Genomic DNA, 288,358 nt, shown 5'->3' on the forward strand with positions numbered 1-288,358 from the left:
CTTGCGTTAAGGAAGCCTAAGTTATAGGCCTGTGCCCCGACTATAAGGGGGCCCTACTTATTAGCAAGAGTCTTATGTCCTCACCCCCAAAATAAAGGGATTCAAATGCTGTACAGAAATGCCTGCAAAAAAGGGTCTATTATATTGTGTGAATTCCTTGAGAGCTGAGATCTTTGTCTTACTTACTGCTATTACAAATAAATGTTTATTGAAATAAGTGGATGCGACCAACTGGTGTTCAAATGATCTTACACACATACACACACTCAATTTACCCGTCAGTCAGTCAGTTCAGTCCCTCAGTCGTGTCTGACTCTTTGTGACCCCATGAATCGCAGCACACCAGGCCTCCCTGTCCATCACCAACTCCCAGAGTTTACTCAAACTCATGTCCATCGAGTCGGTGATACCATCCAGCCATTTCATCCTCTGTCGTCCCCTTCTCCTCCTGCCCCCAATCCCTCCCAGCATCAGAGTCTTTTCCAGTAAGTCAACTCTTCACATCAGGTGGTCAAAGTATTGGAGTTTCAGCTTTAGCATCAGTCCTTCCAATGAACACCCAGGACTGATCTCCATTAGGATGGACTGGTTGGATCTCCTTGCAGTCCAAGGGACTCTCAAGAGTCTTCTCCAACACCACAGTTTAAAAGCACCAATTCTTCAGCGCTCAGCTTTCTTTATAGTCCAACTCTCACATCCATACATGACCACTGGAAAAACCATAGCCTTGACTAGACGGACCTTTGTTGGCAAAGTAATGTCTCTGCTTTTTAACATGCTATCTAGGTTGGTCATAACTTTCCTTCCAAGGAGTAAGCGTCTTTTAATTTCATGGCTGGAGTCACCATCTGCAGTGATTTTGGAGCCCCCAAAAATAAAGCCTGACACTGTTTCCACTGTTTCCCCATCTGTTCCCCATGAAGTGATGGGACCAGATGCCATGATCTTCATTTTCTGAATGTTGAGCTTTAAGCCAACTTTTTCACTCTCCTCTCTCACTTTCATCAAGAGGCTTTTTAGTTCCTCTTCACTTTCTGCCATAAGGGTGGTGTCGTCTGCGTATCTGAGGTTATTGATATTTCTCCCGGAAATCTTGATTCCAGCTTGTGCTTCTCGCAGCCCAGCGTTTCTCATGATGTACTCTGTGTATAAGTTAAATAAGCAGGGTGACAATATACAGCCTTGACGTACTCCTTTTCCTATTTGGAACCAGTCTTTTGTTCCATGTCCAGTTCAGGGAAATGCAAATCAAAACCCACTAGGGGACTTCCCTGGTGGTGCATGGGATAGAAATCTGCCTGACAATGCAGGGGACATAGGGTCGATCCCTGGTCTGGGAAGATTCCACATGCCGTGGAGCAACTAACCTGTCACCACAACCACTGAGCCCACACTCCAGTGCCTGTGAGCCATAACTACTGAGCCTGTATGCTGCAACTACTGAAGCCTGCACACTTACAGCCTACACGCCACAGCTACTGAGCATGTGTGCTGCCTAGACTCTATGCTACATGGCAAGAGAAGCCACCACAATGAGAAGCCCTCACACCACAATGAAGAGTAGCCCCTACTCGCTGCAATTAGAGAAAATGCATACAAAAGCAACAAAGATACAGCATGACCAAATAAATATTTTTTTAAAAATAAAACCACTAGGATGTCTATAATGAAAAAAAGACAAGTGTGTTGAGGATGTAGAGAAACACATTGCTGATGGAAATGTAAAATGGTGCAGCCACTTTGGAAAATGGATGATGAACTGGTAGCCTGGAATAGGTTAATCAAAAGTCTTTGTCCTCAAGGAACTCAGGGCAAAAAGAGAAGGCCCAGAGGATACCTGACTGATTTTGCACTACATATCTTTTAAGGATTCTGACAGTCCAAACTGAGCATTCTATAGACAGAAGCCATTCTTCCATCCTAACTACTGCTTCTCCAGGCCTTGCCCATCACCTCCCACTAGGTAGTGTTGTGAGACTGGACTATCAGCCACTTCCTACCCATCTCTCTCTTTCCTCTCTTCTTCCCTCATGGATGCCAGCTACCTCTTATGAGTCAGCTCTGGCTGCAGTGGCTTTGCAAGCTCAAACCTATCCCTGAGCCTTATGTCATTCAGAAGGGTTTTGAAAACTAATAAATATGCCAAGAGCTTTTCAATGGCTTTTAGACCCATTCTCTGTTCCTGCTGAGTCAGAGGTAGGGGGAGTGAGGAGTCAAATCTTTAGTCTCCCTTTCCTGCCCTACCAAACCGCTGAACACAGCCTAGCTAACTCTCAGGGGAAAGCCTAGAGGTATCACTTCAGATTGTCAGTCCTTAGGAGATCAATGCTGTTAATGGGGAAGGGGTTCCCAGGGCCACAGTAGTCTTACAAATATCAGCATTTCCAGCGTCTCTAATCTTAAGAAGATAAAGGGCTGGAGTCTAGAGATTGCCTAAAAGAGAAAAGAGTTAGACAGAAACGGAAAATTCTCAGTTTCTCCCAGCAGGGCTAAAGGAACAAGGAAATAAGAGACCAGAGGATTCAGTGACATAAAGCGCCAGAGAATCCTAGGGCTGAAAAGAGAGACACTGGTGAGTGAGGGGGATCAGAGAGCAGGAGATTTACAGGTCTATACCAACCTTAGGGGAATCAAAGAAATGTAACAGTAGCATCTCTGCCTTTAAGGAACTTAGAGTAATTTAGTGGTGAAATAAAAAATTATATACTTGAAACAATTTGTAATTTTGTGCTAAACTGTGGGATTGACCCCCAAAAAAATGGAACTCTGAGAAGTGCTGACATCCTTTGTGAACTGAATGGCTGATTGAGGCATTAGGTGTTCCCACAGGACTTTATGCTCTAGCTACAGTGGCTCCAAATTTTAGGGATGAGTGTGCTTGCATCTTGCATGTTTTACTGGAGGAAGCATGGGGAGGAAGCTTCACCATCATCACCACTTGTTAATCACTATCATCAACAAGAACCACAATAAATATTAATTGAGCATCCCTCCCTGAGTCTACACTTCTGTTTAGGAGGCAGGGCAAACACAGAAAGAGTCCAAGGACTAGCACAAGAGAGTATATGCCAGTAGCACCAAGACAGAGGGGAAAATGAGAGATGGGGAGGTGAGGAAAGGCTTCCTGGAGGAGGGAGTGCTTGAATTGCCCCTTGAAAGAAGGTTAGGGTTTGGACTGATGAAGAAAAGAGTGAAGGAGGTTGTAAATGGCCTCAACAAGGCACTGAGACATCAAGGCAAGTATGATTAAGTGAGAAAACCTGTTGGACTGGAGCAAAGGGTGTGGCAGGGTAACGTGGGTGATGAAGCTGGAGAGGAAAATTGTGTGGTGATGATTATAGAGAGCCTTAAATGTCAGACAGAAAAAAGTAAGAAGGCAGTGAAGATTTGCATATTTGGGGAGTGACAAGGGCTCGGGGCTTCCCTGATGGCTCCTACAATGCAGGCGACCAGGATTCTGTCTCTAGGTTGGGAAGATCCCCTGGAGAAGGGAATAGACAGAGAAGGGAATACCCACTCCAGTATTCTTGCTGGGAGAATTCCATGGACAGAAGAGCCTGGTGGGCTACAGTCCATGGGGTCACAAAGAGTCAGACACAACTGAGTGACTAACACTTTGAAGGGCACAGAGAAGGAGGAAAGGATAAAAAGAAAAACATGGGGATTCTATGTTCTTCCTAGCTTCAGTCTCCCATGTTAGGGTGATCAACTCAGCAAACAGAAGAGTTTGTCACCCTACTTGTGATTCATCTTGGGAAAGGTTTCCAAAGAAGCCCCCAGGAAGCTTCATACCACATACTTACAGTTGGCAAAGAATTTGGTGCCTTTTGGAAAGTCCCAGCTCCTCAACCCTATGTGTGACGTGTTCTCTGATACTGTTGACCCACCTTGTGAAACAGAAAGGAGGCAGGATCAGTCTGCTAACCCAACTGCCACATGTGTCTCAAAAGGCAACAACCTTGTAGAAGCTCATCTGTGCCTGGATCAGCCCGGGAGGGAGGCAGCAATCACAGGAATGTTGAGAAAGTGCCACCACAGCCAGACTCAGCCTTTCTCCAGGCCATCCTGATGGTGGCTGTGACTTGGCCATTCCTCATCTAGATTCTTTTTACTGACTTCCTGCAGCAAAAGGACATTGGCAAGGCTCTGCTACATTTGTATTATTACCAAGAGGCAGATGTTTTTTCTTTTCCCCTGGGGTTTAGAATTATGCAAATGAAGGCACAAAAACAAAAGTTCAGCTAGGTGGGGGAGGATTACTGTTAAGAATCTAGGCAATTCTCAGAGCTCTTTAAGACACCCCTCTCAGGTTTTACTAACAGCTCACTTGGCTCCTCTCCAGTCAATTTAGAATTTGGTACCTCTTCAGAACCTTCCAACCAAAGACCTGAAAGTTCGTTCTAAAGTTCCTACCTTGGCCTCATTTTTCAAGTGGAGAAATCAAGGCATATAATATGGGTCGGTGGGTTGACCTTGAGTCTCGACACCCCCTCTATCTTTTTCTTTCTCCCTTCGGGTATATACAGTCTCTCTTGGAAAGGAAACTCTACGGCCTGATTGCCTCCCAGGTCTGTCCTCCACCCAACAGAAACAAAATCTGGAGGGCAATAGGACCTAGGGAGATTCAACCCTGAGGCCGAGAGAGACACACCTGCTTAACCGCGTGGGTTGAGCAAGTGTGGGAGCGAGCTAGTTAGGGAGGGAGGGGTAGAAGTGGGCGTCTGCTGCTCTGGGGCAAGAGGAAAGCTGTAGCCCCCTCCAGGGTTCGGGGGTCGTGATAAGAAATCCTTCTAAAGGTTGGCCCAAGCCCCCTTTTGTTGCGCCTCTACGCACCGAGCATCTTTCATCTGCCTGCCCTGGAAGTCGCAGACTGGTTTTGTTTGGTCCCAGCTGTCTCTCCCATTCCGCTCACCCCCGCCCTCTGTGTGCCTTAGTTCCTGAAGTCACCAATCTCTCACAGCTGGAACTGCGGGCCGGCAGAACCCAGGCAGCAGACGGCGCCCAAGAGTTTGGTGACATTTGTCCGGCTGGGTTGGCACCCCGCACGTTGTATTTTTCGCTAGCAAAGTTTCTCGGTGGAAAAGAAGCCCCTCCAGTTTTTTCTGGATCCTGTAGCGGACGCGCACGCCACTTCGCTCCCCGGTGACTGCGCTTGGGGACGGGGCTGTGGCTCTGCTCCTGCCTCTGGTCGGGCTGCCTTGGGTGCGGAGCTTGGGGGATCCCGAGAAGCCGACGTGAGAACCTTTGACTAAGCGTGGGTCTGGAGAGAGCGCCCGCGAGCAGGCGAGCTAACAGCCGCAGCTTAGCAATAGCTAGGTACCTGGTCACTGAACTGAATCCCGAAGGGACGTTCAGGCTGCAACCCCCACTTCTGACTGGCTCAGTTCTCGGCCGATTTGAGAGAGCACACTGGTCAGCGCTCCTCGAGAGCAGCTGCTGAGTGTGGGTGCCCCAGGAAATCGGCCTGCCCCGCTGCCTAGAGGGCTGCGAAAGGCGGAACCGCCACCGAAACAGCAGTTCCCATGGCTCCTTACACGACTGGAACTGGACCCCTGACTAGGCGCTAAGATGTTTGCTTTTGCCTTGTCCAAATTCCACAGCACGTGTGTTGACGATTGGAATCCCGGCCTAATCAAGAGTCAAGTTCAAAGTGGTACTCCTGGATCCTTCATCTCAAACTCCAACAAGTCTAATTTGAGACTAGAAGAGAGGGATCTCCTGCTCTAACTAGTAGATCTCCGTTCTGGAATTGGACTTGACAGCTTTCCTCACCAATACTTCGACTGCAGCTGTTGCACGTTCTTTGGGGGGGTGGGGGAGGGGCGGTAGTTCTCTGAAAACCAGACCACAACAGTTGGAACCTCAACAATGGACCAAGTTTTTGAAATTCCCGAAGAGCCAAACGTGGAGCCGATATCCTCTCTTGAGGAAGATGTCATCCGTGGGGCCAACCCCCGATTTACCTTTCCATTTGGCATCCTCTTCTCCACCTTTTTGTACTGTGGGGAGGCAGCATCTGCCTTGTATATGGTTAGAATCTACCGGAAGAATAGTGAAACCTACTGGATGACGTACACCTTTTCTTTCTTTATGTTTTCATCCATCATGGTCCAGTTGACCCTCATTTTTGTCCACAGAGACCTGGCCAAAGACAAGCCACTATCATTGTTTATGCATCTAATCCTCATGGGACCTGTTATCAGGTGAGCAACTTTTCCATCTTTTCCCTCCTCCTCTACCCCCACTCATTGTGCAGAGAAGGATGAATTTAATATTTTTAAAGACTGCTACTGTGCCTCTAATTAAATCGATTCTTCTATTCCCTCCCACTCTTGACTTTCCTGCCTGCCACCCACAAAGTCTTATCTGCAGTCTTAAGTGCCATCGCAATGAACATGTGGCATGTACCCGTGTTCCAAAACCATGTTTGGTACCATTAATAAGACTTCATCTGACAATGTTTGCTATCTGAATTTGAGACCAATTGATGTGATCACCTTGTGAACACCGGCCATAGCTTTGGAGTATGTTATTTTGACCCCGCCTTTTAGATGCTCTTTACATTGGGTGGAAGTTCCTTATCCTCTCCGTCCCATCTCACATTCAGTTTCTTTAACTTGAGCTGCTTGGGCTGCTGTGACTGCTATTTTCAAATTTTCTGGAGTTATTTGACATCTGGGAAATATTTTAAGCCATTTGTGCTCATCTGGTACCCCAGCCCTTTGTAGTTTGTTTTTCCTGGCAGTTTATTGGTCCCCTGTTTATCCCTTTGTATCTTTCTGCAATAAAGGTACACGGTTAGAAGGGGCAAAGGAAGAAAGTCTATCTGGATGCTGTAGCACAATATAATAATATAGAGTCTTTCCATTCTGATTGCTTTGAAAGGATAAGAATGTGCCTTATCCTAAGGGGGACAGGCATCTGCATCAGAAGTCTCATCTGGATGCTACGGGATTTTCAAGATAGAGAGATGTTGCAAAATTTATGAGGTCAGTAGGAAAGAATGGACCAAGTTTATCTTGATTGCAAGAGAGGCGGAAACCTGCAGTCAGCTGAGGAATATGGATCATAGTGTTGATGTTGTAATTGCGATTAGGGAGATGTTTCATCATCAGAGACATAAACAGTCTGAAACTGGCTAAGGATGGAACTCTTTAAAGAAAAATTTTTATCAACATATTTAAACGGGGAGGAATTGATTATGCTCCATCAGTGAAAATTTGAGACATCAATAGAAACAGTGGCCTGGAATTCAGGAGACCTGGAATCTAGTGGGCCCCCCTCGCCCCCTCTGTCATTGACTAGTTATGCAGCCTTGGTGAAATCCCTGAAGATGCCTTGAGCCTCAGTTCCTTCATCTGTAAAATAAATGGCTTGGGCTAGATCATGGGTCTCAAACTCAAACACTTAACAGGGGTCAGGCAAGTATCATAAATGAGCAAGGGAAGACAAGTATGAGAAAAACAGTAGCTTCATGTGTGATGATAAATAAAAATGAAGTTTCATTGTTAAAGAAATGATGGAGAGTAGTGAGTGCTATGGCAATCTGGAGTCCGCAAGATAAGCCTAAAGGAGGCAACTGCTCCACAGCTCCAGTTCGTTGTTTCCTTGTGGGAATTCAGACCCAGTATCACCAAGGCCCCAACTTTTCAGGAGAAGCACTCAAGACAGGATTTTGTGGGAAATAGAATGACTTAATATTTTGACAAGTGATTTTGGTAATTAAATAAAAACACTGTCTGAACCAAACAAGACACAGCTGTTCTTCAGATGTGACTCAGCTGGCCTATACAAACTCTGGACTAGGTAATCTAAAGGTCCTTTCCAGTTCTAAATCTTTGAAGTTAAGCTGTGAAAGGAAGACCTCATCTTGAACTTTGAATCAAGATGTCATTTAGAGATGTCGTCAGAGGAGCAAGGAAACCATTCTTCTCTCCCTTTTTAAATGTAATCTATTGAATTAAAAGTTCAAGTGCTCTTTTAAAAAAATTATATCGATTGGAGGATAATTACTTTACAATATTGTGATGGTCTCTGCCATACATCAACATGAATCAGCCATAGGCATACATGTGTCCCCTCCCTCCTGAAGATGCAAATTTCAGTAAGTACTTCCCCAGCTCCCCATTTTGACTTCTCTCTTTGCTTTGCGGCCTCCCAAGCCATCTTTAATTTGGACCATCCATAGTTTTGAGTACTCTGTTTCATTTTTATCATTTAACTTTGACTAGATATGATTGGAAAGCATTTATAATCTCAGTCAGCTAACCCTACAGCCAGGAAAAATAATTAAAAGCTCATAGATCATATGCTTGATAATGCTTATTTTCAAGGCTTATTTTCAATTTCAAAAATTACATTTTTAGGTAGGTAGGAACTTGATTAGTGATATTAGGCACATGAAGGTGTTTGGAGGGCCTGGCTTTCTTATGTGAAATGCAAAGCTACCTCTGGAAGTGAAAATGTATTCTCATGTTGTGCCATTTATAAGCAAGGCAAACATGCTTACGTAAACCAGTAAATAGCCTTAAGAATAGAAGCAGGAACAGGATTCTTCATGCAACCGCCCCCCCCCCAATATTTTATTCAGCAATAACATTGATGGGCTTGGGTTAAAATCTAAAATCTTTTGTTGGAAGTGCACATATGCATTTTTCCTGAATCAGAGGAGAAAGTTGCTTTTTTTTTTTTTTTTTCTTCTCTGTTTTTTCCTTCCATCTTTTTCTCTCCTGGATTTCAGTTTTCCTTACAGTGCGGATGTTTCAAGCTACATGCTTCAAGCTGGCACACATGCACCAATGTCAAAGGCATCCTGTGGATAAATGATACAAATGAACTTATTTACAAAGCAGAAACAGAATCATAGGCTTAGAAAACAAATTTATGGTTACCAAAGGTGAAAGGTGAAGGGGAGAGATAAATTGGGAGTTTGGGATTGACATACACACTACTATTTTTTAAATAGGTAACTGGGATTTGTCTGGTGGTCCAGTGGCTAAGACTCTCTGCTCCCAATGCAGGAGGCCTAGTTTGGATCCCCAGTTGGGGAAGTAGCTCCTACATACCACAAATAAGACCTGGTGAAGCCTAATAACTAAATAAATATTTTTTAAAAAATAGATAACCAACAAAGACTTACTGTAGAGCACAGGGAACTCTGTTCAATATTTCATAATAATCTAAATAAGAAAAGAATTTGAAAAAGGATACATGTATATGTAGAACTGAATCACTTTGCTGTACACCTGAAACTAACATAACATTTTAAATCAACTATAGTCCAATATAAAATAAACATTTTTAAGAAAAGAGAGATCCTGTGGAGAATGGCAGCCAGCCAGTGCTCTTTCCTATTAGGTCTAGAGAGCATATAAATCTCTGAACTTGTCTTTGGTCTCTTTATCTGTTAAATTTCATTGCCATTATCATCTCCTTCCATCACTTCTCACTCTGTATTCTTTGCTTCCTTCTTATTCTTTTATTTACTCAGCAAATATTTATCAAATGCCCACTATGTGATAAGGGCAGTGGGTGAGATAAATATAGCCCTTAGCCTATCAGGAACGGAGAAGGCAATGGCAACCCACTCCAGTGTTCTTGCCTGGAGAATCCCAGGGACGGGGGAGGCTGGTGGGCTGCCGTCTATGGGGTCGCACAGAGTCGGACACAACTGAAGCGACTTAGCAGCAGCAGCAGCAGCAGCCTGTCAGGAAAGACAGCTTAAATTTCGACACAACTGTTCCAACTTATCATAAAAAATAGTCCACAGTTTCCATTCATTTCTCTGTGTGTGGTGGCTGGGGGCGGGGGGGGGGGCGGGAATTCCAAATCAAAGAAGATTTTCCTCTTTTATAGAGAAAGAATGAAGTTTAAAAGGCTGTTGTTCCCTAAAAGGTCAAGAGACCCCCAGAACAAGCTTTAAAGAGGTCTTTTGAAGTTCCCTAGGTATATAGTACATTGGGTTCTGAGTTGCCAAGTCTTTTTAATTACCTTTGTTGCTAAATGGCTTTCCTGTGTATATTTTAAATTATTTAAATTTTTTATTGGAGTATAGTTGATTTATAAGCACCCCTGTGTATTTGAGAGGTTTTTTCCCAGATCTCCTCCAAGACTTTTTGGCTGAGACAGTTATACCTGTGGGCTTTGTCTTGAAAAAGCAGAGCTTAAAAGACCTGATTATGAAGCTGAAAGGTTTTAATAAGCAACATTTTTCCTCAGGAACTTAAGGTGTTATGAAAACCAGAGCCTTTTGGAACCTTCATCATTTTCTCTCAACACATTATTAATGTTTTTGTATTCAAGTCATTTTTCTGTTATAGGCTTATTATTAAGGAGACAAAGCAATTTCTAAGTCCTCAAATACTTCTGAATTGGTATTCTTAGGTTGGTCGATGACCAAATGAACACAAAAGATTTAGATTCAAGTGATTTATAGAAGGCATGACCAGCTGTTTGACTCATGAAAATTGAGAAGAACAGGAGTGAAAGAATGGCAAAAAGTAGCACAACCTTCCTGAGTTATTTATCCCCTCTCACCACCAATTTCTTTCCTAGGACAGCTTTAGTTAAGTTCCCATGATGCTTTACTTCTGCAGATGTTTGGAAGCCATGATTAAGTACCTCACACTGTGGAAGAAAGAGGGGCAGGAGGAGCCCTATGTCAGCCTCACCCGAAAGAAGATGCTAATAAATGGCGAGGAGGTGCTGATAGAATGGGAGGTGGGCCACTCCATCCGGACCCTGGCTATGCACCGCAATGCCTACAAACGTATGTCACAGATTCAAGCCTTCCTGGGCTCAGTGCCCCAGCTGACCTATCAGCTCTATGTGACTCTGATCTCTGCAGAGGTCCCCCTTGGTAGAGGTGAGTGGGGTCAGGTGAGGGGCGGGTTCCACTAAAATCAAGGGTCTTAGAAATCTAGACCTGAACTGTCCAAGATACTGGCCACCAGCTTCCTGTGACTATTTAAAATTAAAAAATGTATTTCCTCAGTCATACGAGCCACATTTCAAGTACTCAGCAGCTATGTATACCTCGTGATTACTGTATTGGTATTATAGAACTTTCTGTTGGACAGCACCAATAGTCAACTTGCAGAGCCAGATATCTCAGGCCTGCCAGATTTCTTAAACCTGAGTAAGGTATTTAGACTAAAAACATCATAGATAAACCGTCTCTGGGCCCAGAAGTGAGTAATACCAGCAGCCAGTAGGACATGTTTCCTACCCACAGTGTTTACATTGCATTGAGGGTGTTTGGTTGGTTGGTATAGGGATGGCTGCCTTTTAATAAGAGTTTCCCTAGTATTCTGATCATGAGAAAACATAATCACTGGGTGAAAGCTCCTTTTACAACTTACATTCCATACTCAGACCTAAGTCAGTTAATACAGGAATCTGCATTTTTTGAAAGTACCCTGATTGATTCTGATCAGCCACTTTTGGGAATCACTGATTGAATCACTCCTTCCTTCCGTCTCCAGTGGGGAGAAAGAAAAAGGGTATGGATTGAATATTGGTGAGGGTCAGGCCTGGCCCCAGTTCTGACCTTCTCTGTGTTCTTTAGAAGAAGTTACCAAAGAGGTCACTGTCTTAATCTCTCATTTGTAAAAGAGGGATCCTGGGATGAGTAAGCCTCTAGCAGAGGATAAAGTGTGAGTCAGTGTTTCAAAAGTTGAGATAAAGTACTGTTAATGACTTTTAACAGCCTAAGATTAGCTTCATCTACTTGGGCCTGAGCTGGTACAGCTGTGGATATAGCTTTGGACCATTTCCTTATTATTATGTATTGACCCTGCTTCACAAAGCCCCATGTTTCAAATAAGTGTAGGGAGGAAATATGTCCTCTTTTTTCTCTGCTAAGAATTGTTCATGAAGTTCTGCTGGTCTTGAAGCTTTTTGCATACCTAGAATTGACAGTAGTTGGGGAGAAAAATCTCTGGAAATGATTCCTCCTGAGAATTTTGAGGGTAATTAAATCACTTAATTAAAATATTATGCATTATAAAAGTAATACATGCACAGAACGAATGGCCTGCAGGTAATTGTATATGCACAGACTATTTCTATGAAGATATGCAAGAAACGATTTACCTCTAGGGAGTGAAAATGAGCAGTCACCTGGCTTTTAGCTTTTACTTTATACCCTTTTATATGTTTTGAATTCCTTTTCACCATGATCATGTATTACTATTTTTGGTCATTTTTTTTTAATTATAAAAAATCAGACATGATTATGGTAAAGATTCAAAACTGTACAGAATATATGTAAAATAGGAGAGGTAATCTCATTTCCCAAAGGTAATCTGTTTACCATTTAATGTATATCCTTCCAGACTTCTTTTTACTGTGTAAATATAAACATACATACAATATATATATGTGTGTGTAGCTACCCTTGTGGCTCAGATGGTAAAGAATCTACCTGCAATGAAGGAAACGTGGGTTCAATCCCTGGGTCAGAAAGATCTCCTGGAGAAGGAAATGGCAACCCACTCCAGTATTCTTGCCTGGGAAATCTCATGAACAGAAGGAGCCTGGCAGGCTACAGTCCATGGGGTCAAAAAGAGTCAGACACGCCTGAGCACATGACCCATATATGTTTGCCCAAAAAGAGCTGTATTAAACATTCTTTTCAGCAACATGTTTTTTCAAAAGTATACCATGTTTCTTCAATAGTTAATTATATATACATATATAATAATTATAGATACATATATGATAATATAAATATACTATATATTTCTTTTATATGAATTGAACCATTCTTTCTTATTTCTTATTTCCCTAATCTTCTGTTGGTAGGATTAAAGTTTATTTATAATTTTTCCATGCAAAGTTTTTCTCTGATTACAGACCATGCTCCTTTGAACATCTTTATTTAAAGTGTCTGTGTACTGGAATGAGACTCTGTAGAATAACTTCTTAGCAGTAGAATTGCTGGGAGAAAAGATATGTATGTTTAGAATTTCATCAGTACCGCCAAAAGGTTGCGTGAATTTGTTTTCCCAAGTGTATGAATGTGCCTGTTTCTTCATATCTTAAGCTAAACACTTGTATAATTATAAGATAATTATTTTAATTGCTTTATGAGTGAAGCTGAACATCATTTCATGTTTGGACGTTCTGTTCTTATCTCTATATAGTACTCATTTTTCTAGTGTGATGTTTGTGTTTTCCTTATTCATTTGGATGAACTATTCACTTATTCTGCCTATTAATCCTTTCCCAGCTGTGGATAAGTGTGTATGTATACATTTGTATAATGTTCTGTATGTGTGCACATACACACATTTTAAATGTGCATATGTATGTCATACATGTAAGAGATGTGCAGCACACTATATGTAAGGGACAATATACTTGTAGTATTTTCTGGCATTTTGAAGTATTCAATTTTTATGTATTCATATTCTTTATTGCTTTTAGGTCTTGTGCCTTTCTTACAAAGGCCTTTCACAGCTCATATCTGATAGAGCAGTTTAGCCTGATCTTCCAAACAGAATGAATTTTCAGTTTGTCAATTCCCCCACCAGAACACAAAGCAAGACAATAACAATGAAAAAAAAAGCATTTTATTGAGAATGTGATTGAGATTGCACTCCATTATTTAGGTTATTTTGGAGGGAGTTTACATGTTTTGCAGGATCAGTTAATTTCATGTTAGAAGATAATTGAACTCTCGATTTCATTTAATATTTAGAAATTACTTTATTGAGGTATAAATGACAAAAACCTCTACCTATTTAATGTGTACAACTTGATGAGCTTGGAGATAAATATACCTCCATGAAACATCACTACACTCTATGCCATAAATATGTAAGAACTCTAGCAAGAAAATTACAGTCAATCCTGGGTATCTGCAGGGGTTTGTTTCAGGGACCCCTCATGGATACCAAAATCTGCAAATGCTCAAATCTCTTATATAAAATGGTGTAATATTTGCATATGACCTGTGTACTTCCTCCCATATACTTTACATCATCTCTAGGTTACTTATAATACCTAATACAATGTAAATGCTATGTAAATAGTTATGGATATGATGTAAATACTATGTAAATAGTTGCCAGTAAATGGCAAATTCAAGTTCTGCTTTTTGGAACTTACTGGAATTTTTTTCCCAAGTATTTTCCATCCATGTTTGGTTGAATCTGTGGATGCAGAGAGCCAACTATATACAGTTTGACTGAGGTACACTTCATTAAATGTTTTTAAATATACTTCAGTAAAATTGTATCATTTTCTTGTTATAGGTCTTACACATTTTTGTGAGGCCTATGTCTAGGTGTTCTATCAGTTTTTAAATCAACTAATTTCCTAAGTGTCAGGGTAGTGCCTATGTAAATTAAATGCATCTCCTGCACTTTAGGAAATAGAGAATGGTGATGATGATGATAGGGGCTAGCAGATAGAGTTTACTATGTTCCAGGGATTTCTCTAATGTAATCATTTCATTTAAATCTTCACAACAATGCTATAAGACACTTGTTATTATCCACATCTTACAAAATGAGAAAACAGAGGCACTGAGAAGTTAAACAAATTCCCCAAGGTCCCATAACTAATGGATGGCAAAAAGGATTGGCATCTAGGACATCCACCTTTAGAACCTATATTTCTAAGTATGAAGTGACAATATTAGTCACTCAGTCGTGTTTGACTCTTTGCAACCCCATGGACTGTAGCCCTCCAGGTTCCTCTGTGCATGTGATTCTCCAGGCAAGAATACTGGAGAGGGTTGACATTTCCTCCTCCAGGGGAAATTCCCAACCCAGGGATCAAACCTGGGTCTCCTGCATTGCAGACAGATTCTTTACCACCTGAGCCACCAGGGAAGCCCAACTATATCACTATACAAAGGTTGTAGGGGAAGCTTTCTGCAAGGCCTTATTTTCAATTCTTTGGTGATTTCCCCTATTAAAATCTTTCTGGTGATACCCTCTCTCTTAAGATTTTGTAAACTACTTTTTGGTTTCACTTTTCCTCATTTTCACCCACCCTCCTATCTTCTCCTTGCTACCCCTCTTTTTTACCATTTGCTCTGGGAGGCCATCTGGATCAGCATAGATGAGCAAATTCACTAGCAGCATTATGACCTCTTACGGCATGTGTCTATTTGTAGGGAGACAGATGGAAGGTGTTTTTACATTAATTGGAAGCATCAAGTTTTCTGCCTTTTATTACACTACTATCAGCAAACGAGTTCTAAGTTAAGGGAAAGCATCACCACACTTGGCCAGCTATACATCTGCCCTGAAGTTCCAAACTCCATAAGGAGCATCAGCTCTTGAGGATGGCACTGAGTGTGGTTTATACAGCTAAGAGTTTAACAAATAATCATTTTGTACTCCTTAAACTAATACAATGTTATATGGCAATTATATCCCAATACAGCTAGAAAAAATTATAAATAATAAAAATAAAGCTAAGAGTAGGCACTTTAGTCTCCCATTCCAGTACTTGAGACTGCAACCCTATACTTAGAGCTGGAAAAGATCTTGGAAACAAAGCTGTGCTTCTTTTTGGCTTTCCATGGGGAGGTCTTTACTTCTCTTGCAGATTAAATTGACATTTCAATGGCTGTAATGACCTGAATCCAGTGTTTTTATGAGAACAGAAAGCTCCAGTGTTTCTTTTGGATGAGTACACTTGGGCCTCTCATTCTCCTTGACAGTGCTAGATCTTTCTTAGTGACCAGTATCCTCTGATATAAAGGAAGGAAGAAAAAGAAAGGGTCACTGAAGTTGAGACTCAGAAGAGCAAGTTAGGGAGCATACTGATCCTTCAGTGATATGGATGTTATGGGCTAGGAAATTTTTTTTTTAAAACCACTCTGCCAGAAATTTGGGGATTCCTAAAGTTTACCATACCACTGATGTGATAAACTGGCATTGCTGGTGATTAATACAAGCAACTCTAGAATATCTCAGTGACCTAGGAGACTGAGGCACGTAGATATTCAGTGATTTGCACAAGCTTCTGCACTGCCGAACCAAGGACTTCTAATTGTAGATATTTTACTCTGCCTCTCTAAATTCAGAATTCTTCGTTAATTCCACAAACATTTGTTGAGCACCTACTATACTCCAGGCAGTGTGCTAGGTTCTGGTGACACAGCAGTGAACAAAATAGACATGGCCCTTTCTGCCCTCTTGGAATTTCCGGGATATATTTTATATTCTAGAAATGCACACAAACAAGATTACTTCCCTGAAGAAGATATTCCTCAAAGCAGGGAATTCTATAACCAAAGGCATTCTCTCTGAGTCTTCTAAGACAGGATTTTTTTCAGATAGAGTTCTCTCTGCCTCCAGCATTGTTTTCTCAGGTTTCATCAGGTAGATGCTGCTTATCCCTTTATATGTACTCTTTTTGTGTTAGTGACCTCTCAGTGCTAGTTCTGAAAGTGTTAGTTGTGTTCAACTCTTCTATGACCTCATGGGCTGTAGCCCTCCAGGATCCTCTGTCCATGGAATTCTCCAGGCAAGAATACTGGAGTGGGTTGCCATTTCCTTCTCCAGGGGATCTTCCCAGCCCAGGGACCGAACCCACATCTCCTGTGTCTCCTGCATGGCAGGCAGATTCTTTACGATCTGAGTCACCAGGGAAGCCTTCAATGCTTGTTCTGAGACTCACTTTTTAAAAACATTTATTTTGTATGTTTATATGATTATTAAAGTATTACAGTACATGTTCATTTCTAATTTCATGGGAAATTTAGAAACTAGAGAAATGTAGAAAAACAAAAACTGCTACAGTCCCTATCACACAAAAATAATTAGTTTGTTTCCATTTTTTTCTGTGAATGTTCCTGGTTTACACAGCTGTGTTCATTCATAGGTTTTCTCTTAAGCCCTCAAATCTTGCCTATCGTCTCTCTGGATCTCTGGGTCAGAGTACAAAGTTCATCAACATTGACTGCCTATTTTTTCTGTTTCTTTTCTTCTTTCTTACAGTGGTGCTCATAGTCTTTTCCCTGATATCTGTCACCTATGGGGCTACCCTCTGCAACATGTTGGCTATCCAGATCAAGTATGATGAATACAAGATTCGCCTTGGGCCACTAGAAGTCCTGTGCATCACCATTTGGCGGACATTGGAGATCACCTCCCGCCTCGTGATTCTCGTGCTCTTTTCAGCCACCTTGAAGTTGAAAGCTGTGCCCTTCTTACTGCTGAACTTCCTGATCATCCTCTTTGAGCCTTGGGTGAAGTTCTGGAGGAGTGGTGCCCAGATGCCCAATAATATTGAGAAAAATTTCAGCCGAGTGGGCACCCTGGTGGTGTTGATTTCCATTACTGTCCTCTACGCTGGCATCAACTTCTCTTGCTGGTCAGCTTTGCAGTTGAAGTTAGCAGATAGGGACCTTGTTGAGAAAGGTCAGAACTGGGGACACATGGGCCTGCACTATAGTGTGAGATTGATAGAGAATGTGATCATGGTCTTGGTTTTTAAGTTCTTTGGAGTGAAAGTGTTACTGAATTACTGTCATTCCTTGATTGCCTTGCAGCTCATTATTGCTTATCTGATTTCCATTGGCTTCATGCTCCTGTTCTTCCAGTACCTGCATCCGTTGCGCTCACTCTTCACCCACAATGTGGTGGACTACCTCCACTGTGTATGCTCCCATCGACACCCTCGGGGTACGGTTGAGAACTCAGAGCCATCTGCTGATGCTGAAGCAAGGCAAAGCATTGTCTGATTCTATCTTTCAGATATTTGGGGATGGGTTGGGGGATGCCAAGACCAACTGTAGAATTGAAGGAGATGATGAGGCTCTTGGGTGAATATCCACCAGGATATTTTTTTGAGTTTTCTGGTAAGCCTATCAGAAGAAAGAGCAGCCCCCAAATAGATTTCATTTCCTTAAGATTGACTGCTATGTTTGTCTTTTATATTTTGTCCTACCTCCTTTCGAAGACAATGGGCTGCTTTTCTGGGTACCTGATGTCCTCTGCCGGCATTCAGAAGTTGTTTTGTGGAATTTACCCGGCGTTTAAATGTTCTTTTGATGAATTTGTGGGAGAGAAAGTGGTCTCCCCGTCCTATTCCTCCACCATCTTAGCTCCTCCTCAGACTGACTGCTATGTTTGAACACCAAGGTAACTACTACATATCTGGGAGAGTCAGAGATGTCATTCATATTCCATCCACCCTGGTCAGCTGTCTGGCTGCCCTGTGAGATAACTTACATCCATGCACCTAAGGCTCTCTGTGACCTTTAAGCTCTGCTCATTCCCTTGAGCATTACTGAGCTTTCTGTGGACTGAACTGAATGACTCAGAATCCCACCAGAATATATCCTGACTGAACAGAGGATGTGACTGTTTACCAGCTATGGGTACTGCCCAGGAAACAGTTTGACTAATGTGGAACCTGTAACTGTGAACGGGGCTGGAGTCTTTCAATTCCAATGAGAAACAGTGATTAAGAGGTAAACCCCCACTATTGAAAGAGCTGTCCCCCAAATGAGTTAGCTTTCCATTAGGACTTTACTAGTGATCATTCATCAGGGATCTTTTTTTTTTCCAGAAGCCCTTCAAAGACACACTGTGAGGAGGGAGTTCAGAGTAGGATTCATTCAAGGCATAAAGCAGCATGACTCTCTATCTCAGGGACCTGCATGAGCCTCCAGTGTGCTGAGTGGAGTGGTTGAGTCAAAGCTCTTACTTCTTGCCTCTTTATTAAGGATTCCCTCCAACCTGGCTTTGTTGTGCTCTTTGACCAACACTGATGTAGATCTCAGAGAAGCTGAACTGTAATTGAAAATGTTTCTAATGTGTGGAAGAAATGAAAATTGCTTTGTGTCTCCTACTTTCCTCAGTATTTTGTTGATTCATTTTTTTCAGAGAACAAGAGAGGTAATAATACCTAGGACATCACCTTTATGTTGTTTGGGGTTGGGAGAGTGGCTAACACCCCTAGGTGGAGTGAAGGCAGAGGAGGAAAACCAGATCACGTTAAAGCATCAGTACTGCTTTCTGCCCACAAGATTTTATTTTCTAATAAGGAGCATATGCTTATCAACCATCTGCTCATTCCTACACCCCCAGTGGAGGAATGCAGATCTCCCTTCCTTATGTATCTTAGTGTTTATATCTCATATGAGTTGGATTGGGAAGATCCACTGGAGAAGGGATAGGCTACCCTCTCCAGTTTTCTTGGGTTTCACTGGTGGCTTAGCTGGTAAAGAATCCTCCTGCTATGCAAGAGACCTAGGTTCATTCCCTGGGTTAGTAAGATCCCCTGGAGAAGGGAACAGCTACTCACTCCAGTATTCTGGCCTGGAGAATTCCATGGACTGTATAATCCATGGGGTCACAAAGAGTTGGACATGACTGAGTAACTTTCATTCATATGAGTTGGGTATTTTGAAGAGAAAGTCAGCTGGATGCCTCTAAAGTCACCAAGGATATGAAGCTTCTATGGCCACTGACAATTGGGACTGAGTATCCTAGCATTTACCTAACTAATGGTTGCCCCTCACAGACCAAGAAAGTAAGGTTAACTCCTAATAGCATGAATCAGTTGTGCCCACCACAATGCCGTGAGGAATTGTGAACAATCTAATCTAAGAGTCCTCATTCTCATCCAGTCTTACTCTTGGGATCTTGGTAAGAATTTATCTTTTGCCATTTCTCTTCCTCTTATCTAATGTTGGAAGAACTCCCTCTGCTAAGCAGCAGGGTGTGAGCCAAAATTGTCCTATTTCCTGACATGTCTTGTGTGGTTTTGCCATCTTCAACCACTGTTTGGGGCTGAAAGGATTGGATACTTATTTTGGGGAAGAGTAAAGTGACTTGCTTTTGAGAAGTGGAGATTTCCTCTTTCAACATAACTCTCCATTCCTCATCCTTATCTTTCATGATGGAGATGTAGGTGGTTGTCATAAAAAGCACACACCACTGTCCTCTGATTGTTATTCAAGGTAATTTTGAAAGAAATAACCTACCAAATCTCCAGAAGAACACACTGCCTCTTTGGAATTCAAGCAATAATTTCTCCCTAGTGGTTAATGTGCCTTCCATTATTTAAGAGCAAGAGGAGTGTGGAGCTATAATTTAGTCCAGAAAAGCCATGTGAGTCAGCTACTTAAGGATCAGGTGCTATGAGAACATAGAAACACACAGTTGACCCAGGCAAGCCAATTGGAGCTGAAGTGGAGATACAGAGGGCAGAAAAATGTGGCTCACGCCAGACTAGACATATTTTCCTGCATGTATCCTTTCCATCCTCAGCGACTTAATATGCCAGGAATGCAGAGTTTAGGGTGAAGATTGTGGAGCAAGTTCCACTTGAAAAACCAGCTGCTATGTTTTCCACAGAGAAGAGACACCAGTGATACATTACACAAATGAACCTTCAGAACCTCCTATAGGTGGTGGCCTTTCTGTCCCATAGCAATCTTATAGATGCACAGGAGATGCATTGTGGAATATAAGAATAGAGCAGAGGAGTGTGCTCCTTTCCATCTGCAAATACTTCTTTGATTACTCTCTTTTTACCTTCTGAAACCTTAAAGCAACACAGGGTACTTTTAAATTTTATTTTTAATTGAAGGATAATTGCTTTATAATATTGGGCTCTGTAACAACATAGAGGGGTAGGAAGGGGTGGGAGGTGGGAGGGAGGTTCAACACAGGGTACTTTTGTAGGGGCAAGTCTGAGTGGGAGAGGAGGCAGAGATGGGGCCAGCAAATGGACCTTGGAAAAGGAGTACAGAATTACAAAGTGCTGGGGGGAATGCTAGAGCATTGTAGCAAAAACTATTCTTATGTCATTGAAAATTCAGTAGGCTAAGTATGGACAAATGAACATATTAAGAAAATGAATTATTAATAAATAATAGTTGTCAATTTTAAAGACTATGGGCATAGAACCATGAGGCACTGTAGGAGAATTAAATGCTAGCTAATATTTATGAGCACTTATTATATGTCTGGCATGGTACTTTATATGCATTATTTCATTCAATCCTCAAAACAACTCTTTTGAGGGTAAGTACTGTGATTCTGCATTTTACAGATGAAGATTCTAAGGCATAGAAAAGTGAAGTGACCTCCCTGAGGTCACAGATAGTGTCAGAACCAGGATTCAGTCTTGGGCACTCAGGCCCCAGACCTTATACTCTTGATCATGATGTAAACTTGGCTAAGTCCTCTTAGGTCCTTTGTGAAATTATTTTAATGTGTTAGTGGTTTCAAGAATAGTTTGTGGGCTGTGGCTGGGTTTATATCAAGCATGCTTTTTCACAAATACTTATCAAGGGGTACCACTCAATTCACTCTAGAGAAGGGTCAAGTCCTGAAAAGCCTATGAGGAAAACTGAGGATGTGTTCACATGCACCTGTAGGCTGGAGACTGAGACGGTTGGGAAGTGGGGTTGGACGGGGAGGGGAAGGATGGTGAAGAGAATCATTTCCTTTCTAGTTTCAGGATTTTGACTCCTTATGTTCTTAGACACACACCTTCCAGATCCTGGTTGTGGAAGTAAAACTGGAGGGAGCAATTCCAGTCAGGATTGTATGACCACTTCCTCCAGAAATAACCAATCAGAGCAGGGGAGTGCTGAAGCCCATTCTCTTATACTTTTCTCTGGCTGATACTGCCCTTACTGCTGTTGAGAAGCTGATCCACAGAACATGCTAGAGGATGGGGACACTACAGAATAACACCCCTCCAGGAGCTGTCATAGCTCTGAGAGTCTAGGTCAACCTTGAGTGCTCTTTCAGCTAGCCCTCCTCATGCCTGCACCTTACAAGGCCATAGTCTTTAGCTTTACAGAACTGATTACTAATTCCTGGGACAGGGTGAGCTGGATGGCTATAGGGTTGGGTACTCCCCCAAACAGTCCATATAAATCCATGAGGCTCTGTCTTTGACAAATCTTTTAGCACAAAATCAGTTGACTCTGGACCCTCCAAAGTATTTCCCAAGAGTGGAGATCCTCCTTCTCTGAAGTTTTTGCTTTTGGGCTTTATTACTGTTGGGAGGCAGGGATATTGAGTTATATCCTTTCAACTGAGAAGGAACTTTAAGACCGAAAAATGAAGCAGGCAACTCCATAAAGTGCAATTATGAAGTTTATTGTGGGCATAGGCAGGATCTGGTGGACAATGACCCAGGGATATTCACAGCTGCACTCTATGCCCCCGAAAGGGGTATGGGGGAGTTGAAAAGGGATCAAAGCTAAAAACAGAATCTGGCTACCAAGGGAGACACACATTTGCACCTATGGGAACCAGGGTTCTTTCCTCCCCCATCCAAGGAGTCTCATTATCATTAATCATCCAGATCAGCAGAAAGTATTCTTCCAGTTTTCATATCAGATGAAGGCAAAGCTAAAAGTTAATAGGGAACTCAACTGGCTTGGGTGCATTCCTAGTGAGTAGGCTAAAGTTAAGTCATGCAGAGAAGGGAGGGAGTAGGACTCTGACCCTAGGAGCTGAGAAAATGGGGTCAGTTTGATTCAGCCACACAATTACTGTCTTCAGAGGACGCATAGGCCCACAATTTTATGCCTTTCCTCCTGAAAGACTGGCACCATCAGTCATACACTTCAGGCCTTAGAAACTCTGCAGTGCACAGTGAAAGTATGTTGTGGGCCTTGGCAACAAAACACATGCCATGTGAATCTGGGAAATAGCGAGGCCAGTCTGTGTAAGATATGAAAGCTACCTGCAAAAACACATTTTCATATATGGAAATAACATCTGAATAGCACTTTATAATATTCAAGACACACACATATTAGCTCTCTTACCAATGTGTCATTGTTAGGACAAGCCCTCTGAGTTGTACACGTGGGTTTGCATTGTTCTAATGGGAGGAATCAGTTACGAGGATGGGATTAACATACAGATACTACTATATATAAAATAGATGAACAACAAGGTCCTACTGTATAGCACAGGAAACTATACTCAATATCTTATAATAACCTATATTGGAAAAGAATTTGAAAAAGAATATATCTATATATGTGTGTCCATGTGTGTAACTGAATCACGCTATAAATGTGAACCTAACACAACATTGTAAATCAACTATACCTCAATTAAAAAAAGAAGCCTAGCAAGGAGAATGTAACAAAGATAAATTCAGCCATGAGTATATTAAGTAAATACAATAACTAATTTTCAGTTCTGTTCATCAACTTTTAAACTCGTATTTTGTGCCTGCAGAGTCTATGTAGATATCTCAAAGAGCTACATAGATGCTGAAAGACAAGTGAATCCGAAATACTGAGTATAAGTGATGTTGGAGATAAATAGGCACCTTCATATTACTGGTATGAGAGTAAACTATTGGCACGAATTTTCAGAAGGTCACTTGTCAGTATTTGTCAAAATTACATGGCATACTTTTTGTCTCAGAATTTTAACCTCTAGAAATTTTTCCCCATGGAAATATAGCCACAATTGTGCAGAGAAAGATGTATAAGGATATTCATTGAGGCACTGTTTGTCTCCATGAAAAATTATTAACTTAAATTTCCATCTATCAGGAAAAGATTAAATTCTTGCAACTCCATAATTGAAATACTATCAAGTCATTAAGAAGAATCGTGTAGGTGTATACAGCAGGTGCTGAGTGAAAAGACAGGTGAAAAAAAGCAAGTTGGAGAACAAAATGTATAGGATAAAGTTATGAAGAATTACTCAAACTTGGAAACAAGGGTGTGATAGGAAGAATGATGCCCACCCCCTCCTGCTCTGCCATAAAGATCTCCTTGTCCTAATCCTCACAACTTGTGAATATGCCATCTTATATGGCCAGGGAGAATTAAGGGAGAATTGCTAATCAGTTGGCCTTGAAATAGGAACTTATCCTGGATTATCTGGGTATGCTAGAGAACACGATGTGAAGATGGAGGCAGAGATATTTGAAGATTTTATAATGTTGGGTTTAAGATGGAGAAAGAGGGGACTTCCTTAGTGGTCCAGTGGTTAAGACCCTATGCTTCCACTGCAAGGGTGCTAAGTCATGTCTGACTCTTTATGACCCCATGGACTGTAGCCCGCCAGGCTACTCTGTCTATGGTATTCTCCAGGCAGGAATACTGGAGTGAGTTGCTATTTCTTCCGCTAGGAAATCTTCCTGACCCAGGGATCAAACCCGAGTCTCTTCTGTCTTCTGCATTGGCAGGTGTGTTCTTTACTACTAGTGCCACCTGGCCAATGCGAGGGCCACGGATTCAATCCCTGGTTGGGGAACTAAGACCCCATGGTGGTGCAGCCAAGAACATAGTAATTAATTAAAAAAGAAAATATGTTGACAACAATTTAAAAAAAGATGGAGGAAGGGGCTACAAACTGAGAAATGAAGCTCTAGGATGAAAACAAGGAAATAGATTGTCCCATAAGGCCTCCAGAAGGAGCCAGGCCCTGCTGACACTTTGATTTTGGCCCATGAAGCTGGTTTTGGATTTCTGACTGTCATAACTGTAGGAAAATATTTTTTAAAAAAAAACTAGTTTATGGTAATTTATTAAAGCAGCATAGGAAATTAATACAAAGGGAAGAGATGATTACTTGATGCTTTAATGTCACATTGAAAGCATTTTCCAACACACCTATTTAGGTGTCATCTGACTCTTTAGGTCTAGAGAAGTATAATTTAGCACAACTAATGAGGATTTAGTCATTTTACAATTCTGTAAAACTGATGCAATGATATTTTCTGTCCACCTAAAGAAGACATCACGATTTTGGTTCTTATTGCCCTCTTGGGCATTAATCAACTTTGATTCTAACTTAGCAATGTTATTTTAGCAATCCTTTGTTTTTTAACTGACTGTATATAAATACCAGTTCTCACATCCTCTTTTGAGTTAACTTTACCATCCTGCTGGTTTCCTCCTTCATGAGTTAAAATTAAACTTTGCACATGCTCACACTCTTTGTATAAAACTTTTCCTGAACACTTTGAGACTCATACTTCAACAATGATCCCATTTTTTGTAAAAAAACAAAAACAAAAAACAAACAAACAAAAAAACTAAAACAACAATATGGTGGTGGGAGGAGCTGGAGGAAAATGTTCCACACTCTTTACGGCAGTTCTCTGGATGGGGAAGCGGGGAAGATGATTGGGGATTTCTTTTGTGTTGTTTGCAATATTTGACTTTTGTATAATTTTATGTGGTGTTTGTAGTCTGAAAAATATATTACTTTAAAAAGTAAATATATGCTAAAAATGATTCACACAGTGTCTGTCCCCAACAAGTTTAGTATCTGGTTGGAGAGGGAGAGATGTAATGCATACAACTCACTAGAAATATAAGGCCAAGTATGATAGATGCCTATGAAGGAAGTGGGCTCCTATCTGTTTAGTGCTTGTTAGACACCAAGCTTCGTGTTGGATCATTTACATAATTTTATTTCATCACAACAGTCCTCTGAGGTAGATGCTATGTATCTCCATTTTTTCAGATGAAGAAACTAAGGTTGAGAGGGATTTGCCTAAGGTCACACAACTATTGTGCTGAGGGAAAGAGGCAGAATTTGAATCCTGGTCTTTGTTCCAAAGCTCACACCTCTCCCATTCTAATACACTGGCTCCCCATAGATGTTCGGTCTGATGGTCTAGACTGGGTAGGACTGAAGTCACGTGATACTTTATACTCAGCTTTGGCTCTTTAAAGGGGGCAGATGCATTTACAGAAGGGAATGAAGAAAGCTTATCTCTAATATTTACCCAAACTAGCCTATGGCTTAGCCTGCTCTATATAATTTTCTGTCCTCCATGTGCTCATATTCTTGGCTTTGGATATTATTCCCTTCTTGCTCTCTGGACCCATTTGACTCTGCTTCTCTGGTTTACCCATCTCTGCCTGCCTCACTTGACCCTTCAATTTGCTCTTTCCCCATGGCTTGGCTCACTGCAATTAGGACAAAGAACAATTTCAATACCCAAAAGAATTTCCTGGGCTTCCCTGGTGGCACAGTGGATAGGAATCCACCTGCCAATGCAGGGGACATGGGTTTGATCCATGGTCCAGGAAGGTTCCACACGCTGCAGAGCAACTAAGCCCATGTGCCACAACTACTGAACCTATGCACCCTAGAGCCTGTGCTCCCCAACAAGAGAAGCCACTGCACTGTCTGTGCACCACAATGAAGAACAGCTCCTGCTCGCCGCAACTAGAGAAGGCCTGCACACAGCAACAAGACCCAGTGCAACCAAAAATCAATAAAGAAAAGAATTTCCTTATACTACTCCCTTATAGTCACACCCTCCCCACACCCCTAAACCCTGGCAACCACTGACCTGTGCTCTTTCCCTATACGTTTGTCTTTTTGAGAATGTCATACATATGGAATCACACAACCTCTTGCATTGAGAGTTTCTGAGCAGAGGAGTGATGTAGTTAGGGCTATTTCAGGAAGATCACTTTGGAGTTGTGTGAAGGATGAACTGCAAGACAGTAAAACTACATATCGAGAGACCAGCTTCAAGAATTTAAGCTGGAGATGACCATATGTGGTACATATTCATTAAAGGGCTTATTGTAATTAATCAAAGAGGTGTAAGGGAAAAAAGAAACTAGATCATGGTTACATATTTTTGTTTCCATATACTATAGTGTCCACTGATTACTCCAAGGGTATAATGGTACACTCAGAGACAGAAAACAAAACAAACAAAAATAGGACACAAGAAGACGCATACAGAATAGTTCAAATTTTATTTTTAAAAAAAGACAAGTGTATGTAGATAGTAAAATGTCTGGAAGGTGTATAAATATATACCAAGATCTTACCGTGTTTATTTCTGCATGATGGAATTACAAATGATAGTTTTCTTCTATATAAGAAGAAGAAACTATTATATAAGGAACTTCTATATATTCTAACTATTCTATATAATAGTTTACATTTATTTTTTTCTTTCTTTTTTTTTAGTTTTCTGTTTTATTTTTTTAAATTTTATTTTATTTTTAAACTTTACAATATTGTATTAGTTTTGCCAAATATCAAAATGAAAAGCCATATTTCCTCTCCTCTAGCTCTCACACCCCAGCCCTGATGCCTGGAGAATAGGATATATACAGTTCTTTGTTCCTTTTTACCACTTGATATAATTCTAGGCACACATTAGACACAATAAAATTTATCATCATCATTTTATCAGTTATATTTCTTTTTTTTCCTTTTTAATTTTTTTTTAATTTTATTTTTTAACTTTACAATATTGTATTGGTTTTGCCATATATCAACATGAGTCCACCACAGGTATACATGTGTTCCCCATCCTGAACCCTCCTCCCCCCTCAGTTATATTTCTAAGTCATTAAGGAAAGAGTTCAGGTACTGTAATGAAGTGACTTGACCAGAATTACACAACTAAGGGTAAATCAGAATGGGATGTAGGGCTCATACCCCTAATCTATATTTCTTTAAAAAATCCTTTTTATTATAAAAGTGTTCAAACATACATAAAAGAAGGAATATAATATACTCTCATGTACCACCGCCCAGCTTCAACAGTTATCATTTTGCCATTCTTATTTCATCAGCTTCCAGTCATTGTTTATCTTCATCTGACTGGAGGATTTTAAAGGAAATTTTACAATAATTACTTTGGTGTGCAATTTATAATTGTTAAAGGCATTAAGAGATACACATAAGCACTATGCCATCATCACATCCAATGAAATTAACAATAATTCCTTAATTTCAGTCTGTATTCAAATTTTCTCAAATGCTTTCAAGATGTCATTGTAGTGTTGGTTTGTTCAAATCCGGATCCAAACAAAATTTGTGCATTGCACTTGGGTAATGGGTCTCAAGTCTCTTTTATCCTGTAATAGTCCATACTCCCTTTTTTAAGTCACTAATTTGTTGAAGAAACTGGCTCATTTTTTTTTCTGTAGACTATCATGCACTCTGGATTTGGGCAATTGCTTTCTTACAATATTGTTTAACTTGCTGTCCTGTCACCTATATTTCCTATGAACCATTAGGTCTAGAGATTATTGATTAGATTCAGCATCAATATTTTGGCAAGGACACCTGATAGATGGTGCCAGGTGCTTCCTACTGCAGCACCTTTTGAGGTTCATCATGTCTGCATATCTCCTTTTGATTGATGCTAAATCGATCAGTGAGTTAAGATGATGCCAGCTTATCTCCCCAATTGTAAAATTTCCATCAACCTTTTATCTAATAATCATTGCCTAGATTATTATGGAATTGTAAAATGGTGATTTTCTAATGCTAACATTTTTTCTGCATTTATTAGCTGCAATTCCATAAATAACAATTGTCTCTCATCAGCTCTGTACTTACTCTGAGACATCATTTATACAAGGAAAGGCAGGATAAATGATTCATTCATTTTCTCTTTATTGGTTTTTTGAGTAATAAGTTGTTGCCTTACCAATCTCCAATGGTGTTCAACAAAGTTATTTTTTTTTTGCTTTTAGCATCATTATGAATTTATGTATTTTTATATGTTTGATGTGCTTCAATCCAATGCAGTCATTGTTCTTTGTGTAATAAACTTTTTATTTTAGAGTAGTATTAGATTTACAGAAAAGTTGCAAAGATAATACAGAGAGTTCTCATGTATCCCTCATATACTTTCCCCTATTCTTTTTTCCCTTTAAAAGAAAAATGTAGCTTTTATTTTGTTGTGTTTTAACAGTATACCAGTTCCTACATTTGCATTCGTGAACCAGTTTCTTTTTTTTTAATTGAAGTATGATTGCTATACAATGTTGTGTTAGTTTCTGCTGTACAACAAAGTGAATCATATGCTTATCACTTATAATAAGTGATTCATACATATGAATCATATATATATATATCCTTTCCTGTTCTTAATATCTTACATTACTATGGTACATCTGTCACAACTATGAAACCATTATTGATACACTTATTAACTAAACTCCATCGTTTAATCAGATTTTCCTAGTTCTCCCCTAGGGCCCCTTTTCTCCCACGATCCCACCCAGGATACAATAGGACATTTAACTGTCATGTCTCTTTAAGCCTCCTTTGGTCTGTGACAGTTTCCCAGACTATCCTTATTTTTGATGACCAAGACAGTTCTGAGAAGTAGTGTTCATGTAATTTGTAGAATTTATATATTTTTTTCTTATGATTAAACTGGAGTTACATGTTCTTGGGAGGAAGATCACAGAGATAAAGCTTGTCATCATCATATCAAGGATACATGCTAACAATATGGCATAACTAATGATGTTAAACTTGATCACCTGGCTGAGGTAGTTTGCCAGGTTCCTCTGCTGTAATATTTCCCCCCATACTCTAGTTTTTGGAAGCAAGTAATAAGGAAGCAGCAGATCTGACAGGTCAAAATACATATTCACAATTCTTGGAGCATAAGGTCTGTATCATCGTTTCCTCTGGCACAGCAACTTGCACCAGGAGTACAGGCTGTTATCGCCACAGCTGCTGCCAATCTGGAGTGAGAAATGGCAAACACACAATTTAAAATTCTGCTGTCCTGGGGCTTCCCTGGTGGCTCAGTGATATAGAAGCCACCTGCCAATGCAGGAGACACAGGTTTGTTCCCAGATCTGGGAGGATCCCACATGCTGCAGAGCAACTAATCCCATACACCACAACTGTTGAGCCGGTGCTCTAGAACCTGGGAACTGCAGCTACTGAAGCCCCCACGCCCTAGAGCCCATGCTCCGCAACAAGAGAAGCCACGTGCACTGCAACTAGAGCACAGCCCCCACTCTCTGCAACTAGAGAAAAGCCTGAGCAGCACCAAAGACCCAGCACTGCCAAAAATAAATAAATACAATTTTTAAAAAATTCCACTGTCCTCTCGTGATGTAGCATCTTTTTCATTAAGCTTTCCCATGGTTGGTATGAGGGTTTTTTTTTTTTTTTTTTTTTACTAGATTCCAGAGATTCCAGAAAGTTGGTTCTGAAAGTTTAATAGCTTATTAGTTGCTTTTGTGGATGGACCAAACCCTGGAATTACCTACTCCACCATTTTTGGTGCCCTCCATTGTTTAAAAAAACTTTTGTAAGGATGGCAATTCCACTTCCAAGCTCTTAATATGCTTGAGCTAAATGGAAACTCATTATATAATTCAGGGAGCTCAAACCTAGTGCTCTGTGACAACCTAGAGGGTTGGGATGGGATGGGGGTGTGGGAGGGAGGTTCAAGAGGGAGGGGACATACATATACCTATGGCTGATTCATGTTGATATATGGCAGAAATGAACACAATATTGTAAAGCAGTTATCTTCCAATTAAAAATAAATTAAAAAGCAGATATCCATTCATTACTTTTAATGCACAAATTGTCTCATCATTGGCCAGTGGAATCTCCTTAAAAATGGCTTATTTTTCTTTTGACAGAATCCCAGTAATCTTTGATAGTTTCCTTGCTTTTTGCTACAAGATGTCTCAGGCTCATTTACTGACTCAGACCCGGACATTTGTTGCTACTGAGTTGTCATTCCTTCTAGGCTTGTCACTGGATAGAGCTAAGGAAAATATTTTGAAAACATAAAAAATATGAGTTTATAATATTTCTAATTCAAATTTAATAATATAGGGTTTTACCTAATTTCTTTATTTTGTACTTATATCTTTTTTTCTCTTACCCCAATAATCTTGGTTTCTAAATACATCATACTTACTTGCTTTCTTGTAAAAAAGCCGATAGTAATTTAAAAATAACATGCCAATATTAGATTAAAAATAAAACTACTGAAAGCAGTTTTAAGATTTCTTTGTGGGATTCTTTTTTGGGACACTCTGCAAGGCTTGTGGGATCTTGGTTCCCAGACCAAGGATCAAACACATGTCCCCTGCACTGGGAGCCAAATTCCCATCTTTGTGGATCATTTTATTCTTAGACCATATATTTCTAGGGATACACAGCCAAAATACTGTTTTTTAAAGTCATTTGACATGATTCTTTTCTTTGTGTGATTATGCTATCAACTTAATATACAGTGAGGTTCAATTGTTTCAGTTTGTTTTCAGTTTTTAAGGTTTGCTTTTTTATTTGACTTCAGATTTAATTTTACTTTTAGTAAGCCTTCCAACATCAAAACTAGATAACAAAGTACATTCAGAGAAGTTTAGCTTCCATTCCTATCACTGCACTCTTCTTTCCTTCTCCCAGTTTTTTAAAGAGCTTGGTTTATACTATTGATATTTCTTTTTGAAAAATATAAGCAAATATGATTTCTACCCTTTTTGTACAGAAAAATGGCAAACTATAGAAACTTCTCTGTCTTACTTTTTTACCTCTTAGTATATCCTGTAGATCATTCTATGTCAATACATGAAATTTCTCTTTATTCCTTTTTGTAACTGTTGTTCAGTTGCTAAGTCATGGCTGACTCTTTGGAACCCCATGGACTGCAGCACACCAGGCTTCTCTGTCCTTCACTATCTCCTGGAATTTGCTCAAAATCATGTCCATTGAGTCAGTGATGCCATCCAACCATCTCATCCTCTGTTACACCCTTTTCCTCTTGCCTTTAGTCTTTCCCAGAATCAGGGTCTTTTCAGATGAGCTGAATTTTTGTATCAGGTAGCCAAAGTAACTGTATATTATTCCATTTCATGGATGTACTGGGTTTCTTTCAGTCTTTTGCTATTACAGATAATATCACAATGAATACATTGGACATATGCCATTTTTGCTATTTTTTTTCCCAGTATGCCTTTGGAATAGTTTCTGGAAAGTGTGATTGATTTATGTATGCACATCTGATTTTACTAGATTGAGGCAAATTTCTCTCTATAGGGGCTATGCCATTTTCTATTCCTATCACCAATGTGTGAGAGGTCAGACCTCTTTGTATCTCTCCATATAGCCAGTGCAGGTCAAATTGGTAACTCTGCCCTTCATGGCACAGGAGAGACTTCACCTTCATCACCATTCATCCCACAGATACATACCAGAGCTTGCATCCCATTATTTTCCCTATTACATAGCCTGTGCTAAAAACAAATGGGTTGCCTAACAGTAATGAGGACCAAAGTAATGAGGCAAGCTTTGTCTTGTTATGAGCCACGTCACAAGCTGCCTGAGGTTGAAGTACATTCCAAAACACATTAAACAGCCCTGACAGCCTGATTGCAAACGAGTCTACATTGTCTGCTGTCTATACCAACCATGTGATTTTGCCTATGGCCCTGTGACTGAAGGGCATAGACCAGTAAGCACAAGGCCGAATGGTACATTAGATGTGCATCTTTAAACTTCCCTGAAATACTTGTTTTCTGTTTGCTATTGTCAACTTTGAAATAACCCCACTGGAGGCATCCAAAAGACAAATGCATCATTGTTATTGTGGTTGATATTTCTTCCATCTGTGGCACTTGTCTTCACTTCCATTCGCTGCTTCTCCACATGTCTCCCTGGACTCCTGCCATCTTATTGCAGGTCAGCAGGCATAAGAATTGAAATATTGACTTTTCATAAGTGTGAAGAAAGTGTTTTCTAAGCTGTAACAGGCTGAGGCTCCACCCCTAACAACTTTGGCAGCACTGTGAAGTAGAAAATGTTCACTTCCAATGTTCCAAGATTCCTTTATCTAGACCTCCCCTTATTCTTGTGCTCCCAGCCCTTCTTCAAGGTGCCTTCTCTCTGACCTCAAATACTCAGAACCCTGGTGGTCTCTGCACCCATCAATAGCCTCTTGTGACCATATGTCATCACATTCCTCTCCTGGAGAGTTTGCTCTTTGATTGTGAAAAGAAAGACTGTGTCTTTTGGCTAAAAGGATTTCAGGGACCAAGGAGGGTGGCAATGGCAGAATGAAGGGAGTATACAAACTTGAGAGTGAGACCTTTTCCTGAAATCATGTCATGCAAACATTGTCTATTTAGCCTCTGCAGGGACCCTGACTTAGCAAGCTGAGAGAGGTACTGAAAGCACTTTCCAATATAATGGCAATTTTCACAGTATTCTATCAGTTCCTTCTATCCATGATACATGCTGGGTTACTGCAGCTCATTAAAGTTCTCCACAGCGGAACTGATGTTTCAGTGGTAGTCAAAAAGGTGTGACCCAAAGGGTTCTGTAAAGACTCCGGGGCCAAACAGATGTTTTCCATTAGACTTTTACACTTCTGAAAATTTTCACTTGTATGTGAAAATATGTATTTTAAATTGTAAAAGCAAAGCATGGTTCTACTTGAAGCTGGCAGATTGAACATATGAATTTGGTTTTGCTCCTTCACCAAGATCCATTTAAATGACAGTGAAAGAAAACCTCCAAGACTTGCAAAATAGTAACAAAAGGATTAGTATCCAGAATATGTGTTTTTAATATGTAAAAATGATAGTGAAAGGATTTTTTTAAAAAGGCATAACCCACAAGAACCAAAAAAACAAAAAAAAAACAAGAAAGAAGACAGCATAGATGGTCTTTTGAAAGCTGGAAACCAAATGGTGAAGTGGGTAATTTACTTAGCAGATCTGACAAGGCTGAACCTTATAACAATAGTGAGAAAAAAACAATTTTCACTGCCCCCCCCCAAAAGGACTCAGGAATTGACAGCTCCTTTGAAAGTGGGAATGAAGATAAGGCTAAAAATAGGGGCATTGGTTGAAAGTCTAAGAAGCAAACCCCAGAATCCTTCCTTCATTTCATGCATATAGCAACTGTCCTTTTTCCTAGCAAAAGATTGCAGATTTCTTTTATGGAAAGATAAAACAGAGAACCTCCAGCTGGGGGGAGGATACAATTGAGGACAAAGGTACCCAACCATCAGCATAGAGATCAAGTGAATGTTTGGGCTTCCCTGGTGGCTCAAACAGTAAAGAATCCACTTGCAATGCAGGAGACTTGGGTTCAATCCCTGGGTCAGGAAGATTCCCTTGGAGAAGGGAATGGCTACCCACTCTAGTCGTCTTGCCTGAAAAATCCCATGGACAGAGGAGCCTGGCAGGCTACAGTCCAAGGGGTCACAAAGAGTCAGACATGACTGAGTGACTAACTTCTTTCTTACGTGAGTATTTACATACTGAATATTGATACTTTAGTCCTCTTCTCCACTCAGTTTCCAGAAAGCTGGTGGCCAGGTATGTGTCTTCCAGATAGGAGACTGAAAGACTCTTCTCTGGAGAATCAGAAGAGCCCCAAAATAAAGACCTAAATATATTGAAGTCAAGTGTTCCCCAATGGAATGGCCTGACTACATTATCTTACAGTGAGTGTCACAATTAACACCAACTACAGGCTTTGAATTTCAATTAGCTTTTGAGTTTCCTGTTGTTAATTATAATCAGATGTCCAAAGATCAGTACACACCTGATCTAATAGGTCTCTAATATGACAGATAATGTCCAACATAGCAAAAATGGTATGTAAAGTTTTTCTGTTTCCTCTACCCTGAAGCAGAGCTTGAGGTAGACTTATCTGCAGGTGATCTATCTTGGGATGTAATCCCAGGAAACAAGAATGGAGACTTGGGATAGTAAAACAGAGAAAGAAAAAAAGGATGTATTATCAAGTAGTGACTGCTGTTGGCAACTGGGGTTCTATCTTTCCAGTGCCTTCTGAGGAGCTATGTTTAACCTACCTCAGAATTATCCTCCTGAGGTATGAAAAAGGAGAGCGTTAACCCACTGGCTCCAATTCCTCATTGGTCAAGGATGTCAACTGCCCTGCACTTCTAGGTTGTGTAGGCTGCAGTGGAGAGCTGATTTCCCCAAACATAACTGTAGGTCAGAAGAGCCCTAGGGTGTAAAGCAATGCTTGGTGCAGCTAAAGTGAGGCACTGTCAGATTACTCCTGTGAAAAAAACTAATTGCCATAGCGATGGCTGGGCTAAACTGTCAGCTGAGAGGATGTGAAGCAATGCATACCAGGTGTTTGCTACAAAGGAGAAGAAAAGACTTTTTATAAAAAAAACCAAAAACTATTGTTAGTATCCCTAGAGTTAAGAGAACCCATAAACAAGATGAGTGTTAAAAGGAAAAATCAGAATAACAAAGAGCTCTCTGGAAACAAAAATATAACAGCAGGAAAAATTCCATTACCATGTTGAAGGTAAAGTTGAAGGAAACTCCCAGAAAGGAAAGCAGAACAACAAAGATTGAAATAGGAGAAAGAATATTTGAAAATTAGAGGACTTGTCCAGCAGATAAATAGCTGAATAGGAGGCATTCTAAATGGAAGAGAAAATGATGGAAATAAAATATTTAATATAGTCAAGAAATTTCCCCCAAAGTGAAGGTCATGAGTTTTCAGGTTGAAATATCCTTGATGGATGAAACTGGACCCACACAGAGACACAGCTTCATAAAACTTTTCAGTTCAGTTAGTTCAGTTCAGTTGTTCAGTCGTGTCTGACTCTTTGCGACCCCGTGAACTGCAGCACACCAGGCCTCCCTGTCCATCACCGATTCCCGGAGTCCACTCAAACCCATGTCCATCGAGTTGGTGATGCCATCCAACCATCTCATCCTCTGTTGTCACCTTCTCCTGCCCTCAATCTTTCCCAAAATCAAGGTCTTTTCAAATGAGTCAGCTCTTCACATCAGGTGGCCAAAGTATTGGAGTTTCAGCTTCAGCATCAGTCCTTCCAATGAACACCCAGGACTGATCTCCTTTAGGATGGACTGGTTGGATCTCCTTGCAGTCCAAGGGATTCTCAAGAGTCTTCTCCAACACCACAGTTCAAAAGCATCAATTCTTCTGCACTCAGCTTTCTTTATAGTCCAACTCTCACATCCATACATGACCACTGGAAAAACCATAGCCTTGACTAGATAGACCTTTGTTGGCAAAGTAATATCTCTGCTTTTTAATATGCTGTCTAGGTTGGTCATAACTTTCCTTCCAAGGAGCAAGCGTCTTTTAATTTCATGGCTGCAAACACCATCTGCAATGATTTTGGAGCCCAGAAAAATAAAGTCAGCCGTTGTTTCCCTGTTTCCCCATCTATTTGCCATGAAGTGATGGGACTGGATGCCATGATCTTAGTTTTCTGAATGTTGAGCTTTAAGCCAACTTTTTCACTCTCCTCTTTCACCTTCATCAAGAGGCTTTTTAGTTCCTCTTCACTTTCTGCCGTAAGGGTGGTTTCATCTGCATATCTGAGTTTATTGATATTTCTCCCGGAAATCTTGATTCCAGCTTGTGCTTCCTCCAGCCCAGTGTTTCTCATGATGTACTCTGCATATAAGTTAAATAAGCAGGGTGACAGTATACAGCCTTGACATACTCCTTTTCCTATTTGGAACCAGTCTCAACATTGGGTTAAAAAGAAGACTTTACAAGCTCTACAAATTAAAACAGGTCACATATAATGGAACAGGAATCACATGGCTTTGAATTTTTCAATATCAACATTAGAAACTAGGAGATTAGCAAAAATGCCTTCTGAAGAACAATTATTTTCAACCTAGAGTTCTGTACCCAGCCAAGGTGTTGATCAAGTGTGAGGATAGGACAAATACATTTTCAGACAAATAAGGTCTCAAAAACTTACTCCTCATACTAACACAACATTGTAAAGCTACTATACTTAAAAATTAATTTAAAATATTTACCCCATGTATCTCTTGAAACCAAGAAAGAAATCTCTTTAAACCTCTTGAAGCTCTTTATTTAACACATTTTTTATTGAAATATAATTGACTGACAATGCTGTGCCAATCTCTGATGTGGAGCAAAGTGATTCAGTTATACACACACACACACGTGTGTGTGTGTGTATATTCTTTTTAATATTCTTTTACATTTTGTTTATTACAGGATATAGTTCCATGTTTGAAATCTCTTTAAACCAAGAAGTGAGTGAAGTCGCTCAGTCGTGTCTGACTCTTTGCGACCCCATGGACTGTAGCCTACCAGGCTCCTCAGTCCATGAAATTTTCCATTCAAGAGTACTGGAGTGGGTTGCCATTTCCTTCTCCAGAGGACCTTCCTGACCCAGGGTTGAACCCAGGTCTCCCGTGTTGCAGGCAGACGTTTTACCATCTGAGCCACCAGAAAGAAGAAGAAGAAACCAAGAAAGAAGAAGGAAATGGGTTAGTGGGGAGAGGATCCAGCCTAAGAAAGAGGCAAAAGGGAAGCTCCAGAGGAGGGTAAAGGTAGGTTCCAGGATGACAACTGCACACTAAGAAGGAATAGAGGTCAACTAGCTCATATAGGTCAGAAGACTTCAGGAGAGATATCTTCAAGATACTTGATACAACTAACCACATGTTGAAGAGTTGCAGTTAACTGATCAAAAATGTAAAGTTGAATTTCCTGCTAAGTACATAGAAAATTATTTGAAGAAAAAGCAAAATAATTATGAGTACCAGTAAAAACAAGAAGTTATGCAAGTAAGGAAAAGTATTTGTAACACTTCAAGGCTATGAATAATATTTTCTTGTTCACCATACTGTAAATATTGAATAGTGGTCTAACCAAAATTATCATATGCCTATATTAGGAGAATATAGGGATAAGAAGGGCCTTTGAGTGATTTGAGAGAGCAGGGTTAGTATAGGCAACGCCAATAAACAATGTCAAAAACTTAAAATACAAGAAATAGGAATAAAATAATGTTATTTAGAGAACCAAGGTAAATATAAAAAGAATCAGCAAAAAGTGTTGAAAGCTCTTGCCTCTGGTGAGTGGGAAATTATAGGGAAGGGCAAAGGATACTGTTTTTAATAACAAAACTTGTAGAACTTTAAAACTCAGTAAACTATGATAATGTATAGCTTTGATAAAAAATAAAAATAAATAAAAGTAATGCTTGCCCATTATAAAAATGTAGAAAACTTTTTAAAAAATCACAAAGAAGCTCACCACTTATTAATTGCCACATTTAATATTTTGATATATTTCCTTTCAGGCTTTTCACCTGCCAAATTATACATTGTTTTGATTATTCTAATATCTTGTGCTTTTTTCCTCCATTAACTTCTAAGCATACACATTTTCCTGTTACATTATTTTAAATAACTGTGTAGATATACTACAATTGATTTGATTATTCTCTGTTATTGAGCATTTAGATTGTTTCTTTCTCTCTCTTTTTTTTAGACCACTATAGCTAATGCTGCAATGAACATCTTTTTTTTTTTAAATGAACGATAATTGCTTTACAGAATTTTATTGTTTTATGTCAAACCTCAACATGAATCAGCCACTGGGATACATTATATCCCCTCCCTTTTGAACCTCCCTCCCATCTTCCTCCCAATCCTACCTCTCTAGGTTGATACAGAGCCCCTGTTTGAGTTTCCTGAGACATACAGCAAATTCCTGTTGGTTATCTATTTTACATATGGTAATGTAAGTTTCCATGTTATTCTTTCCCTCCCCCCTCTCCCCATGTCCATAGGTCTATTCTCTATGTCTGTTTCTTCACTGTTGCCCTGTAAATAAATTCTTCGGTACCACTTTTCTAGATTCCGTATATGTGCGTTAGAATATGATATTTGTCTTTCTGATCTACTTCACTCTGTATAATAGGTTCCAGGTTCATCCACCTCATCAGAACTGACTCAAATGTGTTCCTTTTTATGGCTGAGTAATATTCCATCATGTATATGTACCACTACTTCCTTATCCATTCATCTGTCAGTAGACATCTAGGTTGCTTCCATGTTCTAGCTAGTGTAAATAGTGCTGAAATGAACAATGGGATACATATGTCTTTTTCAATTTTGGTTTCCTCAGGGTATATGCCTAGGAGTGGGATTGCTGTGTCATATGGTGGTTTTATTCCTAGTTTTTAAAGGAATCTCCATACCATCTTCCATAGTGGCTGTATCAATTTATGTTCCCACAAACAGTACAAGAGCATTCCCTTTTCTCCACAAGACTTTTTGACCAGTGTGAGGTGATATCTCATTGTAGTTTTGATTTGCATTTCTCTAATAATGAGCAATGTTGAGTATCTTTTCCTGTGTTTGTTAGCATCTATATGTCTTCTTTAGAGAAATGTCTGTTTAGGCCTTTTCCCCACTTTTTGATTGGGTTGTTTGTGTTTCTGGCATTGAGTTGTATGAGCTGCTTGTCTATTTTGGAAATTAACCCTTTCTCAGTTGCTTCATTTGCTGTTATTTTCTCCCATTCTGAGGGTTGTCTTTTCACCTTGCTTATAGTTTCCTTTGCTGTGCAAAAGCTATTAAGATTAATCAGGTCCCACTTGTTTACTTTTGTTTTTATTCCCATTACTCTAGGAGGTGGATCATAGAGGGTCTTGCTTTGATTTATGTCATCAAGTGTTCTACCTATGTCTTCCTCCAAGAATTTTATAGTTTCTGGTCTTATATTTAGGTCTTTAATCCATTTTGAGTTTATCTTTGTGTGTGGTGTTAGGAAGTGTTATAATTTCATTCTTTTACACATAGCTGTCCAGTTTTCCCAGCACCATTTATTGAAGAGGCTGTCTTTGCCCCATTTTATATTCTTGCCTCCTTTGTCAAGAATAAAGTATTCATAGGTTCATGGGTTTAATTCTGGGCTTTCTATCTTGTTCCATTGGTCTATATTTCTGTTTTTGTGCAAGTACCATACTGTTTGATGACTGTAGCTTTGTAGTATAATCTGAAGTCAGGAAGGTTGATTCCTCCAGCTCCATTCTTCTCTCTCAAGACCGCTTTGGCTATTCGGGTTCTTTTGTGTTTCCATATGAACTCTGAAATTTTTTGTTGTAGTTCTGTGAAGAATGGCATCTGGTCCCATTACTTCATGGCAAATAGATGGGGAAACAGTGGCTGACTTTATTTTTGGGGTCTCCAAAATCACTGCAGATGGTGACTGCAGCCATGAAATTAAAAGACGCTTACTCCTTGGAAGGAAAGTTATGATCAACCTAGACAGCATATTAAAAAGCAGAGACATTACTTTGTCAGCAAAGGTCTGTCTAGTCAAGGCTATGGTTTTTCCAGTGGTCATGTATGGATGTGAGACTTGGACTATAAAGAAAGCTGAGCATTGAAGAATTGATGCTTTTGAACTGTGGTGTTGGAGAAGACTCTTGAGAGTCCCTTGGACTGCAAGGAGATCCAACAAGTCCATCCCAGGGGAAATCGGTCCTGGGTGTTCATTGGAAGGACTGATGCTGAAGCTGAAACTCCAATACTTTGGCCACCTGATGTGAAGAGCTGACTCATTTGAAAAGACCCTGATGTGGGGAAAAATTGAAGGCAGGAGGAGAAGGGGACAACTGAGGATGACAGGATTAGATGGCATCACTGACTCAATGGACATGAGTTTGGGTAAACTCCGGGAGTTGGTGATAGACAGGGAGGCCTGGTGTGCTGCGGTTCATGAGGTTGCAAAGAGTCGGACGCAACTGGGCAACTGAACTGAACTGAACTGTAAAAAATGCCATTGGTAATTTGATAGGGATCACATTGAATCTGTAGATTGCATTTGGTAGTATAGTCATTTTCGCAATATTGATTCTTCCTACCCAGGAACATGGAATAGCTCTTCATCTGTTTATGTCATCTTTGATTTCTTTCATCAGTGTCTTATAATTTTCTGTGTACATTTCTTTTGTTTCCTCAGGTAAGTTTATTCCTAGATATTTAATTCTTTTTGTTGCAATGGTGAATGGGATTGATTCCTTAATTTCTCTTTCTGATTTTTCATTTTTAGTATATAGAAATGCAAGTGATTTCTGTATATTGATTTTATATCCTGAAACTTTGCTAAACTCACTGATTAGCTCTAGTAATTTTCTGATACTATCTTTAGGGTTTTCTGTGTACAATATCATGTCATCTGCAAACAGTGAGAGATTTACTTCTACTTTTCTGATCGGAATTCACTTTATTTCGTTTTCTTCTCTGATTGCTGTAGATAGGACTTCCAGGACTATGTTGAATAATAGTGGTGAAAGTGGACACCCTTTGCTTGTTCCTAATCTTAGGGGGAATGCCTTCAGTTTTTTACCATTGAGAATAATGTGTGCTCTAGGCTTATTGTATATGGCCTTTACTATGTTGAGGTAGATTCCTTCTATGCCAATTTTTTGAAGAGTTTTAATCATAAATGGGTGCTGAATTTTGCTAAAGGCTTTTTCTGCATCTATTGAGATGATCATATAGTTTTTATCTTTCAGTTTGTTAATATGGTGTATCACATAGATTGATTTGGGTATATTGAAGAATCCTTGCATCCCTGGAATAAACCCAACTTGATAATGGTGTATGAGCTTTTTGATGTGTTGCTGTATTCCTTTTGCTAAAATTTTGTTGAGGATTTTTGCATCTATCTTCATCAGTGATATTGGCCTGTAGTTTTCTTTTTTTGTGTTGTCTTTGTCTGGTTTTGGTATTAGGGTGATGGTGGCCTTGTAAAATAGGTTTGGTAGTGTTCCTTCCTCTGTAATTTTTTGAAAGAGTTTTAGAAGGATAGGCATTAGCTCTTCTCTAAATGTTTTATAGAATTCTCCTGTGAAGCCATCTCGTCCTGGGCTTTTGTTTTTTGGGAGATGTTTGATCACAGCTTCAATTTCAGCATTTGTAATTGGGTTGTTCATAATTTCTATTTCTTCCTGGTTCAGCCTTGGAAGATTGAACTTTTCTAAGAATCTCTCCATTTCTTCCAGGTTATCTATTTTATTGCCATATAGTTGTTCATAATAGTCTCTTATAATCCTTTGTATTTCTTCATTGTCTGTTGTAACCACTCCTTTTTCATTTCTAATTTTGTTGATTTGATTCTTCTCTCTTTTTCTCTTGATGAGTCTGGCTAAAGATTTGTCAATTTCGTTTATCTTCTCAAAGAAACAACTTTTAGTTTTATTAATCTTTAACATTGTTTCTTTCATTTCTTTTTCATTTATTTCTGCTCAGATCTTTATGATTTTTTTCCTTCTACTAATTTTGGGGTTTCTTTGTTCTTCTTTTTCCAGTTGTTTTAGGTGTAAAGTTAGGCTGTCTATTCAATGTTTTTCTTCTTTCTTGAGGTAGGATTGTATTGATATAAACTTCCCTCTTAGAACTGCTTTTGCTGCATCCCATAGGTTCTCAGTTGTCGTGTTTTCATTGTCATTTGTTTCTAGAAATTTGTTGCTTTCCCTTTTGATTTCTTCAGTAACCTGTTGATTGTTTAGAAACATGTTGCTTAATCTCCATGTGTTTGTGTTTCTTACAGTTTTTTTCTTGTAATTGGTATCTAGTCTCATATTGTTGTGGTCAGAGTAGATCCTTGACACAATTTCAATTTTCTTAAATTTACTGAGGTTTGATTTGTGACCCAAGATGTGGTCTATCCTGGAGAATGTTCCATGTGCACTTGAGAAGGTGTATTCTGCATTTGGATGGAATGTCCTGAAGATATCAATGAGGTCCATCTTATCTAATGTATCATTTAAGACTTGTGTTTCCTTATTAATTTTCTGTTTTGATATCTGTCCATTGGTGTGAGTGGGGTGTTAAAGTCTCCTACTATTATTGTATTACTGTCAATTTCTCCTTTTACATCTGTTAGTATTTGTCTTATGTATTGAGGTGCTCCTATGTTGGGTGCCTAGATATTTACAACTGGTATGTCTTCCTCTTGGATTGATCCCTTGATCATTATGTAGTGTCCTTTCTGATCTCTTGTAATCTTCTTTATTTTAAGGTCTACTTTGTCTGATATGAGGATTGCTACTTCAGCTTTCGAGCTTCCCATTTGCATGGAATATATTTTTCCATCCTCTCACTTTCAGTCTATATGTGTCTTGATGTCTGAAGTGGATTTCTTGTAGACAGCATACATATGGGTCTTGTTTTTGTATCCATTCACCCAGTCTGTGTCTTTTGATTAATCCATTTAGATTTAAAGTAATTATTGATATATATGTTCCTATTGCCATTTTCTTAATTGTTTGGGGTTGATTTTGTAGATCCTTTTTCTTCTCTTGTATTTTTTGAGTGTATAAGTCTCTTTAACATTTGTTGTAAAGCTGGTTTGGTGGTACTGAATTCTCTTAACTTTTGCTTGTCTGAAAAGCTTTTTATTTCTCCATCAATTTTGAATGAGATCCTTGATGGGTACAGTAATCTTGGTTGTAGATTTTTCCCTTTTAGTACTTTAAATATATCCTGCCATCCCCTTCTGGCCTGCAGTTTCTGCTGAAAGATCAGCTGTTAAGCATATAGGGTTTCCCTTGTTTGTTATTTGTTGCTTTCCCCTTGCTGCTTTTAATATTCTTTCTTTGTGTTTAGTGTTTGTTAGTTTGATTAGTATGTGTCTTGGCGTGTTTCTCTTTGGGTTTATCCTGTATGGGACTCTTTGTGCCTCTTGGACTTGACTGACTATTTTCTTTTCCATGTTGGGGAAATTTTCAACTATAATCTCTTCACAAATTTTCTCATACCTTTTCTTTTTCTCTTCGTCTTCTGGGACTCCTGTAATTCAAATGCTGGTGCGTTTGGTATTGTCCCAGAGGTCCCTGAGAAAATCCTCAGTTCTTTTCATTCTTTTTACTACATTCTGCTCTTCAGAATTATTTACACCATTTTATCTTCCAGCTCACTGATTTATTCTTCTGCTTCAGATACTCTGCTATTGATTCCTCCTTGAGTATTTTTAATTTCAGTAATTTCGTTGTTTTTCTCCATATGTTTATTCTTTAATTCTTCTAGGTCTTTGTTAATTGATTCTTGCTTTTTCTCCACTTTGTTTTCAAGGTTTTTGATCATCTTTATCATCATTATTCTGAATTCTTTTTCAAGGAGTTTGCCTATTTATTTCCTCTTCATTTATTTGGACTTCTGTGTTTCTAGTTTGTTCCCTCATTTGTGTAGTATTTCTCTGGCTTTTCATTATTTTTTAAAAATCTTATTGTGTTTGAGATCTCCTTTTCCCAGGCTTCAAGGTTGCATTCTTTCTTCATTTTGGTTTCTGCCCCCCTAAAGTTGGTCCAGAGATTTGTGTAAGCTTTGCATAGGGTGAGGTTTGTATTGAGTTTTTATTTGTTTGTTTTTCCTCTGATGGGCAAGGCTGAGTGAGGTGGTAATCCTATCTACTGATAATTGGGTTTGTATTTTTGTTTTGTTTGTTGCTTAGATGAGGTGTCCTGCACAGGGTGCTACTGGTGGTTGGATGATGCCAGTTCTTGTATTGAGGTGGTTTCCTTTGTGCGAGTTCTCACTATTTGATACTCCCTAGGGTTAGTTCTCTCGGAGAAGGCAATGGCAACCCACTCCAGTACTCTTGCCTGGAAAATCCCATGGACAGAGGAGCCTGGTAGGCTGCAGTCCATGGGGTCGTTAAGAGTCGGACATGACTGAGCGACTTCACTTTCACTTTTCACTTTCATGCATTGGAGAAGGAAATGGCAACCCACTCCAGTGTTCTTGCCTGGAGAATCCCAGGGATGGGGGAGCCTGGTGGGCTACCGTCTATGGGATTGCACAGTCAGACACGACTGAAGCGACTTAGCAGCAGCAGGAATAGCAGCAGGGTTAGTTCTCTGGTAGTCAAGGGTCTTAGAGTCAGCGCTTCCACTCCAAAGCCTCAGGGCCTGATCTCTGGTCAGGTATGAAGTTTCCACAAGTCGTTTGTTATGGCATTAAGTGAGAGTAAAGCAAATATCCAAAAACGGGAAACCAAAGATGAACCCCAAATGGCAGTTACAAAATCAGTCAAATAATAATTAAAATAATGTAGTATACACATATACACCCATGAGCAAAGTCAAAACAGGGCAATAAAATAACAGTACAACCCAGGGAACAACAGAAATCAAAAATTATATTTACCAGTTAAGAACAAAAGTAACTAAATCACAAACTGGAAAACAAAACTAAAGTAAGGTGCCAAGTGGGGAATAAAGCAATGAAAACAAAAGTAACAAATATGTTGGGAGGAAAGGAAAGAAAGAAAGAATAGATATACAAAGTTAAATAGAGGTAGATGAAGAAGATTTATATACATTATAGATTAACTGCAAGCGGAAAAGAACAGTAGGAAAGGCAAACAAAGAAATAAATGTAGAAAAGTATAATAGCTTTTAAAAATTAAAATTACAAAAAGAAAAAAGGAAAAAATGGAAAAAGAAAGAAAAAAAGAAAAAAACATAGAACTGCAAAAGCCCAATGTAGATGCAGAGGTTTATAGCAACAGTAAAAAGTGTAACTGAATATACACATATACATGTACACTGATAAGCGAAATCAAAACAGTCCAGCAAAAGCAAAGTGCAATAGATTGACCTGGCAAACAAAGGAAACCAAAAATTATATCTACCAGAAAAAAACTAACTAAAGTACAAACTGGTAAACAAAACTAAAGCAAGGTGCCAAGTGGGGAATAAAGCAATGAAAATAAAACTAGCAAATATTTGAGAGGAAAGGAAAGAAAGAAAGAATAGATATGCAAAGTTAAATAGAGGTAGATAAAGAAGATTTATATACATTAAAGATTAACTGCAAGGGGGAAAGAACAGTAGGAAAAGCAAACAAAGGAATAAATGTAGAAAAAATAATAATAGGTTTAAAAATTAAATTTACAAAAGAGAAAAGAAAGAAAAATGGGAAACTCCCCAGAACTGCAAAAGCCCAACATAGAGGCAGAGGTTTATAACAACAATAAAAAGTGTGACTGAGAAAAAAAGAAAAAGAAGGCTCAAATGCTTAATTAGATTTCATAGTGCCAATAAAATCGACAACTACAACAGAGCGGGGGCGGTGGGGGAGGGAAAAAAAAGAAAAAGAAAAAAATCCTAAAGAATCTACAGAACAAGTCAAAAATGTTTTTCTTCAGTCACTATGTCAGGGTCCTTTCCCTCACTGGGAGTCACAGTCCACCTCACCTCCCTAGGATGCCCTCCAACACTGTGCTGATCTCTAGATCTCTTGTGGGGGCAGCTCAGATTCTAAATTCTACTCCTCTGTGTTCTTGCCTCCGTTGTCCACAGCTATCAGAACTAGTGCAGTTTCTTTTGTGGGAGCTCTCAATGACCTTTTATATATTCCATAGACATAGAGTCTGCCTAGTTGATCGTGCGGATTTAATCTACAGCTTGTACAGCTGTTGGGAAGGTTTTGGGTCTTCTGCCTTAGTCACACTGGCCCTGTGTTTCATTTGTGGTTTTATTTCCACCTCTACATGTGGGTCATCCACTGGGGTTTGCTCCTGAGGCTTCCCTGGAGGACTTGGGGTTGACCTTGTGAGGGCCAGGTGTCGAGGTGGTGCAGCTTCTTGGGTTGCAGGGGTTCTGGCAGCATCAGGTAGTCAGGGGAGTTGGTGGCTAGGGCAGCAAGAAATAGTGCTCTAGAAGGGTATGGCAACCAGTGCTGGTGAATACGCTCCAGTATTCTTGCCTGGAGAGCTCCCCTCCCTGACATAGAAGCCTGGCAGGCCACAGTCCACAGGGCCACAAAGAGTCGGACACTACTGAAGGGACCTGCGTACATAGACACACGACTTTTTTTGCCTGTGGCAGCTCTGTCCCAGTGAGAGTTGAGTGTGAAGGTGGCACAGCTGCTTGGCTTGCAGGGACCCTGGTGGTGCCAAATGTGCAGGGGCACAGACTGCCTCTGTCGCAGTAGTTATGGACCTATAAGAGTCTTTTTTCAAGCCTCTTGTAACTGGTGATCAGAAGGCCTTTTTGGCCAGTCTTTCTCCATAGCTCTGCCCCTTCAGGCACTTAGACGGCTCCCTTGCCTCTAAGTGGGGTCCGTCTCTGTTGTTCAGAATGTCAGGCACATAGAGGGAACCCCCTGGCTGGGGTCCTACTCTGTAGTACAGTGCATCAGGTGTTTGATGGGCGAGCCTCTCTATTGTTCAGCTGCCGATGCTGGCATGTGTGTGGGTAGAGAGGCTCTGGTGATGGCTCCACCCGCTACATGTGACTCAGCAGTATCGCCTTCCATGGCTGCCTGGCTTTCCTCCACAGGTGTTTCCCACCACAGCCTCCTCCCTCACATCTCCTCCATCAGTTTCTCCACAGTCAACATCAGCCCTCGCCATGGGATTGTTGCACAATCCCTAAACTCCAGCTCCCAGCTGTTGCACCTTCCAGGGGATCTACGTCCCTGTCTGGGGTATGTATGGCTGCTGCAAGGACTGTCTGATTCTTAATTCCATTTAGGCTGCCACAGATCAGCTGTTTCACTCTCAGCCTTAAATGTTTCTCCTCTGACTCATACAATTGCCCCAATGTGGGTATCATACCCCTGCTTCTGTTCCCCTACCCGCCAAGGGCAGGTCCAGTCCTACTAACACTCCCGTTTTCCCCCCTAGTTCCTTCATCCTACTGAGTTTTGCATGGGTCTGTATATTCTTTTCTGTTGGTCAGGTACTCCTGTCCGCTCTCAACTGGTGTTCTGTATGCACTTCTGTGTCTGAAGGTGTATTCCTGATGTATCCATGAAGAGAGATGTACTCCATGTCCACCTACTCCCCCACTGTCTTGTTCTCTGCACGTCGTTATTCATAATTTTTTTCTGTACTTCAAATTATGTCCCTAATATATTCTGAAAAATCAGTCTTATGGACTGAATTGTGTGTCTCCAAAATCCATATGTTGAAGCCCTAACCCCTAATGTGACTGTATTGGAGATAAGGCACATAAATAGGTAATAATGGTTGAGTTTGTAAGGATGGGGCCTTAATCTGTTAGGGTTGGTGTCCCTGTCTCCCTCTCTCTTTCCCTCTCTCCATTAACACAAAGGAGAGGCCATGTGAGGACACACCGAGAAGGTAGCTGTCTACAAGCCAGGAAGAGAGGTTCCATCAGGAACCAACTAGATGGTTGCCTTGGTCTTGGACTTCCAGTCTCTGGGACTGTGAGAAAATAAATTTCTGTGTTTAAACAGTCTGTGCTGTGCTTAGTTGCTTCAGTAGTGTTTGACTCTTTGCGACCCTATGGACTGTAGCCTGCCAGGCTCCTCTGTCCATGAGATTCTCCAGGCAATACTGGAGTGGGTTGCCATGCCCTCCTCCAGGGGTTCTTCCCGAACCAGGGATTGAACCCAGGTCTCCCACATTACAGGCAGATTCTTTACCTGCTGAGCCACCAGAGGAGCAATCTGGTCTGTGCTATTTTGTTAAGGTGGTGTGAACAAACTGATACACACATCTACTTCATATTTTAAAGCACCCATATGAAAATATCAATGCCCCCGGAGAAGAGTTACACAAGGGGCTATTGTCAGTCATTCCTGCCCTTGTGCTAGTCATTCAGGCTGCTTTCTCCTTTACAATGAAGTGAAATACTGGCACCTGGAGGTGGAAATTAGCTGCAGATAGTGCAAAAATTGGGCTTCCCTTCTGGCTCAGATGGTAAAGAATCCGCCTGCAATGCAGGAGACCCGTGTTCATCCCTGGGTTGGGAATATCCCCTGGAGGAGGGCATGGCAACCCACTCCAGTATTCTTGCCTGGAGAATCCCATGGACAGAGGAGCCTGATGGGTTACAGTCCTTGGGGTCACAAAGAGTCGGATATGACTGAGTGACTAAGCACAGCACAGCAAAAGATTGGTAGAGTTCTGAAAGTCAAAAATTCTGTAGTACTGACTTAATAAATGCCAAAACAAGAGTTCAGAATTCTGGGAATTATTTAGATTTATAGCAATGTTTTGTTTTTTTCTCAATGAGTTGTTTATCAATATGAATTGTTTATCAATATGAATGAAATTACTAGTCCTCTTCCTCAAGTGAAAAGTGTGTTAGTTGCTCTGTCGTGTCTGACTCTTTGCAACCCCATAGGCTGTAGCCCACCAGTCTTCTCTGTTCATGGAATTATCCTGGCAAGAATACTGGAGTGGGTTGCCATTCTCTTCTCCAGGGGATATTCCTGACCCAGGTTGCCGGGAGCCGGCATATTGCATATTGAGTGCATAGTGCATATTGCATATTGAGTGCAGCACTTTCCACAGCATCATCTTTCAGGATCTGGAATAGCTCAACTGGAATTCTATCACTGCCGGGAGCCAGTGAGGAACTCCGCCCATGACAAAGGTCATGAGGAAGGAGGCTTGGCACACGCAAAGGCGGGATCGAGCCTCAGGAGTCCCCCTGGAAATTCTCGAGCATTTACACCCAAAACCAGAGTCTGCCTACTTTCTGCTTTGTGCTTTCACCTACACCTCTGACTTTACGGGGGGCTGTCCCCCACTACCTCTCTGAAAAAAGTTAGCTTACAGCTCCAGTTAATAATTCCTGGGTATGACAGTGTTTAACCTACAAACTCCTTTGGAAATCCTCTAGCCTGCCTGAATAGGTTTTTCCGGCCACATGTGATTGTTCAGAGCCTCCCAACTGTGAGAGGCAGGAGATGTTCTAAACTGTGTAAACACAGATTCTTTTGAGTAGTTAAAAGATTGATTAGAAATTGTATTGGTGAAGGGATTTTCACTTGTTGGGCCAGTGTTTGCTGCGAAGTTTCCATTTCCCTTACCTGCTGTGTCCCTGGCAGTGTATTGATTAATATAGTTGGTGTAAATAGTAGCTTTAATGTTTGTAACCTGGGACCCTTGAGTTAATTCTTTTTCTTGTTATAGCCCACCACACCTTTGCTCTGTAGGAATGCAACTTTATCTAATGCTTTCGGAGGGTGGCTCCTGACCAATCACCTTTAGAGAAAAATAGGTTTTCTGAAGAAAAGGTCTTAAAATGTTAACAGGCCTCCGGGCCAGAAGATGATGCAAATCACCTAAGCTTTTGCATATGATAAGTTTGCAGGAAGAAAGCCTGGCTTGCTGCCTGACTCTACCCCTTCCCCCATTATCCTCTATGCATAACTTAAGGTATAAAATCTACTTTGGAAAATAAAGTGCGGGGCCTTGTTCACCGAAACTTGGTCTCACCATGTCGTTCTTTCTCTTACCTTCTGGCTGAATTATTCAGCCTCTTTTCTCCACTGAATTTCCTCACTGAGCTATCCTTATTTCAGCCTCTTTTCTTCACTGAATTTTACTGAGCTATCCTCATTCTATTACTCTTTATATCCTTAATTAACATTTAATTAAGCAATTGTTTCCTGATCTTTGCCTACGCCGTCTCTCCTTCGAATACCCTGGATCAGCCGGGGCTGGTCCCCGGCACCAGGTATCAAACCTGGGTCTCCTGCATTGCAGGCATATTTTTAGCCACTGATGTCTCCTAAATCCACCCTTTCTTCCAACCTCCACTGATCCAAACTTAGACCAAGCCTCTCTGGTCATGTCCATCTCTCCCATAAGCTGTTCTTTGCACCACTACCAGGGTACATGTAGAAAAAAAACCCAGATCACTTCTCTTCCCTGCTCAAAACTGCTTCCTATCACATTTAAGCTTCCCTTGTGGCTCAGCTGGTAAAGAATCCACCTGCAATATGGGAGACCTGGGTTCGATCCTTGGGTTGGAAAGATCCCCTGTAGAAGGGAATGGCTCCTCACTCCAGTATTCTGGCCTGGAGAATTCCATGGACTGAATAGTCCACGGGGTCACAAAGAGTCGGACATGACTGAGCAACATTTAAAATAAAATCCAGATTTTATTTAAATAAAATCACATTTAAAATAAAATCCAGTCTCTTTGACATGTTATATTATATGTGTGCAATGCCTCTAATTGACTTAACACTTAAGTATCAGCTATGTATTATACCTTCTTTAATCTAAGATGCATACTTGTCCCACTTTTTATCACCTCTGAAATTGGGATTAATTTTACTGTTAATGGCACATCATATTTTAATTGCAAGCAATTTTTCTCCTTGGTGCATAAGAGAAATAAGGGTCTTACAATGTATGGACATCTTGAATTCATAGAATCAATGATTTAATGAAATGGTGTATTGGTCTAAAAAGTAATCTTCTGAAATATTGGGCTACAGTGGGGGCAGTGGCAGTAGGAAGAAGCAGTGGGTTTAGTATGTATTTTGAAGTAGAGAAAAAACAGGCAATGTTTATTCATATTGATAAACAATTTATTCAAGTCATTGTAAAATAGTTTTAATCCACACTCTGGGGGTGGTTAGTTAACATTTGAGTTATCGTGATCAGGAATATATACTCAGGGGGACTTCACATGCAGGGCGGTGAGGGAAGGGAATGCCTAAGCCTTCGTGTGGCTGTTACTGAGCCCAAGCTCTTTAACAAAAAGAAGCCTGATGGCCGCAGCTAGAGAAGCCCATGCACCACAGTGAAGACCAAATGCAGTCAAAAAAAAAAAAAAGATTTAAAAGGAATATACACTCAGGAGTAGTTAGTTTGCATTTTAAAGATCCTACTCAGGTGACCTTACCCTAAAGATAGTCACACACACCCCCACTCCATGTACACAGTTTCCTATCTGAACCTGTGCTAAAGCAGTTCTTACACTTTCTTTGTGCCATGGGCCATTTTGGCCAACTGGTGAAGCCATTTCAGAGTCGTGTTTTTAATTCACAACAAGATGAAACACATACAATTACAATTAAAACCAACTGGTTGAAATACAATTATAAGAAGTTTGACATATTATTATGTATACTTCTTTATTAACCTAGAAAATAACAAGATTTAGTGGCATGGTTAATAATCACCATAATTTTGAAATAGCGATGCGTTTAATCTTTTGAGATATAGGCAATAGCCATAATGTGATATGAAAATGTTTGGTACATATTGGTGAAAAAATCACAGGTTCTGCTAATAAGACTGTGGTTTTTGACTACATTCAATTAGAAATTGATAAAATAAAGACATTTTCCCCATCAAAGTCCCAGATCCCCCTGGATTCTATCCACAGGATCAAAGGTTAAGAAACCTTGCACCACAGACTCCACTTATCAGCATGAGATTTGTAAAAAATACATTTCATTGGTGAAATGAATTGTGTTCAAAATATGTGGAGTCGCTGGAAATATTGTCCAGGTGCTTGCATCCTTGCATAAATACAATATAAAAATCTTACAAGCCATTCTAACAGCTCAGCACTCTTTGGAGTAGCATTCTACACCTCAGACTCTGTGTGGTCTTATATCCCACTGCATGATCACCAGCCTGCCAGACAGTTCCCAGTGATTCTTTCCTTGTATGGTTACTGCCTTCCCACACTGAATAGGGAATAATATAACTACTGTAATGTAACCAGCAGAATATTATGGAAATGTCCAAGTGTGACTTCCCAGGCTAGGTTAGAAAAGACATTGCAGCTTCTGTCTTACCTTATCTTGGGTCACTGCTCTGAACTTACACATTATGAGAAACGGAGAGGGCCATGTGGTGAGGAACAGAGATCTGTCAACCACTAACATGAACTTGCTAGGCATACAAGTGAACCACCTTGAAAGCAGATCCCCAGGCCCATTCACGCCTTTAGATGACTGCAGCCCTAGCCAACATCTTGACTGCAACCTCATGAGAGACTCTCAGCCAGGACCAGCCAATGAAGCTGTTTCCAGATTCCTGACACATAGAAACTATGGGAGATAATAAATGTTTGAAATAAATACTAAAATGTGCAGTAATTTGTAGCACAGCAGTAGATAACTAATGTATACCACTGAATGAAAGATTTTCCTGTTCTATCCAGAAGATAGGCTGATCCTGTCACCATATAATTAGGCCACCTGTTTCAGGTAAATGTTTCATGCAAGCAACTTGCTGGAGTTTCTAAAGACAAGAAGAGCCTATGTGACTGTTTGAACCCCTGATTGCTACTAACTGTATGTGTCATAGAATTTAGTCTGATGCTTGCCTTCATTGTAATGTTCTACCTAGTAAGGGAGGTCGGAGAAGGCAATGGCACCCCACTCCAGTACTCTTGCCTGGAAAATCCCGTGGACGGAGGAGCCTGGTAGGCTGCAGTTCATGGGGTCGTTAGGAGTCGAACACGACTGAGCGACTTCACTTTCACTTTTCACTGTCATGCATTGGAGAAGGAAATGGCAACCCACTCCAGTGTTCTTGCCTGGAGAATCCCAGGGACGGGGGAGCCTGGTGGGCTGCCATCTATGGGGTCGCACAGAGTCGGACACGACTGAAGCGACTTAGCAGCAGCAGCAGCAGTAAGGGAGGTTGTGGAAGAGGTAAATCCTATAACCCTCACTTACCTCTAATCTTCAGAGGCTTCCTAAGTCTACCAAAAACAATGGGTTTAAGTCCATTGCCATCACATTTGCAAAGGCCTGCATGTCCCTAGAGAATCTGACTTTTACCTGCCTTTCTAGGGGCTTACCTGGTGGCTCAGATGGTAAAGAATCTGCCTGCAATGTGGGAGACCCAAGTTTGATCTCTGATTAGGGAAGATCCTCTGGAGAAGGGAATGGCTACCCACTCCAGTATTCTTGCCTGGAGAATCCCATGGACAGAGGAGCCTAGTGGACTACAGTCCATGGGGTCACAAAGAGTTGAACATGACTGAGCTACTAACACAAGGGGTTTCCCAGGTGACACTAGTGGTAAAGAATTTCCCTGGCAATGAAGGAGATGCAAGAGACATGGGTTCAATCTTTGGGTCAGGAAGATTCCCTGGAGGAGGAAATGGCAACCCACTTCAGTATTCTTGCCTGGGAAATCCCATGGCCAGAGGAGCCTGGCAAGCTATAGTCCATGGGGTCACCAAGAGATGGACATTACTGAGCATAAAAACTGAACTCATTGCTTACCCTCTTCTCTCAGTCCTCTTCAGGGCTGCATTCATTTGCTAGGACTGCCATAGCAAAACACCACACACTGAGTGGTTTCAACAGAAGTTTGTCTCATGCTTCTGGAGGATAGAAGTTCTAGTTCAAGATGTCGGCAGGGTTTTTTCCTTCTCAGAGCTGTGAAGAAGAATCTGTTCCATGCCTGTCCCCTAGCTTCTGGTGGTTCGCTGGCAATCTTGGGTGTTCCTTGGCTTATAGAACCATCACTCTAATCTCTGTTTTCATTTTCACATGTGTTCTCCCTGTGTGCATGTCTGCGTTCAAATTCCCTTTTATAATGACATTAGTCATATTGGACTGGAAGTTCACCCTACTCCAGTATGATGTCCTCTTAACAAATTACGTCCAAATAAATTTGCTTTCTGAGGTACTGGGGCATCTGCATATATATATATATACCAATCCTTGAGGCTTGTGGGATCTTGGTTCCCTGATCAAGGATTGAACCTGGGCCTTCAGCAGTGAAAGTGCTGAGTCCTAACCACTGGACCATCAGGGAATTCCCCTGCATTGAATTTTTGAGGAGACCCAATTCAACCCATAACACTGGCCTTCTTTTTGTTCCTCTAGCACACCAAGCTCATTTCTACTTCAGGTCCTTTATATGTACTAGTTCTCCCTCTAGAACCCCAAAGAAGCACAACTGTTCCCTTCTCAGCACACAAGTGTCATCTCATAATGTCACCTCCTCAAAGAGGTCTTCCTTGATCATCCTAGCTAAAAAAAACCCTCTACCACACACATCATTGTCTACTCCTTTCCCTGCTTCAACTTTTTTCATAGCACTCATCTTTACCTGGTATATTTATTTTTACTTTAAAAAAAATTTTTGACTGCACTTGTTTGGTCACCTGATGTGAAGAACTGACTCATTGGAAAAGACCCTGATGCTGGGAAAGATTGAAGGCAGGAGGAGAAGGGGACGACAGAGGATGAGATGGTTGAATGGCATCACTGACTTGATGGCATCACCAAGTTTGAGCAAGCTCTGGGAGTTGGTGATGGACAGGGAAGTGTGGCGTGCTGCAATCCATGGGGTCGCAAAGAGTTGGACCTGACTGAGTGAGTGAACTGAGGTCTTCCTTGCTGCACATGGGCTTTCTCTAGTTGCGGTGAGTGGGGGCTACTCTTTAGATTCGATGTGCAGGCTTCTCACTGCAGTGGCTTCTTTTATTGCAGAACACTGACTCTAGGCATGAGGGCTTCTGTAGTTGTGGTACACAGGCTTAGTTGCCCCATGGCATGTGAAATCTTCCTGGACCAGGGATAAAACCCATGCCCCCTGCATTGGCAGGCAGATTCTTAACCAATGGACCACCAGGGAAGTCCTCTTTTTATTTTTAATTTGTCTTTCCCATCAGAATATAAGTTCCATAAGGACAGGGAGTTTGTCCATCTTATTTACTGTTGTATCATCAGCTCTTAACACAATGGCTATTAGAAAGTAAATATTTAATAAATGTTTGTTGAGTGAACATTTGAATGAGCAAATGCTCACTTTGTTGATTCTCTGATTTAGTCTCTGGAAAGCTCAGTAGAATCAAGTTTTCCCTGGGAAAATGGAACTTACACCAAGATATTAATTTCCTCCTTGAAATGAACTAACTTATTATCCAATTATAAAACAGCAAAATAATATTCCTCCTCTCCCCCAAAGTTACCTTTTTTTCCTTCCATTTGTACTACCAGAAAGCCACCTGAGGGCAGCAAAAAATCAGAGTGGAGAGAGGGCAGTTCCAAGGCAGAGGCACACTTTCAGTTTTTCCTCAAAGATTGTCTACCACATGCTCTGTCTCCAGCCTGGCTAGTTCTTTTCACTTCTAGTGCATGCTGCTGTATAGCACGTGGCGTGCATGCATACTAAGTCACTTCAGTCGTGTCCTACAATTTGTCACCCCATGGACTGTAGCCCTCCAGGCTCCTCTGTCCATGGGATTCTCCAGGCAAGAATACTGGAATGGGTTGCCATGCCCTTCTCCACAGGATCTTCCCAGCCCAGGGATCAAATCTGCATCTCTCAAGTCTCCTGCATTGGCAGAAAGATTCTTTACCACTAGCGCCACCTGGGGAGCCTTCACTTCTAGTAGGCACACATTAACAGGCCTAGCTGGACTTCATTCTGTGTGCTAAGTTGCCCAGTCCTGTTCGACTCTTTGTGATCCCATGGATTGTAGCCCACCAGGCTCCTCTACCCATGGGATTCTCCAGGCAAGAATACTGGAGTGGGTTGCCATTCCCTCCTCCAGGGAATCTTCCCAACCCAGGGATTGAACCAGTGTCTCTTAAGTCTCCTGCATTGGCAGGTGGGTTCTTCACCACTAGTGCCACCTTGGGAAAAGTAGGGGATCCCTTTTCATTGAATCAGTTTGCTCAGAAAAGGCTAAGGAACTAAGTTACCTTCCAACTGAGATTTCTAGATTTAACAGCCTTAAGTCAGAGAAATGGCTATATTTTGTTCTTTATTTATTTGTTTGTCTTTTAAAAAGAACAGTCCACTTTGAGATCTGACCTGTCAGGTATCTCCCAGCTCTCAGCTGTATGACCTCTGACAGGCACTGAGATAAAATGATATCTAAACAAAGTCCCTTGGGTTTTTTTTAAATTGTTTGTTTACCTATTTCCTTAATGATCAAAAGATGACTCCAAGCCAGAATCTTTGATGTTTATTCACCTAAACTCAGGCTTTTCCTGTTATAAAAAAAGGGAGTGTGTATCGTTTATGATCTGGCAAGAGTCAAGCAAGAGCAGAGGGAGGTTCAGTTTCTAAAGTGAAAGTGAAGTCTCTCAGTCGTGTCCGACTCTTTGCAACCCCATGGACTGTAGCCTAATAGGCTCCTCCGTCCATGGGATTTTCCAGGCAAGAGTACTAGAGTGGGTTGCCATTTCCTTCTCCAGGAGATCTTCCCAACCCAGGGATTGAACCCGGGTTTCCCGTGTTGTAGGCAGACGCTTTACCATCTGAGCCACCAGGGAAGTCTTTCAGTTTCTAAACCATTTCTTAAAGGACAAGAAAGGAATCTAATTAAACCGTCTTGCGAGATCAGTGCCCTGATTTTTTTTTTTCATTTAATCTGTTCCCAAACCTGCTTAAATATTTGAGCCCTTGTGGGTTGCAGACTCTGTAGAGCACTGCTTCTCAAATTTAATGTGCACATGAATCACCTGGTGATCCTGTCAGAATGAAAATTCTGATTCAGTAGGCGTGGAGAGGGTATTATAGGTGGATTAAGTGGGACTTCACGCATTCACTTTGGCTTCAGCCCACCTCTGAACAGCCAATGCACCCTTGTTTTCCGGAGTCCTCTGCTGCAGTGCTCCATTCTAACTACTCCTTACTGCCAGATGCCCCAGGGACCTGTAATAGGTCCCTTTCTCAGTGGACCCTACCTTCTGTGAAAATACAAGTTACAGGTGATAGTGGGCTGATTAGTAACTTTCCCCTCTCTCCCTAGAGCAGAGGGCCCATCCCCCACCCCTTCTTCAACACAAGATAACAGTGGAATTTAGTCACAGCCTCCGAGAACATAGTTTTCCCCAAAGGAATAATTCCAATTGTAAGAATTCTTGTCCTATGACAGACTAATAAAAAAGCTATTTTAGTAGGATAGGGAAGAGAAATATCATTTTGAATTTCTGAAAAAAAAATTATACAACATAGGAGACTGTCAACCTGATTTACTTTCTCCTGTACCTGTCGTCTGCTTTGGTCTCATTAAAGGCAGCATTTTCTTATTTTAGAAGTAGAACCATGAACCTGTCATATTAGTGTCTATTTCACATTTATGTACAAAGGAGTTGCAATTCCATAGCAAGAGAAGCAACAGAAATCTGAGTGAAGTTTCCCAGTGTATGACAATACATTATTTGGTGTTTACTGAAGCTTAAAGGATCCTGATAATATTTGACCAATATTTCACCCAATAATTTTTCTATAATTTCTTTATTTTGGTAGAATTGAAATTAGTTATCTGAAATTATTTAAACCTTCAAACCACAGCACAAAGTATTTTATAGGGTAGCTTATTCTCATGCTCATTTATAAAAACAAAAATGGGCTCCTCAAGAGATAAATTTGCCCTACTAGAGATGTAAATGATTGCCTGCTCTACCTACACCGTGTTGTTGTATTTTATTCTCTCAGTCATGTCCGACTCTTTGTGACCCCATGGACTGTAGCCCACCAGGCCCTTCTGTCCATAGAATTCCCCAGGTAAGAATACTGGAGCAGATTGTCATGCCCTCCTCCAGGGGATCTTCCCAACCCAGGGCTTGAACCCTCGTCTCCTGTGTCTCCTGCATTGGCAGGCGGATTCTTTACCACTGTGCCACTTGTCCTTCTGCCTCAGTGACCGTTATCCTGCACTAATAATCACATTAATTGATCAGATGATCATATAACCCAAGGATAAGTAATCTCATCTAATAGAATGGCCAGCTATCACACCTGGCCTGTAGCATAAGAAAGGCTGGGCCAATCAAATTCTGTTCTCAGAAATATTGCTGAGGGAACAGAATAGATATAGAGATGAGAGGAAAAGTAATCCACAAAAAGAACAGAGAAGATAACACCTGAAAATAGGGCCTCTTTTTTTCTTGCCATGCATTGAATTGGTTTCTGTTCTTTGCATCAGAGGAGTGAGAAAAGAAGCAATAACAAAGGAAAAAAAAAAAACACTGTAGCCTGGAGGGATAATGATGGTAGATTGTGAAGTTGGTGGCTTCTGCATAAATAAAACATTAAAGACATTCCTTCCATCCTTCTTGCTACACTGTGAGCTCCTTGAAGAAAGGGACTATGTCTTATTCATCTTTGATTTCCTTACACCTTGTGTAGAAGAGATATCCAATAAATATCAAATTCCATTTTTTGATGCATGCAAGTCATCAAGATCTGATAGCATAGTTTGGTTGATCACAACCTTTTTATCACCTAGGACTTCTTTCTTTACATTTCCCTCAGTAGACCTTATATTTTGAAAAATATTGTTCAACTTGCATTAATTAATAATGATTTTTCTTACAAGATGCCTGAACTTCATTAATTTTTAAATTGTAAAGTCTAAAAGAAAGTCCAGTTTAGTTATTAGAATTAAAAAGAATTGAGCTAGGCTCTTGGGTAAAAATAAATATACCAATTGAATCCTATATAGATGACAAACAGATTAAAGATGAAATTTAAAATATTCAAAATATCAGGCAATAATAAATATGAACAATTAGGAATCAATATACAGAAAAATATGCAAGACTTCTATGGTTAAATAATAATAGTTCATGAAAGACATTTTAAAATACCAAAGTGCTCTGTCCCAGCCCTGGGGCTTAAGCTTGATCAGCTTGTATTTTCTCCCAGAGCAGATGCAGAAACTTACCTCTACTACCTAAATAGATGTCCAAGGCTTATAAGTTTTAAGAACTGAAAGGGCAGGGATTTTACCTTACAAGCTAACAAGTGAGACTGTTTCGTGGATGCTGGTGAAGACAAGAGACTTCTGGTCAGAGATAGAGGAATTTATTATTCATGACACAGCAAGCAGCATGAACTTTATGCTGGTTTTTGTGAGTTCCCCACGCCTCTCAGGACCCATAGGGGAGACATAAGCAGGGTAAGGGAGGGCCAGGCTGATGCTATACATGACATGGGTTTGCTTTGTGGCCAAGGAACACTTAGCTTGGGGGATTTATTGATTTATAGCAGGCAGAATCAAGGCCACTCTTTGTCTGTGGGGAGATATTAACTCATCTCTCAAGGCTGCTCACTGCCATAAGACTCAGAAATGGCCTCGGTAAAGAGCAGGTCAGGACCTTGCATTTTTGGCATAGCAATATTTGTAGGAGCATGAGAGACTTGTGAAAGAGTAGTTCCCGAACAAGGGGTGTTTGTGGGTATTGTGAGGAGATATCTGCATAGGATAGGTGGTTAACGACAGAGCAAAATCTTTTTTTTTTTTTAATGAGGTATAATTGACATATAACATATTATTTTCAGATGCATAACACAATGATTTAGCATGTGTATATATTGCCAAATGATCACCACAATAAGTCTTGTTAACACTGGTTACCATATATAGTTAGAATTTTTGTTTTCTTGTGGTGAGGACTTTTAAGATATACTCTTTTAACAACTTTCAAATATGCAATACAGTATTATTAATTATAATTATCATACTGTACGTTACATTCCCTAGCAAAGTTTTATTGTAAGTGAGATGGTCCAGCCACTGTGGAAAGCTGTTTAGCAGTTCCTCAATATGTTCAATATAGAATTACCACATGACCCAGCAATTTTACTACTAAGTACGTACCCAAAAGAATTGAAAACAGGTGTTCAGACAAAAATTTGTACGTAAATGTTCATAGCAGCACTATTCACAATAGCTAAAAGGCAGAAGTAACCCAAATGTCCATCAGTGGATGAATGGATGAACAAAATGTGGTATATTCATACAACAGAATATTATTCATTAAGGAAAGGGAATGAAGTCCTGATATATGCTACAATATGGACGATCTTTGGAACCTTATGCTAAGTGAAAGAAGCCAGTCACAAAAGTCACATACATTACATATGTTCAAGCCAGCTCAGCTCACCATACACCAGGCCAATTAACCAAGGAGATGAGGTATTTAGGAAAGACATGCACGCTCGGTTGTGTTAGGGGAAGCACACTGACTGAAACCACCAACCCTGAGCAGGCACCATAGTAACCATTTTCATGAGTTGTTTTATGACAGGAGGTCCTGGTAAGGAACTAATAAGCCACCACCAACGAGAAGAGTTTGGGAAAGGTCAAAAGGAGACACCGCGTGTCCAACCACCTCCCAGAATCTTTCTCGCTGGTGTCCATTTTACGTAAGCAACGCATGCACCACCAGGAAGGACTCTGAGTCAGAGTGATTGGTCAGGGACAACCTGGAAACTAATCCCATCATCATAAAACCCAAGACTGCACATGGCAGAGCAGTTCTGCTGGGTTCCCTTACCCTACTGCTCTCTGCCTGGGCACCCCTTCCCAATAAAATCTCTTGCTTTGTCAGCACACGTGTCTGACACACAATTCATTTCCGAGTGTTAGACAAGAGCCCACTTTTGGACCCTGGAAGGGGTCCCCCTTCCTGCAACAGTTGTGTCTGACTCTTTGCAACCCCATGCCCACCTGGGGTCTTCTGTCCATGGGATTTTCCAAGCAAGAATACTGGAGTGGCTTGCTGTTTTCTTCTGCAGGGGATCTTCCCCACCCAGGGATTGAACCCGTGTCTCTTGCATCTCCTGCATTGGCAGCCAGATTCTTTACCACTGTGCTATTCAGGAAGCCTGTCGAGGTAAAGAATAACAACTTTATTTGGAAAGCTGGCTGACGAAGAAGATGGTAGACTAAAGTCTAAAAATAACCACCTTGTCAGGGTCTGGATGCCAAGTTCTTTTATAGAACAGAGATGAAAGGAGGTGAGGAAATAAAGTTAAAAGGCCATTAATCCTGCAAATAACTTCTAGAATGGCAAGCCTTGGGGAACGGATGTGTTAATGTCTTCTTTCTTGCAGTCATTCACAGGTGGGCAGGGTCAGATTATCTCTGTGTGCACTGAACAAAGGCACTTTAACAGGCAGAGGGGCAGGATTCTCTGAGGCAAGCTATTATGTACGAGCTTCCCAGGTTGTGCTAGTGGTAAAGAACCTGCCTGCCAATGCAGGAAACGTAAGAGATGCAGGTTTAATCCCTGGATCTGGAAGATCCCCTGGAGGAGGACATGGCAACCCATTCCAGTACTCTTGCCTGGAGAATCCCAGGGACAGAGGAGCCTGGTGGACAGCCCATAGGGTTGCAAAGAGTCAGACACGACCGTTAGCATGCATGTGCATAATAACAAAAGCAATGAAAAGCAAGTCAAAGAAACAGTTCCAATATAGAGTGAGAATTGGCTCTTCCCTGAAACACATACTGTAATGTTTCATTTATATGAAATGTCCAGAACAGACAACTCCATAGAGTCAGAAAGAAGATACCAGAGAGCAGAAAGCAATCACTAAGGACTAAGGGAAGGCAAGAATGGAGACTGACTGCTTACTTGGCACAAGGTTTCCTTTCATGGTGACAAAAATTCTCCAGAACTAGATACTGGTGACGATTTGCACAACATTGTGAATGTACTAAATGCCACTGAGTTGTGCACTTTAAACTGGTTAAGATGGTGAATTTTAATGTCATGTTTATTTTATCAATGAAGTGAAAGTGTTAGAGGCTCAGTCGTGTCCGACTCTTTGCAACGCCCTGGAATGTAGCCCTCCAGGCTCCTCTCTTCATGGGATTTTCCAGGCAGGCATACTGGAGTGGATAGTCATTCCCTTCTCCAGGGGATCTTCTTGATCCAGGGGTTAAACCTGTATCTCCTGTACTGCAGGCAGATTCTTTACCATCTGAGCCCCTAGGGACACAGACACAAATCTTTTTTAAGTTCAAGTATTGCTCCCTCCAATAGGTTGATCAGATGACAGTAAAGCACTTGGCAGGACAGAGTCATGTTCTTGCCCATGCGCAGACTGGAGGACCGATGCCCTTTAGCAAGGCATGTCTCTCAGTTTACTCGAGCAGTTATAGACTTGAGGACACCGCTCTAGGATTGAACTTCTGAGCACCTGTGCCACCCCTCCCTGTGCCACCCTTTTCTCCTGCTTTTTCTTCCCTAACCTATCCAGCAATTCTTTTCCTTGTCTTCCCCACTCCAGATCTTCCCTAGGTTTCCAGATACTTCCTTTCCATCCAGAGCCCAGTTCTGTTTTCTTTACCAAGAGACTTTGATGACCCATGGTAAAGAACTTCAAACCAGAGTCTATGTCCTTAACAATGAAAAACCATTTTCTTGACAGCAAGAAAGTCTCAGTCTTCAAATTTTAGATAATCTCATCTTGTACTCTTTGGAAGGGAGAGCCAAAATTTGCATCCTGTTCTGAGAGCATTTCCTTATACCTAGAATGGTTTTTTAAAAAGCAGTTGCATTTCCTTGTTAAAAAGACCAAATCACTGGGCTTCCATGGTGGCTTAGTGGTTAAGAATCCACTTGCCAATGCAATAGATGAGGGTTCGTTCCCTAATCCAGGAAGATCCCACATGCCTTGGAGCAACTAAACCTGTGCACCACAAGCACAATTGAGCTGTGCTCTGCAGCCTGGGAACCGCAACTACTGAGACTATGTGCCACAACTACCAAAGTCTGAGAGCCCTAGAGCCTGGGTTCCACAGTAGAAGCCACCACAAAGAGGAGCCCGAACACCACGACTAGAGAGTAGCCCCTGATCGCTGAACCTAGAGAAAAGCCCACACGGAAGCAAAAACCCAGCACAGCCAAAAATAAATAAAATCATACATATTTTGACTACTGGGCTGCAGTTCTCATTTTGGCCCAAATAAAGCAATTCACAACTCTCAAGCTGTGCATCTATTTTTAGTTGACATATATTAAAAAGACCAATCATTAACATCTTGCTTTACTTGCAAACAAAACAGTTCTAGCTCATCTGCCCCACAGCACATGTTAATTCTTGAGACTATGGACTATCAACCTTTAGTTCTGAAAACTTAGGCTTTATTTTCTGCCTCAGGCAGAGTAGGAAGTTCAGAACCAGTGAATACAGTCACAGGAATAGCATTTCTTGCCATCTGTATTAGCTTCCTGTTGTTACTGTAACATAGTACTAAAAACTTGGTGGCTAAAAACAACACAAATTTATTATCTTACAGTTTCAGATGTTAGAAATCTGCAATAGGTCCCATAGGCTAAAATCAAGGTTTTGGCAGGACTGGATTCCTTTCTGTAGGTTCTAGTGTGCCTGGTGAATTTAAGGTTCTTTGTTCATCACGAAAGAATTCAGAGATAAGCAGTAGAGGTTAAGAGAATAAAGTGAAAGTTTATTTAAGGAAGGATAGGCTCTTAAGAGGGAGAGCAGTCAGACAGGTGAGGACCTGCTGCCTTGGGTTTCTTTGACAAGTGGGGAAATGAGAGGATTACAACTGAAGGGGTGGAATATTCACTGGGGAAGGAGGAGTTTGGGGGTCTTTGTCCTGGCTTTTCATCCCAGCTCCATTTCCCTGAGGGGAGGAGGGATTTTTGTCCTCATTTAGCTTAGATCAGAAATACATCTTATCTGCAAGGCTAATCTTACTGTAATGAGAGCATAAGGAGTAAAAATGTTCCATTCAGACTCAGGAGACTCCTGCTTTTCTCCACTTTTCGCTGTCTGCTACTGGAACTCTAATCACCCAAAACGTGTGGTTTCCTGTCAGTCTGAAAATTCCTGCTTTCCTCTGTCTGCCTGTGGATCCTCACTATTTACAAGATGTGTGATTTCCTGCCACCTGCCCCTGCCCCCATTTCTCTGATCATACCTAACTAGCTGCCTGCTGTAACACTAGGAAAGAACCCATTTCCTTGCCTTTTACCAGCTTCTAGAGGCTGCCGATATTTCTTGGCTCCTGGCCTTTTTCCTTCACCTACAAAGCCAGGAGTATAGAGCTGTGTTCTCATATCACATCACTCTGACCTCTTCTTCTGACTCCCTCTTCCACTTTTAAGGATCCTTGTGATTACATTATGACCATCTGCATAATCCAGACTCAGTTCAGTTCAGTCGCTCAGTTGTGTCTGACTCTTTGCGACCACATGAACTGCAGCACCCCAGGCCTCCCTGTCCATCACCAACTCCCAGAGCTTACTCAAACTCATGTCCATTGAGTTGGTGATGCCACCCAACCATCTCATCCTCTGTCCTCCCCTTCTCCTCCTGCCTTCAATCTTTCCCAGCATCAGGGTCTTTTCAATTAAGGCCTTTAAACTAATCAGACTAGATCTGATAGAGTTCCTGATGAACTATGGACGGAGGTTCATGACATTATACAGGAGACAGGGAGCAAGACCATCCCCAAGAAAAAAAAATGCAAAAAAGCAAAATGGCTGTCTGGGGAGGCCTTACAAATAGCTGTGAAAAGAGGAGAAGCAAAAAGCAAAGGAGAAAAGGAAAGATATACCCATTTGAATGCAGAGTTCCAAAGAATAGCAAGGAGAGATAAGAAAGCCTTCCTCAGCGATCAATGCAAAGAAATAGAGGAAAACAATAGAATGGGAAAGACTAGAGATCTCTTCAAGAAAATTAGAGATACCAAGGGAATGTTTCATGCAAAGATGGGTTCAATAAAGGACAGAAATGATATGGACCTAACAGAAGCAGAAGATATTAAGAAGAGGTGGCAAGAATACACAGAAGAACTGTACAAAAAAGATCTTCATAACCCAGATAATCACAATGGTGTGACCACTCACCTATAGCCAAACATCCTGGAATGTGAAGTCAAGTGGGCCTTAGGAAGTATCACTATGAACAAAGCTAATGGAGGTGATGGAATTCCAGTTGAGTTATTTCAAATCCTAAAAGATGATGCTGTGAAAGAGCTGCACTCAATATGTCAGCAAATTTGGAAAACTCAGCAGTGGCCACAGGACTGGAAAAGGTCAGTTTTCATTCCAATCCCTAAGAAAGGCAATGCCAAAGAATGCTCAGACTACCACACAACTACACTTATCTCACACGCTAGTAAAGTAATGCTCAAAATTCTCCAAGCCAGGCTTCAGCAATATGTGAACCGTGAACTTCCAGATGTTCCAGCTGGTTTTAGAAAAGGCAGAAGAACCAGAGATCAAATTGCCAACATCCGCTGGATCATCAAAAAAGCAAGAGAGTTCCAGAAAAACATATACTTCTGCTTCATTGACTCTGCCAAAGCCTTTGACTGTGTGGATCACAATAAACTCTGGAAAATTCTGAAAGAGATGGGAATACCAGACCACCTGACCTGCCTCTTGAGAAATTTGTATGCAGGTCAGGAAGCAACAGTTAGAACTGGACATGGAACAACAGACTGGTTCCAAATAGGAAAAGGAGTATATCAAGGCTATATATTGTCACCCTGCTTGTTTAACTTCTATGCAGTGTACATCATGAGAAATGCTGGGCTGGAAGAAGCACAAACTGGAATCAAGATTGCTAGGAGAAATATCAATAACCTCAGATATGCAGATGACATCACCCTTATAGCAGAAAGTGAGGAAGAACTAAAGAGCCTCTTGATGCAAGTGAAAAGGGAGAGTGAAAAAAGTTGGTCTAAAAGCTCAACATTCAAAAAACGAAGATCATGGCATCTGGTCCCATCACTTCATGGCAAATAGATGGGGAAACAGTAGAAACAGTGGCTGACTTTATTTTTTTTGGGCTCCAAAATCACTGCAGATGGTGATTGCAGCCATGAAATTAAAAGACGCTTATTCCTTGGAAGGAAAGTTATGAGCAACCTAGACAGCATATTCAAAAGCAGAGACAGACTTTGCCAACAAAGGTCCGTCTAGTCAAGGCTATGGTTTTTCCAGTGGTCATGTATGGATGTGAGAGTTGGACTATAAAGAGGGCTGAGCGCCAAAGAATTGATGCTTTTGAACTGTGGTGTTGGAGAAGACTCTTGAGAGTCCCTTGGACTGCAAGGAGATCCAACCTAGGGGAAATTGGTCCTGGGTATTCATTGGAAGGATTGATGTTAAAGCTGAAACTCCAGTATTTTGGCCACCTGATGCGAAGAGCTAACTCATTTGAAAAGATCCTGATGTTGGGGAAGATTGAAGGCAGGAGAATAGGACGACAGAGGATCAGATGGTTGGATGGCATCACTGACTCAGTGGACGTGGGTTTGGGTAAACTCTTGAAGTTGGTAATGGACAGGGAAGCCTGGCATGCTGCAGTTCATGGGGTCACAAAGAATTGGACAGGATTGAGTGACTGAACTGAACTGAACTGAACTGAAGCTAATCCAGACTAATCTTCCTATTTTAAGATCAACTGATTAGCAACCTTAATTCCATCTGCAAACTTAACTCCTCTTTTCCATGTAAAATGGCATATTAACAGGTTCCAGTGATTAGAATGTGAATGTCTTGGGGGGAACATGATACCACCTACCATACCATCACTTGACAATGTTTATTGAACTCTGCCTTAGGGAGTCATTTGGGTGTGGCAGGATTTATTGAGAAAAGATTAAATAAGGAAGGTTTCACAGGCCACAGGAGAGGTAAGAAGATAAAAGGAACTTCTGCTATGAAAATTAGAACACAGTGTGATGTGAATGTTAAGGTATTCAGAGAAGACTTCCTGGAAGAAGCAGAACTTGTGTAATCAGTTTTAAAGAAAAGGCAAGACTGAAATATTGTTTCAATGGCATTTAACCATTGAACTGAGTTCAATGAGTTGAACGTGTTACATACTGTTAAATGAATTAAACAAGCAGGCCATTAGACCGAGGTGGCTCTAATGCTTTCGTGACTTAGGTGAGCAAATCAAAACCTATACCTGTACATGCTTCAGTGTTAAGAAATAGAAACTTAAGGATAACCAATCACAAATAGACAATGAGGCTTTAAGCTGTGGCCAAATAATATCCTTTCTTTGCTTCCATACCTTTTCTATATACGTCATTCCCTTAGTTCCTGTTGGTGGAGTGCTCCTAACCACTTCTGGCTTTGTGCTGCTCTATCCAAATCATTTTTTGCTCAAATAAACTCTTAATATTTTTAATATGCCTGTTTGTCTATAAATAATTCACACTTCTGAGTTCAGCTTTCCAATGCAACAGTTGTAAAAATGAAAGTACACACTGCTATTAAAGAGATGTCTTTGTAACACTTAGCAGCTTAAAAAGCAATGTTATAAAGTCACTTGGTGCCTACCACAGTCCTCTGAGGGAAATAGGACAAGAAAACACAAGAGCCTTGCCATAATCGAGTCGTCAGACCTCTTCCCAGGCCTAGGTCAGCTCCCTATGTTCCTTCTTCCTTGTAGCCACAGGAACACACCTGTGTTCTCTTCTTTTGTTGTTGTCTTCCTAAACCTAGCTGCAGAATGATACATGGTCTCTTCACCTCCCCTACTTGTTTGCTGACATTGAAATCAAGCATAGCGTCATTTAATTTTAAGGTTTATCTGCTAACTACCCTGGAGAAACAGAGAATAAAGTTAACAGACATAAGGGAGTGGCAAACCTTCTATAATCTTACAAAGTTCATATAATTATGGCCTTTAAACTATAATTTCTGTTCCCCTTTTCAAAAGTAAAAGGAAGTACCATTGGATTCAGGGCATCTGCTTGTATTTTCTTATGGATCATCATCATCAGAGTAGTAAGCAACTATGGAGTGCATTGTTCTAAATGCTTTATATATTTTAACTCAGAATCTTACAACAAGCCATTTTATGGAAAAGTAAAATGAGGCAGTCTTCAAACCCAGGTAGACTGGCTCTGGAATCCGTGTTTCCAACCATTATACCATACTGCTTCACTGTCTCTTTCTACCACCACCCCACCTTCTGCCTGTCAATGTAGGCAGTTGGACAGTTGCTTCCTGAGGAACCAGAGCACTAAGTTATAGATGAATAAACTGAGTCCTAGAAAAGTTAGACTTTCCAGGGCAGCATTGGTTGTGACTGTGGAGTGGGGAGTTAAATCCAGTTCCATCACAACATGCTATCTTTTTAAAAATAATATTTATGTATTTATTTATTTTTGGTTGCTCTGCGTCTTTGTTGCTGTATGTGGGCTTTTTCTAGTTGTGGTATATGGGCTTCTCATTTCAGTGGTTTCTCTTGTTGCAGAGCACAGGCTCTAGTTTGTGTGGACTCAACTGTTGTGGCTCTAGGGCTTAGTTGCCCCAAGGCATATGGGATCTTCCTGGGCCAGGAATGGAACCTGTGTTCCCTGCACTGGAAGGCAGATTCTTAACCACAGCAGGGAAGTCCTGTACCATGCTATCTTTATGTTCACTTTGTGAAGTCTGGTTCTGATCTAACATAGTGAAAATAATTGATTTCAAATGATTCCACATGCATCAACCCCTTTTATCACTATGGGATGTTTCATTTTTGCACACTTCAGTCAAGGCCAGATTAATACTGTTAGACTCTAAGCTATAAAAGAGAAGGATTCCAATACCATTCTCTATGGATTCGAATTAAAAACCTTTATAAACACTAAAATAAATATAACAAAGTACCAATTTTCCCCATCATGACTACTTAATTTTTTTTCTTTTTGAAACACCAACAATCAAATTCTTAGAAGAATTCTTAAAAACATTTTTCTGGATGTCCCAAGTACATGTTTAAACTGTTAAGTAATTCAGCACTGACCATTACATATTAATTCCTGGGAATTGTATACAAGAGTTATAACTGTGAAAGTAAGTTTAGGACAAACAATAACAGAGACAATTGATCAGAAAAGAGAGCCAGCAAGTCAGAGAAGGGCTCTGTGTTTGCAGTTTACAAAATCCACCTACGATGGGTGGAATCAACTGTCTACAGGAAATCCTTCAAAAAGACTGAAGCCTATTTACATCAATACCATAACTATGGATAAGTTACTGATGACATTTGAATACTCCCTAGAGGTCTCCAGGAAGAAGCCAATGTCACACTTAGTAATGTCAGTCTATAAGCCTGGGAAATGCAAACATTAAGATAATCTAGTGAAACAAAGAGGGAGGGAAAACATTGTAATATGTAGAACCAAAAGAAGGAAAAATATTCTTAGAGAATTTACAAGAAAGGGAATTTGATGCTAAAAAAGTTTTTACTATGTTCAGCATTGCCTAAGGAAGAGAGACTTCAGTTTTGGGTCATGAATGTTTTAGTTGGATTAGCTGATATAATCTTATTTTCAGAGGGCCCAACTGATCCTGCTGCTGTAGCTTAATAATATTCCATTAAGATTTGTTCAGATTCTGTGCTCACCAACTTATCAATTGACTTCCTAGCACATTGGGAATGGGGGTCCTCCGGCATGGCCTATATAATCCCTTGGGTTGTACATAAATTATCATCTAAATTATGTCATTCTCCATTGAATCACAAGATCTCAAGATTAGAAGGTACTTCAAAGACATTTAATTAACTATCCATCTGTTGCTGAAATTCCTCCTATAATGGCAAAGTGAAAGTGAAGTCGCTCAGTCATTTCCGAGTCTTTGCAACCCCGTGGACTGTAGCCTACCAGGCTTCTCCGTCCATGGGATTCTCCAGGCAGCAATACTGGAGTGGGTTACCATTTCCTTCTCCAGGGGATCTTCCCAACCCAGGGATCGAACCTGGGTCTCCTGTATTGGAGGCAGACACTTTAACCTCTGAGCCACCAGGGAAGCCCTATAATGGCAAGAAGGTCATTAATTTTTCCTTGAGCATCTCAAGCAACAGGAAATTTACTCTATCTTTACTTCTTTGAACACCTGTGATAGGAAATTCTGTTTTATATTGAACAAAAGTGTATCATTTTAGAGGCTCCAGTCCTAGCTTGCCTCCTTGTATCCAGCTACAAAACAAACTAAGCCTCCAAAAACAAGAAACCACAGATAAGCTCATGTCCCTGACAAACCTCTCTTCCAGGCCAAACTCTCCAAATTTTAAAAAAGTTCCTAATATAGGGTAGTTTCAAATCATTACAGCATCCTGGTCACCCTCTCATGGACAGGCTTTAATTATTCTTTTAAGCTGTGGTCTTAGACAGGGTCAAGTGTATTTGTAAAATTTGCGAAAGTTAAAATATCTTCATCACAAATCACTAAAATGAGTGTCTCTTTCCATTCCTCCTTCTCCTCTGTCACAATTCCCCTCCTGTCAGGCAATGCTGGAGTGGCCATGTGAATTCTTGAATACAGCAAAGGGGAAGTTGCATTGGTAATGTATTTAGTTTGAACTTAAAAGAATTTCGGAGAAGGCAATGGCACCCCACTCCAGTACTCTTGCCTGGAAAATCCTATGGACGGAGGAGCCTGGTAGGCTGCAGCCCATGGGGTTGCTAGGAGTCGGACACGACTGAGCGACTTCACTTTCACTTTTCATTTACTTTATGTGGTTTACTGATACTTTTGTGTTAAGTCAACTGATTGTCTTAGTGTAGGAATGGTTTCCAGGAATACTCCTAGCACTAACTGTGCTAATTTCACACAGCATTGTGACACTAGGTTGCAGGTGTGTTAGACAGTTAAGAAAGTGTTATATTATTTTATGAGCTTTGTGGTATTGAAATTTTACAGCTTTTTAAAATATAAAATGTGCTATATGCATTGAGCTGTACCCTTACAATGGGGAAATTTTATGGGATGTAAATTATATCTCAAAAAAGTTGCTAAAATGTGCTGTAACTTCCTTTTTTAATTTTAAATAAATATTCACTTTTGTGTCTAAAGTGAAGTAAAGTAAGAATATATAGCCAGGTATCTATAAAAAGCTACACCAAACATCATACTTAAGGGTTAAATGTTGAAAGAATCCCCTTTGAGACTGGGGATTAGACAAAGGAATTGATATTACTACTTTTGTTCAACATTGTGTTAGAAGTTCTAGTAAGTAAGATAAGCCAGGAAAAAAAATACAGTGGACTTTTGAACAACATGGGAGTTAGGAATACCGACCCTCCACCTAGTTGAAAATCTGCATATAGTCAGCCCTCTGTTTAGGGTCTGTGGTACTTCCATATCTGTGGTTCTGCATCTGCAGATTCAACCAACTGGGGATCAAGTAATATTGTAATATTTACTATTTAAGAAAGCCACGTTTAAGTGGACTCATACAGTTCAAACCCATGTTGTTCAAGGGTCAACTGTAAAAGATTTAAAAATCAGAAAGGAAGAAGTAAAATTGTTATTGTACCAAAAAAATATGACTGTTTATAGAAAATGTGAAAGACTAAATGCAGGGATATTATTAGAATTAACAAGTGCATTTAGCAACATTGTTGGACACAAAAGTCAATATGTTGCACTTTTATATAATAACCACAGTTTCAAGTAAAAGATATAATTTACATTCTTAGAAAAATGTAAAGTAGCAATAAATGTAGCAAAAAGGTGCAAGAAAGAAGAAGTTGAATCTAAAATTGACATGAAAATGTAAACGACCAAGAATACCAAATCACTCTTGAAAAACAAGATGGGGAATCTTACCCTATCAAATGTCAAGACTTATTATAAAGTCATAAAAATTAAGGCTATGGTGTGGGGAAAACTAAATAGAGAGTTCAAGAACAAATCCACCTGTATATAGACATTTAATGTATAATAGAACTGATATTTTAGATCAGTGAAGAAAGTGTACTTTTCAAAAATGGTGCTGGAACAATTAGTTTTTCATATAGAAAAATAATTAATTGGACCCCTACTTCACACCATACACACACAAAAAACCAACTCCAGATGGATTCAAAGCATAAATGTGAAAAGCGAAAATATAAAAGAATACCTTAATGATCTCTGAGTAAGTGAAGGATTTCTAAAAGGATACATAAAATGTATATATCATAAAGGAAAAGATGGTGAATCAGACTATATCAAAATTAAGAATTTCTACTTATCAGAAAACGCTATTAGGAGAGTGAAAACACATGCTATAAGCATAACCAATTAAGGATTGATATCCAATTATAAACAGAACTCTAAGAATCTTTAAGCCATTGAAAAAGAAACCAACAGAAATACAGGCCAGAGGGCAAAGTGGCCAAGATGGCAGAGTAGAAATACTGTGAGCTCACCTCCTCCTGTGGGCACACGAAAATTACAATTATTTACAGGGAACCTATTGATGAGAAAAACAAAAGACTAGCAGAAAAGATCTTCTATTAATACAACTAAAGATATAAAGATAGAATCTTAATGAGGTGGAAAAAAGATGAAACATCAAGAAAAAAGAAAGAGAAGCAAAAGGGAAGAAACAAGTTCATGTATCACCTTTCCAAGAAGGGCCCAAGACAGGTTGAACCTTTTGATTTCCACAACAGTCACGTGGTGTAAGGTGGCAAACAAGGATGCGGAGCCAAGCACGGTGAATCCTACAGAAACACTGAAGAGCTCGGGGAATACAGTGTCTTTCCCATCACATCAAAACTCCTGAAATCAGTGACCACATCCTCTGTAACCACACGACAAAGACTTGGGAATTTACACAGAGAAAAAAGAAAGGAAGGAAGGAAGGAAAGAAAGTAAATAAAAGAAAAGAAAGGTCAAAAAGTAGCAATTTCTTAAAGAAGAAAACTCAAATGGCCAACAATTGAATTAAAAGATGTTCAACTGGGAGTTCCCTGGTGACCTAGTGGTTAGGATTCCAGGCTTTCAGTGATGTGGCCTGAGTTCAATCCCTGTTCAGGGAACTGAGATACTACATACCATGGGAACTACATGTGCCAACATGTATGAATCTCAGAAATAATGTTGAGTGAAAGAAGCAAATCACAGGAGCATATATACATACATACAAACTGCTAGATTCCATTTATTTAAAAGTTCAAAAACAGAGAAAATCTAAACAATATGTTGTTTAGGAATGCATTTAGTTAGTAAAACTATAATGAAAAACGGCAATGATTTCTCCAAATTTCAGGATAGTAGTTACATCTGGGGAAGAAGGGAGACTGTGATCACGGAGGGACGCACAGAGGACTCTAAGATACTGGAAATGAATATTCAATTTTTTAAACCTGGGTAGTGGATACTGGAAATGAATATTCAATTTTTTAAACCTGGGTAGTGGATACATAGATATTCACTGCTTAAAATTATTTTAAAATTACATATATATGTTTTACACATTCTTCTGCATATATTTCATCATTTTAGAAAAGGATAAATAGCAATGCCCAGAACTGAACACACAACTCTAGCTAATCCATCGTACTAGAAGACAATCATCTCCCTCGTTTTAAATACTTTGCTGTTTTTGTTTAGTAACTCAATCATGTCCAACTCTTTCTGACACCATGGACTGTAGCCCAACAGCCTCCTCTGTCCATGGGATTTTCCAGGCAAGAATATTGGAGTGGGTTGCCATTTCCTTCTCCAAGGGATCTTCCTGACCCAAGTGTCAAACCTGGTCTCCACATCTCCTGCACTGGATGTGCATTCTTTACCCCTCAGCCACCAGGGAAGCTCATAAAACCCAGCATTTACTTATGAAAATTAGTTGCATTCATGGAGAAAAATTCAAACTTTATAAACTAGATGTTAAATGTTACTCCTGCTGCTGCTGCTGCTAAGTCGCTTCAGTCGTGTCCGACTCTGTGCGACCCCATAGACGGCAGCCCACCAGGCTCCCCCATCCCTGGGATTCTCCAGGCAAGAACACTGGAGTGAGTTGCCATTTCCTTCATTTTCATAATACCCCCTTACATAACAAATTGTCAGACACATTTGTACATATGGGTGTACTATCTTCTTAGAATATTTTTATAAGTAACCTAAAATCTGATTTGACAAATCATTCAACTGAAAAGTGTTGTACTGATTTTATTATACAGTCTTAACTCAACAGTGGCTTTCAGCTTTATCTATCTATCTAACATAAAAATTCCCAAATATTTTGAGACAAATACTTTGCCTCTATTTTCCTCTGAGCTGAGGTGTACATTTATACCGACTAAATTTTCTTTTATTCTATGTGGCCATTCTTTTCACTTGTCCTTCCAACCAGTCAAGAGCTCTCCAGAACCAGGTCATCTTCCAGGAGAATTGGTAAACTAAGTTTCTGAGCTAGCCAAGCTGAGGTCCAAATTGCAGCCAGCAGAGGCAACAACTCTTCTGAAAACCCAGCTCAAGGCAGCTTCCTTAACATGCTTGTGTTCTGCCCTGTTTTTCCAGAGGTCATCTGTTTATAGCTTCAGCCTAAATTCTTCCTTCTGAGAAACCTTAGCGAATGTCTTATCAAGGAAGACAATGCCTCACATTAGGTCATGTTGGTAAGTTAATGGGAGAGAATATCCTCACCTAAGAAGACTTATTTCCTGAAGGGATAAAACCCCACCAGGGAAAACCCCTGTGGTACTTATAGGTAGGGCTGGTTTACCAAGGCTGATAACATAGTTATGACCAGAGGAGGAAGGTAGAGTGCATTTATTCATTTCTGAAAGCTTTGTGGGTAGATGTGCATCTTTCTGTAATCTGCAATATTAAAGTTTCACAGACTCTGAGCTGAACAGAGGTGCTAACCCTGAAGAACCTCTTCAGAATCCAAGTTGCTGAATCTTCCTTGCTGCCTGCAGAGGCTCCAAACCACCTTTTGACAATGGGAAACTGGGTGGTTAATCACTGGTTTTCAGTTTTGTTTCTGGTAAATGATTTTTCACTTTCTGTTAATTACTCTTAGAGTAAGAAGATGTTACGTTTGTTAATATGTGTAGTTACTGTAAAGGGAAAAATTCCATGACAATATTGAGCTTTTCAAGGTCAGTCATCACTGAAAGGTCCAATCCTAGGATTGCATATATATGCTTAATATACTTTTCTGTGTATGACGTATTTCAGTATTTTAGAAACCAGTCCAACTCCAGAAATTGATTGATAAAGAGACAAGAATATAAACCACAAGTATTTGGAATGTCAATCTGTTTTCTTTTTTTTCTCTTTTTCTTTTCCATTTTACTTCTAACTACTGCTATGGAGCACTCATTTCTCTCCATTCTTTCTATCCTGCTCACACCAAGAAATCATAAAATCATTGAATGTTTGAGGTAGAAGTGATCTTAGAGATTATGGCGTAGCACTGTCCACTAGAAATATAATGTGAAGTCACATATGTAATTTCAAAATTGTCTAATACCTATGTTTGGATGTGAGAGTTGGACTATAAAGAGGGCTGAGTGCAGAAGAACTGATGCTTTTGAACTGTGGTGTTGGAGAAGACTCTTGAGAGTCCCTTGGACTGCAAGGAGATCCAACCAGTCCATCCTAGGGGAAATCCATCCTGGGTGTTCATTAGAAGGACTGATGTTGAAGCTGAAACTCCAGTATTTTGGCCACCTGATGTGAAGAGCTGACTCATTTGAAAAGACCCTGGTGCTGGGAAAGATTGAAGGCAGGAGGAGAAGGGGATGACAGAGGATGAGATGGTTGGATGGCATCACCGACTCAATGGACATGGGTTTGTATAAACTCCGGGAGTTGGTGATGGACAGGGAGGCCTGGCGTGCTGTGGTTCATGGGGTAGCAAAGAGTCAGACACGACTGAGTGACTGAACTGAATTGAATACCTATGTTGAAAAAGGTAAGGAGAAAATGGTGAAATGAATGTCCAGTAAAATATCTTGTTTAACCCAGTGTATTTAAAATGTTATCCTTTAAACATGTAATCAATATGAAAATATTAATGAGATAATTTATATTATTTTATTTTTACTGTTTTTGAAATCCAATGTGCATTTTATACTTATCGCACATCTCAATTAAAACTAGACATATTTCATGTTCTTAGTTGCCACATGTGGTTAGTGGCTATGGCTTTAGGTAGTGCAGAAAGAAACCAACTCTTTGATTTTACAAGGGAAAATAAGACCCAGATGTCACACAGGTTGGTTGCAGAGCCATCACTCAATTCCAGCTCCCCAGTGTTCAAGCCACAACTCCTTTACCACACTACATGTATACAATCCCCTTCTCCTAACACACTCTCTAACTGAACTCTAGCTTCATTTCTGCTATTAACTGAATGACCAAGATCAAATTACTTATCTTCTCTAGACTTCAGGTCACCTGTGTTGTAGCTGGGGGAGGATTAATGAAAACTAGATTACATATAAATATGAGTGTTTCTAGCTCTAAAATCCTCTTTTTATAATCCCTCTCTTAGGTGATGATGATTTAAATATCTTTCCACCTTGCACCAATCTTTCCAGAGGGCTCAGACTTCTTCTTATCTCTGACATGTACTCCTTTGCTATTTTTTTTAATGAAAAATAAATTACCCCCAAAATACTTTTGCTCCTCCTTCCTGCCAGGTCTTCTACTTGACTTTCTTTTCCATTTATAGTGGAGGAAATTATAGTCTATGTGGGGAAGGGAATGGAATTCCTTACAGATGTCACTGTATTTCATAATTCATCTTTCTTGCAGTTGATTATTTAGCTGACACAGTGTTCTTTGCCTCTGTGTCCCTGTCAGATTCTGAAATATTTTTGGTCTCCCTAAATAAGGTTCTCTACCTTGTCTTCTAAACCCCTGAATTATCTGTGGCTTTCACCTCTCTTTTTCCATTAAGGTCAAAGATCTCTGGAAGACACACAACTCTGGAAAGGGTGTGTGGGCAAAGAATGCAGAAATAAATTGAGTGGAAAAGCCAGTCTGGTGATGACACAGCCAGAATTTATTGAGCTTATACAATGCACCGAGCATTGTATTAATCACTTCACATGTATTATTTCATGTAACATTCAAAGCATTGCTGTGGTGTAGATATTGTTATTATCCTCATTTTGTAAGTGAAGAAATTGACGTTCAGAAAAGTTAAATCACAGATCTAAGATTACAGAACTAGAAAGTGATGGAACTAGAATTTGAGCCCAGGGAGTTTGACTCCAAAATCATGCTTCAAATCACTATGTTATGATGCTACAGGTATGTGACTGGTCCAGATCTAGGGAATCTGAATGGGTCATATTCTAGACTAAAGGCCCTCTACCCATAGGGCTGAGATGACTCTGGACCATCCTAGGGCCATAGATATATATTAGAGGTATGTATTCCAGTGCCCCTAGAGTCCTGATCAATTACAGACTTTGTTTTCCAAAGCAATGGGGAGTAGGTTCCAAATTTCTCTCTTTGCCAATGGAGACAGATCTTGGGACAGACAAAGTCTTAAGCACTCAAATGAGTCCACAGCAATGATAGGTTAATTTGAAGAAAAGAATAACAATCTAAAAACAGGGAAGTGTACGTCAGGGTATAATTAAAGAGGTAGGCCCATCTGGAATGGTTTATTCCCTTCAGATGGGTATTGTTACAGATGTTCAATTTATTCTTTCTTTAGAAATCCATTTATTCACTTATTGCCATCTTTTAGGTGCAATAGTTTGAATGATCTGGTCCAGGAGTTGGCAAATGTTTTCTGTAAAAGGCTAGATTGTACAATTTTAGGCTTTGTGGGCCATATGTTCTCTGTCACAATTTCTCAACACTTACTTTGAATCACAAAAGCAGTTATAAACAATACAGAAATAAGTAGGTGTGGCTAAGTTCCAATACCATTGTATTTATAGATACTGGAATTTGAATTTCATATAATTTTCGCATGTCATGAAATATATTCTTCTTTTGATTTTTCCAACCATTTAAAAATGGGAAAAAATATAAAACCCATTCTTTAGCCTGTAGGCTGTACAAAACAGGTGGTGAGCTAGATTTGGCCTATGAGCCTTGATTGGCTGACCTTGGTGATTAGCATCATTAGTGCATGTCTTAAAGTCCTGACTCACTCTGAGATTAAGTTTACTCATTTAAAATGAAAACAGATATAGGATTTCCCTGATGGTCCAGTGGCTAGGAATCTGCACTTTCACTGCAGAGGGTACAGGTTAGATCCCTGGTCAGGGAACTAAGATTCCACATGCCTCGCAGTGTACCCCCTCTGCCAAAAAAAGAAAACATACAAACACAAAATAGCCAAATGGTGAAACTATTCTTTACCCCTTATCTACTCCTTCCCTAAATTTCACTTTATTCCTTGCTTCATTTTTCTTCCTCTAGGTTGCTTGGTTGGGGCTGAATGTTTTCCTGTTCGTGCATGCCTTCCTGTCATTTGAGAAGGCCACCAAGTACTACTACACAAGACAAATACTGGGGGTGAGTATCACAGTTGTGATGTGGGGAATCTCTCTGTTTTTTCTTGTCTATGACTCTGCTCCTTTGTGACCCAATGCCCTCATTTCCCGTAGAGTTAGGGTCACCAGAAAAAAACTTCAGGCTACCCAGGTAAATTTGAATTCCAGAATAATAACAAATCTTTTTTATTTATTTTACTTATTTATTTTTGGCTGTGCTGCGTTTTCACTGCTATGTGGGCCTTTTCTCTAGTTGTATTGAGCCAGGGCTACTCTTCTTTGCCGTGCGCAGGCTTCTCACTATGGCGGCTTCTCTTGTTGTGGAGCACGGGCTCTAGGGCATCTGGGCTTCAGTAGTTGTAGCTCCCAGGCTCTAGAGCACATGCTAAATAGATGTGGCCACTTAGTTGCTCCACCACACGTGGGATCTTCCCGGACCAGGGATTGAACAGGTGCCCCTTGCATTGCAAGGCGAATTCTTAACCACTAGACCACCAGGGAAGCACCAAATCTTTTTTTTTTTTTAGTTAGTATTTATTTATTTGGCTGTGTCAGGCATTAGTTGCGGCATGAGAGATCTCTCCTTGTGGCTCTGCAGTGCACGGACTCTCTAGTTGCACCTGGGCTCAGTAGCTGTGGCGGGTGGGTTTAGTTGCTGCATGGCAGGTGGGATCCCAGTTCCCTCATCAGGGACTGAACTGGTGCACCCCACTCATTGCAAAGTGGACTCTCAACCACTGGATCACCAGGGAAGTCCCAACAAGTATTTTTTGGGGGGTATCATTTATTCCAAATATTGCATGAGACAGGGGCATATCAGAAAATGATTCATTTTTTAAAGTTCAAATTTAGCTGAGCATCCTATATTTTTGTTTGCTAATCTGACAGCCTTATCCTGGGCACACTCCATGGCTCCAATAATGAAAACACACATTAAAGAAATATTGAGTAATTTTCGAACCGGTTTCCATAGAAAGCCAGGTGTCCCTGCAGAGTGTGAGGGGAAAGCTAACAGGACAGTGTCCCTACATCAACCAAAGCAGCATTTATCTGTCTTGTGGATTCCTGCTTATGATTTTAAGAAAGAGTTTGGCTGAAAACAAATGAATGAACAACTTGAAAATCATTGCTGTGGACTGATCTCACAGAAAAATACCTATCAAACAAGAGGGATACTTGGTGTGGTGAGTTTTGTGGAGTGGGTGGTGTTGCCAAATTCAAGGCCTGTAGAATGATGGGGTCAAGTCAGAGTAACAGGATGGAGAAGCCTGGGGAAGGAGCAGATTATAAGGACAGGAGAGGAAGGGTGAGGTGGGTATGGCACGTTGGCATGGAAGTGAACAAGAAGAAGCTTGGAGATGAGAATGGTTCTCTCACAGGCTCGTCAGTCTGGCCACTGCCTGGTTAAAGAAACAAATTGACTGCTAACTTTTGTCAGTTATTCAGTAACATGTAAGGATTTGAAGAAGTCACTTTCATCTTGATGAAGAAGTCACTTTCTTTAGCTTTCCAGGAAGACTCACCCAGTGTACATGTTTAAAGACAGCTTGTCCTTTTGAAAAATCCTTCTTGTCTCTTCATAATCGAACGATCCGTGTTGAGATCACAACTCATTTGAATGTTTTGTTCAGACTTATTTCACCCTGCTGTTTTCCATTTTAAATGTTGGTCCTTGATCCTTCTTTGGAAACTATAGCTCCAAAGAAAGTGTTAATTTGTTTAAAAAATAGTTTTTTACTAAGAGAATGATGTAATAAATGTGACTAACTATTAACAGAATTGCTTTATGATCAAAAAGTCAGCAGCAGAAAAATGAATCATGCTGATATCCTGTGGACATTTCATTTTGTAAAATCCTTTCTATAAAAAATTAACTAGAAATGATGCTGCTTTCAAGGAGATCAAATGATATAGAAGTGTTAGAATAAAATGCGAAAATCACTCTCCCATCACATTCTGTGGAGATAACCTTTGTTAATGGTTCGACTTGTGTGTCTCTAAAGACAAACTGACGTATACTCACAAATGCATCAGACGTATAGGTTTTGTTTTTGAGATAGGTAATATTTTTATTCACTTATTCCATATAAACAGTAAAACTTGTTCTTTTTGGTGTATGCTTCTATAAGTTTTGATAAACACATTCAATAGAACACTTTAAAAAAATTAACCAAAGAAAAATAAAGGATCACATTGTAGATATTGGCTGGAAATTTCTTCTTACACTTAGTGTATCTCAGATATCTCTCCATGTAAGTACATAACCAGTGATGTGCTGGAACTAGCTCATGCCAGTATGCAGTTGCCAGTTGTGCATCTCTTCCCAACCCTATATCCAGTGTTGTTTAATGACATAAGCTTGGTATCTTGAAGTCTGCCATGGTGGGAGTATTTACAACAGGTAAATTGACAAACACTGGAAATCAAGAATCTCCCTTCCCCTGAAAACTGGTTGTGAAGCATTTACCAGCCTTACACCATTGCATATAGATAACGCTCATTCTTTTAAGAGAATAACAGTTCATGGCATTGAGGCACCATAATTTATTTAATCACTCCCAAGGGTATGTCTTAAATTTATGCTTCCTTTAGGAAAATACAGAGTTATTTTATTCAGAGGAATGAGTTTAAATCCATAGTCAATGAGGCGTTAATGACAGCTGCAATTGAATTAAAACATCAGTTATTGTTAGTGTTGAAAAGTGAACATAAATTGGTGTATTTCAATGTGCTGCTATGGGGAAAAAAAGATTTGCTCTGAAAAAAATTCATCCCATACAGATATCCTCAACAGAATATGAAGCTGTGAAATTGTAGTCCTATATTTTTTAATTTACTTGTCAATTTCAGCTTTAAGGAACCTCTGTGATTCAAATAAGCAAGCAGTGGGAACTAACGTGGAAATGCAGGATCTTTGATATGAGCAGAGGAAATTTACTCAGAAACAGAACAGGCTATCTCTACCAAAAACAGTTGGGATGTGACTCAGCAGAAGGAGAAAACACAGGTCATGTGGAAGAGTCAGAAATGGAAAACAGTAGGGCAGCTCGTGTTTACTGTACTGCCAGACATTGTAAGCCCTTATGGATGTAGGCAGATCTTGACCTGGCTTATTAAGCCAGTGTCACGTTGTCTGGGTTTAGGTTGTGTGGAAAAATAGTCTTTGTGCCAAAAAGATTATTACAAAAAGGTGGGTGGTGGTGATGATTTAGTTGCTCAGTCATGTCTGACACTTGTGACCCCATGGACTATAGCCCACCAGGCCCCTCTGTCCATGGAATTTTCCAGGCAAAAATACTGGAGTGTGTTGCCATTACCTACTCCAGGGGATCTTCCTGATCCAAAGTCAGTGACAAATTGTTTATTGTAAAAACCAATTGCATAACTAGGGGGGGGTTCTTTTTCAATACCATGGATTACTTTGTCTAGTGAAGCCTACCTACCAACTCCCTTTCAGAATAATATTTTTAAACATAGTCAATAAAATACATGGGATTATAATAGAAACCAATTATATTAAAATATAATCAAAATATACAATAAAACAAATTTGTGATAGAGTGATGTATCTATCTACTTCTTTAGTTGTTGTTATTTAGTCTCTAAGTCATGTCTAACTCTTTGACACTCCATGGACTGTAGCCTGCCAGGCTTCTCTGTCCTTGGGATTCTCCAGGCAAGAATACTGGACTGGGTTGCCATTTCCTTCTCCAAGAAAAAGGCAAAGAAATTGTTAACTCTGCCTCATCTTCTTCCTTTTAGCAAGTCATTGACAGGCACAAATGTAAGGCTGGCAAGTCAGATGAAGTACAACAAAAATTGTCGGGCTGCTGCCACCACCTTTGTTGCTGCTGTGAAATTGTCATACTACATTGTATGCAGTCCCAAGTACATGGAACTGACTCAGAGACCACTTGTATAGTTGAGGAGAGAAATCGAAATTAGCTACCACAGAGTTGAACATATTCTATCCAGTCTATACCTAATCAAGCCTGTTTCTTGGCTCAATACTTTGAAGCACTGATTCCTTGTCTCCTTTTCTGGCAGCTTCTACTATTAGATCAGATGTGGTCCACTGGAGAAAGGAATGGCAAACCACTTCAGTATTCTTGCCTTGAGAACCCCATGAACAGTATGAAAAGGCAAAAGGATGGGACACTGAAAGATGAACTCCCCAGGTTGGTAGATGCCCAATATGCTACTGGAGATCAGTGGAGAAATAACTCCAGAAAGAATGAAGAGATGGAGCCAAAGCAAAAACAACACCCAGTTGTGGATATGACTGGTGATAGAAGAAAGGTCTGATGCTGTAAAGAGCAATATTGCATAGGAACCTGGAATGTTAGGTCCATGAATCAAGGCAAATTGGAAGTGGTCAAACAGGAGATGGCAAGAATGAACATCGACATTATAGGAATCAGCGAACTAAAATGGACTGGAGTGGGTGAATTTAACTCAGATGACCATTATATCTACTACTGCGGGCAGGAATCCCTTATAAGAAATTGAGTAGCCATCACAGTCAACAAAAGAGTCCAAAATGCAGTACTTGGAGGCAATCTCAAAAACGACAGAATGATCTCTGTTCGTTTCCAAGGCAAACCATTAAATATCATGGTAATCAAAGTCTATGCCCCAACCAGTAACGCTGAAGAAGCTGAAGTTGAATGGTTCTATGAAGACCTACAAGACCTTTTAGAACTAACACACAAAAGGATGTCCTTTTTATTATAGGGTACTTGAATGCAAAAGTAGGAAGTCAAGAAACACCTGGAGTAACAGGCAAATTTGGCCTTGGAGTACAGAATGAAGCAGAGCAAAGGCTAATAGAGTTCTGCCAAGAGAATGCACTGGTCATAGCAAACACCCTCTTCCAACAACACAAGAGAAGACTCTATGCATGGACATCACCAGATGGTCGACACCAAAATCAGATTGATTATATTCTTTGCAGCCAAAGATGTAGAAGCTTTATACAGTCAGCAAAACAAGACCAGGAGCTGACTGTGGCTCAGATCATGAACTCCTTATTCCCAAATTCTGACTTAAATTGAAGAAAGTGGTGAAAACCACTAGACTATTCAAGTATGACCTAAATCAAATCCCTTATGATTATACAGTAGAAGTGAGAAATAGATTCTGATAGATGAGTACCTGATGAACTATGGATGGAGGTTCATGATATTGTACAGGAGACAGGGAGCAAGACCATCCCCAAGAAAAAGAAATGCAAAAAAAGCAAAATGGCTGTCTATGGAGGCCTTACAAATAGCTGTGAATAGAAGAGAAGTGAAAAGCAAAGGAGAAAAGGAAAGATATACCCATTTGAATGCAGAGTTCCAAAGAATAGCAAGGAGAGATAAGAAAGCCTTCCTCAGTGATCAGTGCAAATAAATAGAGGAAAACAATAGAATGGGAAAGACTAGAGATCTCTTCAAGAAAATCAGAGATACCAAGGGAACATTTCACACAAAGATGGGCTCAATAAAGGACAGAAATGGTAGGGACCTAACCAAAGCAGAAGATATTAAGAAGAGATGGCAAGAATACACGGAAGAACTGTACAGAAAGATTCTTCATGATGCAGATAATCACAATGGTGTGATCACTCACCTAGAGCCAGACATCCTGGAATGTGAAGTCAAGTGGGCCTTAGGAAGCATCACACCAAACAAAGCTAGTGGAGGTGATGGAATTCCAGTTGAGCTATTTCAAATCCTGAAAGATGATGCTGTGAAAGTGCTGCACTCAATATACCAGCAAATTTAGAAAATTCAGCAGTGGCCACAGGACTGGAAAAGGTCAGTTTTCATTCCAATCCCAAAGAAAGGCAATGCCAAAGAATGCTCAAACTACCGCACAATTGCACTCATCTCACATGCTAGCAAAATAATGCTCAAAATTCTCCAAGCCAGGCTTTAGCAATATGTGAATGATGAATTTCCAGGTGTCCAAGCTGGTTTAAGGAAAGGCAGAGGAACCAGAGATCAAATTGCCAACATCCACTGGATCATCAAAAAAGCAAGAGAGTTCAGGAAAAACATCTATTTCTGCTTTATTGACTACGCCAAAGCCTTTGACTGTGTGGATCACAATAAACTGTGGAAAATTCTTCAAGAGATGGGAATACCAGACCACCTGACCTGCCTCTTGAGAAACCTGTATGCAGGTCAGGAAGCAACAGTTAGAACTGGACATGGAACAACAGACTGGTTCCAAATAGAAAAAGGAGTACATCAAGGCTGTATATTTAACTGCTTATTTCATGAGAAACTCTGGGCTGCAAGAAGCACAAACTGGAATCAAGATAGCCAGGAGAAATATCAATAACCTCAGATATGCAGATGACACCACCCTTATGGCAGAAAGTGAAGAGGAACTAAAGAGCCTCTTGATGAAAGTGAAAGTGGAGAGTGAAAAAGTTGGCTTAAAGCTCAACATTCAGAAAACAAAGATCATGGCATCTGGTCCCATCACTTCATGGCAAATAGATGGGGAAACAGTGGGAACAGTGGCTGACTTTATTTTTCTGGGCTCCAAAATCACTGCAGATGGTGATTGCAGCCATGAAATTAAAAGATGCTTACTCCTTGGAAGGAAAGTTATGACCAACCTAGATAGCATATTGAAAAGCAGAGACATGACTTTGCCAACAAAGGTCCATCTAGTCAAGGCTATGGTTTTTCCAGTGGTCATGTATGGATGTGAGAGTTGGACTATAAAGAGGGCTGAGCGCCAAAGAATTGATGCTTTTGAACTGTGGTGTTGGAAAAGACTCTTGAGAGTCCCTTGGACTGCAAGGAGATCCAACCAGTTCATCCTAGGGGTAATTGGTCTTGGGTGTTCATTGGAAGCACTGGTGTTAAAGCTGAAACTCCAATACTTTGGCCACCTGATGTGAAGAACTGACTCACCTGAAAAGACCCTCATGTTGGGGAAAATTGAGGGCAGGAGGAGAAGGGGACGACAGAGAATCAGATGGTTGGATGGCATCACCAACTCAATGGACATGGGTTTGGGTGGACTCCGGGAGTTGGTGACGGACAGGGCTGCCATCTATGGGGTCTCACAGAGTCGGACATGTCTGAAGTGACTTAGCAGCAGCAGGGAGGTCTGGCGTGCTGCGGTTCATGGGGTCACAAAGAGTTGGACATGACTGAGTGACTGAAATGAACTGAACTGAAATGAACTGATGTATGCTACCTGACCACCCAAGGAAATAATTTTGAAATTCTGTTCTTAGAAGTTCTCCCTTCTCAAATCTCTACCTAAGTTTAAGTTTTTACTCTGAGGAGTTTCTTTGTTTTGTTTTTTTCAATTATTTAAAGGATCTTAAATATAAACAGTTAATTTTTTATTTTTTTTATTACATGATTATTACATACTTATAACTGCAACATTAGAAAGTATAGAAAAGAGAAAAATAGTCACTATAATTATAACTCAAATAATTAAGCTATATTTAAAATGCAATATATATATTCAAGATTGTTTTACAAATGATGAACTGAATTCATAATTGACTGTATTAAGCAAAAATCCTGAATGCAAAGTGTTACATTCATAGAATTTATTTGTCAAATCATTAAATCCTGTTCTCTTTCATATTGATAAATGTATAGTCAAACATTTCCAAACCACTGTCAAGAGATTTCTCAATTCAATATTAAGTTCAGCAAATTTTCTGTCATTTGTAAACAGAGAGTTTGGACTCATTGTCCGGGTCTCAGACAAGTGGACCAGGCCCGTGCTCACCTGTTAGATGAAGAGATGAAGCAGCTGATGGTTTCTTCTCTCCTCTGTTTTAGTCAGCGCTGGCCTGGGCCCGAGCCTCTGCTCGCTGCTTGAATTTTAACAGAATGCTGATCCTTCTTCCCGTGTGTCGAAATTTGCTGTCTTTCCTGAGAGGCACCTGCTCAGTGAGTCCTAACCACTTGTAGGTCATTTTTCACATTAAAGACAAAAGACTCTGTACATCTCAGTAGGACAGCTCAACACCAGGCCCCTAGGAATGGAAGCCAGAGATCTCCTTTGGGGGGTGAGGCTAGGGGGTGAGCAAGAGTGGGTGGGTATTGGCATTCTTTATGTAAGACATGTTGGTTATATATTGAAAGTGAAAGTGTTAGTTGCTCTGGTGTGTCCAACTCTTTGTGATACCACGGACTGTAGGCTGCCAGGCTCCGCTGTCCTTGGAATTCTCCAGGCAAGAATACTGGAGTGGGTAGCCATTTCTTTCTCCAGGGTACCTTCCCAACCCAGGGATTGAACCTATGTCTCCTGCATTACAGGCAGATTCTTTACCATCTGAGCCACCAGGGAAGCCCATATAGTGAACTTCATAAAGCTTCCTGGAGACACCTGACCATGATCATTTCACATTTGTAGTTTTATAGGAGTACCCTGAGAAAGCAACTGGATCACAACCTCGCCTTCCACAAACTGGTGGGATATATGATCTGCCTACACACAGGTAACTGGGGGAATGGATGAACCTGCAGGCTTCCAGACATTCAGAATCTTGTTTCATTCATCCATGTGTATAAACATTCAAAATATATTTATTGAACACCTGGCACTATTTGCCAGGCACCATTTTAGACCTGCTTTCATGGAATTTACATTCTATTCCTTTGGGAGTGAATATAAAAAAAAATTCTTAATTCTCTCTGTAATCATTATTGGGCACTTTATGTGGACTCACCATTCTGCTTGGTACCACATGTAGGATTTTCCCTTTCTAGTGAGGCATGCCTGCCATGATGTTTCTGAGACAACTTTCACATTCCTTTCCATCTTTCCATTTAGCTATTCACATCATTGCACACCTGTTTAACCTTGAACGATATAGCAGAAGCAGACAGGCCACAGATGGATCCCTTGCTTCCATTCTCTCCAACCTACCTCATCAGGAGAATTATTCATGGCTAAATCCCATCCAGTCCCCAAACACAGTGAGCTGATTCAAGGGAAAAGCATCTGGGATCTGAACATGAGCAGGAAGGTCATGGTGTCCTTGGTGGACATTGTGTCTGGCTGAAATTTCTCCTTTCATAGACAGTGGTGTATGTGACATTCACCAGCATCGCTGGTCTCACTGGAGTGATCATCACAGTGGCTCTGGTTCTCATGGTGACTTCAGCTATGGAATTTATCCGGAGGAGTTATTTTGAGGTCTTCTGGTATACACACCACATTTTTATCATCTACTTCATTGGCTTAGGAATTCATGGTCTTGGGTAAGGTCCTCAAACTCCCATTTTTCATGCCCCAATTCCTGATCTTGTATAATTCTTTGCCACATATTGTCCATTTTTTCTGCCTCAGTGGAATTGTCTGGGGTCAAACAGAAGAGAGCATGGCTGAGAATCATCCTCACAAGTGTGCAGAGTTTTTTGACAAGTGGGATGATCCTGCCTCCTACTGCAAGCCTCCCCAATTTGAAGGGCTCCCTGCTGAGGTACGACCAGGACAAGGATAATAGACTCTTGCTAGGAGATGTTATTGTCATTGTTGTTATTATCACTCTTCTTATAATCATTATTAGTTCAGCCTGGTGCTGACTCCTATGGAGGACATATGCTGTAGGTTATTCATTTTATGGCTGAATGCTTGTAATTTTTGACCAGAATCTCCCAATTTCCCTCACCTTCCAGCTCTCCCTTACTACTTTGTTTTTGAGTTCAACTTTTTTTTTTAAATTGAAGTATAATTGACTTACAGTATATATTAGTTTCAAGTGTACAACAGAGTGATTTGGTATTTTAATATATTACAAAAATGATCACTGTAATCAGATGCCATCTGTCACCATAGAGAGTTATTAAAATATTATGACTATATTCCACATGCTGTACATTACATCTCTGTGACTTATTTTATAACAGAAAGTTTGTACCTTTTAATCTCCTCACCTGTGTTATGCATTCCACCCCATACCCCTTCTGGCATCACCAATCTCTTCTCTGTATCAATGATTCTGTTTCTGTTTTGTTTGTTCATTTGTTTTGCTTTTTAGATCCCATATGTAAGTGAAATCATGTGGTATTTGTCTTTCTCTGACTTATTTAACTTTGCATAATACCCTCAGGTCCATCCATGTTGTTGCAGATGGCAAGATTTCACTCTTTTTTATGGTCGAGTAATAATATGTATTATATATATATATTATATATATGACATCCATTATATATGCACATATAAAATCACATCTTCTTTATCTATTCATCTATCAATGGACACTTAGGTTGCTTCCATATCTTGGTTATTTTAAAAAATGATGCAGTAGATCTTTTCCAGTTAGTGTTTTTTGGTTACTTTGGAAAGATACAATTGACCCTTGAACAACAGAGGAGTTAGGACTGACAATCCTTGAGAAGTAAAAAATCTGTGTATAACTTTACATTTGGCCTTTTGCATCCACAGTTTGGCTTTAGTAGACTCAACCAACCACAGATCTTGTAGTACTGTAGTATGTATTTATTGAAAAATCTGCATATAAATGGACATGTGCAGTTCAAACTCATGTTGTTCAAGGGTCAAGTGTACCCAGAAGTGGAGTTGCTAGCTCCTATGATAGTTCTATTTTTAATTTTTTGAGGAACTGCCATACTGTTTTACTAATGGCTGCACCAATTTATACTCCCTCCAACAGTGTGTAAGGATTCTCTTTCTTCCACATTCTTACCAACACTTGTTATTTGTTGTCTTTTAAATAATGGACATTGTGACATGTGTGAGGTAATATTTCATTGTGGTTTTGATTTGCATTTCCCTGATAATTTAGTGACATTTTGTATTCTTTCATGTGTCTGTTAGCCATCTGTATGTCTTTTTTTAAAAAAATGTCTATTCAGGTTCTCTGCCCATTTTTTAAATTGGGTTGTTTGTTTGATGTTGAATTATATGAATTCTTTGCATAGATTGGATATTAACCCTTTGTTGGATATATCATTTGCAAGTATCTTCTATTCTATAGGCTATCCTTTCATTTTGTTGATAGTTTCTTTCACTGTGTGAGTTTTTTATTTGATATAGTCCTATTTGTTTATTTTTGCCTTTGTTTCTCTTGACTGAGGAGACATATTAAAAAACTATTGAATGACTAAGACTGATGTCAAAGAGCGTGCTGTGTACTTTCTTCTATGAATTTTATGGTTTCAAGTTTTACATTAAAGTCTTTAATTCATCATCATTTGAGTTTATTTTTGTTTATAGTGTAAGAGAGTAGTCCAATTTGATTCTTTTGCATGTAGCTGTTCAGTTTTCCCAACACCATTTATTGGAGAGGGTATCTTTTCCCCATAATATTTCCCCATAATCTTGCTGCCTCTGTCATAGATTAATTGATCATTTAACTGTGGATTTATTTCTGGGCTCTCTATTCTGCTCCATTGAGCTATATGTGTTTATGTGCCAGTATCATACTGTTTTGATTACTGTAGGTTTGTAGTATAGTTTGAAACACAGGAGCTCAAGCTTTGCTCTTCTTTCTCAAGACTGTTTTGGTTATCTAGGATCTTTTGTGTTTCCACACATATTTTAGAATTATTTGTTCTAGTTCTGCAAAAAATGCCTTTAGTACTTTGGAAGGGATTGCACTGAATCTGTAGATTGCCTTGGGCAGTATGGTCATTTTAGCAATAATAATTCTTCCAATCCATGAGCACAGTATATCACCCCATGTATTGTATCCTCTTCAATTTCTTTCATCAATATCTTATAGTTTTCCAAGTATAGATTTTTTTTTTTTTACCTCTTTGGTTAGGTTTATTCCTAGTGTTTTATTCTTTTTGATACCATTGTAAGTAGGATTGCTTTCTTCATTTCTCTCTCTGATAGTTCATTTTTAATGTATGGAAACACAGTAGTTCTGTTGTGTTAACAGAACACATAATTAACATGTTATGTTTATTTTTTTTAACATGTTTTATTTAACATGTTGTTGTTTATTCACTAAATTGTGTCCGACTCTTTGCAACCTCATGGACTGTAGACCACCAGGCTCCTCTGTCCATGGGATTTCCCAGGCAAGAATTCTGGAGTGGGTTACCATTTCCTTCTTCAAGGGATTTTACCAACCCAGGGATCAAACTCGTCTCTTGCATTGACAGGCAGATTCTTTACCACTGAGCCACCAGGGAAGCCTACATTTGTTAGTACTTTTAGAATAAGATCTATTTAGGTTGAACTGGATGAAACTGCAATTTTTGTGGGATAATTGCTCAACATCAGCAGTTTCATCCACTTTGACCTAATAAGACAGGAAAGTAAGACTGCAGTGGATTTCCCCTAACTAACTCATTCTGCTGAGTGGTCCAGACCCAAAGTTTCCCAGGTCCCCAGTTACATTGCCTGTGACCTTTCTAAGAGCCACAGTGCTTTCTTTGGCTATTACAGTGCATCCTAAGGAGTGTCACTAGGAAAGGAAAAAAAGAACTTCAAAAGTAAGAACAAAACTGAAAATTCCAGCCTGGCTGCAGCACCAGGACATGTGTCCCAGACATGCCAGCCACAGGCTGGGCCCATAGGAGGTAGCTCTTAACTTGTTAATATATATTATTGATATATTAATTTTGTATCCTGAAACTTTACTCAATTCATTTATTAGTTCTAATAGTTTCCTGGTGGTGGCCTTAGAATTTTCTATATATATTATTTTGTTACCTTCAAACAGTGACAGTTTTACTTCTTTCTTTCTAATTTGGATTCCATTTATGTATTTTTCTTGTCTTCTATGGTTAATGCTTCCAATACTATGTTGAATAACAGTGGCAAGAGTGGGCATTCTCATCTTGATCCCCATCTTAGAGAAAATACTTTCATGTTTTCACTAGTGTATATAATGTTGGCTGTGGCTTTGTCATATATGGCATTTATTTTGTTGAGGTATGTTTCTTGTATGCCCACTTTTTTAATTAAGAGTTTTTTTTAAATCATAAATGGATGTTGAATTTTATCAAAAGTTTTTAGGCATCTATTGATATGATCATATAATTTTTATTTTTCAACTTGTTAATGTGATGTATCACATTGGTTGATTTGCAATATTAAAACATTCTTGTATCCCTGGGATGAGTCCAACTTGATCATGATGTATAATCCTTTTAATGTATTATTGAATTCTGTTTGCTAATATTTTATTGAGAATTTTCACATGTATGTTCACCAGTGATAATGACCTGTAATTTTCTTTTGTAGTGTCTGGTTTTGGTATTAAGGTGGTACAGGCCTTACAGAATGCATTCAGAATTGTTCCTTCTTCTGTGATTTTTTGGAATAATTTGAGAAGGGTAGGTGGTATCTCTTCAGGTGTTTAGTAGAATTCACCTATGAATCCATCTGGTCCTAGACTTTTGTTTGTTTGGAGTAATTTTTTTTTTTTTTTTTTACTATTGATTTAATTTCATTGCTGGTAATCAATCTGCTCATATTTTCTATTTCTTCCTGATTCATTCCTGGGAGATTGTATGTTTCTAGAAATTTATCCATTTCTTCTACTTTGTCCATTTTATTAACCTATAATAATTTTTTGTAGTAATCTCTTATGATCCTTTATATTTGTATGGTGTCAGTTGTAACTTTTCTTCTTTCATTTCTGATTTCATTTACTTGGGACCATTCTTTTTCTTGAGGAGTATGGTTAAAAATGTATCCATTTTGTTTATCTGTTCAAAGAACCAGCCTTTAGTTTCATTGATTTTTTTCCTTTAGTCTCTATTACATTTGTTTCTACTCTGATCTTTACTGATGCTGAGCTCTTTAAGCTTTTGCATGACTGTAAAACTCTCTTTTTCAAATCTGAATGATAGCTTTGTCAGGTATTCTTGGTTGTAGATTTTTTCCTTTCATCCCTTTGAATATATAGTGCCTCTTTCTTCTGGCCTGTAAAGTTTCTGCTGAAAAGTTAGCTGGTAGTCTTATGGAAGCTCCCTTGTACATAATTAGTTCCTTTTCCCTTGCTCCTTTTCCGATTCTCTCCTTATCTTTAATTTTGCCACATTAATTATAACGTGCCTTGCTGTGGACATCTTTGAGTTCATCTTGTTTGGGACTCTCTGTGCCTCCTGGACCTGGATGTCTGCTTCCTTCCCCAGGTTAAGAAAGTTTTCATCTATTATTTCTTCAAATAAGCTATCTGCCCCCTTTTCTCTCTTCTTCTCTGAGACCCCTATAATACAAATGTTAGCCTTCTTGACAAGGTCCCAGAAGTCTCTCAAGCTTTCCTTATTTTTAAAAATTGTTTTTTCTGTTTAGCTCCAGTGATTTCTATTACTCTGTCTTCCAGTGTGCTGATCTGTTCTTCTGCATCATCTAACTTACTGTTAATTCCTTCTGGTGTATTTTTTATTTCAGTTACCTTATTTCAGTTCTGTTTGGTTCCTCTTTCTCTTTTCTAACTCTTTGCTAAAACTTCTCAGTGTTCGGTTTTTATTTTCCTGAGTTTGTTGAGCATCTTTATGATCATTACCTTTAACTCTTCATCAGGTAGATTACTTATCTCTATTTTGCATAGTTTTTCTGAGGTTTTTTCTTGTTCATTTGTCTGGGACATATTCCTCTGTCTCCTCATTTTGGCTAATTCTCTTTATTTATTTCTGTGTATTAGGTAGGTCAATTACATTTCCTGACCTTGAAGAAGTAGCCTTACATAGGAGACATCCTTTGAGGCCCAGTAGCACACTCCTCTCTGATCATCAGAACTGTATGCTGTATGGGCGCCCCCTTTGTGAGTTGCATGGTCTCTTCTGTTGTGATGAGGCTGACTACTGTGGGCCTGTGGGCATACTGGTAAATGTGATTGGCCTCTGGCCCAGTTGACTGCCAGACCCTGCCTCTTGGGGTGGCTGCCAACCTACTGGGGGTCTGAGTCTCCTATGTGGCTGCCTTCACAGTCTGGGGGTCCCAGAGTTGGTGCTAGCCTGCTGTTGGGTGGGTCCATGTCCAAGTGTGACTACCTGTGCTGCTGGGGGGACATCAATGCCAGCCCACTGGTGGGTGGGTAAGCTCCCAGCACTAATAGCCTAGCTGTAGGACTCCAAAATGGCCCTTGCCAGCATCAGTGTCCTTGTGGAAGAACAACCTTCCTCAAATGGCTGCCACCAGTGTCTATATCCCAGAGGTTGGGCTCCAATGACCTCTTGCCTCTCTGAGAGGCTCTACAAGAACAGTAGCCTTCCAAAAGTAAGCCCCATTGGCCTTCAAAGCTAAAAAAAATCTAGGGGTTCGTCTTCCTGGTACAAGACCCTAGGCCAGAGAGCCCAGTGTGGGGCTCAGACTTCTTTCTCCTTGAGGAGAGCCTCTGCGGTTGTAATCATTCTCCTGTTTGTGGGTTATTCACCTGGGTAAGTGACTATAACATGACCCTACCCCTCCTACTCATCTCGTTTTGGTTATTTCTTTATATTTTTAGTTGTGGAAAATCTTTTTCTGCTGGTCTTTAGATCATTCTCAAAGAGAGTTGCTCTGTAAATATTTATAATGTTGGTGTGTCTGTAGGAGGAGGTGAGCTAAGGGTCTTCCTAGTCCACCATCTTGGTCACAGTCTGCTGCCTCATGATTTCATAAAATGCCAAAAAGGACCCTCTGAAGGAAGATCTTCTCCTCAGTCCTTGGATGGGGAACCTGAAGCTCAGGGAGCTTAGTGTCCTATTTTGCCAAAGGTCCCTGGCAGAGGACACACTGGAAGCCTCCTCAATTCAATTTTTAAAACATTCTTGAAGTTGGCTTTCTTTGCTGTTGTAAGAACATGCTTGGAAATTACTATTAAATCATGCATGATCAATAAACTGGGTTCCAGGAATCTTAAGGTGTGCCTCAAGTTAATTACCATAGATAATTATGTTTTACCTTTGCTTGTTCATAAAATGTTAGATTGAGGAAGAAATGGAAAGGAATATTTGACTTGTGGTGTCTTAAAGTGCTCTGAGGATAATTAAAATCTTTAAATCACATACAGAATTAAGAGCAATAGCTCAGTCCTCTATAGAAAGGGAAAAATGTTTTTTTAAGAATCCCCTAAAGTTGACATTTCAAATCAGTTGGAAGAAAAGATGCATTATTCAATAATTTTCTTTAGGATAGGATGGAAATCTAAAAAAAAAAAAAAGCTGTCTCTGTATTCCACTTTACAGTAAAATATGGTCCAAGATACATTGATCAAGGATTTAAATTCTGAAAAAAGAAAGACATCATAGAAGTACCCTAAGTCCTCATGGGAATTTTTTCTAATACTAGAGTGTTAGTAAAAATACTCTAAATAACATTTTTAAAAGGTCAAAGCCAGAAAAGGAAAGATATTATATATTTTCTTAAAATTTATTTATTGTTTCCCCCTCTCTTTGCAAAACCCCCATCATAAATAGACAGGTAACAAATTACCAAGTAGGAAAAGTATTTACAATTCACAGACCATGAATTAATTTCCTAATATACAAATATAGAAATCAATAATAGCCCAACCTGATTAAAAGAAAGATGTAGAGGATATGAACAAAGTGATCACAGAAATAAACCTAACAGATTAGCAAAGATCAAAGATTTTCCTCACATGCTGTATTGGTAATGCTCTCAAGCATTGCTGGTGAGCATGTAAATCTATAAAGCTGCTTTTAAGTGTAATTTGACAGTATTTACCAAGCTTTAAAATTCTACTTCCAGGAGTTTATTCTAAAATATGCTTGCATATGTGTTAAATTACATGCATTAGATTATTCATTGTAGCATTGCTTGATAGAGCAAAAGACTGAAAATAAGTGCCCATCAGTATACTATTTAAATTATAGGACTTTCCTACAATGGCATACTCTGTAGACATTGAAAAGAAAAAGGTAGCATTATAGATATGAATATGGAGCAGTCTCTAAGATGTTGTTGTTGTTCAGTTGCTCAGTCATGTCTGACTGTTTGTGACCCCATGGACTGCAGCACGCCAGGCTTCACTGTCCATCACCATCTCCCAGAGCTTGCTCAGACTCATGTCCATTGAGTCAGTGATGCCATCCAACCATCTCATCCTCTGCCATCCCCTTCCCCTCCTGCCTTCAATCTTTCCTAGCATCAGGGTCTTTTCCAATGAGTAGGCTCTTTGCATCAGGTGGCCAAAGTATTGGAGTTTCAGCTTCAGCATCAGTCCTTCCAATAAATATTCAGGATTGATTTCCTTTAGGATTGACTGGTTTGATCTCCTCGCAGTCCAAGGGACTCTCAAGAGTCTTCTCCAACACCACAGTTCAAAAGCATCAATTCTTCAGCGCTCAGCCTTCTTTATAGTCCAACTCTCACATGCATACATGACTACTGGAAAATGTTAAATAAAAAAGGCAATGCAGTGTGTATGGTCTGCTACCACTTGTACTTAATGAAATACTTTCACTTAAATATATATTCTCCAAAAGGATTCACAAAATAATAATATTGATTTTCTTGAGGAGCTGAGGACAGGGCTGGAAGGGAGATTTACTTTTTATTGTATACTCTTTTGTAATTTTGAGTTGTATGACATGTCCGTGTATTACCTACTTTAAAAATAATTTTAAAAGGACATACCTCGCATATCTTAATAGCACATTTCATTTCTAAAGTCAGTGGAACTTGTAGGCTATGACCAGACACCTTTCATATTATTTGACCAGTAGACAAGAGGTCCTTAATGACAGAAAGCTATAAGGCTTGACTAGTCCCTTACTAGCTAAGGTAGTTAGTTACCTGTCTTATCTTGAGCATCAGCTTCTATCCTTTTCCCATTACCTGAGATAAAGGTATATTTGGCCTATTTGGTTGTATACTTAGAACTTGGGAGTTGCTTTGATTAGGCATGTAACACTGCAAGGGAGAGAATATCAGTTTTACCATCTGTTTGAATGTATTGGTTTGTTTCTTTCATGAACGCACACAAAAATACTCTCTCATAGTCTCCCCATTTAAAAATTATAACAATAATATTAACACATGCTTATTGTAGAAAATTTGGAAAATACAGAAAAATATTTAGGAGAAAATAAAAATTTCTTTACCACCTAGAAGTAATAATTTTTTTTTCTTTAATCTATATCATGGATGCTTTCCTAACTGTCAAATAGTCTTCTGAAACTTTTTTGTTGTTGCACTGCACTGCATGCAGAATCTTAGTTCTCCAACCAGGGGTTGAACCTATGCCGGCTGCAGCGGAAGCGTGGAGTCCTTACCACAGGACCAACAGGGAATTCCCCACAGCATTTGTTTTTATTTTTTATTTAATTTATTTATTTTATTTTATTTTTTTTTAATTTTATTTTATTTTTAAACTTTACATAATTGTATTAGTTTTGCCAAATATCAAAATGAATCCGCCACAGGTATACATATGTTCCCCATCCTGAACCCTCCTCCCTCCTCCCTCCCCATACCATCCCTCTGGGTCGTCCCAGTGCACTAGCCCCAAGCATCCAGTATCGTGCATCGAACCTGGACTGGCAACTCGTTTCTTACATGATATTTTACATGTTTCAATGTCATTCTCCCAAATTTTCCCACCCTCTCCCTCTCCCACAGAGTCCATTAGACTGTTCTATACATCAGTGTCTCTTTTGCTGTCTCCTAGGCTAATTACTTTACAATATTGTATTGGTTTTGCCATACATCAACATGAATCCACCATGGGTGTACACATGTTCCCCATCCTGAACCCCCCCTCCTACCTCCCTCTGCATACCATCCCTCTGGGTCATCCCAGTGCATCAGTCCCGAGCATCCTGTATCATGCATTTGTTTTTAAAATGCCATATGGTATACTATTTTGTCATTTTCCCCCCACCTAGTCAATTTTAATGACCTTGAGGGTATTACTTATTTTTAATTGTGCTAAGTAAAAATAAGTCAGACAGAAAAAGACAAATGCTGTATGATCTCATATGTGGACTCTATTTTTTTTTAAAGTTTGTTGTGAAGTGAACACAGGTACAGAAAACCACACAAAATAAATGTATAGCTTAATGAGTCATCTTATGGCAAATAACTTTGTAACTACATCCCAAGTTACTAAAGAGAACTTTGCAAGCACTCCTCTCCCCACAACTCTCTCCAGGTTTTCCTCTCCAATCTAAGCCCTCTCATTCCCCTGAAATGAACACGTAGCCTGACTTTTATAGTTATCATTTTCTTTCTTTTTTAAAAAATTTATTTATTTACTTTTGACCGTTCTTGATCTTCATTGTGGCTCAGGCTTTTCTCTAGTCACAGTGAGCGAGGGCTACCCTCTAGTCGTGGTGTGCACACTTCCCATTGTGGTTCCTTCTCTTGTGGAACACAGGCTCTAGGGCACATGAGTTTCAGTAGCTGTGGTCCCCAGGCATAGGCTCAGTAGTAGCCACTGGCTCACAGGGAAGTCCCAAGAGCTCTTTCTTGATGTGATTGATACCTTCCCTGCTTTTATTTTAAAGAAAAAGGGAGATCTTCCCTCCTCCAACTTTTTTTTTTTTTTTTTTGTAACTTTATTTATTTTTGGCTGTGCTGGGTCTTTGTCGTTGCTTGGGCTTGTCTCTAGTTGTGGAAAGTGGGGAATCCTATCTCTAGTCGCAGTGCATGGGCTTTATTTCGGTGGCCTCTCTTGGTTCAGACCACGGGCTCTAGAGCACAGGCTCAGTGGTTGTGAGACATGGACTTCGTTGCTTTTCACCACGTGGGATCCTCCTGGATCAGGGATCGAACCCCTGTCTTCTGCGTTGGCAGGCAAATGCTTTACCACTGAGCCATCAGGGAAACCCAGTAATCATCTTCTTTTTTTTATTAGCTATAATATCTTATTTTAAAAAATTTTAATATAAATTTATTTTAATTGGAGGCTAATTACTTTACAATATTGTATTGGTTTTGCCATACATTGACATGAATCCACCACAGGTGTACATGTATTCCCCATCCTGAATCCCCCTCCCACCTCCCTCCCTGTACCATCCCTCTGAGTCATCCCAGTGCACCAGCCCCGAGCACCCTGTATCATGCATCGAACCTGGACTGGTGATTCGTTTCACATATGATAATATACATGTTTCAGTGTCATTCTCCCAAATCATCCCATCCTTGCCCTCTCCCACAGAGTCCAAAAGACTACTCTATACATCTGTGTCTCTTTTGTTGCCTTGCATACAGGGTTATCATTACCATCTTTCTAAATTCCATATATATGTGTCAGTATATTGTATTGGTGTTTTTCTTTATGGCTTACTTCACTCTGTATAATAGGCTCCAGTTTCATCCACCTCATTAGAACTGATTCAAATGTATTCTTTTTAATGGTTGAGTAATACTCCATTGTGTATATGTACCACTGCTTTCTTATCCATTCGCCTGCTGATGGACATCTAGGTTGCTTCCATGTCCTGGCTATCATAAACAGTGCTGCAATGAACATTGGGGTACACGTGTCTCTTTCAATTCTGGTTTCCTTGGTGTGTATGCCCAGCAGTGGGATTGCTGTGTCATATGGCAGCTCTATTTCCAGTTTTTTAAGGAATCTCCACACTGTTCTCCATAGTGGCTATACTAGTTTGCATTCCCACCAACAGTGTAAGAGGATTCCATTTTCTCCACACCCTCTCCAGCATTTATTGTTTGTAGACTTTTGGATAGCAGTCATTCTGACTGGCATGAAATGGTACCTCATTGTGGTTTTGATTTGCATTTCTCTGATAATGAGAGATGTTGAACATCTTTTCATGTGTTTGTTAGCCATCTGTATGTCTTCTTTGGAGAAATGTCTGTTTATTTCTTTGACCCATTTTTTGATTGGGTTGTTTATTTTTCTGGAATTGAGCTGTAGGAATTGCTTGTATATTTTTGAGATTAATTCTTTGTCATTTGCTTTATTTGCTATTATTTTCTCCCATTCTGAAGGCTGTCTTTTCACCTTGCTTATAGTTTCCTTTGTTGTGCAAAAGCTTTTAATTTTAATTAGGTCCCATTTGTTTATTTTTGCTTTTATTTCCAATATTCTGGGAGGTGGGTCATAGAGGATCCTGCTGTGATGTATGTCAGAGATTGTTTTGCCTATGTTTTCCTCTAGGAGTTTTATAGTTTCTGGTCTTACATTTAGAGCTTTAATCCATTTGAGTTTATTTTTGTGTATGGTGTTAGAAAGTGTTCTAGTTTCATTCTTTTTTTTTTTTTCAGTCTCAGAATTCTTTTTATTTATCTCTAGGTTACAAATTTCTTTTATTTTTTTAATTTTATTTTATTTTTAAACTTTACATAATTGTATTAGTTTTGCCAAATATCAAAATGAATCCGCCACAGGTATACATGTGTTCCCCATCCTGAACCCTCCTCCTTCCTCCCTCCCCATACCATCCCTCTGGGTCATCCCAGTGCACTAGCCCCAAGCATCCAGTATCGTGCATCGAACCTGGACTGGCAACTCTTTTCTTACATGATATTTTACATGTTTCAATGTCATTCTCCCAAATCTTCCCACCCTCTCCCTCTCCCACAGAGTCCATAAGACTGTTCTATACATCAGTGTCTCTTTTGCTGTCTCGTACACAGGGTTATTGTTACCATCTTTCTAAATTCCATATATATGCGTTAGTATACTGTATTGGTGTTTTTCTTTATGGCTTACTTCACTCTGTATAATAGGCTCCAGTTTCATCCACCTCATTAGAACTGATTCAAATTTATTCTTTTTAATGGCTGAGTAATACTCCATTGTGTATATGTACCCCAGCTTTCTTATCCATTCATCTGCTGATGGACATCTAGGTTGCTTCCATGTCCTGGCTATTATAAACAGTGCTACGATGAACATTGGGGTACACGTGTCTCTTTCCCTTCTGGTTTCCTCAGTGTGTATGCCCAGCAGTGGGACAAGTGGTTGACCAGTTTTCCCAGCACCACTTGTTAAAGAGATTGCCTTTTCTCCATTGTATATTCTTGCCTCCTTTGCCAAATATAAGGTGTCCATAGGTGCGTGGATTTATCTCTGGGCTTTCTACTTTGTTCCATTGATCTATATTTCTGTCTTTCTGCCAGTACCATACTGTCTTGATGACTGGCTTTGTAGTAGAGCCTGAAGTCAGGCATGTTGATTCCTCCAGTTCCATTCTTCTTTCTCAAGATTGCTTTGGCTATTCGAGGTTTTTTGTGTTTCCATACAAACTGTGAAATTATTTTTTCTAGTTCTGTGAAAAATACCATTGGTAGCTTTATAGGGATTGCATTGAATCTATAGATTGCTTTGGGTAGTATACTCATTTTCATTATATTGAGTCTTCTGATCCATGAACACGGTATATTTCTCCATCTATTTGTGTCCTCTTTGATTTCTTTCACCAGTGTTTTATAGTTTTCTATATATAGGCCTTTGTTTCTTTAGGTAGATACATTCCTAAGTATTTCATTCTTTTCGTTGCAATGGTGAATGTGATTGTTTCCTTAATTTCTCTTTCTGTTTTCTCATTATTATTGTATAGGAATGCAAGGGATTTCTGTGTGTTGATTTTATATCCTGCAACTTTACTATATTCATTGATTAGCTCTAGTAATTTTCTGGTGGAGTCTTTAGGGTTTTCTGTGTAGAGGATCATGTTATCTGCAAACAGTGAGAGTTTTACTTCTTCTTTTCCAATATGGATTTATTTCTTTTTCTGCTTTGATTGCTGTGGCCAAAACTTCCAAAACTATGCTGAATAGTAGTGGTGAGAGTGGGCACCCTTGTCTTGTTCCTGACTTTAGGGGAAATGCTTTCGATTTTTCATCACTGAGGATAATGTTAGCTGTGGGTTTGTCATATATAGCTTTTATTATGTTGAGGTATGTTCCTTCTATTCCTGCTTTCTGTTTTTTTTTTTTTTTTTGTCATAAATTGATGTTGAATTTTGTCAAAGACTTTCTCTGCATCTATTGAGATAATCATATGGTTTTTATCTTTCAATTTGTTAATGTGTTGTATTATGTTGGTTGATTTGTGGATATTGAATAATCCTTGCTTCCCTGGGATAAAGCCCACTTGGTCATGATGTATGATCTTTTAATATGTTGTTGGATTCTGTTTGCTAGGAGTTTGTTAAGGATTTTTGCATCTATGTTCATCAGTGATATTGGCCTGTAGTTTTCTTTTTTTGTGGCATCTTTGTCTGGTTTTGGTATTAGGGTGATGGTGGCCTCATAGAATGAGTTTGGCAGTTTACCTTCCTCTGCAATTTTCTGGAAGAGTTTGAGTAGGATAGGTGTTAGCTTTTCTCTCAATTTTTGGTATAATTCAGCTGTGAAGCTATCTGGTCCTGGGCTTTTGTTTGCTGGAAGATTTCTGATTACAGTTTCAATTTCTGTGCTTGTGATGGGTCTGTTAAGATTTTCTATTTCTTCCTGGTTCAGTTTTGGAAAGTTCTACTTTTCTAAGAATTTGTCTGTTTCTTCCAAGTTGTCCATTTTATTTGCATATAGTTTCTGATAGTAGTCTCTTATGATCCTTTGTATTTCTATGTTGTCTGTTGTGATCTCTCCATTTTCATTTCTAATTTTTATGTGATTTTTCTCCGTTTGTTTCTTGGTGAGTCTGGCTAATGGTTTGTCAATTTTATTTATCTTCTGAAAGAACCAGCTTTTGGCTTTGTTGATTTTTGCTATGGCCTGTTTCTTTTGCATTTATTTCTGCCCTAATTTTTTAAGATTTCTTTCCTTCTACTAACCCTGGGGTTCTTAATTTCTTCCTTTTCTAGTTGCTTTAGGTGTAGAGTTGGGTTATTTATTTGATTTTTTTTTCTTGTTTCTTGAGGTATGCCTGTATTGCTATGAACCTTCCCCTTAGCACTGCTTTTAGTGTCCCATAGGTTTTGGGTTGTTGTGTTTTCATTTGTTTCTATACATATTTTGATTTCTTTTTGATTTCTTCTGTGATTTGTTGGTTATCCAGCAGCGTGTTGTTCAGCCTCCGTATATTGGAATTTTTAATAGTTTTTCTCGGGACTCTACTTTTAAAAAAAAGGAAAAAAGAAGCTCATAGATACAGAGAACAGACAGGTGGTTATCAGAGGCAGGGGTTGGGGAGTAGGCTAAATGGGTGTAAGTAGTGAAAAGGTACAAACTTCCAGTTATGAAGTAAGTTCTGAGGACTTAATGTACATGGTGACTATAATTAATAATACTGTACAGGATATTTGAAAGGTACCAAGAAAGTGAATCTTAGGCTTTCTCATCACAGGAAAAAAAAATTTTTGTAACCATGCATGGTGCAGAAGGTTAACTAGATGTGGTGATCATTTTGCAACATTTACAAATATTAAATCATTATGTTGTACACATAAAGCTAATATGTTATATGTCAATTATATCTCAATACAAAAATAAATAAAATTAAGAAAAGACAGTTTGGTCTCTTAAAAAAAATCTATATAGTATGCCATTTTTATCATTTTTTCCCTTAATAAATAGTCATGACTATACTCATGTACTTTGTGCATGCCTTAATTATTCCTTTATGCTCCATTTCCTAGGAGTAAAATTCCTGCATCAAAGAGAATGAATGCTTTCAAGGCTGTTAGATGTGTTGCCAAATTTCTCTTTGGGAAGATGCTACTTATTTGTACTTCCCAAGTACACATGTGAATGGTGCACATCCATTTCTGTGCATCCCAGTTAATGGTGGGCATCACTGTTTAAAGCTGTTTTCCAATTTGAGAGGCTAACATGCTATTTTGCTTTAATATTCATTTTCTCTGATTACTTTCAAAGCTATCATTCCCCCCCCCCCCCATTGGTGACTAGCCACTTCTTAAATATATTTTTTCATGTCTTCTGAATCATCTGGGGATTTTTTTTTCCAAATAAGAGGTAGTATCAAATTTTAATATGCCCCTTCTCAGGTTTACTGGCCCTGTCTCTGCCCCTTTTTTCCCCAGAGATACCCAGGGAAGTATCTTGCCTGAGACAGCATAAGAAATCTCTTTCCACAGAGTTCCAGTGTATTATGATTGAGCAGTTGTGCAAATAAGAACATGACTTAGCATTGCTGGGAAACAATTTTTAGAAGCCCCTGTGGGTATGGAAGCAACCTTCTGCCTTTGAGAAGATCTAAGGGATAGAAAGGCTTTTTTTTTTTAAAGTAGACAAGATAAAAAGTGTATTGCTATGTTAGATGTTTTGAGCACCTGAGAAAAGAGGTGATGAATAAATACCAAGCTTTATATATTGCTGTTATCAATAGTGTGAGCCACACACTTTCTTGTTTGCCTTGTTTTTAATCATCTGCTTCTATTTCACATCAACCTTCTTCGTTGGCTTTTCAGATTGGACAAGTTGTCCTGGAAGAGAGTCTTCAGTTCTTTTTTTTTTTTTTTAAGTCTTTACAGCATTTCTTCTGTTTCATGTTTTGGTTTTTTGACTGAGAGCCATGCAGGATCTTAGCTCCTTGACCAGGGATTGAAACCATGCCTCCTGGATTGGAAGGTGAAGTCCCAACCATTGGGCCGCCAAGGAAGTCCCAGCCTTAGATTCTTAAAATTAAACTTTAAATATAATTTAAAAATATATATTATTACCATGTAGTTTATTTCTCTGCTTTTCTCGTTTCCTGGTGAGACCTGTAAAATTTCAGGAAATGATCTGCTTTATGAGTAAAAGATGAATAAAACTGTTGTAGATTACTCCTTTTCATTTCCGTCTTCAAGTTTGGGTGAAATTAGTGGCTTAATAATGATACACGTCACTCAAAAATATTTATTTATTGAATGAAGGAATGAACTGCTACAGAAATAAATCCTAGATAAGAGATTAGTGTGTAACCTCGCTTTTTATTGTCTCTGTGTGTAGTCTTGGAAATGGATCCTTGCACCAGGCATTCTTTACATCTTTGAAAGGATCCTCAGATTTTACCGCTCTCAGCAGAAGGTTGTGATTACCAAGGTAAAGAATATGCACTTTCTTCTTGTTGTGCTAAGAGTTCTGTTCTTCCTGATTATAGAAATAAATTGCCATGTTGTCACCTTCACAGGAATAAAAAAGAACTTGAGGGCAATATATTTGAGTTCCTCTGGTGTTGGACAGAACTGGAGAGGTTTGGCAGAAATCATCAGCATGGGTCTATGTCAGAAGTTGCTAACAGGCAGTCTACACCATATCTCTGTAGCCTGTCAGACTCCTCTATCCATGGGATTCACCAGGCAAGAATACTAGAGTGGGTAGCCATTCCCTTCTCCAACACTTTGGCCACCTGATATGGAGAGCCAACTCATTGGAAAAGACCCTGATGCTGGGAAAAGATTGAGGGCAGGAGGAGAAGGGGATGACAAAGGATGAGATGGTTGGATAGCATCACCGACTCAATGGACATGAGTTTGGACATGAGATGGTGAAGGACAGGGAATCCTGGCATGTCCATGGGGTTGCAAAATGTCAGACATGATTGAGCAAATGAACTAGAACAACAACAACAAGAATCTAGCCCACAGACGTATTTTGTTTGGCCCTTACACCAATTGTTTAGAAAGTCGAATTGGTCGCTAACATTTAGAAACCTGGATGGAGGCTTTCACATCAAAAAAATGTCATTTCTTGTTGGTTTTCCAGCTTATCCAGTTATAGCACAGGGAACTGTATTCAATATTTTGTAACAAGATAGAATGGAATTTAATCTGAAAAATAACTGAATCACTTTGCTGTATACCTGAAACTAACACAATATTGTAAATCAACTATGCTTCAATTTAAAACTGGCATTTATAGCCTCTCTTGAAGAATCAAGCAACTTGATAATGCTGAATCTCTGCTCCATAGTGCAACCATTGTCTGGAATTGGTAATTGCTGCCCTGTTCAGAAAGGAGTTCTGTTTGCAATTTACTGTCATCACCAGCCCTCCAGCTTTACTCATTTACTTTATCTGCTTGCCCCGTCACCATTTGAATTTGCCTCTTTTGGCCTCTGTGCTTCGTTCATAGGTTGTCATGCACCCATCCAAAGTTTTGGAATTGCAGATGCACAAGCATGGCTTCAGTATGGAAGTGGGACAGTATATTTTTGTTAATTGCCCCTCAATCTCTAGCCTGGAGCGGCATCCCTTTACCCTGACCTCTGCTCCAGAGGAAGACTTCTCCATTCATATCCGAGCAGTGGGGGACTGGACAGAAAATCTCATAAGGACTTTTGAACAGCAGTATTCGCCAGTTCCCAGGTAGGTCCTTAAGAGCAATAGAGACCCAGACCAGAACACAGCAGGCAGAAAAGAGAAAGAAATTCCTCACTGAACCTTAAGTCTAGTAAAAATGGTATATGATTAAAGTAAACAAGCAACAATGAGCCGTGGAGCAGTTATGCCTCTGGGAGGACGTTTGAGGTTGCAGGTAGAGGTGAGACTTCACTTTTGCCCATTGTCTTTTGCCTTCTGCCAGGATCCAGGTGGACGGGCCTTTTGGCACTGTCAGTGAGGATGTTTTCCAGTATGAAGTGGCTGTGTTGGTTGGAGCAGGAATTGGGGTTACCCCCTTTGCTTCTATCTTGAAATCCATCTGGTACAAATTTCAGCATACAGATCACAACCTCAAAACACAAAAGGTACACTCCTGAGTACCATTTTTCATCTGGTCTGAGCCTGACAGGTCCACAGTTTTCATGGGCTAAGCATTTTACAATTAGTAAGAGAGTAACCTCTCCCTGGAGTTACGAGAGTAAGTGATCACTTCTCCCAGCCAAGGCATCTGCTTCTGCAGACTTGCCATAAGAACCGGGTCTTCATCTCCAACTGGAGTTAAAAGCAACTTGAACTGAAGCTGATGTTTGAGCTCTTTCCATAAGGGAAGTTGTCAGGACTCTGGACATTAATGCCACTTGAGGTCAGCAGCTCTGTAGAAGTGATTTTTTCCAGGTCACTCTTAGACTTGATCAACAAATATAGTATATATGTGCATAATCATGTCACCATAGTGCACATTGTAAGAGGCACTTAATAAGGCTATATTCTCTTTTGCTGATTTCAGATCTATTTCTACTGGATCTGCAGGGAGATGGGTGCTTTTGCTTGGTTCAATGACCTATTGGCTTCCCTGGAACAGGAGATGGAGGAATTAGGCAAAGTGGGTTTTCTAAACTACCGTCTCTTCCTCACCGGATGGGACAGCAACTTTGTGAGTTCAAACAACACACTAATTCCCTAAGATGAAGGTCAGATAAAACATAATGCATGCTGAGCAGAAAAAATCATATCTTATGATTTCCTACCTGCTTTCACCTTCACACCCAAGTTTAAAAGTGGCTGAAGGAAGGGTAGCTATCAGGACCTGCTTTTTCTAACTTTCTATTTCTCCAACTCCAGGCTGGTCATGCAGCACTAAACTTTGATAAGGCCAATGACATCCTGACAGGTCTGAAACAGAAAACCTTCTTTGGGAGACCTATGTGGGACAATGAGTTCTCTACAATAGCTACCGCTCACCCCAAGTAAGTGTATTCTCCCCTAGTTGGTTGATTTTGCAGAATTAGGTTTAGGAAAAGTATTACAGCATGTTGAACACGCTTGGGAAAAGATTTCTGGGGCCAAAACTATTTGTACCAATCTTAGATTCTTGCTTAAAAGTGAGGAAATTTCATCTGAGATTTCAGCCAAATAGGGGTCTTGATCTTGTAATTGATGAGACGACATTTGTTGTCCCCACCTGCATTCAAACAGTGAGGCAAAGAAACTCAGTTCTGGCTGTATTACCAAATAAAAGAGAGAACTAGCACCATTCAAATGCATTGTTTTGGGCCAAAGCAATTCTGAAGAAAAATAACAAAGCTGGAGGCATAACTCTCCCAGACTTTAGATAATACTACAAAGCTACAGTAATCAAAACATCTTGGTATTGGCACAAACATATAGATCAATGGGACAGAACAGAGAGCCCGGAAATAAACCCACACACTTAGGGCCAGTTAATTTTTGACAAAGGAAGCAAGAATATACAATGGAAAAAAGACATTCTTTTCAGCAAATAGTGTTGGGAAAGCTGGACAGCCTCAGGTAAATCAATGAAGTTAGAATGCTCCCTCATACTATACACAAAAATAAATTCAAAATGGCTTAAAGACTTAAATGTAAAACATGACACCATAAAATGCCTAGAAGAGAACCTAGGTAAAACATTCTTGGACATAAATCATGGTAATATTTTCTTAGATCAGGCTCCCAAGGCAAAAGAAATAAAAGCAAAAATAAAATAAATAGGATCATATCAAGCTTCAAAGCTTTTGCACAGCAAAGGAAACCATAAACAAAATAAAAAGATAAATATCCGGAAGAAAATATTTCCAAGCAGTGCAACTGACAAGGGTTTACTTTTCAAAATATACAGACAGCTTATACAACTCAATATCAAAAAACAACTCTATTAAAAAATGGGCAGAAGACCTAAATAGCCATTTCTGCAGAGAAGGCATACAGGTGACCAACAGGCACATGAAAAGATTCTCAGCATTGCTAATTGTTAGAGAAATGCAAATCAAAACTAAAAATGAAGTATCACTTCACACCAGTCAGAATGCTGCTGCTGCTGCTGCTGCTGTCGCTTCAGTCGTGTCCGACTCTGTGTGACCCCATAGATGGCAGCCCACCAGGCTCCGCCATCCCTGGGATTCTCCAGGCAAGAACGCTAGAGTGGGTTGCTATTTCCTTCTCCAATGCATGAAAGTGAAAAGTGAAAGTGAAGTCACTCAGTCATGTCTGACCCTTAGTGACCCCACGGACTGCAGCCTACCAGGCTCCTCCATCCACGGGATCTTCCAGGCAAGAGTACTGGAGTGGGGTGCCATCGCCTTCTCTGACCAGTCAGAATGGCCATCATCAAAATGTCTACAAGTAGCAAATGCTGGAGAGGGTATGAAGAAAAGGAAATCCTCTGACAGTAGTAGTGGGAATATAAATTAAAGCCACTATGGAAAGCAGTATGGAGGTCTCTTTAAAACTAGAGTTTACCATATGATTCAGCAATCCCACTCTGTGGCTTATATCCAGAGAAAAGTCTAATTTGCAAATATACATGCCATCACAATGTTCATAACAGCACTGTTTACAATAGTCAAGACATGAAAGCAACCTAAATATTGATAGATGAATGGATAAAGAGGGTGTGATACACATACTCACACACAATGGAATACTACTCAGATAATGCCATCTGCAGCAACATGGAGGGACCTAGAGATTACCATACTAAGCAAAGTAAGTCAGACAAAGATATAATATCACTTATATGTGGAATCTAAAAAATATGGTACAAATGAACTTATTTATAAAACAGAAATAGACTCAAAGACAGAAAACAAACTTATGGTTACCAAAGGGGAAAGGGGAGGGGGAGGAATAAATTGGGAGTATGGGATTAACAGATATACACCACTATGTATGGGCTTCTCCAGTGGCTCAGTAGTAAAGAAACCACCTGCAAGGCAGGAGCTGCAGGAGATATGGGTTCAATCCCTGGTCAGGAAGATCTCCTAGAGGAGGGCTTGGCAACCCACTCCAGTATTCTTGCCTGGAGAATCCCATGGACAGAGAAGTCTGGCGGGCTACAGTCCATGGGGTTGCAGAGTCTGACATGACTGAGCACAAAACTAAATAACTGATGACCTGACCTCAGTTTTCTGAGGGGTTTTGAGACATGCTGGAACATGAAAATCAGTCATAAAATCAGCCATTCAGATGGGAAGGAGATTAAACTGATTGTATTAGATAAATTCCTGACCTTTCCAGTTCTGGAAACTTGAGCTAGAAAGAAAATTCTGAACTTCAGATTCCTCATCGGTAAATGGGGTTTATATTAGTAAGTGCCTGCTCTACTCACTTGCAGGATTGTCATGAATAATAGGCAAGACAATATATTAAAAATGCCCTGTAAACTGGAAAGCAGCATATAAACAAGAGATTATGTTAATTATTGTGTCAGGTTGACCATAGTTGAAGCTGCATTAAGGAATGCTTACATTATGTGGGAAAGGAGAAAGATGAGCCAGGGAAGAAGTAGGAGAGTGTGGAGAAGCAGTGTCACAGAAAGAGAGGATGTTATTAGAGGAGTGTTGTCAACAGTGTTGGAGGAATGGCAGGGTCCAGCGAATGCTTAGTTTAAGGATGATCTAACCATATTTATAGACAGATCAGGAGCCAGTAGATAGGAATAAAATAAACATGCAAAATAAACATGCAAAAGGGGTTTCTCCCACATTGTTTATGGGAATGTGAAACAGTGCACTACTTTGGGGAAACTCTGGCATTTCCTCAATGTTAAATTCCATCACCACATGACTCAGCATTTTGACTCCTAAGTATATACCCAAAAGAAATGAAAACATATGTCCACACACAAATTTGTGTATGAATGTATGTAAAATAGCCAAAAAGTGTGGAAACAAAAGTGTCCATCAACAGATGAATGGATAAACAAAATGTGATATATTCACACAAGGGAATATTATTCAGTTGTAAAAAGGAATGCAGTACTGTTATATGCTACAACATGGGTGAACCTTGAAAACAGTACGGTAAGTGCAAGAAATCCAACACAAAAGGCCACATATCATTTGATTCCAGATTAGGCAAATCTAGAGACAGGAAGTAGATTTGATTATCTAGGGCAGGGGTGGGGGCAGTTGGCAGAAAATGGCAAATGACTGCTAATGTGTATGGGTTTTTTGAGATGAAAATGTTCTCAGATTTTGCACAACTTGGTGGTTATACTAAAAAGCACCAGCTGCACACTCTAAAAGGGTGAATGTTATGTCATGGGAATTACATTTCAAATAAAAGAGAGGAGAGGAAGATATGAGGGAAGGAAGGAGAGAGTGAGGCCCAGAGCCTAGTTAGAAAGAGTATCTTTGGCAAGAAGAATCACCACCTCTTCAATGTGAGAAAACACTAGATGGCTTTAATAGCAGCTAACATAAGCACTTGCTATGTGCCAGGCATTTTTTAAATTGCTTTACACATGTTGTTTTTGTTTAAACCTCCAAACAAGACTATGAGCTGGATACTATTTTTATCCCCATTTTACAGGGTCGGGGGGAATGGTGAAAGAGAGATTAAGAAACTTGCCTAAAGTCATACAGCTGGGACAAATGTCAGTACAGGGATTAGAACCTAGACAGCCTGGCTTTAGAGTCCAGTAGTTCATAGGGCACTGCTCTCCATATCCTATGGGTGTGCTCAGTAGAATAGGCAAGGCTAAGTACTGAGAGGGTTAAGGGCTGGGAGCATATTGGGGATTGCAAACAGAAAAGGTGAGATGAACATGAAGAACGTGAGACCATCAATAACTGAGTTTTTATGTAAGGTTGGTGGGAGGAGAGGCATAGCAGAGGTGGAAAACATTCCCACAAACCATCAGCAGCCTTTGCTGCCTTCTAGCTCTGGCTACCATTCTCTTCTTGCAGGTTGGCGGTGGGAGTCTTCCTATGTGGTCCCCAGACTTTGGCAAAGAGCCTGAGCAAATGCTGTCACCAGTACTCCAGCCTGGATCCTAGGAAGGTTCAATTCTACTTCAACAAAGAAAATTTCTGAGTTATAGGAATAAGGATAGTAATCTGCATTTAAGTCTCTTCATCTTCAACAATTTACTTGGTTTGGTCAGGTTGAGGCAACCACTTACAGACAGTAACATGTTTCTTTCAAGGCAGTCCCTGGCAGTCTTTCTTGATTGGATTCAACTTAGTCATCACTGAGCTTCATGGACCTAAGAACTTTAGTAGTTATCATAATTGCAAAGCCCATGGATTCTTTCTTTGGAAATCATTGTAAATCCTTCTGGAATGCCCTGACTGCAGCAAGGCCTGATAGCAGATGCAGTTGACAGTTACATAATTTAACCTTGGGTGATTTTGTTGATTCCAAGTGTTAACCATATCCTGGACTCTGGGTCATTCTCCTAGTCCTCCTACCCACCAAGAAAATTTCTAAGTAAGGTGATTTTTTTTCAAATAAAAATTTATTAAAGAATTAATGACAAAATATAATAAACATAAATAGTAAAACAACAAACATAAAATTACCAAGAACTCAATCCCTATATAACAGTATGTACATTCTGTTAAACATGATCTTATCCAGTGTGAATGGCAACTTATGCTTTACTCATATTTGCTTATCAAAAAATGAAGGATTTTTCTCTGTTTAATGAATAAATCTTTTGTTACGTCATCTAGGCTCTCCATTTAGGAAAGATAATCTTGAAAGTATGCTAATCATAACTGAAATTGTATCATAATTGAAAGACAGCTATATTGTCATTAGCTTGCCTTGTTCTGTTGGAAATAATTGTGAAAACTTGAACTCCATCTTAGGATGATTATTTAGTCAACAAAGACTCTTTATTACCATTTTAATCAAGGGGAGTTATTAATGTCTTGTCTTAAAAAGATAATTTAAAATTTTGACAACGTTTCCTTGGCTCCTACGTACCTATTAAGGAATCGTTCAGTAACATAAGCAAAATGCCTTTTCTTTCGCCTATCAAAATGTTCTTTTATTTCTTCCATCCACCTGGCTCTGGGGTGTCAGTAGTCACAGTGAATCAGTAGAAGGAAAGAAGACTGGGGCCCTTAAAAGAGGAAAAATAATACACATTTTGTTGTGCTCAAAGACAATTCAAATCATAAGATTTACAAGAATGTTTCTACTGAATTAACATTAGTGCACCTCTCTCTCTACCATTGTGGCCAAAAATGAATGATTATTTCTAATTCTCCAGAAATCTACATGACTTGAAGGATTAGAAAAACTGTTTTTTTTCAGTCACTAGTCTGAACAAAATAAAGGAAGGTCATGAACTCATGGTTGTGTTTCATGTATTAACTGGACATCAAGAAAAAATACTAATGGACATTTCCGAAAGAATAGATTGGGATACCCCTGCTGTTACCAATTTCCCAGATTTCAGCTAATTTAAATTTAATAAGGCTTCAGGAACATGCACGCTGCAGCCTTGATGGTTTGGTTCCTATTAGACAACTGCTGACCAAATTATAATTTGATCTCCAATGAGTCTGATTTGGAATCTTAGTGTTCCTTAAAACTTATTATAATGTGTTCCTAAGGAGAAAGACTGTATTCTCGGTCTTGATGTCTCAATATATTGACACTTCAAGACATGGCTGCTGCTAAAATCAACATATCAAGGCCTAGAATGTTCATGGAAGCTAGCATAAAAGGTAATGATAATAATAAATCCTACATACAATCAACATCTAAGCCCAAATTGGGGATGAGCAGGCTACCTAGAAAGCTTCTCAGCTGTTTTGATCAAGTTTTTCTTCCTAGGTTGCAGTTATCGAGTATCTTTCTCAGTAAACTTTTGTTGTAGTCAATGCTTATATATGAGTAGAAAATCTCTCAATTTTAATGTCCCTCATAATTTTGATTATCTTTGCATTCTTTTGCTTGACATGTAAGCAATATGCTATTACATTCTCTACACCTATGGCAGGTTTTTAATTCACTTGACCATACTCCTAACGCAGAGGCTAGGACTCTGAGAATATAAACAGACTCAGGAGTAGTTCCAGTGGAACTTTACTAATTATTAAGGCACCTCTTAACCTCTTGAGGTTGGCCTGATGGAGATAAATCATGTTTCTCCTTAATGCCACTATGAGAGAGAATACTAGGCCGGAAGAGCTGTAGGTTATAGCCAGTGGCACTGATTGTGTTCACACCCATCTGAGAGGAAGAAGGCAGGGTCAGGCCTAATGGGCAATCTGACTGCTTATACATTTGGTCCTTTTGAAATAAATGAGAAAAATATAAATGTAAAAATTTTAGAATTTCTATGTTTTAATTTCCCAGAATAAATCTGGTTACTGGGTAGGGCTGCAGATTAGTAATTATTTAGAAGGCAAGATGAAATGTATTGTTTGACTTCTGTTCAGTGTTTATTTCATCTTGAACATAGGAAAAATTAGTGGCTTTCTAAACTTTTAAAGTTAACTACCCAGACTGAAGAGTTTTAGAACAAGAAAATGTCAACAGTCTCTTGTGTTGCTGACACATTAAAACCAGTGATCATATATCGTCCTTGTCTTAACTCTGAACTATGTATGTGAATAGACTTTAGTTCATTTCAGTTCAGTCATTCAGTCTTGTCCAACTTTGTGACCCTATGGACTGCAGCATGCCAGGCCTTCCTGTCCATCGCCAACTCCCGGAGTTTACTCAAACTCATGTCCACTGAGTTGGTGATGCCATCCAACCATCTCATCCTCTGTCGTCCCCTTCCTGGTACTGACCAAAAAAATACATTTTGATATTTGGATTTTTCTAGACTAAATACACTGCTCTGCTATGTAGGCTCTTTGCTTTGCTGGCCTTCTGACCATTTTACAGCTCTAAGCACATGCTATTGTCTGAGTAGACTCAGAAGCTCTAGCAAGTTCTCAAAGGGCAAATATTATTATTCCTGTTGGAAGCAAACTAAGCAAAAACTAAGTTCCAGAAAACCCTGTTTCTGAGAAATTCTCAAATATCATTAAGAAGAATAAATGGTTAACTTAAAAGGAAAAACAACTATGCAACATTAAAGTACAATATTGCAATAAGGGTAGAAAACATGTGTGAGGTTTCACCCTTGGAGTTCAGCCTTTTAAAAGCAAAAAGGTTATGCATATCAATTTGCAGTATACTAAAATTGTGTTCAAAGTTTATTTCAAGTCACAGAAAATATACAAACTAAGACAACAGAATGATCTGATTTTGTTCTGAGAGAAGGTGATAGGAGTCCTCCACCTGGCACCAATTTGAGTCATTCAAGGGTTAGGATGCAGAAGTCATCTTTTTGCAACATTTCAACAAAGTTATAGGATTAATTTCCATATCTGTTGCCAGGTATTTTTGAAAACCTGTAAGGAAAAGTTGGGAGAAAGCCATTACAAGTGGAGACAAAGTTCTCTTCCCCAAACATCAGGAAGAAAAGAATTTAAAGGTAGGGGAAGGAGGCTATGCATAAGAACAAATCACCAGGAACAGATTCCTAAGGTGTCTGCCTCCTGCTTCCCCAAAATAATCATCTCTTACACTGGAGTTTCTCAACCTCAGCACTACTGACATCTGGGGCCGGATAACTCTTTGTTATCAGGTGGTGTCCTGAGCATTACAGGAGGTTTAGCAGTATCTCTGGTCCCTACCCACTGAAAGCCAGTAGCATACCATACCCGCTAAAGCTGTGATAACCAAAAATGTCTCCAGACATTTCCCAGTATCATGTAGGGGGCAAAACCACCTCTGGCTGAGAACCACTGACCTAATGGTAATGGTACATAAGCCTGTCAGTGATAGCAGAGCTGGATCACAACCAGTAAGGTAGAGGATGGAGGGAGAGCCAATCTCTTGGCTACAGTATGCACCAATACCAGCAAATACACATTAAAACCTTCCCAGTGGAAAATTGCAAAGAACTACATGCACCACATGTACATATTAGTGGAGGTTTAAAAGAGATAAAAGGTGAATAAGGTCTGTAGTCTAGTTAAGAGTAATGTACCAATGTACATTTCTTCCTTTTGCACTATAAACCAAAAAGGTATTGTGTACAATAGATTCCCAAAATTTTATCATTGTGGGAAGCTAAAGGAAAGGTGCATGAGGCTCTCTGTACTATTTTCCCAACTTCCTGTGAATTTCTAATTATTTCAAAATAAAAGATAAAACAAACAAAAAACCCTGCTCTGTGGTATATGTGCAAGGCTTTGAAATGAGGTACCTTATAAGCAAGAATACACAAGCAGAGAAATTTCAGAAACATTTTTTACCTCTACTATCCCAAAACATAATTTTCTCACATTCTAGGGGATACGTTTTTTTAAAAAAATAGCTTTTTAAAAATCTATTCCTCTAACTATAATAGGCAGTCTACACTTTCACTAAAGAAAATAGAATGACTTGGGTATCTGGACTAAAAGTTCTAGTTGCACTGTTAAGTCTGGTGCCATCCATCTATGACAGCTTCCCATTAAAGTTCAGTCAATTTAATGTCTAGATACAGATATAATGCATATTTACAGTTTAAAAGTTTTAACAATATTACAAATATGGATTAAAATACAATATATTTAGTAAAGACTGCTAGTTAGTATAAATGAGACCACTGTTAAATAATATATGGACAGAAATTATTACAAAGAGGGAATAAAAAGCAGAAATTCAAAATGTGAATTTCCAATTGATATTGGGACAATGCAAAAAAGTAATTAGCCTCTAATTAAAATAAATAAATTTTTATGTTTATGAAATACAAGATGTTGGGGAAAAACTTTTTTAAAAACCCTATACATGTAATCAGGTTAGGTCACATGATTATGTTCCTTTCTAGCTGACTGAAGAGCAAGAAAACTAAGGGCAGTAGTGTACAGCAACCTCTAAAATGTACAGGGCCTGATGGAGATGGTGGACATTCACTACCTTAAATTATGTGCTGTAACAGTTTAATCTCAAAATATTCTATGTAAAATAAATACTTGAAACTAAAATGTTTGCATATTTTATTGAAATGGTTTGTGTTTTCATTTTGATGGGATAGTTGGGAATAAAATAATAACTGATTCTGGAAGAATACATACCAAACTATATTTAGCAGTTATGTCTTTGGAATGAGACTGAGAAACCAGAGCTTTTACCCTGAACTTTCTACATTTCTGTATTTGATTAATTTGGTTAAATTGATCATATGTCACTGTTGCCCATTTTAGGGAAAAAAGGTTAAATGAGATTACAATCAATTCAACAACTGAACAAATGCCTATCACCTTCCCCTACCATGACAGGGACTGAGTTACTGAAGAGTGAAGGGTCTAGTCAAGAGGGGTACAGGCCTCGGGTAGTCTTGAGATCAAGAGACTCTTGTTGGTTAAGCTTGAAAAGTACATACCCCAAATGCACAAGGACCTTGTCTGACTCAGGCACAGTAAGTCTGCTCACCTTTAAGGAGCTCCAGTAGATTTCTGTATTTGTTCTTTTAAGATCAGGATACTCTGCCTCTGCTCAGGAGGCAGCATGGCGATCTGGTCTGCAGTTAGTTGAAGTACCTGCATAATCAAAGCAGCCTGTGCAGAGGAAAAAAAAAACATAATGAGTTCTAACGATGGTGGCTAAAAAACTACCACCAGCTTCTGTCCAAGGCAGAAGGATAATTCACATACATTAAACCAAAAAAAAATTTAAAAATGAAACCAAACCAAAGAAAAAACCAAAACCAGCTGGTGAGAAGAGGCAAAATGAAAAGCACAGGTACAATGGCTAAGATTAGAAGATTCAAAGCAGACACCTTCATGAACCCCAAATTCTTACAGATGAAGATGGTATTGGTAACCCCTGGGAAATCTACAGTTTTTAATCCTTTGAAAGAATTAAATCCTTTGAAAGGAGCTTTGAAAGTTGCTCCTTTTCACAAGTTTTGAGCTCCCTACAATGGTCAAATATAGAAACAGAAAGATATGCTTGTGGGGAATCTGCTATCATCTTTAGGGATAAGGTATAAAAGGGAGGAACAAAGGGATTTGGATTTCCAGGTCAATCAGGCCTGCACAGAAAATATCTATTGGCAGATGAGTCTGAAAAGTAAGACAAGCTACCACTGACATATAGCCATTTAAGAATTTTAGGATCTGGCCCACAGATTTTCGGGTAACAAGATCATAAAGAATTCTGAGTATAAGCATCATTTCCAAAGGGACTCTGAAGACCCGGGACCTCCACATGGTGACTATGAAAAGAGGACTCCAAAAAGATTTGTGCAAATGGAGGCAGCTGGACAACATTACTTACCTTCTCATGGTCCTGTGGAGTGACTTGGTTCTGTCCAGGACTAAAGCCACCAGGCTGGCCTCCACCCTGAATGCTTGCTCCCTGCATGCCTGCTCCCTGCATGACTGGGACCTATGTGCACAGAGACAAGGAGAGATTTTCGATACTTCTCATTTAGGTTACCAGAACCCAGTAATATTAGCAACATGAAAAAATAGGATCATATTGTGGAGACGAATAAAAAAAGCAAATAAATGACTCTGAAGAACAGTTCCTACTGTTAGCAACCGCAGAAGGCAGGGTTTAGCCAGAGATCAACTAGTAAGTTGATATATTTGCTTATGACAGCACCAGCAGCATCAACAAATACCACAAAGCATAACTGCTGTTGCTACTGCTAAGTCGCTTCAGTTGTATCTGACTCTGTGCGACCCCATAGACAGCAGCCCACCAGGCTCCTCTGTCCCTGGGATTCTCCAGGCAAGAATACTGGAGAGGGTTGCCATTTCCTTCTCCACAAAGCACAACTGGATACTATTAAATCAATCAAAATTCAGCCACATAAGCACAGGGAAAACTGACAGCATCCGAGAAACTATCACTCAGTGGAAACAGAAATGAAAGATGACATATTGTAGAATAATGTATGCTGGCCCACTGGGGAGCTACATTCACAGGGATACTGCCTACCTCTAATTCAATCAAACACAGTTCGTCCCAAAGGGCCCTATCCCATAAGTAAGGCAGAAACAATCATAATGGCAGAGGCAGAAAGGAGACGGGAAGGTCTCTGGGGAAAAGACTACTATTAGCCCCACATTTGTTTTTTTATAACTTCCCTCAGAGAATACGCAGCAGATGCTTTCTGCTAAATACAGACTAAAAAACATGACTGACCTGAGTTAACCAAGTGCAGTTTTATCATTCTTACTGGTATTTAAGATCTTCAATGGGTTCAATCTTTTGGAAAACAACCATAACCCAAAGAAAAGGCCTCAGAGCGCCTAGAATACTTGTTAAAAGGTTCCTACGCTGGAATTATGTTCACACTTAAAGCATTCACCCAGAGCTTAGGTAGTGGTTGTTGATCAGTTGCTAAGTCGTCTCTTTGTGACTCTGTGAACCCATGACCTGCAGCATGCCAGCATCCCTGTCCTTCACTATCTCCTGGAGTTTGCTCAAATTCATGTCCATTGAGTCAGTGATTGTACCTAACCATCTCATCCTCTGCCGCCCCTTCTCCTCTTGTCCTCAATCTTTCCTGTCATCAGGGTTTTTTCCAATGAATTGGCTGTTTGCAATCAGGTGGCCAAAGAATTGGAACTTCAGCTTCAGCATAAGTCCTTCTAATGAATATTCAGGGTTGATTTCCTTGAGGACTAACCGGTTTGATCTCTGCTGTCCAAGGGACTCTCAACAGTCTTCTTGAGCACAACTCGAAAGCATCAATTCTTCACTGCCCAGCATTTTTTATGGCCCAACTCTCATGTCCATACATGACTACCAGAAAAAATCATAGATTTGACTATACGGACCTTTGCTGGCAAAGTGATGTCTCTGCTTTTTAATATGCTGTCTAGGTCTGTCATAGCTTTTCTTCCAAGGAGCAAGCGTCTTTTAATTTCATGGCTGCAGTCACCATCTGCAGTGATTTTGGAGACAAGAAAATAAAGTCTGACACTGTTTCCACTGTTTCCCCATTTATTTGCCATGAAGTGATGGCAGTGGATGCCATGATCTTAGTTTTTTTAATGTTGAGTTTTAAGCCAGCTTTCTTACTCTCCTCTTTCAACCTCATCAGGAGGCTCTTTAGTTCCTTTTCACTTTCTGCCATTAGAGTGGTATCAGCTGCATATCTGAGGTTACTGATATTTCTCCTGGCAATCTTGATTGCAGCTTGTGCTTCATCAAGCCTGGCATTTCGCATGATATACCCTGCATAAATGGTTGTCTGAGGAGGCCTTACAAATAGCTGTGAAAAGAAGAGGAGCAAAAAGCAAAGAAGAAAAGGAAAGATATAAGCATCTGAATGGAGAAGGCAATGGATGCAGAGTTCCAAAGAATAGCAAGGAGAGATAGGAAAGCCTTCCTCAGCAATCAATGCAAAGAAACAGAGGAAAACAACAGAATGGGAAAGACTAGAGATCTCTTCAATAAAATTAGAGATACCAAGGGAACATTTCATGCAAAGATGGGCTCAATAAAGGACAGAAATGGTATGGACCTAACAGAAACAGAAGATATTAAGAAGAAGTGGCACGAATACACAGAAGAACTGTACAAAAAAGAGCTTCATGACCCAGATAATCACAATGGTGTGATCACTCACCTAGAGCCAGACATCCTGGAATGTGAAGTCAAGTGGGCCTTAGAAAGCATCACTACGAACAAAGCTAGTGGAGGTGATGGAATTCCAGTTGAGCTATTTCAAATCCTGAAAGATGATGCTGTGAAAGTGCTGCACTCAATATGACAGCAAATTTGGAAAACTCAGTAGTGGCCACAGGACTGGAAAAGGTCAGTTTTCATTCCAATCCCAAAGAAAGGCGATGCCAAAGAATGCTCAAACTACCACACAATTGCACTCATCTCACACGCTAGTAAGGTAATGCTCAAAATTCTCCAAGCCAGGCTTCAGCAGTATGTGAACCATGAACTTCCAAATGTTCAAGCTGGTTTTAGAAAAGGCAGAGGAACCAGAGATCAAATTGCCAGCATCCGCTGGATCATCCAAAAAGCAAGAGAGTTCAGGAAAAACATCTATTTCTGCTTTATTTACTATGTCAAAGCCTTTGAGTGTGTGGATCACTATAAACTGTGGAAAATTCTGAAAGAGATGGGAATGCCAGACCACCTGACCTGCCTCTTGAGAAATCTGTATGCAGATCAGGAAGCAACGGTTAGAACTGGACATGGAACAACAGACTGGTTCCAAATAGGAAAAGGAGTACGTCAAGGCTGTATATTGTCACCCTGCTTATTTAACTTATATGCAGAGTACATCATGAGAAACGCTGGGCTGGAAGAAGCACAGGCTGGAATCAAGATTGCCGGGAGAAATATCAATAATCTGAGATATGCAGATGACACCACCCTTATGGCAGAAAGTGAAGAGGAACTAAAAAGCCTCTTGATGAAAGTGAAAGAGGAGAGTGAAAAAGTTGGCTTAAAGCTCAACATTCAGAAAACTAAGATCATGGCATCTGGTCCCATCACTTCATGGCAGATAGATGGGGAAACAGTAGAAACAGTGTCAGACTTTATTTTTGGGGGCTCCAAAATCACTGCAGATGGTGACTGCATCCATGAAATTAAAAGATGCTTACTCCTTGGAAGGAAAGTTATGACCAACCTAGATAGCATAATGAAAAGCAGAGACATTACTTTGCCAACAAAGGTCCGTCTAGTAAGGCTATGGTTTTTCCAGGGGTCATGTATGGATGTGAGAGTTGGACTGTGAAGAAAGCTGAGCACCAAAGGATTGATGCTTTTGAAGTGTGGTGTTGGAGAAGACTCTTGAGAGTCCCTTGGACTGCAAGGAGATCTAACCAGTCCATCCTAAAGAGATCAGTCCCGGGTGTTCACTGGAAGGACTGATGCTGAAGCTGAAGCTCCAATACTTTGGCCACCTCATGTGAAGAGCTGACTCATTGGAAAAGACTCTGATGCTGGGAGGGATTGGGGGCAGGAGGAGAAGGGGATGACAGAGGATGAGATGGCTGGATGGCATCACCGACTCGATGGATGTGAGTCTGAGTGAACTCCGGGAGTTGGTGATGCACAGGAAGGCCTGGCCTGCTGCGATTCATGGGGTCGCAAAGAGTCGGACACGACTGAGTGACTGAACTGAACTGAACTGAACCCTGCATATAAGTTAGATAAGCAGGGTGACAATAAACAGCTTTGACATACTCCTTTCCCAATTTGGAATGAGTTTGTTGTTCCATGTCTGATTCCAACTATTGTTTCTTGTTCTGCATACAGGTTTCTCAGGGGACAGGTAAGGTGGTCTGGTATTCCCACCTCTAAGAATTTTCCAGTATGTTGTCATCCACAGAGTCAAAGGCTTTAGCATAGTCAATGTAGCAAAAGTACATTTTTTTTTCAATTCCCTTGCTTTTTCTATAATCCAATGGATATTGGCAATTTGATCTCTGCTCTTATTAAACACAAATTGTTAATAAACATGTTACCTGCTTCCCCAGCAGATGAAAAGCAGCAAAAAAATAAAAGCATAAAAGAAATATGGATAAACCATTAGGAGCAGATATAATAGCACTGTGAAGAACCAGGTGACAGTCTGACAGTGAAGGACACCAGAAAGCAAAGCAGGAAATAACTATGATTTCTATTATAGCATATATAAAAATGAGTGGGTACATTTAATGATGACCTTGAGTAATCAAATATGATCAAATTCATTTTTTGCATCCTGTTTAAGAAAAGAAGAAAGCATAGTATATTTTATAAATGATTTTTCATTAAAATAGTTTAAAAACTTGGTTGAATAATTCTATTATCTGGAATATTCATTTGCATGCATTAACTCAGTTCCCAAAACACTAGAGACATGAAGCATTAGAACAACTTTGTACAGATTGCTAACATACTATCACTTTCAGTTCTTTATCAATACTGAATCCAGAGACCAGTCTGAACCTTAATGATCTGTTATGGACCTGAAATATCTATGAGAATAACATTTTTGAGGCTTCAGTCAATACTAATTTGAGGTACTGTAATGTGATCTAGCCATTTAATAATGGCCATTTAAAGTTTCTAGAAGAACCTGTTCTAGGCAGACAAGTAATAATACAGGTAAGCATGAATCTAGGTTTACTAAGACAGTCCCAGTTTATGTTTTTGACTCACAGTAATTACTGACAGCACCCTCAAATGTGTCTCTGTATAGACAATAAGTTATATAATTACCCTAGTAATAAGAAGCCTTTATCAACAAGTTTCAACTAGGTGGACAGAAGTTAATTTCAAAATTTGATTTAAAATTATGTATTAAGGATATATTATTAGGTTAAAAAACAAGGTGCAGAACAGTGAAAGGAGGAAAAAATAAGAATACATATATATTCATATTTGCAAAAATAGTATGTATTCTGATTTGCTAGAAAGATACACTATAATAAAATGTGGTTATCTACAAGAGATGGGGGTCACAGGGAGACAGGTATAGGGAGGAAGGGAGGTTCTTACTGTCTATCTTTTATACATGAGTGAATGTATTTTATATTATTTGTTTATAAGAAAACACGTTGAATAATTTTTAAAAGTTTGAAGACAAAATTTTTTCTCTACCTCAAATCTTATTGGCTTTACAAAATCTACTAATGAAAACTATGACAAATTTAACATTGCAGAGTAACAAGTCCGAGTACTAGAAGATAAAGGACCAAGGAATTATTGACAAACGGTCTTCCAACCATTATTTTTGACATCCTTCTCAAAAGACTTCTCAATAGAATTATATAAGGACATCATGCAGTTATTTGTTATTTATCTCTCCACTGGAATGCAAGCTCTACAGGAGCAGGACTTTATTTTGCTCACCTTGCTCTATCCCCACTACCTATAGCTCTGTCTGATATACAGTAAGTGCTCAACAAATATTTGTTGAACGACTGAATGAAAGCACTAAAAACCCATTTTAAGTATGAAGCTTACTGACCACCGAGGGCACAATAAAAATCAAGCCCCAAAACATATTTTTTAAAAAAGTACAATTAGAAAAACAGTAACCAAGTTTTTTCCTACACATACCAGAAAATAACATATTCACATATCATATTAAAGAGGAGGGACAGATACACATATACACAATATACAATGTGCAGGTAACAGAGACGTAGTAGTACAGTAGGAAACAACATAGGTTATATTCCTTGCTCTACCACTTTTTAGTTTTGTGAATTTGGATAAGTCACCTGAATTCTTGGGTCTCAGTTTCCAAACCTATAAAATGAGAGAACTGGATGTCTGCCATGTCCCATTCCACTCGGACCATACAATTCTCTCATACACATGTACACATGCATGCCTGAGAGGGAATAAGGCACAGAAACATATGGGAGAGCAAAGAGAAACACAAGTACATAGAGGAAGGAGGAAGTCACACTGAAGAAATATGAAGGTGGAAGAGCTAGAGGCAAACAAAAGTATTAGCAGAAAAAAAACAAAACAAAATAAGCAAACAAACTCACGGAGAAGATACATGCATACTACCTGCAGGGTAAAAAGGATGGAGATGACTACATATAGATAATCATAGCCCATCATAACACATAGCTGGAGAAAGCCAAATAAAGAGAAAGAAGAGAAAATTCAGTTGCACAGCTTTTAAGGTGAGCATTAGTAAACTGCCGTTCATACTCCACTGTTCACTTTAGGCTATGTGATGAAAGTAAAGTAAAACAGATTTCTGCAAACCTAAGATTAGCTAAATGACCACTAACTAATAGCTCTTCATATGCTTGAATGCAGTAGTTCTTAGGGCTATACATTAGAATCATTTGGGGGAGGCTTTTCAAATTATCCATGTCTAGATTCTACTAATGTACACGCTGTCCCTTAAAATCAGGGGCTCTGTTCTGAATGGAATTTGAAATTGTGGGACAAGGTTACACTTATGGACTATACTCCTGGCAGTGAGAAAACCACCGCAACCTAAGGAACAGAGAAACAAAATGAAGGGAGATCCTAATCTTCCCCAACAAGCTCAGAAACCAGAAAGCAGTAATAATCAGCCTCAATAACCAATTCCTGAATAGATTAAGACTTCACATGGAAGCGAGAGTACTACACATACCTGTCTGGATCCCTGGGGTCCAACGGCCCCCATGTTAATTGGACTGGGACCTTGGATTCCACTAGGCATAGGGCCTCTTGGGCCTGGCACTGGGCCCCTTGTATCCATGCTTCTGGCCTCCATTCCTCTGACTTCCATTGCACGAGCCTCCATAGCGCGGGCCTCCATAGCACGGGCCTCCATTGCACGGGCCTCCATTGCACGGGCTTCTAATCCTCTAGCATCTAATCCTCTAGCCTCCATGGCTCGTGCATCTATGCCTCTGGGATCTCTTCCACCTATAAAAAAAGTTGAAAGAAAACTATTCGGTAGCTACCCACATTTACTGCAAGAAGAACCAATAATCAAAGAAAGACAGAAATCTATTTTCTCCAGTCACATGTCCCCCCCCACAGCTATATGAGATTGCTTTCTCCTTCTCAGTTTCTCAAATTTGCAGATAAACTTGAAAAATGTTTGCCAACTCTACTGCCCCAGCATTCTGTATCCCAGATTGGAGCCTAAGACAGAGCATTCATCATGAGTCCACAACTACCAGTCAGCTTTGTGATGTGGTTTCCCCTCACCTCTGCCATCCAAGGGTGGACCCCTCTGATCTATCATGGGTCCTCTTGGCTCTGCCATTAGAGGTCTGGGCTCAGTTAATGGCCCTCCCCTCATCTCATGTGGGGGTGGGCCACGGCTGTCATGGCCAGGGACATGGTGCATGGGCGGACCCTGATGAGGTGGTCCCAGGTAACCTCTAGAGATGGAGAAAAAAATGTTATATTTTAAAAGAGAACAAAACAACATGAAAAGTGTCAACTAGAAGATCAGTAAGTAAAAATTAGATAAAGAACTGATACAAACATCAGTTTTCAAATTCTAAGAGAATAACACAAAACAGGTCAAAGACAAACTATAGAGATGTAAACCCATGTATTTCAGAATTTCATATTTGGTCAGGGAACACATATTAAGGAGGAATTAATGGATATCCATTATATATAATGAATATACAGTATGGTGCTTAAGAACATGGGTTACTGTATAGATTCAAATCTGGGCTTTATCACATATTAGTTGTGTGATCTTCAGCACATTTGCTTAACTTCTTGATGCCTTGGTTTCTTCATCTGTAATATGGGACTGATATTAGTATCAACCTCAGGATTAGTATCAACAACAGGGTTGTTGTGAAGATTTAATGAAATAATCTCAATAAAGTATTCAAAGCAGATTCAGAGGCATAAACCCCATTAATATCCATTATTATTATTATTGCTATTATTAGTAGTTTTTCCCCAGTCCGATATGTCTGCTAGAATTTCTAATTCCTGAGGATGAAGTAGCAATGGTTAGTTCAAAATGACATACTTCAACTACAAATTCTGCCCAGCAAGTGCTTCGTTTTGGACAGTGGTCATGAATATTTATCTTTTGAAACAGGCAAACAGGCACAAATGGTATAAAAAGACTTTGTTCTCAAAGCAAGGGAAAATTCTAACTCCTCCAATCTTTTTCTTCTGTGTCAGGGCTTACCTAGGTTCTACCTCTCCAGTTACAGAAAGTAAAGTGCCTCCACGTGGGTCATTTGGAGCATCTCCCAATAGACCTCGAGGCGTTGGGACGTTGGCAGGCAAGGGCCCACGCTGCATAGCTGCTCTGGGGTCTTGCATTGGCACTGACAGGGAAACAAACGGTGAGTTACTGCTGTGAAGGACACATATGGCAACAAGGAATGACTCTACCACTGACAACGTAGTTCAGACACTGTAGAGTGGATGAAATCTCACCACAGCAGAGTCCTCTTGCAGCTCAAGAACAGAAGCAGGGTATAGGTAGAATCTGTGCCAGGTCAGAGGTATGGATGGAATTATATAAAGAACAAACTGGGGAGCAACTTGCCAAGGCCTAGCACTGCAATCTGAAGAAGAAACTTGGGCCCTTGGTTTTGCTTAGAATCAATCTTAGTTCAAGGACCAGAGCCACAAAAGAGTTAGGGTCTTGGCATATGTGAACACTGCCATGGCTCTGTGAGAACCGGCTGTCTCCTTACAGACTGCTATTCCATCCAAGCCTCCTGACACCAGTAGGGAGGGAGTACAGCCTCAGACAGATGCCCATATCCTCCATGTTCTCTGCCCTGTGTGAAGACATCAATCTTAGGCCTGTGGCCCCAAGAGGAAAAAAAAAAAAAATAACAACCCCAAACGCTACCCTTTAGGGTTCCGAATGTGAGGATGACTGTCGAGCAGTCCTTATCCTCTCAATGTCCCACCCTGAACATCACAAGCAAAAGGAAACCCGCAGATACAATGGGTACCTTGAACTCGCTCAATTGATGCAGGCCCGGTGGGTCCCACGGGCGAGTGCTGTACAGTTCCTAAGTGAGCAGTAAGTTCAAAAGGAGAAAGAGCAGACACTTAAAATAGCTTGCACACACACATGCAGAAGCATACAGACACTGGAGATTTATACATAGTATCAGTTAAAAAGCTAAGAGGTCATTAGCTTGCCTTGGGCTACAAAATCTTCCTAAATTATATGATCTGAAACTGTCCTGCTTTGATGAGATTGCTTCCTAAGGTAAAACCTGTGGGCCACTGATTTTATCTGGGCAGGAATAACTAGCCACTTGTAATTTTTACCTCTGCTACTAGGATTCCCCTTAAATCTTATGATACTATGAAAAAAAGAAACAAAATATAAAACAGATGCTACTGAATCTCTAGTTAGGCAAAGAAGGCAAACATATTTTCATAAGCAAAAAATGGAAGAAATTGCAGTGAATCTGGAAAGCAAGATTTATTCTGGAAAAGCCCATAACAAAAGTGGGACAGTATTACTTCTGTCATACCTTAAGGCACAAAAATTTCTGCTATCAAATGGGGAAATACAGTGAATGAACTTTAGATAAAGAAAGAGAATATCACTCCTCAAGAAGTACTCAGCCACTGTAAGTTTTTGATAAACAAACACCACAACATCATTAAAGACTAATAAGATGACAAGGGCACCAATGTAAGGCAGCAGAAGGCAAGAAGTCTCAAACATCTCACTGTCTCTTTTCACCTTTACAAATGTTTAAAAGAAGTATGGATTGCAGGAAAAGAATGACAAACCGGGTACAAATGAAAGATTCTTGCTGCTTCTGCTGGGTACTAAAGGAAAACTAGGAAGGAAAGTCTCATTTTATCTCTTCATGAATACATCCTTGATATACCTTCAAAACTCAACTCATTTCCCTTTGTTAACTTTTGACCAGAAAGGTGAAGATAACTACATCAAGAGGGAAGATGTCTTATGGAAGTATGTATTAAACAAATTTTGGTTTATTCATGGCTGGGGGAGAGGCAAAGGTATGACTGAAACTCTAATTCCTTCTTTCTAAGTATTCAAAGCAGAAATACTTTGTGACACATACTAGTGATAGTGGCCGAGCTGGGTAGGGCACAACAGCACAAAAGCATGGGCTGCTCAGATGAGGTATTTGGATGAAAGCTTGTTCCACTGTCAACAGCCTGACAAGGTTATGCGTTGTCACTTCAGCCACCCATATCAGTATATAAACCACAGACAAGGAGTACAGTGCATAGACTTTTATCTTAGTATTTTGCTTAAAAAAAAAAAAAAAAGGTTTGGGGAAATTCCCTGGCAGTCCAGTGGTTAGGACTCAGTGCTTTTACTGAGGTGGCCTTGGTTCAATCCCTGGTTGGGGAATTAAGGTCCCCCAAACCATGGGGCATAGCTAAAAAAAAATAATTAAAAAATAATTAAAAAATGGGTCTTACTTATAGACCACAGGCTAATAATTAATTTAAGCTTCCCTATACTTATCCAAAGCAGTTCTTTCTAATCACAAGGACACAATGAACAGGAATATGTGCTTAGTCACTCAATTGTGTCCAACTCTTTGCGACCCCATGGACTGCAGCCTGTCAGGCTCTTCAGTCCATGGGATTTCCCAGGCAAGAATACTGGAGTGGGTTGTCATTTCCTCCTCCAGGGGATCTTTCTGACCCAGGAATTGAACCCAGCTCTCTCTCTCGCATTGTAGGCAGATTCTTTACCATCTGAGCCATCAGGGAAGCCCAAGAATTAGAACAGAATACATTAAAAAGCATTTTTGGAAGTTAATAGAAGCAGTGTGGACTGACAGAAAGCGGAGAGATTTTAGAGTCAGAGACTTTGGAATCTTAGTTCTGCAACTTATTAACTGGAAGAAAAGACGAGTGCACCAAGCCCAGTCTACATTATTCAGATACCAGTATTTACTTACCTTGTCCCCTTGAAACAGTAACTTAGAACTCTGAGCTTCCGGCTCTTCACCTGAAAACTGAAGTGCTGCCATCCCCACCTAACTCGCAAGGCCATTTATGAAAACTAAAGTGTGTGGCCTATAGGATGCACTCAGTTTTACTGTTAGTTCCTTCTGTATTTTTTTTTTTCTCTTCCCGATATTGGTTTCAAACACATCACTGCATTCTTTTTCTTCAAACTTCAGTAACAGAGAGAAAATAACGTGGTGATTTTGGAGTGGCTGTCACTGTGGTGGTATCCAGTGTTACTACCACAGTATAACATACACTTACCGAGCAGGCATCACAGACCTTTGATTCCCACTCCGCCCCCAGTTTTCTCTGGGGTTTAAATTTAGTCTTCCACATATCTAGCCACACGTTACATGCTCATTACTAAAATTCCTTACTCAGATCTCCATAGAGGGAGAGAGAACATGTGAGTAGAAGCATTAAACTTCCCAGAAACTAACACAACATTGTAAATTAACTATACTTCAATAAAAAATAAAAACATTAAAAAAAGCATTAAACTACCAGGAAAATGTGATATAAGTTAAATAGAAACAAAGGATTCATTTGCTTCATCATTAATTCTTGTAGAGTTGGGCTCTAAATCACTGGACAGTGCTGTCCAACAGAATTTTCTGCAATGATGGGAACGTTCTATATCTGCAACATCCAGTATGGTATCCTAGCCATATGCAGCTCCTGAGCACTTAGAATGCAGCTAGTGTACATGAGGAACTGAGTTTTACATTTTACCTAATTTCCATTTAATTCAATTTAATTAATTTCATATTTGAATAGCCACGTGTGGTTTCTGGCTGACATATCAGTGCAGATGTAGAACATTTCCAAGTCTAGTCCACATTAATTGGATATTAGTATTTATTTACCTTGTCCCCGCTCCATGGACACTGGTCCACTTCCTGGCATTCCAACCTGGGCCTGCATTCCTCCTAGAAGATAAGGGCACGAAAGAAAAACATAAAGACAGTAGGGTAAAAATTCGGACAGTGGCTGAGTTAACAAATTTCCTCTTTCTGCCCCACAAACAGAAACCTACAAAGGAGGATCATTAATTACCACTAAACAATGGATTTATAAAAAAGATGGAGTTTGTTAGTGTACTTAAACTTCAGTGACAGAAAAGTGAGTTATGTGAGATTAAGTAAGATTAAGCGAGTTAAGATTAAGATTCTTAATCTCCCTCATTACCAAAACCTTGGCAGGGGGTTCTGTAATACAGCATAATGGCACATACTTCCTCCCACAAGACGTAGTACTATTCCCAGGGTACTTTGTATTTTAAATCTGTGAGTATACTGTTTCAGTGGTGACAAAGATTTGTGGGGGCACAGCGGGCATTTTATGAGAAGCCAATAGGTATACTATTAATAGATGTTCTGCAAAGTGTGAGACAGTTCTATCAAACTGAGAATTACTCTATCTTGCAAAACTTTCACATGTCTTGCTGAATATTCACATAAATGAAAATCTTTTTACAACCGTCTGAACTTAGAACTTGTCTTATTTATTTGTAAGCAAAGAGCTTCTTTGCCCTGTTTCTACACCAACACATACACACACTGAATTTTCCAAAAATGCAATTACTGAAGTATTATGGGAACTGTCTCTTGTTAATAACTTTACTAAGAGTTTTCATTTTCACCATTCAGAAAATCACATCATCAATGTCAATGGTCCTTGTGGTATCTGAATTGCCAAAACATACCTGGATCTGTCTTTTACAGTATAGGTGCAAGCATCTGTTATTTTTTGTTTTCCAGTGAACTTGTCCTTAAATACTTGCATATTTATAATATTTTTTATTATAAGTTAATTTCCTTTTACTTCCCCCTTATATTATAGTTAGGGTAACTATACCAAATTTTCTTGGAAACCATGTTAAGTATGTTATGTCATCTGTACATTTCATTTTAGGATAGTAAAGCATCAGATAAGAAAAAGATAAGAGCTAGTAAAGTAATGCTCAAAATTCTCCAAGTCAGGCTTCAGCAATACGTGAACCATGAACTTCCTGATGTTCAAGCTGGTTTTAGAAAAGGCAGAGGAACCAGAGATCAAATTGCCAACATCCGCTGGATCATCCAAAAAGCAAGAGTTCCAGAAAAACATCTATTTTTGCTTTATTGACTATGCCAGAGCCTTTGACTGTGTGGATCACAATAAACTGTGGAGAATTCTGAAAGAGATGGCCTTGACCTGCCTCTTGAGAAATCTGTATGCAGGTCAGGAAGCAACAGTTAGAACTGGACATGGAACAACAGACTGGTTCCAAAGAGGAAAAGGAGTACATGAAGGCTGTATATTGTCACCCTGCTTATTTAACTTATATGTAGAGTACATCATGAGAAACGCTGGGCTGGAAGAAGCACAGGCTGGAATCAAGATTGCTGGGAAAAATATCAGTAACCTCAGATATGCAGATGACACCACCCTTATGGCAGAAAGTGAAGAGGAACTAAAAAGCCTCTTGATGAAAGTGAAAGAGGAAAGTGAAAAAGTTGGCTTAAAGCTCAACATTCAGAAAACTAAGATCATGGCATCCGGTCCCATCACTTCATGGGAAATAGATGGGGAAACAGTGGAAACAGTGTCAGACTTTATTTTTTGGGCTCCAAAATCACTGCAGATGGTGACTGCAGCCATGAAATAAAAAGATGCTTGCTTCTTGGAAGGAAAGTTATGACCAACCTAGATAGCATACTGAAAAGTAGAGACATTACTTTGCCAACAAAGGTCTGTCTAGTCAAGGCTATGGTTTTTCCAGCGGTCATGTATGGATGTGAGAGTTGGACTGTGAAGAAGGCTGAGCACCGAAGAATTGATGCTTTTGAACTGTGGTGTTGAAGAAGACTCTTGAGAGTTCCTTGGACTGCAAGGAGATCCAACCAGTCCATTCTGAAGGAGATCAGCCCTGGGATTACTTTGGAAGGAATGATGCTAAAGCTGAAACTCCAGTACTTTGGCCACCTCATGCGAAGAGTTGACTCATTGGAAAAGACTCTGATGCTTGGAGGGATTGGGGGCAGGAGGAGAAGGGGACGACAGAGGATGAGATGGCTGGATGGCATCACCGACTTGATAGACATGAGTCTGAGTGAACTCCGGGAGTTGGTGATGGATAGGGAGGCCTGGCGTGCTGCGATTCATGGGGTCACAAAGAGTCGGACGCAACTGAGTGACTGAACTGAACTGAAAGCATCAGTGTAAGATATCTGTTACAAAAAGGAGTCACTGGGTCTAATAGTGTTGAGACTGACAGGTCTACTCTAACCAGCAGGGGTATGATTGCTATACAAAGACTAAACATATACCATAAGTACTTGTCTGGTCCTTCCCACACAGCAGTAATTTTCTTTTCCTCAAAACAGTAATATTTGCTGCGAAAGGGAAGAAAAGACAGGCTGAACTATTTGCAGTTCTTTAACACTTATCTAAAATATCCAAGTACATGTCACATTCTCTTATCCCATTTAACATGTCAGGCATCAAAGAGCCATAAATTGAGAACCTGAATCTGTGCTAGCCGTAATAATGTTACTAAGTAATTGTCATTTTAGACAACTGATTTGATAAAATTAATATAGCCTCCAGGCTTGCTCATCTGTACAGGGAATGAGTATCTTCTCAGAACACGGTCCCCAGATGAGCAGCATCAGCATCACCAGGAATGTGTCAGAACTGCAAAGCTCAGAGCCCTACCTCAGACCTGCTGAATTAAAGTCTGGGTGTGGAGACCAGTAATCTGTGTTTTAATAAGCCCTTCAGGTGAAGCTAATGCACATTAACATCTGAGGTCTAAATGATTTCAAAGTTCTCTTTTAGCTATAACGTGCTATGATTTATTCAGACCACTCACCAAAACGATACAAAGATTTAGGATCTGAGGTAAGCAGTAGCAGAAGCCATCATGGGCCTAATTTCTCATTACACTATCCCATAACGGCACCTTTATTTGTACGGACTAGCTTCCCAGAAGTGGAATTGGTGGGTTAAAGTGTACATGAATTTTTAATGTGAGACTATTAAAAGGATGAAAAACTGTACATTTCCACTAGCAATGTATAGTATCACTCCCTCCACCAAGTGTCATCTCTGAAAACTTTTGCTTGTCTGCTAGGCTCAAGTATAGTGAAATCTTGTTATTTAATTTGCAATCCCCTGAAAAGAAACGAATGTTTTTGTTGCCATCTGGCTTTGCTCTTCTATGAAGTACCTACTCATTTTTTTTGCTTACTTTTCTACTAGTTTGTTTCCCCTTCTCAGCAACTGCCAAAGAGCTTCGTATAGGGTATCCTAAAACTTGTAGTGAAGTTTTAATAACTTTAGAACTATAAATGCTACAAACTCATTAAAAAAAAACATGAAAATTCAATTACTTAAATTCCTTTTACACTTACTTTGTGTTTCTAATACTCTGCTGCTGCTGCTGCTGCTGCTAAGTTGCTCCAGTCGTGTCTGACTCTGTGCAACCACATAGATGGCAGCCCACCAGGCTCCCCCATCCCTGGGATTCTCCAAGCAAGAACACTGGAGTGGGTTGCCATTTCCTTCTCCAATGCATGAAAGTGAAAAGTGAAAGTGAAGTCACTCAGTCATGTCTGACCCTTAGTGACCCCACGGACTGCAGCCTACCAGGCTCCTCCATCCATGGGATTTTCCAGGCAAGAGTACTGGAGTGGGGTGCCATTGCCTTCTCTGTCTAATACTCTAGAACTAGCAAAGTTCCTTTATTCTTTAATCAGGTGTTAAGGATATTCACTTTCCTTTAAATACTGCTTTCACTATTTCCCCACACACTTTTTAATGGAGTGTATTACTTTTTGTTGTATTTTTGATAATTTATAAATTTCTTTTTATTTCCTCTTTAATTCAAGGACTACCAAGAATATGCTCCTTAACTTTAAAATGTTTTTTACAGTTGCTTTTTAATTATTTATTCCTATCTTTATTGGCTTATACGGAGAAGGCAATGGCACCCCACTCCAGTACTCTTGCCTGGAAAATCCCATGGATGGAGGAGCCTGGTAGGCTGCAGTCCATGGGGTCGCTGAGGGTCAGACACGACTGAGCGACTTCACTTTCACTTTTTACTTTCATGCAATGGAGAAGGAAATGGCAACCCACTCCAGTGTTCTTGCCTGGAGAATCCCAGGGACGGGGGAGCCTTGTGGGCTGCCGTCTATGGGGTCACACAGAGTCGGACATGACTGAAGTGATTTAGCAGTAGCAGTATTGGCTTATAAGCAAAGAATGCAGCATGTAAAATCTCTACATATTAAAACTTGTTTTTATTTTTTATGGCTAAGTAGTCACTTTTTAATGGGATGAGTATATTTTCTAGTCAAAATATGTAAGGCTCTTTATGTTAAATCAAGCTTACTGGTTCCATTATTTTATTTTTCAACATCCTTACTTATGTTTTGTCTACAGATGACAATGATTTATATACTGTATGTTAACAGTTCATGACAATGTTAAGTACAGAAATGGATAGCAGACATTTTTATAGAAACTTGACACTGCTGTGACATACAAATGCATGATGTGCACTAGGCTCACTGAACAGGGTATAGACCAGCTTAGGTGTTTCTCAACTCATGTAATGAGTTGCATGTCACAAGTTGCACACTTGCCATGTGTAGTAGGACCATGTTACATACAACTTGTGATATTTTAGGATAAGTTAGGAACCTATAACACAAGAAAATATATAAAACACGGAATCTCTTTCTTTCAGTGAAAGGTAATTTAAGTTCAACGGTAACTCTATAGGATAAGGGAAAACTGTTTGCTGAAATTTATTTAAAAATCCCTTATTCCAGGAACATACCTAAACATAATAAAAGCCATATATGATAAACCAACAGCAAACACTATCCTGTTGATGAAAAATGATGAAAAACTGAAAGCTTTTCCCCTAAAGTCAGGAACAAGACAAGGGTGCCCACTCTCACTACTACTATTTAACATAGTTTTGGAAGTTCTAGCTTTTCTTCATCAGAGAAGAAAAAGAAATAAAAAGAATCCAGATTGGACAAGAAGAAGTAAAACTCTCACTGTTTGCAGATGACATGATCCTCTACACAGAAAACCCTAAAGACTCCACTAGAAAATTACTAGAGCTAATCAATGAATATAGTAAAGTTGCAGGATATAAAATTAATACACAGAAATCCCTTGCATTCCTATACACTAACAATGAGAAAACAGAAAGAGAAATTAAGGAAACAATCACATTCACCATTGCAATGAAAAGAATAAAATACTTAGGAATAAATCTACCTAAAGAAACAAAGGCCTACTTATAGAAAACTATAAAACACTGATGAAAGAAATCAAAGACGACACAAATAGATGGAGAAATATACCATGTTCATGGACTGGAAGAATCAATACAGCAAAAGTGAGTATACTACCCAAAGCAATCTATAGATTCAATGCAATCCCTATCAAGCTACCAACGGTATTTTTCACAGATCTAGAACAAATAATTTCACAATTTGTATGGAAATACAAAAAACCTCAAATAGCCAAAGCAATCTTGAGAAAGAAGAATGCAACTGGAGGAATCAACATGCCTGACTTCAGGCTCTACTACAAAGCTACAGTCATCAAGACAGTATAGTACTGGCACAAAGACAGAAATACAGATCAATGGAACAAACTAGAAAGCCCAGAGATAAATCCACACACCTATGGACACCTTATCTTTGACAAAGGAGGAAAAAATATACAATGGAGAAAAGAAAATCTCTTTAATGAGTGATGCTGGGAAAACTGGTCAAGCACTTGTAAAAGAATGAAACTAGAACACTTTCTAACACCATACACAAAAATAAACTCAAAATGGATTAAAGATCTAAATGTAAGACCAGAAACTATAAAACTCCTAGAGGAAAACATAGGCAAAACACTCTCCAACATAAATCACAGCAGATCCTCTATGACCCACCTCCCAGAGTAATGGAAATAAAAGCAAAAATAAAACAAATGGGACCTAATTGAACTTAAAAGCTTTTGCACAATGAAGGAAACTATAAGCAAGGTGAAAAAACAGCTTTCAGAATGGTAGAAAATAATAGCAAATGAAGCAACTGACAAAGAATTAATCTCAAAATTATACAAGCAGCTCCTGCTGCTCAATTCCAGAAAAATAAACGACCCAATCAAAAAATGGGTCAAAGAACTAAACAGATATTTCTCCAAAGAAGACATACAGATGGCTAACAAACACATGAAAAGATGCTCAACATCACTCATTACCAGAGAACTGCAAATCAAAACCACAGTGAGGTACCATCTCATGCCAGTCAGAATGGCTGCTATCCAAAAGTCTACAAACAATAAATGTTGGAGAGGGTGTGGAGAAAAGGGAACCCTCTTATACTGTTGGTGGGAATGCAAACTAGTATAGCCACTATGGAGAACAGTATGGAGATTCTTGAAAAAACTGGAAATAAAACTGCCAAACGACCCGGCAATCCCACTGCTGGACATACACACCGAGGAAAGCAGAATTGAAAGAGACACGTGTACCCCAATGTTCATCACAGCACTGTTTATAATAGCCAGGACATGGAAGCAACCTTGATGTCCATTGGCAGATGAATGGATAAGAAAGCAGTGGTACATATACACAATGGAATATTACTCGGCCATCAAAAAGAATGCATTTGAATCAGTCCTAATGAGGTGGATGAAACTGGAGCCTATTATACAGAGTGAAGTAGGTCAGAAAGAAAAACACCAATACAGTATACTAATGCATATATATGGAATTTAGAAAGATGGTAACGATGACCCTATATGCGAGATAGCAAAAGAGATACAGATGTAAAGAAGAGTCTTTTGGACTCTGTGGGAGAAAGCAAGGGTGGGATGATTTGAGAGGGTAGCGTTGAAACGTGTATGTTAGCATACGTGAAGCGGATTGCCAGTCCAGGTTTGACGCATGAGACAGGGTGCTCAGGGCTGGTGCACTGGGATGACCCTGGGGGATGGGATGGGGAAGGAGGTGGCAAGGGGGTTCTGGATGGGGAAGACATGTGCGCCTGTGGCTGATTCATGTCAATGTATGGCAAAAACCACTATAATACTGTAAAGTATTTAGTCTCCAATTAAAATAAATAAATAAATAAATAAATAAAAATCCCTTCTCCCATTCCCTGTCAACTTAGATCTTTAGACTGGTTTCTTTATAAAGCAGAAAAATTTAAATCCAAATTATCACCTATTAGTTGTGTTGCAGTTAATGTAACCCAGATTAGATAAAATAACAAACAAGTTTGTTGCATGCTGCTGCTGCTAAGTCGTTTCAGTCGTGTCCAACTCTGTGGACAGCAGCCCACCAGGCTCCCCCGTCCCTGGGATTCTCCAGGCAAGAACACTGGAGTGGGTTGCCATTTCCTTCTCCAATGCATGAAAGTGAAAAGTGAAAGTGAAGTCGCTCAGTCGTGTCCGACTCATAGCGACCCCATGGACTGCAGCCTACAAGGCTCCTCCATCCATGGTACTTTCCAGGCAAGAGTACTGGAGTGGGGTGCCATTGCCTTCTCTGAAATACAGGTCATATGTTCACACAGGTGTTTCATATGAGGAGTCACTATTCCACCCATAACATTTTAAGTTATGGTTGCTGAATGATGAAAAGCTGTAAGTGTAATATTAATTCCTACATACACAATTTTAGTGAACATATTAGTTTTTAAAATTCTTTTCTTCCTTTTGTTGTTGTCTCACTATGGGGTCACACAGAGTTGGACACGACTGAAGCGACTTAGCAGCACTATAGTTCATGAAATACAGTGTTATGTTTGTTAAACATAATGGTAACAACAAACATGACCAGGCATTTTGTTTTTGTTTCCCACCCCCCACCCACCCCATGTACTTTTTAACCTAACCTAACAGTCTCTGGCTCTTAGTGGGAGAATTCAGTCCATTCACATTTAGCAGAATGACTACATGAGACTTTATTCCTTCCACCTTAACTCTGTGTTTATTATTATAACTTCACAATGTCATTTCCTTTTCTCTGTATTTGTTGATTTGGTCTAGTTTCCATTCATTCTATTTTTCTCCTCATTAACTTGGAATTTTATCATTCTTTGCCTTGCTCTCATAATCAGACATGTAAATTTGTATACAATAAATCAACTATTTCTTCCACCTAGGATATATACTGCCTAGCTATACATTAGTATCAAGATCTCATTGCCACATCATAATTTTGCTATATACTATGCCATTTGCTATAACGAAACTCTAGCAAAACATCAAAATGTCAAAGACTCTAAATGAAAACATACCTGCAGGAGCTAAGGAACCAGGGCCAGGTCCTGTTACAGTGGCTGGTATCTGACCTGGTGCTGCAACTCCAGCCTGCAGGGAAGCTTGCATCAGAGGAGGCGCACCATTGACATGCATTCCACTCTGACCAAGAGAAAAACCAGAGTATATATAGGCCTCTGTGGAGACTCAACATGCAAAGTCTTCAGATGGATACCACCAAATATTCTACCAAATACCCTTTTCCTACAGCATGTCTAATGCAACATTAGATTTATAACACTTTGAACAGAAGTTGCAATACATACAATGAGCCTGGTTATACAGAACACGACTAAGAGAGACCATATTCTAAAAGTAGAGATACACAAGTCTTGTCTGTGCAGTGAGGCCATTTTGTTCAGTGGCTCAGTTGTGTCCAACTCTTTGTGACCCCATGGACTACAGCACACCAGGCTTCCCTGTCTTTCATCATTTCCCAGAGTGTGCTCAAACTCATGTCCATTGAGTTGGTGATGCCATCCAACCATCTCATCCTCTGTCATCCCCTTCTCCCGCCTCCAATCTTTCCTAGCATCAGGGTCTTTTCTAATGAGTCAGCTCTTCGCCATCAGGTGGCTAAAGTATTGGAGCTTTAGTATCAGTCCTTCCAATGAATATTCAGGATTGATTTCCTTTAGGATTGACTGGTTTGATCTTCTTGCAGCCCAAAGGACTCTCAAGAGTCTTTTCCAACACCACAGTTCAAAAGCATCAATTTTTTGGCACTCAGCTTTCTTTAGGGTCCAACTCTAACATCCATACATGATTACTGGGAAAACCATAACTTTGACTAGATGGACCTTTGTTGGCAAAATAATGTCTCTGCTTTTTAATATGCTGTCTAGGTTTGTCATAACTTTTCTTCCAAGGCCATATATAACACCTATTGCTGACTTCAAGACCAGGGCCTGGCAGTAAGAGTTTTTTTTTTTAAAAAAAAAGTGCCTTGAAACCAAGAGGAAAGAATTTAAGACTTTTTCCTTTTAAAAATGGAACTGTTGGCAGTCTATGTTTTTAAGGTGAAAAAATTTTTTTGACCATTCTTTTCTCATCACTTTTCTTAGATACAATTCTTGTTTGAGGGGAATGTAAACAACAAAACAGTTTAATGCTACATTAAAGCTCCTAGAGGGAAAGGGAATGTTATGTTTTCATCTGTGTATTTCCAAGAGAACTGAGGAGTCCCTTGGAATAGAAAGAGCTCAATAAATACAGAATAAAACTAAGGTATACAAGTATTTTAAAAATCACATGGTCTCAGAGAACACACACGAAACTCTAGAACAGAAAAAAGAAAACTGTATAGTGAGCTTGTTAAGAGAAAACAGCCTATGAGGACAGATAGAACCAGGTTCAGACCCTGGATTTGCCACTTAGATTGTTATTTTTGGAGCAGTTAACCTCTCTGGATCTTAATTTATTTCCGCATTTACTGAATCAGAGCATGGGTTGGTAAACTATGACCCATGGAGCCAAATTTGGCTCACTGCTTGGTTTCATAAATAAAGTTTTACCAGAACACAATCATGCACATTTGTTTGCGTATTGCCTATGGTTCATTTCATACTCTAATGGCAGAGTTGGGTAATCAAGACAGATCCCATGGCCTGCAAAGCTGCCCCCAAATTTACTATCTGGCCATTTAGAAGATGTTTGCTGACCCTTACCATAAACCTTTGTATGAGTCATTCAAGTTGTTTACCTCTGCCAATCTAACAGGTGAAAAATGGCAGCTTACTGTACTTCATTCACATTTATCTTGTTTTGAAGTTGAACAGTTTTCACACATTTAATATATATCTGCATTTCTATGCTTATGAACAGTTCATGTCCATTGCATAGTTTTCTACTGGGTTACTGGCAAGTTTCTTATTAATTTATTTGAGGTCTTTTTTGTTGTTGTTGTTTATTGTGAAAAATTCCAGATATATGTTATAGAGAGAATAAAATAACCATACATCTTAGGAAACATATTCAGTTGGTTCAGTTCAGTTGCTCAGTCATGTCTGACTCTTTGCAACCCCATAGACTGCAGCATGCCAGGCTTCCCTGCCCATCACCAGCTCCTGGAGCTTGCTCAAACTCATGTCCATTGAATTGGTGATGCCATCTCACCATCTCATCCTCTGTCATCCTCTTTTCCTCCCGCCTTCAATCTTTCCCAGCATCAGGGTCTTTTCCAGTGAGTCAGTTCTTCACATCACGTAGTCAAAATATTGGAGCCTTAGCTTCAGCATCAGTCCTTCCAATGGACATTCAGGAGTGATTTCCTTTAGGATTGACTGGTTTGATGTCCTTGCTGTCCAGGGGACTCTCAAGAGTTTTCTCCAACACCACAGTTCAAAAGCATCATTTCTTTGGCCCTCTGCTTTCTTTAGTGTCCGACTCTCACATCCATACATGACTACTGGAAAAACCATAGCTTTGGCTAGAAGGACCTTTGTTAGGAAACTAACATCTCTGCTTTTCAAAATGCTCTCTAGGTTTGTAACAGCTTTCCTTCTAAGGCACAAGTGTCTTTTAATTTCATGGCTGCAGTCACCATCTGCAGTGATTCTGCGGCCCAAGAAAATAAAATCCATCACTGTTTCCATTTCTTCCCCCATTTATTTGCCGTGAAGTGATGGGACCTGGATGCCATGATTTTAGTTTTTTGAACAATGAGTTTTAAGCCAGCTTTTACACTCTTCTCTTTCACTTTCATCAAGAGGTTCTTTAGTTCCTCTTTGCTTTCTACCTTAAGGATGGTGTCATCTGCGTATCTGAGGTTATTGATATTTCTCCTTGCAATCTTAATTCTAGCTTCTGCTTCATCCAGCCCAAGGAAACATATTTTTATATATATATATATATATATATATATATATATATATATATACACACACACACACACACACACATATATACACATATACATATATGTGTATACATTTATATACATATATATATATATATATATATATACAATTGAAATCTCCCATAGGTCTTTCCCAGTTGCATCCTGCATCTCCCTCTTAAGACAACCACTGAACAATTCTGATGGATGTTTTGAAGTTTTAGGTAATCAATTACATACTGAACATGTTCTTTGCAACTCATTCAACATGCTTTTGGGATATGTACAGACACATACATCCCATATTTTGGAAATGCTGCTGCTGCTGCTAAGTCGCTTCAGTCGTGTCCGACTCTGTGCGACCCCACAGACGGCAGCCCACTAGGCTCCTCTGTCCCTGGGATTCTCCAGGCAAGAACACTGGAGTGGGTTGTCATTTCCTTCTCCAGTGCATGAAAGTAAAAAGTGAACGTGAAGTTGCTCAGTCGTGCCCAACTCTTAGCGACCCCATGGACTGCAGCCTACCAGGCTCCTCCGTCCATGGGAGTTTCCAGGCAAGAGTACCGGAGTGGGGTGCCATTGCCCATTTACTTATTTTCACTTCTGTAGGGCATTACATTTTTGAGTTGTCTGTGTTGATAGCATGTATCCTAGTTCACCTTAACTGCTACATGAAACTACATTCTGAAAGTTATTCATGGTGACAAAATGTATTTTATTGAACTGTTACAGAGTATTTCATTAAATAAATACACTTTTCTCCATTCTTCCATTGTTATACATTTAGGATGTTTCCAATTTTTCACTATTATAAAGTGGTGATAAATATTCTAGAACATGACTAACTTAAGTAGTCAGCCTGCAGTGCATCATGTGTGTGGCAAATTCTTTTTTCCAATTTGTCGTTTGTCTCCGGTATTTATTTCTTTTTCTCCATACAGGATTTTTCAGTTTTCAAATATATTGATTATCATGGCTCCAAGGTTTTGTGTCACACTTGGAAAATTAGCTTCACTTTTTTCATCGGTAAGAATGGAGATAAGAGTGCCAACATCATACAATGCTCTAAGTATTAAATGAGATAGTATCTATGGAAGAACAAAGTGTCAACCACAGTGCCATGCATGCATATACACAAAATTAGCTTATAAAAAAGGGCATAAAGCAAGGATCTTTGTTTTACAAACTTGGCACCAAATATGTCTTAATTTAGATGTCATGTACTATGCAACCTTGTTAACTGTTTTTATGCCTGGAAATTGAAATTATCATCTCTGGCTGCTGAACATTCCTCTTTCAATATACCCTTCTAAAATGAAAATGACATTCTCAAGGCAGAAAAAAAAATGTTAAGGGATAAAGTCTTACCAAAGTCTGGGCCTGAGGTGTCTGAGGATTCTGCTGGTTCATTGACACACTGGATCCTGAGCCAGGTCCGGCACTGTGGACTGTCTGAGGGTTGCCTGCAATCAGCGTAGGGATATTTGTCTGGCGATGCAAAATTTTCTAAAAAGTGAGAAGACAAATCTATGTGCTGTCTGTTTCTTTCCTACTCATGGTTTACCTTAGCATTTCCATAAAAGAACCAGAAGCACTTACCAAGGCAATTTCTGGATCCACAATTCTCATGACTACCTGTGCTTGTAGCAAAGCATAAGCCAGTTGAGGGTTCTGAAGCAGCATGTTCCGTGCTTCTTGAGGACTATTCTGGACACAGAGCTGTGAAGATAAACAGATTCATCATTAGGTTCAATACTTATTACTCAGAAATTGACAGTGATTTAGAGCTATTCTCATCTGAGAAATGTAATATGCAAGAGGCTTTTAAAGCTAATACTGGGACTTTCCTGGGGGCCTCCTGATTAAGAATCCACCTGCCAATGCAGGAAACATTGGTTCCATCCCTGGTCCAGGAAGATTCTACATGCTGCAGGGCAACTAAGCCTATGTGCCATGAGTCCTGAGCCCGCATGCTCTAAAGCCCATGCTCTGCAACATCAGAAGCTGGCACACTGCAACTAGATTAGCCCCACTTGTTGCAACTAGAAAAAGCCCGTGCAGCAATGAAGACCCAGCATAGCCATAGATAATTAATTACTTTTTAAAAAAGAAGCAATTATCAATTTTTACATAGCACAGAAAATCTTGGGCATGGCAGGCCAGAATAGGAGGAGGTATTTCAAATACCATAATACCACCATTTAGGGAAAAAAGCCACATTTTAACATCTACATATGATATCTATGGGCCACAAAAACCCAGCCAGATTGTGTAGGTGTGTCTGTGCACAAAAAATAGAAAACTCTTTGTATGAAATATATAATACACTGTGTACATGTGGAATATTGAAGGTGTAAGAAATGTTGGTTAACAGGCACATCTACTATTTGAGCTCAGGATATCATTTCCATTAACTTATCAATGACTCCTTGAAGAGTTGATATAATAAAATATGATTTAATCATAACCTAATCCCTCCTCCCACCTTCATCTGTTTCATCAGCTCAAACATCTGCTCTGGTGGAAGGCTGGCAACTGCTTTGCTAATGGACTCAGGGGCATCCTCAGGACTGATGGTCTCTCCATAAGGTGACTCAATGACAGGGGCACCAGTTCCAAGGCCTGATTGGGAAGAAGATACAAAAATGTTAAGGAGGTAAAATAAAGAGCTAAATCATTTCAGCTATCTACTTTCCAAGGCTGCTGTAAGAACCTGTTGATAACTTTAAATTTTCTGGAGCCTAGAAATCAGTGATTTGCAAATATTTTATTTCTGTGAAGTAAAGTCACAGAGTGTATTTTCTGTTCTCTGATGAAAGTTGAGACCAAGATCATACAGGTGAACAGTGTTAACCTAAATTAGGGACTAGGCATATCCATTTCCTTTCACAAGTCATTTCAGAAGCAAAAGGTTCAAACAGAAAAAATTCTAATTTCAAAATGGAATTTCTGGATCTATTACCTTGTGAAAAAAGCCATGAGAATGCCTTGGTATCCCCACCAGTTACAGATCTGGTAACATAATTACAGGAGTGGCAAACACTAACGACAGTTAACATGACTTACGGCTTGGTAAGCCTGAAATTCATCTTCAATTGGAAATCAACTCCTTGGAGATGGAAGGGCTTAAGCCAATTTTACCTTATTTCTCAAAGACACACACACACTTCCCTAAGCACTAGGTGGGTCAAGTAAAAAGGCTGATAACCATTTCAACAGATACTAAAACATATCAGTGAGTGAGAAATCTTCATTGTTACATCTTTACTAACTCAAGTTATATACAGCTTGGAAGTATACTCACTCTTCAGCTCTTCTTTGTTCTTTTCGCTGGCAGCATTGTCCACTCGAAGCGCTCTCCCACTAAATTCACGCCCATTTAGGTTTCTCATGGCACTAAGTGCTGTCTCCTGGTCTTGGTATTCACAGAAGCCATAACCTTTTGGCTTTCCTGTCTCCCTATCATAAACCAGCCTGGAGAGCAGAAGCAAGCATCAGGTGCAAATGTTACATACACACAGGGTTCCTACTACCATTACTGTTGTTTTAGTCGATAAGTTGTGTCCAACTCTTTTGTGATCCCATGGACTGTAACCCACCATGCGATTTTCCAGACAAGAATACTGGAGTGAGTTGCTATTCTCTTCTCCAGGGGATCTTTCCAACCCAGGGATTGAACCCAAGTCTCCTGCATTGGCAGGCGGATTCTTTAGCACTGAGCCACCTGGGAAGCCCCTCCCACTACCACTGCCTTGTAATTTGGTGTACCTAAGACAGATAACTCCATTGCTCTGTCCCATTGAAACATTTTTTACACATCTTTTTAAGTGAAAACAATGTATCTTAGTAAAAATGAATGTGAATCCTATGGTATATGAATCTCAATGAAGCTGTTACAAACTAACAAAGAAGAAGAATGGATGTGAAAATTCACCAGTAAAAACCTTACCATTATTACTAAGGGCCAAATCTGTGGTGATTCTTAAGAAACTTCCACCAAGTAGTAAAAGGGGATCTCACCTGAAACTAACAACAGGTCCAACCTCAGAAAAGATGTCCTTTAACTGTTCTTCAGTAGCCTCATAAGGAATGTTCCCCACTAAGGAAGAAAATAGATAACATATCAAAATTCTGATTTTTGTAACCTAGATCTTTAGTGACAAAGAATCTGAATATATCACTGACAATGTAACAACTGGTTCAAATACAATGTTCCTTCAATCCCAGTTTCCTGGTAGTCCCTTAGATAAGATTTTAATTTTGGCTGCTGACTTTAATTACAAGAGAAATAAAACCACTGAGACTGGACACAAAAGAAGTAGGCATTCTTTAAGTGTCAGTTTTCAGACTAGACTGACAAGTGTTAGATTTTCCTTAACTACGGTGAAAATAAATACTTAGGCATTGGTATTTATCTGAAGTTGTTTAAGTTTTACCATTAACTACTAAAAATGTCAATATTATAATTTTTAAAGCTGGCGCATATGTCTTTATTTTTACATATACATGCACTCAAAGGAGAATGACCATGAGTGTACTAGAGGATGTTTAAAAATTATTCTGTTGTAAAACAACTATAACAAAAAATATTGGGAACTGTTTCCTCACGTTTCTTCCGAAAGATGCTTTAAAATCACCACGCGTACTTAAAAAAAAAAAAAAACAAAAAAAACAAAAAAAAAAAACAAAAACTTTTTTCGGCTGAAGATTACTCAGAATAGACTTGACCCTCTTAAAAATTTCTTCAACTACGTTTTAATCGTTCGTTCATTCATTCATTCATTCATTTACAATCCATCTTAAGACGCCAAGTAGCCACTACTAATAAACACGAACTAAAATGTAACCGGTAAAAAGCAGAGGATGAAAGCCCTTATGAGAGGGCGGGAAGTGAACACAAGGCTCTATACCCTCAGCACACAACCTGTATTCTAGGCTAGAGGGTGAGAAGTACCACAGGACATTGCCATGATCCCTCGCTTCTGGCTAATAATTGAAGCTCATGAAAAGAGAAACGCATAGAAGCTGAACGGTAGTTTTTTGCAACACGGTAGTTTTTGCTGAGAGACCTTGGGGGAAGGGGTGCATCACTTTGATCACGAGTCTCTCAGGCTGGGGGCCCCACAGGATCGAGCTGTAAGCCCGACCTATGGCTCCCATGGCGATTCCCGAGGCGCAGGGAGGGGATTCCCCGCCGCTCCCTGTCTTTTTCTGTCCCTCCCCGATGGACAGTTCCACATAATTTCTCTCACCGAACACGGAACGTAGAGAACGATCCACCGCAGGGTCTCTCACAGTCAAACCCGCCATCGCTCTTTTCCTGCGGCTTCCGGTGCGCCGAAGAACACTTCAGTACAGTGCTTCAGCCCAGCGCGGACCACACTTCCCTACGGCCGGTGAGCCGGAAGCGCCTGAGACGGAGACGCTTGGGCCGGATGGACGCAAGGTCCCTCCCTCGGCGTCATTCCGTCACAGTCGGTACGTATTACTTCCACTAGAGCACTTGCCGTCGCCCCCGGCCCCCTCTCCCCGTACCCAGCTTGAGAATAATGGTTCTGAGCTAAAGCTCGGCTAATTTGAAGGCTTTTAGTATATAGAATTTCTTATTATTCATTTTTTCCTTAGGCTAATGCAAGTGAATGTCGACCACAAAAATGATTGGGGCGGCGGCTTTACCATAGTAACAGGGAAGTCATTTGATAAACAACCCTGGCACTTTAACTTTAGTTCCTCCCTATTAGGGAAGGGAAACGCATGGCCCCGCCCCAGCGGCGTGAGTTTTATTCTTTTGCAAAAGCTGTGAACGTTCGGACTGAGAGAAAGAAAGAGAGTTGAGGCATCCTAGAGAATGAGGGTTGCTCAGTCTCAAGGCGTCAATATAGCTGAGGATATGGGGAAGTAAAAGCAGAACAAATTCGCCTGCTTTCTTGTAGCCTGTGGGCTCCCCGTGCTTGGTGGTGAGGGGGCGGGGCGACGGAGGATATTGGCAGGCAGGGTATCAGAAAACATCGAAACTGAAGTATCTTTGATCCCTGGTACACAGCAAGCAGCTAAGGTATGATTTTAACTCGGGTTGCTTTGGCTCCAGAGGATGAATGTTTATGTGCTGTATCTACTACTTTCAAATATAACTCAGAATTTTAATGGCGTAACTTGAAATCATTTTTGGGAAAGAACTTAGAGCATAGGGCCCAGTGATGGTGGATCAATGGCTCATAATAATGAACCACTAAAGAACAGGTTGAGGCACCAAGGCTTGTTCTGCCTTCAGCCATTTGTGGAGAATGGACTGTTGGTTCTGTCAATTCATCAACCACTCCTGTTGGTTAAAAAAGAAGAGATGTGTACAAGGGATATTTCCTAAGCTTCTTTTTTTTGGGGGGGGGGGTTCAGATACAGGCTAGATACCTATGACCCTACGTTTCATTGCTATTGTCCATGATTGTCTTTTCCCTTATATTGCTTCACTCCCAGAGAGGCACATTTGTTTTGCCTCCAGTTTGTAGCAAAATGAAGACAGAAGGTGTTGTCTGTTGCTGTTATAGGTATAACATCTCAGAGAGTCATGGAATTACATCCTCCTCTGAAAGGTAGCAACTTCTGGATAGACGTCTTTTCATGGAAAAAGATTCAAAATAGCCCTTGTAGCATTACCTAAGTTAAGAAAATCCTCTAGGAGGCCTGCAGACATAAGGTAACTCGGGACCCTCAGAGAGCACCTGAATGTTGACACAGATCCTGGTCAGTATCTGGCTATGGGTACCAATTGCCTTGCTTTCCAGAAAGAAACATCATTCCTAGGTTTTGCACTACTGCATTATCACACTGATTCTGCACCAGTGTTTATACTTTCTGAGAATGCTTGAGGGTTCAGCTCTGAGGCTACTCTACAGATAATTGTCTAATCCATCAAAGCTGGCTATTCAGTCTTTTGGTTTTAACATTTTCATTTTTTATTTCTTATCTAACTACTTTTCTTAATTCATGCTCAATGAATATATTTTCTATATTCCTTTCCCAGAATCCTGTTCCTTCAAAGGAGGTTTGGGATTCTTCACCTGTCCAAAGGCTGCCTTATGAGATCTTTTGCTTGGTAGCAGACCAGGGAGTTGGGCAGTCAGCTGAATTGGAAGATTTCATTTGTTCTTGGCAGTGGCATGCTGATCTCTTGTTGCTGATTGAGGACTGCTTCCAAACTAAGCATTGGGGAAAACTGATTAAAAGGAGGAAGTCTTTTGAGTTCTTTTCTATAGAAACCACCAGGCTTGTCTAAAACTTTTGCCAATTTGGGGTGTTGTTCTGTTTCAGAACCAGAAATCTGGGAGACCATTGCCTTGGCACATGGAATCCAGGGCCTAGTTAAATGAAGGTGGACATCACTGGATAGCACTTAAACTCCAACAGTATGCTGCTAGGTGAGCAGGGCTTGATTGAGCATGTGGATAATGGTATCAGGTTGGGATAAACAGGGTGATGATTAAAAAGAGTTACTATTTGTGAAGGGCCATATGTTGGGTTGGCCCAAAAGTTTGAGTTTTTCCACAAGCTGTTACAGAAAAACCCAAACTTTGGGGCCAATCCAATAGATTACAGAGCTTCTTTACATAGATCTCACTTGATTCTCACAAAACCTGGGAGACAGTTTTAGTGTGCTGTCTTTTTTCTTATTGTGATAAAATATGCATAACAAAATTTATAATTTTAACCATTTTAAGTGTATAATTCAGTGGCATTAAGAATAGTCACTTTGTGCAACCATCATCACTGTCCATCTCCAGAACTTTCATATTTTCACAAACCGAAACTCTGTACCCAGCAAACACTAACTCCCCCTCTCCCCAGCCCCTGTTAACCACCATTCTGTCTCTATGAATTTGAAGACATACCTCACATAAGTGAAATTATAACACTGTTTTTATTTGGTTATGGTTTGTTTAACAGCATAATGTCTTCAAGGTTCATTTATGTTGTAGCATGTATCAGAATTTCCTCCCTTTTTAAGGCTAAATAATAGTCCATTGTGTGTATATACCATGTTTTGTTTATTCCTTCTTGCGTTGTTGAACACCTGAGTTGCTTCTACCTTTTGACTATTGTGAGTAATGCTGCTATCAACATGGGTGTGCAAATATCTGTCTGAGTCCCTGCTCTCAGTTCTTTTGGATATATATGCAGAAGGTGAATTGCTGAATTGTGTGGTAGTTCTATGTTTAATTTTTAAAAATAATTTTATTTATTTATTTTTGGCTGTGCTGGGCCTTCGTTGCAGTGTGGCCTTTTTTCTAGTTGTGGGGAGCAGGGGCTACTCTCTAGTTGTGGTGTGTGGGCTTCTCATTGCAGTGGCTTCTCTTGCGGAGTATGGGCTCTAGGGCGGGGCTTTCCATGTGGCACTAGTGGTAAAGAACCTGCCTGCCAGTGCAACAAGCATAAGAGTCATGGGTTCGATCCCTGGATCAGGAAGATCCCCTGGAAAAGGGCATGGCAACCCACTCCAGTATTCTTGCCTGGAGAATCCCATGGACAGAGGAGCTTGGTGGGCTACAGTCCATGTGGCTTGGACAGTAAAGAATCTGCTTGCAATGCAGGAGACTGGGTTCGATCCCTAGGTCAGGAAGATCCCCTGGAGAAGGGAATGGCAAACCACTCCAGTATCCTTGCCTGGAAAATTCCATGGACAGAAGAGCTTGGCAGGCTACAGTCCATGGGATCGCAAAGAGTTGGATATGACTGAACAAGTAACACTCACGGGCTCTAGGGCAGAGGCTCAATAGTTTTGGCACACAGGCTTAGCTGCTCCAATGCATATGGGATCTTCCTGTGTCAGGGATCGAACCCATATCTACTGCATTGGAGGGCAGATTCTTTACCACTGAGCCACCAGGGAAGCCCCTATGTTTAACTTTTTGAGGAACCATCCTATTTTTACATTCTGTCATTTTACATCCTATCATTTTACATTCCTGCCAGGAGTACACAAGGGTTCCTATTTCATCCTCAGCAACATTGTTTGTTTTTTTTTAAATACAGTCCACCCTAATGAGTATGAAGTGATATTCCATTGTGGTTTTAATTTGCATTTCCCTATTATATTGGAAAAACCTACCATTCTCCTCTCCTGTGTGTCTCTTTTACTTTAACATAGAACACTTCACTTTTAATACTTCCGTGTTTTTCCCCACATGAAGCAATTCTCTGTGATACCAGGTGGGTGTCCTACAATTTAACTCAATTCTGACACTATCTGCTTGGAGATAGCATCAAATTCATAGGTTAAAGGCTCAGTCCCACAAGACTGCCTTCCACCTCCACTTAAGATGCCAGTTGTAAGTTCAGGTTATCACCTGTACTTCTGACTAACTGGCTATATAAATGAGAGGTTCCAGTGACTCCCTCCTTGGTTTCAACTTATTAACTAGAGTGGCTTATAGAACTCCAGAGAACAGTTACTTACATTTACTGGTTTATTAAAGGATATGACAAAGGATACAGTTGAACATCCATATAAAAAGATACATAGGATGAGCTCTGTGAGGGTCCTGAGTACAAGAGCTTCTGTCTCTGAAGAGCTGGGGTGCATCACCCTTCTGGTACTTGGATGTGTTCTCCCACTGGGAAACTCTTTGAACTCCTACTTTGGGGATTTTTATGGAGGCTTAATCACATAGGTATGATCAATTATTGCTCTATTTCCAGTCTCTCTCCCCTCTCTGCAGGATAGGGAGAAAGTGGAGCCAAAAAGTCCAAGCTTCTGATCCTAGCTTGGTCATTCTGATAACCAGCCTCCATCTAGGAGCTCACCCAGGGTTGCCTCATTAGAACAAAAGATACTCCTAGTGCTCTTACCACTGGGGTGAAAAACCAAATATTAGAATAAGAGATGCTCCTAGTGCTCTTAGGAAAGGGTTTTAGGAGTTCCGTGCTAGAAACCAAGAATGTAACCAAATATATATGTTTTCTGTTATCTCACACCTAAGGATTAATGAGCTTTTTGGCTGTTTGTATATGTTTGGAGAAATGTCTATTTAATTCCTTTCCCCATTTTTTAATCTGATTGTTTGGTTTTTTGTTGTTGTTGAGTTGTAGGGGTTTTAAAAAATATATTTTGGATCCTAATCCCTTATCAGGTATATGGCTTGCAAATATTTTCCCCATGCTGTGGGGTGCCTTTTTACTGTGTTGATAGTGTCCTTTGATGCACATCAGGTTTACATTTTGATAGAGATCAACTTATCTTTTTTTTATTTGTTGCCTGTGCATTTGGTATCATTTCCAAGAAAACTTTGCCAAATCGAGTGTCATGAACCCTTTCTTCTATGTTTTTTCTTAGAGTTTTATAGATTTATCTCTTACATTTAAGTCTTTGGTCCAGTTCAAATTAATTTTTGTATCTGGTTTAAGGTAAAGATCCAACTTCATCTTTTAGCCTGTGGATATCCAGTATTCCCAGTGCCATTTGTTCAAGACTGCCCTTAGCCCACTGAATGGCCCTGACACCCTTGTTGAAAATCGTGTGACCATTGACCATATATGTGAAGATTTATTTCTGGACTCCCAATTCTATTCCATTGATCTATATGTCTGTATTTGCTAGTAACACACTGTTTTGTTTATTGTAACTTTGTAGTAAGTTTCAAAATCGGGAAGTATGAGGTCTCCAACTTTTTTTTCTTCAAGATTTTTGTAACTATTCAAAATCCCTTGAGATACTATAGGAGTTTTAGGATGGATATTTTTTAAAATTTCTGCCAAAATGTCATTGGGATTTTAATAGGGATTGCTTTTGGTGGCATCATAACAATATTGAATTTTCCAATTTCTAGACATGAATGGATTTCTATTTATTTGTGTATTCCTTAATTTCTTTCAGTAACCTTTTATAATTTTCAGCATAAAAGACTTACACCTTTTGGTTAAGTTTATCCCTGAGTATTTTACTTTTTATACATATGCATGTGTATATATATTTGATATATAGCATTGTATTTTTACATATACATCACAATGATTCCCTATTTGTATATATTGCAAAATGATCACCACAATAAGTCTAGTTAACATCCATCACCCCACATAATCACACTTCTGATGAGAACTTTTATTTTTTATTTATTTATTTTAATTGGAAACTAATTACTTTACAATATTGTAGTGGTTTTTGCCATACATTGACATGAATCAGCCATGGGTGTACATCTGTTCCCCATGCTGAACCCCCCTCCCACCTCCCTCCCCATCCCATCCCTCAGGGTCATCCCAGTGCACCAGTACTGAGCACCCTGTCTTATTCATTGAACCTGGACTGGCAATCTATTTCACATATGATAATATACATGTTTCAATGCTATTCTCTCAAATCATCCCACCCTCACCTTCTCCCACAGAGTCCAAAAGACTGTTTTTTACATCTGTGTCTCTTTTCCTGTCTTGCATATAGGGTCATCATTACCATCTTTCTAAATTCCATATATTGCGTTAGTATACTGTACTGGTGTTTTTCATTTCCAACTTACTTCACTCTGTATATTAGGCTCCAGTTTCATCCACCTCGTTAGAACTGATTCAAATGTATTCTTTTTAATGTCTGAGTAATATTCCATTGTGTATATGTACCACTGGTTTCTTATCCATTCATCTGCTGATGGACATCTAGGTTGCTTCCATTCCTAGCTATTGTATACAGTGCTGTGATGAACATTGGGGTACTCGTGTCTCTTTCAATTCTAGTTTCCTCAGTGTGTATGCCCAGCAGTGGGATTGCTGGGTTGTATGGCAGTTCTACTTCTAGTTTTTTAAGGAATCTCCACACTGTTCCCCATAGTGGCTATATTAGTTTGCATTCCCACCAACAGTGCAAGAGGGTTCCCTTTTCTCCACACCCTCTCCAGCATTTATTGTTTGTAGACTTTTGAATAGCAGCCATTCTGACCGGTGTGAGATGGTACCTCATTGTGTAATTTGCATTTCTCTGATAATGAGTGATGTTGAGAATCTTTTCATGTGTTTGTTAGCCATCTGTATGTCTTCTTTGGAGAAATGTCTGTTTAGTCCTTTGGCCCATTTTTTGATTGGGTCATTTATTTTTCTGGAATTGAGCTGCAGGAGCTGCTTGTATATTTTTGAGATTAATTCTTTGTCAGTTGCTTTGTTTGCTATTATTTTCTCCCATTCTGAAGGCTGCCTTTTCACCTTGCTTATAGTTTCCTTCGTTGTGCAAAAGCTTTTAAGTTTAATTAGGTCCCATTTGTTTTATTTTTGCTTTTATTTCCATTACTCTGGGAGGTGGGTCATAGAGGATCCTGCTGTGATTTATGTCAGAGAGTGTTTTGCCTATGTTTTCCTCTAGGACTTTTATAGTTTCTGGTCTTATGTTTAGATCTTTAATCCATTTGAGTTTATTTTTGTGTATGGTGTTAGAAAGTGTTCTAGTTTCATTCTTTTACAAGTGCTTGACCAGTTTTCCTAGAACCACTTGTTAAAGAGATTTTCTTTTCTCCATTGTATATTCTTTCCTCCTTTGTCAAAGATAAGGTGTCCATAGGTGCGTGGATTTATCTCTGGGCTTTCTAGTTTGTTCAATTGATCTATATTTCTGTCTTTGTGCCAGTACCATACTGTCTTGACGACTGTAGCTTTGTAGTATAGTCTGAAGTCAGGCAGGTTGATTCCTCCAGTTGCATTCTTCTTTCTCAAGATTGCTTTGGCTATTTGAGTTTTTTTGTATTTCCATACAAACTGTGAAATTATTTGTTCTAGTTCTGTGAAAAATACCATTGGTAGCTCGATAGGGATTGCATTGAATCTATAGATTGCTTTGGGTAGTATACTCATTTTCATTATATTGAGTCTTCTGATCCATGAACACGGTATATTTGTCCATCTATTTGTGTCATCTTTTATTTCTTTCATCAGTGTTTCATAGTTTTCTATATCTAGGTCTTTTGTTTCTTTAGGTAGATTTATTCCTAAGTATTTTATTCTTTTTGTTGCAATGGTGAATGGAATTGTTTCCTTAATTTCTCTTTCTGTTTTCTCATTGTTAGTGTATAGGAATGCAAGGGATTTCTGTGTGTTAATTTTATATCCTGAAACTTTACTATATTCACTGATTAGCTCTAGTAATTTTCTGGTGGAGTCTTTAGGGTTTTCTATTTGGAGGATCATGTCATCTGCAAACAGTGAGAGTTTTACTTCTTCTTTTCCAACCTTGATTCCTTTTATTTCTTTTTCTTCTCTGACTGCTGTGGCTAAAACTTCCAAAACTATGTTAAATAGTAGTGGTGAGACTGGGTGCCCTTGTCTTGTTCCTGACTTTAGGGGAAATGCTTTCAATTTTTCATCATTGAGGATAATGTTAGCTGTGGGTTTAACATATATAACTTTTATTATGTTGAGCCATGTTCCTTCTGTTCCTGCCTTCTGGAGGGTTTTTTTTTTTTATCATAAATGGATGTTGAATTTTGTCAAGGGCTTTCTCTGTGTCTATTGAGATAATCATATGGTTTTTATCTTTCAATTTGTTAATGTAGTGTATTACATTGATTTGTGGATATTAAAGAGTCCTTGCATCCCTGGGATAAAGCCCACATGGTCATGATGTATGATCTTTTTAATATGTTGTTGGATTCTTTTTGCTAGGATTTTGTTAAGGATTTTTGCATCTATGTTCATCAGTGATATTGGCCTGTAGTTTTCTTTTTTTGTGGCATCTTTTCTGGTTTTGGTATTAGGGTGATGGTGGCCTCATAGAATGAGTTTGGCAGTTTACCTTCCTCTGCAATTTTCTGGAAGAGTTTGAGTAGGATAGGTGTTAGCTTTTCTCTCAATTTTTGGTATAATTCAGCTGTGAAGCTATCTGGTCCTGGGCTTTTGTTTGCTGGAGGATTTCTGATTACGGTTTCTATTTCTGTGCTTGTGATGGGTTTGTTAAGATTTTCTATTTCTTCCTGGTTCAATTTTGTAAGAATGTGTCCATTTCTTCCAAGTTGTCCATTTTATTGGCATACAGTTGCTAATAGTAGTCTCTTATGATACTTTGTATTTCTGTGTTGTCTGTTGTGATTTTTCCATTTTCACTTCTAATTTTGTTGATTTGATTCTTCTCCCTTTATTTTGTGATGAATCTGGCTAATGGTTTGTCTATTTATCTTCTCAAAGAATCAGCTTTTGGCTTTGTTGATTTTTGCTATGTTCTCTTTTGTTTCTCTTGCATTTATTTCTGCCCTAATTTTTATGATTTCTTTCCTTCTACAAACCCTTGGGTTCTTCATTTCTTCCTTTTCTAGTTGCTTTAGATGTAGAGTTAGGTTATTTATTTGACTTTTTTTTATTTCTTGAGGTAAGCTTGTATTGCTATGAACCTTCCCCTTAGCACTGCTTTTACTGAGTCCCATAGGTTTTGGGTTGTTGTGTTTCCATTTTCATTCGTTTCTATGCATATTTTGATTTCTTTTTTTATTTCTTCTGTGATTTGTTGGTTATTCAGAAGCATGTTGTTTAGCCTCCATATGTTGGAATTTTTAATAGTTTTTTTTTTTTTTTTCCTGTAGCTGACATCTAATCTTACTGCATTGTGATCAGAAAAGATGCTTGGAATGATTTCAATTATTTTAATTTACCAAGTCTAGATATATGGCCCAGGATGTGATCTGTCCTGGAGAATGTTCTGTGTGCACTTGAGAAAAAGGTGAAATTCCTTGTTTTGGGGTGAAATGTCCTATAGATATCAATTAGGTCTAACTGGTCCATTGTATCATTTAAAGTTTGTGTTTCCTTGCTAATTTTCTGTTTAGTTGATCTATCCATAGGTGTGAGTGGAGTATTAAAGTCTCTGTGTTGCTGTTAATTTCCCCCTTCATACTTGTCAGCATTTGCTTTACATATTGCAGTGCTCCTATGTTGGGTACATATATATTTATAATTGTTATATCTTCTTCTTGGATTGATCCTCTGATCATTATGTAGTGTCCTTCTTTGTCTCTTTTCACAGCCTTTGTTTTAAAGTCTATTTTATCTGATATGAGTATTGCTACTCCTGCTTTCTTTTGGTCTCCATTTGCATGAAATATCTTTTTCCATCCCTTCACTTTCAGTCTGTGTATGTCCCTTGTTTTTAGGTGGGTCTCTTACAGATAGTACATATACAGGTCTTGTTTTTGTATCCATTCAGCCAGTCTTTGTCTTTTGGTTGGGGCATTCAACCCATTTACATTTAAGGTAATTATTGATAAGTATGATCCCATTGCCATTTACTTTGTTGTTTTGGGTTCGAGTTTATACACCTTTTCTGTGTTTCTTGCCTAGAGAAGATCCTTTACATTTGTTGAAGAGTTGGTTTGGTGGTGCTGAATTCTCTCAGCTTTTGCTTGACTGTAAAGCTTTTGATTTCTCCTTCATATTTGAATGAGATCCTTGCTGAGTACAATAATCTGGGTTGTAGGTTTTTCTCTTGCATCACTTTAAGTATGTCCTGCCATTCCCTTCTGGCCTGAAGAGTTTCTATTGAAAGATCAGCTGTTATCCTTATGGGAATCCCCTTGTATGTTATTTGTTGTTTTTCCCTTGCTGCTTTTAATATTTGTTCTTTGTGTTTTATCTTTTTAATTTGATTAATATGTGTCTTGGGGTGTTTTGCCTTGGGTTTAATCTGTTTGGGACTCTCTGGGTTTCTTGGTCTTGGGTGGCTATTTCCTTCTCCCTTTAAGGGAAATTTTCAGCTATTATCTCCTCAAGTATTTTCTCATGGCCTTTCTTTTTGTCTTCTTCTTCTGGAACTTTTAAGATCTACTCTCTTAGCAACTTTCAAGTACACAACGAAGTATTGCTAAGTATATTCACCATGCTGTACATTACATCCCAGGTCTTATTTATTTTATACCTGGAAGTTTGTATCTTTTGACCACCTTCACCCTTTTCACCCACTCACCAGTCCTGGCCCCTGGCAACCACCAGTCTAGTATAACTGTGAGGATTTTTTTTTTAAAATAAGACTTCACATATAAGAGACCTTACATGGTATTTCTCTGACTTAATTAACTTAACATAGTGCCCTCAAGGTCAGACCATGTAGTCACAAATGGTAATATTTCCTTCTTTTTGTGAGTGAATGGTGGCTCAAAGGTTAAAGAATTCACCTGCCATTGCAGGAGATGTGGGTTTGATCCCTGGGTTGGGAAGATCCCCTGGAGAAGGAAATGGCAACCCAGTCCAGTATTCTCGCCTGGAAAATCCCATGGACAGAGGAGCCTGGCAGGCTATAGTCCATGGGATCACAAAGAGTTCGGTACACCTTAGTGACTAAACAACAGAAATATTCCGTGGTATATGTGTATTACATTTTCTTTCTAGTCATCCGTACATGGGCACTTAGGCTGTTTCCGTATCCTGGGTATTGTAAATAATGCTACAGTCCACAGTGGGTTCACATAATTATTTTCAACTTAGTGTTTCTGTTTCCTTCAGATAAATACCCAGAATTGGAATTGCTAGATCATGTAGTAGTTCTATGTTTAATTTTTTGAAGACCCTGTATACTGTTTTCCATAGTGGCCATACCAATTTACATTTCCACCAACAGTGCACAACAATTCCCTTTTCTTCACTCCCTCACCAATACTTGTTATCTCTTGCCTTTTTGAAAATAGCCATTCTGACAGATCTGAGGTGGTATTTCATTGTGGTTTTATTTGCGTTTCCCAGAAGACTAGTGGTGTTGAGCACCTTTTCATGTATCTATTGACCATGTGTTTGTCTTCTTTGGAAAAAAGTCTATTCAGATCCTCTGCCCATTTTTAAATCAGATTGTTTGCTTTTTCCCCTTTGAGTGTCATGAGCTCTTTATATATTTTGGATACTAACCCCTTATCAGACATATTATCTGCAAATATTAAATTAAATATTAATTAATTAAATATTAAAATGTTATCAGACATATTTCCCATGTGGTAGGTTGCCTTTTTCTTTTGTTGATGCTTTCCTTTGCTGTACAGAAGCCTTTTGGTTAGGTGTAGTCCCACTTATTTATTTTTGGTTTTGTTGCCTATACTTACTCTTTTTGATACTATTATAAATGGAACTATTTTCTTAATTTCCTTTACAGATTGTTCATTATTGGTGTATATAAATGCAACTGGTTTTTGTATGTTATTTTGTACCTTGCAAATTTACTGAATTCTTTTATTAGTTCTAATGAGCTTTTTTGGGGGAGGAATATTTAGAATGTTCTACATACAAGATCACGTGATCTGCAAACAGATAATTTTACTTCTTCCTTTCCAATTTGGATGCCTTTTATTTAATTTTCTTGTCTACTTTCTGTGGCTAAAATTTCCTTTTTGATATTGAACATTGTTTATCTGAGAATGTTTTAATTCCCCCCTCATTTTTGAAGGACAGTTTAGTCAGATATAATATAGAAGTCTCAGTTAACATTTACTCTTTCAGCCCTATAAATACGTTATGCCACTTCTGGACTCTGAGGTTTTCACTTAGACATTTGCCGATCATCTTATTGAGGATCACTTACACATGAATCACTTTTTCTTGCTCCTTTCAGGATTCTCAGTTTAGCTGTTGGCAGTTTGATTATAATGTATCCTGGTGTAAGCCTCTTCAGTTAATCTTACTTAGAGTTCATTGAGATTCTTGGACTTGTGAATCCATATTTTCCCTCAAATTTGGGAAGGTTTCAGCCATTATTTCTTCAAATAACCTCTCTACTCCTTTTTGCTTTCAGTCTCTGGGACTGTCATAATGCATATGTTACTTGGTGTCCCATAAGTCTTTTAATCTCTGTTGACTTTTCTTCATTCGTTTTTGCCCCTCAGACTTGACAATTTCACATGATATCTTCAGTGTCACTGATTCTTTCTTCCTGTTTCAGTCTACTGTTGAGACCCTTTAGTGGATATTTTTGTTGAGCTCCTGTATTTTCAACTCTAGAATTTCTTTTTTTGTTTCTTTTTATAATTTTTAACCTCTTTATTGATATTCTCATTTAAAAAAATATATCCCTTTCCTGATTCCTTTGGTTCTTTGTATTTTCTCTTAGTTCTTTGAGCATACTTAGGATAGTTGTTTTAGTCTTTGTCTGGTACTTCTGTGCCTGTGCTTTTTCAGGGACAGTTTGTGCCACTTTATTTTTTCCCTTTGAATGTGGCATTTTCCCCTATTTCTTTGTATGCTTTGTAATTTTTTAAATGGAAAATTAGTTGTTTTTTTTTTTAAACAGCCTTGCAGATAGGCTCTCTTCTGGGGAAGACATTTGCTAACTAACAAGGCTCTGAGCTTTGGCTGTGGTTCCTTTACACCCTGTGGTGCCCAATCCTTATATTTTATTGTCCAAAATCCCTGAACGAGCCAATTATTTTTCAGTCACTGATTTGAAGGATGCTTTCTAGAATTAAGCCTATGCTAAATCATCCTCTAACTATGACTTTAAGACTATTGAGAGGATTCTTAGGCATTATAGGCTATTGCACGTTTGGATTCTGAGTTATGGGGAACTTGCCAGGCCTTTATATAAACTTATAACTGAGATAGTTATATAAAGTTTATAACTTTCTATATATTTATAACAAGATCATGGCATCTGGTCCCATCACTTCATGGGAAATAGATGGGGAAACAGTGGAAACAGTGACAGACTTTATTTTCTTGGGCTCTAAAATCACTGCAGATGGTTGACTGCATCCATGAAATTGAAAGACACTTGCTCCTTGTAAGAAAAGCTATGACAAAGCTAGACAGAATATTAAGCAGCAGAAACATTACTTTGCCAACAAAGGTCTGTCTAGTCAAAGCTATGGTTTTTCCAGTAGTCATGTATGGATGTGAGAGTTGGACTCACAAAGAGAGCTGAATGATGAAGAATTGATGCGTTTAAACTGTGGTGTTGGAGAAGACTCTTGAGAGTCCCTTGGACTACAAGGAGATCCAACCAGTCCATCCTAAAGGAAATCAGTCCTGAATACTCATTGGATATGAAGAAAATATTCATTGGATATAAAAGAAAAGAGGGGGGATGAGAGATACTTCTTAGGCAGATTGATAAGAAGTCCAGGGTCCCTGAGGAGGAGAAAGGGGTCTGGGGCTGTCAAGAAGGAGAAAAGGACAAACATTTTTTTCTACATTGCTTTGTCTTAGTATAACAATGTATTTTGCTCAAGGACATGTTTCTCCTTAACAAGAACCTTCCAACTAATCTTGTTATCTTAAGAGGTATGTTGTAAGGTATAGTAAGACCTTTCTATTGTTAGTTCTAATCCTGAAAGATGATGCTGTGAAAGTGCTGTACTCAATATGCCAGCAAATTTGGAAAACTCAGCAGTGGCCACAGGGCTGGAAAAGGTCAGTTTTCATTCCATTGCCAAAGAAAGGCAATGCCAAAGAATGCTCAGACTACCCCACAGTTGCACTCATCACACACGCTAGTAAAGTGATGCTTAAAATTCTCCAAGCCAGGCTTCAGCAATAACTGAACTGTGAACTTCCAGATGTTCAAGCTGGTTTTAGAAAAGGCAGAAGAACCAGAGATCAAATTGCCAACATCAGCTGGATCATCAAAAAAGCAAGAGAGTTCCAGAAAAATATCTATTTCTGCTTTATTGACTATGCTAAAGCCTTTGATTGAGTGGATCACAATAAACTCTGGAAAATTCTGAAAGAGATGGGAATACCAGACCACCTGACCTGCCTCTTGAGAAATCTGTATGCAGGTCAGGAAGCAACAGTTAGAACTGGACATGGAACAACAGACTGGTTCCAAATAGGAAAAGGAGTACATGAAGGCTGTATATTGTCACCCTGCTTATTTAACTTATGTGAAGAATACATCATGAGAAAAACAGGGCTGGAAGAAGCACAGGCTGGAATCAAGATTGCCGGGAGAAATATCAATAACCTCAGATATGCAGATGACACCACCCTTATGGCAGAAAGTGAAGAGGAACTAAAAAGCTTGTTGATGAAAGTGAAAGAGGAGAGTGAAAAAGTTGGCCTAAAGCTCAACATTCAGAAAACTAAGATCATGGCATCTGGTCCCATCACTTCATGGGAAATAGATGGGGAAACAGTGGAAACAGTATCGGACTTTATTTTTTTGGGCTCCAAAATCACTGCAGATGGTGACTGCAGCCATGAAATTAAAAGATGCTTACTCCTTGGAAGGAAAGTTATGACCAACCTAGATAGCATATTGAAAAGCAGAGACATTACTCTGCCAACAAAGGTTCGTCTAGTTAAGGCTATGGTTTTTCCAGTGGTCATGTATGGATGTAAGAGTTGGACTGTGAAGAAAGCTGAGTGCAGAAGAAATTATGCTTTTGAACTGTGGTGTTGGAGAAGACTCTTGAGAGTCCCTTGGACTACAAGGAGATCCAACCAATCCATTCTAAAGGAGATCAGTCCTGGGTGTTCTTTGGAAGGAATGATGTTAAAGCTGAAACTCCAGTACTTTGGCTACCTCATGTGAAGAGTTGTCTCATTGGAAAAGACTCTGATGCTGGAAGGGATTGGGGGCAGGATGAGAAGGGGACGACAGAGGATGAGATGGCTGGATGGCATCACTGACTCGATGGATGTGAGTTTGAGTGAACTCTGGGAGTTGGTGATGGACAGGGAGGCCTGGCGTGCTGCGATTCATGGGGTTGCAAAGAGTCGGACACGACTGAGTGACTGAACTGAACTGAATCTCGTTAATTTAAGATGTATTTTGGGGGAGTGGGTCTGATAAAAGTATATAAGGCCTTGATAAGACTAGTGAGTAGGGCACTCTCCATCCCCTTTCTGATGTCTCTTGTCAGAAGCTTTCTCTGTCCCTTTTTGTACTTTAATAAAACTCTTCTACACCAAAGCTCTGGAATGATCAAGCCTGGTCCCTGGTCCTGAAGCTATATCTTCTTCGGAGATCATGAATCCAACGTCGTTCACCATAAGCTATCAGATGTATACAGAGTGGAGGCTAGTCTGAGCTAGCTGATGCCAATGTGCAGTTTTTTTTTTTTTCCCCCTTGGGGGGGTGTCCTATCTGATTGTCTATTCGTCACTGCTTCAGAGAAACAGAAGCATCAACTTTCTACCAATTTCTTCCTCAGAAGCAATGGAAGGATGGAGTTTTGACATCATCCTTGTTCTTTCTTTCCTGTTCTGTTTTTCTTCATGGCCCTAGTTTTACTCTAAAAAAACTCCTTTTGTGATTATTTTGAAGACCTACAGAAAGAGATACCATCTGAAAACTTTGACACAGGCCAGTCATAGGATTTAGAGCTCAGAAGGAACTAATCTTCTTCTTTAAGAAAGACCACTTTAAGTCCTCTAGCTAAGTATCTTTCTTTTCTAAATCCTGTTGCAACTTTTCAGTTCATCCAGAGATGAGATAGTTATCAGTTTGCATGTGTGCTCTCTGTGACCCCATGGACTGTGGCTCACCAGGCTCCTCTGTGCATGGGATTTCCCAGGCAAGAATACTGGAGTGGCTTGCCATTCCCTTCTCCAGGGGATATTCCTGACTCAGGGATCAAACCCACGTCTCTTGTTTCTCCTGCATTGGCAGGCAGATTCTTTACCACTGTACCACCTGGGAAGCCCCTAATTGTCAGTTTACTGAACTTCAAATAGAAAGGTAGGAAAGGGTAGACTCTCAGTAAACTTGTTTGTTTACTCAAAATTGGTGCTAGGACACAGCAAATTTGGTGAAGCTTCCCAGTTACTAGTTGCACATGTAATTTTAATCTATTTTTGTCGGGTTTCATCCTCACATACCTTTGGCTACACACTGGAAACAGCCTCAAGATTGTCAATCAGGAGTGCAAGAAGAACCACAAAGAGAATTTAAAGAGAAAAAGCAGAGATTAAACCTAAGTGAAGAGATGTGCAGACAACCCTTCCCTGTAAGTCTAAAGAGAGAAATTTTGAATTTCCTTATCAAAAAGGAATGGCAGCAGCAAGACAGATGGAGATGTGACCTCCAGATCCTTGAAGATTAAGCCTGTGGCATGAGAATTGATATAAGCAGAATGGGGGAGAGATCAGTAATGCAGGTTGTGGTATGAAATGATTAGACTATAGGCTACTGCATCAGCAAAAACTGTCCTTTGCGTGGAGGCATGTGGATGCTTAATTAACTGAGGCATTATAAGGCTGGCACAATCTTATTACAGTGACTACCATTCTTATGAAGCATTATATATGATGCTAGAACAGTCTTCAATAGTGTTCTTATTAACAACAGAAAAGCTGTACAATCCATGCTTTCCTCTGATTCTTGCCCGTGTAATAGTCACTTCCTGTAAGGGAAGGGTTAGTTTTGTGATGATATAACAAATTACATAAAATGAACTCCTGTGGTTGTCATCTAGAGTATTGAGATGGTTTCCCACTCTACAGAATGGTAGAATGGGAATACTGATGAGAACCTCAAGGGAATAGAAATGGCAGCAGCACTTTTGCAAAGAAGGAAAAGCAGATGGAATCCTAGGGACCTTTGGCTAGGGACTGGACCTGAGCCTGAGAAATGACACTAAAGTTGCATATTAGAAAAGCCTTTATGTGGGATATATCACATCTCTCATATCCTATTGTTATCATAGTCAAACTTTATCATTTTGAAGGTGAGAAACCAAGGAACAGTGATGTACATGAGAATCACTTTTTTAAGCACACATGATTAATCGAATTGAGTTTATATCTTTTTGATTCTCAGCCCAGGCCTGATCCTTTTGGACTACAGTGCCCCTAATGGAAATGTACCAAAGGAAGATAGGTCCTACTCAAGTGTGAAGAATCAAGCAAAGGGTTAACTGGACTGAAGAGTGGATACCAAACTACTTTTTCTTTTTTGAGTTTGATAGAAGCAAACAAACTGTTGGAAGAATTAGAAGATATTTTCTGTGTTGAGAACTTGATTTTTCTATGCTTTCAGTACTGAATCATCCTAGCATGGTGTAATAGAAAGGTGTTGGATTTAAGTACTTATTCCTTCCTTTATCATTAATGTGTTACTTAACTTCTCTGTTGAGACGGCAATGGCACCCCACTCCAGTACTCTTGCCTGGAAAATCCCATGGATGGAGAAGCCTGGTGGGCTGCAGTCCATGGTGTCGTGAAGAGTCAGACACAACTGAGTGACATCACTTTCACTTTTCACTTTCATGCAGTGGAGAAGGAAATGGCAACCCACTCCAGTGTTCTTGCCTGGAGAGTCCCAGGGATGGGGTAGCCTGGTGGGCTGCCGTCTATGGGGTCGCACAGAGTTGGACACAACTGAAGCGACTTAGCAGTAACTTTTCTGAGCCACAGTTTCTTCATCTGTAAAGCGGAGATAGTAACATTGCCTAATTTATAGGGCTATTGTGAGGATTAAAAGAGATATGCATGTAAAGCCAAAAACAGTAGCTCTAAAGAGTTCTCTGAATCTAGTTAAAGCGCTTTGGGCCATGTGTAGAATGGTACATCTCCCTGTAGAGAAAGTATTTTCCCAAATATGAGTTTTAACAGACACTGAAATGTGGTTTTGCTCATCCAGGAAAACCCAGGACCACAAGGACCTCATCTTTATGACTCCTTTTTCCTCCTCATTGTTATCTTAGACCCCAGAAGACAGGACTGGATTTCATAGGCAGCTCTGTAATTCAGCATAAGAAAAACAAGGCTAGAAATTCCACCAGAGATGTGGGCTTTGCTTGCCCTTGGGTGGGGTTTCTTAGCCTCCATACTATTGATGTTTTCACCTGGATACTACTTTGTTGTTGCGGGGGTGGGGGTGGGGGTGGTGGGCTGTGCTGTATACTGGGGGCTTTCCTACTGGCTCAGACAGTAAAGAACCTGCCTGCAATGCAGAAGACCTGGGTTTGATCCCTGGGTTAGAAAGATCCCTTGGAGAAGGGAATGGCAACCCACTCCAGTGTATACTACAGGTTGTTTAGAAGCATCCCTGGCCTCTACCTATTAGATGCCAGTGGCACCTCATTCCTTCCCCTAGTTGTGCTGGCCAAAAGTACCCCCAGATATTGCCAAATGTCCTGTGGGACAAGGTGCAACTTTGAGAACCTAGGAGAAATGAATCTGCTAGCTGTTTAGCACACAAACATCCTGTAGGATAAGCTAATGAAATCTTTAGGAGGGATTGGTAATTTAAAGGGCAAGGAAGAATGAAGAAAAGAAGAATTCAGGCGAGGAACACTCTGAACTTTGAAAGAGAACCTGTGTTATATTTCAGGTCTTACTGATACAGAGATAATAAGACATAGGTTCTGCTCTCAAGGGGCTCACGTTTTAATGGGAAGGTCCACCACTTGAACAATGAGAATGCCATGGAGTGAGTGCTGTGACTGAGATATATAGAAGGTGCTGTGGGGCAGTGGGAGCCCAGAGGTCAGGCACCCATATTAGTGGGGTACAGGAAAGGCTTTCCAGAAGAGATCATATGTGAGCTGAAGAATGAGAAAGGATTAGCCTGGCAAAGATAAAGGGAGGATGGAAGAGACGTAAGAGAATTTGGGGTTTGGTTGGAAGTGCAGATCATTTAGGTTGATTGGGAGAGGAGCATTCAAGAACAAGGAGTGTGGAAGAGATGGCATGTAAGAACTAGGAGGCAGGAGGGAAGGGATATATACATGGCTCGGTGGTAAAAGAATCCACCTGTGAAGGCAGGAGTTGCAAGAGATCCCAGTTCAATCCCTGGGTACTGAAGATCCCGTGGAGAAGGAAATGGCAACCCACTCCAGTATTCTTGCCTAGAGAATCCGTTGGAGAGAGGAGCCTGGCAGGCTACAGTCCATAGAGTTGCAAAGAGTCGGACGTGATTGAGCACACACACACCATATATATATATATATATATATATATATATATATATATATATATATATATATATATATATATATAATTTATTTATATTATAATATAAATAAATATATTATATATATAAATATATATATATTTATATATATATGGTGTGTGCGTATATATTTTTATATATATATATTTATATAATTTTGATTGGTTCATGTTGTTTTTTGGCAGAAACCAACGCAAAACTGTAAAACTATTTTCCACCAACTAAAAATATAAATAACATTTAAAAAATAGCTAAGAGAGCCTACCCTTTAACAAAAACTTGGAGAATATAAAAATAAAGCTGATTGAAAATTAAAAAAAAAGATAGGAAGCAGATCATGAAAGTCCCTCTAAGCCACATGAAAGACAACTCTGAGAACTATCAAGAGCCATTGAGTTTCTCCGTTATCTTGTTTGACTTTAAGGAAGATTATTTTAGCTGCAGAGTAGAAGATAGATTGGAAGTAGGGTGACCAGTCAGGAGGTTATTATTGTAGTCCAAGTGAGAGATGATTGTGACTTGAGTTAGGGTAGTGGCAGTGAGAAGGATTTCAAGATTTGTTTATGTGATGAGAACAATAGGATCTGGGGATGAGTTAGGTATGGGGACAATTTCTGGTTTGTGCTATTTGTATGCTATTCACTACGATGGACAACATTGGGGATAGAAGAGATTTGGAAGGCAGATGAAGTTTAATTTGGGAGAAGTTGAATTTGAAATAGTTGTGATCACTGAGGTGGGGATATCTAGTAGACATTAAATATATGAGCCTGAAGATCAGGAGAGAATTTAGGGTAAAGATTCAAGATTAAGAGTCATCAGGAGAAACAAGCCATGGAAATGGATGAAATAGTCCAAGGAGAATGTGTATACTGAAAAGGGATGAGGGCTAAGGATATTCCTAGGGCCTGGTTCTTCACTTCATTTGTATCACATTCTCTGAGAAGTGTTCCTTCACTAACTTAGGTAAAATATCACCTCATCACTCTCTATTCCTTTACCCTGCTTTCATTTGGTAACACATTACAATTGCACATTATGTTACATATATGACCCGTTAGCTTTTAGGTTACTCTCAGATATTTACAATAGTATAATCAATAGGCATTACAGAGTTCAACCACTCAAAATTAAAAATTTTTCTCACATTCAATTTAAAGCTTCTTCATCCCCGTACCTCCAGTGCAGTTGACTGGAGATCCCCCAGATCTTCAATGAAGAAAAGTGACTTAGTCTGTTCTTTCACTCTCCTGGCTCCTTCCTGCCCTACTTGCTCTGCTGCTTCACGTTCCTCTAGTGTTGACAGTCCCAGTAGGTAGGAAGAGAGAGTCTTAAAGGGACTGCTACTGCTGCTAAGTCGCTTCAGTCGTGTCCGACTCTGTGCGACCCTATAGACGGCAGCCCACCAGGCTCCCCTGTCCCTAGGATTCTCCAGGCAAGAACACTGGAGTGTGTTGCCATTTCTTTCTCCAATGCATGAAAGTGAAAAGTGAAAGTGAAGTCGCTCAGTCATGTCCAACTCTCAGCGACCCCATGGACTGCAGCCCACCAGGCTCCTCCGTCCATGGGATTTTCAAGGCAAGAGTGCTGGAGTGGGGTGCCATTGCCTTCTCTGCTTAAAGGGACAGTGAGGCTTAATTGAGTGGATCTTTGAGTGGATCTGGTGTAATCTGGCTATCAGTGCCCCAGCACTGCCTTTTCTTGCAATGTATTTTTGTGGTTTCTTCAGAGACTCCTTCACTTCCCATTCCCCTAGTGGACCTCCTCCCCGTGCCATTCCTGATGGGAACAATATACACTGACTGTCTTCCCCTATGGCTCTTGCTCACACAACTTTCTCCTCATGGGATCCTCATTTTTCTGCTGGAGTTGCCAGATACATTCTAAAGAAACTACCTGGCCCATAGAAAACATGGTCCCTTGGAAGTCTAGACCTCTCTCTTTGTCCTGCTGTTGTGAACAACTTCAACCAGTTTTATGCCTTCAGTTTTCTTCAGGTAAAAGTCAAGCACAAGCTTCCCTTATTCAAACACCACAGGACATATGTTAAGTTCTCCCACGAACCCTTCCTGCTTTAGTGGCTACATAGGCAGGCCTAAACATTTCTGTAGTGCAGCAAGCCTTCAACCTGAGATTAAGATACCAGTCTCACCTCTTGAAAGGTTTACCTGAGACCTTTTTGCTTGCTTTCAACAGAGCTTCCCTGGCTCAGGTAGTAAAGAATCTGCCTGCAATATGGGAGATGTGGGTTCCATCCCTGGGTTGGGAAGATCCCCTGGGAAGAGAATGGCAACCCAGTCCATTATTCTTGCCTGGAGAATCCCATGGACAGAGGAATTTGGTGGGCTACAGTCCATGGAGTCGCAAAGAACATGACTGAGTGACTAACATACTTAACAGGGGAACCATAGTGCCTTCTACTCCCATGAATCCTCTTAAACATTCTCTTTCCCTTCCTCGAATTAATTTCTAGAGTTCTCCTGGATGTAAGGGAGGTGACTGGTGAGTAATGATAATTGAACTACCAGTTTAGCTACCTCTTAGTACTTATTTGATGTGATTATTTATAACTGAGAAGCAATATAAAATACTAGTTAAGAACATAGACTCTGGAGCCATTTTTCAAATCCCAACTTAAACCATTTGACCTCTCTGTGCCTCAGTTTTTTTATTTGTAAAATGAGAGTAGTAATGGTATCTATATCACAGGATTTTTTTGTGAGGACTAAATGTGTATGTGTGTGTCTTAGATTAATAGAATAGTAACTGGAATAATAGTAAGTGTGATGTGTGTTTGCTACTGTGCTACTATTTATTGTTCTTTGACTTAGAATGTAAGCTCCGTGTGTGCAAGATCTTTGTTTGTTTACTGCTGCATTTCCAGCTCCCAAAACCAATGTATTTAATAAGTACTAGTAAATGTTAGCAGAGAAGGCAATGGCAACCCACTCCAGTACTCTTGCCTGGAAAATCCCATGGACGGAGGAGCCTGGTAGGCTGCAGTCCAGGGGTCGCTAGCAGCAGCAGCAGCAGCAGTAAATGTTAGTGCCCACAGATTTCTCCTGAGTAAATGTGATGGTTAAGCCTTGAATGTTAAAGTGTGGGCAGACAAAGTGTGGTCTGAGAAGAGTAAGAAAGACAGAGAGAGGAGAACCAGGAAGCTATGATATTCCAGAAATGATAGGAGAGGAGGAGAGCTTCCCTGGCTCAGGCAGTGAAGAATCAGCCTACAATGCAGGAGACCTGGGATTGATCCCCGAGTTGGGAAGATCCCCTGGAGGAGGGCATGGCATCCTATTCCAGTATTCTTGCTTGGAGGATCCCATGGACATAGGAGCCTGATGGGCTACAGTCCATGGGGTTGCAAAGAGTTGGACATGACTGAGTGACTAACACTTTGTCACTTTCATAGGAGAAGAGACTTAAATAAGTAAGAAGCGGGCAATAGCATCAAACATTGCTAGAGTGGCAAAGGAAAATAAAACACATAGGTCATTACATTTTGTAACAAGGCACCCCTATCTTTTGCTTTCATAGCCTGGTAAATAATGGATTTCCTTCCTTCAGAAATGCTTTTATGAGAATGAATGACCACTCAGAATAAATCTTTGAATAGTTCTTAAAAGTTACCAACCCTCAAAGAATAAACCAGTCCTGCATTTATTTATTTTGGCCATAATCACAAAGGACCCATTCTCAATAAAATTCAGAACATTTAACCCTGATATCAACCCTCCTCTTGAATCAAACAGCAAAACCTGCTGTTAACATCTGCATTCAACTCCATGCCACTTCTTCTAAGAATGTCCTTCTCCCTTTTCCCTTCCCTCAACCCATCCTCTCTTTTCAAGAGTATAAGTAGTATATATAGAGAGCCCTTACAACTAATAATAAAAGACAAATAATCTAATTTAGAAATGGACAAAGGATTTAAATAGGCATTTCTTCAAAGAAGATATACCAATGGCTAGTAAATACATGAAAATGTGCTCAACATCTTTAGTTATTACTGCTGCTGCTGCTAAGTCGCTTCAGTCGTGTCCGACTCTGTGTGACTCCATAGACGGCAGCCCACCAGGCCCCACCGTCCCTGGGATTCTCCAGGCAAGATCACTGGAGTGGGTTGCCATTTCCTTCTCCAGTGCATGAAAGTGAAAAGTGAAAGTGAAGTCGATCAGTCGTGTCTGACTCTTAGCGACCCCATGGACTGCAGCCTACCAGGCTCCTCTGTCCATGGGATTTTCCCGGCAAGAGTACTGGAGTGGGGTGCCATTGCCTTCTCCCTTTTAGTTATTAGGGAAGTGCAAATCAAAACTACAATAATAAACCCACTTCACATCCACTGGAATGTCTAATCAAAAAAAAAAAAAAAAAAAAACCCAATAATAACCACTGTTACCAAGGATGTAGACAATTTAGGACTGTCATACATTGCTGATGGGAATGTAAAATGCTGTAGCCAATTGGGAAACCAGTCTGGCTATTTTTGAACTGTGGTTCTGGAGAAGTCTTTTGAGAGTCCCTTGGACAGCAAGGAGAATCCAACCAGTCCATTCTAAAGGAAATCAGTCCTGAGTATTCAATGGAAGGACCGATGCTGAAGCTGAAACTCCAATACTTTGGCCACCTGATGTGAAGAACTGACTCCTTAGAAAAGACCTTGACACTGGGAAAGATTGAAGGCAGGAGGAGAAGGGGATGACAGAGGATGAGATGGCTGGAAGGCATCGCTGACTCAATGGACATGAGTTTGAATAAACTCCGGGAGTTGGTGATGGACAAGGAGGCCTGGTATGCTGTAGTCCATGGAGTCGCAAAGAGTCGGACACGACTGAGTGACTGAACTGAACTGAACTGTGAGTGTCTGGGTTTGCTTGCATTGGACCCCTCACAATATTTGGTATAAGATTTAAGCACAGTATCCTTGGGGCAAACAAGGAGGCTCAAACAGAAATAGACAGCAGTTTGTAAGGCATGGAATCTGTGTAAATAGGCCGCTGACTAACTGTTTTGGTTCATCGTTTATGTTTGTCCCTGTGTATTTGTAGCTGGTTCGTGAGACTGTCTTAGAGTAAAGGAGTCAGATCCTAACATTCTCCTTAATAAGGTAGACCTTGGAGAGTAAGAAAGTGCATATACAGAAAGAAGTAAGAACACAAAATACTATTACTGAGGAACAAGGGGATTGGACTAAATATTTTCTGAATTCTCTGCTGGATGAAGGTATTTCCAGCTCTGCCAAAGACCACCTGCAAAGAAGAAGCAGAGAAGTGCTTGGTCTGAGTTCCCCACAGGCCAGGATAGGGAGTTGAACACATTCATAGCCCAGGGCTGAGCAGCAGGCTTTGTGAGCTGAGTTGGCAAAGCCAGACAGAACAAAAGGATTTCCTTTTTGAAGTGGCTTCTTCACACTTCAGGCTGTAGGCAGGGTACTAAAGGACTAAAGTATGGAAGAAAAATAAGGGAGAGCCTGGAAGCTGAATTTTGCCATTTTGTCTGTTAGAATTAAAATAAATTTTTTTCCCTTTTAAAGTTTTTCCAAAAATTTTATATCATCAGTGCCATATTTGCTCATTATAAGAAAGTTGAAAATTAAAATTAAAAAAATATAGTTCAGTTCAGTCACACAGTCGAGTCCTACTCTTTATGATCCTGTGGACTGCAGCCTTCCAGGCCTCCCTGGCCATCACCAGGTCCCGGAGTTTACTCAAACTCATGTCCATTGAGTCAGTGATACCATCCAACCATCTCATCCTCTGTTGTCCCCTTCTGCTCCTGCATTCAATCTTTCCCAGCATCAGGGTCGCATTCAATCTTTCCCAGCATCAGGGTCTTTTCCAAGGAGTCAGTTCTTCACATCAGGTGGCCAAAGTATTGGAGTTTCAGCTTCAGCATCACTCCTTCCATTGAATGTTCATGATTGGTTTCCTTTAGGATGGACTAGTTGGATCTCCTTGCAGTCCAAGGGACTCTCAAGAGTCTTCTCCAACACCACAGTTCAAATGCATCAATTCTTCAGGGCTCAGCTTTTTTTATGGTCCAACTCTCCCATCCATACATGACCACTGGAAAAACCCTAGCTTTGACTAGACAGACCTTTGTTGGCAAAGTGATGGCTCTCCTTTTTAATATGCTGTCTAGGTTGCCCATAACTTTTCTTCCAAGGAGCAAGTATCTTTTAATTTCATGGCTGCAGTCAACATCTGCAATGATTTTGGAGCCCCCCAAAATAAAGTCTGTCACAGTTTGTACTGTTTCCCCATCTATTTGCCATCAAGTGATGGGACCAGATGCCATGATCTTAGTTTTCTGAATGTTGAGTTTTAAGCCAACTTTTTCACTCTCCTCTTTCATGTTCATCAAGAGACTCTTTAGTTCTTCTTCCTTTCTGCCATGATGTGCTCTGCACATAAGTTAAATAAGTATGGTGACTATATATAGCCTTGACGTACTCCTTTCCCAATTTGGAACCAGTCTGTTATTCCATGTCCAATTCTAACTGTTGCTTCTTGACCTGAATACAGATTTCTCAGGAGGCAGGTCAGGTGGTCTGGTATTCCCATCTCTTTTAAGAATTTTCCGCAGTTTGTTGTGATCCACACAGTCAAAGGCTTTGGCGTAGTCAATAAAGCAGAAGTAGATGTTTTTCTGGAACTCTCTTGCTATTTTGATGATCCAGAAGATGTTGGTAATTTGATCTCTGGCCTTTTCTAAAACCAGCTTGAACATCTGGAAATTAATGGTGCATATACTGTTGAAGCCTAGCTTGGAGAATTTTGAACATTACTTTGCTAGTGTGTGAGATGAGTACAATTATGTGGTAGTTTGAGCATTCTTTGGTATTGACTTTCTTTGGGATTGGAATGAAAACTGACTTTTTCCACTCCTTTGGCCACTGCTGAGTTTTCCCAATTTGCTGGCAAATTTAGGATTTGAATTAGCTCAACTGAAATTCCATCACCTCCACTAGCTTTGTTGGTAGTGCTTCTTCCTAAGGCCCACTTGACTTCACATTCCAGGATGTCTGGCTCTAGGTGAATGGTCACACCATCATGATTATTTGGGTCATAAATATCTTTTTTGTATAGTCCTTCTGTGTATTCTTGCCACCTCTTCTTAATATCTTCTGCTTCTGTTAGGTCCATACCATTTCTGTCCTTTATTGTACCCACCCATCTTTGCATGAAAAGTTCCCTTGGTATCTCTAATTTTCTTGAAGAGATCTCTGGTCTTTCCCATTCTATTGTTTTCCTCTATTTCTTTGCATTGATCACTGAGAAAGGCTTTCTTTTCTTTCCTTGCTATTCTTTGGAACTCTGCATTCAAATGGGTATATCTTTCCTTTTCTCCTTTGCCTTTCACATATCTATTTGTAAGGCCTCCTCAGACAACCATTGTGCCTTTTTGCATTTCTTTTTTTGGGGGGATGGTCTTGATACCTGTTTACTGTACAATGTCATGAATCTACGTCCATAGTTCTTCAGGCACTCTATCAGATTTAATCCCTTGAATCTATTTGTCACTTCCACTGTATAATCATAAAGGGATTTTATTTAGGTCTCACTTGAATGGTCTAGTGGTTTTCCCTACTTTCTTCAGTTTAAGTCTAAATTTGGCAATTAAGAGTTCATAATCTGAGCCACAGTCAGTTCCGGTCTTGTTTTTGCTGACTGTATAGAGCTTCTCCATCTTTGGCTGCAAAGAATACAATCAGTCTGATTTTGGAATTGACCATCTGGTGATGTCCATGTGTAGAGTTTTTTCTTGTGTTGCTGGAAGAGGGTGTTTGCTATGACCAGTGTGTTCTCTTGGAAAAACTCTATTAGCCTTTGCTCTGCTTCATTTTGTACTCCAAGGCCAAATTTGCCTCTTACTCCAGGTATTTCTTGACTTCCTACTTTTGTGTTCTAGTCCCCTATAATTAAAAGGACATCTTTTTGGGGTGTTAGTTCTAGAAGGTCTTGTAGGTCTTCATCGAACTGTTCAATTTAAGCTTCTTCAGCATTACTGGTAGGGGCATAGACTTGGATTACTGTGATATTGAGTGGTTTGCCTTGGAAACTAACAGAGATCATCCTGTCATTTTTGAGATTACATCCAAGTACTGCATTTCGGACTCATTTGTTGACTGTGATGGCTACTCTGTTTTTTCTAAGGGATTCTTGCCCACAGTAGTAGATATAATGGCCATCTGAGTTAAATTCACCCATTTTGGTCCATTTTAGTTTGTTGATTGCTAAAATGTGGATGTTCACTCTTGCCATCTTCTATTTGACCACTTCAAATTTGCCTTGATTCATGGGCCTAACATTCCAGGTTCCTATGCAGTATTGCTTTTTGTAGCATTGGACTTTACTTGCATCACCAGTTACATCCACAACTGGGTTTTGTTTTTGCTTTGGCTCTGTCTCTTCATTCTTTCTGGAGTTATTTCTTCACTGATCTCTAGTAGCATATTGGGCAACTACAGACCTGGGGAATTCATCTTTCAGTGTCCTATCTTTTTGCCTTTTTATACTGTTCATGGGGTTCTCAAGGCAAGAATACGGAAGTGGTTTGCCATTCCCTTCTCCAGTGCACCACGTTTTGTCAGAACTCTCCACCATGACCCGTCCATCTTGGGTGGCCCTACATGGCATGGCTCATAGTTTCATTGAGTTAGACAAGGCTGTGGATTAAAGATTTTTAATCTTATTGGATTAAAGATTTACTGAGCATGGCCCCGCCCATCAGAACAAGACCCAGTTTCCCCCTCAGTCATTTCCTCCCATCAGGAAGCTTCCATAAGCCTCTTATTCTTCTCCATCAGAGGGCAGACAGACTGAAAACCACAGTCACAGAAAAAATATAGTGTAAAAGAATATTTTAAAAAGAATGTGTATATATATATATATATATATATGTATAATTGAATCACTTTGCTGTATAACAGGAATTAACAACAATGTAAATCAACTATACGTCAATAGAAATAAGAAAAAAAAAGTTGAAAATACAAAAAAAAGGAGGAAAGCAAAAACTTCATTTTGTTATACCACCTAGAGACAGCCACTGTTACTATTTTCCGCATTTCTTTTTAGCCTTTTCCACTCATTTCCACTAATTCTTGTGATCATATCTTATATTAAAGTTGTATTATACTTTCAGGGCTTCCTTGGTGGCTCAGACGGTAAAGAATCTGCTTGCAATGCAGGAGACCTGGGTTCGATTCCTGGGCTGGGAAGATCCCCGGAGGAGGGCATGGCAACCCACTCCAGTATTCTTACCTGGAGAATCCCACAGACAGAGGAGCCTAGCAGGCTACAGTCCATAGGGTTGCAAAGAGTCGGACATCACTGAGCAAGTAAGTACAGCACATACTTTCAATTAATCCTAGAGTATAAACATTTTCCTGTCATTAGGAATTATGTGTAAATATCATTTTTATTGTTTATATAATATTCTGTGACTATACTATAGTTACTTAACCTTTGAACCATAAGAATTTTTTTCAACATAATTAAGTTTTAAACAATTTTCACATAACATTAGAAAACAAATTCTATTCGCGTTCTCACAGACTATATAAACCAGGAGACACTGGAATATATCCAGGGACATAGAACAAGATGCAGAGATTCATGGTCTAAAGGTATTGAAATCATAGAGGGTCTGTTCTCTTATCACTGTGAATCATAAGGATTTTTTCTAGTATTTTATTATTCTAAGTAATACTGGGATTTACATCATTCTACAAAAATTTTGTGTACGTTTCTGTTTCCTTAGGAAACATTCATTCATTCATTATATGCAAATATTAGTGAGGACTTACTGTTTGCCAGGTACTATGCTTGGTGCAAAGTTTCTGCCTAGGGTGACATGTTGTCAGCTACTGAGATAAGGAGGAGGAGCAAATTTAAGAGAAAAGATGGTGGGTTCAGCTTCAGATGTGTTGAGTTTGAGACATCCAAGTGGAAATGTCAAGAAAGCAGAGCTTAGTGAAGAAGTCTGGATAGAGGTATAAAATTACAGATGTGGTCATATAGATGGTAATTCATGCCAAATGAGTGAAAGATCATACAGGGAAAGAGTATAGGTAGCCTAGTCCTGAGAATGTCCAGCTTTCAGAGGCTAGATAGCAGAAGTGGAATCTGCAAAAGAGACCGAGGAGAGGGCAAAGGGTTTGGAGGCAAAGCAAGAGTGCGGCATCATAGATGCCACAGGAAGACTTTCAAGGAGGAGGAAATGGTTAACAGTGTTAAATGTAGGGGGGAGGTCAAGCAAGATAAGCAGGGAAAACACTGCATTTATTTATTTAATATAGCTTTTCTGACACAGAGTTCATTGGTTGAGTATCTTGTTGAGCAGTTTCAGTGGAGTGTTGAGGGGAAGGAAGCCAAATTGCTGAGTAAGAAGGGGATAGAAATTGCCCATAAAGAGGAGCTAGAGAGGTACCTAGTGTGTAGGGAGGATTTTTTTTCAAGGTGACAGAGACTTGAGCATGTTTAATTGCTGATGACAGATGGAAGGGACTTGAGCCTGGTTAATAGCTGATGAGAAGAATGAGGGGGAGTAGGGAGACTGGGGAGAGGAATCTATAATTATTGGGTAAATATAAACATTTTAATGTCTATTGATATATACTGCTCACATGCTTTCTAAAAGGGTTTTAAGCCAAAACACACTCCTCCTAGCAATTATGAAAGAGCTTGTTGTGTGGCCACTTTGTCTTCATTAAGTGTTATACAAACAAACAAACAAAAACTGTTGCTGAAGAGTTTCATTATGGTTCTAATTTACTCCATTTAGATTACTAGTGAGCTGAATATTTTAACCAGTTGTGTCTGTGTGTGAATTTAGTCTATGTCCTTTCCCCAAAACGTTTCTGTTTCGGACAGACACTTTTATTTGCCATAAAAAAACAAAGTCAAAGGATCAGAATAGCATCGTATTTTTTCTTCCCAAATTATATGGTCGAGAGTCTTCGCTTCTTAGAAGTACACAACAATTTGTGGCTCAGCTGAAGGGAAGAGAGACATGATGTATCATCTGAGAGAGGGACCACCTATGAAACCAAGGTCTAGTCAGACTCCTATGTCAGTCGTCAAGCTCCCTTTGCTAACCTGGGACCGCATCCCTCCAGTGCCTTAAGGATTTGGTCCTCAGAGCTCCCCTTCGGGTGGCCGGTGGCGTGGCCCCCTTTCATGGAGCCCGGAGTGCTGTGCGGCCCCTTTAAGAGTCCAGCTCCTCCCCGCTCCAGGGAAAGTTGCAGCTTTTTCCGCCTCCTGGGAGGGTGAGAAGGGCTGGCTGCCTGGAGCGGGGCTGCGGTTTTCCCAGAGCGGTAGACTCTTCCCTGAATCCGGCACTGGGACGTCTCACCCTCTCGTGGCACCTGTTGCAGGTGACAGGTAGGTCCATGGCCCACAGCCGTCCCTCTGCACTCGGTCCGGGACGCCTCCTGGGCCCCCAGCCGCTTTTCACTGCCTAAGCGCCCCCACCCCCATCTAGGGGACCTGCTCTCTTCCCTCCCCCCTCCCGGTCTCCCAGTCTCGCTTTGTCCGGAGCTTACCCTCTGTCCCTTGGCCCCGTTGGCCTGGGCGGACCGCACCACGCTTTGACTCCCGTCAGCTTGGGCGGTCCCTCCCCACCACTTTGTTTTACCTTTTTTTTTTTTTTAATTAATTTTATTTTATTTTTAAACTTTACATAATTGTATTAGTTTTGCCAATATCAAAATGAATCTACCACAGGTATACATGTGTTCCCCATCCTGAACCCTCCTCCCTCCTCCCTCCCCATACCATCCCTCTGGGTCGTCCCAGTGCCTTAGTCTCCAAGCCCTTTCCCCGGCCCATCCGTCGCCGCCGAGGGCTGTTCCCGTTGGGGCTCTGCTTCCTCCAGTGTGGACGGCTTTTCCCGCCCTCGGGAACCGGGGCCCCTCCCGGGAGCTGGCCCTAGTTGGCAGGGGAGGGGCTGATCTCCTAGCGGGAACTACGCCCTCCCAGGCGTCGAGTCACCTTTTCTGCGGTGTCTGGGCTCCGCATTGCTTCCGGACCTCGGCCCTCACGGCGTCCACTTCCCTGGTCTCCGCGGATCCACCGCAGGTAAAGGCTGGAGGCTGGTTGGCCCCTAGTCCTGCTTCAGTGGGCACCCTCTGCGCTTGGGGCTGAGGACCTGGCTGTGTGCTCTGGAGCTGAACCTCTTTATCTTGCCACCCTTAGGCTTCCCTGGTGGCTCAGCAGTAAAGAATCTGCCTGCCGATGCAGGATCCCTGGGTCGGGAAGATCCCCCGGAGAAGGGAATGGCAACCCACTCCAGTATTCTTGTCTGAGAAATCCCATGGACAGAGGAGCCTGATGGGCTACAATCCATGGGGTCGCACAAGAGTCTGACACGACTTAGCCACTAAAGGACAACTTACAGCGGTCAGCGAGGTACGCTTCTGAAGGAGGGTCCTCAGAGCCTTCAGAAGGGACATAGAACATTTCCATCTGTGATGGTTTGTAAAGGGGTAGAAAAGATGTCCCTCCAACCCTTAACGTTGAATAAGATGGTTGGAATTTTGGGTGCTAAAATCATTGGGTTAGAATTTTGGTGACTGGAACAGGTCATGTTTCTAATTAACCAAACTTTTCTTCCTGAAGTATCCTGCCTGCTTCTCCAAGACCAGAGGACCTAGCGTTCCAGAATACTGCTTTGGGCAGGGTTGATCCTAGACCTTGTACATTTGTTGCAGAAATTAGTCTTCAGTACATATTGTACCTCTTGGCTTCTTTTCTGCTTTCAGCTCCCCACCCCTCATAAGTCCATTAATTTTAAGGTGTTAATGGTCTTATGTGTTTACCCGATGGTCTGTGGAGAGAACAATGGTTAATGCGAAGAGCTGAGGCCCTAATGAAGTTTTTGGCTGTAGTTGTTGGGTGTTTTTTTTTTTTTTTTTTTTTTTTCATCTGTTGGGAATTCTAATATTAAAAGACCACCAACTTGGCTTGTGAGACTTTTCCTGGCAGGGGATGAACATTTCTGATAGCACAATTTCAGGTGCCTCTCACTAAGTCAGAGCAGTGAAATGGAGTTTGGAGGCCTGTTCAGGGATACACTCACAGGGAGGTCTGTGAGTGTATGTGACATTTCTGATTGATGCTTTCTGAGCTTTTCCCCTTAAAGCTGCTACTAATCAGGGTTGTTAGAATCCATTGAGCCAGGCACTGTGAGAAGTTCTTTATATAATTACCTCACATAATCCTAATGTTAACTGTATGTGTGAGGTACCACAATTATAAGCCTGAAAGCTCAGGCTTCTCTGGTGGCTCAGCAGTAAAGAATCTGCCTGCCGTTGCAGGAGACATGGGTTCGATCCCTGGGTCGGGAAGATCCCGGGGAGAAGGAAATGGCAACCCACTCCACTATTCTTGCCTGGGAAATCCCACTGACAGAGGAGCCTGGCAGCCTAATATTCCGTGGAATGGCAAAAGAGTCAGATATGACTTAGTGACTCAACAACAACATAATGAAAGGGGGACTCTGAGAGTTTAAGTACCTTGTCTCAGATCACCCAACTGATTAGGGCCAGAGCTGGGTCATCTGACTGCAGCTGAGCTGTATTCTTCTCCCCTATCATACCAACTCTGCTGTCTTAGATTTTTCAGTTCAGTTCAGTTCAGTCACTCAGTCGTGTCTGACTCTTTGCGACCGCATGAATTGCAGCACGCCAGGCCTCCCTGTCCATCACCAACTCCCGGAGTTCACTCAGACTCACGTCCATCGGGTCAGTGATGCATGCAGCCATCTCATCCTCCATCGTCCCCTTCTGCTCCTGCCCCCAATCCCTCCCAGCATCAGAGTCTTTTCCAATGAGTCAGCTCTTCGCATGAGGTTAGGAACACTAAATAGCTCACAGATGAGGGCTAAGTGATGAAAAATTTCCTTTCCAAGTTGAAGCCTAAGTTTTGGTCCTTGATTCCACCTCAGAGGGACTGCAGAGACTTTGGAGCACTTACCTCACTGATGGCTCACCCACTTCACTTCCACTGTGGGAATGCTTGCCACATTGCCACTATAAGCACATCCCCCCAACCCAGCCCCGTGTACCCAGGTGAGTGAACCTCCAGGGCTATCTGCTCAGAGGGAATTGTCCTAAAGTTAGAGAAGGTGACCCTTGATTCTAGGGATGTGTGCCTGGCTCAATTTTTTCCTTTTCCACTAGGTAGGGTGTGGAAAGTGGTAAGGATTTCCCAACAGCCAGGCCAGAATGTCTGAGGCTTAGTGTGGGCTTGTTTTATCATGGAATGGATGGACTACCTTAGGGAAGAACAGTCCATGAGAAAATTTCTCTCCTGATCCCATCTCTGGGTCTTTACTTAAAGTACTCTTTTTTTTTTTCTCTCTCTTTTCTCTCTCTTTTTTTTCCCTGAAGCGATAACTTTGTCACCTGTACCCACTTCCCTGCCATTAATTCCTATTCATCAAGATTTAGCTCTAAAGTCACCTCCTTTGGGACAACCTTACTGAACACACAGTTCCTTCCCCTAAGCAGAATTTCCAGTTATTCTGTGTTCTAAAACTCTTTGTTTACACCTCAGGAAAATCTCTTAAAACTCTCAGTTGATTTTCCTGGAAAAGGAAATAACAACCCACGACAGTTTTCTTGCCTGGAAAATCCCATGGACAGAGGAGCCTGGCAGGCTACAGTCCATAGGGTCAAAACATGACTAAGTGACTGAGTACGTGCTGACCACAGTTGGTTTTCCATCTCGAAGGTTGTAATCTAAGACAAGGTCTAGATCTTGGAGCTCCCTTTGTCTTGAGCACAAGAGATTAACAAATATTTGTACAAGGACCTGGGGATACCATCCCTTCAAGGGTCCTTCAAGGGCCTTAGGTCAGGTGATGATGGGACTGAAGTACAGAAGACGCTTTTTTGAGGCACTTGAATCTACAGCTAGGACTTTGTACTTAAATGTCACCTTAGTGAGGTCATCCCTAACCACCCTAATTAAACTTATTTAAATAAGTTTTAAAGTTTTAAGTCCTTCCTTGAACATTCTGTTGATATATGCCCCTTCCCTACCTTATTACTCTAATGTAATATTTTGTGTATTTTATTCATTTTTCTTTCTTGTCATTCTTTTTCTTTTCTTGTTTTCTTTCTTATTCATTTTTCTTTTCTTCTCCCTCCATAGTGTAAGTTCTATGTGGGCAGAGATTGCTGTCTGTTTCATTCACCAGTGGACCCCAGCATCCGTAACAGAGCCTGGCACATTGTAGGTGCTTGCTAATATTTGTTAAATAAATTAATATATGACATCACCATTGTAGGAATTGGCACTCTTTTATGTTCTCCGGGGCCAGAAACTTAAGTGTCCTCAGTCTGCCCCAGGCCCAGTTCTCATACAATTCTGCTTTGTGATTGCATGCCTGGTGACAACTTTGACCTCCTTGGAAGTACTTCCTCTCTCTCTTTTTTTTTTTTTTTTTTTAAGGCATGAGTCTCTGGATGGAAACTTCTAAAATTTAAGGTGGAAATGTTAAGATGCTGTGCTTCTTGTGGTCCGCACTAGGAAGAGGGGTATGGCTTGTCAGATGTCTTAAGGCCTTTATCCAGTGAGCTCAGTAAGAAGCTGGAGAAAGTTGCTGTGTGATAGGGAAGTGAACAGCTCACAAGAATAAAAGATGGCCTAACAAATTAAGGTTCTGGCCTCAAGTCACTCTTAGCCTTTTAGGCATGATGTGTTTATTGGATTATTAACTTTATGAAAAACCCATTGCTGATTACTGCTTGTGTGGTACTTGACAAGTTTTATACTAGGAGAATTATACCATGTGAGGGAACCACTATGTAACAGGAAAGGAAAAAAGTACTGTTCTATTTAAATGTTTCAAAACATTCAGAAAAAAAAAAAAAAAAAATAAGGCTAGAATCTTTCCAAAGACAGGCTGGAAGGAGTTGGACTCTTGATACACTGGTAAATATGTGATTCTCCACCATTTAATGAATGATAACTTCTCTGAAACTGGTTTGTACAAAAAACTTCTGCCCAACCTCTTCTGCTCAATTTTTCTCCTCAACTTCTCGATATAGTGTAGTGACCCAGGGCTCAGTCCATGGACTTTTCTCTATCCAGAATCTTTCTAGAAACATTCATCCAGCCCAATGGTTTTAAATACCCTCTGTCACTCCAAAATTTATGTCTCTGTCCCAGGCCTTTCTTCTAAGCTGCAGCCTCATAGATCTAATGAGCTATTAAGCATTCCTACTTGGCTATCAAATAGGCATCTCAAACTTAACATGGCCAAAACAATACTCCTTAAAAAAATTTTTTTATTGACATATAGCTGTTTTACAACGTTGTGTTAATTTCTGCTGTACAACAAAGTGATTCGGGTATACATATATATAGTTATGTATACATACATATATATATATATATATATATATTTATACAGTTATATATATAGGCGCACACACACACATTATTTTTGGCCCTGCCACACAGCTTACGGGATCTTAGTTCACAGACCACAGATTGAACCCATGCCCTTGACATTGAAAGTGTGCAGTCCTAACCACTGGACCACCAGGGAATTCCCTATGCATTATTTTTTTAAACATTCTTTCCACTATGGTTTATCATAGGATAATTGAATATAGTTCTCTGCTATATAGTAGGTCCTTGTTGTTTATCTATCCTCTATATACTGGTTTCGGAGAAGGCAATGGCAGCCCACTCCAGTACTCTTGCCTGGAAAATCCCATGGACGGAGGGGCCTGGTGGGCTGCAGTCCATGGAGTCACTAGGAGTCGGACACGACTGAGCGACTTGACTTTATTTTTTCACTTTCACGAATTGGAGAAGGAAATGGCAACCCACTCCAGTGTTCTTGCCTGGAGAATCCCAGGGACAGGGGAGCCTGGTGGGCTGCCATCTATGGGGTCGCACAGGGTCAGACACGACTGAAGCGACTTAGCAGCAGCAGCAGCATATACTAGTTTGCATCACTACTTCCAAACTCCCAATTCATCCCTTCCCCAACCTCCTCCTGCTTGGCAGCCACCAGTCTGTTCTCTATGTCTCTGAGTCTGTTTCCAAAACAGGACTCGAGTCTTCTCAAATCCCTAGTTCCTTCCCTCAACCCTCCCCTGTCTCAGTAAAATGACACCATCATCCATTCAAAGCAAAAACCTACAGTCACCCTTGATTCTTCTCATTCTCTCTCCCCGCCCCATACCCAATTCATCAGCAAATCCTGTCCATCATGTTATTATATTCTGCCACGTCTCCATCTCCTCTGCCTATCCCCCTAGTCCAAGCCACCACATGCTGCAATAAGCATCTTTGCACAGTGCTCAATGATGTATGTAGAGCTAGGTAAACACACAGGTATTTCTGCTGGACAGCTTTCTAGTAAGATAGTTGTTGGGTCAAAGGACATGCACATTTAAAAAATGTGAATAGGCATCAGAAAAGTGGCGTCCAAGAAATTTACACTCTCCATTGAGAGTGCTTTTCCTCATTTCCTTGCTGAGGATGGACAGTCTTTTTAATTTTTGCCAATCTGACAATGAGAAATAGTATCTAACTGATTTAACTTTCATTTATCTGGTCACTAGTAAGGCTGAGTATCTTCATGTGTGTTAGCTACTTGTATTTTTCCTGAGACTTCCTCTCAATAGCCTTCCCACATTTCTCTTTTGGATTATATATTTCATTTATTTATAAGAACACTATTTTTTAGGGATATTTACCCATTGTCTATTACACAATGCAAGTTTTTTTTCTCTTTAGTCTGCCATAATTGTAACTTTGTTCGTGATGTGTACCCCTCTTGTAATTAGATAAAGCATACTATAAAACATTTAAAAAACATGTTCATTAGATTTGGCAATTAGGATGTCAGTGATGATATCAATGCAGCAGGAGGAGAGAGGCAGATTGTAGAGGGTTGGGAGTAGCATTTAGAGGGACTGATAGGGAATATGATATACGTTTTGAAGAGGCTTGGCTCTGATGGGAAGGAGAGTGTTTCCCATAGACAGTGGAGCACAGGGGAGAAGAAAATGTTAATTTTGTTTCTTTTTAAATATAGGAGAGAGATGAATCCGTTTCAGAGCTTGATTGATGCCAGGTTGATTGATTTGGAGGATGAAGGAGGGTGGGGGCTTCGGCATGAAAGAGGTGAAAAGATGGGTCTTCGAGAAAGAGAGCTAACTCTTCCATTGAGGCAGGAGGGGATGAGAGCAGAATTGTTGGAGCTGTGAAGAAGGAAGGAGCTGTGGAAGGACAGGATTTTGGAGGTGATCCCAACTGATGAGAGTGGTGATGGGTTGGAACAGCATTTGAGAAGGATGAATAGAGGAGCCCCTTACCAGCAAATCTTCCAGATTGCCACATCATAGTGAGCCCAGAGAGGCTTGGATAACTTGAAGTCACAGAACTCTGTATCCATTCTCTCCAGAAGCCCTCATCAGCCCAGGTATAGGAACAAAGTGGAGACTAGTTTGGGGGACATTTCTGGGTGGCTGTTTCAGAAATATAGGAGAGTAGGAAATTGGACAGTGCTGCCAGAATAGTTGAAGTGACGGACCACTGTGGCTTTCATATCTGTGTCTATCTAAACTTAACTTTATGTTTAACAATTCATAAGAGATGGAAAATTTCCTTGACTTCTGCATTGTTTCTTGTTTGTATCTCTGTCAACTCAGGCATAAGAATAGCTTTAGTGGGACTTCCCTGGTGGTCCAGTGGCTAAGACTCCTCATTCCCAATGCAAGGGGGTCCAAGTTCGATCCCTGATCAAGAAACTGGATCCCACATGCCACAACTAAGACCCAGAACAGCCAAATAAATAAATAAATATTTTTTCTAATAACTTTAGTATCAGTGTCTTTAAACTATTGCTTGTCACTTTTCAGAAAATATAGGTTTATTTGGGCTTCCCTGGTGGTTCAGTGGTAAAGAATCTGCCTGCAGTGCAGGAGATGCAGGATACTCGGGTTTGAACCCTGGGTCAGAAAGACCCTCTGGAGGAGGGCACAGCAACCCACTACAGTATTCTTGCCTGGAGAATCCCATGGACAGAGGAGCCTGGTGGGCTATAGTCCATAGGGTCGCAAAGAGTCAGACACGACTGCAGCAACTGAGCATGCATGCATGCGTGGGTTTATTTACTGAGAGTCAACAGGGTGCCAGTTTCTAGACTAGGTGCTTGAGATGGAGTGTATAAAAAGGTAGATGATGCCCTTTTTTGGGAGTAGAACTCATTTCAACCAGGGAGTATATGTTTTAAAAAGGAACATATTTTATAATCAATGATTTAATTGCAATTGTGATAAGTTGTATGAAGTTTGGTTTTTTTATAAATCAAATTTAAATTTATTTATTTTAATTTTTATTGGAGTAGAGTTAAATTACTGTGTTAGTTTCTATTGTACAGCAAAGTGACTCAGTTATACACATATCTACTTCTTTTAAGGTTCTTTTCCCATTGAGGTCATTACAGAGTATTGAGTAGAGTTCCCTATGCTATACTATACAGTAGGTCCTTATTAGATCAAAACTGTTTTGCATTTGCTAACGAAGTGTGAGAGTACTTCTTACATCTTCCCTTTTAAAATTGAATATTGTCTTTAAAATTTTGCTTAATTGATAGGCAAACATAAAAAAATCTTTATTAGCAGTAAGTAAGAGTGAAACTTTTTTCTCTTTTACATCTATTGGTCATTCGACCTTCTTCAAGAATTCATGCTCTTTATTTATTGTACACCTCCCTCTTCTTAGTTTTAGTAGCTCTTTCTTTCCATGTTTAAAACCTTTAGCTACCTTTCTCTCTCTCCTACCTTATCTCTGGTACACTAAAATATACTTTACCCAGTTTCTCTGGCCATTCCCTTTTGATCTGCTTTAAACTTCTTTCTTACCTGCTTTGGAAATGTTGGTGTGCTTAGGGATCTGACTACATTTTTATTACTTGACCCAATAAAAGATAACATATAAGTAATCCATTCTCCTCTCCATATCCTATTTCCCACAGGTAACAATATTAAATTTGTATCCCCTTTCAGACATTTTCCCTGCCCATATGAAACATTTCCCTCCTTCCTTCCATTCATCTATTCATCCATCCTGTCTGTAGTTACATGTTACAAAATACAAATGGAATTATCATACATATGTTCTGGAATGTATTTTTTACTTAACATTTGTGGCATGCTTTCAGTGTTAGTGTATGTAAAACTATCTCTCTCTCTTTTCTTGGCTGCACTGTGTGTCATGTGGGTTCTTAGTTCCTTGACCAGGGATGGAACCCTTGTCCTCTGTAGTAGAAGCATGGAATCTTAACCACTGGGCCATCAGGGAAGTCCCTTACCTCTTTCTTTTTAACAGTGACATTGCATTCCATAATATGTATGTGCCATAGTTTATTTAATCAGTTTTGTATTGATGTTTAAATTGTATAATTTTTTTGCTGGTTTAAACACTGAACATTCTTAGGATATATATTTGTGCATCTACTTGAATATCAGGAGGATAAGTTTTTCAAGATGGAATGGCTTCATTAAAAAATAGTCAATGTTGATAAAGATTCAGAGATGTCTACGATAATAAAAACTGACTACTATCCATTGGATTTAGGAGGTTGTTGGTGACCTTAGAGCAATTTCAGGGGAGTGGGGTGTGGAATGCTAGACTTTGATGGGTTGGGAAATATTTGGGGATATGAGGAAGTGGAGGCAGTGGATATGAACAATTCTTTAGACAAATTTGCCTCTGAAGAGCAAAGAAAGGGTGGTAGTAGGGGAAAAATTGAAATCCAGAGAAGTTTTTTCTTTTCTTTTTTTTAAATTTAGGAGGACTTAGATGTCTTTAAAGGCTAATGGAAAGAGATAATTGATAGAGCAAAGTCCTTACCAAATAAAGTCCTTATGCCAGATGGGAGAGGATCCCAGAAAGGAGTGGAGAGATTACCCTTAAACAAGAGGAAGGACATTACAGTTTCGAAGGAAAAAAAAAAGTGAATAGATATAGATAACAATAAGTTTGTAGATTTGGTGGCAGGAGCTTGTCTGAGGGTGTTTATATTTCTCTATGATGGCAGAGGAAAGGTAATCCTCTTAGAGCAAGGGGTTGAAGTGGAGCAGAGTTTGGGATGGAGTATTGAGGTGCTTGTGGAAAGTTTGAAATACTGTGATGAACAGGAGAGCAAGCTAGGACCACAGAAGCATAGCTGGAGTGTCAGGCAGTGTTGAAGTGAGCTTGGCAACCAAGAATTCATATTGATCATAATCCACCATATTGTGATTTTTTTTTTTTCTCCAGCAGATCTCAGTAGTCCCAGTGCAGCATAAAGCACAACAGTTGGCTCCTCCAGGGTTACGTTTTTATTAGATACTTGCAATGAAATGGGTTATTGAGGATGATGACAAGAGTGCAGTTGAAACAATAGAATCCAAACTGTCTAGGAAAAGAAGTGAAGACAGGAAGGAGCTGACAGAGCGGAAGTGAAAGGTCTGTGAGGACTACCTCCCCGCCATGAGGTCTGAGAACTGGTGTAGGGCTGGGAGAGGTCATTGAATGAACAGGCCAGAAGGACAGGCGACTGTAGCTACAGTGGGGTAGTTGACTTAATGATGTCAAATGTAGAGAAGTCCTGGGTGATAAACTTTTGGGTGTGGCTAAATGTGATCTATGGTATTTTTAATGCCAGCTCAGTCATTCAACAAGCATTTATTGTGTGCATATTATGTACCAGACAGCACTCTTGGCACTGAGTGGCACAGAGATGAACAAAATAAAGCCCCCTCTCTCATATAGTTAATTATCTAGTGAGGGAGATTATTCATTTGTATAAAGTGAAAGGGCACCTCATTGATATGCTGATTACTGATTGTGTAGTTCTGTTTAGAAATAATAGTAATACCAAGGTCAAATGTTTATGTATTTGGGGCTAGGAAAGTCCATCTAGACATAGTGCCTTGCTTTATTGTAAATTACATTAACTGAATAATGAAAATTAATTTATCTTCCCCCCTTGGAACTTTTAAAGGTACTTTATATGCTGTGTCACAATTGAAGATAAAACAAATATATGCACATGAAATTTGAATATTTAGCAGTTTTAATTTTTTATACTTTTTTTTAGTAGTTTTTATAGTATTTTTTACTATAACCATATGCTTTAGAAAATATATGAGCAAATTGCAGTTTTGACATCTTACTATGAAATTTGAGAAATCAAATCAGCATTCTTGCCCAGATAGAAAGTCACCATACGTCTCTGCAGGGAAGTAGCTGATAAGCATAAATATTAAGCAAATGTTAGTAATTAGAAGTGATCAGTTTAAAAGATATTTATACACTGTCCCAGACTGCATTTAAAGTGACTCATAAAGATACATAGTGAACTATACATAAAAACTATTTTTAGTAGTTTTTATAGTATTTTTTAAATACTAGGATATTGCTTCTAGCTATTGACCAGATGTTGATAATACATGTACTAATCTTGTTCTAGGGATTTGATGTAATGTGTAATTATGATTAAGCAGTTTAGGAGGCAAAGAGAGCCTGTACGTTAATATTGTATGTTTATTTTATATTCTCCAATTTATACCTACTCTTCCACTTACATATACTCATATATACATTTATTAAAGTTATATTTGAAGGAAATTAGCATTTATTTTATGTCTTGTAGGCCTTAAATAACACCTTAAAATTATCTGCCACATATATAGTTCAATTCAAGTTCAACTACAGGTTATTTCATTGTGTTTAAAGTTTCTGTGGCCATAGCTAGATCACAGCATCCCTAAAATTAAAAAAGAAACCAAATGCAGGAAATCACAGCTACGTGTGAACATGGGTTGGATTAGTCATGAACCATCATGATTCCTCATTTAAGGGGACTGTGTGGGTGATTTTTAGGTGATGTGTCCTGCAAGAAAGAATTAGATGCTAGCTAGAGTTCAGTTTAGAAATCCCCACCATCTGTGACCCAGGCATGAGAAGAAGGACTTCCGTGAAGGGGCATGCTGGTTTATCAAAGCTGGTTGACTAAGGAAAGATAATGGAGTTTCACACGGTGATGGTGATAAGGCTTATTGAAAAAATGACACATCGACTCTCACTAGACTTAAAAGTGTTTTATGCATATAAATGACCTGGGTTTTAAAGCTTTCTATTCTTTTTCGTGTGTGCTCAGTCATGTCTGACTCTTTGTGACCCTTTGGACTATAGCCCGCCAGACTCCTCTGTCCATGGAATTTTTCAGGCAAGATTACTGTAGATTTGTGTAGATTTGCTCCATTTGTGGGCTTCTGGGGGTCTGGAGACCCTAGCTGACCACTGGGAAGCCTCAGTTGCCCTTTTGTTTTGAAGCCTTGATTTTTACTCTGTTTTGTCTCCGCTCTTGCTTTTCTTCTTTTTGATACTGGTTTTTAAATTTCTGCTATCTTGTTCTATATATCTTTATATTCTATGGTGGCTCAGATGGTAAAGCATCTGCCTGCAATGCGGGAGACCCAGGTTCATTCTCTGGGTTGGGAAGATCTTCTGGAGAAGGAAATGGCAACCCACTCCAGAACTCTTGCCTGGAAAATTCCATGGATGAAGGAGCCTGGTATGCTACAGTCCATGGCGTCGCAAAGAGTCGGACACGACTGAGCGACTTCACTCACTTCACTATGTATCTTTATGAGTCATTTTAAATGCAGTCTGGGACAGTGTATAAATATCTTTTAAACTGATCACTTCTAATTACTAACATTTGCTTAATATTTATGCTTGTCAGCTACTTCCCTGCAGAGACGTATGGTGACTTTCTATCTGGGCAAGAATGCTGATTTGATTTCTCAAATTTCATAGTAAGATGTCAAAACTGCAATTTGCTCATATATTTTCTAAAGCATATGGTTAATAATAATAAAATTAAACAGCTACCACAATTGAATGCTTGTTCTAGACCAGGCACTATGTTGTGCTCTTTACTCGTGAATATACTTGAATCCTCACAGCTTTAAGTGGCTCTTATTATTAATCACTTTTTGCAGATGGGGAAACAGATTCAGGGAGGTTGAATAACTGGCCCAAGGTCACACAGCTAAAAAGTAGTGAACTTATGATTTGAACGCTCTAGATCCAGTCCTTGTAGGCACTTTTCTGTGCCATACTGCTCTTAATTAGAAACCTAGCAAATCAGAACTCCAAGTCCTAGTAGAAGAGGCTGTTCTGTGTTATAGAACATTCACAGGTCTGGCAGATTTTATCTCAGTGTTAAATCTTCAGTATGGCCCCTTTCCATCTCTTCTATCACTGCCCTCTACTTTGGGCTCTCATCATCTTCCCCTGGATTTATACTAGATCCTCCTCGAATCTATATTCTGCAAAACTGTCAGAGTGATCCAAAGAGTCCTTGCCTTCCTGAAAAGTCTTCAGTCATTTCCATTGTCCAAGGCTAATTATCCATGTCTCTGAGCATAGCATATCAAGCTCCTCCTTTGATCCCCATTTGCCTCTTCCACATCCTTCCTTACAATTTGCTATACAATATCAGTGCACTTCTTGCCTGTACCACATTGCTTTGTGCCTCTATGCTTATGCTTTTGCTTTTGTAAATGCTGTGCCCTCTACCTGGTTAACCATCTAGTAGATATTTACAACCATTTCATGTGCTACTGCTGTTTCATTCTAGTTCCCTTTCTGCAAGCTGGAATAGATGCCCCAACTTGGCATTCTCATAATACCCTGTGTGTATATTTCTTTGATTACCATGTTCTTTTATGACTGTCTCTCTTAAGTATTTCCTTCGGTAGACTGTGTGTTCTTTGTGGGCAGATACTCTGCATTGTTTTGTGAGCACAGCACTTAGCACATAGTTGGCCTTCCTAAATAGTCAGCAGTTCTGTAAACAGTGCAGAATACAGAGCTCCACGTCAGGGAAAGAAGTAGAATTTCAAAGGCCTGAAGCTACACAGACATTCAGAGATAACTACCAGTACAGGAGAGGGAGATCTCACAGAATAATCTTTGGGGCCAGATACATTTAATCATTTAATCTAGGAGCCAGAAGGGACTTCAGGGGATGAGAGTGGGAGTCTGTATCCAATAAAAATTGGAAAGATCTGAGAAACCAGACTTAGCACCTTTGCAGTTTGAATCTACCTTAAATTTGTCTGAGCAACCTTGACTAGATATAGAAGACAGAGACATTTTAATAAACATTTAGATTTCTTTTCTTGGACAGACATCACCTTAAAATTGAAAGGGACGATTGATAAAATAACCAACACAGTATCCTAATGTAAAACTTTTGTTGACTATAAGCAATGTTGCATGTCACTCAGCTGTTACCAACCAAGAGGATGTTCTCAGTTGGTGCTTTTGTGTATAGATGGCTGGATCCAAACAAGGGGATTTAGGGAAGGCCTGCATCCCTGGGAACTTTCTTTTCTACATGGAGACATTTTTGGGGGGCAAGGGTGAGTTTGGCAGACTCACCACATAACATGTTTTGGTTTCATTTCTCCATGCTCTTAAATCCTCTCTCTTTTGCCTTTAGATTTTAAAATAATTAGTTCTTTTCCTCCAAAGTGGGCTGGATTTTGCTAGGTATGCTTCACTCATGTTTTGGAAACCTGCACACATAATAGGTATTAATCCTGACTGTGATAGATTGGTCTGCTTCAGATACGGTAACTGCCTTCATCACAATTAGCTAATAGAGTCCACTGTGGAATGTACCTTGTGGCAGCAGCATCTTCATTCATTAAGCTGCCCTTCTTGCATCTGGGCAACTGCATTACAGTCATCAGAATGATTTATTCTTTCCTAATTAACATATAACTATATGTAAGCAGAATCATGATAATACATGGCAATTAGTAAGAATTGTTTCTCTTCACCCTCCTCTAAGCAAATTGTTTCCCAACTTTTTGATCACTCTCCCTTACCAGCAAAATTTTTGATCACCTCTAATATACTCAAGGGCTTCCCCAGTGTCTCAGTGGTAAAGAATCTGCCTGCCAAGGAGGAGACCCAAGTTCAATCCCTGGGTGGAGAAGATTCCCTGGAAAAAGAAATGGCAACCCACTCCAGTATTCCTGCCTGGGAAATCCAAAGGACAGAGGAGCCTGGTGGGCTACAGTCCATGGGGTCACAAGAGTTGGACATGACTTAGCAACTACACAACAACAAAAAATACACATAAATTTATTTACAAACTATATATTTCTCACTGTCCCAATATTTTATAAGGCATTTACAAAAATAAAGAAGGGTATGAGATGAAATAAACCCTCTTTAAGATTAATTTTAATATTTATTAATACTGTAACAACCATTGCTCTCTCACTTTGAGAGCAGTGACACTGTGGTGCTTCATTTGAACAAAATTTTGGTTTATGGTATATGGCTACCTGAGGGTCTGATTCTAAGTTGTTTATCTTAATACTTGATTTTTTTAAAAAAATTATTTTTCATTGTGCTGGGTGTTTGTTGCCACACAGGCTTTTTCTCTGGTTGCATCAAATGGGGCTACTGTTTGTTGCAATCCATGGCTTCTCATTGAGGTAGCTTCTCTTGTTGCAGAGCACAGGCTCTAGGTCGCCCAGTCTTCAGTAGCTGCAGCTTGTGGGCTTAGTTGCTGCACAGCATGGGATCAGGTGTCAAACCTGTGTCTCCTGCATTGGCAAGCAGATTCTTTACCACTGAGCCACCAGGGAAGCCCTTATACTTGAGTTTAATGACTGTTGTAGCTGAGAAAGGATACCTCACAAAACGAGAGGGAGAGGGTGAGATGATTTGGGAGAATGGCATTGAAACATGAATAATATCATATATGAAACGAGTCACCAGTCCAGGTTCGATGAAGGATACTGGTTGCTTGGGGCTGGTGCACTGGGACGACTCAGAGGGATGGTATGGGGAGGGGGGAGGGAGGAGGGTTCAGGATGGGGAACACGTGTATATCTGTGGCGGATTCATGTTGATATATGGCAAAACCAATACAATATTGTAAAGTAAAAAATAAAATAAAAAAAATACAAAATAAAGTGCATTGTTGGATGCACTTACTAAATAACAGTATAAATATTAATTTCAGGAAGTAGTTATACAGACGTTTTGTTGTTGTTCCATCTTCTTAGCTCTCAGCATGCTGTCTTTTCGTCTTTTTAACATACGGTTCAATACTCATGGAATATCTTCATTTGGAAGGGTTAGAAAATGAAATACATCTCTTAGGTAATAATTAAATAATAATAGAAAAAATTTCAAATCTACTCTGTATTCTTTATAAAAGCCCCTTTGATAAAAAAATATTTTACTGTTTGAATGTATTTAAAGTCTCCTACTGCCTTAGAGGTATTTTGAGAGTATAAAGCTGCTGGTTACAAAATGTTTAGTTACATTTAACCTTAAAACTTTAAAAAGTACGTTTTTAAGTCATCATTTACATACAATAAGCTGTGCATATTTAAAGTATACAGTTTAACAGAATTTGACATCTCTGTATATCCATGAAACAATTACCAAAATCAAGAAAGTAATCATATCTATTACCTTCAGAAGTTTTGCGTTTGCTATTTTGTAATCCTTCCTTGGAGGAACCTGGTGGGCTACAGTTCATGGGGTCATAAGAGTTGGATACCGCTTAGTGACTAAACAAACCACACCAATCCTTCCTTCCTGTTCATCTCTGTATTATATCCCTGTTTTCTCACAACCACTGATCTGTTTTCTGTCACTATACATTATTTTTCATTTTCTACCAGTTTTATGTAAATGAAATAATGTACTACTGTGTGTTCTTTTTTGTCTGATTTTTTTCAGTCAACATAATTAGTTCGATATTCGTCCATATTGCTGTCAGTAGGTCAGTCTGTTCTGTTGTTGAGCAATGTTCCATTATATGGATATACCTCAAGTAAGAAAAATCCATTCACCTTTTCATGGGCATTTGGGTTGTTTCCAGTTTTTGGCTATTATGAATAATGCTGTTATTATCATTCACATGCAAGTCTTTGCATGGACATATGCTCTTGCTTTTCTTGGGTTAATACCTAGATGTGGAAAGTCTGGGCCATATGGGAGATACATGTTTAACTTTTTGAGAAACTACTAAAATGTTTTCCAGCATGGTTGTATCATTTTATTAATACATTCCCACTGCAGTGTGTGAGAGTTCCAGTTGCTTCAAATCTTGGCCAACATTTGTTAAGTTTTTAGTTTTAGTCATTCTAATAAGTGAGTAGTGGTATCTCGTTGTGATTTTAGTTTGCATCTCACTAAGAATTAATGATGTTGAACATCTTTTCAGATGCTTATTTGCTATTTATATGTCTTTGGTGATACATTTGCCTAAATTTTTGGTTCGTTTAAAAAGTTTAGAGTTTTTTTTGTCTCAAAAATCTTTATTTAAGTAAAGATAAACATCAACACACATAAAGCATTGATTTTTCTTGGCTCTTGTGTCCCAATCCTGTGTTTCTTTTTTTTGGTGGGGGTGATTAGCAAGAAGTACTTTTTTTTTTTTTAAATTGGAGCATAATTGCTTTACAATGTTGTGTTAGTTTCTGCTGTACAACAGCATGAATCAGCTATAAGTATACATATATAGCCTCCCACTGGAGCCTCCCATCCCTCTAGGTCCTCACAGAGCACTGAGCTAAGCTCCCTGTGCTATACAGAAGCCTCACACTAGCCATCTATTTTACACAGGGTAGGCAATGGCACCCCACTCCAGTACTCTTGCCTGGAAAATCCCATGGACAGAGGAGCCTGGTAGGCTGCAGTCCATGGGGTTGCTAAGAGTCGGACACGACTGAGCGACTTCACTTTCACTTTTCACTTTCATGCACTGGAGAAGGAAATGGCAACCCACTCCAGTGTTCTTGCCTGGAGAATCCCAGGGATGAGGGAGTCTGGTGGGCTGCCATCTATGGGGTCACACAGAGTTGGACACGACTGAAGTGACTTCGCAGCAGCAGCAGCAGTATATATATATGTCAGTGCTACTCTCTCAATTTGTCCCACCCTCTCCTTACCCCACACCATGTCTGTTCTCTACATCTGCATCTCTATTCCTGCCCTGCAAATAGGTTCATCAGTACTATTTTCTAGATTCCATATATATGTATTAATATATGATATTTGCTTTACCCTTTCTGACTAACTTCACTCTATATGGCAGATGATAAGTTCATCCATATCACTACAAATGACAAATTTCATTCCTTTTCATAGCTGAGTAATATTCTATTGTATATACATACCACTTCTCTTTATCCATTCATCTGTTGTTGGACATCTAGGCTGCTTTCATGTCCTGGCTATTGTAAATAGTGCTTCCATGAACACTGGGGCACATGTTTCTTTTTGAATTATGGTTTTCTCAGGATGTATTCCCAGTAGTGGGATTGCTGGGTCATATGGTGATGTTAATTTTCATTTTTTAAGGAACCTCCATACTGTTCTCCGTAGTGGTTATATCACAACAGTGCAAGAGGGTACCTTTTTCTCCACAGCCTCTCCAGCATTTATTGTTTATAGGTTTTTTAATGATTATGGCTGTTCTGACTGGTATGAGGTGATACCACATTGTAGAGTGTAGTTTTGAGAGTACCTTACATGTTCTGGATACAAGTCATTATCAGATATACTGTTTAGAAATATTTTCTTCCCGTATATATAGTTTTTAAAAAATTTTCTTATTAGCATTTTTCAAAGAGCAGAGTTTTTAGTTTATGTTTTAGCAAGTTCTGGATCATGTTTTTGCTATTATATCTAAGAAATCTCTGCATTTTTTGCATATGTCTACCCAGTTTTCTCAGCACCATTTGTTGGAAAGACTGTCACTTCTCCACTGAATTCCCATGCATCTTTTAAAAAAAATAATTTTTGACTGTGCTGGGTCTTCATCATTGCATGCAGGCTTTCTCTAGTTGCGGTGAGTGAGGCTACTCTTCGTTGCTGTGTGCAGGCTTCTCATTGTGGTAGCTGCTCTTGTTGTGGTGCGCAAGCTCTCGGCGGGTGGGCTTTAGTAGTTGTGGTGCTTTGGCTCAGTAGTTGTAGCACATGGGCCTAGTTGCTCCACGGCATGTGGGATCTTCCTGGACTAGGGATTGAACCCATGTCCCCTGCATTGGTAGGCAAATTCTTAACCACTGGATTACCAAGGAAGCTCCTCCCTTACATCTTTATCAGAAATTAAGGGACTATAAACATAAGGATTTATTTCTAGGCTCTGTTCTCTTCCAGTGTCTACCTGTATTCTACTAAAACACTCCCTTGATTACTGTAGATTTATAAGTCTTGAAAACAGATTGTGTAACTCTTTTAATTTGGTTCTGTATATGTCTTGAACTTCACAATATGTTTTATAAATTGTTTTGCTTTAAGGAGTCAATTATATTTTAAAGGAAACTTAAATAAGAAAATAATATTTTTTACCTGCATATTTTGGAGTAGGAAATGGCAACCCACTCCAGTATTCTCGCCTGGAAAATTCCATGGGCAGAGAAGCCTGGTGGGCTATAGTCCATGGGATCGCAAAGAGTCAGACATGACTGAGTGACTAAGACACACACATACCCACATATTTACTATAGCATGTGTTCTTCATTACTTTTTATAGATCCATATTTCTATTATTTCTATCTGGTGTTATTTTTCTTCTGCCTGAAGGACTTTCTTTAACATTTTTTATAGTTGCAGATCTGATTGTGATTAATTCTTTCAATTTTTACATTTAAAAAAAGTCTTTATTTCACCTGTTTCTGAATGACATTTCACTGGGTTTAGAATTCTAGGTTGGCAGATATTTTCCTTTCAGTATTTTAGAGATGTTCCACTGTCTTCTCGTTTGCATTGTTTCCAGTGGTAAATTTACTTTCATCATTATGTTTATTCTTCTGAGTATGGTATGTTGTTTCTCTCCTGCCTCCCACCTGCTGGCTGCTTTTAAGAATTTCTCATTATCTCTAGTTTTAAAAAATTTGACTATGCTGTCCCATATGGTGCAGTTTTCTTTCTGCTGCTTGTGAAATTCATTGAGCTTCTTGGATCTGTGAATTTATACTGTTCATCAAATTTAGAAAAAACTTGGACCAGTATTTTCTCAAATATTTTTTCAGTGCCCCCATTTCCTTTGGTGACTCCAATGACATGCATATTAGGCAGCTGAAAGTTGTTCCACTGCTCAATGCTCTGTTTTTTTCTGTGTTTTTTCTGTTTCATTTGAATAGTTGCTATTGCTGTCAACTTCAATAATCTTTTCTATTACAATGTGTAATCTGCTATTAATCCAATTCTGTGTATTTTTCATCTCAGACATTGTTTTTTTTTTAAATTAATTTATTTTAATTGGAGGCTAATTACTTTACAATATTGAGGTGGGTTTTGCCATACATCAACATGAAGACATTGTTTTTTATCTCTAGGTTTGATTTGAGTCTTTTTAAAAACACCTTTCATGTCTTTATTTAGCTTTTTAAAATATGGAATACAGTTACAATAACTCTCTTAATGACTTTGCTAATTCTAACATTTGTGTCCATTCTTGGTCAGCTTTTGATTAATTTTTCCTCTCATCATGAACTGTATTTTCTTGCTTTTTTGCATGCCTATTTATTTTTTATTGGATACTAGATATAAATTTTACCTTGTTGGGTGCTGATATTTTTATATTAGTACAAATATGCTTGAGCTCTGTTCTTGGATGCACTTGAGTTACTTGAAATAGATTAATCCTTTCAGGCTCTTCTGTTTAGATTTGTTAGGCAGTGCACAATCTAGGACTAATTATTTCCCATTATATAGGCAAGATCCTTCTGAGTACTCTGCCCAGTACCCTGTGAATCATGTGGTTTTCCAGTTTGGTGGAACAGGCACTATTTCTGGTCATGTTTGAGTGACAGGCACTGTTCTTTTGAATCCTTTCAGCTAGGGTTCTTTCTCTGGCCTAGTGTAATTTCCTCACAGACATGCCACATTGTTTACCCGTCCTTTGCTGAATATGTGAGGGAGACCCTCTGTAGACCCTCTGCACTTCTCTCTCTGTGACTCTCTCAGGTACTCTGTCCTATGAACTCCAGCCAGACTCTCTGTCACCACAACTCAGGGAGTTCACCGGGTCCTGCCTGTATTTGTCCTCCCTGCACTATGGCCTGGAAACTCTCTCAAGACAATGAGCCTGGAAAGTCAGAGGGCTCACCCTGTTTGCTTCCTGTCTCCCAGGGATAACAGTCCTCCATTTCCTGATACTCAGTGTCTTCAAAATTACCATTGTTTTATATATTTTATTCATTTGGGGAGGTGGAGGGGGTCCAGGCAGGGTAAAAATCCATTCTTGGCCAGAAATAGAAGGCCACTGACATTTTATAATCCCCAATTTTCATGAGCAATTGTAATTTGTAGCTCCATTTCAGTTCTAATTTTTCAAAAAATGCATACATCATCATGTTTCTTGACATAGCTAGATCAGTTTTAAATATCTGTTCAAAAGTATACAGAATGACATGCAGCAATGCAAGTCTCTCCATATCACTCATCAGTTCCTGTCTAAAACATACTATCATTTGCTTAATGATAGCAGTTTCATTAAGGGTTTCTTGGTTAAACTAATGTCCTTTGAAAGACACTGGTTCACTTTTTCATTTTCAGTGAGCTATAAACTTTACCAAAATTGTCCATTGCCCTTGGCCCAAACAGCAAAATGCTTTTGTCCTATCACTTAAGTGGGACATGACTGATGATGGAATAGGATTTATATGCAAAACCATCACATAATTACTACCCATAGGTTTAGAGGAATAATTTAATACTGGTTCAGTCTTTTTACCGTTAAGCGTGGGTCAGTTTTTCTGGAATTCTCTGTCATCTCTAAAGTTGTCAGCATAGTTTCTCACTGAATAAAAGGCCTGAAACTTTAAACTTAAATGCAGTTTAACTCACAATTCATCTGTATTCTTTAATAGAAAATCAATGTCACTTTGTAAGACCCAGTTACATCTTAAAGAACAAATACACATATAAAAACTGACAAAAATAAAAATAGCTAAACCTTAGAGTTTAGCACTCTCTCTGTTCACATTACTTTGCTGCTGCTGCTGCTAAGTTGCTTCAGTCGTGTCCGACTCTGTGCAACCCCATAGATGGCAGCCCACCAGGCTCCCCTGTCCCTGGGATTCTCCAGGCAAGAACACTGCTGCATATTTTAAAAACTCATGAATCTTTATAGTAAACCCAAGACAGTAGGTACCGTTTTCTTCCTTTTACCAGTGAAGAATTTGGGAGTTTACCATGTGGTGCTAGTGGTAAAGAACGCCCCTGCCAGTGCAGGAGACATAAGAGACATGAATTCGATCCCTGGGTTGGGAAGACCCCCTGGAGGAGGGCATGGCAACCCACTCCAATATTCTTGCCTAGAGAATCCCATGGACAGAGGAGTCTGGAGGGCTATAGTCCATAGATTCACACAGAGTCAGAAATGACTGAAGCAACTTAGCACACATGCACAGTTTTCTTCCTTTGACCAATGAAGAAATTGAAGCACTGAGAGGTTTGGTAGCTTGCCCAAGGTCACACAGATAGTCATTAATGAAGTTGGGATTCATACTCAGGCAGTTGGGGTCCAAAGGCTATGTTTTTGGCCTGATACCAGACTGCCTCAGGAATATAAAAACACTTTGCTCTCAGCTCTAGTGCCACTCTTCAGTTTCTGTGAGTTTAAATTTAAACATATAAATACAAATAGATTTCTGGGTGAAGACATTCAGCAAAGTTTATTGATCTCATATTGTGTATCAGACACTGTGCCAAGTAAGCTCTTGGGGGTACTAAGTCCAGATACAGTACCTACCTTCAAGAAGGCCACATCTGGTAGAAGTTTCTAGTTTGAGCATAAGTATTACCATCTTCCCATTTACATGTGCCATGTGCATTGCATGTTTGAGAGAGGGAGGGGTACCGATGTGCCCAACAAATTAAACACAAAAAAATCTGTTTTATTTGCTGGCCACTACACGGACATTATTTGATATTTTTCTAATTCACATTAGTTTCTGTTTTGGGAATACCACAAAGATTTTAAATCAAGCACTGTTCTTACAAGGAATTCTATGTCTTTGATGGTCTTTTTTTTTTAATATTTTGGTCATTGCCCAAGATCATATAACTGATAAAAATCTTTGCTCTATTTAGCTGGTCTTCAGAATTTAAGTGGAGAAGGCAATGGCACCTCACTCCAGTACTCTTGCCTGGAAAATCCCATGGATGGAGGAGCCTGGTAGGCTGCAGTCCATGGGATCATGAAAAGTCAGACACAACTGTGCGACTTCACTTTCACTTTTCGCTTTCATGCATTGGAGAAGGAAATGGCAACCCACTCCAATGTTCTTGCCTGGAGAATCCCAGGGACAGGGGAGGCTGGTGGGCTGCCATCTATGGGGTCGCACAGAGTCAGACACCACTGAAGTGACTTAGCAGCATCAGCAGCAGCAGCAGAATTTAAGACAATTAAGAGAGCTCCCCCACCCCTTCTTGAAAACTAGCTCTGTTAGTGTTGGTGTTAATGTTCTCTTAATCTACAGGAATAGGGTATAAAATAGATATATCTCTTTAGATAAATAATTCTACATATGTTCATTATACCAAGATTATTGTGTTGTTTAAGTTGTTTACACACACTAAGTTTTTATCTGCTGTGCTATCAGTAATTGAGAGAGGTGTATTAACCTCTGATTTTAAAAAACTAATTTATTTATTTTAATTGGAGGCTAATTACTTTACAATATTGTAGTTAACTTCCCATTTTGATGGTAGATTTTTCAATTCCCTCTTGCTTCCTGGTAGCTCAGTGGTAAAGAATCTGCCTGCCAGTGAAGGAGACATGGGTTCAATCCCTGAATTTGGAAGATCCCCCAGAGAAAGAAATGGCAATCCACTCCAGTATTCTTGCCTGGAAAATCCCATGGACCGAGGAGCCTGGCAGGCTACAGTCCATGGGGTTGGAAAAAAGTCAGACATGAGTTAATGACTAAACAATAGCAGCAACTTGATTTGTAGGTATTTGCATTACAATATTTTCCTGAATTTTGAGTAATAAGTATTTGTAACTTTATAACTCAATGCACCATCTTTCCTAAAATATCTTCTTGTGGGCAGGAAACCCATAAGATGTTTCATCTGAGTCTTGACACCCCACAACTAACGTGGAACAAACTGTCCATCAGAGCTTGGGTTTGGACACTCATGTTATCTGAGCTGGGGTTCTTTTCAGTGGATAATCCTTACACTTTTGACTGGATAGTGATAGTTGCTCAGTTGTGTTTGACTCTTTTTGGCTCTGTGGACTGTAGCCGCCAGTATACCTGTAATTGAATTTCAGTGAAGGACTAAAGTTTTCTTGGGCTTTGGTCTCTCCATTAAATCCTAGTACTGTGTTTGTCAATTGGGAGAAAATGAAAGGTCACAGGTTTTCTGTGATGCAAATCTGTCTGGCTTTCTTATTTGTGCCTCAGTATTTTTTTGAATTCTATTTTTCAAAATGTAATATGCTATTTGCCATAAAAATATATCACTTAAGTCTTTGCAAATACCTTGTTTTCGTTTATGAATTTCTAGGAAACATGCCCTATGGTATGGGCATGGTGGTGGTGGTGAGGCAGGGAGCAGGTTTCTTCTTTAAGATGTTAATGATAGGTTTAGTACAGTTATGAAATTATGATTTCTTCTTTGGCATATGAATTATTAAGAAGTATCTTTAAATTTCCAAAAAGTATCAGGATTAAAGATTATTTTTTGTTGTTGACTTCATATTTAATTTTCTTGAGGTCAGAGACCATGGTCTGTATGAGAATGGGTTTCTTTGAAATCTACTGAGACTTGCATTATAACTTAGTACATGATCATTTGGTGGGGCGGGCAGTAAATGTTCCAACTGGATATAGAATTCTACATATGTTCATTAAATTAGACCTATTTTGTTCAACTTGTCTTATATTTAGTAATTTTTTATCTGCTTATACTATTAATAATTGAAAGAAGTATGTTATTTCCCCTCTTTTTTTAAAAAAAATTCTATTTTATATCTTGACTACACCTATCAGTATAGTGCTAATTTACATAGATTGCATCATATTTTCTTTTTAAATTGAAGTATAGTTAATGTTAAAGGAAATGAACCCTAAATATTCATTGGAAGGACTGATGCTGAAGCTGAAGCTTCAGTACTTTGGCTACCTGACGCAAAGAGCCAACTCATTGGAAAAGATCCTGATGCTGGGAAAGACTGAAGACAAAAGGAGAAGGGGACGACAGAGGGTTAGATGGTTAGATAGCATCATCGACTCAATGGACATGAATTTGAACAAACTCCGGGAGATAGTGGAGGAGAGAGAAGCCTGGCATGCTGCAGTCCAGGGGGTTGCACAGAGTTGGACACATCTCAGTGACTAAACAACAATAATAATAGTTAATATACTTTATTATATGTTACTGCTAAGTCTCTTCAGTCGTGTCCGACTCTGTGTAACCCCAGAGACGGCAGCCCACCAGGCTTCCCCGTCCCTGGGATTCTCCAGGCAAGAACACTGGAGTGGGTTGCCATTTCCTCTCCAATGCATGAAAGTGAAAAGTGAAAGTGAAGTCGCTCAGTCGTGTCCGACTCTAGTGACCCCATGGACTGCAGGCCACCAGGCTCCTCCATCCACGGGATTTTCCAGGCAGAAGTACTGGAGTAGGGTGCCATTGCCTTCTCTGTTATTATATGTTACATATAGTTATATGTAAGGTATACAATATAGTGATTACAGTTATTAAAGGTTAGACTCCATTTAGAAGTGACAGTGATAGAGTTAGTCACTTAGTCATGTCCGACTCTTTGCAGTCCCACAGACTGTAGCCCGCCAGGCTCCCCTGTCCATGGAATTCTCTAGGGAAGAATACTGGAGTGGGTAGCCATTCCCTTCTCAAGGGGATCTTCCTGACCAAAGGATTGAACTCAAGTCTCCTGTATTGCAGGCAGAATCTTTATCATCTGAGCCACCAGGGAAGCCCAGACTTCTTTTATAGTTATTATAAAATATTGGCTATATTCCCTGTGTTGTATCCTTTTGGCTTATTTTATATGATCTCTCATTTTGATGGTAATTTTTCAGTTTCTTTCTCTAGTTGTACATAATCTTCTGTTATATATTTGGAGGGATTTTCTGAGTGCATGTTAATAAAACATACTTGATTTTTTTAACTCTATGTAGTAGTCTTATCTTTTATAATGATTTTATTATTTTTAAATTTTATTTTTTAGCTATTAATATAACTGTCTCAGCTTTATTTTGGTTTTCATTTACCTGGTATATCTTTTTTCCATCTTTTTACTTTCAGTCTTTCGTGATCTTTATGTTTTAGATGTGTCCCTTGTGAAATGGCACATACCTGGATTTTTAAATTTTATGTAGTCTGTTGCTGCTGCTGCTGCTGCTAAGTCACTTCAGTTGTGTCCGACTCTGTGCGACCCCATAGACAGCAGCCCATCAGGCTCCCTGTCCCTGGGATTCTCCAGGCAAGAACACTGGAGTGGGTTGCCATTTCCTTCTCCAATGCATGAAAGTGAAAAGTGAAAGGGAAGTCATTCAGTCATGTCCGGCTCTTAGCGACCCCATGGACTGCAACCCACCAGGCTCCTCCATCCATGGGATTTTCCAGGCAAGAGTACTGGAGTGGGGTGCCATTGCCTTCTCTGATGTAGTCTGTTAACCTCTGTATCTTAAAGTATGAATTTTACTTATACATTTAAAAATGTTAGTTGATATATTGGAGCTTTTTTTTTTTTTAACCATCTTATGTTTAGTTTTCTATTTATTTCATTTTTCTATGGTTTTTCTTCTTGCCTTTAACTTTTTTTTTCCTTATTCTATTTCCCCATTACTGACTCTACAAGATCACATCTCAAGTGAGCTGGCTAGTAACAGGGTTAACATTGAAAATAGCAACCTATCATCTAAGGTGAGGTTGAGGATGGAATGTAGCTTTACTGAAAGTAGTCAGATTGGCAAGTGATAGGGCAGAGGAGGCAAGAAGCTGATGGAGGTCATGGCTTATATACTCTCCTTGGGGATGAGAATTAAGAGTATTTCCTCAAGACTACCTAAGAAAGGGCCTGTGAAAGAGGCTTAGCATCTTATAATTCAGTAAAGACCAAGAAATAGTGAAGTCAAGAAAATGTTGATACTTCCAGAACCTGTGTAGCTTTGCTGTGATGTTTATATGCTCTATTATCTTGTTAATAGTTAGTTTAATTACTTTTTATTACCTTTGTCATGCTGATGGATTCTAAAAGTCTACCAGGCTCCTCTGTCCATAAGATTTCCCAGTCAAGAATACTAGAGTGGGGGGTTTCCTAAGTGGCTCAGTGGTAAAGAACCTACCTGTCAATGCAGGAATACTGGATTGGTTGTCGTTTCCTTCTCCAGGGGATCTTCCTGACTTAGAGATCGAACCTGGGTCTCCTGCATTGCAGACAGATTCTTTACCATCTGAGCCACCAAGGAAGCCACCAACCGAACTAAAGGCAAGTAAAAAGACTTATAGATGACAGCGAGGGTACAGCTGAGGTTGTAGACCAGCAATTATTTAGGGCCTGGGTATAGGAGCAGACAAGGCAGACTATATAGCCTTGGTACAGGTTTGGGATTTTGATGGACAGTTGCTGCAGTGGGATGAAGGTGCATGGATATGGAAGATATTGGTGAGAGTGGTTCAAATGTAGCACTATCTGGAGTCCAGGATGGATAGGGAAGGAAGATAGATCAATGGGAGGCAAGTAGACCAAGAGAAAGTAGAGGGAAGGCTCAAGAGACTATGGTCTTGGTAAGGTTGTAGATAGGTATAGTGGGATTAAGCTGTAATTGAAAAATAGGGATTCTTGAATTTAAGATTTCAGAGAGTCAGTCCTGGTTGGTCAACTCCATGAGTGAAAAATAAAGGGAAGATGTACAGTATTAGCAGTTCCATTTTGTTGTCATGCTATCTTTGATTCCTCAATGACACTCTTACTTCCTTGGCTTTTACTACTAGTTGGTCTCATTATTGTGCCAGTGTGCTTGTCTCATCACAGAACTCTGCTGCCTCTCCATAAATATCAGTTTTCTAATAAATTTGGTTTTGCTTTCATTTCCAGTGTGTCTGTGCCATCCTTGGTCTTTAATTGCCAGTCAATTGGTGATACCTAGTTTATCCAGGAGCCGCTGATTTTTTGGGCCAGTTCTTCAACCATAATCACACATATGGGAATTCATTTCCACAGTGCTTTTGATTGCTGTGTTCAATATTTTATAATTGTTTTGGCCATGGGCCTGCCTGGATAGAGCCAGTGGAGCACTAGCTCTTGAATGCAATTGCCTGGGCTTGAATCCTAGCAACCTTGAATTACCCTCTGTTTATTCTTGGGCCAGCTAACCTAACCTCTCCTGAGTCCTCATCTATAAAATGTGGATAATAATAGTACCTCATTCTTGGGGTTGTTGTAAGCATTAAATTAATGTATGTCAAGTACTTGTTGCCTGGTGTGTAATAAATTCTCAATGAATGGAACTATTGGCGTTGATGATGACAGTGATGCTGATCAACAGTGGTGGTGGCATAAACAGCACTTTGTGCCAAATACAGTGTTAGGTGCTGGGCCAGATACATAGAATGATGTTGAAAAAGTCCTTCTTCTCATGGAGAGTATATATTCTCCTTGAGGGTGAAAATTAAGAATATTTCCTCAAGACTTCCTAAGAAAGGGCCTATAAAAGAGGCTTAGCATTTTATAGTTCAATAAAGACCAAGAAATAATGAAATCAAGAAAGTGTTGATATTTCCAGAACCTGTGTAGCTTTGGTATGTTGTTTGTGCTCTGTGTGCTCAGTCGTGTCTGACTCTTTGCGACCCCATGGAGTGTAGCCCACCAGGCTCCTCTGTCTGTGGGATTCTCCAGGAAAGAATCCTGGAGTGGGTTGCCATTACTTTGTTTGTACTCTCTATTATTGTCTTGTTGGTAATTAGTTTTAAAAAGTGAAAGCACTTATGTAATTTCAAGGGAGAACAGAGAAGGTAAGTATGATCCTCATTTTTGACTCTCAGTATGACTACAACAAAACTTCTTGCCTTACTTCTATACCTGTTTCTTCTCTTACAGCCCCTGTCACTGTTACAACTCTTACTAGCCAGGTGTTTAACTTTGACATGCCCACTAGGCATCTTTGCCTTCACCTTCATTCTTTCCATTCAGTCAGTCACTCCATTTTGTCAATTCTACCTCTCAAACCTATTTGTGTTCTCTTGTCTTCCTGTTCTGGTTTAGGTCTACCCTGCAGCAGATTCAGTGAGTACATGTATTCCAAATGTGTGTTCAAAACACTGATGGGATTTTTAGCGCACATTATTCAATTTTCTTGACACCTTTGAGAAGTTGTTCATTTTGTAGTTGAAAAACCAGAGGATGACAGAGATACAGTGACTTTGCCCAGTTGGTTAAAAGCATAGTTAAATAAACTTAGGTTGTCTTTTTGTCCAGTAATCTGTCTTCTTTGAATGTTTTCTTTCTTGAAATTTAAAAGTAAAACTTATGTGTAAAAAAAATCAGAGCTGTATAAAATAAAAAGTAAAAGTTGCCCCCCTCAGTTCTGCTTCTCAGGAGGAACCAATGATAATGGGTTTTGTTCTAAACTTTTTTCTTTGCATATACAAATGTATAGATAGATACTTTAGCAAACAGATCATTCAAGTATAGTCCTAAAATGACTCTTATTTTTCACTCAAGATCTATTTTCATACAGATCTACCACATTTTAAAAATGGATGCGTAGTATGCCATCATATGGAAATATTATTTTGTTTAATGATTTCTTTGTTAAAGAACTTGTTTTTGCTCTTACAAATAATACTACAATAACCTTCTTGTACATACACCTTGCATACACATTTATGTGAATATTTCTATTAGCTAGATTCTTAGATGTGGTATTGCTTGCTTTTGGAGTATGCACATTTTATAATGTGTTATTGAATCTGAAGCTTGAATAATTTGGCCACCTGATGCAAAGAACTGACTCATTGTAAAAGACCCTGATGCTGGGAAAGATTGAAGGCAGGAGAAGGGGATGACAGAGGAAGAGATGTTTGGATGGAATCACTGACTCGATGGACATGAGTTAGAGCAAACTCCTGAAGTTGGTGAAGGATAGGGAAGTCTGGCATGCTGCAGTCCATGGGGTCGCAAAGAGTCAGACTTGATTGAGCAACTGAACAACGATGTGTTATAGTACTTCAATTTGTCTTTTGAACCAGCCTTTCATACTATAGCTAGAGTGATCTTTGTAAAACAAATTTGAGTATGTGACTTCCCAATATCAAAAACAAAGCAGCAACAAAGGTGTTTGATGGATTTTTATTCGCTGTGTCATCAATTTACAAATTCTTAGTTTTTAAGAGTATTTGAGAATTACATAATCAGGTTTCCAGCTATATTTCCTACCATTCTCCGCAACGAACAAACATATACTCTGTTCTATAAGGCAAAATCCACCTGTTCTATAAAACCTTCCACATGTATGTAGTTCTGTCTCTTCCCTCTCTAGGCAAGATAGAACAAATTACTCCCTTCTCTAAGTTCCCACAACAATTTATTATCCCTCTAAGAGTCAGACACGACTGAGCGACTTCACTTTGACTTTTCACTTTCATGCATTGGAGAAAGAAATGGCAACCCACTCCAGTGTTCTTACCTGGAGGATCCCAGGGGTGGGGAGCCTGGTGGGCTGCCATCTATGGGGTCGCACAGAGTCGGACATGACTGAAGCGACTTAGCAAGAGTGCTTAGTACACTGTACTGTGTTTGTGTGTACCTTTCTCCTTTGTGATCTTCTTCAGCACAGGAACTGTGCCTCACTCATCTTTGTATCTGTAGCACTTTGCACAACGCCTGTCAGAGTGGGTTCTCAACAAATGTGGGTGAAATAGGTGAAGATATTCTTGAGGTAGTGTTAGCAATAAGAACTTTGGGAGATAGAGTAGGTGATGGGCATTTTGAAGTGTAGCAGAAAGCTGACTGAATCCAGGACTCTGGTCAGGAAAGGTTTGGAAGGAAATAGGCTTCAACTGGCAGAGGTCCCTGTGTGCTTTTCTCCACTACAGAGATCAGCTATCTGATTATTTGACTTAATAGATTTGTGACTTGAGAACATTAAAAGTATTGAAAATTAGATAATTGAGGATCCACTTGGTAGAAGGAGAATTTGACTCAGCTGTTGTGTCCTCTTTCCAGACTAAGATGCTTATGTTGAAAGACCCAACTGTTTGCCAGAGTCATGAATAAATTTTTCTTCTTGAAAACTTAGTCTCTTCATTTTCAGGGTAGGAGTTGCCTGGAAGTGGGAATGGCGCGTTGGTCACATGGGCTGTGTTGTCTGTTGAGCCTGCTCAAGGGGGAAATAGTTATCTGTGCAAAATTAGTTTTTATCTTATTTCAGGCAAATCTGGTGGCCTGGTAGATTTGAAGAAAGAAGAGTAGAAGGAAAAACTAGGACAAGTCATGTCGGAGATACTTGATCTCTCTTTTCTGTCTGAGGTGGAAAGGGATTTGATCCTCAGTGTTCTACAAAGAGATGAGGAACTCCGAAAAGCAGATGAGAAAAGGATTAGGTAAGAGTCCCAGAAAAATCATGTTCCCAGGCCTTTAACCAATGATAACTGGACTTTTCCTTATACTTCTTATCTAACTTTCAGAGGAACTTGTGTATGAGGTTTACAACTCCTCACTGGGTCAGGTTGGGCTCTGTTGCTTTCACAGAACTAAATAGTCACTGTCTCCACCTCTCAACCCATCTCTATCCAGCCCATGCAGCCTCCAAATCACTTGTGCTTCTCTTTTGGGTATTGGCAGGCGACTGAAGAATGATTTACTGGAGATAAAAAGGAAAGGGGCCAAAAGGGGCAGCCAGCGCTATAGCAATCGGACCTGCGCCCGGTGCCAGGAGACCCTGGGCCGTTTGACTCCCAAGACCAACACTTGTTGGAGTTGTAATCATCTGGTGTGTCGGGACTGCCGCGTTCAGGAAAGCAATGGTACCTGGAGGTGCAAGGTGTGCGCCAAGGAAATGTGAGTGTTACTTAGAGTTGAGAGAAGAAAGAGGGCCCCAGTTGTGGTTAGCATTTCTCCCTTTGTCCTTTATTAGTTGAATGTCAAGGGCCATTTTTAAAAAATCCATTTCTTGTTTTCTTTTATTCCTTCCCAGAGAGCTGAAGAAAGCAACTGGAGACTGGTTTTATGACCAGAAAGTGAATCGCTTTGCTTACCACACCGGCAGTGAGATAATCAGGATGTCCCTGCGCCGCAAACCTGCAGGTACCAGACCTGTTGGGATATGGTTCCTTGAGGTGCTTGACTTCAGTCATAGACCCTCTGGTGTGGAATCTAAGTGTATTCTTACAGGTGGTGTGTCTTCCTTCATTCCGTGGGCTCAACCCATTTGTGGGCAACATAAAGACTATGTTGCCATCCTTTCTGTAAGCATGCTGTGTTCCCCTTCCCCCACATCCCCCCCATCATCACCCATATGCCATGCTTTTGTTTGTCTTGAAGTGAATAAAAGAGAGACAGTGGAACAGTCTCTCCTTCATCAGTCACAATTGGGTGATATCTGGCCAGGAAGAAAGATCATTCAGGAGCAACAGAAGGAGCCCAGGTAAGAACCAAGCAATCATTTAAAGAAAAGACTATACATGCCTCTAATTGTTTTATTTTTTAACTTCTATTTATAAAATAATAGATATTCATTGTTGGAAAATTTGGAAAGTACAGAAAAGAGTAAACAAGGAAGAAAAAAAATTCCTAATCCTGTAACCTACATATAAACATTAACATTTTGGTATATTTACTTTTTTTTTAATAAGAACAATTTGAAGACAAAATACAAATAACACAAACTCATTATTAAACATTTAACCAGTATAGAAAACAATAAAGAAAACAACAAATCACCCAAAACCTTACTACCCCAGTATTCATATTATATGAAGTTATTTCAGATATGTTTTTTGCATATGTATAGATAAAGGGATGGGTGGATGGATAAATCAAAAAAACTTTTATAATATTGGATCATAATATATTAAATTAAAAGCTTTGGTTCATTATACTTGAATTTAACAGAATAAACACTGAAATAAAATGCAGGAATCACTAATCTTCAGATGAATGTTTCTTTACTGTAAAGGATATTAATCATTAATATCCCTCTAAACTTAAGAAAAAATATTATGAAAACCACCGAGCAGTTAGTCATTTTTGTGTAGTATCTTTCTGGTAACAGCCTTATCAAGCTATAATTCAGACCATGTAATTCACCCATTACTAGTGTACAATGACGTAGATTTTACAGAATTGTGCAACCACCACCTCGATTGATTTTATAACTTTTTATTACCTTAAAAACAAACCCTTGTACCCTTTAGCTATCACTGCCCCCCACCCACCTCCATATCATTCCCCATCCCTAAACAGTCTCTGATCTACTTTTAATTTCTGTGTTGGACATTGTATTTAAATAGAATCATAAAATATGTGGTCCTTTGTGACTGTTTTGTCTCACTTAACATAATGTTTTCAAGGTTCATCCATGTTGAAGCATGTATCAGTACTTCATTTCTTTTTATTGCCAAATAATATTCCATTATATGTAAATACCCCCATTTGTTTATCCATTCATCTGTTGATAGATGTTTGGGTTCTTTCCACTTTTTGGACCAATGCTATTATGAACATTTGTAATGAGTTTTTATGTGGACATGTTAGTCCCTCAGTCGTGTCTGACTCTGTGACCCCATGGACTGTAGCCTGCCAGGCTCCTCTGTCCATAGAATTCTCCAGGCAAGAATACTGGAGTGGGTAGCCATTTCCTTCTCTAGGGGATCTTCCTGATCCAGGGATTGAATCTGAGTCTTCTGCATTGCAGGCAGATTCTTTACTGTCTGAGCCACTATACTTTAATTTAAAAATAAATTAAAAATAATGAAATAAAATACTTAGGGAAAAAAGGAATTGCTGTTTATATACTTCTTTTCTATAACCCAAGGGAGGGGTTACAAAGGGATAGAGATACCAAGGGAACATTTCATGCAAAGATGGACACAATAAATGACAGAAATGGTATGGACCTAACAGAAGCAGAAGATACTAGGAAGAGGTGGCAAGAATACACAGAAGAACTATACAAAAAAGTTCTTCATGACCCAGATAACCACAATGGTGTGATCACTCACCTAGAGCCAGACATCCTGGAATGTGAAGTCAAGTGGGCCTTAGGAAGCATCACTACGAACAAAGCTAGTGGAGGTGTTGGAATTCCAGTTGAACTATTTCAAATCCTAAAAGATGATGCCAGCAAATTTGGAAAGCTCAGCAGTGGCCATAGGAATGGAAAAGGTCAGTTTTCATTCCAATGCCAAAGAAAGGCAATGCCAAAGAATGTTCAAAGTACTGCACAATTGTACTAGCAAAGTAATGCTCAAAATTCTCCAAGCTAGGCTTCAACAGTACGTGAACCAAGAACTTCCAGACATTCAAGCTGGATTTAGAAAAGGCAGAGGAACCAGATTTGAAATTGCCAACATCTGTTGGATCATGGAAAAAGCAAGAGAGTTCCAGAAAATTATCTACTTCGGCTTTATTGGCTACTCCAAAGCCTTTGACTGTGTGAATCACAACAAACTGTGGAAAATTCCTAAAGAGGTGGGAATACCAGAGCACCTTACTTGCCTCCTGAAAAATCTGTATGCAGGTTAAGAGGCAACAGTTAGAATTGGACATGGAAAAAAAAAAAAAAAAAAGAATTGGACATGGAGCAACAGACTGATTCCAAATCAGTAAAGGATTATGTCAAGGCTGTATATTGTCACCCTGCTTATTTAACTTATATGCAGAGTGTGTCATGTGAAATGCTGGGCTGGATGAAGCACAAGCTGGAATCAAGATTGCCAAGAGAAATATCAGTAACCTCAGATATGCAGATGACACCACCCTTATGGCAGAAATAGAAGAACTAAAGAGCCTCTTAATAAAAGTGAAAGAGGAGAATTTAAAAGCTGGATTACAACTCAGCATTCAGAAAACTAAGATCAGGGCATCTGGTCCCATTACTTCATGGCAAATAGATGGGGAAACAATGTAAACAGTGAGAGACTATTTTGGGGGGGCTCCAAAATCACTGCAGATGGTGACTGTAGCCATGAAATTAAAATATGCTTGCTCCTTGGAAGAAAAGCTGTGACCAAGATAGACAGCATATTAAAAAGCAGAGACATAACTTTGCCAACAAAGGTCTGTCTAGTCAAAGCTATGGTTTTTCCAGTAGTCATGTATGGATGTGAGAGTTGGACTATAAAGAAAGCTGAGCAGCGAAGAATTGATGCTTTTGAACTATGGTGTTGGAGAAGAATCTTGAGAGTCTCTTGGACTGCAAGGAGATCCAAACAGTCCATCCTAAAGGAGATCAGTCCTGAATATTCATTGGGAGGACTGATGCTGAAGCTGAAACTCCAATACATTGGTCACCTGATGCGAAGAACTGACTCATTTGAAAAGCCCCTGATGCTGGGAAAGATTAAAGGCAGGAGGAGAAGGGGACAACAGAGGATGAGATGGCTGGATGGCATCACTGACTCGATGGACATGAATTTGCACAAGTTCTAGGAGTTGGTGTTAGGGAATCCTGGAATGTTGCAGTCCATGGGGTCGTAAAGAGTTGGACACGACTAAGCAACTGAACTAAACTGAAGGGAGGGGCAAAAGATAACTTGGGGATACTGGGTTTCAGTCTCCTGAAATTCTCGTGTCTTGTTGTTTTTCAGTCTCTCAGTCATGTCCTACTCTTTGCAACCCCATGGACTGCAGCATACCAGGCTTCCCTGTCTGGCTCACTCAGTCTTAAGTGTCTGGTCTCACTCAATCTAGCTCTATATGCATCCTCTAGTTCATACCAGTGCCCTGAGAGATGACATCCCACAGAAGGCTTGTCTGCCTTGGTTGGGGTGCCCATTGATATCTGGTGTATAAATCTTGAGGATTTTTGTTTTCTTTATCTTACCTCAGGATTCCCTACTCATTCACTTGATCTGTACACATTGGAAGATGTTTTGCCAAGCTAGATCTTTCTTCTGTTTTATTAGCCTTCACTTTTCAAACTTCATATCTTGAGGCTTTATTCCTTTCCTCATTTGGTTGCTGCTGGCGAAGTTTTGACTTTTTATTTGTGTTTTTTCCCCCTAACTTTCCCTCATCCGAAGAGAAATGAGATTTTATCATGTTTTATATGATTGATGAAAAGCAATATAGAAATATATCAAATGAGTCCCCAGTAAGTTTACTTTTTCTGCCCCAGATAGTTCTTATTGTCATTAATAATTCTGGTGTATAGACTGCCATACTGTCTCAATGTACAAATATGAGTTGGATTCTTAAAATTTTAATTTCTTTTTACAAAAGGATCATACTGTATACATTGTTGTTGTTCAGTTGCTAAGTTGTGTCTGACTTTTTGTGACCCCATGGACTGCAGCATGCCAGGCTCCTCTGTCCTTCATTATCTCCCGGAGTTTGCTCAAATTCATGTCCATTGAGTTAGTGATGCTGTCTAACCATCTCATCCTCTGCTGTCCCTTCCTCTTCCTGCCTTCAATCTTTCCCAGCATTAGGGTCTTTTCCAGTGAGTCAACTCTTCACACCAGGTGGACAAAGTGTTGGAACTTCATCATCAGTTCTTCCAATGAATAGTCAGGGTTGATTTCCTTTAGGATTGACTGGTTTGATCTCCTTGCTGTCCAAGGGACCCTCAGGGGTCTTCTCCTGAAAATATAACATTGGCATCTTTCTATGTCAATGATTCGACATAGAAATGATTCGAAAGCATCAATTCTTTGATACTCATCTTTCTTAATTCCTTTCTTTGGGCTTCCCTGGGAGCTCAGATGGTAAAGAATCTGCCTGCAGTGCAGGAGACCCGGGTTTGATCTCTGGGTCAGGAAGATCCCCTGTAGAAGGGCATGGCAACCCACTCCAGTATGCTCGCCTGGAGAATTCTATGAACAGAGGAGTCAAGTGCCTACAGTCCATGGGGTCGCAAAGAGTTGGACACGACTAAGTGACTAACACTATGCTTACTATGCTTTCTTAATTCCTTCAGTATTTTCATCACCCCATTTTTGAACTTGGTGTCTATTAGACTGAAGAGATCTATTTCGTTGTTTGTTCCTTCAGGGGAGTTCTCTTGGTCTTTTAACTGGGAGTGGTTCCTCTGCTTCTTTATTTTGCTTATGTTTCTCTTTGTGAGTTTAGGAGAAACAAATATCTACTTTATTCTAGAAGGGCTGTTTATCTGCAGGAGTGTTCCTGCATAGCGTAGTGTGTTTAATATTTTTTTGGCATGAGGGCTGTTTTTGGTTTGGATGCTTGCTGTCTCTTTCCTCAGTGTGTGTTGGCTGTTATCCCCTTAACAGGGAGAGTGCAAGTGCGCTCCCAGGAAGGCAGGTACAGCAGTTGGCACCCGGTTGTGGGGCCCTCAGTGGTAGCAGCAGACTGTGCCCTCTTCTGGGGTTTGAGATGGCAGTGGTGGCTCGCACCCACACCTGGAGCTTTTGTAGGCAGTGCCTTGCCAATATGAGAGTACATGGTTGGGGAAAGAAGCTTCTATGGCGAGCCCACCCCTCTCCTAGCTCACCGCCCTCTAATGGCACCTTGGCTCTCTGGTGGGCCCAGGCTTCTTCTTGTACTACCGTTATGTGGCGCACCGCACACTAGCCCCCTCAGGCTGTCTTTATGTAGGCAACCCCAGTCTTCTCCCCAGCTCTGGCCTCTATAACCTGATACTCAGCACCTAGCCCCCACCCGCCCCAACAGACCAGTGTCTCAGGCTGGGGAATGCCATTGGCACTGTCTGTGCAGGTCCCTGTCTGCTTTGCCCTCTGCAGACCTGTTACTACACTCTGCTCTGAGGCTCTAAAGCTGCCCCTCTGTCCTGGCTGATCTCTCGCCAGTGAAGGAACTTTCCTATGGGTGGAACCCTTTTCTCTTTCACAGTTCCCTCCCAGATCCCTCTCAGGGGCACAGGTCCCAGTCCTGATTCCTTTCTCTCTTCCTTTTTCCCTTTGTCCTGTCCAGTTATATGGACATTTTTTTTGCCCTTTGGAAGTCTGAGGTCTTTCAGTAGGTATTCAGTGAGGATATTCAGTGAAAATATTCAGTAGATATTCTGTGAGAATTGTTTCACATGTATTTTTTATATATTTGTTGGAGAGGTGAATTCTTTGTCCTACTCCTCTGCCATCTTGACCTGATCCCCAACCATACCAATTTTTGATGAGGATGTAGAGCAACTGGCATTCTCATACAGTGCTGGTAGGAACGTCCAATGGTGAAGCCACTTTGAAAAAGAGTTTAGTAGTGTCTTAACCAGTTAAACATGCACCTACCTTGTGAATCAGCCTTTAAATTTCTAGATATTTACTCAAGAGAAACACAAAAATACGTCCATACAAAGACTTGTGCATGAATGTTCATAGCGGCTTTGTGATTGCCAAAACCTAGAGATAACTCCAGTGTCTATCAGCAGGTGAAAGGATAAACTTTGCTTTGTTTATACAGTGGAATACTACTCAGCAATGGAAAGGAATGGATTACTGATACATGCAACAACATGGATGAATCTTGAAATAATCATGCTGAGTGAAAGAAGTCAAACAAAAAAAGAGGACCTACTGTATGACTCTGTTTATATAAAATTCTAGAAAAATCAAGCTAAATGTTAATGACAGCAGATCAGCACTTACTTGAAGACAGGTCTGAGGAGGGAAAGATGGACTATGAAGGAGCATGAGGAAACTTTGGGGAGTGATAGACATGTTCAGTAGCTTAATTGTGGTGATGGTTTCACAAATGTATACATATAGCTGATTCATGTCGATGTATGGCAAAAAACATAGTATTGTAAAGTAATTAGCCTCCAATTAAAATAAATAAAAAAACTCATCAAATCAAACACTTAAACACGTGCACTTTATTAATGTTAGTTATAGCCCAAGGTGCAAATGGAAAAAAAATGACAGAAAAATATAACATTAGCAGGGGTCTGCCTCATTCTTTTTGTTCTCATATGGTGTGTCATTGTATGTATGTACTATGATTTTATCCACACAGCCTTGGTTGGGTGACTCATCTGTTTTAGGTGATGAGCCCCTCCCCTTCTTTTGTGGATAAGAATGGCTTTTATTTTCTGAACTTGATTGAACACATCTGACATCACTGGTCATAATGTAATTTCTGAAGCCCACTGCTTCTGGCTATCTATGACTTCTTGTCTCATTGAACCCAGAAGACTTTCATTTATCCTAAACATGAAAACGGATTAAGTGGCCATAAATGATATTTTTCATAAAATTATGGAGCCTCACAAATAATCTAATTCAACTCCCTTATTTTTGCAGAAAAGAAAGCAGGGTAAGTGATTTACCTCAGATCATTAGATAGTTAGAGCCCAGGACTCCCATCTCTAAGTTTATTTTTCTACTGCACAGATGTCAAATAATTGCTTTTTTGCCCTAGAGTGGTTTGTATCAGCTTTGGATCAGTACGTATTAATCTTTAGGAAAAAATACAAGCAGAAAACACTCTCCATGGACCACTATTAAGCTATCTCTCTAGAGGAATGGTTCTGCTTTGGGTTCTTTGTTCTTTAGAGCAAAGAGAGAAAAAGAATGATTCTAAAGTGAAAATGAAATCAAGCTCCCTGCGTGTTTTTGACTATAAAGCTAATATATCTCTCAAGAAATGACACTGTTTCACCTCTGGCATGCCCTAGGATTTCAACCCCTGCTGTTTGTTTTCATAGAGATATCTCAAATATCATGTTATGATAACTTGGAAAGTTTATTCTCTCCTGCCTAAGACGTTATAGATTTTGGCTATTTCATTCTGTGTTCTTTTCTTATTAATTCCTTCATTTGTTTGTCTATGAATGCCTACTATTTTCCGAGCACTGTTTTAGGCAATAGTATATACTGGTGACGACAACAAAGTTCCTTGCTTGAGGAGTGTAGATTTGGTAGTGGGGGACACAGACAGTAAGTGAATAATCAAGTAAATATATGTCAGATGTTGACAAGTGCTGTGGAGAAAAATGAAGGAGTCTAAAAGGGAGTACCAGGAAAGCGTGTATGTATGCAGGCAGTTTTATCTAGGCCAGTGCAGGGAAAGGCTTAATAATAATTAATAATTATTATACATAATTGATAATAACAATAAATAATAATAAGATGACATTTGAGAGGAGACAAGCAAAGAGGACACAAACCCTGAGAGCATCTGGGGGAAAGAGATACTTTCTAGGCAGAGAAAGCAGCAGGTATAACAACCTTAAAGTGGGTTTGTGTTTGGCAGTATGAGTCATCTGGAACTGACAAACAAGGGGAGAGGGTAGGGGATAAAGACAGAGGCTGGGTGAAAAGCAGATAATGTAAGATTTTGACACTTGTCAGGACTCTGTCTTTATTCCGAGTTAGAAGGAGGGCTCTGAATGATGTTATATTATTTTTTTTAATTGGGGTAAAATTCACATAAGGTTAATCATTTTAACAGTTTTGAAGTATACAATTCAGTATCTTTTAGTACTTTCAGAATATTGTGCAGCCATCACCACTGCCTGATTTCAGAACATTTTCATCACTCCAAAAAGAAACCCTGTGCCCGTTAAGCAGTCACTCCCCATTTCTGCAGCAACTATTCTGCTTTCTGTTTCTGTGGATTTGCCTATTCTGGACACTTCCTATAGATGGAATCATACAGAATGTGGCCATTTGTGTCTGGCATTTCACTTTAGCATAATATTTTCAAGGTTCATCTATGTTGTAGCATGTGTAAAACTTCATTCCTTTTTGTTGTCAATAATATTTCGTTTTATGGCTGTACCACATTTCCTTTATCTGTTCATCTGTTGATAGACATTTGGACTGTTTCCACCTGTTAGCTATTGTGAATAATGCTTCTGTGAACATTTATATACAATTTTTTTGTGTGGACACGTGCTCCCAGTTCTCTTGGGTAGATACCTATGAGTGGAATTGCTGAGTTTGTGTGGCAATTCTGTATTGGATATATATATTAATATAGTGTATATATATGTGTGTGTATTTATTCCACATTGCCAGGCTTGCAGGATCTTAGTTCCGCAACCAGGGATTGAACTTGGAAGTGTGGAGTCCTAACCACAGAACCACCAGAGAATTCCCTGGGTTTATATTTTTAAAGCTCATTTTAGCTGCTGTGTTGAGGATAGATTGTATGGGGACAAGGGCAGAAGTAGGGAGTTCAGTTAGGAGATTATTATTATAAGCATTCCTTGAGGTAAGGGATCCAGGAATTGTGTCCTTCCCTTTAGAGATGAGGACTGTTGTTTTGAATGCCCAGGGTCATCCTTCATTAAACTGAAAAGAAATTCTGGTCTTCTTAATAATATCTTCAAAGCATACTGCTTATTTATGAACATACTTTAAGCCCCACTGAAGGCATTTAGTCAAGAATTCAGTCAACAAATAATTGAGTGCCCAGTCTATGCTGGTTTCTCTGCTAGGCATTGGGAACTTAGCAGTGAACAAAATATGTGATCACTGATATCCTGCAACTTAGTCTAATGGAGGAGAAAGACACTAAACAAGTCGTTTGTTTATCAAGCAAATTATCAAACAAATTAAATAATTTGTATAAAAGACATCAGGTTGCTTTAGGAGCACATAGAAAGGCTACTAATCCATACTTGGGGTTGGGGCATGGTCAGAGATGTGGAGGAATTGACATGTAAGGAGAGACTGGAAGAATGAGTAGATTTAGCCAGGAGTTTCAAGTAAACAAGAAAAATGGCCACTGTGACCATCCCAGGCAGAGATAAGAGGGAAGAAAAGCAGCTTTGTCATATTCAGGGAACCAAGAGAGCTTCATCATTCCATAATGTGAAGTATAAGGAGAGGTGAAAAATGAGTCTGTAGAGATGAGCAGGGGGTCAACTCATAAGGATTTTCTTGCCATGCTAAGGAGTTTGAACTCAATCCCAAGGGCAGTAGAGAACCTCTGAGCAGTTTTAAAAGTGTACTTAGCTCTTAGAAAGATCACTTAGGCTACCACTGTGAAGGAGTTGGAAGGAAGCCCAACACCCAGCAGGAGAGCCCACTTTCTTTATGTGTTGGCTCTTGGTTTTTATTGTAGCATGTCGTTTGAAGTGCCCAAGCTGAAAAGTGGAAGGAGTGTACTGGAAGCCGAGAGTGAGAGCCTGGATAGCTATACAGCTGACTCGGATACCATGTCCAGGTGAGATGTCCCCAGTCCCGGCCGTTCTGCTCAACCGAGCTCCCGTTTTGTTCTCTAGAGCCAGGGTGTGGGGTTCCCCTGCCTTCAGTGTTCCTGACTTCTGTACTTGGTAAGGCGAATGAAGTAATTTCTCTGTTGCTGCAAGTCTCCCACTAGCACTTCTTTGAGCACAGCCTTCTGGAACACACTAACTTCCACAGGCTGCTGCATCTTGGAGAGTGTTCTTGGACCCCTGGACCAGCAGCAATGGATGCTGCTATCCCTTAGGCATGGGGGTGTGAGTGTTTGTATTTGTACAAAGCTACTTATCTGATTGTCTGCATTCCTTCAAGGTGAATCAGATGTGAAGTTTACCTTCTGCATTTGGTTACTGACCTTAAGCCAGTGGCTTTCCTTCCACAGAGCTTGGGTCCCTGGATAGATGGGGAAAGGAGGAGGAGGTGATTTTATTACAGTTTCTGTATCTGCCCCCAGGAGAGACTCACTGGATAAATCTGGCCTTTTTCCAGAATGGAAGAAGATGTCTGCTCCCAAACCTCAAGTAGAAAAGGTAAGCTTTAGTTACTGGTTGGTTGATCTCTGTCTTTCTGTCTTTGTGTCTCTCTCCTTCCTTTCTCAGGAAGAATTTAAATTAAGAATTGAAGCAAACAAATTTTAGTTCAAATATCTGTGGTAGCATTTTCTAAGGTTTTGGTTGAAACGTGAGAAAATAGGTTTTAGAGAATGAACTTATGGTTGCCAGGAGGAAAGATGAGGAGAAGGGATAATTGGGGAATTTGGGATGGACATATATACACTGCTGTATTTAAAATGGATAACCAACAAGGGCCTACTGTATAACATGTGTAACTCTCCTCAATGTTATGTGGCAGCGTGGATGGGACGGGAATTTGGGGGTAGAATGGAGACATGTATATTTATGGCCGAGTCCCTTTATTGTTCACCTGAAACTATCACAACATTGTTTATCAGCTATATCCCAATACAAAATAAAAGTTTAAGAAGTTAGTGTAAACCACAAACAAAAAAAAAATAGATTTTGTGCAACTTCTTAAGATTAAGTTAAAGCCCTAAGATTAAATTAATCTTTAAGTTTGTCATAATTTGGTGAATATCTGAGTCTTCTTCCCTAATCAACTCTTCTACCTACCCAACTGTCTTTTTCCATTATTTTGCCCTTATCTGTTCCTAGGAAGCTCAGCTTAGGGGTCAAAATGTGGTATCTGTGGACGAAGGTGAAATGATATTCAAGAAGAACACCAGAAAAATCCTCAGGCCTTCAGGTAGCTGGTTTCCCTTCATGGCCTTTTGAGATTGATGTTCAGAATACTTGGTGGGTTATTAGTATGGAGAAGAGTATGTTTCTTTTGCTTTGGTTTTTGATTTTCCACTCAGAATATACTAAGTCTGTGATCGATCTTCGTCCGGAAGATGTGGGGCATGAAAGTGGCGCCCTGGGAGACAGGAGCAAATCTGTCCCAGGCCTCAGTGTGGATATGGTAAATACCCTTGTATTTCACTTGGTAACCATATGAAAAATTATATATATAAAGTTGACTTTGGGCCTCCCAGGTGGCACTAGTGGTAAAGAACCTGCCTGCTAATGCAGGAGATGTAAGAGATATGGGTTCAATCCCTAGGTCGGGAAGATCCCCTGGAGGAGGGCATGGCAACCCACTGCAGTACTCTTGCCTGGAGAATCCCATGGAGGATTCTGGGAGGAGCCTGGTGGGCTACTGACCATAGGGTTACAAAGAGTCAGACACGACTAAAGCAACTTAGCATGCACACAAGCAAAGTTGACTTTACTACCTGATACTCTCAATTTACCTGTTTAGTTCCTTAGGAAAAGGTAACATGAATTTTGATTTCTCTCTCAATTCTAAAGTAAATCTGGTTGCTAAATTGCTTAAAGAAAGAGATTATATTTCACTATCTCTTTTGTTTTCTAAACATTGCTTGATATATGGTTGGAGGCTCAAGTAAATACTTCAGTCAGTCAGTTCAGTCGTTCAGTCATGTACAACTCTTTGCATGCCAGGCTTCCATGTCCATCACCAACTCCTGGAGCTTGCTCAAACTCATGTCCATTGAGTCAGTTTCTCCTCTTGCCTTCGATCTTTCCCAAGCATCAGGGTCTTCTCAAATAAGTCAGTTCTTCACCAGGTGACCAACGTATTGGAGTTTCAGCTTCAGCATCAGTCCTCCCAATGAATATTCAGGACTGATTTCCTTTAGGAGGGACTGGTTTGAACTCCTTACAGTCAAAGAGACTCTCAAGCGTCTTCTCTAACACCCCAGTTCAAAAGCATAAATTCTTTGGAGCTCAGCTTTCTTTATGGTCCAACTCTCACATCCACACATGACTACTGGAAAAATTATAGCTTTGACTAGACGGACCTTTGTCAGCAAAGTTATGTCTCTGCTTTTTATTATGCTGTCTAGGTTGGTCATAGCTTTTCTTCCAAGGAGCAAGTGTCTTTTAATTTCATGGCTGTAGTCACTATCTGCAGTGATTTTGGATCCCAAGAAAATAAATCTGTCACTGTTTCCATTGTTTCCCCATCTATTTGCCATGAAGTGATGGGACCAGTTGCCACAATCTTAGTTTTTTGAATGTTGAATTTTAAGCTAGCTGTTTCACTCTATTTCACTTTCATCAAGAGGCTCTTTAGTTCTTCTTCACTTTCTGCCATAAGGGTGGTATCATCTGCATATCTGAGGTTATTGATACTTTCCCTAGGAATCTTGATTCCAGCTGGTGCTTCATCCAGTCTGGCATTTTGCATGATGTTAAATAAGCAGGGTGACAATAACTTTCTGCATGTAAGTTAAATAAGCAGGGTGACAATATACAGCCTTGATGTACTCCTTTCCCAATTTGGAACCAGTCTGTTGTTCCATGTCTTGTTCTGTTGCTTCTTGACATGCATACAGGTTTCTCAGGAGGCAAGTCAGGTGGTCTGGTATTCCCATCTCTTTCAGAATGTTCCATAGTTTGTTGTGATCCACACAGTCAAAGGCTTTAGCGTAGTAAATGAAGCAGATGTAGATGTTTTTCTGTAATTCCATTACTTTTTAAGTGATCCAGCAGATGTTGGCAATTTGATCTCTGGTTCCTCTGCCTTTTCTAAATCCAGCTTGAACATCTGGAAGTTCTTGGTTCACGTACTGTTGAAGCCTGGCTTGGAGAATTTTGAGCATTACTTTGCTAGTGTGTGACATGTGTGCAAGTGTGCAGTAGTTGGAACATTCTTTGGCATTGCCTTTCTTTGGCATTGGAATGAAAACTGACCTTTTCCAGTCCTGTGGCCACTGCTGAGTTTTCCAAATTTGCTGGCATATTGAGTGCAGCACTTTCACAGCATCATCTTTTAGGATTTGAAATACCTCACCTGGAATTCCATCACCTCCACTAGCTTTGTTCGTAGTGATGCTTCCTAAAGGTCACTTGACTTCACATTTCAGGATGTCTGGCTCTAAGTGGGTGATCACACCATCGTGGTTATGTGGATCATTAGGTCTTTTTTGTATAGTTCTGTGTATTCTTGCCACCTCTTCTTAATATCTTCTTATTTTGCTAGATCCATACCATTTCTGTCCTTAATTTTGCCCATCTTTGCATGAAATGTTCCCTTGATATCTCTGATTTTCTTGAAGAGATCTCTAGTCTTGCTCATTCTTTTGTTTTCCTCTATTTCTTTGCATTGATCATGGAGGAAGACTTTCTTATCTCTCCTTGTTATTCTTTGGAACTCTACATTCAGTTGGGTATCTTTCCTTAACTCCTTTACGTTTCACTTCTTGTCTTTTCTCAGCTATTTGTAAGGTCTCCTGGGACATCCATTTTGCCTTTTTGCATTTCTTTTTCTTGGGGATGGTTTTGATCGCAGTCTCCTGTACAGTGTCATGAACCTCTGTCCATAGTTTTTCAGGCAGTGTGTCTATCAGGTCTAATTCCTTGAATCTATTTGTCACTTCCACTGTATAATCATAAGGGATTTGTATTAGGTCAAACCTGAATGGTCCAGTGGTTTTCCCTACTTTCTTAAATTTAAGTTTGAATTTTGCAATAAAGAGTTCATAATCTGAGCCACAGTCAGTTCCCAGTCTTGATTTTGCTGACTCTATAGAGCTTCTTCATCTTTGGCTGCAAAGAATATAATGAATCTGATTTTAGTATCGACCATCCGGTGATGTCCATGTGTAGCATCATCTCTTGTGTTGTTGGAAGAAGGTGTTGACTATGACCACTGCATTCTCTTGGAAAAACTCTGTTAGCCTTGCCCTGCTTCATTCTGTACTCCAAGGCCAAAGTTGCCTGTTACTCTAGGTATCTCTTGACTTCCTACTTTGGCATTTCAGTCCACTATGAAGAAAAGGACATCTTCTTTTGGTCTTAGTACTGGAAGGTCTTGTAGGTCTTCATAGAACCATTCAACTTCAGCTTCTTTGGCATTAGTGGTTGGGGCATAGACTTGGATTACTGTGATATTGAATGGTTTGCCTTTGTAACATGGATCATTTTGTTGTCTTGAGATTGCTCCCAAGTACTGCATTTCAGACTCTTTTGTTGACTGTGAGGGCTACTCCATTTCTTCTAAGGGATCCTTGCCCACAGTAGTAGATATAATGGTCAACTGAATTAAATTCACCCATTCCAGTCCCTTTAGTTCCCTGATTCCTAAAATGTCGATGTTCACTCCTATCTCCTATTAGACTACTTCCAATTTACCTTGATGCATGGATCTAACATTCCAGGTTCCTATGCAATATTGTTCTTTACAACATCGAACTTTACTTCCATCACCAGTCACATCCACAACTGGGCGTTGTTTTCTCTTTGGCTCAGCCTCTTCATTCTTTCTGGAGCTATTTCTCTACTCTTCTCTAGTAGTATATTGGGCACCTACTAACCTGAGGAGTTAATCTTTCAGTGTCATATCTTTTTGCCTTTTCATACTGTTCATGAATACTCAAGTGGTTTGCCATTCCCTTCTCCAGTGGACAACATTTTGTCAGAACTCTCCACCCTGACCTGTTCATCTTGGGTGGCCCTACACTGCATGGCTCATAGTTTCATTGAGTTACACACAGCTGTGATCCACGTGATCAGTTTGGTTAGTTTTCTGTGATTGTGGTTTTCATTCTGTCTGCCCTCTGATGGATGAGGATAAGAGGCTTGTGGTAACTTCCTAATTGGAGGGAGTAGCTGTGGGGGAATCTGGGTCTTGCTCTGATGGGGGCGGAGCATGCTCAGTAAATCTTTAACCCAGTTTTCTGCTGATGAGTGGGGCTGTATTCCCTCCCTGTAGTTTGGCCTGAACTGTGATAGGGGTAATGGCAGTAATGGTGACCTCCTTCAAAAGGACTTATGCCAGCGTGCTCTGCAGCTCCCAGGTCTGTTGTATTTAGTGCCCTGACCCCGCAGCAGGCCACTGTTGACCCACGCATCCACTGGAGACTCCTGGACACTCTTTGATATAATTGTTCTCCAGTTTGTGGGTCATCTATTCGGTGGCTCAATGGTGGGGGTAATGGCAATCTCCTCCAAGGGATTTATGCCACACTTAATAAAATGTAAAGAGATGGCTGGGTTGGGGCAGTCAAATTAAAAAGAGATATTCTTACTATTTTGTGATTTGAGAAGGATGGTTGGGATGTAGTTTGGGAGCCTGAAATAGGGAAACCCAAAGATAGAGATAAGCATGTATGTGTGCACATGACACCTCAGAGCTTAGCAACAATTATGGCCCCTACTAAAGGAAAGATATTCATTTTTGAACTTTTTCTTATTTCTATTAACTCTGAATGTATATTTATCATTCTAGGAAGAGGAAGAAGAAGAAGAAGACATTGACCACCTGGTGAAGTTGCATCGTCAGAAGCTAGCCAGAAGCAGCATGAGAAGTGGTTCCTCCATGGTAAGTTCCATTAGTTCTGTGGCTGTGGACGTGTTGGGGTACCAGGTAAGATGGAACTGCTTCCCTAGAGCAGAGTCAGGATGTGGGGAAGTTCTGGTTATTCTTTCTAGGTAAGTGAGATGCATTTGTTTGTTCCTTTTCTCAAGTTAGACCATAATTGCTTAGTGCAGTTAGGTGACTTTCTCAGTCTCTGCCCTGGAAATTCTTATTTCAGGTAGTTAGGGCTAGAGATGTTCATCACAGCTTTGTGAACAGTAACCCATAACTTCTACCCTAAAAAGGTACCCAGGCCACAAAGTGAGAAAGTTCAGGTGTTCTCATCAGAGCACACCCCAAGTCTCACATTCAAGGGTGGTGAATGCCATGAGAAGGGTCTTGGCAGGGTTACCTAGCATCAGGATATGGTTAAGGGAAAACTATACCAATCAGAATCATAAAGTTAAAGGGACATTTAAGAATCGGGGCCTAGTTCTGTCATTAAGTATGAAGATTGATGTTTAGGGGAAACAGTCAGAAAGCAGGATGAATAGATGATCATACTCACACACAGGAAGAGAACGGTAGGCTTGCAGAGTTGATTATTAGCTGAGAGGAACGTAGCTTTTCACCTCAGGTGGGGTTTTCCCTCCAAATCTGACACAGTCACTTTTCTCTGTAGACCTTGAGAGGGATAAGGTGGATAAAAGAGACCCACAGATAATTAACGCTCCTTGTTTTAATTGATAACTGATCCCTTCTAATCAACATCATAACATACATAGTATACACCAAAATCAGACTCAGCTGTACGCTGCCTCTACTCCTTGCTCACCTTCTGGGGCAGTTGAAAATTAACAATAAAAATATATAAAAAGAGAATAAGAAGAGCAGCTCAGAACCTAGGTGAGCTGATTGGTAAACCTCAGCAGTTGTAAGCAGTTGTGAGTGTGCTGTTAGCTCTCTCTTATATTCTGGGTACAAGACCATTGGCCGTACTGGTTAGTTGCAGGGGCTTTTGTTTTGTTTAGTGACTGACTTTCTCATGAGTGAAAATGTGAACAATGTGGCAGGGAGAGTGTGCCTTCACCAGATGTTTATGGGTGTTTTATCTTGTTTGTTTATTTCTTCCAGTTTTATTGAGATATAACTGACATACAGCACTGTGTAAGGTGTATTGCATATTGATTTGACTAATATACATTTTGAAATGGTTACCACAATAAGTTTGGGAACATCCATCATCTTATATAGATACAAAATTAAAGAAATAGAGTTTTTTCCTTGTGATGAGAACTCTTAGTATTTGTCTCTTAACCACTTTAATATATATAACACAGAGCAGTGTTAATTATACTCTGTGTGTGTGTGTGTGTATCATGTTGTGTATTATATCCCTAGCACTTATTTATCTTAAAACTGGGAGTTTGCACCTTTTGACCACTTTCATATAATTCCCCCTCCCCTGACCCCTTGCTTCTTATAACAACAAATCTGCTATCTTTTTCTATGAGTTTTGTTTATGTTTGAAGTATAATTGACCTATAACACTATGTTAGTTCCTGTCATACAACATAGATTTCTGTAAATTTAAAAATGCTCACCATGATAAGTCTAGTTACCACCTGTTATGTGGGTGCTTTATCTTCAGAGTACGATTGGCAGCATGATGAGCATCTATAGTGAAGCCGGTGATTTCGGGAACATCTTTGTGACTGGAAAGATTGCCTTTTCTCTGAAGTACGAGCAGCAAACACAGGCTCTGGTCATTCACGTGAAGGAGTGCCAACAGTTGGCCTATGCTGATGAAGCCAAGAAGCGCTCAAATCCGTGAGTGCTTCTGGACCCTGCCCAGTGCTTGGAGATGATCAGACCCCAACATCTCTCTGGGCACCCTTGAACCAAAGCTCTCACTTCCTGGGCAGACAGGGAGGTGTGATTGAGAGTGGTTAGGGGAGATGTGGGAAAGGGGCCAGGATTAGGAAAATCCAAGAATGGTGTGTAGCAGAGGGCTTGATGTGATATTTTCACTTCATAATGGCATATGTATATGGAAGACAGGGAAGTGAGAAGCAGGTTTCCAAAAAGACAGCCAATGACTCAGTATTCTCCTTGGCTTCTAGATATGTGAAGGCTTATCTTCTGCCAGACAAATCCCGCCAAGGAAAAAGAAAAACCAGCATCAAGCAGGACACTATTAATCCGTTATATGATGAGATCCTCAGAGTAAGTATCTAGAGTCTGAGAGGATAGAACTTGTTCTGTCTTGTGTGCTGAGCTGTAGCAATTCCTCTACTATATGGCTGGTCAACATGGTTTTCAGCGGCCATGTCTGTGTTTGAGGATACACTGTGGGCATCTGTTCACATCCTGACTTCTCAGCAAACAAAGCTGGTTTGATTTTCTTGGATTCTGGTGAAGTTGGAGGGCCTCGTGGTCGCAAATCTCATTTTAAGGGGTCATTTGTAATCAGGAGTCTCCCTGGCAGTTCTTTTGCATATTCTAGTGTTCCCTCACCCACTGAAGGAAAAATTTATATCCCAGGTCCTCCCCTGGAGTATGGTAGGTTTTTGTGAAGTGGGATAAGTAAAGGCTTTGAGGGATGAAGCTCAAAGTGCTTAGGGACTACAGTGATTTGATCAGGACTATGGACTTTGAGTATGCTTGTTCAGATTTTGGAATAATATTTTTCTGAGAAATTACTGTGAACTAATCATCTTGGGTGTCTCCTTTCCTTTCACAGTATGAAATCCCAGAATCTCTCTTGGCCCAGAGGACTTTGCAATTCTCGGTGTGGCATCATGGTCGTTTTGGCAGAAACACTTTTCTTGGAGAGGCAGAGGTCCAGATGGATTCCTGGAAGCTTGATAAGAAACTGGATCATTGTCTCCCTTTACATGGAAAGGTAGTCTGCTTTAACAGCTCCTTATAGAGTTTGCATCTGAGGTAGAATTATCTGCAGTGACTTCTGTAGAACAGTTTTGATTGTAGTTTGTGGAGTTCTCACGCCCCCTGCTGGGGTTTCCTAGTTTAACAGTAATTTCAGATGCTCTTGGATGGCAAGTGTCAGTAATCTCTTCTGTTACAAGCCAGGTGAACGATGAAGCCGTGGTTCCCCTTTGAAGTCTTTCATATATATGTGTGTCAAGCTTTGCTTCCTCATCTTCTAGAGTCTGGGTGTATCCTAACATTCTGACTTGTGCCTTTTCTCCAAGCTAACCTTTTGGATGTATCCTAATCTGTGCTGGTTTTCAAAACTGCCCTTTTCACTACAGAAATGGGAAGTAAACCAATTCATGGAGCTCCACTTCCCGTGCTCTTTGTCATACAAGCCAGGGGAAGTATTACTTTGGAGATGGAATCCCAGGGGAGAGTGTAGCACAGTGTGTAATATTACCTGGGATCTGAGTGTGGACCTGGATTTGAGTCCAGACACTGTGATTTGACAGCTAAGTAAATTACCTAACTTAAAAACTAACTTAGGTAAGTCACCTAAATTCTGTGGGCCTTAGTTTCTTCATCTATAAAGTGGAAATGATGATAATATTCTCTTCTGCTGGATCGTATACAGAGTACCAATCAGTGCCTGGCACATAAAAGATGTTCAGTAGGTTACTGTCATTCAGGTTAAGATGAAATTGCTAAAACAGAGTTAGGACTTCTTGATTATCAGAACTTTTCAGTGGCAAGATTCTTCTGTAAAACTTTTTTATTTTTTTTAATTTCTTTTTTAAATTTTATTTTGTTTTTTAACTTTACAATATTGTATTCGTTTTGCCATATATCAACATGAATCTGCCACAGGTATACACGTGTTCCCCATCCTGAACCGTCCTCCCTCCTCCCTCCCCGTACCATCCCTCTGGGTCGTCCCAGTGCACCAGCCCCAAGCATTAGCATTTTCAATGCTAAAAATAGTTCATGGTAGATAGAATAACTTGGGAAAGATAGACATAGAAGTAGTAGTAGTGACTGCTTCTAAAAAGAGAAACTGAAGTAGGAGGGTGATTTAGTTTTCTCTATATGCCTTTTTATAACATTTGAAATTTTTACCATGTCTACATATATTGCTTATCAAGAACATTAAGAATAAAAGGATTTATGTGTACATGGTTCAAAATTAAAACAATATCAGTTCAGTTCAGTTGCTCAGCCGTGTCCGACTCTTTGTGACCCCATGAACCGCAGCACGCCAGGCCTCCCTGTCCATCACCAACTCCCGGAGTTCACCCAAACCCATGTCCATTGAGTCAGTGATGCCATCCAACCATCTCATCCTCTGTCGTCCCCTTCTCCTCCTGCCCTCAATCTTTCCCAGCATCAGGGTCTTTTCCAATGAGTCAGCTCTTCGCATCAGGTGTCCTAAGTATTGGAGTTTCAACTTCAACATCAGTCCTTTCAATGAACACCCAGGACTGATCTCCTTTAGGACGGACTGTTTGGATCTCCTTGCAGTCCAAGGGACTCTCAAAAGTCTTCTCCAACACCACAGTTCAAAAGCATCAATTCTTTGGTGCTCAGCTTTTTTTATAGTCCAACTCTCACATCCATACATGACCACTGGAAAAACCATAGCCTTGACTAGACGGACCTTTGTTGGCAAAGTAATGTCTCTGCTTTTGAATATGCTATCTAGGATGGTCATAACTTTCCTTCCAAGGAGTAACCGTCATTTAATTTCATGGCTGCAATCACCATCTGCAGTGATTTTGGAGCCCAGAAAAATAAAGTCAGCCACTGTTTCCACTGTTTCCCCATCTATTTCCCATGAAGTGATGGGACCGGATGCCATGATCTTCGTTTTCTGAATGTTGAGCTTTTAGGCCAACTTTTTTCACTCTCGTCTTTCACTTTCATCAAGAGGCTCTTTAGTTCTTCACTTTCTGCCATAAGGGTGGTATCATCTGCATATCTGAGGTTATTGATATTTCTCCCGGCAATCTTGATTCCAGGTTTTGCTTCTTCCAGCCCAGCATTTCTTATGATGTTCTCTGCATATAAGTTAAACTAAGTAGGGTGACAATATGCAGCCTTGATGTACTCCTTTTCCTATTTGGAACCAGTCTGTTCCATGTCCAGTTCTAACTGTTGCTTCGTGACCTGCATACAGATTTCTCAAGAGGCAGGTCAGGTGGTCTGGTATTCCCATCTCTTTCAGAATTTTCCAGAGTTTATTGTGATCCATACAGTCAAAGGCTTTGGCATAGTCAATAAAGCAGAAATAGATGTTTTTCTGGAACTCTCTTGCTTTTTTGATGATCTGACGGATGTTGGCAGTTTGATCTCTGGTTCTTCTGCCTTTTCTAAAACCAGCTGGAACATCTGGAAGTTCACAGTTCAGTTATTGCTGAAGCCTGGCTTGGAGAATTTTAAGCATCACTTTACTAGCGTGTGTGATGAGTGCAACTGTGGGGTAGTCTGAGCATTCTTTGGCATTGCCTTTCTTTGGGATAGGAATGAAAACTGACCTTTTCCAGTCCTGTGGCCACTGCTGAGTTTTCCAAATTTGCTGGCATATTGAGTGCAGCACTTTCACAGCATCATCTTTCAGGATTTAAAAGAGCTCAACTGGAATTCCATCACCTCCACTAGCTTTCTTCATAGTGATGCTTCGTAAGGCCCACTTGACTTCACATTCCAGGATGTCTAGCTCTAGGTGAGTGATCACACCATCGTGATTATCTGGGTCGTGAAGATCTTTTTTGTACAGTTCTTCTGTGTATTCTTGCCACCTCTTCTTAATATCTTCTGCTTCAGTTAGGTCCATACCATTTCTGTCCTTTATTGAGCCCATCTTTGCATGAAATGTTCTCTTGGTATCTCTAATTTTCTTGAAGAGATCTCTAGTCTTTCCTATTCTATTGTTTTCCTCTATTTCTTTGCATTGATAGCTGAGGAAGTCTTTCTTATCTCTCCTTGCTATTTGGAACTCTGCATTCAAATGGGTATATCTTTCCTTTTCTCCTTTGCTTTTCGCTTCTCTTCTTTTCACAGCTATTTGTATGGCCTCCTCAGACAGCTGTTTTGCTGTTTTGCATTTCTTTTTCTTGGGGATGGTCTTGATTCCTGTCTCCTCTACAGTGTCATGAACCTCCATCCATAGTTCATCAGGCACTCTGTCTATCAGATCTAATCCCTTAAATGTTTTTCTCACTGCTACTGTATAGTCATAAGGGATTTGATTTAGGTCATACCTGAATGGTCTAGTGGTTTTCTCCACTTTCTTCAATTTCAGTCTGAATTTGACAATAAGGAGTTCATGATCTGAGCCACAGTCAGCTCCCTGTCATGTTTTTGCTGACTGTATAGAGCTTCTGCATCTTTGGCTACAAAGAATATAATCAGTCTGATTTCTGTGTTGACCATCTGGTGGTGTCCATGTATAGAGTCTTCTTTTGTGTTGTTGAAAGAGGGTGTTTGCTATGACCAGTGCGTTCTCTTGGCCAAACTCTATTAGCCTTTGCCCTGCTTCATTCTGTATTCCAAGGCCAAATTTGCCTGTTACTCCAGGTGTTTCTTGACTTCCTGCTTTTGCATTCCAGTCCCCTATAATGTAAAGGGGCATCTCTTTTGGGTGTTAGTTCTAGAAGGTCTTGTAGGTCTTCACAGAACTGTTCAACTCCAGCTTCTTCAGTGTTACTGGTTGGGGCATAGACTTGGATTCCTGTGATATTGAATGGTTTGCCTTGGAAACAAACAGAGATCATTCTGTTGTTTTTGATATTGCATAAAACAATATAGAAGTATATAAAAAGAAAAGTAGGTTAGAACTATTATCAACTACTTGAATATCTTTATAGAAATTTTGTATTAAGCAGCACAGATATATAAATATGGATTTAAAATTTTCCTTTTTACACAAATGAGCTCTTCTCATTGTGTGTATATATATCTTGATTTTTTTCATTTAACACTTTGTCATTTATCATGGACATTTTTCTATGCCATCACTACAGGTTTATCTCATTTTAATTGCTGGATAGTATTCTTCGTGTGGGCTTCCCTGGTGACTCAGATGATAAAGAATGTACCTGCCGTGCAGGATACCTGGTTTCAATCCCTGAGTCCAGAAGATCCCGCGGAGAAGGGGATGGCTACCTATTCCAGTATTCTTGCCTGGAGAATCCCAGGAACAGATGAGCCTGGTGGGCTACAGTCCATGGGGTTGTATAGAGTGGGACACATCTGAGTGACTAAGGACATATAACACATTCTTCGTGTACCTGTATTATATTTACAGTTTCCTCACTGATGGGCATTTAATTTTTTGCCTCTATTTTTCTCTGTTAAAACTATGGTATACTATATCTAGTCCGTCTTTTGTGAGTGTAACTGTAGGAGAAATTTCTGGTGGTGGAATTGCTGAGTCAAAGGAAATGAACATTCGATATTTTGAAGCTACTGCCCTCCAAAAATATAGTAACACTATTAAAAATCTCCCTTTAAGTACTAATAAAAATTGGAAAGCCATTATAATAAAACTATAGCATATTATTAGAAATTTAGAATTTCTTAAGCATTTGGCGTATAAGTCATTCTCTCAAGGGCCTACAGTTGATACAATTATAATGGAAATGTCATTGTAAACTGTCATGAACTACTGCCAGCAAAGAATGCCTTCCATCAAAAGAAAAACCTGCACTGAAATGGAACTGTTTGCTCTTTGAAATTATTTTGAGCCAGAATGAAAATGTGCTTTTGAAACAAATATGCCAATTATGCCAATTTCCAGCTAAGGTTAAACCCTAATTTTTTAGAGTCCACTGAAGCTCACAATCTAGAGACTAACAAATAGTATAGATATTTTATAAATAACAAAAAGACCACTCCAGTATTGCATATTTATTTTAACTGAAAACATTCTCCATTTTTTGTCTCTGATTTTTCTTTTTTTTCTTGCCCTAGTGATCCGTTTGCTCCCATTCAGTTTTCTCTTCCTGGCATCCACCTCCCTATCCTTCTATGTCTCTTTCATCCATTACACTGCTGTGCATTCTTGGTACATGGTACAATTTTCCAGACTGATGGGGATTATGCCTTCCTTGTATTGCTATACTCAGAGCTGAGGCCCTATGTTAGAGGAGCCCCTGTGAACACAGGCAGTGAATGAGCACCTCTGATCTGCACCAGCTCATGCTCTGGATTCCAAGGCATAAGGAGCACAGCCATGCCAAGACAGCCAGCAGAATGAAACCATCCTGCTCCTCATGGCCACTTACTGCTCATACTACCTGACACCCACTCATTCCCTCTTGCATTCATCCAGGAAATATTTGTAGAGCACCTATATATGCTAGGTACATTGCTAAGTGTCAGGCATGCTAGGATGAACAATGATAAAAACACTTTATTCCTGTCTCCTGGCGTTTAGATTCTAGTGGTAGAGAGAGTCATTAACCAAAACTAACATAAAGTTAAAATTGTGGCATATTCAAATCTTAGTAACAAAGTTTCACCGAGCCCTCAAATATCTGCAAGCTCTCTTTTAAAAAAAGACTTCTGATCTTTGAAAATCATACAAGTGATACTTGCCTTTCTCATTAAAAAAACACTATAGATACATAGAGAGTAAAAAGTGAAAGCCGTTTTTCCTTTCCCCATTCTACTCCCCTCTTTAGAAGATACAAGTGATAAAAGGAATCCAAATTGGAAAAGAAGAAGTAAAACTCTCACTGTTTGCAGATGACATGATCCTTTACATAGAAAACCCTAAAGACTCCACCAGAAAATTACTAGAACTAATCAATGATTATAGTAAAGTTGCAGGATATAAAATCAACACACAGAAATCCCTTGCATTCCTATACACTAACAATGAGAAAACTGAAAGAGAAATTAAGGAAACAATTCCATTCACCATTGCAACGGAAAGAATAAAATACTTAGGAATATATCTACCTAAAGAAACTAAAGACCTATACATAGAAAACTATAAAACACTGGTGAAAGAAATCAAAGAGGACACTAATAGATGGAGAAATATACCATGTTCATGGATTGGAAGAATCAATATGGTGAAAATGAGTATACTACCCAAAGCAATTTATAGATTCAATGCAATCCCTATCAAGCTACCAACGGTATTCTTCACAGAGCTAGAACAAATAATTTCACAATTTGTATGGAAATACAAAAAACCTCAAATAGCCAAAGCGATCTTGAGAAAGAAGAATGGAACTGGAGGAATCAACCTACCTGACTTCAGGCTCTATTACAAAGCCACAGTTATCAAGACAGTATGGTACTGGCACAAAGACAGAAATATTGATCAATGGAACAAAATAGAAAGCCCAGAGATAAATCCACGCACATATGGACACCTTATCTTTGACAAAGGAGGCAAGAATATATAATGGATTAAAGACAATCTCTTTAACAAGTGGTGCTGGGAACTCTGGTCAACCACTTGTAAAAGAATGAAACTAGACCACTTTCTAACACCATACACAAAAATAAACTCAAAATGGATTAAAGATCTAAACGTAAGACCAGAAACTATAAAACTCCTAGAAGAGAACATAGGCAAAACACTCTCCGACATACATCACAGCAGGATCCTCTATGACCCACCTCCCAGAATATTGGAAATAAAAGCAAAAATAAACAAATGGGACCTAATTAAACTTAAAAGCTTCTGCACAACAAAGGAAACTATTAGCAAGGTGAAAAGGCAGCCTTCAAAATGGGAGAAAATAATAGCAAATGAAGCAACTGACAAACAACTAATCTCAAAAAATATACAAGCAACTCCTACAGCTCAACTCCAGAAAAATAAATGACCCAATAAAAAAATGGGCCAAAGAACTAAATAGACATTTCTCCAAAGAAGACATACAGATGGCTAACAAACACATGAAAAGATGCTTAACATCACTCATTATCAGAGAAATGCAAATCAAAATCACTATGAGGTACCATTTCACGCCAGTCAGAATGGCTGCAATCCAAAAGTCTACAAGCAATAAATGCTGGAGAGGGTGTGGAGAAAAGGGAACCCTCTTACACTGTTGGTGGGAATGCAAACTAGTACAGCCACTATGGAGAACAGTGTGGAGATTCCTTAAAAGACTGGAAATAGAACTGCCTTATGATCCAGCAACCCCACTGCTGGGCATACACACTGAGGAAACCAGAGGGGAAAGAGACACGTGTACCCCAATGTTCATCGCAGCACTATTTATAATAGCCAGGACATGGAAGCAACCTAGATGTCCATCAGCAGATGAATGGATAAGAAAGCAGTGGTACATATACACAATGGAGTATTACTCAGCCATTAAAAAGAATACATTTGAATCAGTTCTAATGAGATGGATGAAACTGGAACCTATTATACAGAGTGAGGTAAGCCAGAAAGAAAAACACCAATACAGTATACTAACGCATATATATGGAATTTAGAAAGATGGTAACAATAACCCTGTGTACGAGACAGCAAAAGAGACACCGATGTATAGATCAGTCTTATGGACTCTGTGGGAGAGGGAGAGGGTGGGGAGATTTGGGAAAATAGCATTGAAACATGTATAATATCATGTATGAAATGAGTCGCCAGTCCAGGTTCGATGCACGGTACTGGATGCTTGGGGCTGGTGCACTGGGATGACCCAGAGGGAGGGTAGGGGAGGGAGGAGGGAGGAGGGTTCAGGATGGGGAACGCGGGTATACCTGTGGCGGATTCATTTCGATATTTGGCAAAACTAATACAATATTGTAAAGTTTAAAAATAAAATAAAATTAAAAAAAATAGAAGATACAAGTGTTAAGTTTGTCTGTATCTTTCTGGGTTTTTCTATGCAGTGTAACATAGTGCTTAAAAGCATGGATTTGAGAGCCAGTCTGTCTGAGTTTGAATCCTGGCTCTGCCAATTACTATGTGACCCTGGGCAAGTTACTTAACATCTCTGTTCCTCTGTTCCATAATCTGTAAAGTGGGGGTAATTGTACTCATGTCATAGGGAGTATCTTGAGGATTAAACAAGATGATATACTTAAAATACTATAACAATACCTGGCAGATATAGTAAGTACTGTATGAGTGATAATGATAATAATCATTATTAGCATATATATATATATTCACATATACAAATAAGAATATGTTTTAATATAAGTGCGATACTTTTTCTGCATCTTGCTTTGTTGACTTAACAGTACATCTTGGAATCTTTCCCTGTTAGCGTGTAGAGATTCACGGCATCCTTTTTGAGGATCACATGCCATATGCCATACAAGGGCATTAAAATCACTCATTTAACCTTTCCTATATTGATTGACATTTAGATTGTTTCCACTTTGGGGCTATCACTAACAATGTTGGTAACAAGATTCTCCATCATGGTGTCGGTCCCAGGTCATTTTGTATGGCAGCCTTGCTTGAAGACCTTCAAGGGTATTTGGAATCTAGTAACAGTATCCCCATAGTAGCAAAACAGTCAGCATCACAGAAGACTCTTTGTTAGTTCTTGTGCAGCTCCTTCTGAAGAAACTGCCTAGAATCCTGTGGCTTCCATGGCCTAGGGATCCAGGATGGTATTCATAAGGAGGAGGATAATTTTATGTTGTGAAGCTCTTCTTGAGGATAATTTTAGAATTGCCTCCGTGAGAGGTCTCAACAGTCTGAATAGCCCAGCCTGACCTGTTGGGTTTCCCTGTGTTTCAGATCAGTGCTGAGTCCTCAACTAGCTTGCCAGCACACAAAGGCGAGTTGGTGGTTTCATTGAAATATATCCCAGCCTCCAAACTCCCCGTTGGAAGTGACCGGAAAAAGAGTAAGTTTTCTTTGGGGCCTTGGATTTAACTCTTAGTTTTCTGCACCTGATCTGTGCAAGGTTGGTGCTGGCTAGTGGCTAGCACTATTGGAGAGACCAGATTATGATTCACACTGGATCGTCTTCTAAGGAAGATTTCTGTAGTAAGTAAGCCATTTCTTTTTTTCAACCAGAAGGGAATGCCTTCAAGTTGAAATTATTTTTTTGTTTTATCTTTTTTTGATGCCATTAAACTAACTTGGTCTTGGTCCAGCTCTAGAAGCCTACTAAGAGGTCAGAACAGAACAGAAACTTCAGGACTGAGAGAAGGTGGTTGGAAAGGGCGGTGTATAAGTATAAGGGACAGGAAGTTGAAGGCTGAGGAAGAGTAACTCAACACACCAAGCACTGTACTAGTGACTGTGGATATGTAGGTGAATAAGACATGATTTTTGCCCTCCCTTGCACAGCTTATTTTAGAAAGAATGACAGTCATCTGCTCAAAGAACACAGATACAGGAGTGATGAATTCTGTCTGGTTGTATTTGGGAGAGTTTTAAAGAGGAAGTAATGATGATATTTGACTTAAGACTTTACCAGGCAGAAAAGGAAGAGAATGGGGTGAGAAGAGCACTTTCTAAGAAGAGGAGATAGCAGGAGCAAAGGGTTGAAAAAAGCATGGTAAATGTGAGGTGATGTGTGACTGTGAGGCAGTTAACTTCTTAGTTAAGTGGGGCTGGAGTTCTGGTATATAGATGTGGGAGTGGAGATGGAATTGTTGATGGGGTTGGAGCCTGGCTATAAAGGGCCATGGACGTAATGGTAAGAAGTTGAACTTGATGCTTTGGCAATGCAAGAAAATCAAGAAATTTAAAGAAAAATTTCTTAAAAAGTTACTTGCAGCAAGGTCTAATCTATAGGATTTGGGGAAGTCAGTGAGATTTCCAAGGAGGGTGTGCAGGATGACTAGAGAAGAGAGGCAAGGAGAGAACCATGAGGAACAATTTAAAGTATGAAGAGGGGGAAGAGAAGCCAGTGAGGTAGAGGCTTATCAGAAGAGAGCCATGCTGGAAGAGAGCTTGAAGAAGGGAGCAAGGGTTGTCAACAGTATTGAAATACCTACTGGCCTGTCAGGCCCAATGAGAAGACACAACTCCTCGGCATTAGATTACATTTTCAGTGGATCTCAGTGGAAGTAGAAGCCAGATTTCACTAGAAACTAGGCTGAGTGAATGAGGCAAAGAAGTAGAAGCGATGCATGTGGACTCTATTTTCTAGGAAAATTGATGGTGAAAGAAAAGAGAACAATGGAGGAGAGCTTGAAAAGGAGATAGGGTGAAGGGAAATATTCTTTCAAAAGAATTTTTTAAAAGCAGAAGTGAGATTAGCATCTATTTAGACTGAAAGGAATGGAACTAGTAGAGAATGAGATATTAAAATGCGAGCTGGGGGTTGAAATTGATGATGCCTGATGAGTCTTGATGCCATGGGGATGGGATCCAGAACAGAAGTGGAGGAGTTTTCTTTTTTCCATCATTCAACAAATATCAGGCAACTTTATTTCTCTATGCCTCAATCTTCTCGTGTAAAATGAGGACAGTGATAGTCTATATCTCATATAATTGTTTTGAGGAATAAATACTTAATGTAGAATATGGCACATAGCCAGTTTTCAGTAAGCCTTTATTGCTATTTTTATTATGACTTGAGTGCCTGTTGCTCACTGTCAGGCACTGTGCTGGGTACTGCAAATACAAGGCAGGTGTGGTCCGCTTATCATGGAGCTAGCTGTCTTCAGGAACCAGGAAAGAAAGTGCTATGTAGATAAAGCTTGAGAGAAACGTGAAGGTATAAGAACTCATTTGCTTTGGCTGATATCCCTTCCAGGTAAAGGTGGGGAAGGGGGAGAGCTCCAGGTGTGGATCAAAGAAGCCAAGAACCTGACAGCTGCCAAATTAGGAGGGACTTCAGACAGCTTTGTAAAGGGGTGAGTCCATGGACCAGCACCAAATTAACCGGTTTCAGGACATGAGAGCTCAGAGAGGAATCTAGCTAAACCTTTCTCTGTGGATATTATCCCTGTGTGTCCTGCCACCTCCAGCAGCCAACTTTGTTCTTGAAATTAGGTAATGGCCCAACCTCCACTACTCTGTTGGCACTGGTTGGAGCTCAGTTTGGACTGGGCTGCAGTGCTGATTTCCAAAAAGGAGAGTGGTGGACAGTTAGATCCAACTTTTCCTTTGTTATAGATTTGTGTTCTTAATCCTGAATAAAAATCTGCATTCCTTGACTGTCAAGATGGGAACTCAGGACTTTGTTCCCCACAGTATTTAAGCAATGCCAGCTTTCCCCAAGTTACAGTTCACCCCCATTGACTTCAGTTCTCTAGCAAATATGAAATCATGTTTGGCAATGCCTATGCTTATTACAATGCCAACATTTTGGCTACCTGATGTGAACAGCCAGCTCATTGGAAAAGACCTTGATGCTGGGAAAGATTGAAGGCAGGAGAAGAAGAGGGTGATAGAGGATGAGATGGTTAGATAGCATCACCGATTCAGTGCAGATGAATTTGAGTGAACTCCAGGAGATGGGGAAGGACAGGGAAGCCTGGCGTGCTGCAGTCCACAGGGTCGCAGAGTCGGACATGACTTGGCAACTGAACAACAAGAATTGCTTATTACTGTTGCTTTTTACTAAAGAGGACTTTGCCCAATAGAGGTGGAGCCAGATATTCAAAACACATTTTTGGTGGAGTATAGACAACAGCTCCCTAATAACATTGTGTTAATTTTCTCTCCAGGTTAAAGGCATTGAATCAGGTGAATGATCTAGTGGAGGTGGTAGGAACTGTGCTTCCTCAGATTCAAAGTAGGGAGTATGTGTTCTTGGATCCCAGTTTTGACTCACTTTCCTGGGCTAGGCCGGTGGGAGAGGAAAGGGGAATTTAGAGAGATGTTGCCAGCTTTGAGTAGGTTGTTGACTCCTCCACACTGTCTGCCAGATACCTCCTTCCCCTGAGGAACAAGGCCAGTAAGCGTAAAACTCCTGTGGTGAAGAAGACTCTGAATCCCCACTATAACCATACATTTGTCTACAATGGTGTGAGGCTGGAAGATCTCCAACACATGTGCCTGGAACTGACTGTGTGGGACCGGGAGCCCCTGGCCAGCAATGACTTCCTGGGTGGGGTCAGGCTGAGTGTCGGCACAGGTGAGAGCTTCTTCCCTCACCCTCACTGTCTTTAGGGCCTCTTAGATATTTCACTCTGAATAGACCCATCCCTCTCCCTGAATGGGCTTCCCTGGTGGCTCAGATAGTAAAGAATCTGCCCATAATGCAGGAGACACAAGTTCAGTTCCTGGGTTTGGAAGATCCCCTGGAGGAGAACATGGCAACCCACTCCAGTGTTCATGCCTGGAGAATCCCCATGGACAGAGGAGCCTGGTGGGCTACAGTCCACGGGGTCACAAAGAGTCAGACACGACTGAGCCACCTTCACTGCATAGCTCCTCCCTGCATAGCTCCTCTATGTCAAGAGTTGTCTTCTTTCCTTTCAGTGAACATTCAGACAGGATTTACTGAGTGCCTACTATGTGCAGGGCTGGAGGGAGGCCAAGCTCATACACTGTCAGGTGTACAGATAAACGGTACCCTGAATGCCCAGAAATGCCATCAGCTTCCCACCAAAAACATCCCCAAATGTCCCTATATCTGTACCTCTGATTTCCACCTTCCATCCTGTTATATAAAAGAAGGGGTCCTTCCTAGCAAAGGCCAAGCTCTGTCCAAGTGTTCTAGATCACAACACCCTCACCTTCTCAGTGACCTTTCTTCTGGAATCTCCTGTGTCTCCTGTCTGATCAGTTTTATTCTCTCTACCTCCCTATTGGAGGTGAATGTCAATATGCTCTGGTATTTCTAGTCTTAATAAACAGAAACAAACCTTCTCCTGAGCCCACGTCCCCCCTCTAATCCCTGAAAAAGAGTCATCCCCATGTCCTCATGTCTTCTTTAGTCTTCAGTCCATTGTGATCCCACTTCTGTCCCACCACTCCACTGAGAAACTGCTTGTGTCAAAATTTTGTTTTCATCATTCTAGAATTTTCATGCTATTTAACATAGCTAATCACTCCCTTTTTCTTGAAATAACTTAGCTTCTGTTGACACCACACTTTTCTCTGGGGCATCCTCATTCTCTAGCCAAACTTGGAATATTGGTGGTTCTCAAGGCTTAGTCTTGAACACTTTTTTCTGTCGCTACAGTCTGCATTCCTGTGACTGTGAATATTACTTGTATATTGTTAATTCATACAAAGTATTTAACACAAAGCATGTAGAATGACGTTCTTACAAATGTAAGCCGGTTCATGTCAGTCCCCTGCTTCAAACCCTTCAGGAGCTCCTACTGTACTTAGAAAACAACCCAAAGTTCTCACCATGCCAAGAGGCCCCTGTGTGATCTGGACCCTCTGTTCATTTCTTATCTGTCCTGTAACACTGCTTGCTCGCTGTGCTCTAAACATGGTGACTAGCTTTCTGTTCTCCAAATATACCAAGTTTCTCCCCACTTTATAACCTCTGCAATTAGTGTTCCCTCTGTCTGGAAGGGCTGCTTCCTTTCTATCCTTCAGCTCCTGACTCAAATATCTCCTTCTCAGAGGGGCCCAAAGACCACTTCATCTAAGGGAGACCCTGATCTAGGCACTACAAATCACTCTGTTTATTCGCTTTATGATGCTTATCTCACTCTTGTTGGTTTACTTCTGTATTTTCTTTTTTAGTTTATTTTTTTATTATCATTTTAATATAAATTTATTTATTTTAATTGCAGGTTATCTATTCAAACATAAGCTGCCTGCAGGCAGAACTTTTTCTGTATTATTCACACTGTACCTCCAGAGCCTGGAAGAGTACTTAGTACACAGTAGCCACTTGATAAATGTTTCCTGAATGAATGAATGTACAAGAGAATAGAAATGAAGCCCCATATGATCCAAACTTTAAGCCTGGAGTCTACAGCTAGAAAATAAAAGTGTTCAGCTCTCTTCCTTCCTTCCTCCCTCACCCTCTCTGTCTCCTTCCTCCCTCCTTCCTTCCTCTCTCCCTCTTTCTTCCTTTCTTCCTCCCTTCCCTGCATTCCCCTCCTCTCCCTTTCCATCATAAGTCAACTTGGCAGTAACAGAATGGCCCTAGCTGTAATAGCCTTAGAATAAGAGGTCTTGAGCTACCGTGTGCCATTTGGAGCCCTCTTTTATCAACTTTAAGTCTCTTGATGGAATCTCAGGAGCAGAGAAATATGGCAGTGCAGAGTCAACAGGGAGATGTTCCCAGAACACTGTCCCCATTAGCCCATCTTCATATCACACTGTCTTTTATGGGATACTGCCCTTAATGCATAACCCATCTTCCCTGGTGGGCTGAGGAGTGGGATCTCTGTTCAGCCTCCTCTGGTGTTTCTCCTCAGGGATCAGTAACGGGGAAGTGGTGGACTGGATGGACTCGACTGGGGAAGAAGTGAGCCTGTGGCAGAAGATGCGACAGTACCCAGGGTCTTGGGCCGAAGGGACTCTGCAACTCCGTTCCTCAATGGCCAAGCAGAAGCTGGGCTTGTGAGCCCTGTCCTGCTCTGCAGGTCCATCCCTGTCCAGGGCAAGTCAGAGGAAGCGAAGAAACCAAGGGCGAAGATTTATAATTTGTGTGTGTGTGTGTGTGTGTGTGTGTGTGTGTGTGTGTGTGTGATGTATGTGTGTGTATATAAATGTGTATTTCTACAGATCTCATTATGCTAGAGTGATGTAGACTTCCCCTTTTTAAAGCAGGCTTAAGAATAAGGGTCTCTTCAAAATATTTTTATTTGTGCATTAACTACTATATATTTTCAGAATCCATGATTCTTACATCTTTATGAGATTTAATTAATTTATCTTTTAAAACAACTTTTTAATCGCCTGTCTTGCTATCCTGGTTCCTCCTTCCACAGGAAGCCCTGGCTGCCTTTGGCACTTGTACTGGTCTGTGTTTCAGGGTGTGCCTGGTCTGAGGCCAAGGCTCTGGGAAGCAGGGGTGGTTTACTAAAGACAGAAGAAGATTGGAGAGAGGTGACTGGGTCCCTTCTTTCTTCACCGCTTTATGCTTTTCACTCCATTTCTACCTTGACACATTTCTGAAACTTGGCTTTTAACTCTTGTTTGGAGCAGTTTCTGCCTTGCTTGGGTCTAATAGTTTTCCTGGAAATGCTGAGAAGATGTCTAAGTTGCTTCCAGTTCTGAACACCTTCCCTAGACCTCTGCAGGACCCTTATAATAGAGTTGCTTTAGAAGAGCACTTTAATTAGATAATGGCCTTTGGACTAGGTCACAGGCATGCACAGTACAGGCTTCTCAGTGGTCCCAAAGGACCAGCAATGGAGCATCTCTCAGCCCGTGCTGATTCTTTGCATTTTAAACTGATATAGCAGTCGTTAGAAAGCTCCTATGGAGAAGGCAATGGCACCCCACTCCAGTACTCTTGCCTGGAAAATCCCATGGACAGAGGAGCCTAGTAGGCTGCAGTCCATGAAGTCGCTAAGAGTTGGATATGACTGAGCACTGAACTGAACTGTTATATCAGCCTGAATAGCCAGCTATGGTCTAAACCAGTCCAGTGTTTTCTCTGTGCTGGGCGCTGTTAGTGTCCAAGAGAGTGTGTTCAGAGAACACAGCTTTTCTGACCTCTTTCTTGAAGTGGTTTCAGTTCCTATTTTTTTCTCTTGTTTCCCAAAGTTGACCTAGATGTAACCTGGGTGTGGTGGGCTGAAACCTTCCTAAGAAGGGTCTATTGACCTAAGGTTTATTTTCTGAAACCCACTGTCCCAAACTGACCTTTTAATTCTCACAATTGTACCTTCCCAAAGTCATCTGTAAAGGGAATCTATACTGGAGAAGAAGTTCCTTTCAGTAGAGTCAGATGCCAGCTGCCTGTCCTATGAGGCTGTGGGATTGAGGGTGGATACTGTGGTTTCTGTTGTATGTGTGAAGTGAACAAAATAGTATTTGGTGTGGATTAGTATTGTACTGGAAAGCATAACTTGGGATCCTGGACTGTCACTTGCTCCTTTGTTCTCCATCCCCCCTGAAATGTCTGTGTGCTTCAATAAAACTTTCTTCCTTGTCAAGTGTTTGCATTCCCTAGTTCTCTAGACACTTTTGTCTCTGATGTCCTGACTTTGTTGTTGCTTTTCACATGGTTTGAAGGATAAGAACCAAAGTGACAAATGCCCTTCCCTAAGCATCATTTGCTGACTCAAAGAAAATTTCCCTCTCCCCACATTACTGCCCGATACCTCCTCTGAGGTCTGATGCATTGATCTGTGTTTGGTATATAGGGAGAGAATGAGAACCCACCTTAGAAGTGCCAATGCTTGTCTTTCTCTAAAGTATCAAAGGAACCCCTCCTTTAGTTTTGTAGCCACCCCCACCCCATCTCTGCAGCTTCAGGGAGGAGAGAAAAGTACACAGGGGAGGAAAGACATCCTCTGCTGTTTCTTTCTGGATCTTTTACTTTCTCTAAAAGGAGGGGCCTTTTCTATCACTCCTACTTCCACTATTTAGTTTTGAGAGATAAATAACCCAGATGCCTAGTGACCCATCTCAAAAATAAAGCTCTGGGTTTCCGGGTAAAGCCCAAGTGATTCTTGATCTCTTGTACAAAAGGGAATGAAAATATATTGAAAGCCTCTTGGGTACAAAGCTTTCTGCTAGGCGTATGTTATTTCCCTAATTTCTCCAAGTCCTTATTGAAAGGTTGCTGCTATGAGCTGTGAACCACGCTATGATTTTTGGCCTCTGGAGGAGAGGAATTCGATCCGGGGCCAGTGATGAGGCTTGATTGCTCAGAGATTTTTGTGTAATAAAGTTTTATTAAAGTGTAAAAGAGATAGAGAAAGCTTCTGACATAGACATCAGAAGGGGACAGAAAGAGTGCCCCCTTGCTAGTTTTTAACAAGGAATTACATACCTATTAGCAAGCTGCAAAACTGAGAGAGTTGCACCAGGCCCCTCACCCACAACGTGCATTTTGAGATAGCATTGACATGAGGTGAATCATCCATGACCATAAAACAGTTGACAGGAATCTTGAAGAAAGGCAGTTCAGTTCAGTTACTCAGTAGTGTCTGACTCTTTGCAACCCCATGGATTGCAGCACACCAGGCTTCCCTGTCCATCACCAACTCCCAGAGCTTGCTCAAACTCCTGTCTATCAAGTTGGTGATGCCATCCAGCCATCTCATCCTCTGTTGTTCCCTTCTCCTCCTGCCCCCAATCCCTCCCAGCATCAGAGTCTTTTCCAATGAGTCAACTCCTCGCATGAGGTGGCCAAAGTACTGGAGTTTCAGCTTTAGAATCAGTCCTTCCAAAGAACACCCAGGACTGATCTCCTTTAGAATGGACTGGTTGGATCTCCTTGCAGTCCAAGGGAGTTTCAAGAGTCTTCTCCAACACCACAGTTCAAAAGCATCAATTCATTGGTGCTCAGCCTTCTTTATGGTTCAACTCTCACATCCATACATGATTTCTAGAAAAACCATAGCTTGACTAGATTTCCAAGCAAATACATAGTTCATTAACATAGCTTAAGAAAGACATTTCCATGAGAAAATGCATTGGTTAGCTCAAGGTTTGAGATGAAGTTAAGTTCAAGCAGAACCAGGTGTCACCATTACAACACATTAATAAATAAATCAAAAAAAAAAAGAGAAAAGAAAAAAATCTCTGCCACTTCTAGTTTTATTTCCTCCTGCCACTTGGGGACCTCTGGCCTCCCTACTGAGGCTGTGCAAAGGAAAGGAAAACTTTCCTTTGCACAGGTGAGGAAAGTCCACCAACTCTCAGGCAGTAGGGTGGGGATGTGAATCAAGGTCTGACTCTGCTGGAACATGCTGCCTCCTGTGAAGATGATATGCATGTCAGGGGCCAAGATTTGAAGGAAGGGATGGCTCTTCTGAAATATCTCAAAGGAGTTTTGCTCACAGGGCAGAACAGTTAGAATGCTTTGATGTTACCTAGTCAGCAGACTGATGGAATATCGTGTGTGTGTGTGTGTGTGTGTGTGTGTAGGCCCTAGAGGGTTGGGTCTAGTAACCCCTTTGGGTCTGGCTGGCAATCTGACTCCACTGTGTCTCCTTCCCCTATTTTAAGGAGTTAGAATTTCCTGACTAATAATCCAAAGGAAGTAACAGTAAAATTTGACTGAAAAAAAGCAAAATTAATTTGTTTTGAATACGCAATAAAGTGAAACAAAACAAAAGCTCCTGAATTTTTTTAAGCTAGAGGAGCATTTATATAGAGAATCAGGCCCAGGTGGGAACTCTGCTTGAGAGGCCATAGGCCTCCTTGGGTTTTCACTCAGGCCTTTGACCCTCTGGCGTGCCCTGGCTTGCCACATGGAGCATGAGTGATAAAGACAAAGAAGGCATTAATTTTACCTGATGTACAATCTTTGCCTTTGGAGCCACAGACCCTGTCTGACCGGAGATTTCCCACATTGACTCACTATATTTTGCCTTCTGCCCATAACTTGCTTCCTGCCTTTCAGAGCTCCTGTATTTCCCGGGAGGGAAAAGGGACCTTTGTGCTCCAAGTTTGATCATTTGCTATTTGTCCAATTCTACCCAGAAACTGCCTTTTAATTTTTCATTTTTAAAATGATTTTCACTAACCGGCTCAGTAGAATAGATGCTCTATGACTCACCACTGCAGCCATAGGTCATGGACATTCAATTTCCATTCCATCATTCTGCTTGAGACAGTGAGTTTTCTTGGGTCGAGAGCTTTTCTTTTCCCTCTTTCCTCCTGGGCAAACTCTTGAGTTTTCCATCTGAGTGGAATTACAAAAGATGAAAACTTCTCCTTGCTTAGAGTTTTCAGCTGTCTTTAAATGAAAAGTAGAAAGAGAAACAGAAACAGTATAGCACCCTGTTTAGGAACAATGGCTCTGGAGCTAGGCCATTTTGGTTTAAATCCTGACTCTGCCACTTGTGAGCTCAGTGATGTTTGGCAAGTTTCCTGACCTCTCTGTGCTTCCACATCTGAGCTGTGTGATCTTAGGCAAGTTGCCTAACCTCTCTGTGCTTCCACATCTGAGCTATGTGATCTTTGGCAAGTTGCATAACCTACCTGGGCTTCCACTTAAAAGCTGTGTGATCTTAGGCAAGTTGACTAACCTCTCTGTGCTTCCATATCTAAGCTGTGTGACCTTAGGCAAGTTACCTAAATCTCTGCTTCCAAATCTCAGCTGTGTGGTTTTATGCAAGCTGCTTAACCCATCTGTGTTTCCACTTAAGAGCTGTGTGATCTTAGGCATGTTGCCTGACCTCTCTGGGCTTCTACATCTGAGCTGTGTCATCTTAGGCAAGTTCCCTGACTTCTCTGTGCTTAACTTCTGAGCTGTGTGATTTTAGGGGAGTTGCCTAACCTCTTTGTGCTTCCACTTCTGAGCTGTGTTATCTTAGACAATTTGCTTGACCACTCTGTGCTTCCATATCTCAGCAGTATGATCTTAGGTAAGTTGTGTAACCTCTCTGTGATGCCATAGGTGAGCTGTGTGATCTTAGGCAAGTTGCCTGACCTCTCTGTGCTTCTAACTTTTGAGCTGTTTGGTCTTAGCAAGTAGCCTTACATCTCTGTGCTTGCACTTCTGAGCTGTGTAATCTTAGACAAGATGCTTAACTTCTCTGTGCTTCCACTTCAAAGCTCTGTACTTAGGCAAGTTGCCTGACCTCTCTGTGCTTCCACTTCTGAGCTGTGTGATGTTCGGAAAGTTGCCTGACCTCTCTGCTTCCATTTCTTTCTTTTTTTTTTTTCACCATTTTAATTTTATTTTATTTTTAAACTTTACAATATTGTATTAGTTTTGCCAAATATCGAAATGAATCCGCCACAGGTATACATGTGTTCCCCATCCTGAACACTCCTCCCTCCTCCCTCCCCATACCATCCCTCTGGGTCGTCCCAGTGCACCAGCCCCAAGCATCCAGTATCGTGCATCGAACCTGGACTGGTGACTTGTTTCATACATGATATTATACATGTTTCAATGCCATTCTCCCAAATCTTTCCACCCTCTCCCTCTCCCACAGAGTCCATAAGACTGTTCTATACATCAGTGTCTCTTTTGCTGTCTCGTACACAGGGTTATTGTTACCATCTTTCTAAATTCCATATATATGTGTTAGTATACTGTATTGGTGTTTTTCTTTCTGGCTTACTTCACTCTATATACTAGGCTCCAGTTTCATCCACCTCATTAGAACTGATTCAAATGTATTCTTTTTAATGGCTGAGTAATACTCCATTGTGTATATGTACCACAGCTTTCTTATCCATTCATCTGCTGATGGACATCTAGGTTGCTTCCATGTCCTGGCTATTATTAATAGTGCTGCGATGAACATTGGGGTACATGTGTTTCTTTCCCTTCTGGTTTCCTCAGTGTGTATGTCCAGCAGTGGGATTGCTGGATCATAAGGCAGTTCTATTTCCAGTCTGCTTCCATTTCTGAGCTGTGTGTTCCAAGGCAAGTTGCCTGACCTCTCTGTGCTTCTACTTATAAGCTGTGTAATCATAGGCAAGTTGAGGGACCTCTTGTGCTCCATATCTGAGCTGTGTTCAGTTCAGTTCAGTCACTCAGTCCTGTTCCAGTCTTTGAGACCCCGTAGGCTGCAGCACACCAGGCTTCCCTATCCATCATCAACTCCTGGAGCTTGCTCAAACTCATGTCCATCGAGTCAGTGATGCCATCCAGCCATCTCATCCTCTGTCATCCCTTTCTCCTCCTGCCTTCAAACTTTCCAGCATCAGGGTCTTTTCCAGTGAGTCAGTTCTTTGCATCAGGTGGCCTAAGTATTGGACCTTCAGCTTCAACATCAGTCCTTCCAATGCATATTCAGAACTGATTTCCTTTAGGATGGACTGGTTAGATCTCCTTGCAGTCCAAGGGAGTCTCAAGAGTATTCTCCAACACCACAGTTCAAAAGCATCAATTCTTCAGTGCTCATGATCCAACTCTCACATCCAAACATGACTACTGGAAAAACCATAGCTTTGACTAGATGGAACTTTGTCAGCAATGTCTCTCCTTTTTAATAAGCCATCTAGCTTTGTCATAGTTTTTCTTCCAGAGAGCGAGCATGTTTTAATTTCATGGGTGCATGCACCATCTGCAGTGATTTTGGAGCCCAAGAAAATAAAGTCTGTCATGGTTTCCATTGGTTCCCCATCTATTTGCCATGGAGTGATGGGACCCAGATGCCATGATCTTAGTTTTGTGAATGTTGAGTTTTAAGCCAGCTTTTTCACTCTCCTCTCTCACATTCATCAAGAGGCTCTTTAGTTATTCTTCACTTTCTGCCATAAGGGTGGTGTCATCTGCATATCTGAGGTTATTGATATTTCTCCCAGTAATCCTGATTCCAGCTTGTGCTTCATCCAGCCTTGCATTTCACATGATGTACTCTGCATAGATGTTAAATAAGCAGGGTGACAATATACAGCCTTGTCGTACTCCTCTCCCAATTTCATTTCAGTCTGTTCTTCCATGTCCAGTTCTAATTGTTGCTTCTTGACCTGCATACATATTTCTTGGGTGGGAGGTAAGATGCTCTTGTATCCCCATCTCTTTAAGAATGTTCCACAGTTTGTTGTGATCCACACAGTCAAAGTCTTTGGTATACTCATTAACACAGAAATAGGTGTTTTTCTGGAACTTTCTTGTTTTTTCTATGATCCAGCAGATGTTGGCAATTTGATCTCTGGTTCCTCTGCCTTTTATAAATCCAGCTTGAACATCTGGAAGTTCTCAGTTCATGTATTGCTGAAGCCTAGCTTGGAGAATTTTGAGCATTACTTTGCTAGCATGTGAGATGAGTGCAATTGTGCGGTAGTTTGAGCATTCTTTGACATTGCCTTTCTTTGGGTTTGGAATGAAAACTGACCTTTTCCAGTCCTGTGGCCACTACTGAGTTTTCCAAATTTGCTGCCATGTTGAGTACAATACTTCAACAGCATCAATTTCAGGATTTGAAGTAGCTCAGCTTGAATTCCATCACCTCCACTGGCGTTGTTCATAGTGATGCTTCCTAAGGTCCACTTGACTTCCCATTCCAGGATGTCTGGCTCTAGGTGAGTGATCACACCATCGTCGTTATCTGGGTCATTAAGATCTTTTTGTATAGTTCTTCTGTGTATTCTTGTCTCCTCTTCTTAATATCTTCTGCTTCTGTTAGGTCTGTTCTTTATTGTGCCCATCTTTACAGGAAAGTTCCCTCGGTATCTCTAATTTTCTTGACGAAATCTCTAGTCATTTCCATTCTATTGTCTTTCTCTATTTCTTTGCATTGATCACTGAGGAAGGCTTTCTTATCTCTCCTTGCTATTCTTTGGAACTCTGCATTCAATTGGGTATATCTTTCCTTTTCTCCTTTGCCTTTCACTTCTCTTCTTTTCTCAGCTATTTGTAAGACCTCCTCAGATGACCATTTTGCCTTTTCGATTTCTTTTTCTTGGGGATGGTTTTGATCACCACCTCCTGTACAATGTCACAAACCTCTGCCCTTTGTTCTTCAGGCACTCTGTCTATCAGATCTAATCCCTTGAATCTCTTTGTCACTTCCACTATATAATCATAAGGGATTTGATTTAGGTCATACCTGAATGGTCTAGTCACTTCCCCTACTTTATATTAAGTCTGAATTTTGCAATAAGGAGTTTGTGATCTGAGCCACAGTCCGTTCCTTATCTTGTTTTTGCTGACTGTATAGTGCTTCTCCATCTTCGACTGCAAAGAATATAATCAATCTGATTTAAGTGTTGACCACCTGGTGATGTCCATGTGTAGTCTTTCTTTGTGTGTTGGAAGAGGGTGTTTGTGATGACAGGTGTGTTCTCTTGGCAAAACTGTTAGCCTTTGCCCTGCTGCATTTTGTACTCCAAGGCCAAACTTGCCTGTTACTCCAGATATCTCTTGACTTCCTCCTTTTGCATTTCAATCATCTTAGATGAAAACAACTTCTTTTTTTTTTTTTTGATGTTAGTTCTAGAAGGTCTTGTAGGCATCATAGAACCATTCACTCCAGCTTCTTCAGTATTAGTGGTTGGGGCATAGACTTGGATTACTGTGATACTAAATGGTTTCCCTTGGAAATGAACAGAGTTCATTCTGTCATTTTGAGATTGCACCCATCTTAGGCCAGTTACCTAAGTTCTCTGTGCTTCCATATGTGAGTGGTGTGATCTTAGTCAAGTTGCCTAACCTTTTTGTGCTTCCATATCTTAGCTGTGTGATCTTAGACAATTTGTGTGACCTTTTCTGTGCTTCCACTTATGAGCTGTGTGATCTTGGGCAAGTTGCCTGACCTCCCTTTGCTTCCATTTCTGAGCTATGTGATCTTAGGCAAGTATCCTGCCCTCTCTGTGTTTCGACTTCTGAGCCCTGTGATCTTTTTTTTTTTTTAGGATTTATTTATTTATTCTTCATTTTTAAAATATTTATTTATTTATTTGGCTGCATTGAGTCTTTGTTTTTAATTTTATTTTTAAACTTTACATAATTGTATTAGTTGAGCCCTGTGATCTTAGGCAAGTTGCCTACCTCTCTATGCTTCAGTATCTTACCTGTGTTATCATATGTAATTTGCCTGACCACTCTGTTCTTCTAATTTTGAACGGTCTCATCTTAAGCAAGTTGCCTAACCGCTTTGTGCTTCCACTTCTGAGTTGTGCAATTGTAGGCAAGTTGCCTGTTCTTACTGTGCTTCCACTTCTGAGCTGTGTGATCTTAGGCAAGGTGCCTGACCTCTAGGTGCTTCCTCTTCTGAACTGTCTTATCTTAGTCAAGTTGCCTGAACTCTCTGTGCTTCCCCTTAAGAGCTGTGTGATCTTAGGCAATTTACATGATCTCTGTGTTTCCACCTTTGAGCTGTATGAACTTAGTCAAGGTGCCTGACCTTTCTGTGCTTCCTTTTGACCTGTGTGATTTTAGGCAAGTTACTTAACATCTCTGTGCTTCCGTATGTGAGTTGTGTGCACTTAGGCAAGATGCCTAACCTCTCTGTGTTTCCACATGAGCTGTGTGTTCTTAGGCATGTTGCCCAGCTTCTCTGTGCTTCCATATGGGAGCTGTGTGATCTTAGGCAAGTTGCATAAACTCTCTGTGTTTCCAAATTTGAGCTGTGTGGTCTTAGGCAAGTTGCCTAACCTGTCTGCCCTTCCATATCTGAGATATCCAATCTTACACAAGTTACCTAACATCTCTGTACTACCATATATAAGCTGTGTCCTTTTAGGAAAGGTGACAGAAATCTCCATGCTTCCACTTGTGCTGTGTGTTCTTAGGCAACTTGCCTAATCTCTCTGTACTTCGATATCTGAGTTGTGTGATCTTAGGCATGTTGCCTAACTTCTCTGTCCTTCTACTGAGCTGTGTGATCATAGGCAAGTTCCTTGACCTCTCTGTGCTTCCACTTATGAGCTTTGTGATGTTAGGTAAGTTGCTTGACAGGTCTGTGCTTCCACATCTGAGCTGTGTGATTTTAGGCAAGTTGCCTAACCTCTCTGTGCTTCCATTAACGAGCTGTGAGCTCTTAGGCAAGCTGCCTAATCTCTCTGCTTCCTGGTGAGTTTTATGTTCTTAGGCAAGTTGCCTAACCTCTCTGTGTATCCACTTTTGAGCTGTGTGATCTTAGGCAAGCTTCTTGACCTCTCTGTGCTTACACTTCTGACTTGTGTCATCTTAGGCAAGTTGCCTGTCCTCTCTGTTCTTCCATCTCTGAGCTGAGTGATCTTAGGCAAGTTACCTGAACTCTCTGTGCTACCACTTTGGAGCTGTGTGATCCTAAGCAAGTAGCCTGACCTCTAGTGCTTTCTTTATGAGCTGTGTGATGTTTGGGAAGTTTTCTGGCGTCTGTGTGCTATATGATCCACATCTGAGCTGTGTGATCTTAGGCAATTTGTCTAACCTCTGTGCTTACATATCTAAGCTGTGTGACCTTAGGCAAGCTGTGTGACCTTAGGCAAGTTGTGTAAAATCTCTGTGCTTCCACTTCTGAGCTGTGTGATCTTAGGCAAAGTGCCTGATCTTTCTGTGCTTCCACTTCTGAGTCTCTTATCTTAGGCACATTGCCTGACCTCTCTGTGCTTTCAACTTGGAGATGTGTGATCTTAGATTAGTTGCTACCTCTCTGTATTTCCACTTTCGAGCACTGTGATCTTAGTGAAGTTCCTGATCTCTCTGTGCTTCTACTTCTGAGTTGTGTAATCTTAGTCAAGTTGCCTGACCTCTGTGTGCTTCCACATGTAAGCTGTGTGTTCTTAGGCAAGTTCCTGAACATCTCTGTGCTTCCACATCTGAGCTGTGTGATCCTGTGCAGGTTCCCTGACCTCTCTGTGCTTCCAGTTCTGAGCTGTGTGATGTCAGGGAGGTTGCCTGACATCTCTGTGCTTCCAAGTCTGAGCTCTGTGATCTTAGGCAAGTTGCCTTACCTCACTACGCTTCCACTTCTTAGCTTTGTGATCTTAAGCAAGTTCCCTGACCTCTCTGTGCTTCCACTTTTCAGCTGTGTGATATTAGGCAAATTGCCTGACCTCTCTGTGTTTCCACTTCTGAGCCCTGTGATCTTAGGCAAGTTGCCTAAACTCTGTATGCTTCAATCTTATCTGTGTGATCATAGGTAAGTAGCCTTACCACTCTGTGCATCCATTTCTGAGCAATGTGATCTTAAGCAAGTTGCCTATCCCCTTTGTGCTTCTACTTCTGAGCTGTTTCATCTTAGGCAAGTTGCCTGACCTCTCTCTGTTTCCAACATTGCGCTGTATTCTCTTAGTCATGATGCCTGACCTTGCTGTGTTTCCATTTAAGAGCTGTGTGATCTTAGGCAAGTTTCCTGACCTCTCTGTGCTTCCACATCTGAGCTGTGTGCTGGTAGGCAAGATGACTAACCTCTCTGTGCTTCCATTTCTGAGCTGTGTGATCTTAGGCAAGTTGCCTGACCTCTGTGTATTTTGACTTATGAGCTGTGTGACCTTAGATAAATTGTCTGACCTCTCTGTGCTTCCATATATGAGCTGTATACTCTTAGGCAAGGTTTTAACCTCTCTGTACATTCACTTTTGAGCTGTGTGATCTTAGCCAAGTTGCCTAACCTCCCTGTGCTTCGCCTTCTTCTCTGGGTGATCATAGCCAAGTTGGCTGACCTGTCTGTTCTTCCACCTCTGAACTTTGTGATCTTAGTAAAGTTGCCTGACTCTCTGTGCTTCCATGTGAGTCATGTGTTCTTAGGCAGGTTTCCTAACCACTCTGTGCTTCTACTTATGAGCTGTGTGATCTTAGCCAAGTTTCCTGACCTCTCTCTGCTTTCTCTTCTGAGCTGTATGATTAGGTTAGGCAAGTTGCCTGACCTCTCGGTGCTTCCACTTGTGAGCTGTGTGATCTTAGGCAAGTTGCCTAACTTCTCTGTGCTTCAATATATGAGCTGTGTCTCTTAGGTAAGGTCCCTAACCTCTCTGTGCTTCCACCTGTGAACTGTGTGTTTTCAGTCAAATTGCCTGCCCTCACTGTGCTTCCACTTGAGCTGGATCATCTTAGGAAAGTTGCCTAACCTCTGTGTTGTTCCATATATGAGCTCTGTGCTCTTAGGCAAGGTGCCTAACCTTTCTGTGATTCCATTTCTGAGCAGAGTGATCTTAGGTTGCTTGACCTCTCTGTTCTTCCACTTATGAGCTGTGTTATGTTAGGCAAGTTGCCTAACTTCACTGTGCTTCCATTTCTGAGCTGTGTGTTCTTGGGCAAGTTGCCTCAACTCTCTGTGCTTCCACTTCAGAGCTGTGTGATCCTGTACACAGGTTGCCTGACTTCTATGTGCTTCCACTTCTGAGCTCTGTGATCTTAGGCAAGATGTATAAACACTCTGTACTTTCACTCCTGAGCTCTGTGATCTTAAGCATGTTGTCTAACTGGCTGTGCTTCCACTTCTGAGCTGTGTGATCTTTGGAAAATTGCCACAACCCGCTGTGCTTCCATATCTGAGATGTGTGCTCTTAGGCACATTGCCTAACCTCTCTGTGCTTCCATGTCTGAGCTTTGTTAAATTCAGATCAGTTGCTCTTTGTGACCCTGGCAGCACACCAGGCTCCCCTGTGCATCTCCAACTCCTGGAGCTTGCTCGAATTCATGTCCAACAAGTTGGTGATGCCATCCAACAATCTCATCCTCTGTCGTCCCCTTCTCCTCCTGCCTTCAATCTTTACCAGCATCAGGATCTTTTCCAATGAGTCAGTTCTTCATCAGGGGGCCAAAGAATTGGAGCTTCAGCTTCAGCATTAGTCCTTCCAAAGTATATTCAGGACTGATTTCCTTTAGGATGGACTGGTTGGATCTGCTTGCAGTCCAAGGGACTCTCAAGAGTCTTCTCCAACACCACAGTTCAAAAGCATGAATTCTTTGGCACTCAGCTGTCTTTATGGTCCAATTCTCACATCCATACATGACTATGGGAAAAACCATAGCTTTGACTAGACGGACCTTTGTTAGCAAAGTAATGTCTCTGCTTTTTAATATGCTATCTAGGTTGGTCATAGCTTTTCTTCCCAGGAGCTAGCATCTTTGAACTTCGTGGATGCAGTCACCATCTGCAGTGACTTTGAGTCCAAGAAAATAAAGTCTGTCACTGTTTCCATTGTTTCCCCATCTATTTGCCATGAAGTGATGGAATTGGATGCCATGATCATAGTTTTTTGAATGTTGAGTTTTAAGCCAGCTTTTTCACTCTTCTCTTTCACTTTCATCGAGAGGCTCTTTAGTTCCACTTCACTTTCTGCCGTAAGAGTGGTATTATCTGCATATCTGAGGTTATTGATATTCCTCCCATCAATCTTGATTGCAACTCATGCTTCATCCAGGCTGACATTTCACATGATGTACTCTGCATGGAGTTAAGTAAGCAGGTTGACAATGTAGAGCCTTGATGTACTCCTCTCCCAGTTTGGAACCAGTCCTTTGTTTTTTTCTGGTTCTGACTTTTGCTTCTTGACCTGCATACATATTTATCAGGAGGCAGGTAATGTGCTCTGGTATTGCCATCTCTTTAAGAATGTTCCATAGTTTGTCGTGATCCACACAGTCAAAGGCTTTGGTGAGTCAATAATGCATAAGTAAGTGTTTTTCTGGAACTCTCTTGCTTTTTCTGTGATCCAACAGATGTTGCAATTTGATCTCTGGTTCCTCTGCCTTTTCTAAAACCAGCTTGAACATCTGGAAGTTCTCAGTTAACATGCTGTTGAAGCCTAGCTTGGAGAATTTTGAGTATTTCTTTGCTAGTGTGTGACATGCGTGCAATTGTGCAGTAGTTTGAACATTCTTTGGCATTGTCTTTCTTTGAGATTGGAATGAAAACTGACCTTTTCCAGTCCTGTGGCCACTGCTGAGTTTTCCAAATTTGCTGGCATATTGAGTGCAGCACCTAACAGCATCATATTTTAGGATTTGAAATAGCCCACCTGGAATTCTATCACCTCCACTGGCATTGTAGTGATGCTTCATAAGGCCCACTTGATTTCACATTCCAGGATGTCTGGCTCTAGGTGGGTGATCACACCATCGTGGTTATGTGGGTCATTAAGATCTTTTTTGTACATTTCTGTGTATTCTTCCCACCTCTTCTTAATAACTTCTTCTTCTGCTAAGTCCATACCATTTCTGTCCTTAATTTTGCCCATCTTTGCATGAAATGTTCCCTTGATATCTCTGATTTTCTTGAAGTGGTATCTAGTCTTGCTCATTCTGTTGTTTTCCTCTATTTCTTTGCATTGACCACTGAGGAAGGCTTTCTTATCTCTCCTTGCTATTCTTTGGAACTCTACATTCAGTTGGGTATATCTTTCCTTAACTCCTTTGCCTTTCACTTCTCTTCTTTTCTCAGCTATTTGTAAGGCCTCCTGAGACAACCATTTTGCCTTTTTGCATTTCTTTTTCTTGGAGATGGTTTTGATCACAGTCTCCTGTACAGTGTCATGAACCTCCATCCATAGTTCTTCAGGCAGTGTGTCTATCAGGTCTAATTCTTTGAATCTATTTGTCACTTCCACTGTATAATCATAAGGGATATGATTTAGGTCATACATGAACAGTCTAGTGGTTTTCCCTACTTCCTTCAAATTAAGTTTGAAGTTTGCAATAAGGAGTTCATGATCTGAGATACAGGTAGTTCCTGGTCTTGTTTTTGCTGACTGTATAGAGCTTCTACAGCTTCAGCTGCAAAGAATATGATCAACCTGATTTCAGTATTGACCACCTGGTGATGTCCAAGTGTACAGTCTTTCCTTTGTGCTGGAAGACAGGTGCATTCTCTTGTCAAAACTCTGTTAACCTTTGCCCTGCTTCATTTTGTACTCCAAGGTCAAACTTGCCTGTTACCCCAGGTAGCTCTTGACTTCCTCCTTTTGCATTCCAGTCTGCTGTGATGAAACTGACATCTTTTTTTGGTGTTAGTTCTAGAAGTTCTTGCAGGCATCATAGATCTGTTCACCTTCAGCTTCTTCTGCAATAGTGGTTGGGGCATAGACTTTGATTATTGTGATATTGAATGGCTTGCCTTGGATACAGAGTTCATTTTGTCATTTTTGAGACTGCACCCATCTTAGGTCAGTTACCTAATTTCTGTGCTTCTGTATGTGAGCTGTGTAATTTTAGACAAATTGTATGACGTTTTATGTGCTTCTGTGTATGAGCTTTGTGCACTTAGGCAAGTTTCCTGATCTCTCTGTGCTTCCATTTCTAAGCTGTGTGATCTTAGGCAAGTTTCCTGACCTCTCTGTGCTTTCCCATGTGAGCTGTTTGATTAGGTAGGTTGCCTGGCCTCTCCGTGCTTCCACTTCTGATGTGTTATCTTAGGCAAGTTGACTGACGACTTTATGGTTCCATATCAGAGCTCTGTGATCTTAGGACAGTTGCCTAACTTCTCTGTGCTTTCATTTATGAGCTGTGAGATCTTATGGAATTATCTAACCTCTCTTTGCTTCCACTTTTGTGCTATGTGATCCCAGGCAGGTTGCCAGGCCTCTCAGTTCTTCCACTTATGAGCTGTGTGTTCTTAGGCAAGTTGCCTAACTCCTCTGTGCTTCCACGTCTGAGCTGTCTGATCTTAAGCAAGTTTCCTGACCTCTTTGTGCTTCCATTTATGAGCTGTGTGATCTTAGGAAAGTTACCTAACCTCTCTGTGTTTCCATTTTTGAGCCGTGTGCTATTAGGCAAAGTGCCTAACCTCTCTGTGCTTCTACTTACGAGCTGTGTGATATTAGGAAAGTTTCCCGACCTCTCTGTGCTTCCACCAAAGTGCTGTGTGATGTAAGGCAAGTTTCCTGACCTCCCTTTACTTCCACTTCTGATGTCTATGACATTAAATAAGTGGTCTGACCTCTCTCTGCTTCCTCATCTGAGCTATGTGATATTAGGGAGGTTGCCTGACCTCTCCCTGCTAACTCTTCTGAACTGTGTTAAGTTGGCAATATGCATGACCACTCTCTGCTTCCATATATGAGCTCTGCGACCTTAGGAATGTTGTGTAACCTCTCCATGCTTTCACATGTGAGTTGCGTGATTTTAGGCAATTTGCATGACCTGTCTGTGCATCCACTTATGAGCTATACTATATTAGGCAAGTTGCTCACCACACTCTGCTTCCATATATGATCTCTGTGGTCATAGGAAAGCTGCCTAATCTCTCTGTGCTTCCACATCTGAGCTCTGTGATCCCAAGCAGGTGGCCAGAACACTCAATGCTTCCACTTAATGTGCTCTGTGGTCTTAGGCAAATTGCTTGACTTCTCTTTGCATCCAATTCTGAGCTGTGTGATCTTAAGCAAGTTGCCTACCTCTTTGTGCTTCCATTTTTGAAATGTGTGATCTTAGGCAAGTTGCCAAACCTCTCTGTGCTTCCACTCTGAGCTGTGTGCTATTAGGCAAAGTGCCTAACATTTTTGTGCTCCCAACAAAGAGCTGTGTGATCTTAGGCAAATTCCCTGACCTCTCTGTGCTTCCACATCTGATGTCTGTGCCATTAAATAAGTGGTCTGACCTCTCTGTTCTTCCATATCTGAGCTGTGTGATCTTATAAAGGTTGCCTGACTTCTCCCAACTAACTCTTCTAAGCTGTGTTAACTTCACAAGTTGCCTGACACTCTGTGCTACCATATCTGAGCTCTGTGATCTTACAAAAGTTGCATAACCTCTCTGTGCTTCCATATGTGAATTGTGTGATTTCAAGCAATTTGCCTGACCTGTCTGTGCTTCTCCTTATGAGCTTTGTGATCGAAGGGAAGGTGTCTAAGCTCTGTGTGCTTCCACTTATGAGCCCTATGATCCCAGACAGGTTGCTAGACCTCTCTGTGCTTCCACTTATGAACTGCGTGATCTTAGAGAAATTGCCTAATATCTCTGTGTTTCCACTTCTGAACTGTGTGATCTTAAGCAAGTTGACTGACCTCTTTGTGCTTCCATTTATGAGCTGTGTGTTTTTAAGCAAGTTGCCTAATCTCTCTGTGCTTCTATGTATGGCTGTGTGCTCTTAGGCAATGTGCCTAACCTCTCTGTGATTCTGCTTAAGAGCTGTGTGATCTTAGAGAAATTTCTGACCAATCTTGGCTTCTAGTGCTGAACTACATGATTTAGGAAAATTTCATGACCTCTCTGTGCTTCCATTTATGAGCTCTATCCTGGTCGGCAAGGTGACTAACAGAGCTGTGAAAACTTAGGCAAGTTGCCTGACCTCTAGGTGCTCCACCAAACAGCCATGGGATCTTCGGCAACTTGCCTGACCTCTCTTTGCTTCTACTTCTCAGCTCTGTGACCTTAAATAAGTTGTCTGACCTCTCCCTGCTTCCTCTTCTGAGCTGTGTTGTCTTAGGCAATTTGCATGACCACTCTCTGCTTACATATGTTAGCTCTGTGATCTTAGGAAAGTTGCCTAACCTCTCTGTGCTTCTATATGTGAGCTCTGTGACTTTAGGCAATTTGCCTGACCATGCTGTGCTTCTACTTCTGAGCTGTGTGATCTTAGGCAAGTTGCCTACCTTTCTGAGCTTCCACTTCTGAGCTGTGTGAACTGAAGCAAGTTGCCTGACCTCTCTGTGCTTTCATACATGAGCTGTGTAACTTTAGCAAGTTGCCTAACCTCTCTGTGTTTCCACTTCGGAACTGTGTGATCTTAGTCAAGAAGTCTGACCTCTCTGTGCCTCCAAATCTGAGCTGTGAGATCTTAGGCAAGTTGCCTAACCTCTCAGTGCTTCCATATCTGAGATGTCTGATCTTAGGCAAGCTGCCTGACCTCCCCGTGCTTCCATATTTGAGCTGTGTGATTTTAGGCAAGTTGCCAACACTCTCTGTGCTTCCGTATGTGAGCTGTGTGATCTTAGGCAGGATGTCTGACCTCTGTGCTTCCACTTCTGAGCTGTGTGATTATGTAAGCTGCCTAACATCTCTGTGCTTCCTCTTGTGAACTGTGTAATTTTAGGCAAGTTATCTAAACTCTCTGTGCTTCCACAGAAGCTCTTTGATCTTAGGCAAGTTGCCTGATGTCTTTGTTTCCATATCTGAGCTGTGTGATCTTAGGTAACTTGCCTAACCACTCTGTGCTTCCACTTCTGAGGTGTGATCTTTGGTAAGTTTACTGACTTCTCTGTGCTTGCACTAATGAGCTGTGTGATCTTAGGCAAGTTGCCTGATGTCTTTGTTTCCATATCTGAGCTGTGTGATCTTAGGTAACTTGCCTAACCACTCTGTGCTTCCACTTCTGAGGTGTGATCTTTGGTAAGTTTACTGACTTCTCTGTGCTTGCACTAATGAGCTGTGTGATCTTAGGCAAGTTGCCTGATGTCTTTGTTTCCATATCTGAGCTGTGTGATCTTAGGTAACTTGCCTAACCACTCTGTGCTTCCACTTCTGAGGTGTGATCTTTGGTAAGTTTACTGACTTCTCTGTGCTTGCACTAATGAGCTGTGTGATCTTAGGCAAGTTGTCTAAATTTTCTGTTTCCACTTCTGTGCTCTATGTTCTTAGGCAAGTTGGGTAATCTCTCTGTGCTTCAAATTCTGAGCTGTGTGACCGTAGGCAAGTTGCCTGACATCTCCTTGCTTTAACTTCTGAACTGTTTGATCTTAGGCAAGTAGCCTGACCTCTCAGTGCTTCCACCTCTGAGCTGTGTGATTTTAGGCAAGTTTCCTAACTTCTCTGTGCTTACACTTCAGCGCTGTGGGAACTAAGCAAGTTGCCTGAACTCCCTGTACTTTCATATCTGAGCTGTGTGACATTTCACAAGTTTCCCAATCTCTCTGTGCTTCCACTAGTGAACTGTGTGATTTTGTCAAGTTGCCTGACCTCTCTGTGCTTCCACCTGTGAGCTGTGTGATCTTAGGTAAGCTGCCTGACCTCTCTTTGCCTCCATATTTGAGCTGTGTGATTTTAAGCAAGTTGCCTGACCTCTCTGTGCTTCCATATCTGAGCTGTGTGATCTTAGGCATGTTACCTAACCTCTCTGTTCTTCCACATCTGAGCTGTGTGATCTTAAGCAAGTTGCCAAACCTCTCCGTGCTTCCACATGTGAGTTGTGTGAACTTAGGGAAGTTTCATAACCTGTCTGTGCTTCCATATATCAGTTGTGTAACCTTAGGCAAGTTGCATACCCTCTCTGATTCCATATGTGATCTGTGTGATCTTAGGCAAATTTTGCAACATCTCTGTGCTTCCACTTCTGATCTGTGTAATGTTAGACAAGTGGCCTGACCTCTCTGTGCTTCTGCTTCTGATCTGTGTATCTTATCAAAGGTTCATGACCTTTCTGTGCTTTCATATCTGAGCTGTGAGATCTTAGGCAGGTTGTGTAATCTGTCTGTGCTTCCATTTATGAGCTGTGTAATCTTAGGCAAGTTTCATAACATTTCTGTGCTTCCATATATGAGCTGTGTGATCTTAGGTAAACTGCCTGACATCTCTGTGCTTCCATCTTTGAGCTGTGTGAACTTAGGTAAGTTGCCTTACCTCTCTGTGTTTTGACTTCTGTACTACATGATGTTAGGCAAGTTACCTAAACTCTCTGTGCTTCCACATCTAAGCTGTGTGATCTTAGGCAAGTTGCCTGACATCTCTTTGCTTCCACTTCTGAATTCTGTGATTGTAAGTTGATGAACCTCTCTGTACTTCCATATCTGAGTTGTGTAATCTTAGGCAAGTTGCATAACATCCCTGTACTTCCATATATCAGATGTGTGATCTTAGGCAAGTTGCCTATCCTCTCTGTGCTTCCACTTCTGAGCTGTGTGATCTTAGGCAAGCCGCCTGACCTCTCTGAACTTCCACATCTTTGTTGTTTTATCTTAGGCAAGTTGTGTAAAAACTCTGAGCTTCCATGTCTGAACTGTGTGATCTTAGGCAAGTTGCCTAACCTCTCTGTACTTCCAGTTCTGAGCTCTGTGATCTTACACAAGTTGTATAACCTCTCTATGCTTACACTTCTGAGCTATGTGATTTTAGGCAAGTTGACCTCTCTGTGCTTCCATTTTGGAGGTCTGTGATCTTAGGCAAGTTGCCTAACCTCTCTATGCTTCTACTTCTGAGCTGTGTGATCTTAGGCCACCTCCTAACCTCTCTGTGCTTCCACTTCTGATCTGTGTCATCCTAGGCAAGATGCCTGAACTCTCTGTGCTTCTATATCTGAGCTGTGTTTAGTTAATTTGAGTCATTCAGTCATGTGCAACTCTGAGACCCCATGGACTACAGCATGCCAGACTTCCCTGTCCTATTACTGCATGGCAAACAGATGGGGATAATGGTAACAGTGACAGGCTTTATTTTCTTGGGCTCCAAAATCACTGCAGATGGTGACTGCAGCAATGAAATTAAAAGTAGCTTGCTCCTTGGAAGAAAAGCTATGACAAACCTAAACAGTGTATTAAAAAACAGAGCCATCATTTTGTTGACAAAGGTCCATATGGTCCAAGCTATGCTTTTTCCATTAGTCACATATGGATGTGAAAGTTGGACCATACAGAAGGCTGAGAGCCAAAGAATCGATGCTTTCAAATGGTAGTGCTGGCAACTTTTAAGAGTCCCTTGGACAGTAAGGACAACAAACCAATCAGTCCTGAAGGAAATCAACCCTGACTATTCATTGGAAGGACTGATGCTGAAGCTGAAGCTCCAATACTTTGGCCACCTGATACATAGTGCTGACTCATTGGAAAAGACCCCAATGCTGGGAAAGATTGAAGGCAGGAGGAGGAGACAACACAGTATGAGATGGTTGGATGTCATCACCAACTAATGGACGTGAGTTTGAAGAGCCTCCAGGAGCTAGTGAAGGATAGGGAAGCTTGGCATGCTACAGTCTATGGGGTCACAAATATTTGGACATGACTGAGGGACTGAACAACAATAAACGTTTCTACTACAAATAGATGAACTTTGCCAGTGACATTAGTTGTGTTTTTCCAAATTTGTAAATTTCTGTTTAATTTGCTTTTGGGATGTTTTCTCATGCAATTTTTAATGAAATCAAGTATTCCCATGGTTTTCCCTTATTGCTTCTGGATTTGAAGTCATCTTTTGAAAATTTTTCTTGAGTACTAGTTCATAGAGGAATTTCCTGTGGTTGTACATTTGTGGGCAGGAGAGAAAGAAGGGGATCATATTAAGATGTCAGGTGTAAGAGGAACTCTGAAAAGAAGTGACTATCATGTGAGAAATCTGGGAAAACAATTTCACTAAGTTAAGAGAATTATGTGTTTGGACCAGATCTTAGTCCAATGTTTGTCTTGATAGCTCAGTCTCTACTCTTTTATATATGTATGTGTGTATATATATATATAATTAATATATGTAATTATAATTTAAACATATATAATATATAATTTATTAATATATATATAATATATAATTTTATATACTTTATATAACTGCTTGGGGTTTCCTGGTGGCTCAGATGGTAAAGAATCTACCTGCAATGCAGGAGACCTGGGTTCAATCCCTGGATCAGGAAGATACCATGGAGAAAGAAATGGCAACAGCCTCCAATATTCTTGCCTGGAGAATTCTATGGACAGAGGAGACTGGTGGGCTACAGTCCATGGGATTGCAAAGAGTTGGACATGACTGAGCAACTAACACACACACACACACACACAAAACTGCTTTTCTATTTTTTGTTTTCTTTTCTTCCTTTTTTTTTTTTTCAGCATGTTTGTTTGTTTTGGTTTTTGCTTTATTCCCCAGTTGGCATTCTGTTTCAGTTTTGTTTTCCAGTTTGTGTTTAAGTTATTTTTGTTTTTAATTGGTCAGTATCACCTTTGGTTTACTTTGCTGGCCAGGTCACTCTTTTGTACTTTGTTTTCTTTGTCCATCTGTGGTTCAGTTTGTGTGTATGTGTGTGTGTGTTGTGTACCATTGTTTTTGTTATTAGTCTATTTGATTTTTTATTTGATTTTGTATTTACCATTTGTCTGGGTTCACCTTTTGTTTCTTGTTATGTTTAGCTTTTTGTTTTGCGTGTTTATTTTAACCCCCTTTAATGCCATAACAAATTACTTGTGGAATCTCAGTTCCCTGGCCAGAGATCAGACCTGAGATTTTAGAGTGGGAGCACTGAGTCCAGGACCCTAGACTGCCAGAGAACTTCTATCATCAGGGAGTATTAATTTGTGAGAACTCCCATGAATGCCTCCACCTGTGTATAGGACCTGGCATCACCCAACTGGTGGCAGCACCCAGTGCAGGATGCCTCATCGAAGTAAAGAGAAAGACAAAAACAAAACTCAGTCATCAGCAGACAGGATTGTCACAAACACCCTAAAATATACCACCTCACGTAACCCTGCCCATCAAGAAAGAAAAAAAGATTCACCTCTTCCCACCAGAATGTAGGAATAAGTTACTCCAATCACAAAGCCTACAGAAACCACTCAACCAAACTTATGCAATGAGGGCATAAACCAAAAGGAAGAAGGAACATGACCCTATAGTCTGGGAAAAGGAGGCGTCAAACACAGTAAGTTACAAAAAAAAAAAAAAAAAAAAAGAAAAGAAAGAAAAAGAAAAAAAAAAGGCAGAGCAATATTGTGAAAATGAAGAACCAAGGTAGAAAATATCAAGACCAAATAGGAAATAAGCAAACTACCTGAAAAATAATTCAGAGTAATGATAGTAAAGATGATCTGAAAAGCTTGAAAACAGAATGGAGAAAATGCAAGAATCAACACATTTAACAGTAGAAGTGACAAATAGATACAAGGGATTAGATCTAATAGACAGAGTGCCTGAAGAACTATGGATGGAGGTTCGTGACATTGTACAGTGATCAAGAGCCGCCCCAAGAAAAAGAAATGCAAAAAGGCAAAATGGTTGTCTGAGGAGCCCTTACAAATAGCGGAGAAAAGAAGAGAAGTGAAAAGCAAAGGAGAAAAGGAAAGGTATACCCATCTGAATGCAGAATTCCAAAGAATAGCAAGGAGAGATAAGAAAGCCTTCCTCTATTGCAAAGAAATAGAGGAAACCAATAGAATGTGAAAGACTTGAGATCTCGTCAAGAAATTTAGAGATACCAAGGAAACATTTCATGCAAAGATGGGCACAATAAAGGACAGAAATGGTATGGATCTAACAGAAACAGAAGATATTGAAAGGTTGTTGTTGAATCATGCAAAGACACCGGGATTCTTGGCCCCCGGAGGAGAAGAGTTCAATCCGGAGCCAGAGACGAGGCTTGATCGCTCAGAGCTTTTGTGTAATAAAGTTTTATTAAAGTATAAAGGAGACAGAGAAAGCTTCTGACATAGGCATCAGAAGGGGGCAGAAGAGTACCCCCCTGCTAGTCTTCAGCTGGATGTTATATAGTCACTAGCAGTCTGTTAATGAAAGAAAGGAATGTCTTAAAACTCAGAATGGCACCAGGCCCCTCACCCATAAGATGCATTTTGGGATAATCTTGGCACCAAATGGTTTATCCTGGGCCATAAAATGATTAACTTGAATCTTGAAGAAGTGCAGACCACCATACAAATAGTTTCATTTACATAGATTAGGGGGACAATATCTGAGTATAACATACTGGTTTGTCAAGTAGGTTCTGAGCCAAGAGGTGGAACCAACTTGAAGACAGAGTTTGGGGGTAAATGCATAGTACATTAGCATAGCTTAAGACAAACATTTCCATAAGAAAAAGGCATTGGTTATCTCTAGGTTTGAGAATAGTTAACTTCAGGTGAGATCAGGTGTCATTATGGCAACGCAGTATTTTAAGAGAAACCTCCTTTTAAATTTGTATAGAGAAGGAAAAAATATCACTAGTTTGTTTCCTCCTGCCCCTTAAGAGAGATAAAAATGTCTGACACTTGCAGGCTATTTCCTCTGTTTGGAGACCCCTGGCCTTCCTCCTGTTACCCTCTCAATATTAAGAAGAGGTGGCAAGAACACACAGAAGAACTGTACAAAAAAGCTCTTCATGACCCAGATAACCACGATGGTGTGATCACTCACCTAGAGCCAGATATCCTGGAATGTGAAGTCAAGTGGGCCTTAGTAAGCATCACTACGAAGAAAGCTAGTGGAGGTGATGGAATTCCAGCTGAACTATTTCTTTTTTTAATTAATTAATTTATTTTAATTGGAGGCTCATTACTTTACAGTGTTGTGGTGGTTTTTGCCATACGTTGACATGAATCAGCCATGGGTGTACATGTGTCCTTCTATCCTGAACCCCCCTCCCACTTCCCTCCCCATCCCATCTCTCTCAGTTGTCCCAGTGCACCAGCTTTGAGTGCTGTTTCATGGATCAAACTTGGACTGGTCATCTATTTCACATATGGTAGTATGCACATTTCAGTGCTATTCTCTCAAATCGTCACACCCTCGCCTTCTCCCACAGAGTCCAAAATTCTGTTCTTCAGTCTTTTGGACTCTGTGGGAGAGGGAGAGGGTGGGATGATTTGGGAGAATGACATTGAAACATGTAAAATATCATATATGAAATGAATCACCAGTCCAGGTTCGATGCATGATACAGGATGCTTGGGGCTGGTGCACTGGAATGACCCAGAGGGATGGTACGGGGAGGGAGGTGGGGGGTGGGGGTTCAGGATGGGGAACACATGTACACCCGTGGCGGATTCATGTTGATGTATGGCAAAACCAATACAATATTGTAAAGTAATTAGCCTCCAATTAAAATAAATAAATTTATATTAAAAAAAAAACAAAATTCTGTTCTTTACATCTGTGTCTCTTTTGCTGTCTCACATATAGGGTCGTCATTACCAGCTTTCTAAATTCCATATATATGCGTTAATATACTGTACTGTTTTTTTTTTTTTTTCTTTCTGACTTACTTCACTCTGTATAATAGGCTCCAGTTTCATCCACCTCATTAGAACTGACTCAAATGCATTCTTTTTAATAGCTGAGTAATATTCCATTTTGTATACATACCACGACTTTCTTATCCATTCGTCTGCCAATGGGCATCTAGGTTGCTTCCATATCTTAGCTACTGTAAACAGTCCAGCTGAGCTATTTCAAATCCTGAAAGATGATGCTGTAAAAGTGCTGCACTCAATATGCCAGCAAATTTGGAAAACTCAGCAGTGGCCATAGGACTGGAAAAGGTCAGTTTTCACTCCAATCCCCAAAAAAGGCAATGCCAAAGAATGTTCAAACCACTGCACAATTGCATTCATCTTACACACTAGCAAAGTAATGCTCAAAATTATCCAAGCTCAAGAATTCTCCAGATTCTTCAATAGTATGTGAACCGAGAAATTCAAGATGTTCAAGCTAGATTTAGAAAAGGCAGAGAAACCAGAGATCAAATTGCCAACAAATGTTGGATCATAGAAAAAGCAAGAGAGTTCCTGAAAAACATCTATTTCTGTTTCATTGACTGTGCCAAAGCCTTTGACTTTGTGGATCACAACAAACTGTGTAAAATTCTTAAAGAGATGGGAAAACCAGACCACCTGACCTGCCTCCTGAGAAGCCTGTATGCAGGTCAGGAAGCAACAGTTAGAACTGGACATGGAACAATGAACTGGTTCCAAATTGGGAAAGGAGAACAACAAGGCTGTATATTGTCACCCTGCTTATTTAACTTCTATGCAGAGTACATCATATGAAATTCTGGGCTAGATGAAGGACAAGCTGGAATCAAGATTGCTGGGAGAAATATCAGTAACCTCAGATATGCAGATGACACCACTCTATGGCAGAAAGGAAAGAGGAACTAAAGAGCCTCTTGATGAAAGTGAAAGAGGAGAGTTAAAAATCTGGCTTAAAACTCAACATTGAAAAAATGAAGATCATGGCATCTGGTTCCAGCACTTCATGGCAAACGATGGGGAAACAGTGGAAACAGTGACAGACTTTATTTTCTGGGGCTCCAAAGTCACTGAAGATGGTGACTGCAGCCCTGAAACTAAAAGATGCTTGCTGCTTGGAAGAAAAGCTATGACCAACCTAGGCAGCATATTAAAAAGCAGAGACATTACTTTGCCAGCAAAGGTCCATCTAGTCAAAGCTATGGCTTTTCCAGTAGTCATGTATAGATGTGAGAGTTGGACCATAAAGAAAGCTGAACACCAAAGGATTGATGCTTTTGAACTGTGGTGTTGGAGAAGACTCTTGAGAGTCCCTTGGACTGCAAGGAGATCCAACCAGTCCATCCTAAAGGAAATCAGTTCTGAATATTCATTGGAAGGACTGATGCTGAAGCTCCAGTACTTTAGCCATCTGATGTGAAGAACGGACTCATTGAAAAAGACCCTGATACTGGGAAAGATTGAGGGCAGGAGGATCAGAGGACAACAGAGGATGAGATGGTTGGATGGCATCACTGACTCAATGGACATGAGTTTGAGCAAGTTCCCGGAGTTGGTGATGGACAGGGAAGTCTGGCATGTTGCAGTACATGGAGTTGTAAAGTGTCAGACACGAGTGAGCAACTAAACTGAACTGAACTGAACAAAGACCTAGAAGAAATAAAAATGAACAGAGATGAACAACACAACTGCTGAAATTAAAAATACTCCAGAAGGAAACAATAACAATAACTGAGGCAGAAAATGGTTAAGTAGGCTGGGAGATGCATGGTTGAAATAACTGCTGAAGATCAGAATAAAGGAAAAAGAATGGAAAGAATAGAGGATAGTCTCAGAGTCCTTTTGGACAATATTAAATGCAGTGATATTAGAATTATAGGGGTCCCAAAGAGGAATGGCTTCCAAGGTTCCTCTAGTGGTAAAGAACCCAGCTGTCAATGCTGGAGACATAAGGGACACTAGTTCAATCCCTGGGTCAGGAAGATCCCCTGGAGAAGGGAATGGCAACTCACTCCAGTATTCTGGCCTGGAGAATCTCATGGACAGAGGAGCCTGGTGTGCTACAGTCCATGGGGTTGCACAGAGTTGGACCTGAGTGAAGGGACTTAATACACAAAGAAGAGAAAAAGAAAGGGTCTGAGAAAATTTTTAAAGAGATTATAGTCGAATACTTTCCCAGGTTGGGATAGGAAATAGTTAATTCGGAAGAAAGCCAATGCTCTCATTCAAGATAAATCAAAAGAGAAATACACCGAGACACATACTAATCAAACTAAACAAAGATTAAACACAAAGAAAGAATATTAAAAGCAGCAAGGGAAAAGCAACAAGTAACACACAAGTGAAAACCCATATGATTAACAAGTGATCTTTCAGCAGAAACTCTGCAGGCCAGGAGGGAATGGCAGGATATATTTGAAATACTGAAAGGAAAAAAATCTACAACCAATATTAGTCTACCCAGCAAGGATGTTATTCAAAATTGATGGAGAAATACAAAGCTTTACAGAAAAGCAGAAGTTAAGAGAATTTAGCACTACCAAACCAATTTTACAACAAATGTTAAAGGGACTTCTATAGGCATGAAACACAAGAGAAGGGAAATATCTGCAAAAATAAATGGAAAACAATTAAGAAAATGCCAGTAGGAACATATATATCAATAATTATTTTAAATATAAATGGATTATGTGCTCCAACCAGAAGACAAAGACTGGCTGAGGAATACAGAAACAAGACCCATATATATGCTGTCTACGAGAGATGCACTTCAGACCTAAAGACACATACAGACTGAAAGTGAGAGAGTGGAAAAAGCTATTCCAATGCAAATATAAATCAAAAGAAAACCAGAGTGGCAATTCTCATATCAGACAGAATAGACCTTAAAATATAAAATATTACAAGAGATAAAGGACATTCCCTAATGATCAAGGCATCAACCTGAGAAGGTAACAGGCAGGAAGGCTAGGGGTCCCCAAGTGGAGGAAATAGACTGCAAATGTCAGACTTTTTTTTTTCTCTCTCAAGCAGCAGGAGGAAACAAACAACAAATTTCAGACATTTTTTCCCCTTCTCTATACAAAATTAAAAGGAGGTTTCTTTTAAAATTCTGTGTTGCCATGACGACACCTGGTTCCACCTAAACTTAACTTTTCTCAGACCTTGAGCTAACCAATGCATTTTTCTTATGGATATATTTTCTGTAAGCTATGTTAATGAACTCTGTATTTACCTTAGAATCTACCTTTCTTCAAGTCAGTTCTGCCTAAGACTTAGAACCAATAATGGCTCAACAAACCAGCAGGTTTTACTCATGGAAATATTCTCTTAAGCTATGTTTATAAAACTATGTATTTGCTTGGAAATCTGTCTTTCTTCAAGATTCGTGTCAATTGTTTTATGGCCCAGGATGACTCACCTTATGCCAAAGCTATCTCAAAATGAATGTTGTGGCCGAGAGGCCTGGAGCCACTCTCTCAATTTTGAGGCATTTATTTTCTCTAATTAGCAGCTTGCTAATAGGTATGTACCTCCTTGCTAAAAACTAGCAAGGTGGCACTCTTTCTGCCCCCTTCTGATGTCTATGTCAAAAGCTTTCTCTATCTCTTTTATACTTTAATAAAACTTTATTACACAAAAGCTCTGAGCAATCAAGCCTCATCACTGGCCCTGGATTGAATTCCTCTCCTCAGGAGGCCAAGAATCCTGGCGTTGTTCATGGCTCATAGTAGCAGCAACCTTTCAAAACCGTGAAGAAGACATAATAAATTGTAAATATTTATGCACCCAACACAGAAGCTCCTCAATACATATGCAAACACTAACAGACATAAAAGGGGAAAGTGACAGTAACACAATAATAGTAGGGGATTTTAACACCCCACTTACACCAATGGACAGATCATCAAAACAGAAAATTAATAAGGAAACACAAGCCTTCAGTGACACATTAGAGAAGATGGACCTAACTTTTATGTTCCAGGCATTCCATCAAAATGCAGAAGAATACACTTTCTTCTCAAGTGCACATGGAACATTCTCCTGGTCTATCATTCTCCAGGATAGACCACATCTTGGGTCACAAATCAAGCCTTATAAAATTTAATATATTGAAATTGTATCAAACATCTTTTCTGACTACAATGCTATGAGACTAGATATCAATCACAGGTAAACAAAACTGTAAGAAACACAAACATTAACATGTTTGCATATACTTGTGTGGTCACTAGTCACTCAAATTCACAGAATATTCTTTACAGGAACACATTCACAGATTCACTGAGATATAAGAAATGTTCACATACATGCACAACAGACCCAAATTCTCTAATATTGAAGCATATTCACAGACTTAAAACATATTCACCAATCTATTCATGTGTATAGACACAGTCAGGCTTCTCTTGTCACTCAGATGACAAAGAATCTTTCAGGAGAATCAATTCAGGAGACCTGGCTTTGGTTTCTGGCTTGGGAATATCCCCTGGAGAAGGGAATGACTACCCACTTCAGTATTCTAATCCAGAGAAATCCATGAACAGTAGATCCTGGCAGGCAAGAGTCCATGGGTCACAAAGTGTCTGAAATGACTGAGCAGCTAACACCTTCATAGACACTCATATACAATCGTACACATTCCCTCACACAAAATGCTCACATGCCACTAACACATGAACATGCTTACAAATTCAGATATGCTGACAACAATATACTCAGATGCCCCTTTATGTGCATATTAATATGCTCACAAACAGCAACATTTTCACGTATATATGTGAACACAAATTTTCTCACAGGCATCACTAAGCTCATACTTTCACACACACCGGCACTTATATAAACTCACAAGCACATACTCATATCATCTTTACAAAAATGAAATCACACATTATCAAGCTTATACTAATGAACAGTTACACACTCACTCATGAAAATGTCCTTACATATACATTTCCTCAAACAAGCTCACACGTTCACTCACACACATTCTCATATAATCCCATCATATACAATTCCCCAGGTACGAGACACTCACAAACAGCATCATAATCATATTCTTACAGATGAATATGCTCACATTTATCTTGAAGTTCACACATTTATACATGAAGAGATGTTCTAGTATACACACACACACTTGGACAATAACTCACAGAAATATACATCAATTTCGCATGCTCACAAACATGCACATTCACTCTCACACACGTGAATATGCTAACATTCATGACCATGGTCACACATTCACTCATCCATATGAAAACTTCCATTCATTTCAACATACAAACTCATATGTTTAAATAGGCTCCCATGATCACTCACACAAATAAATGTGATTATATACATGTCCAAGGTCACATTAACTTGCACAAACATGCTCCAACACCCATTCACTCATAATTACTGCTCACACATTCACCTGAATGTGACAACAAATTAAATCATACCAACATCCATACACTCATAGACACTCACATACACATTAATATGCTCAGAGGTAGGAATGTGATCACACTCACTGAGACATTCTCACATTCACTCACACAAATTCATTCAAATATACTAATATAGTTGAGTGTGGAGTGATGCAGAGGTTGGACGTGCTGTCCATTCATGTGTATTTGAATATGTTTGACATATAATCTGCTCTCACAATATGATGTTTCTGTCAATCTGGGTTTTGCATACATGGATTCAAATAATCTGTCATGTAGTACTGCAGTATTTGCTATTGAACAAATCTGTTTAATAGTAGACCTGTTTAAACTCCTGTTGTTTAAGAGTCAGATGTGCATTTAAAATATTAGAAGGGGAATTTCCTGACAGTCCAGTGGTTAGGACTCGACATTCTCCCTGCTGTGGCCCCATGTTCAATATCTGGTCAGGGAACTAAGATCCTGAAACCTGTGCAACATGCCCTCCCCAAAATATCAGACAAATAATCAAGCTTAAATTTACATACACACACACACCCCAGCATGGTAATATCCATTGATATGGTCACTTGTTCACTCATACATATGAACATGCACAAATATTTCCTTAGTCACAAATTTATATTCCTATTAACACACTCACACTTGAAGAGGCTCACACATTCATTTTCCCACACAGACACCACAATATAAAGGAACCATAGATGGCCTCACTTTACTTATTCACAGCAGGCTGTAACCCATTAGCTGAAAAGTCAGGCAGTACCAAACTCAGTTTTTACACACCAATTGGTTTAAATATTGGGTTGGTCAGAGTTCGTTCAGATTATCCTTACCATCTTACAGAAAAACCTGAAAAATCTTTTTGGCCAATCCAATATATTCCAAACAAGCAGATTTTAATCCATTAAGAGTACTCTCATGGTAAAGAAATCATTTACTCCCATGGTAAAGAATCCACCTGCCAGTGCAGGAGACACAAGAGACTCCGGTTTGATCCCAGAGTCAGAAAGATCCCAGATAAGGAAATGAGAAGCCACTCCAGTAGTCTGCTTGGGAAATCCCATTGACAGAGAAGCCAGGAAGATTACAGTCCATGGGACTGCAAAAGAGTGTGACACCACTTGGTGACCAAAGAACAACAACAACAATAAAAATGTGAGGTTTTGTTTTTTTCTCTACATGTTGGGGCCAGAATGCTAGAGCATTAGAGTGGCCTGCTCTCCAGGAGTTAATTGCCCTGAAGATCTGATACACTGACCTTTACCTTCTTTTCCCCTTCTATGATGTCAGCCAAGAACCTTCACTTCATCTTTGCCTCCTTTTGCAATGGGAGTGGGGTACTACTGGAGCCCAATTTCTGTCCTAATGAGGCTCAAGAGTCCTATCAAAAAACGCATTGGCTGAACCTCTTCCATCCCTTCCCAAGGAGAGGGGAGGCACTCCAGTTCACTGGAAGCCCAAGGGTCTGGAAGTGATCCCCAGTCATCTATCTCCCGATCCGTCAAAGGTGTCCAAATCTTTCAGAATTCAAGCTGGGCAGTCAAATTATCCTTTCACTACACAAAGCGAACTCTTGGGCATAAGCTCTTTCAAGAGAAAAGAAGATTTTGTGTTTTTACAGAGGGTAGGTGCAGGGAGGGGTGCCCCACACCACCAACCCATAGCCCAGTGCTCCAGCTCCTCTGGAGCTGACCCAGGAATGACTATAGGGGCCAGAATGAGCAGAGGGCTGGGTGGTGCCCAAGCCACAGGAGGAGGCAGGATTGGACATCATTTTGAATGGCTCCTGGCATCTGCAGGATTTGCTAAACAGGCAATGCCATCAGGATGGGCAGAACCAGTTGTGTGCTAGGCTTCCTGCTCCCTCGCAAGCAGCCAGAAGCACCTCAGACCTAGCGCTCTTAGAAGCCAAGGGATTGGTTCGCAGTGTGCTTCTGGAGTCAAGCTGCTGGGCAGCTGCTCTTTTCACTGCTCTGACGTTCAGGTTCCCTGATCGAGTCCCACCTTCCCTGTCTCCCTTGCGCACAATGGTCTCATGTGAGAGGCGGCTATTTGCAGAATAACAGGCTCCCAGCCCCATCTCATGGTTAGCTCACTCACCCCCTCCTCTTTCTTCCACTAGCTCTCCAGCAGTCTCCAGTGTTTTCCAGTTCAGAGCTACCGTGTCCAGATGAGTGGCAAGTCCCTGTGCCCATATTGCTCACCAGATTCCAGCTCTTCAAGGGTGATGACAACAATCCCAACTGGACATTCAACTTTGACATCTAACCTCTCCTCTGATGTTCCTGAAATCATTCTGGACTTCTTTAATTGACAAGCAGGGGTTGCCAGGCTGCCAGGTACTGGGAGGGCAGTGAATGAATATACATTTTAGAAGAAGACGGCTCGGGTAGACATTGGCCTGAGCTTTTAAACCTCTGCCCATGCACCCTGCCTGCTGGCCAGTCCCTAGAGGAATTGGTGGTAGAGAAGGGGACATCCGGTTGAGATGGAGTCCCCTTGTTTCAGTGCCTATGTTACTGTGGTAGCTAACAGCACCCAAATCACAGAGGGTGGGGAACTCACGACCAAGGATCCACCCATCCATGTCCAGGGACTGAGTTCTCCTCAGCCATATGTACCATTCATGTGTGTGTGAGTGTGTGTGCTTGTGCAGGGAGCAGTCAGTTGTGGAGTGAGGGCTAAAATTAATAGCTTGTGCTGAGTTAACATGTGGTAAAATTGAGAGGATCTTGAATGGCCTAATTCCAAGTTTCTTTCCTCACTCTGCTCCACCAGATAGGGTCCTCTCAGAAACCCTCCTTAGTGAATGCACCTGATGCATTCCTGCATATTCTCCCTTAATAGTGTTTCCTTTTCTGCCAGCAGAGTCATTCAAAGAACCTAATCACATCTTGCTCAGGAATCAGGGGCTACCTCACCCACTTAATACTGCAAAACCCTCTTGCCACCGACCCTTCTGATTTAGTCTGTTCCAGAATGCTACCCTCATGTGTCCTACATTGCCCTGCAGAAATGTCCTCCTTTCCTGGGCTACCCAAGAGGTGAGTCACTGGGCCTCTGAACCTTTCCCCATAACCACCCAGAAGGTCTGGACCACTCATGATTAAATGGAGACAAAATCCAAAGCTGTAAACTTGCACTGCTCAAAAAAAGATTCTGAACAACTTTGTACAGAGAGAAAAGACAAAATGAAGGATTTCCATGCAACCAATGTGGCAGCAACATAGCAGAATATGGTTTCAGTCCAGCCCTGTCTGGCTTGAGGGCCCAGCGATGTTCTGCTGTGCCACTCTGTTACCTTTGTCTCTTTTGCAGTAAAAATCCTAATCATCCTAGTTATAGGGCAAAATGACCATGGCACTTTTGTGACACAGTGATGAGATGAAATCAAACCCAACTTAAACCAGAGTCCTTAAAACTTATTAAGCAACCATTGTCATAGGGGAGGTCCCTAGTCCTAATGAACCTGAGCTGAGGCTCTCTGAAGAAGAAATGCATAAATATGAGCAGAGTAGAGAAGACACCTCCCCATTCACACACACAAAGTACATCCAGTGACAAAGAAGCAAAATGGATGAGACAGAAAGAAATCTGAAAACTTGAATACAGAGGGAGGAAAGAATTTGAATGGCTCACACTTTAATCCAGTTGGAAATCTAAAATTTGCTAAAAGAATTTATACCTTTGTCCTTGGCAGACGACTGTCTTCTTACTGTGCTCACATGGTGTTTTCTTTGTTTAGTGTGGGGAGGGAGTGAAAGCTCTGTGGTGTCTCCTCTTCTTATAAGGATACTCTGCTGTTGGATTACAGCTCCATGCTTTTAATCTTAATTACTCATTTAATCTTATTTAATCTTTATTAAAGATTTAATCTTTAATAAGACCTCATTTAAAAAGACATTTAATGGCTAAGTAATACTCCATTGTGTATATGTACCACAGCTTTCTTATCCATTCATCTGCTGATGGACATCTAGGTTGCTTCCATGTCCTCGCTATTATAAACAGTGCTGCGATGACTATTGGGGTACACATGTCTCTTTCAATTCTGGTTTCCTCGGTGTGTATGCCTAGCAGCGGGATTGCTGGGTCGTATGGCAGTTCTATTTCCAGTTTTTTAAGGAATCTCCACGCTGTTCAAGACAGCAAAAGAGACACAGATGTATAGGACAGTCTTTTGGACTCTGTGGGAGAGGGCAAGGGTGGGATGATTTGGGAGAATGGCATTGAAACATGCATGTTATCATATGTGAAACGAATCACCAGTCCAGGTTTGATGCATGATACAGGATGCTCGAGGCTGGTGCACTGGGATGACCCAGAGGGATCGGCTGGGGAGGGAGGGTGGGCGGAAGGTTCAGGATGGGGAACACATGTACACCCATGGTGGATTCATGTCAATGTATGGAAAAACCAATACAATATTGTAAAGTAATTAGCCTTCAATTAAAATAAATAAACTTATACTAAATAAAATAAAAAGACCTCATTTAATCTTAATTACTCTTTAAAGGCCATATCTCCAAATACAGTCACATTGCAGGTTAAGGTTTCAAGATACCCATTTTGAGATAATAGGATTCAGTTCATCACATCTCGACTTATATTTTAGGTGTGTGCAAGGCAAGTGATTCCCAGAGTTCTTTACCTCAAAGGGGACACTCTTAGGCAGTGGCCCAAGAGTTTATAAAAATGTGCAGATGGGCCCATTTGTTATCCAGGGCATCCAGTAATAAAATGAAGTTTGGCCAATTGTGCTGACCCATTGGTCTCATCCTTTATCATGGGTATTGTCACCATAATTTGTATGACTGCTTTCCATCCCTCCAGGGGATGATGGAGACAAGAACATATGTAGTGTACAAACACCCAATATTGTCCACTCAGTTGATTAAAGGGGCTCCTCAGGTAGCCAAGACGTCTGAGAGAGGGATGACTTCTCCACTATCTCATCTGGCAAGGGACTAAGGACAGTAGACCATGCCCTCTTGCAAGAAGTATATGCCAGAAAACTCTCTTGTATCAGGAAGGCCTCAGTAACCATGCTGAGGTTTTGGGTTGCTGGTTCCATGACACAAGGCATGCTGGGCAACTGGGTATGGAGTGTAGCAGGCTCAGGGTCTCTGAGGACCTCTATTTTGAGGATGGCCCAGTATGTGACCTACAGTTGCCTCTCTAGTTGTTTGTAGTACAAGGTCTAGAAGGGTAGTTTCTTGCATCAGTGGCCTGTGGGAAACTTATAGCTGTCATGGATGGTCCAAAAATGCCAGGGGGTGTAGGTAAAGGTTACTAAGGCCTCAACAGTGAAGGAACCTCTGGAGACACTAATGGGAATGTCCATTGATTTAGACATGGACAGATTCTAGAGTCTTTTGTTGGAAGGCTTTATCATTTTGTTAATGTAAATTGTTTTAGTAAATTCTGGGCTTCTAATTGGATTAAATTGTAACTTTAGACAGAAACAGGTATAAAACAAGTTTATATATTGGTTGATGAAAATGTTGTGATCAGAGGCTCACAGGAACTTAACCTTTTATTTCCCCTGGTAGCAATGTTTTAGTAGTCACTAATTCATTACCTTATAGAATATAGAGTGAACAGACACAAACACATTGCAAGGACTGATATACCTTGGTCATCTTCTGGAAGTACCAAAGGATCACAGTGATGCTCAGGGATTGTTCCTATTCCCATGCCCTTTGGGAGGAAACATTCATGCTGAGGGTCTCAGGTGTCTTTCTTGAGCATGTCAGAAAGCTTTGGAAAGGCCAACTCTCTGCGGGGCTTAGTCTGGGTACTTGCATGTGCTCATCCAAGACACCTCAAGGTGAAAGCACATGATTAATGAGAGAAATGCTTGCTCTCAGAATGAATGTCTTTGAGAAGACAGCCTGGAGGCCTAAGAATATGAAAGGATTTTGTTGGGCGAGGGCCAGAAGACTCTCTCTCTGTGTCAACCCATTTGCTTACCCTAAAAAGAGAGGTATACAAGATGAAGGTTGACGTGGATGTGACAACAAAATCCCTGTCCCAGCTCAGTTGGGGAAATGTGACTTGTGCTGGAGAACACAGACTAGTTAGCTCAGCTCAAGAGAACCCTGAGGGTGGAAGATTACTTTTCTTGGGGCAATCAGCTGCCCCTGGATGGATCCACATTAACATGGAGAGCTGTGTTTATGCTGATTCCCAGATGGGGCTCTTTAGGGGGTTGAAGTAATGCTTTTTTTGTGTGAGCTCCCCGTGCCTGCTTCCTCTCCTCTCCACTTGCTAGAATGCCTGCCCCCGCTACCCCAACCCTTCATCCTTCCTGTTGGCATGGACCCAGGCTTTGCACCCCATCTTCCAGATAAAAGCTGGGGAGGAAGAGGAGGCTGCCTCACTGCATGGTTGCTTCTGGCTGACTTACCATAGGGAGAGAAGGGGGCGGGGGAAATAATGTGTACACTTATGACTATACACATCTACATGTGTGCCAGAGAAAGCATGGCCCTGGAAACGTGACATCTGGGGTATTCTCTGTTGTTTGTTCTTTGGGAAACAATGTGGCATTTACTGATGACCAGTGACTTCTCTGTTTCAGCGAAAACTATGAGAATGGTTCTAAAGGTTTCAGACAGGGTGCTGATAGCACATTGTGTCTCTCTGAGTCCATATATTGGAGGTAAGCCATTTCTTTTTTTTTTTTATTTTATTTTGTTTTTTAACTTTACAATATTGTATTAGTTTTGCCATATATCAACATGAATTCGCCACGGGTATACACGTGTTCCCCATCCTGGACCCTCCTCCCTCCTCCCTCCCTGTACTATCCCTAAGCCATTTCTACACACTTGAGGTTTTTTTTTTTTTTTTTTTTAATTGAAGTATAGTTGACTTACAGTGTTATATTGGTTTCAGGTCCACAGCATAGTGACTCAATTTTACATATTTAGACATTCTCTTTTCGTTTTCTTTTCCATTATGGTTTATCACAGATATTGAATACAGTTGTTCCCTGTGCAGTACAGTAAGACCTTGTTTATCCATTCTGTGTATAATAGTTTGCATAATATATATATAGTGTATAATATTTTGCATCTCCCAATCCATTCCTGTCCTATATGCCCCCCACCCATGCCTTGGCAACCATAAGTCTGTTCTCTGTGTCTGTAATCTGTTTTTGTTTCATAGATATGTTCATTTGTAGACAGATGAATGTTTTTAAATGAATCTTTTTATATTTAATATTTAAATATTTCTTTAATTTATTTGACTATGTTGGGTCTCAGTTGTGGCACGTGGGATCTTCATTGCCACATGCAGGATCTTTAGTTAGAGCATAACGTTAGAGGCAAATGGGATCTTCAGTTGTTTAGTTGCGGCATGTGGTACCTTTAGTTGTGGCATTCAGTATCTTTAGTTGTGGCATGTCAGATCTTTGTTGTGGCATGTGGGATCTTTAGTTGTTTAGTTGTGACATGTGGGGTATTTTAGTTGTGGTATGTGGTTTCTTTGTTGCAGCACACAGGATCTATTAATTGTATCATGTGAGATCCTTGTTGCAGTATGTCCAGTCTTTTCACCTTGTGGGATGTTTTTAGTGGTTTCATGTGGGTTCTTTTAGTTAAAGTATGTGGGATCTTTGTTGTGAATGTGGGGTCATTGTTGCAGCATGTGGTATATTTCGTTGTGGCATGCAGGATCTTTATTGTGGCATGTGGGACCTTTAGTTGCAGCATGCGAACTCTTAGTTCTGGCACTTGGGATCTAGTTTCCTGACCAAGGATCAAACCCAGGCACCCTATATAGGGAGTGCAGTCTTAACCAGTGGACCACCAGGGAAGTCATGACACTTGAGACTTTCGGGTCATGTTGAATAGAGCTGAAACACAGCAAACAAGCCCCACCGTGTAAACTTACCACTGGCACTCCCCCAGGCTCTACACTGTGCCTCTCCAGATCTCAATTTTCTGACTTGCAGAAACCTGTAGTGTGGGTACTCTCAGGTTCCAACCTCCAGACTTTTTTCTATGACCCTGGAATTTCTCACACTTCTCTGGCTTCACATGCCAGAGGCCTTCTGCTCTCTCTACACTTCCTTGAGAAGGACCTACACCTGAAGCATACTCTCTGGTGTGACTGGAGAATCACTACCCACATAAAGAAATATAAAACAAGTTTATATATTGATTGATTGATGAAAATGTTGTGACCAGAGGCTCACAGGAGCCTAACCCTTTATTTCCCCTAGGAGCAATATTTTAGTAGTCATTCGTTACTTGTATTGACTTTATATAATATATATTGAACAGACACAAACACTTGCAGAGACTGATATTCCTTGGTCATCATCTGAAAGTACCATAGGATCACAGTGATGCTCAGGGCCTGTTCCCATTCCCATGCTCTTTGGGGAAATACATCCTTCCTGAAGGTCTCAGGTGTCTTGGGTGAGCACATCAGAAAGCTTTGGAGAGGCCAACTCTGTGCATGGCTCAGGTTGGGTACTTGCCTGTACTCATCCAGGACACCTGCAGGCTGAAAGCATGTGATTCATGAGATAAATAATAGCTCCCAGAATGAATGTCTTTGAGAAGACAACCTTGAGGCCTAAGAATCTGAAATAATTTTGTTGGGCCAGTGCCAGAAGGTTCTCTCTCAGTGTCCAACCATTTGCCAGCCCTAAAAACAGAGGTATACATGAGCAAGGTTGACATGTTTGTGGCTACAAAGTGCCAGTCGCAGCTCAGTGGGGAAATGTGACTTGTGCTGGAGAATACAGACTGGTTAGCTCAGCTCAGAAGAACACTGAGGGTGGAAGATTACTTTTCCCGGGGCAGTCAGCTGCCCCTGGATGGATCCACACCAACATGGAGAGGTATGTCCATGCTGATTCCCAAATGGGGCTCTTTAGGGGTTTGAAGTAATACTTCTTCCTGAGAGCTGCCTCCTGCCTGCTTCCTCTCCTCTCCACTTGCAAGAATGCCTGTCCCCTCTACCCTAGTCCCTCATCCTGCCTGGTGACATAGACCCAGGCTTTGTGCCCCATCCTCTGGATAAAAGCTGGGGAGGAGGAGGAGGTTGTGTCACTGTGTCCTTCTGGCTGACTCACCATCAGGAGAGAAGGGAGTGGGGGATATAATGTGTACCCTTAGGACTGTACATGTTTACATGCCAGAGAAGGCACAGCCCTGGAAAGGTAACAGCTGGGGTACTCTCTGCTGTTGTTCTCTGAGAAATAATATGGCATTTACTGATGACCAGTGACTTCTCTGTTTTAGCAAAAACTATGCCAATGAAAATGATTCTGAAGGTTTTGAACAGGGTACTGACCCCACATCATATCCCCTGAGTCCATATATTGGCAGTAAGGTGATTTGACACACTTTTTTTTTTTAATGTATATTATTTTACAGTGTTGTGTTATTTTCAAGTGCACAACATTGTGACTCAGTGTTACATAGTTAGACATTCTCTTTTCATTTTCTTTTCCATTATGGTTTATCACAAGATACTGAATATATTTTCCTGTGCTATACAGTAAGACTTTGTTGTTTATCCATTCTGTGTATAATCTTTTGCATCTGCTATCCTAAACTCGCAATCCATTCCTCTCCTACAACCTTCCTCCACCCCTGCCTTGGCAACCAGAAGTCTGTTCTCTGTGTCTGTAAACTGTTTTTGTTTCATAGATAAGTTCATTTGTAGACAGGCAAAGGTTTTTAAATGAATCTTCCTATATTTAATATTTGAATATTTTTAAAATTTATTTGGCTATGTTGGGTCTTAGTTTTGGCATCTGAGGTCTTCATTGCCACATGCAGGATCTTTTCATTTGTGGCATGCAGTATCTTTAGTTACAACACAAGGGATATTTTTGTAGTAGTATGTGGGATCTTTTAGTTGTGGTACGAGGGATCTTTGTGGTGGCATGTAGAGTCTTTGTTGCAGCACATCGGGTCTTTGTTTTGGCGTGTGGGATCTTTGTTGGTGCACATTGGATCATTCATTGTGGCATGCGGTATCTTTATTTGCAGTCCATGGGATTTTTTAGTTGCAGCCTGTGGGATCTTAGTTGTGGCATGGGTGATCTTTTAGTTGTGGCATGTAGGATCTTTTTTGTAGCATGTAGGATCTTTAGTTCTGGCACATGGGATCCTTTAGTTGCTGTATGTGTGATCTTTGTAGTGACATGCGTGATCTTATAGTTTTAGTGTTTGGGATGTTTAGTTGTGGCCTGTGGAATCTTTAGTTGTGGCATGTGGAAACTTGTTGTGACACTGGGATCTTTGAAGCATACAGTATCATTAGTTGTGGCATGGGAATCTTTATTTGTGGCCCATGGGATATTTTAGTTGCATTATGCAGTTTTTTTTGTTGTTGTTGCAGCACATGGGATCTTTTAGTTGTGTCACACGGGTTCTTTGTTGAGGCATGTGAAATCTTTATTGCAGTATATGTATCTTTGATGTGGCATGTGAGATCACTGTTACACGATGAGGGATCATTAGTTGTGACATATACAATCTTGATTTGCCACCCGCAAGATCTTTTTGTTGTGGCATGCAGGATCTTTTGATTTTGGCATGTAGGATATTTTTGACCTGTGGCATCCTTTTGTGGTATGTGGGATCTTTAGAGTGGCATACAGGAGCTTTGTGGCATGTGGAATCCTTAGTTGTAGCATGCTGGATCTTTAGTTGTGACATGCAGGATCTTTTAGTTGCAGCATGTGGGATCTTTCTTGTGACATGTAGGATCTTGTACCATGTGGGACCTTTGCATTGTGGAATCTTTGTGTCATGTGGGACCTTTATCTGTGGCATCTGGGATCTTTTCAGTTGCGGCATGTGGATCTTTTAGTTGAAGTATGCAGGATCTTTGTTGCAAACGTGGGATCATTGTTGCAACATGCAGGATCATTTTTCTGTAGCATGTGGGATTTATTAGTTCTTGTATGATGGATATTTGTTGCAGCATGTGGAATCAGAGTTGCAGAATGCTGGATCTTTAGTTCTTTAGATGTAGCATGCAAGATCTTTTAGTTATGGCATGCAGGATCTTTGTTGCAGCATGTGGGATCTCTGTTGCAGCATGCAGCATCTTTCTTATGGCCCATGGGATCAGTAGTTGTGACACATGGAATCTTTGTGGCAGCATGTGAAATCTTTGTTGTGCCATGGAGGATCTTTTAGTTGTGGCATACTGGATCTTTTAGTCATGGCATCTGGGATCTTTATTGCAGCATGTGTCATCTTTTGTTGCAGTATGGGAAATCTTTTAATTGTGACATGTGGAATCTTTACTTGCAACATGCAGGATCTTTACTTTTGGTGTGTGGGATATTTTTCGAGGTATACATGATCTTTGTTGTGACATGTGGCATGTTTCTTGTGGCATATAGGATCTTTAGTTGTGGCATGTGGGATTTTTCATTTGCAGCATATTGTTTCACTGTTGTGTTATGCAGGTTCCTTTAGTTGTGTCATGCAGGATGTTTGTTGTGGCATGTGGAATCTTTGATGTGGGATCTTTGTTGCTGCAGGTGGGATCTTTGTTTCGGCATGTGAGATCATTAGTTGTGGCATGCAGTATCTTTATTTGCAGCCTGCAAGATCTTTCAGTTGTGGCATGTGGGATCTTTGTTGTGCCATGTAAGATCTTTTAGTTGCAGCATGCTGGATCTTTACTTGTGGCATGCTGGATATTTCATTGTGATATGAGGAATGTTTTAGTTGCATCATGTAGGATGTTTGTTGCAGTACATGGGCTCTTTAGTTGCAGCATGGGGGATCTTTTAGTTTCAGAATGTGGAATCTTTGTTGTGGCATGTAGGATCTTTAGTTCTAGCATGCGGGGATCCTTTAGTTCTGGTATATGGGATCTTTGTAGTGACATGTAGGATTTTTTAGTTGTGGCATGTGGGTTCTTTAGTTGTGGCATCTGGGATCTTTAGTTTGGCATGTGGGATCTTTGTTGTGGCATGTGAAATCTTTAGTTCTTTAGTTGCAGCATATGGTGTTTTGATCATGGCACATGGAATCTTTTAATTGCATCATGTAAGATCTTTGTTGCAGAATGTAGGATCTTTAGTTGCAGCATGTAGGATCTTTATCTGGGGGCATGTAGGATCTTTTTAGTTGCTGCCTGAGGGATCTTTTGTTTTGGCACATGGGATATTTTAGTTGAGGTATGTGGGATCTTTGTTGCAGTATGTGGGATCTTTAGTTGTTTAGATGTGGCATGCGAGATCATTTTAGTTGCAGCATGCGGGATCTTTTAGTTGTGACACATGGAATGTGACACATTGGATCTTTAGTTGGGATATGTGGAATCTTTGTTGTAGTATGTGTGGTCTTTGTTGTGGTCTTGGGGTTCTTTAAGTTGGGGCATGCAAGTTTATTTTTAGTTGCGACATGAGGGATATTTCAGTTGAAGCATGTGACATCTTTTAGTTGTAGCATGCAGGATATTTAGTTGTGGCATGTGGAATATTTAGTTATGGCATGCCAGATCTTTATTTGTGGCATGTGACCTTTAGTTGCAGCATGCAAACTCTTAATTGTGGCGTTTGGAATCTAGTTTCCTGACAAGGAATCAAAGCCAGGCACCCTATATAGGGAGTGCACTCTTAACCAGTGGACCACAAGGGAGGTTATGACACTTGAGACTCTTGTGTTAAGTTGAATATACCTGAAATACATCAAACAGCCCCACCATGTAAACTTAACAGTAACACTCCCCTAGGCTCTACACTTTGCCTTTCCAGATCCCAACTTCCTGATTTGCAGGGACCAACAGTGGGGGGACTCCCAGGTTCCCAACCTCCAGGCTTCTTGCTCTGACCCTGAAATTTCTCACATTTCTCTGGATTCACATGCCAGAGGCCTTCTGCTCTCTCTACACTCACTTGAGATGGATGCGCACATGAAGTACACACCCTGGTGTGACTAGAGGAGCACTATCCAAAGAAATGGTTGTGCAGACCATGGGTGCTATGCTACTCAAGGTAGAATTTTCTGCTCCATCTGTCAGGCTCTATGGGGAAGGCACTTGAGCACACATTCACTGCACCCTGGCTTCTCACTCTATTGAGTTTGTTAAAAACTGAGCACATGATCTGTCTTATCTACCTCACCTACCCCAACCAAGTTGCTTGCTCCTCTGCCCTCAAGTCTTCAACTCCTACTGGGTTTTATTGGTTCTACCTCCAGAAAACATCCCACCTCTGTACTTCTCTCTCCACCGATCATGAGTCACCTCCAGATTAGGCCTTGGTGATTTTCCTCCTGAAAACTTCTCTCTGTTGCAGAAACCAGTACTCAAGAAACCAAGCACTACACTCGGAGAGTTGGAGAACTCAGATTTATTACACTGGCAGGCCCAGAGGAGTTGGGACTCCAAGCTCTGAGCTCCGAAAAAAGAGGTTACAGGCTTTTTTATACACGGACATTACCGGGGTCCAGCCCCAGTAGGATCCAGGGATTCCCTCAGGAGGATGGCGTCAGTGAATAGGGAAAGTAAAAGGGGAGAGAAAGAGGCTTGATCTTCCTTGGTTTACACAGAAAGCCAATAAAGCTCCTGATATGGAACTTGCTCTGTTCACAGAGGCCGCAGGCGCCCTCTCAGTGGGGTGAGGACGCAGGATGCCCTCTCCCTAGTGAAGATGCAGGGCGCCTTACCGATCGGGTCTTAGAAGCCCAGGCAAAAAAGTGAACTCAGAGAGCCCCTGTGTTCCAAGTAGTCATCCTGAAAGACGAACAGAGAGAGAAAAAGAGAGAAAAGGAAAAAAAAAAAAAAAATGACACCGGGAGACCAAGCCTGATGAGCAAGGCCCGCAACTTTATTTTTAAAAAGAGCTTTTATACCCTCAGTTGTACATAGAGGATACTAGGGGGGTGTGGAGTCATGTAAGGTCAACAGTCCTTGACCCTTATTGAGACCAGGCTTTTTTTTTCTGCAAACTTATCATATACAAAGGCTTTAGGTGATTTACATCATCTTCTGGCCAGGAGGCCTGTTAACATTTTTTCTCTGATAAAGGTTAGTCAACCAGAAAACTTATTTTCTCCAAAGGTGATTTCTCTAAAGTTTGGCACCACTCCCTGAAAGCACTAGATAAAGTTGCATTCCTATAGGGCAAAGGTGCAGTGGGGGATAACAAGCAAAGAATTTATTAACTCAAGGGTCTAAGGTTGTTAACATCAAGGTTACTACTTATTTTCTCTATATACCGATTATATCAATTAATATACTCCCAGGGACACAGTGGGTAAGGGATTGGAAACTTGGCAGCAAGCATGAGCTCAACAGTGAAACCCTTCACCAGTTCTATTCTAATAATTCTTAACTCCTCAAAAGGCTCTATATTGTTAGAATATTTTAGGCTTCCCATGCCTCTCACAGTTGGGAGGCTGTAAACAATCACATGCATAGCTGTAAGAGTCTGGATAAACCTGTCAGGCAAGTTAGAAAGCTATCTGAGGGGTTTGGATTGAAACGCTCCTATTGTGCCTAGGAGACTTATTAACTAGAGCTCTAAGTTGATGTCCTTCAGAGAAAGGTGGTCGGGGATAGCCCCCCGTTGATGTCAGAGGAGTTGGTGAGAGTCATAAAATAGTAAGACAGATTCTGGTTTGGGGGGTGGGGGTGGATGCTCAAGCAGGTCCAGGGGGCCCCTCAAGTCCTGATCTGCCTTTGCCTGTCAGGTCCTCTCCGCATGACCTTTGTCATGGGTGGGATCTCCTGTGGTGGCTCCCGGCAGGACATTGCATGATTAAGCAGGTTTGCGGGTTTCCAGGGGCTAGGTGATTGCAAAGAGCAGGATAAGGGTGAGTGAGATAAGCTCCAGTTCCTAGTATTGTGAGTCCCCACTTTCTGAGACCTACATGATCTAGACTTTGCAAGGAGCAAGCTGGGTTACAGAGGCAGAAGGAGCAGGAGGTTATATAAAATTTTAACTTTTCCTCTTCATTCCCCCCTCTTGATGCTTCTATCACTTGTAGAAATCATCATCTCATGTTTTGGTAGAACATTCAGAGCTCCCCATTGTTTAGGGGGCTGTATTGAGCTATTACCATTTGTAACTTTATGGATTCAATCCGAGAGGTTATGAACTGGGTAACTGCATTGAGAATACAAGGGCCAAACAAGAGCACCACAAAGAGCATGAAGAGAGGACCTAAAGGGAGAGGCCACTATGCCCAGCTCTAGATATTGTTCTAATTACCCCAGGAATTAGCTAGTTTCTCTCTCCTTTTTATGATTTGTTCCCTTAGCTGTTGGGCCATGTCCCTGACTATTTCTGATTGGTTTACATAAAAGCAGAATTCTTGATTTAAGAAGAGACAGAGTCCTCTCTTTTCAGCTGTCAGTAGGTCTAGCCCTCTCCTATTCTGTAAAACCACCTCAACCAGGGAGTCTAGTTGGTCCTGTAATGAAAAGTGCACCAATAATACCTATCAGGGATAGAGGCCAGGGTTGACAATGAAAATCCATTGATATTTTGATAGCTGGACCCTCAAGATTCTACTGTGCATTGACCAGCCAGCTGCCAGAGTGTGGCTGGAGCAAGGCTGAAGAATCCTCAAGCTTCTTCCATGCATTAACTAGTCAGCTCCCAGAATGACTAGAGCAGGGCTCAGTGTCCTTCATAGGTGAGGGCCGTTGTCTTTGTAACTTGACCTTGAGGAGGTTTTGGGGGTCCTGAACTGTTTTCCAGGTGTCCTTATCACAGGAAGCCACTTCCTTCTTGACTCTGGTGTGGTGGATCTAAGGGATGATGCCTATAACTCTAACAGTAGCAGGGGTTGCCAGGGTGACCATGTGATGGCATGTTCAAACAGGCTGAAGTGGTTCTTTCTTTTTATTTTTAACCCACATCTCATCTCCTGGCTGATAGGGATGAACCCAGTTGCCCAAGGAATGGGTGTCCTTTTTAAGGTTTCTCGTGTGATATGGCAGAAGACTTTTCCAGGGCCTGGAGGTGTCAGGACATCTCCAGGTCAGCTAGTTGTTGGTGGTTTCCCTTGAGCTTTTCTATTAATGGGGGTGGTCTCCTGTATAAGATCTCAGTGGGAGAATTGCCTGAGGACTTTGGGGTGCACTTACAGAGGGAGAGGAGAGATAAGCAAGGGAGAGATAAGAAACCCTTCCTCAGTGATCAGTGCAAAGAAATAGAGGAAAACAATAGAATGTGAAAGACTAGAGATCTCTTCAAGAAAATTAGAGATACCAAGGGAATATTTCATGCAAAGATGGGCTCAATAAAGGACAGAAATGGTATAGACCCAACAGAAACAGAAGATATTAAGAGGTGGCAAGAATACACAGAAGAACAATACAAAAAACATCTTCATGACCCAGATAACCACAATGGTGTGATCACTCACCTAGAGCCAGACATCCAGGAATGCAAAGTCTAGTGGGCCTTAGGAAGCATCACTACGAACAAAGCTAATGGAGGTGATGGAATTCCAGT

General features: G+C 40.3%; 4 protein-coding genes and 3 non-coding genes across 17 annotated transcripts; 4 read left to right on the plus strand and 3 right to left on the minus strand.

Annotated features, from left to right (window-relative positions):
• The first annotated feature begins 4,719 nt into the window (after positions 1-4,719).
• On the plus strand, positions 4,720-45,386 carry XKRX (XK related X-linked). The gene is made up of 3 exons (XM_019955685.2): positions 4,720-6,203; positions 10,596-10,864; positions 16,962-45,386. The coding sequence occupies exons 1-3, from the start codon at positions 5,869-5,871 to the stop codon at positions 17,705-17,707; spliced, it is 1,350 nt and encodes a 449-aa protein (XP_019811244.1). The 5' UTR covers positions 4,720-5,868; the 3' UTR covers positions 17,708-45,386.
• Positions 45,387-53,968: 8,582 nt separating this feature from the next.
• Positions 53,969-54,041, minus strand: TRNAE-UUC (transfer RNA glutamic acid (anticodon UUC)). The gene has a single exon. It is a non-coding gene; the product is annotated as a tRNA-Glu (tRNA).
• A 15,659-nt stretch (positions 54,042-69,700) lies between these two features.
• Positions 69,701-69,772, minus strand: TRNAW-CCA (transfer RNA tryptophan (anticodon CCA)). Its single transcript has one exon. It is a non-coding gene; the product is annotated as a tRNA-Trp (tRNA).
• A 7,224-nt stretch (positions 69,773-76,996) lies between these two features.
• Positions 76,997-111,830, plus strand: NOX1 (NADPH oxidase 1). Its single transcript, XM_070785032.1, has 13 exons — positions 76,997-77,005; positions 78,134-78,229; positions 86,016-86,126; positions 86,593-86,677; positions 87,013-87,158; positions 87,262-87,443; positions 87,532-87,664; positions 103,987-104,079; positions 105,112-105,344; positions 105,562-105,724; positions 106,147-106,293; positions 106,482-106,606; positions 110,570-111,830. The coding sequence occupies exons 1-13, from the start codon at positions 76,997-76,999 to the stop codon at positions 110,694-110,696; spliced, it is 1,650 nt and encodes a 549-aa protein (XP_070641133.1). The 3' UTR covers positions 110,697-111,830.
• On the plus strand, positions 77,909-77,981 carry TRNAE-UUC (transfer RNA glutamic acid (anticodon UUC)). The gene has a single exon. It is a non-coding gene; the product is annotated as a tRNA-Glu (tRNA).
• Positions 111,831-113,814: 1,984 nt separating the features above from the next.
• On the minus strand, positions 113,815-145,643 carry CSTF2 (cleavage stimulation factor subunit 2). 5 transcript variants are annotated; one of them, XM_070783743.1, is made up of 15 exons: positions 145,476-145,639; positions 144,244-144,322; positions 143,528-143,697; positions 142,709-142,845; positions 141,823-141,942; positions 141,592-141,729; positions 137,366-137,489; positions 128,924-128,986; positions 126,050-126,109; positions 125,266-125,407; positions 124,311-124,486; positions 123,745-124,022; positions 116,946-117,056; positions 116,100-116,224; positions 113,815-114,025 (listed from the first exon to the last, which is right to left on the minus strand). In XM_070783743.1, the coding sequence occupies exons 1-14, from the start codon at positions 145,531-145,533 to the stop codon at positions 116,102-116,104; spliced, it is 1,779 nt and encodes a 592-aa protein (XP_070639844.1). In that variant the 5' UTR covers positions 145,534-145,639; the 3' UTR covers positions 113,815-114,025; positions 116,100-116,101. The 5 variants fall into 5 exon arrangements, 4 of the variants coding, with proteins under 4 accessions (XP_070639844.1, XP_019811238.1, XP_070639842.1 ...); XM_019955679.2 differs by lacking the exon at positions 126,050-126,109 and having other exon boundaries at positions 145,476-145,638; XR_011565178.1 differs by lacking the exons at positions 113,815-114,025; positions 116,100-116,224 and adding an exon at positions 118,460-118,566 and having other exon boundaries at positions 145,476-145,641.
• A 109-nt stretch (positions 145,644-145,752) lies between these two features.
• SYTL4 (synaptotagmin like 4) lies at positions 145,753-243,234 on the plus strand. Of its 7 annotated transcripts, XM_070783737.1 has the most exons (20): positions 145,753-146,278; positions 147,532-147,638; positions 174,203-174,398; positions 203,502-203,599; positions 207,543-207,714; positions 207,956-208,171; positions 208,308-208,417; positions 208,655-208,757; positions 218,318-218,419; positions 218,894-218,969; positions 219,612-219,702; positions 219,815-219,918; positions 224,251-224,343; positions 225,971-226,149; positions 226,443-226,545; positions 227,063-227,224; positions 235,982-236,090; positions 237,957-238,056; positions 239,074-239,282; positions 241,537-243,234. In XM_070783737.1, exons 5-20 carry the CDS (start codon positions 207,605-207,607, stop codon positions 241,683-241,685), a joined length of 2,016 nt encoding a protein of 671 aa, XP_070639838.1. In that variant the 5' UTR covers positions 145,753-146,278; positions 147,532-147,638; positions 174,203-174,398; positions 203,502-203,599; positions 207,543-207,604; the 3' UTR covers positions 241,686-243,234. The 7 variants fall into 7 exon arrangements, with proteins under 7 accessions (XP_070639838.1, XP_070639837.1, XP_070639839.1 ...); XM_070783736.1 differs by lacking the exon at positions 203,502-203,599; XM_070783738.1 differs by lacking the exons at positions 145,753-146,278; positions 147,532-147,638; positions 174,203-174,398; positions 203,502-203,599 and adding exons at positions 175,640-176,442; positions 177,040-177,138; positions 177,256-177,468.
• The last annotated feature ends 45,124 nt before the right edge of the window (positions 243,235-288,358 follow it).

The sequence above is a fragment of the Bos indicus genome, chromosome X (genome assembly GCF_029378745.1).
Source record: "Bos indicus isolate NIAB-ARS_2022 breed Sahiwal x Tharparkar chromosome X, NIAB-ARS_B.indTharparkar_mat_pri_1.0, whole genome shotgun sequence".
Taxonomy (NCBI): Eukaryota; Metazoa; Chordata; class Mammalia; order Artiodactyla; family Bovidae; genus Bos; species Bos indicus.

Bases quoted from the DNA above. Each gene is read 5' to 3' on its own strand.
- XKRX (XM_019955685.2), top strand. From the start codon at position 5,869: ATGGACCAAGTTTTTGAAATTCCCGAAGAGCCAAACGTGGAGCCGATA. The intron at 6,204-10,595 runs GTGAGCAACTTT...TTACTTCTGCAG, and splicing joins CTCATGGGACCTGTTATCAG to ATGTTTGGAAGCCATGATTA. The intron at 10,865-16,961 runs GTGAGTGGGGTC...TCTTTCTTACAG, and splicing joins AGAGGTCCCCCTTGGTAGAG to TGGTGCTCATAGTCTTTTCC.
- CSTF2 (XM_070783741.1), bottom strand. From the start codon at position 145,533: ATGGCGGGTTTGACTGTGAGAGACCCTGCGGTGGATCGTTCTCTACGT. The intron at 141,943-142,708 runs GTGGGAGGAGGG...TTATCTTCACAG, and splicing joins AGCTGATGAAACAGATGAAG to CTCTGTGTCCAGAATAGTCC. The intron at 128,987-137,365 runs GTATGTTTTCAT...CTTATCTTCTAG, and splicing joins TGGTTCCTTAGCTCCTGCAG to GAGGAATGCAGGCCCAGGTT.
- SYTL4 (XM_070783737.1), top strand. From the start codon at position 207,605: ATGTCGGAGATACTTGATCTCTCTTTTCTGTCTGAGGTGGAAAGGGAT. The intron at 207,715-207,955 runs GTAAGAGTCCCA...GGGTATTGGCAG, and splicing joins GCAGATGAGAAAAGGATTAG to GCGACTGAAGAATGATTTAC. The intron at 238,057-239,073 runs GTGAGTCCATGG...ACTGTCTGCCAG, and splicing joins TCAGACAGCTTTGTAAAGGG to ATACCTCCTTCCCCTGAGGA.
- NOX1 (XM_070785032.1), top strand. The intron at 87,159-87,261 runs GTGAGCTGATTC...CTCCTTTCATAG, and splicing joins CCATCCAGTCCCCAAACACA to ACAGTGGTGTATGTGACATT. The intron at 87,444-87,531 runs GTAAGGTCCTCA...TTTCTGCCTCAG, and splicing joins TTAGGAATTCATGGTCTTGG to TGGAATTGTCTGGGGTCAAA.